Source organism: Argopecten irradians, chromosome 8, assembly GCF_041381155.1.
Source record: "Argopecten irradians isolate NY chromosome 8, Ai_NY, whole genome shotgun sequence".
In the NCBI taxonomy this organism is placed as follows: Eukaryota; Metazoa; Mollusca; class Bivalvia; order Pectinida; family Pectinidae; genus Argopecten; species Argopecten irradians.
This window is the reverse complement of record NC_091141.1, coordinates 8,220,389-8,506,563: the sequence shown is the minus strand read 5'-3', so window position 1 is coordinate 8,506,563 and position 286,175 is coordinate 8,220,389. Positions and strand designations below refer to the sequence as shown.

At 35.7% G+C, this 286,175-nt stretch overlaps 13 protein-coding genes and 2 pseudogenes across 20 annotated transcripts; 7 read left to right on the top strand and 8 right to left on the bottom strand.

The window, feature by feature from the left end:
• Positions 1-31,568: 31,568 nt before the first annotated feature.
• On the bottom strand, positions 31,569-77,242 carry LOC138329270 (liprin-alpha-1-like). Of its 8 annotated transcripts, XM_069276134.1 has the most exons (25): positions 77,141-77,242; positions 73,031-73,195; positions 70,842-70,916; positions 69,519-69,656; positions 68,565-68,786; positions 68,127-68,273; positions 67,404-67,622; positions 66,804-66,998; positions 65,730-65,806; positions 64,801-64,933; positions 63,290-63,504; positions 62,765-62,945; positions 58,688-58,780; positions 54,437-54,576; positions 53,736-53,920; positions 53,397-53,475; positions 52,022-52,103; positions 51,253-51,453; positions 50,625-50,800; positions 46,438-46,535; positions 45,676-45,851; positions 44,401-44,469; positions 40,696-40,713; positions 38,071-38,114; positions 36,578-36,716 (listed from the first exon to the last, which is right to left on the bottom strand). In XM_069276134.1, exons 1-24 carry the CDS (start codon positions 77,207-77,209, stop codon positions 38,091-38,093), a joined length of 3,177 nt encoding a protein of 1,058 aa, XP_069132235.1. In that variant the 5' UTR covers positions 77,210-77,242; the 3' UTR covers positions 36,578-36,716; positions 38,071-38,090. The 8 variants fall into 8 exon arrangements, with proteins under 8 accessions (XP_069132230.1, XP_069132231.1, XP_069132234.1 ...); XM_069276135.1 differs by lacking the exon at positions 40,696-40,713; XM_069276129.1 differs by lacking the exons at positions 38,071-38,114; positions 40,696-40,713 and having other exon boundaries at positions 31,569-36,716.
• Positions 77,243-84,143: 6,901 nt separating this feature from the next.
• LOC138329273 (liprin-alpha-1-like) lies at positions 84,144-104,978 on the bottom strand. The gene is made up of 13 exons (XM_069276138.1): positions 104,429-104,978; positions 98,251-98,355; positions 94,111-94,275; positions 92,206-92,280; positions 90,889-91,026; positions 90,138-90,359; positions 89,699-89,845; positions 88,974-89,192; positions 88,372-88,563; positions 87,298-87,374; positions 86,365-86,497; positions 84,853-85,067; positions 84,144-84,508 (listed from the first exon to the last, which is right to left on the bottom strand). The coding sequence occupies exons 1-13, from the start codon at positions 104,666-104,668 to the stop codon at positions 84,205-84,207; spliced, it is 2,232 nt and encodes a 743-aa protein (XP_069132239.1). The 5' UTR covers positions 104,669-104,978; the 3' UTR covers positions 84,144-84,204.
• A 14,986-nt stretch (positions 104,979-119,964) lies between these two features.
• Positions 119,965-128,997, bottom strand: LOC138329269 (lipopolysaccharide-induced tumor necrosis factor-alpha factor homolog). The gene is made up of 4 exons (XM_069276128.1): positions 128,887-128,997; positions 124,132-124,333; positions 121,297-121,468; positions 119,965-120,936 (listed from the first exon to the last, which is right to left on the bottom strand). The coding sequence occupies exons 2-4, from the start codon at positions 124,319-124,321 to the stop codon at positions 120,825-120,827; spliced, it is 474 nt and encodes a 157-aa protein (XP_069132229.1). The 5' UTR covers positions 124,322-124,333; positions 128,887-128,997; the 3' UTR covers positions 119,965-120,824.
• A 201-nt stretch (positions 128,998-129,198) lies between these two features.
• Positions 129,199-142,636, top strand: LOC138329268 (syntaxin-7-like). Its single transcript, XM_069276127.1, has 11 exons — positions 129,199-129,340; positions 130,523-130,634; positions 131,442-131,507; positions 132,185-132,254; positions 132,447-132,534; positions 136,836-136,910; positions 137,572-137,652; positions 137,888-138,016; positions 138,460-138,532; positions 139,691-139,773; positions 140,185-142,636. Exons 2-11 carry the CDS (start codon positions 130,547-130,549, stop codon positions 140,278-140,280), a joined length of 849 nt encoding a protein of 282 aa, XP_069132228.1. The 5' UTR covers positions 129,199-129,340; positions 130,523-130,546; the 3' UTR covers positions 140,281-142,636.
• A 3,532-nt stretch (positions 142,637-146,168) lies between these two features.
• Positions 146,169-151,179, bottom strand: LOC138329267 (testis-expressed protein 52-like). The gene is made up of 3 exons (XM_069276126.1): positions 151,119-151,179; positions 148,731-149,300; positions 146,169-148,583 (listed from the first exon to the last, which is right to left on the bottom strand). Exons 2-3 carry the CDS (start codon positions 149,275-149,277, stop codon positions 148,288-148,290), a joined length of 843 nt encoding a protein of 280 aa, XP_069132227.1. The 5' UTR covers positions 149,278-149,300; positions 151,119-151,179; the 3' UTR covers positions 146,169-148,287.
• Positions 151,180-151,442: 263 nt separating this feature from the next.
• LOC138329266 (glutamic acid-rich protein-like) lies at positions 151,443-170,483 on the top strand. Its single transcript, XM_069276125.1, has 3 exons — positions 151,443-151,571; positions 157,896-158,902; positions 163,273-170,483. Exons 2-3 carry the CDS (start codon positions 157,930-157,932, stop codon positions 165,597-165,599), a joined length of 3,300 nt encoding a protein of 1,099 aa, XP_069132226.1. The 5' UTR covers positions 151,443-151,571; positions 157,896-157,929; the 3' UTR covers positions 165,600-170,483.
• Positions 170,484-176,990: 6,507 nt separating this feature from the next.
• LOC138329265 (glycogen [starch] synthase-like) lies at positions 176,991-194,719 on the bottom strand. The gene is made up of 15 exons (XM_069276123.1): positions 194,520-194,719; positions 193,128-193,309; positions 192,656-192,847; positions 192,195-192,380; positions 191,924-192,068; positions 191,283-191,400; positions 190,700-190,820; positions 190,044-190,210; positions 189,427-189,505; positions 189,021-189,134; positions 187,847-187,973; positions 187,142-187,299; positions 181,699-181,800; positions 181,353-181,436; positions 176,991-179,299 (listed from the first exon to the last, which is right to left on the bottom strand). The coding sequence occupies exons 1-15, from the start codon at positions 194,662-194,664 to the stop codon at positions 179,126-179,128; spliced, it is 2,094 nt and encodes a 697-aa protein (XP_069132224.1). The 5' UTR covers positions 194,665-194,719; the 3' UTR covers positions 176,991-179,125.
• Positions 194,720-195,973: 1,254 nt separating this feature from the next.
• LOC138329264 (protein FAM234B-like) lies at positions 195,974-204,851 on the top strand. The gene is made up of 13 exons (XM_069276122.1): positions 195,974-196,037; positions 196,959-197,357; positions 197,841-197,975; positions 198,317-198,508; positions 199,194-199,336; positions 200,710-200,884; positions 201,331-201,475; positions 201,683-201,847; positions 202,038-202,131; positions 202,688-202,882; positions 203,226-203,478; positions 203,829-203,984; positions 204,273-204,851. Exons 1-13 carry the CDS (start codon positions 196,031-196,033, stop codon positions 204,578-204,580), a joined length of 2,367 nt encoding a protein of 788 aa, XP_069132223.1. The 5' UTR covers positions 195,974-196,030; the 3' UTR covers positions 204,581-204,851.
• Positions 204,852-206,452: 1,601 nt separating this feature from the next.
• On the top strand, positions 206,453-207,934 carry LOC138328959 (putative [ribosomal protein bS18]-alanine N-acetyltransferase). Its single transcript, XM_069275667.1, has 3 exons — positions 206,453-206,574; positions 206,939-207,114; positions 207,555-207,934. The coding sequence occupies exons 1-3, from the start codon at positions 206,489-206,491 to the stop codon at positions 207,932-207,934; spliced, it is 642 nt and encodes a 213-aa protein (XP_069131768.1). The 5' UTR covers positions 206,453-206,488.
• A 722-nt stretch (positions 207,935-208,656) lies between these two features.
• Positions 208,657-210,594, top strand: LOC138328766 (holothin acyltransferase-like). Its single transcript, XM_069275509.1, has 3 exons — positions 208,657-208,778; positions 209,143-209,318; positions 209,759-210,594. Exons 1-3 carry the CDS (start codon positions 208,693-208,695, stop codon positions 210,463-210,465), a joined length of 969 nt encoding a protein of 322 aa, XP_069131610.1. The 5' UTR covers positions 208,657-208,692; the 3' UTR covers positions 210,466-210,594.
• A 1,783-nt stretch (positions 210,595-212,377) lies between these two features.
• Positions 212,378-216,590, bottom strand: LOC138328955 (large ribosomal subunit protein uL15-like). Its single transcript, XM_069275662.1, has 5 exons — positions 216,585-216,590; positions 215,026-215,089; positions 214,628-214,703; positions 213,169-213,340; positions 212,378-212,557 (listed from the first exon to the last, which is right to left on the bottom strand). The coding sequence occupies exons 1-5, from the start codon at positions 216,588-216,590 to the stop codon at positions 212,429-212,431; spliced, it is 447 nt and encodes a 148-aa protein (XP_069131763.1). The 3' UTR covers positions 212,378-212,428.
• LOC138328946 (DENN domain-containing protein 2B-like) lies at positions 215,826-245,326 on the top strand. Its single transcript, XM_069275654.1, has 17 exons — positions 215,826-215,960; positions 218,216-219,844; positions 225,320-225,424; positions 226,041-226,114; positions 226,340-226,480; positions 229,594-229,644; positions 233,092-233,177; positions 233,418-233,487; positions 234,017-234,094; positions 234,385-234,504; positions 234,993-235,055; positions 235,212-235,318; positions 236,331-236,508; positions 236,992-237,115; positions 237,416-237,534; positions 242,396-242,525; positions 243,047-245,326. The coding sequence occupies exons 2-17, from the start codon at positions 218,344-218,346 to the stop codon at positions 243,157-243,159; spliced, it is 3,060 nt and encodes a 1,019-aa protein (XP_069131755.1). The 5' UTR covers positions 215,826-215,960; positions 218,216-218,343; the 3' UTR covers positions 243,160-245,326.
• Positions 245,327-253,065: 7,739 nt separating this feature from the next.
• LOC138329263 (uncharacterized) lies at positions 253,066-256,266 on the bottom strand. The gene has a single exon (XM_069276121.1). It carries the CDS (start codon positions 256,127-256,129, stop codon positions 254,855-254,857), a length of 1,275 nt encoding a protein of 424 aa, XP_069132222.1. The 5' UTR covers positions 256,130-256,266; the 3' UTR covers positions 253,066-254,854.
• Positions 256,267-274,610: 18,344 nt separating this feature from the next.
• On the bottom strand, positions 274,611-276,530 carry LOC138328765 (uncharacterized; annotated as a pseudogene).
• A 972-nt stretch (positions 276,531-277,502) lies between these two features.
• On the top strand, positions 277,503-281,464 carry LOC138328945 (uncharacterized; annotated as a pseudogene).
• Positions 281,465-286,175: the final 4,711 nt, after the last annotated feature.

The window sequence follows — 286,175 nt, the reverse complement described above, 5'->3', positions numbered from 1 at the left end:
TCATAATCAAAAAGAACTTTTTTACGTTTCCTACAGCATGTACATATGATGTATGTTACTGTTATCAAAAGTAACAACATTTTGCTCAATTTTGTAAGCAATATCATTGTATTTATAAATGAATAAATAAACCTTTTATATATATATTTATGAGATAACAACGGATTTAGCGATGAAAATGCTCGTTAGAAGCAATATTGAGTCACAATCAGATACCACGAATGAGGTTGTAAGAAGGAATGGATTTTTTATTACATTTAACGCAGTTCCTTTTGATATTTTCACTAGTTATTAACCAATCGGAATGCAGTATTGACAGTGAAAATATAATTTAGATTGTTACGCCATGTCATTAGTTTGTGCACAAAAATGACGTCATTTCTTGGTACTGAAATTCAGTGGCGGAATAACCTTTGTTCGAACTAGTAGTGATGTTCTTTTGTAAATGAAAGCGAGAAAACAAATTTAAAAAAATATAATATTCATTGTTTCTTGTTGAATACCAGTAATATTTCATCTCGTGAGGTTGAATCTTTGATATTTTTCAATCGTGCTTCGCACTCGTGAAAAAAATCACCTTGCGAGATAAAACATAACTTGTATTCATCAAGAAACAAGGAATATCCGTTATATACAACTTTTAATACATTGGAAAATTTATCACATGTATATGCTTGCCTAATGAAAACAACATACACAGTCCAACGTGTTTTTCGCAACCATTTCAGTATGATAATGATACTAAATTACATAACATAAGTTATTTTCTAAGGAAAGGGGAGTGATGTTTCATTTTATTATCGGGGAATTCTTTATTGACAGAATAAAAATGACTGTTGCAAAACTCAGAGAAAGCAAAATTTGGATGCCAATTTGAGCAATGTTTGATTATAGGATATAACCAAACAGCATTACAATAATTTTATATAACGCATACTTATCGAAAGGAACGGAAAGCAGGCTACCCCGGTATTTGGTTTTGGTATATACGAATTCCTCTTCTTAGATACTCTGGTGCATGGTACCACTTCATTGATTTTATCGCATTTGAAATATTGATATTTCGTGTTACAAACATTTTAACAACATATCAATTGAGTTAGTTTTTATTTTAGTAACAACTAGCAAGTGAAAATTAGACCCAACAAATATGATATTTCGCATAAGTATAGTTTACTAACATATTCATTGAGGTTAATTTGCCCTTGGTATAAAAACTAAATTGTAATTCTGCCCCGCATAGGTAGATGATAAATCGTATTAATGAACTATCACGAATTTACTTTGATCACAAATAGGAAATGAAGTTAGTGTACAATACTATTCACACAGGGCTTTGGACATTTATAGACATACCTGGTCGATACACGTTGGACTTCAAGACAATTGCAATTTCCTGAAATTAGACAAAGATATCTGTGTGCTTGAAATGAAAATATGTATTTAATCCACATAAAATAATAATATTAAAAAGAAACTTTTTCAATATTTTTTTTTTTAATTTTTGAAGTCATTTTCAATTTAACAAACAATACAGACAACGACGGAGAACGGTTTACCATAAAAGTTGCAAAAACAGAAGTATTTTATTTGTACCAATTTTACATAACATTCACATTTAACTTTTTACAAACCCTCATGTGTACACACACCCATATATATATATATCTAAGATTTTACCTTCAGTATTACATACATTCAGATATTACCATACACCCACATTCATTCAGGCATATATGACATTTAGAAGGCGGAGAAGAAGGAGGTTGGACAGGAAATAGTTGTATAGGAGAAAAGAGTCGAGATGTGGATTATATGTCATTTTTAACTAATGGTAGAACATTGATTGTAAAATCATTAGTCGTCACTATTTTAAGAATTAATTATCATTTATTTTTTTTAAATTTTGCATAGTTTAAAAGAGTTCATATTTCAAATTTTGCTTTCAGAAAATGAATTTGACCATTTGATATGTGTCTATGTATAGTATGATATTCATTGATATTTTTGTAAATTTGTGTATTCCCCATATTAACTGAATTATTGTTTGTCTCTCGGAATTTGTGTATTCCCCATATTAACTGAATTATTGTTTGTCTCTCGGAATTTGCGTATTCCCCATATTAACTGAATTATTGTTTGTCTCTCGGAATTTGTGTATTCCCCATATTAAATGAATTATTGTTTGTCTCTCGGAATTTGTGTATTCCCCATATTAACTGAATTATTGTTTGTCTCTCAGAATTTGTGTATCCCCATATTAACTGAATTATTGTTTGTCTCTCAGAATTTGTGTATCCCCATATTAACTGAATTATTGTTTGTCTCTCAGAATTTGTGTATCCCCATATTAACTGAATTATTGTTTGTCTCTCAGAATTTGTGTATCCCCATAGTAACTGAATTATTGTTTGTCTCTCGGAATTTCGGAAAGTACACACAGGGCAAGCTACTTAACCATGCTTAAAAAAATTTTGAATTGGCGGGGAGAATGTGATGAGAAATACGAAACTGGAACCATTTAAGTCTAGTGGTTTTTGTTACTTTAAAAGGAATGTTATATATGTTTCCACTCTTCTTCATCTAATAATCTAATAAAAATTCTTTTTACCATTTCAATTCGCCTATGGGTTCAGTTTCTGCCTTATTGAAAATAGTGTATAGGAATTTTGATTGTTCATATATGAAAGGAGGATCTGTATATTTAGGGGAACATATTGGCGTATAAGTGGTAAATTCGTTTTGTCACTAAAGAAACTTGTAGCATATTTGAATAAACATATTAATGGTTGGACATAATAACTTGTTAACAGGGGTTTAAGTCACATTAAATACATGTTTAGCTGAAATAACATGTGAAAACAAAACTATCAAATCAGAAACACTGTTTAAGATATACACGATGTGTACATGTAACAATAAAGTTACATTGCAATGTTACTATTATGATTAAACCCTAGATCTCATCTTAACCACTTTTTGATACATAAATAAATCAATATAATGATACATGGAAAGTCTGAAACCCTGTGATCCTAAAGCATATTGGAGATTGGTAAGGAAATTTTTTAAACAGTCGGGCAACAAAGAAGCTATACTACCTTTATTAAACGATGATACGGGAAATGTAGAAAAAGGTGAATCTGAAAAGGAAAACATTCTCAATAAATACTTTTGTTCTATTTCCACGATAGATGACAGAAATAAACCTCTGCCTATTTTTGAATCTCGTACAGAATCTGTGCTTGAATCTGTTGTGGTAACCAGTAATGAAATTTGTGATATTTTAAAATTTCTTGATAATATTAGACACCATATGTTAAAATTTACTGCAAATACTGTGTGTAAGCCATTAGCTCTTCTACTTAATATGTCATTAAATCTTAATATTTTTCCAGAAACTTGGAAAAAAGGTATTGTTCTACCCCTATTCAAAAAGGGGATAGGCATTTGGTATCCAATTATAGACCTATAACGTTGCTATCTTGTCTAGGTAAAGTTTTTGAAAGAGTTATGTTCAAACATATTTACAATTTCTTTTTTGAAAATTCATTGTTTTATGAAAAACAGTCTGGTTTTATGATGAACCATTCAACGGTTCATCAATTAATAGAAATGTATAATACTATCTATTGTTCACTTGAACAAAAGAAACATGCCTGTCTTATATTTTGTGATATCTCCAAGGCATTTGATCGAGTATGGCATAAGGGTATGATATTTAAATTGAATGCGTATGGCATAAAAGGTAATTTGCTTAATTGGATGAAAAGTTATATATCAGGTAGACAACAGCAGGTAATTGTTAAAAACGAATATTCCAGCACAGGTTGCACCAATGCTGGAGTTCCAAAAGGAAGTGTGTTAGGGCCTCTTTTGTTTTTAATATATATTAATGATATAGTTGACAATTTAGATAGTGTATCACGTCTATTTGCTGACGACACTTCTTTGATGTATTCTTCATCCTCTGTTCATGATATTGAATTAAATCTTAATCCTCAAAAAACGGACGTTTTACTAGTATCCAAATCTTGAAAACCTGCGTCCCTTGCAACTTTCTTTTGGTGATGAAATTTTAAGATGCGTTGACAGTCATAGGCACTTAGGTGTGACATTTAGTGCAGATGCTAAGTGGTCGTTACACATTTCAGAAATTCAAAAATCGTGTATGAAAAAACTTTCGGCATTACGTAAGTTAAAATTTTTACTCAATAGGAAAACTTTATTAAGGATATATAAAGCATTTGTGTTGCCTGTGTTGGAATATGCGTGCGAAGTATGGGATGGCTGCTCCCTGGGAGATGTTAACAAACTCGAACAAGTGCAGCTTGAGGCGGCAAGAATCATAACGGGTATGCCATCCTTCTCAAGTAAAGACTCACTCTATTTCGAAACCAATCTTGTACCTCTAGTAAAAAGAAGAAAAAATAAAAAAAAACTTATTCTAATGTATAAACTCCATAATAACCTAACCCCATCTTATCTGACCAATATCCATCCTCCTAAAGTTGTAGAGCGGTCCGCCTACAACATGAGAAATAGAGAAAACTATGTTATTCCGAAAGCTCGTTTGTCATGTTCACTTAAATCTTTCTTACCATCTTCTATTAGATTATGGAATGATTTGCCTAGCAATGTCAGAGAGCAGCCATCCGTTCGTACCTTCAAAACTTTGATATAATCTGATGTAAATTCTTTACCCGTTTATTATTTTACTGGGAAAAGGAAGTTTAATATTTTACATACAAGATTGCGACATTCGTGTAGCAGTCTGAACTATGATTTGTACAGAGTAAATATGATTAACAACCCATCATGCGCATGTGGTAATCAATGTGAAAATGCAACTCATTATTTTTTTGAATGTAGTCTTTATACTAGGCAAAGGGATGTTTTATTCCGTAATGTTTCACAATATGGTAATATTTCAATTAATATTTTGCTTTATGGTGCTCCACACTTGTCCAACATGGAAAACCAAATGATATTTCAATGGGTACAAACCTTTGTTAAAGATAGTGCTAGATTTTAGGTCAAGTCTGTAACAACAAACTCATTTTGATTTTGTTTTTCTATTTCTTCTTCAATATTTTCTGTATATATACATAATTATATGATTGTATGCTGTCAAAGTATTGTATATACTTGTATAATTGTATTATGGAGAAGGCATTATTAAGTTGTGATATCTTGTGCCTAATCCATTATTGTATTTTTGACAATAAAAAATATGTTTGAATCAAATTGAATCAAAGTCTGAAAAGACAAACTCTAAACGGAAAGATTCAAGGATAGAAAGTCTAAGCATAAAGGTCATATTTACATGAAAAAGGGATAATGAAAGTAAACACATCTATATTTATGTGAGAAGATGAGGAACACACCAAACGGAGGAAGGACTTCCATCTAAGACATTAATATAAATAAATGGTATAATTGGAGGAAAATTTTAAAATCCTATTTTTCTTCGATAACGTATTGAAAAATAAGTTTTGATGAATTAAGTTGTGAAAACGATTCGAAGGCACGGAACAACGTAAATAACATGATTTTGGATGTGCTGCCAAATTTCATTTTCAGCACTTATTTGAATTTGCAAAATTAAAACATATGCATTGTAAGTAATGTGATTCTCAAAATCAAATAAAGTTCGCGGGGATTAATATTCGCGGATTCAAAGCCAGATTTGAAATATCTTTAAACTAATATATTGAAAGATAATTCGCGGAGATAAACTTTCGTGATTTAACCTTAGCTGCGAAAGTTAATCGCACACGAAAGGAAGTGAGTTTACAGTAAATGTTAGTGAAACTGTTAGTGAAAACAATGTTTTAGTCTTAGAATTGTACGAATTATGGAAGAAACACAAAAGAAATTCAGTACCTTTAAGGTAAGGCTGCACCAAAATAACCGTTGTTGGTTATTGGAGGGGACTCAATCTGAAACCTCCTACAAAAGTAATACGATTTTCTTTTATTAACAGTATTTAGTATATAATTTACAATAAGAATCTAGATATGAATTGATGTGTCGAAGTCCAAAATTTAAAAACTAGTTGTATTTGGAAATGCAAATAAACCTGTCTTAGCGACTATCTAGGTATAATAACCACCTGCTTAATAAGACCACTTCCTCAGGGCACCAAACCAGTCAAATTCAAGATTTGACCGGCATATCATTTGGCTACAAAGACTTTTGTAGTCTCATGGTTGGTCTTCATAAAGAGGTTTGACTGTAATCATTTACAGTTTAAAGTCACCAGGCCAACATCTTCGCCTTAGATCACTGTGGTGACGACACTACAATATTAATTAAGATATTTAGACCCAAGGTAAAGATTAAATAAACAAAATTCATTTTCATTTCAAAATAGCTTTATTAAATCGTTAGATTTAATAGGGATTGGGCAGCAGGCTATGCCTATATAAGCCCTCTCCCTGTGGATACATACATGTACATCTCAAAATCATATATATATGTAATTTTACAGACAATATTGAAATTAAATATATATTTAGGATACACTTGTAAGTAATACTATGATAACACTCCAATAATGAGCAGGTATAAAAAGCATGTTAAGTATATATATATACATGTATATATGCATACCAATGTTTTTGTTTATAGTTAAAATTTGGATACTGTATAGCCAGATAATGATAAGTTGAAATTTATAATGGATTCATATCAGTTCAATATATACAGTTCCTTGATTTAAATCAGTTGATATTGATTTGAATTTAGTTTGAATTTGGATCCCTCAATATCACTCCCACACAAGCCATTCCTAGTGACCGGGCAGTACTGTAAAGTCCATAGTGTTACCACTGAGTACAGGTCCTAGTCAGGAATGTCCAGAGAAAGAGCCATACTGAGGGAGTATATTAAAACACATGCATATAAATTAATTATGACATTGGAGAAAATGAGTTTATACATAATGTAATATAAAAATATGAGTGTTATAAGGGTTTACCTATGATATACTCCTGTCAAAGAACTTGGTACAGACAAAGGATAAAACTTGTAATATTATATCTAGGTAATTCTAGGTAATTCATTATAATAAAATGTAATATCAATAGTTACAAAATTCATTATGTTTTTAAGGGATGTTAAATAAATGCTGACATAGAAGAATAAGAAAGATTTGTGCTAATTATTACAAAAAACTATTTAGCGCGTAGGAAGTTATGAGTTATATATACATTAATCATCGCGTTTACACGCAATCAAACTGGTTTTAAGATATTTTCTACATACTATTATGCTTACAATTTTAATATCATGCATTGTATTAGTTCCAACATGTTTACAAGTTTTGTGACATAAAAAATCGCCTTATCATGTGCAGTGTTACGACTTCTTTGACAAACAAGAGGCCCATGATGCGCCTTAACGGTCACCTGAGTTCGGATATAGGATGAAACAAAGACATACATGTATAAACCGTATATATTGGCCCTTGAAGTCGGTCAGTGAATTTATTAATTCAACTTTTTAATCAATGAAGAGTGTTTGCTCTCATCAGACCTGTGAACTCCGAAGATGATTTTTTGAAATTTGAGTCATTTTGACCCTGTTTGGCCCCGCCCCTCTGGTCCCTCAGGGGGTCAGCGAAGACTAATATGGATGTTAAAATGTTATATATTATTCTAATAATTGTAATCAAGTTTGACTCATTTCATGAATATTGAGCAAATAATGTTCATAAATATGGTTTCCATATACAAACTACGGTTAACTTACCCCATTCCCAGGGGGAACGTGAGACCCCAGGGTTATATAATTCACATTTTTTGTAAAGGGCCTTAAGACCTTACCATCTAAGAAAAGTATTTGATTCTACCATTTCCAGAATTTCAGAAGGAGATTATTGTAGTTTTAGCTTATTTCATCCCTTTTGAACCCGCCCATAAAACCCCGGGGTCAGTCATGGAAAATTTGTTAACAGGATTCATTGGCCATCTCATAGGGATAATTCTGACAACTTTTGACTCATTTCCTATTACAAATGACCAAATAGTTCTCAAAAATGTGTTTTCCCTATGTAAACTATAGTAAACTTAACCCCCTTTCCAAGGGGAAAACGAGAGACCACAGGGTTATATCATTCGCAAATTTTGTAAAGGACCTTAAGACCATTATATCTATAAAGAGTATTTGATTCTACCACATATCACATGGAAACTTCCACACGTTTTGTCAAGTTGAACAGATGACGTAAGATGTCTTGATGTTAAACTTTGAAAAATGGTAGCATTGACTTGACGGAGTGGTATTCTGGAGTGTCCAGAATATAGCCGATGTGTTCCGTGCAAAGTCTGGGACCTAAGTGATTTGACATTTTCGACTTCTTCTCCAAAACTACTGAAGCAATTTCATTGAAATTTTGCAAAAACCTTCTAAGGCATAAGACAATCAAAATTGCGAATTAAAAGGTTCCCACACCCAATGGACTGTGGGAGGGACCAAAAGGGGTAAAATTGGCTAAAATTTCAAATATATTCTCTACTCACAGGTATGTATTTGAAAGAATTAAAGCGCTTTGAACTTGTGTGAATAGTTGCTAAATGGCTTTTGTAATTTTGGAGAAGAAGTCGAAAATATAAATTGTTTAAGGACATACGACGCTCGACGGACGACGCACGACGGACGACGCACGACGCCGGACGAAAGGCGATTAAAATAGGTCACTTGAGACTTCTAAAAAGCGATCAAAATTCTACCGCGAATTCCTTTTCCTGTGAAATACATGAACTTCGATTGCACGCGAAAATTAAGTTGATTTACTATATATCACGTAAAAACGTACGTAATTTGAATTTTCAGCGCAGACGTATACTGATATACCGGGTGCCCACTACCAGAGTTAATATATGGTTGGGTGTGTGATTAGGTTTAACATCCCATTAACAGCTTCTACTATCTAAGGACGTCCTCCTATGTATGGAATGTTTACGGAGGCTGTGGTATATTCGTATTGTGTCTCCTGCTCCACTTATAATAATGGAACTTCTGCCCTTTTCATAGATATATCAAACTGAAGCTAGGCATACATTATACTGACAATTTATTAGACTAAGGTGTGTCTCGGCCAGGGGACAGAACCCAAAGCCTACCTCACAGGTGCGAGCGCTCACCGAAGGCTAAAGCACAGACGGACACTCTTCGGAGAAATATACATGGTATACAATATTATAAGACCCATTTATATGTGGATTTGTGGACATGAAGGATAGGGTACTAGTAGTATTCTAACAAAGTGGTCAGAAAGTTTCAAGTGTTAACGAACGTTCGAACATCTTTTATAATTTTTGGTGTAGAAGATAAAGTCATTTTTATTCACACATCTAATAGACCCACTTATTTAAGCATTGAACTCTTTCAGTTGGCATTCATAGCCAATGTGAATGCCAACTGAACAAAGGCGAATTCAACACGTCTTTCAGTTGGCATTCATAGCTAATATGCCAACTGAATAGAGGCAAATTCAACATGAAGCGCGTTTCATGTTGAATTTGCCTCTGTTCAGGTGGCATTCATAGTAGCTATAAATGCCAACTGAAAGACGTTCAAAGCGTAAATTTATATTTGGTTACAATTTTATGATGAAATCCCAAGGAATTTTGCATCTATAATGAAATTATCATTTCGTTATTGTCATGGATGACACAGCCATTTGAACAGCCATCATCCGTGATCACTGGCATGACAATTGTGACGCACAATGATAATGACTTCATAATAAGGGCTTGAAATTCATTGTCTATATGACTGCCAACTGCGTTTGGCAAGGCTACATAGTGGGACTGCAGTGAAAATGTAAATTCATGTGGATGTGATGTGTTGATATGAAGAATATGGTACTTTAGCCAATGATACACAGAGAACTAAGTATTAATGAAGGTTTAACTAACTTTTATGAATTATTTTCCTTATTCAAAAATCGAATAGATTCCAAACATAATTGGTTTAATTTCACCACTTCTGACATAAAAAATCCACCATTCTGAAAATTCTTATTTATCAACTTTATTATTTTTATTTTGATTGTAACTAATACTCCGTCTATGAAAAGGAAAACTACGGGTTGCGTGATTTGAACTTTATCTGTGTCCTTTACAGTCAAGCTAGTTTTGCATTTCGAAAGTGTTACAATATCACCGTAACGGGACAATTCTTTTGAAGACATGAGGTAGTATCACTGATTGTATAGTGTCGTCACAATCGTATCATTTGGTTTTACTTATTCGTATTTGTATGAGTCTTAATGCATCCATTTCCTTCTGTCTCATAACAAAACAAGAGATCCGTCAAAAGTCACCATATACAGAATGTCACAAAGATGTGGTAAAACTTGCTTGAAATAATGCCAGGGAGGACTTATATGAGGTAAAGTTTGGTAAATTATTTTTCAAAAACTGGAAACTTAAGTGGTTTTATCGATTTGACATTTCAGTCATATGAAGAGCATTTGATCCCACCACATCTGTCACCTAAAAGAAAAAAGAAAAAAGTTTTGAAATTTTAACCATTTTGTCTATTTCTTGTCTCACGTCTCAGGCCTCTGGAAGTCAGTGAGGACCAATTTGGCTAAAATGTTAAAATACTATCTTATGCTAATATTTCTTACCATGTTTCCTATATTACATATTTTGTGACATACATGAACATTTTAGTTCGACTTGTTATGCATTAAGATTATTTTGTCATAATTGCGTCCTTTACGGTAAAGCTAGTCTGCATGTAGAAAAGAGTGTTCAAATATCGCCGTGAAGACGACAATTTGGTGATGGCGTGGCGTAAAATCACTAGTTTCCATTCGGTCGCGCCAAAGTCATATCATTAGACTTTTGAATTGGTAATTGAGTAAGAAAACCTTAGACGACATAAGTGTATTGCACTCACTTACGTAAACATGACTCAGACAGAAATCTCTATATAATATTCTTTTTATTTTCTTATTGTGTTTTGGAAAGCATAAACATTCTTACTTGTTTGCGTCTAGCTATCCTTCCGTATCACACCAACAAGAGGTTAGGGCCCAAACGGGCGTTCTCATGTCACAGAGACGTACTAACAGTGTTTGGCCCCAAGTACCCACCAGCCTCCTGATGTCACCGAGGACTAGTGTTTGTCTAGTATCAAGAAAATGAATCTTTAAATAGAAATTTCTTTTTTTTCAGGCAATTTTAAACATTTTGATAAATTTTCGATATTCCAGCAGTTAATTTAATTGTCGTTATTCCCACCTCTGGACTATCTCATAGTAAATTGAAGGCAGCGCAGGAGAAACAAACTGACCAATAACAGGAATGCAGACTTCCTTTAAAATTACAGAGAGAGAGAGCGACGTCCAAATTCAAAGCCACATTATGCACCGCTATTCGGTTCTTTTGATGTACATCAAAAGACCAAACTATCTTATCATTAGTTGTCACACAGAGAGCCTTCAACTTTGCTACGGCATATTCTAAGAGTGGATATTTCAACAGTGATAGTAACCCCTGTAATATCGAGGAAGTTACCCCTCTAGGGAGGACCATAAAATTCGCAATTTTGATTGACTCTAGGTCAAAAAAGGTATGTGTAAATTTTAATGAATTTTAGTTTTGGAGGAATCAAAAATATAAATTGTGAACGGATGACGAGGGGTAAAAGCGCTTAGAACAAATCACACAAGACTTCATCATAAGTAACGTAAATGTGTATGTTTATAAAATGTAAAAATTTTACTTACATGCATGCAGATATATTGGTCCAGTGGTCGCGGTGGCGGAGTTGTTAAGATATCTTGACATATTACCACAAGCGCTCCACCTCTAGGTCGCGAGTTCGAATCCCATATGGGGCAGTTGCCGGGTACCGACCGCTGATCGGTGATTTTCTCTGAGTACTCCGGTGTACCAACAAACTGCAAGTCCTTGCATGACCTTGGCTGATTATAGGACGTTAAATTAATACAACCAAAATCAAGTATTGATCCAAATACTCAATTCACATTTCTCTATTCATAGAAAACTTTACTAGATGTTTAGGATTTTGGTGAAAACTATCTTCTGTTCCAGTTTCATTTTCTGTAGTCTTTGTTTCACAGTATTAAGAAACTGTCCACCACTGCGTCACACTATCGCATTCAATACAGGTCATGTGCATTAGTGACGATCTGTACATCACTCCATACCATCTATACAATATAGAGATTCCTGTTGACTTCGTTTTCTTTTTTTGTTTCGAAATAGGTAAGTAATGATCGACGTTCATGTCACACTCTAACCGAAGGTAAAGATAGATGGAACAGTCACAAATCAACGATGTATCAATCTCAATTTGATTTTGAATTAGCTATATTCGCGATCATCTTATTTTTTGTTAACTTATATACTTGAAAATAGAATGTGAAGAACAAATATAGCTTAAGTCAGTTTATTTCGAGAAATCGGAGTCTGAACTGTGGAGAGTACGTAACGCAAACTGTCACCATGGAATCAGTATGCACCGCCATACCAGAACTTTCAACTCCATGAGATGATAAACATCAATAGTAATTGTTCCTTTCTAAACAAGAAAAAGAATCTTTCACTCTCTTTGGGGTGAGACAGGAGAATCTCAACACAAGAGGTAAAATGCTTAAGTTATCAAAAAAGGAGTCCGAATGTTTGATAGCTTTTAAGAATCTTATTCCGAGAGTTGAGATCTCCTGTTTCAACCGAATGAAGTTGAATGATTCTTTTCCTCCTAGCATATATGAGCACATGCAAAGATCTCGTGTAGCTTGCCTTTACCTTAGGGCGAGAAATAAAAAAACTCACACCGGACTGGTCGATGTTTTTTCTCTCCCGATACTCGGATTTTCACTTCAAACCTGAAGACTGATAGTATTTAAAGGGACAATTCACTCAGGCTAATTCTTTTATATAACCAAGAAGTAAAATATGGCATAAATGTATTGTTTTACATTTCTTATGAAACATTTAACTCAATATATTGACAAATTCCACGTCGTTGTTAAGTATTTTAATTAATATCGTTGAAATATCAAATCGTTGATCAATACGATTAAGCAGGTAGAATATGGACGCTGTACCTATACCCGAACCAAAGTCACGCACGTTAAACAAATGAACTACATAACCACTGAGAAGGTGATGAAATGATTTTGAGGCAAGACAATTCAACTAATGAGGTAAACACACTACTGTTTGAGCGATTTGACCAGTTCAAGACAAAAGTTGCATTACTCTACGAGCAAGGGACAGGGTTCGGCATACAAGAAGTTCGACCACAATGTGTAATGGCGAACAGCGAGCGAGTTTGAAAATTTCACACACATGTCACCACCATGGGCTTTTCAGGCACATCACAGTAAAACCGACTGATCTAATTTCCATTAGAACTGGGTTTTTTCCGATATATGTACAAAATGTTAATGTTCCTTTAGAATGAATTGTCCCTTTAACATCTATAACTAGAGTGTTGTTATGTACAATGTATCAAAGTTTATTGTTATATTTCCATCTTTTGTTATAATAAAATCATGGTCGTTTATTTGTTGTTTACATGTCATCGTGATACAAAGAAATAAAACAAATCAGGTTGGTACGTGTTACACGATTTAGTGGTCACTTTAGATATGCACTGCTAATAGACAATATCCGGTCACGTGGATATCACGTGCTGTATAAAAATGTCGGTCACTCTGATAACGTACATTATAGCGCATTTAAGATGAAAACAGAAAGTCATTGATGAGGTTTTCATTCCTAGTTATAAGCGAAGTCCTGTAACCTCACCACAATGACTAGACACCACACTGTCACCGTGACTGTCATTAGGAGACTACACTGTATTGGCGATAACAAGACAATGCAATTCCTTTGTGAAAATGCGGACATGATTTGACCAGGGTAGGCCATGTCTCCTGCTATAACAACGGAAGGGTTACATTGAGGCGGGGACGTGGGCGGGCCCTGGTCTCAGTTGTCATATAACACTCTTAATACAAATTCATCACACCCAGGAAAATCGATATCAAATCTTGCCGTATCTGCACAATTAAATATTTTATTGTTAAGGAGTGAAATATATATAGGGCGAAAATGGAGAGCTAAAATAAACGAGTGACGCGACTACCCGTGCCCAACTTATAAAGACAAAAATATGTATGAATTCCATTCCGTGACACAGAAAGCTGAGTGAGTTCAGCGACATTACTGTTACAGTGGCCCAGATAGACTTAATATAGTGCTATGTACCACACAAACACATTCTCAAGGCTCATCGATCCGTGTGTACGTCACGTGACAGACGGGAGCAGGCATCGATAAGAAAGATAACGTCTATAAAGACTATCTGTAGAAACTGTGACAGCAGTTGGGTTTATTTATCCTAAAAACGATTACTTATTTATATTTACACTTATGGTGATGAAGCAATTAATAATCGTAGAATTAATTTCATTTATTAACGATATGAATTGAGATCATTATTAGGGATTATAATCGAATTTCATGAAAAACATGCCGTCCATACTCTGTCGTTGCATCTTATATTCAATAACTGTATAAAAACAATTTAAAGCTCCGAGCTCGAGCTAAATGTGCAAATTCAGATGCCTTCGTTATATGAATGACACCATGGAATCAAGAGGGAATCAAAATCCACCAGCCGTAAAAGAAATGGTAATTCTTGGACATTTTTCATGGTTTTATGTCACTGCCAACTCATGTCCATATATGGAATGTCGTTTCCTGCCTCACTTCGAGAGTATCTATTTTAAAACTCTTCTGACGTCACGAATCAGAGATCATCATTTTTATCAAAAGAAGGACACTCCCTCTTATTCTGTTGTCAAAGAAAATGAAGCAGAAAGCAATTTGGAGCTTAGCGTATACATACAATTGACATTTCATTCATCTGATTTTAAAATCCAGCATCCCTGAACTTAAGACAATGTAAATACAAGAGTTGAATATCTTCTAGGGCTTTCCCAGAATGTTGTGACGTTTTGATGACGCAGGATTACGTCGATATAAATAGCCAAGAATGCCATTGGTGTATATAAACGAACACATGTTGGAATTTCTCTCAGTTTCCTCTGAGCACTTAGATAGGTATGAAAGCTAGGATGTATTTGCACGTGTTAACATTTCGTGTAACATGAAGGATTGTAAACCAAGATGGAGATGAGAAATCGATAGTGACATTTTCATTCATGAACTTCTCGGTTTGATTAGCGTCCTATTGTAGCCGCGGTTCTGTGCACCAGCTTTGTACAAGAAATATGGTTGTGCGTAGGACAGCGGTTGTCTTAGGATATAATATCATCAACCCAGGTGGAAAATGAAATCACATCACTACGATTATACAATACCTGTATACTACAATACTGCTATAACTACAGGTACCCTAGTAACAGGATTCACACCTGTCAGATGGAGCACGTGGAGCGCTGGGGAAACACTGAATGGGACGTCTGTTTACAATATGGTTGGCAACGTAAGTGTATGGCGCATGACTTTCTGTTATTTATATCTAGGTGAACTTTCATTTTGATATTGACTTAGATGCGAATGAAAGGAAGACATGAGATTTTGTTTTGTTAAACATATTTCATTTTTTCGCATTACATAATAATATACGTTGTTTTCAAGTAGGACAATAGCACAATGTCATATCATTATATTTTACAAAATTATTTGTTAGAGTCACCAGGGTAAGACTTTTTCAACAGCATGCAGGTACCAGATTTATTGCTTTCACAAGGAAGTTTGTTGTTTTAATTATTAATTTTGTTGCATTCTTTTTCATTTTGATAACCGATTTGGTGCTTATGTGTTAAACAAAATAGATACAATATGTACCAGATGTTTCAGTGACAATGTGAGTATGTAGAATTTTCAAACCATTGAAATGGAGAGTATTTTAGTACATTGTTTCATATCAAAGAAATGGTGAGTATGTAAATTATGTAGTACATCGTTTCATATCATTGAAATGGTGAATATTTAGTATATATATGTAATATGTTGGTTTCAATCATTGAAATGGTGAGTATTTGGTATATATGTTGGATATTGTTTCAAATCATTGAAATGGAAAGTAGTAGTACATCTGTAGTGCATTGTTTCAAATCATCGAATTGATGAGTATTCAGTACATTGTTTTATATAAAATAAATGGTGAGTATATAGAATATCTGTAGTACATTGTTTCAAAAAAATGAGTTAGTGAGTATTTGGTATATATGTAGTACATTGTTTCAAATCGTTGAAACATTGTTTAAAAAAATTGAATTAGTGAGTATTTAGTATATATGTAGTACATTGTTTCAAATCATTGAAATGGTGAGTATGTAGTACATTGTTTCAAATTATTGAAATGGTGAGTATGTAGAATATCTTTAGTGCACTAATTCAATTCATTGAAATGAGTATATATTACAGTGTTTCATGTTAAAGAAATGACGAGTATGAAGTACATTGTTTTATACAAAATAAATGGTGAGTATTATTCAAAAAATTGAATTAGTGAGTATTTGGTATATATGTAGTACATCGTTTCAAATCATTCAAATGATGAGTTTGCAGTACATCTGTAGTACATCGTTATAAATCATTGAAATGAGTATGTAGTACATCTGTAGTACATTGTTTCAAATCATTGAAATGAGTATGTAGTACATCTGTAGTACATCGTTTCAAATCATTGAAATGAGTATGTAGTACATCTGTAGTACATCGTTTCAAATCATTGAAATGAGTATGTAGTACATCTGTAGTACATCGTTTCAAATCATTGAAATGAGTATGTAGTACATCTGTAGTACATCGTTTCAAATCATTGAAATGAGTATGTAGTACATCTGTAGTACATTGTTTCAAATCCATGAAATGGTGATTGTGTAGTATTGGTAGGAATGAAAATAATGGTAAGCTGTTACAATGTATAAGAATAGGTAAGTTTACATTCTTATTGGTATTTTTACATTGTAATAAACTAGTAAGATAATATACCACGGTTTCGTTCAAGTAATGTTAGTCTATGTGCATCCACTGTTTGAAGTGTATAATGTGTCCAGGCTAAATTTACATGTAAAAGAAAATTAACTACCCGGTAACTGTGATAATATACACAATTATATCTATACCAAACACAATAAGATCAGAGTGAAAACATATGGCTTCTATCTAGACCTTCTTGATGACCAAGTTTAAGTTTTGTATTGGTAGTTCTCTCTCTATTGATGAATATTGAAGAACGAACAACCCAGCGTTGAATCCTCCACTTAAAGAAGTTTAATCTTGGAATGAATGTTTTTTTAAATAATTTTATTTAAAGAAATATATAAATATGTTGGACATGAGGTATATGCTATCCTAATCCTCTCATTTGTATAGTATTCCAACAACTTTTAACAAATACAAAGTATGAAATGTGATCGTGGCGATTTGTGGATTCACAATATATATAAATATATTTCTTGATTGCTCTATAAAATGTATCCAGTGTTCTTTAATCATGATTCATCATTAACCAATGGAATTCTACCAAGATATTTAACATTAGAATCCTACCTTAATTGTCATTCGTAAAATCAATTGATATTTTGTGAAGAAGCAAAAGTAGCAAATTCAGTTCTCTTCATATTAAGCTTTTAATATACTTTTATTCACGTAGTTGTCACATTTTCTGACATGCGGCTTTTACTGCCAAGTTAAACCCTAAGCATGAAGTGATGGAATACATCGACCAGGACATCGCCGACGCTGGTCAAACCCAGCATTAAACTGACAAATTAACAAGAGTTGGTTTCTTACTCGTTAACTACATATTCACATTTTACATAAATGCACTATACGTATTACATGTAATTTATGTCATATTATACTGAACTAAATTTTAAAAATGTATATCCATACAATAACGTGTATTTCATTTAAGATTGTTGAATTTATATTACTCATTCCTTATTTGAATAAACACATATTTAGAAAAAAATAATACCAGATATCTTTATATCAGAAAGTACTTACCGAACCAAAAAAACAATTACTGACTTGAATGAGGGAGTATTTGAGAAATTAGTCACCATAATGTTTTCGGCAAACATCTACACGGACGCCCCTATTACTAGGTCTCGTATTATGTATTACACACACCACAATTATTTTTACATTACGAAATACGACATTACTGAGTGGGCGTTTTTACACCTCCTCCTAAATTAACTAGGTTACACCATTTAATTGATTAGATAATAACATTTAAAGTTTACCATGTTTCAAATACGTGGACATATGTTCCCTAGCTTGCCCTGATTTATACCAAAAATATCAGAATATGATGTTCTAAAAATAACCTCTTTCACATAAGTGCTAGTGTTCATTCATATTTCAGTGAAATTGAGGAGGTTTCAATAGGCGTATAGCTTAATGATGTACATTCCAGATCCCGTGTGGGATTTAATGTAAATGTAAATACTATATTTTATCGGTCACAGTCGGAATTGTACGAGAATGAGTAGACATCCCCGTGACTCATTCACGTGCATGCCAAGGATTCCCAAATCTTGGCAAGGGAAACCCCTTTGTACTTCAGGCGTAACATCTTTTTGGTTTCTACCTGATGATAGCGATTTATATGTTAGGTTTACGTGCGTGGGAGTACCCCGTTATACCACTGTAACTTAAGGGTCATTGATTTTTTCTTGAGACCAGAAAACACCAGTATCATTTAAGTTACTAACATTGATTTCTTTCGTTATTAAATATTATTATGAAGAAAAGATAGATAGTATAAGAATAGATAATAAAAACTATAGAAATTAAGTTAGCGTAAAAGAATTAACCACTGACTGAACGCACGTCAAGTAATATGTTCATACATTTCAATTTATATAACATGTTTGTGAATACGAACAATAAAGAATGGCGAGCAAAATAGGAGACAAATAAGGTGGGTGTATAGAGGTGGACATGTTCACCGACAGGAAGCTACAAACAACCATGGTGTGTCAATGCTCTCATTAGCGAGAGTGGATTGGTAATATCGAATTTAGTATCATTAGTTCACTAGTGAATTTTTTATACCAGATTTTTTGTTTAGTTTTTGCATTACGTATAATTTGCCAACACGTATATTAATTTGATGTACATTGATCAACGACTTTGTTTTAATATTTAAGTAACATTTATAACAGAATTATTTAAAAGACAAAAATTTGGGAAACGCAGCTTATATTTCCATTAACCACCATCACCACACCAACACTCAAATAAAATAAATAAAAGTCTAATCATCAAATTGAAAGGAGAAAAACTTACATGTCTGGTTAACGTTGTGTTCAATACGTCATAAATAATTAACCTATAGTAATACTCCTAAATCTAGAAAACAAGCATACAACGAATATACGGTCTAGTAGTAAGTCAACTTTGGATTTCTTACAGTTAAACGAAATAGGCCGCACTTGAAAGCAAGCCTTGGATTCCTTTCTAGTATCTCTTCGCAAAAAGAAAACGATATCCGTAATTATTTCTTACAAAAATTAAATTAAATTCAGTTGTTCATAAAGATGTTTGTTTAATTCATGGTATTAAATGGTGCGGCCTCCAACACACGAACAACTATATACATATTGCACCTTTACTCATCAATAAAATGGACTTACTCACCCACTCCCGTGTAGTTTATTCCAGAAACCCTGAAAATATAAAGTAAAGGAGTAAGAAACAACATATTTACACCCACTTCTCCGTGTCCACCTTACTGCCTGCCACTAACTTCCTCAATACCGAGTTCGCGACATGTTGGATAGCCGAGATGAATGAAGCTGTACTTGTGCAAACACATTCTTACCCATAATGCATATTCATGTCAACCACGCATTTGTCCAGTATTTCATTTTTGCTAACTTGAAACGATAAGCTTCGTTGACTTCTTGTCATCACCATCAAATCGAGGCTTTGGTACGATAATATTCTTCAGTCTGCTGGATGGGGTTTAGATGAGGGTAGTTTCTTTTAACGAGTATAAAGTATGAAATGTGATCATAATGATCTGGGGAATCAAATAATATGTATATATTTTATTGCTCCATTAAAACATATCCGGTTTTCTTTAATCATGTTTTCATATCTTTAAAAAGATACATGAAATATAAAAATGTTATTTAGTTTCTTTCTTCAAATTCAAGCAATGGAAACATTAAGCATTCACGACTTGGATTAAAGGTACTTTAAAAGTATGTAGCAACAATATGCATACATGGTTGAAATCTGCTTTGTGCATGTCAGATATCCATAGAACTGATAGCTAACGGGAGATTGTTTTTAAAACCCTTCAAGACGCATCTGTAACTTCCAATTCTGTTGGTTCATATTTGAATAATTGTTAATAAAAAAATTCTGGAGCAGTAGAGGTGATACTGGAGGGACCAGTACTAAAGCCCCCACAACTGTGATCCCGCCTACAGTACAGTGATGGGTGTAGTCTGTAACTACTTGTACCAGAGGTGATGCCCCGCCCACTACTGTCCACTGGAGGGACCAGTACTAAAGCCCCCACAACTGTGATCCCGCCTACAGTACAGTGATGGGTGTAGTCTGTAACTACTGGTACCAGAGGTGATGTCCCACCCACTACTTTCCACTGGAGGGACCAGTACTAAAGCCCCCACAACTGTGACAAAGTCCCGCCTACAGTACAGTGATGGGTGTAGTCTGTAACCACTGGTACCAGAAGTGATGTCCCACCCACTACTGTCCTCCCACCTACTACATCAATATATCTAGGGTATCGGGACAGTAATGTGTTATAGGGCAAAGCTGTGACAGGGGGTGTAGGACAATACTGTTATAGGGCAAAGCTGAGACAGTCTGACAGTGGGTGTAACAGTGTAATATCAACACTAACTAGGCTATTGGGACAGTACTAAGGAGTAGGGCAAAGGTGAGACAAAACGTGTAAGAGAGTTTTGGGATGATGTAGGGCGGTATAGGGCGTAACTACAACTGTAGGCGTCACAGTGGCAATTCTGTGGTATATCGGGTGTTGATATATTGAAGTACGATTGCTAACTATTAGGTCATTACTGTGGGATAGGCGATATGGAACAATAAGGTTTATAGAGGGCCTACCTGAGATGGTAGGTGTTGCAGTGAAAGTATTGGTAAATTGGTAACATTCCACGGGCTTGGCTTTGCAAGAGGTTGGGGGGTCCGGACAAATAATCAGTACAAAAAAACTGAAATGTTGAACTTCAAATGTACTATGTCAATACGGATACAAATAAAAGTAAAACTGGCCGCGGTATGTTCGAGTTGTGCGAGTAAATGTCTGTATGTTTGGGAGACTGCGGTATGTTTTTATTGCGTGTGTGAATGTATGTATGTTTTGGGTGGCTGTGGTATGTTCGTGTTGTGTGTGTGGATGTCTGTATGTTTTGGGAGGCTGTGGTATTTTCGTGTTGTGTGGGTGAATGTCTGTATGCTTTGGAAGGCTGTTGTGCCGCTGAATGTCTGTATGTTCTGAGAGGCTGTATGTCTGTATTGTATGTGCTGAATGTCTGTATGTTTTGGGAGGCTGATGTATGTTTGTATTGGTGTGAATGTCTGTATGTTTTGAAGCTGTTGTATGATGTATTGCGTGTGTGAATGTCTGTATGTTTCGAAAGGATGCGGTATTTATGTTTGTGTGTGTGAATGTCTGTATGTTTGAAAGTTTGGTGTATGTTGTGTTGTGTTGTAATGTCTGTATGTTTAAGAGGATGTGGTATGTTGTGTTGTGTGTGTGAAGAGGATGTGGTATGTTGTGTTGTGTGTGTGAATCTGTATGTTTAAGAGGATGTGGTATGTTGTGTTGTGTGTGTAATTTGTAGTTTTAAGAGGATGTGGTATGTTTGTGTTGTGTGTGTATGTCTGTATGTTTTAAGAGAGGGATGTGTGGTATGTTTGTGTTTGTGTGTGTGTGGAATGTCTGTATGTTTTAAGAGGATGTGGTATGTCTGTGTTGTGTGTGTAATATCCATGTTTTAAGAGGATGTGGTATGTTTGTGTTGTGTGTGTGAATGTCTTATGTTTTAAGAGGATGTGATATGTTTGTGTTGTGTGTGTGAATGTCTGTATGTTTTAAGAGGATGTGGTATGTCTGTGTTGTGTGTGTGAATATCTGTATGTTTTAAGAGGATGTGGTATGTTTGTGTTGTGTGTGTGAATGTCTGTATGTTTTAAGAGGATGTGGTATGTCTGTGTTGTGTGTGTAAATATCTGTATGTTTTAAGAGGATGTGGTATGTTTGTGTTGTGTGTGTAAATATCCATGTTTTAAGAGGATGTGGTATGTTTGTGTTGTGTGTGTGAATATCTGTATGTTTTAAGAGGATGTGGTATGTTTGTGTTGTGTGTGTGAATATCTGTATGTTTTAAGAGGATGTGGTATGTTTGTGTTGTGTGTGTGAATATCTGTATGTTTTAAGAGGATGTGGTATGTTTGTGTTGTGTGTGTGAATGAATATCTGTATGTTTTAAGAGGATGTGGTATGTTTGTGTTGTGTGTGTGAATATCTGTATGTTTTAAGAGGATGTGGTATGTTTGTGTTGTGTGTGTGAATATCTGTATGTTTTAAGAGGATGTGGTATGTTTGTGTTGTGTGTGTGAATATCTGTATGTTTTAAGAGGATGTGGTATGTTTGTGTTGTGTGTGTGAATATCCATGTTTGTATGTTTTAAGAGGATGTGGTATGTTTGTGTTGTGTGTGTGAATGTCTGTATGTTTTAAGAGGATGTGGTATGTTTGTGTTGTGTGTGTGAATATCTGTATGTTTTAAGAGGATGTGGTATGTTTGTGTTGTGTGTGTGAATATCTGTATGTTTTAAGAGGATGTGGTATGTTTGTGTTGTGTGTGTGAATGTCTGTATGTTTTAAGAGGATGTGATATGTTTGTGTTGTGTGTGTGAATATCTGTATGTTTTAAGAGGATGTGGTATGTTTGTGTTGTGTGTGTGAATATCTGTATGTTTTAAGAGGATGTGGTATGTTTGTGTTGTGTGTGTGAATATCTGTATGTTTTAAGAGGATGTGGTATGTTTGTGTTGTGTGTGTGTGAATTCTGTATGTTTTAAGAGGATGTGATATGTTTGTGTTGTGTGTGTGAATATCTGTATGTTTTAAGAGGATGTGGTATGTTTGTGTTGTGTGTGTGAATATCTGTATGTTTTAAGAGGATGTGGTATGTTTGTGTTGTGTGTGTGAATATCTGTATGTTTTAAGAGGATGTGGTATGTTTGTGTTGTGTGTGTGAATTTCTGTATGTTTTAAGAGGATGTGATATGTTTGTGTTGTGTGTGTGAATGTCTGTATGTTTTAAGAGGATGTGGTATGTTTGTGTTGTGTGTGTGAATTCTGTATGTTTTAAGAGGATGTGTATGTTTGTGTTGTGTGTGAATTGTATGTTTTAAGAGGATGTGGTATGTTTGTGTGTTGTGTGTGAATATCTGTATGTTTTAAGAGGATGTGGTATGTTTGTGTTGTGTGTGTGAATATCTGTATGTTTTAAGAGGATGTGATATGTTTGTGTTGTGTGTGTGAATATCTGTATGTTTTAAGAGGATGTGGTATGTTTGTGTTGTGTGTGTGAATTCTGTATGTTTTAAGAGGATGTGTATGTTTGTGTTGTGTGTGTGAATATCTGTATGTTTTAAGAGGATGTGGTATGTTTGTGTTGTGTGTGTGTGTGAATATCTGTATGTTTTAAGAGGATGTGGTATGTTTGTGTTGTGTGTGTGAATATCTGTATGTTTTAAGAGGATGTGTATGTTTGTGTTGTGTGTGTGAATGTCTGTATGTTTTAAGAGGATGTGTATGTTTGTGTTGTGTGTGTGAATGTCTGTTGTTTAGAGGATGTGGTATGTTTGTGTTGTGTGTGTGAATATCTGTATGTTTTAAGAGGATGTGGTATGTTTGTGTTGTGTGTGTGAATATCTGTATGTTTTAAGAGGATGTGGTATGTTTGTGTTGTGTGTGTGAATATCTGTATGTTTTAAGAGGATGTGGTATGTTTGTGTTGTGTGTTGTGATCTGTATGTTTTAAGAGGTGTTGTGTGTATTCTGTATGTTTTAAGAGGATGTGATATGTTTGTGTTGTGTGTGTGAATATCTGTATGTTTTAGAGGATGTGGTATGTTTGTGTGTGTGTGTGATGTCTGTATGTTTTAAGAGGATGTGGTATGTTTGTGTTGTGTGTGTGAATATCTGTATGTTTTAAGAGGATGTGGTATGTTTGTGTTGTGTGTGTAATTTTTAAGAGGATGTGGTATGTTTGTGTTGTGTGTGTGAATATCTGTATGTTTTAAGAGGATGTGGTATGTTTGTGTTGTGTGTGTAAATATCCATGTTTTAAGAGGATGTGGTATGTTTGTGTTGTGTGTGTGAATATCTGTATGTTTTAAGAGGATGTGGTATGTTTGTGTTGTGTGTGTGAATATCTGTATGTTTTAAGAGGATGTGGTATGTTTGTGTTGTGTGTGTGAATATCTGTATGTTTTAAGAGGATGTGGTATGTTTGTGTTGTGTGTGTGAATGTCTGTATGTTTTAAGAGGATGTGGTATGTTTGTGTTGTGTGTGTGAATATCTGTATGTTTTAAGAGGATGTGGTATGTTTGTGTTGTGTGTGTGAATGTCTGTATGTTTTAAGAGGATGTGATATGTTTGTGTTGTGTGTGTGAATGTCTGTATGTTTTAAGAGGATGTGATATGTTTGTGTTGTGTGTGTGAATACTGTATGTTTTAGAGGTGTGTTGTTTGTGTTGTGTTGAATTCGTATGTTTTAAGGGATGTGGTATGTTTGTGTTGTGTGTGTGAATATCTGTATGTTTTAAGAGGATGTGGTATGTTTGTGTTGTGTGTGTGTGAATTCTGTATGTTTTAGAGAGATGTGTATGTTTGTGTTGTGTGTGTGAATTCTGTATGTTTTAAGAGGATGTGATATGTTTGTGTTGTGTGTGTGAATTCTGTATGTTTTAGAGGATGTGTATGTTTGTGTTGTGTGTGTGAATTCTGTATGTTTTAAGAGGATGTGTATGTTTTGTTGTGTGTTGATTCGTAGTTTTAAGTGTGTATGTTTGTGTTGTGTGTGTAATGTCTGTATGTTTTAAGAGGATGTGGTATGTTTGTGTTGTGTGTGTGAATGATCTGTATGTTTTAAGAGGATGTGGTATGTTTGTGTTGTGTGTGTGAATTCTGTTTTTAAGAGGATGTGTATGTTTGTGTTGTGTGTGTGAATGTCTGTATGTTTTAAGAGGATGTGGTATGTTTGTGTTGTGTGTGTGTGAATGTCTGTATGTTTTAAGAGGATGTGTATGTTGTGTTGTGTGTGTGATTCATGTTTTAAGAGGATGTGGTGTTTGTGTTGTGTGTGTGAATTGTCTGTATGTTTTAAGAGGATGTGGTATGTTTGTGTTGTGTGTGTGAATGTCTGTATGTTTTAAGAGGATGTGATATGTTTGTGTTGTGTGTGTGAATATCTGTATGTTTTAAGAGGATGTGGTATGTTTGTGTTGTGTGTGTGAATATCTGTATGTTTTAAGAGGATGTGGTATGTTTGTGTTGTGTGTGTGAATGTCTGTATGTTTTAAGAGGATGTGGTATGTTTGTGTTGTGTGTGTAAATATCTGTATGTTTTAAGAGGATGTGGTATGTTTGTGTTGTGTGTGTGAATATCTGTATGTTTTAAGAGGATGTGGTATGTTTGTGTTGTGTGTGTGAATGTCTGTATGTTTTAAGAGGATGTGGTATGTTTGTGTTGTGTGTGTGAATATCTGTATGTTTTAAGAGGATGTGGTATGTCTGTGTTGTGTATGTCTGTGTTGTGTGTGTGAATATCTGTATGTTTTAAGAGGATGTGGTATGTTTGTGTTGTGTGTGTGAATATCTGTATGTTTTAAGAGGATGTGGTATGTTTGTGTTGTGTGTGTGAATATCTGTATGTTTTAAGAGGATGTGGTATGTTTGTGTTGTGTGTGTGAATATCTGTATGTTTTAAGAGGATGTGGTATGTTTGTGTTGTGTGTGTGAATATCTGTATGTTTTAAGAGGATGTGGTATGTTTGTGTTGTGTGTGTGAATATCTGTATGTTTTAAGAGGATGTGGTATGTTTGTGTTGTGTGTGTGAATATCTGTATGTTTTAAGAGGATGTGGTATGTTTGTGTTGTGTGTGTGAATATCTGTATGTTTTAAGAGGATGTGGTATGTTTGTGTTGTGTGTGTGAATTCTGTATGTTTTAAGAGGATGTGGTATGTTTGTGTTGTGTGTGTGAATATCTGTATGTTTTAAGAGGATGTGGTTGTGTGTGTGTGTGATGTCTTATGTTTGAGGTGTGTGTTTGTGTGTGTGTGTGGATGTCTGTATGTTTTGAGAGGCTGTGGTATATTGGTGATGTGTGTGTGGATGTCTGTATGTTTTGGGAGGCTGTGGTATGTTTGTGTTGTGTGTGTGGATGTCTGTATGTTTTGGGAGGCTGTGGTATGTTTGTGTTGTGTGTGTGGATGTCTGTATGTTTTGAGAGGCTGTGGTATATTGGTGATGTGTCACCTTGTATTAGTGAAACTCCTGCTGCCTTTATTATAGTGATATCTTATTGAACCATGCCACCGAAGACACAAACAACTACACCACTGATCACATTACACCGACATAGACAAACCAGTCATCCGATTTCCTTTATGTTAAACGCTTAGCAGGAGCAGAAGCTACTTCTTTTATAGACTAAAAGTGAGACGGTGTCAAGGCAGGCGCTGGGAAGGACAAAGTCAGTGAGGAAGGAGAGAAAAGAGATGATCTTACATTTAGTTGCCTTTTATAAAACATGCAGTGTGGTGACAGATACAATTCTAACGCCCTATGTTCATGACTCAGTGAAAGGAGTGATAATAGGGTGTTGTCAGGGCTATTGGAATCAAAACTAATTGATGGTTTTTGAATTCACTTCTGATTGTTCCGTTACCATCATATTTCTAAGAAAAGTATATGTATTCTGATAGTGCGTTACAGAATTCTACAGCAAAGCAACAAAAATATAGATTCAAATGATATCAGTAAGGTCATGTATGTTTTCACATCGAAAGACATATTTTTTTTTATCTTCAAAATGGTCAATGATGTGCCGCGTGATGCTCTCCCTGAAAAATGTTTCGGTAATGAATACCCTGGACTAGCAAAAAAAAAAAAAAAAAAAAAAAAAAAGGAAAATTTAAACCACGTAAATGACTTACCAATGCTGTGATCATCATTCTTTAACATGATTTAAACAAATGATGCCTCTGGTGTTCTTTCGGCGTTAGCCTCTGGTGGTGGTCTCCATTTATGTCCGTTTAACCAACCGTCCTCTGATGAATGGAGGAAGACTTATCTTTAGGAACTTCTACATGGTTTCATCTCGTCGTTTCCAAAACCCAACACATTCTGTCAAACGTCTGACAGACGGACATAACACTTCATATGCCTTACGTGACGTCAGCATCCTACTTCATTTCTGTGGACCAGCTTACTGCCGAGGGCTACTGAATTTGAATTTTGAAAAGTGAATTTCAGTCCCAGCGAAAATAAGCTACGTTACAATATACAGAGTGGGTATTACTAAATAGTATTTTACCATAGAAAAGAGCCCTACAAACCAGTCGTTATCCTTGAGTGTAGTCTTCACGTCATCTACTTCTAGGTATTTTGGTCTTCATTTCTTGGGCTCCCTCGCAACCTCCATCTCATAAAATCTCTTGCAAGTAGGAGTTTAGACTGCAATAGAATGGTCTCTCACTGTCAAAGGTAATACATTGATATAAAATACTGGGTAACATTCGAAGGTACTTTTTTTAGTGGCCTGAACCTATCAAATTATTTTGTGAGCAGAAATATTGGCGGCTTGTCCTATTATTTGATTTGTAGTTTCACAACAAAACAGTTCATGTTAACATTGTATGTAATAATATATAGTTTATAAAAAATATAGTACATAAATATAGTAGCATAGCCATAATTTATCTATGCTCTTTTCAATGTAGTTGTATGCCAGGCTCTTCTTATATAGTGACACGATACATCCCTTTCCAATCTCATATGACTGGGCTCTCTTTTAGATAAACAGATGCTGATCGTCTGTCCTTTTCTTCTGGTTACCATGGCAAACATATACATGCATAGTCCATTTCCTTTTTCGTACATAATCATACAAAACATCCCTTATCCAAAAATATTTAAGGTAACTTTTCAAATCAATGATTTCACAAAATGCATTATAACACTCATTCTGAATACTGTAAATTAATATGTTTCTATGTTATTATTTCTTATTATACTTATTATACATTGCATGTAATATTATTTAAGCATATAATTGTTGACCTACCTAGCTACTAGAGGTGGAATCAAATCATTAAGGATGGCCCTGTTCCTGTTGAGTAGTTTCTCTCCATATTAGATGCTGAAAAGACTTTGTAATATATACTCCTACTACTAGACAAATATAGATTGAATGAGATAAAAAATTCTACATCGTAGGTCTAACTGCTAAAAAAATATCAAAACATCTCCATTTTATTACGCGTGTTGACTAGACCATGCTCATGGTACCTTCGATGTTTTTTAATCTTCCTTACATTGGCATCCTCCGACCTCCTTCCCATTGTACCTTCAATGTTTAAAATCTTCCTTTCATTGGCATGCTCCAACCTCCTTCCCATTGTACCTTCAATGTTTAAAATCTTCCTTTCATTGGCATCCTCCAACCTCCTTCCCATTGTACCTTCAATGTTTAAAATCTTCCTTTCATTGGCATGCTCCAACCTCCTTCCCATTGTACCTTCAATGTATAAAATCTTCCTTTCATTGGCATCCTCCGACCTCCTTCCCATTGTACCTTCAATGTTTAAAATCTTCCTTTCATTGGCATCCTCCGACCTCCTTCCCATTGTACGTTCAATGTATAAAATCTTCCTTTCATTGGATCCTCCGACCTTTTTCCCATTGTACCTTCAATGTTTAAAATCTTCCTTTCATTGGCATGCTCCAACCTCCTTTCCACTGTACATTCAATATTTAAAACCTTCCTTTCATTGGCATCCTCCGACCTTCTTCCCATTGTACGTTCAATGTATAAAATCTTCCTTTCATTGGATCCTCCGACCTTTTTCCCATTGTACCTTCAATGTTTAAAATCTTCCTTTCATTGGCATGCTCCAACCTCCTTTCCACTGTACATTCAATGTTTAAAACCTTACTTTCATTGGCATCCTCCAACCTCCTTCCCATTGTACCTTCAATGTTTAAAATCTTCCTTTCATTGGCTTCCTTTGACCTCCTCTTTCCTTGGTGTTCTTTTCATATCCTTGCAACCTTATTTCCATAATGCTTTCATTCACTTGTTCTTTATGCATCTTTATCATCCCCCTCCCCCTCCCATGTCCGGGTACCTTATCCCCGTCCATTGACCCCCTATCAACTTTATTATGGTAATGTCATGTGTCATTTAATTAATTCCATTAATAATCTTTGTTATTTTGCAATTGATTCATACACATTTTTTGTAATACATTTTAGAAAGGAGATAAGCGAGTGAATACACTGTGTCGTTTTATATTAATAAGTTTGCTCAGAAAATATCAATGCTATGGCAATACGTCATCAAGAGCCGCCTGGCAAATGCACCCTCACAATGTACCTTTTGACAATATCGAACATCTTCCTACAAATAGCAATCCTTGGAACTTTCTTTAAAATTATAATTTAGCATGGTGATACATAGCGATTTTTAAATATTTTCTGTTTATTCATGCCAACGTTATTCTCCTTGAATGTTTGCGTAAAAAATTTATAAACATTAAAATGGTTTTATTGGAGACAAAGACGTCTTCTACCATCTTTGTAATCAAAGGAAACAGAACTGTCGCCAGAGTGGACGACTCATACAATCATTATAATAACTACACTAATTGGGGACGTTGCAGAACCCAATATGGTTTACTCAACTCCTCTTTATGTCAGGGTTCTGTGTACCAAACTTTAATAAAATTTGTCAGGTAGTTTAAGAGGAGTTCGCTGGACGAAATTGTATCTACAGACGGACAGACAGACGGACAACAGTATACTCCCTTTAACATCGTTGAGGGGTTGTAATTAATTAAATCCGTTAATTACTAAGAAAAGTTGTACCAACAAAAGCAAGTGATTAACTCATACCTCGTCTTATCGTTGCAATGACACTAGAAACTAGATAGCCAATTGAGTCTTGTCACTATAGAGTTACTATAACCATGTCAAAAGTTCACCGATCTTCTCTATTTCCCAAGTCTTCATCGCTGTAAACTTTTCAGAATACAATCTAATCGGTACTCCAATTCTCGGCTAAACGTATAGTTCACTCGCATAAAAGCCAAACTCAGACATCGGTTTTTTCCCGTTTATCCAAATTACAACAAACTTGTTGGTATATTGGACACACTATATTACCGAGGTGAACGCTGATCCTGATACAAGACGACGTGGAGAAGGACTGACATGAATGGGACACAACAGCCTATAGTACTGCCTGTACACACGACTAATTAAGGATGCTCCACCGCCGACAGAGCATAAATGATATTGATCATTTGAACAATAATTTGTGTTTAATCGTGTGGACATATGTCGAATTAACACAAAACATAATGTAAAATAATTTATTTTGCCTTTGGTGCATGCGCAATCAGTACTTCATTCCATATAAGATATATTGCCACGAATTTTTTCCCGGGAGGCAATTAATTATTTTTAATATTTTTAACTTGAAGTAAAAAATAGAATCTCAAACTTTTCAATGATGGTAATGGTGTAAAGTAAGTAACTTTTGTCACTGAAGAAAAATACCAAATCGTCTTCTCCAGTTTTTTATAGTGAAAAATCTTTAAGGATATAGTGGATTAGGTTTATTTTATTGTATGTGCCATTTATGGATATTTAGGAAATGGGGAAAACCTATGCAACGATGTTCAGAGTGTTTAGAGAACAAGAAGCCAAAGGGCCTCTATCGATGACCTGGTTTGCAATGCCAAGTAATGTTCTGAATACAGAATCATTGTTCCTTTTCTGTAGGAATTTAAACGATTTACTGCTATTTCTCATATTAAACCTCCCCTTCCTGGCCCCAGCCAAAATGTTAACTATGTTGCCCTTCCCTCAAGACAAATTTGGTTACAGTCCATGGTTAACTAAAAGACTAGTAGGGATTTACTGGAAATGTTGATAAACCGATGACGGATGCAACGGTAGAAATAAACTCGCCAACCTTTTGGGCCAGGTGAGCTAAAGTATGGTCCTATGGTCAGTACATAGAAACTGCTCCACCTAGTTTTAAAATTTGGACCTATTAAAGGAGCAGAGGACTGATAGTTACACCTTAGGGCTGTGGATAAGATGTCTCAACATACTATCACCCGTTTATACCTTACCATTTCAAAATCTCAGTTGGGCAGTTTCGAGGTATTGACAGCAGATTGGTGTACCATACTTAAGCATGAGAAAACATTGGTTTGACTTTCATCAATCATTTATTCTATCATCGCAGTAAATACAAAACCAATGAATACAAGATGGAGCCGAGACGCTGTATTTGCATATTTGTGCGATGCCATACAGAACCTGTTGGTATCAAATATCACATGTTATTACATTGTTAAGAAATAATAAATATGGACACAGATGAAGCGTACATACAAAATGTTTAGCTATCACACTCACAGATCCACCACGAACAGCCCGGACATGTGGGTCCAGGTACATCTAGATTTTCACCAGTTGGTTGGTACTACATCCAGGGACCATAAACGCTTGTAACAAAACAACTTAACATATTAAACCGAGTATTAAATATTACGTAGTAAATAAAGATATGGAACGTAAGTCATCTAAGTACCCAATCGTACACAGCACCGTTCTAGTAAACCTACCACTCACAACCTCAGCAGTGGTGCTCAAGATCTCCAAGGAAACCTATCCACAACTTATATGTATGGTTTTAATATGGCTCATCGCAACATTTATTTTTATTTTAGATATTTTTTTTGAGTGCCAGTGGAATTGATGGCAAGCAGATCAAGCTGAAAGCAGTGTCTAACACTGAATACATTTTCTCAGCAATTTTAAGCCACTAATGAAGAATATGAGGACCTCATTATTATGATTATTATGACAGGAATCTAAATATAATGACAGGTCTCCCATTACACTGAAAGGTACTCTTATAGAATGTGGTAATGTTGCTAAATGTCGAGTATGAATTCACACCTGCCAGCTTGGTCAACCAAATTCCACTAAACACTCAAAAATTCAAAAAAAAAAAAAAAAAAAAATGCGAAAATTTTGATCACATAACAGCTCTTTTTGGGCGATAAATGGATTCTACAATATGGACATGAATGAATACACATAAACACTTTATAATCAGTTAATACTTGTAATACCTGTATTTGCCTGTTAGTATCATACACATTGTTGTGACACAATCAATATTGCGACCATCCGGTAAATGGAAAAAAATGAACACATATTTGCTAGAAAAAGCAGTCCGATTTCTGCAGTGATAACTTCTATGCAATTTATGATCACAAATTGTTTTAATATTTAAAGAAAATTCTTTAGGAGCTTCCATAATGTGTTACATATTCAATGAAAATGGTTTTTTTTACTAATGGGGATATTTACAGCAATTCTGTCACTGACAATACATATGTAATATAGACATAACAGATTGTATGGTTTTTGTTGAGAACTCTGTCGCAGATTAAGTAGCTACAGTTCGAAATTTGAGGGAATTAACATTAAAGGTATAAAGGTCAGCAAAGGAATATCACATTTTCTTACATTATTTATCGTAAATGACAGTTTTGTTAAATAATGAGACCACATCTTCTCTTTAACACTTCAAAAGAGATACTCGTGTTATTGTTTCAGCAGACGAAAATGGTATGGGTAGTTAATTCACCATAACACCTCATCCTGGTATGGTCTAGATAAGAATTTTTGGCTTTACATATCAATATATTCACCTGTACCATGGTTCAGGTTTCTCTTTGGAATCAATTAGATAAATTATCTTTGGAAACATTTACCTGTATGGATAATTACAATTCTTTTTGGAGTATGTGTCCTACTCCACAAAAAACTGTTTGTTAGTAACTTTTAAACAAAATGGATGCAGTACACATTCACCAATAAATTTCTTATGTTTTTAGTAGCATCAACCTTCTTAGGATTGATCAACCTTCCTCTTAAGGTTAGGCAGTTTGCATTCAATAAATTTTACCTTATAATTGTAAAACAGAGTTACAAACTCGTTAATAAATGATGCATACTCAGGATGAAAAACATCTGTTTTCATCAGAAGATTACTGTTTCTTCATAGAGAAAAAAAATAATAAGAAAAGTATTGATCTTCATGGAGATTAAAAATAATAAGAAAGCTATAGATAAAATATCTCTAACTAATTGATAACTAATTTTCAGCCAGTGGTATAATCACAGATAGGACACACCTGTCCTACAAGAACACAGCTTACAGAGTACATAATTGGTTATTTTCCAGTACAATTTTGTCTCAGGAATTGGTAACATATTCCTATAGAACATAATATACTATCCCCAAAGGGACTGGATTAATATTAACACTGAACTCTTACATAATGTTATCTGGGAAGGGATAAAAGTTAATGAATGATACCATGATTCTATTGCAGTTTTAAATAAATGAAATAAAATATCATTAAAAGATCACATGTATCGTAGGTCAGATACAGTCACTAACATATCTACAGGTATACCTCACTTCACATAAATGCAATCTGGTTTTGTATGCTGAACTACAGAATCATACTATCAATAAGTAGCCTTGTAAGACTATCTTGGTACTGTTACAAAACGGCAATTTTCCTGTTAATAAGCTGTAACTGAAACCAACACTTTTTTGGTTTCATTTTACATAAAGTCAAAGCACACCTAGCATTTACAATATTGATTTGTTTTGGAAATAACTGTATTTAAGACACACTTAGCAAATGTATGATCCTGTAGTTCAACATTTAGCCATCCACACATGTCCACATACATTCCAATTATATAACTACTTTCTCTCTCTTTACATCAGTGACGAGCTCCACTCTCCTTTTATAGCCTACTAAAGGTGTTGTTGCTGGTCCCTGGACATGGCCTAGTATAATACAGATCTACATGCACTGACTGCCAAAGGCAACAAAAACTGTGCTATATATAGAAACGTGACACAAAAAATGACTGTGTTCCTGAGATATACCTCCAATGACCTTGCTCCGTCGCGTGTGTGCATTACTCACATTGGTGCATACGTGCGGTTTGTTACTGTGGTCACAGATCTCCCAGATTGGCTAAGATGTATGAAGTGTACGATAAAATGAATGACAAACAAGTGAAAAGGGCGGATAACCCAATCTCCATCCCATGCTCCATAGCAGGAACCAAGTTAAGTCATTCGCTAAGAAGCTGATATAACAGATGTATCGCTGAGTAAGGGTAGATAACCCTGTCATACCTGTTGATTGGTAAACAGGTATAATTACCTGTAATCCTCCATTGTTTTACCTTCGTCACCTGGAGACATCACCTATTGTGATATATCCTGATATCATCTATAAATAGTTCACACAGAAAGTCTACCAACGTCACAAAATCACTACCATAGTAATTTTCACTTCTGATATAACACGTTAATTATAAAAGTTCTGCTAGTGGACTAGTGCTACAGAAGTTCTCTGGCCAGGTGTGGGTGAGTGTACCTAGGTCATCACGACAGGTAACACATTAGATAACATCCTCATACAGGTGTGATCTTTCTACTGTGACACATATTCACCCCCTACTGTAGGTATGTAACATATTCACCTCCTACTGTAGGTATAAAACATATTCACCCCCTACTGTAGGTATGTAACATATTCACCCCCTACTGTAGGTATGTAACATATTCACCCCCTACTGTAGGTATGTAACATATTCACCCCCTACTGTAGGTACAGGGTTCTCGTTAAAAGCCGGTTGCCGGCAAAAACAGCCGTGTATTTCCTTGTTTACAACCGGCTATTTTTGTCAGAAATAAGTATTGGCCCCATGGGGGCTTGTGGCCCTCAACCACCTATTATAAATTTTCAACCATCTATTCAAAAACTTAGTGAGAACCCTGAGGTATGTAACATATTCACCCCCTACTGTAGGTATGTAACATATTCACCCCCTACTGTAGGTATGTAACATATTCACCCCTACTGTAGGTATATAACATATTCACCCCCTACTGTAGGTATGTAACATATTCACCCCCTACTGTAGGTATGTAACATATTCACCCCCTACTGTAGGTATGTAACATATTCACCCCCAAACTGTAGGTATATAACATAGTCACCCCCTACTGTAGGTATGTAACATATTCACCCCTTACTGTAGGTATGTAACATATTCACCCCCTAAAGTAGGTATATAACATATTCACCCCCTACTGTAGGTATGTATCATATTTACCTCCTACTGTAGGTATAACATATTCACCCCCTACTGTAGGTATGTAACAAATTCACTCCCTACTGTAGGTATGTAACATATTCCCCCCCTTCTGTAGGTATGTAACATATTCATCCCAAACCCTTTGTATGTTCCATACCCACCCCAATCTAGGTCCCTCGCCATACCATATATATATAACATGAATTCTCTATAATAGATTTTAACATACCTTTGACTTGTAACATTAGGCACTGCCTATGACCCTCACAAGGTAGGCACAGCCTTTGGTCCAATGCATATAGTACAGTCTATATCCTACTTAGTAGAAATAATCTATAGCATGGCTGCCCGCTACGGTAGGTACCGGTCTGTACATACATATGTATGTATGGTCTATAGCCTGCTATGGTAGGCGCCGGCCTGTATATACATGTGTATGTATGGTCGTTGACCAGCTATTGTAGATACCGACTGGTACATACAGTTGTATGTATGACCCACTATGGTAGGTACCGACCAGTACATACAGTTGTATCTATGGTCTATAGGCCCGCTTGTAGGTACCAACCTGTACATACATGTGTATGAATGATCAATTACCGGCTACAATAGGTACCGACTGGTACATACAGTTGTATGTATGACCCACTATGGTAGGTACCAGCCTGTACATACATGTGTATGTATGGTCTATGACCTAAGAGGATAAGTAAATACTTTAAAGAGTTGTTGCATATGCTTCATTATGGTAGGTTTCACTCACTCACAGTTTCATTGACAATGGAACACCGACAACATTGAGTAGTAATGTCCAGCGAGAACTCCTCATACTGACCCAAACTTATGCTACATCTCATAATCTAGAATGAATTTAATTGTAAAAATGTCTGTCTATGATTAATCACTAGTTATGTCAAAAATTCCGCATTTGTTCGGGGGGCCTGCGCTGTGCAGTGGCGGCTGTGGTGGCAGCGGCGGCATTATCTAGGCCGCGTCGGGCGTGCTGAGGTGATTGTTGATTGGGTTGAGTTTGCCCCGGCTGAGTCTGTGTCTCGCCAGCCTCGCCCTCCTCCCCACCCTCACGACTTTTGTCCTTCGACCTGAACTTCTTCCGCCAAGAAGGGGCTCTTCTGAATTTTCCACCTTCACCCTATTAAAAGAAATCCATTAATTGTTAGCTTAGGTCAGACAATAATTAAAACATTTGTTTTTCACAATCACTGTCTTAGTATGAACTTTGAACCATAGCATGCAAAACTGTAATTAACAACATGTGTGCAGTTTAGTAAAATGCAATTTTAAGTCCTCATCATGTTGTTATTCTTCCAAAACTTTGTATTCTATCTGGGTGTATGTTGAACATTGATAGAGGTGCATGATCAGTGATTCAGATGAATAAAAAAATCTTTTTTGATTTTATTCTTGTGTGAAGACAAAACTGTTTAATACAGTTCTTCTGGATTGATAAAAAAGTTTTAAAGAGTGAAAAACATAGAGAAGACAAGTTTGATAAGAGTTTGTGATATTGCTCTAAGAAATAAACATGGATGTGTCCTCCACAAGATACTATACAATGCTGACACTGAAAAGCTGAAATTTGAATCATTAATTCCACAGAGCCAGGCACCCGCTAATGAACCTCAAGGTATTTATTTGAGAAAGCAATCTCAAACTTTAATTATCTACTCTAATAATGTGAATGAATCTAAAAAAAATATTTTTTTTAAATCTCATTTTATTTTGGATGAATAGTTAGTTAATTGGAAAGGAAATTTTGAACTCCAACATGTGCCCATTAAACAATTAAATCTATTTCCAATATATAAGTGTGAAATGAATGATTCAAATTCAGCTGATTACACTGACCTGAATGTTACAATAATGATTAGTAAATATCCTTACAATGGTACTGTGTAAATCACTTGTTTCACAATAACAAAGAATTATGTATGAGAAAGTTTAAATTAATAGATAAAAAAAACATTGAAAGCAAGTTCCCAATACATAAGGAGGAACTCAGGAAAACTTGAAAATAAAGTCTACATAGAACTGAAATATACACAGAAATTTCAATTTTGCATTACAGTTTAGACATTTCTCCTAGCAAATTTTCACAGAGAATAGTTCAAATATATTTGATCTTTTCTGAAAGGGGTGGGTCAGACAATATTCTTTTAAAACTTCAAAAGAAATTTTAAAACCTCTCCAAAAGAATGCCTTAACTTTCTTAAATCCGAGTGATTTTTAATTTCATGTTCTTCAGATATAACAGAATTGATAAAAATATCCTCAGAGCTTTTTTAATGCAAATGCAGAAGCATGACTCAAACTTACCAATATTACCTTTGGAGCATGCAATCAAAACCCCAACCAACACAGAGTTACTATGGGAGTAAGAAGAGACATAACACTGAGTTGCCATGGGAACCCGCCCAACCCTGAGTTACTATGGGAACGTGCTTCCAATAATTTTTTGAATACAGATGACTCAGAGAGATTCCTACCTGTGGCTATTTCTACACAATCAAGTGGTAATATCATGCGGGCACTTAAAAAGAAAATTAACATATGTAGGAATCAGTATCGGAGATAATTCAGTAGAAATCATGGTATACCAGTTAGAAGATATGGCTGACATCAGTTTACACATAATTATTAAAGATTAGAAACATCAGAACATTTGTACATGATTTTGTCCATAATACAATAACAGAGATAGTTCGATTATAACGATTCACAGACATTTAACACATAATCTAGTAAATCAGTGTAACTAAGCATGCAGCTTTTCTCTGATAATATATAGACATTATACATACATTTATTGATATTCAAAATTATTTTTCATAAAATAAGTTGTGAAAAATATGAATTCATAATTACAAATAAATCATGCTTAAGATTTTGTAATTCATTAAATATTGAAATGTAAACAAATAAATAAAAAGAAAATGTATCCTACAAAACTGTTATGTATCTATAATATTATAATAAATCGTTAGTCTATATAACTAGTAGAAAAAATTCCGAGTAAAACATATTGCGATAAAAAGAGAAAATTAGTGATAATAATTTTTGTTATCATTATATCTCAAAATTTCATCCAATATTAAACTTTTCAAATCAAATTAATTCACATCAAACTGCATGCATGTTTTAATAATTGGGAAGAATACTATATATCACAACAATCCAATAGGAACAACATGGTATTCTCCATTTCAGGTACGTCAGTGACGAGCTAGAGATTCATACTACGTCAGTGACGAGCTAGAGATTCATACTACGTCAGTGACGAGCTAGAGATTCATACTACGTCAGTGACGAACTAGAGATTCATACTATGTCAGTGTCAATATTCAAACTACATGTTCTGGCTAAAGCCCTATGTAATACATGTTTTTGATGAATTAGATTTCCCCTTGTTATTTATACAGTTTTCTATAAGGTGAGTTAAATATACATTTCCCCTTGTTATTTATACAGTTTTCAATAAGGTGAGTTAGAAATACATTTCCCCTTCTTATTTATACAGTTTTCTATAAGGTGAGTTAGATATACATTTCCCCTTGTTATTTATACAATTTTCTATAAGGTGAGTTAAATATACATTTCCCCTTGTTATTTATACAGTTTTCAATAAGGTGAGTTAGAAATACATTTCCCCTTCTTATTTATACAGTTTTCTATAAGGTGAGTTAGATATACATTTCCCCTTCTTATTTATACAGTTTTCTATAAGGTGAGTTAGATATACATTTTCCCTTGTTATTTATACAGTTTTCTATAAGGTGAGTTAGATATACATTTCCCCTTCTTATTTATACAGTTTTCTATAAGGTGAGTTAGATATACATTTCCCCTTGTTATTTATACAGTTTTCTATAAGGTGAGTTAGATATACATTTCCCCTTCTTATTTATACAATTTTCTATAAGGTGAGTTGGATATACATTTCCCCTTCTTATTTATACAATTTTCTATAAGGTGAGTTGGATATACATTTCCCCTTCTTATTTATACAATTTTCTATAAGGTGAGTTAGATATACATTTCCCCTTGTTATTTATACAATTTTCTATAAGGTGAGTTAGATATACATTTCCCCTTGTTATTTATACAGTTTTCTATAAGGTGAGTTAGATATACATTTTCCCTTCTTATTTATACAGTTTTCTATAAGGTGAGTTAGATATACATTTTCCCTTGTTATTTATAGTTTTCTATAAGGTGAGTTAGATATACATTTTCCCTTGTTATTTATAGTTTTCTATAAGGTGAGTTAGATATACATTTTCCCTTGTTATTTATACAGTTTTCTATAAGGTGAGTTAGAAATACATTTCCCCTTCTTATTTATACAGTTTTCTATAAGGTTATCAGGTATTAGGATATTAAGTTTGATATATACAAGGTTAACTAAGGTGATCTAACATACTTCCACCTACCAACCTGGGTTATAGATAAATATTGGATAGCTAAGCAGAGGTTTTTTTGTGTAATTAGATCTGTAGGTACTTAAATATATCAAAACAGGACAAATTTTACTCAATACAGTAGAATGCATCATAAGTCCTCACTAACCTTAGCAATGTTGAATGATCATATTTGACCTCTTAAATTTACTGGAAAGAAAACTAAGAGTTCCCTTGCTTTAGAAATCCTGGCCATGAGAATTAAAGCAGACCCAGATTTTTTATTCACAGATTTAGATTGATTTTGTGTTACAGTAACTCAAAGTCTTAAAACAGTTAATTCTGTTTAGAAAGTAACATTTTGGGAAATATTTTCTGGGAAATGAGAAAATTATTGCAGATCCCGTGGCATTATATCAAAAGCATAGTTCCATATTAGTGCAATTACATGATGTAAAATTTGATATATACATGTATACAGAAAGTTAGTGGCATTCGATTGGAGAGAAAAGAAATTGACTTCTGGTCAGTACATATTAGAAGGTTGTCAAAGAACCAAAGGATAATTCACAGATACAATAGAATATTGTTTATGTAGGAAAAGAGGTATAGGTATTTATTGTTGTAGAAGACAATCTGTCAGACCACAATGCCTGAGAGTATAGTTATAGGGGTGACCAGCACCACCAGCATTAGTTATACATGTCTACAGACCTGGGACTTTTTTCGATTCTGTAAATAATAATTCTCAGGCATCAAGTGTTGATTTTCATCATTTCTACAAAATGGCCTCTTACCCAGCTGGACAATGTGACTAGGCATTAATGTCTTTTTAACAGCTAAATTATCCTAAACCTTGGTCACTACAAAATAATTCTCATCAACTTCATAATGTCACAAAAAAAACAACACAAAATACAGGCAAAGACAAATGTCACTTTATGAGGGTCAAGGACACCGACACTTTATGAGGGTCAAGGACAGACACTTTATGAGGGTCAAGGACAGACACTTAATGAGGGTCAAGGACACCGACACTTTATGAGGGTCAAGAACACAGACACTTTGGTCAAGAACACAGACACTTTATAGGGGTCAAGGACAGACACTTTATGAGGGCCAAGGACAGACACTTTATGAGGGTCAAGGACATCAACACTTTATGAGGGTCAAGGACACACAAATTTCATGGGGGTTTAAATCAAGGTTATTTATGGTGGTACTTATGACATACATTTTTAGAGGCAAGGACACTGACATTTCATGGGGTTAAGGTCAATGAAAGTAGGTAAAGGTCAGTTACAAATGTGGAAAGTGAAATATCAGAAATAAAGTCTACCGGCAAAAAATGAAGTAACCTAAATGAAGCAATACATGTGAAATCAATAAGAAACACTGTGTGTATGTGTAACTAGAGCAACAAATACAACATAGAATTGTGAGTAGATATGTGAGTAGATTCGTGAGTTACTGCGTGTAACCATGACAACTGTGCCAAGAGATCCCAGAGGGATCTTGGCGCCCACCAAAGAATGATCTATGTCTGACAATTGAAAGAGGGATTTTTTCTCTGCATTTCAAACTTTTTCAAACATACCACATATAAAATTTGAGACAGATTGCATCAGTAAATTCTGAGAAATAGCAGCAACAAACTTCAACTATCAAAATCCAAGATGGCTCCTTGCCATTGGCGTCCATCTTGTTGATTGATCGGTCCCAAATCGCAATATGCACAACAAGGGTCCTAAGGGAACTTACACATGAAATTTGAGAAAGATCCCTTCAGCACTTTCTGAGAAATTGTGATAAATTTAATTATCAAAATCCAAGATGGCTGCTTGACAGCCATCTTGTTGATCGATCGGTCCCAAATCGCAACATGCACAACAAGGGCCCTAGGGGAACCTTCTTATGAAATTTGAGAAAGATCCCTTCAGCACTTTCTGAGAAATAGCGATAATAAACTTTAACTATCAAAATCTAAGATGGATCTTTACGACCAATCGGTCCCAAATTGCAAACTAGGGCCCTAGGGGAACCTACATATGAAATTTGAGACAGATCTCTTCAGCACTTTCCGAGAAATAGCAATAACAAGAATTGTTAACGGACGGAAGGACGGACAACGAACCATGGATGAAAGGTGACTTGAATAGCCCACCATCATCAGATGGTGGGCTAATAAAAAATGGTGTATAGAGAAATTGTCTACTGACAGACTGTTATAAGGCTTATTACAGTACAAAAGCCTGAGTGATCAGAATCACTCAATTTCATATGCAACATAAGATTTTAAGTTCATTCAAACTTTTTCCCTACATTGTCCAATAAGAGTGATTATCCTAATTGTGGATGTGACATAAAAGGTGGAGGTGAAAAGGTGATGTTGTAATGTGGCTTACATATGTATGGTTGTAATGTCCTATATCTATTAGTGACCAATAGCAACTGTGTCAAAGGTCATAAATACTGCTAATGTCGAGTCCAATAGCAACTGTGTCAAAGGTCATATATACTGCTAATGTCGAGTCCAATAGCAACTGTGTCAAAGGTCATAAATACTGTTAATGTCGAGTCCAATAGCAACTGTGTCAAAGGTCATAAATACTGCTAATGTCGAGTCCAATAGCAACTGTGTCAAAGGTCATAAATACTGCTAATGTCGAGTCCAATAGCAACTGTGTCAAAGGTCATAAATACTGCTAATGTCGAGTCCTTTGGATCATAAAGCCTATTTTTTCAACTGTTCTGTTGCCTTGTATTGGGTATACATAGATATTTACAATCACATTTTACAAAAACATTTCATTTTTACTTCAGTCAGAAGAATATGTTGTGTGATCCATTACCTGTATACAGTGACAACAAATCTAGCCCATCAGCAGCATTACAGGAAGCAGTTAGGGACACTTCCATTATCAATAAAGGGAGAATCATTCTGACAGGAAACGGACAAGGATATACCATTCTTCATGAAGGGTTACCAACATATCCAGATGAAGACACTCCCATTTTTGATGAGAGGGTACCACACAAAACCAAGGACAAAGGAAAGATGTCTAACTTCTTATCATAGAGAAGAGGTAGGTATTTACATCGGGACCACCAACGAGTGCTTTAAACTCCAGAAAGGAAGGAGTATATATACTAATATCTTTGATAGCGGACCTAAAAACCACTCTAAGAAGTCTAGGAATGCATTGAGGCTTTCAACTAATAATACTGAGGTAAGGGTCAATAAACTTAAATCATAAACACACAATGACTGGGGTATCAAATGTAAAATATGGCAGACTGAAGGAGAAACATTCCAGCATTCCCTTAGAACATGGTGGTCATTATCATTAAGGCTACCCTGGTGTAATATCTCAGTCATCAGTCGCACCATCTTTATCTTCTACAACATCAAAGCACTATCACCCCTAATATCATTAAACCTCTTTACTATTGAAAACATAAAAATTTTAACCTCATAATTAAATCTCTATAATATCACAATACTAAGATAAAATCTCAACATCATCATTTATTCTCTAAACCATAAAAATTATGTCAATTAATTTTTTATATCATACTTCAACCACTATATCAATTAAATCAAAATTTAACCTCTTTCAAAATAAGGTTCAATTAACCCCTTGTACCATCAAATACTGAAATATAACTTCAGCACAAATCATGATAATCCCAAAATCAAAATACTTAATTCAAGTTCTACATCATGATTCAATGTTTGAATTAGCATTTTATTAATTAACCCCTCAATAAACCTTTGTATCATCTGAAACTGAAGTTGAATTTCTATAAATTAATATAACCTCTATATCACCTACATTACTGTTATCTAACCACCATTTACTAATCCTCTGTACCTACAGAGTTGTGTCCCTTACCATAACAGGGAAATCACAATCCTGTTACAGGAGTAACAAAGATGGCACTAATATACCCTTCGTTACATGGTTACTACCTCTGACGACTGAATACAGTAATTAGGAATATGCTACAAATAAATATGTGTTACCATATATACAGAAGTATCACTTATAACTTAAGCAGACCATTGCTACAACAGAAGTAAGCACAAACCTAATTTATCCCAAGATTATACCCACATATTTATGAGTATGTAGACCACTTTTACTATACCTACATAAGAAGAACAGAAAGATTCCTGTTACCATAGTTAAATATCTAAATATAGAAAGACCCCTGTTACCATAGTTACAAAGTATAAACACCATAGTTACATATCTGGTGACTGAGATATTACACAGAGCTGACTCTTCGCCGACCCGTCGACCACGAGGTCCCTACAGGGTATGTGCTGCCCACTCACCATCACCGTGACTACTAGTGCCCACCACCTAAGCCAAGGCATTACATTCAAGCTGAGCCACACATACACAGACCTACCTCATCCAGCCGCCGGTCTGTTCCCATTGCCAAAAGGTTGCTGAACTCTCGGTCCAATATCTGCCTAGCCTGATAAGACAAACACTGTGTGGGTCACAACATGGTATTGAACAGATTTTCTCAGGAAATAACATGGCAAGTCCAATGATCAAGACTATTAACTTCTATTATGTATTTGTGTTTATTATTCGTGCTTTGGAACTCTTATATTTTTATTGAACAAAAAGTTCTCTGATTATTCTACACAAAAATATTTAAGATTATTACATTTCATATTTTTTTTAACTTATATACAACAAACATACAATCAACAGTTTACCTGTTTATTACTACAGAAAACAAAAACTTTGGCAAACATAACATACTGTCACAATCAGGGGCTACTCACTCAATACATAGATACAAACATAACATACTGTCACAATCAGGGGCTTCTCACTCAATACATAGATACAAACATAACATACTGTCACAATCAGGGGCTACTCACTCAATACATAGATACAAACATAACATACTGTCACAATCAGGGGCTTCTCACTCAATACATAGATACAAACATAACATACTGTCACAATCAGGGGCTACTCACTCAATACATAGATACAAACATAACATACTGTCACAATCAGGGGCTTCTCACTCAATACATAGATACAAACATAACATACTGTCACAATCAGGGGCTACTCACTCAATACATAGATACAAACATAACATACTGTCACAATCAGGGGCTACTCACTCAATACATAGATACAAACATAACATACTGTCACAATCAGGGGCTTCTCACTCAATACATAGATACAAACATAACATACTGTCACAATCAGGGGCTACTCACTCAATACATAGATACAAACATAACATACTGTCACATATTTAAGTTAAAACATAGAGAAGAGGCTTTTCTGGAGTTTTGACAGGGTCAAGCCTCTTCTCTTTGTTTTAACCAAGTTATGTAAGAATATGTTACATATTATGTAGCTTTGTTTTGAGTGAGTAGCCCCTGATTGCCCAATACAAAGTTACAACACAAACAAATTGCACCATGTTTATTTTTAATGGTACATTAGTTTTATATATCAAATAACCTTTTAGAAAATTCATAATTTTCCAATTTTTCTTTTAAATTTTCATCATTATGTATCATTATCTGTGTATCAGACACTTTTACCAGTACAAATATCTTGCCTACCTAGACACATTTACCTGTGCGTTACCTTATATAATACACATTTACCTGTGAGTTTTACCTGTATAAGAGATTACCTGTGTATTTTGAGTTGGTATCTGCAGTGCCAGAGCTAGACTGCTGTGATCGAAGCTCTCGTCTAGTGACACCAAAGAACCGTGTACTCCTGACTCTATCAGGTTGTTTGCATATTCCCGGAGACCTATTGATTGTGACCATTTTATTACCCGCTCATTTGTCCACACTAACACATCTGTAAACAAAACAAAGATTCATATTCAGTCACCACCAAAGACAGCTGTAAAAGCTTCATGTTCAGTCACCACCAAACACAGCTGTAAACAAAACAGAACAGGACTTCATATAGTCAATAATTACAGACTTATGTCAAGAAAGGTAGTTGGAAGGTTCCTCCTTATAGCTGTGAATACATTGTTGTTTGCTAGTTGTAAGTGAATATTGAAGACGACTGTATGACTATTACTGGTTTTCAGACAATGGTAAATTGACTTAAGTGATGGTGTTTCATGTTGAATTTGTCTTTGCTCGCTTGGCATATATCAGCTTATAACTGCAAATATGAAGCATTCCTATACTTTTAATTACATTTGAAAATTGATTTTTGTAGAATTTGTTCTTATAACTATAAACATGCCATCATTATTCAAGATGAAAAATAAAACACCCATCTCATGTGACTGCCAGCATGAAAATTGTGACATCAAAATTATCATGATGCCATGATAAACAGTTGGCAGTTATGATCTAAAAATTGAGAAATCTGGCAAATGAGTCCAATAATTGATAGAAAACTGCAGTGGTGAATATCAATATCATACCTTTCATTTCTGCAGAACTATCTTCTCTTCTTCGCTCTAATTCTTTCTTGTCATAATTCAATCTTTTTAAACAATTTATACCATATTGTAAACTTGTCCTGTGAAGCAAAAGGTAGCAAGATTAAGATATGTATCTAGTAAAATACAATATGGTATTACCACAATGATACTGTATCTAGTAAATACAATATGGTATTACCACAATGATACTGTATCTAGTAAATACAATATGGTATTACCACAATGATACTGTATCTAGTAAATACAATATGGTATTACCACAATGATACTGTATCTAGTAAATACAATATGGTATTACCACAATGATACTGTATCTAGTAAATACAATATGGTATTACCACAATGATACTGTATCTAGTAAATACAATATGGTATTACCACAATGATACTGTATCTAGTAAATACAATATGGTATTACCACAATGATACTGTATCTCTAGTAAATACAATATGGTATTACCACAATGATACTGTATCTAGTAAATACAATATGGTATTACCACAATGATACTGTATCTATAAATACAATATGGTATTACCACAATGATACTGTATCTAGTAAATACAATATGGTATTACCACAATGATACTGTATCTAGTAAATACAATATGGTATTACCACAATGATACTGTATCTAGTAATACAATATGGTATTAAATCCACAATGATACTGTATCTAGTAAATACAATATGGTATTACCACAATGATACTGTATCTAGTAAATACAATATGGTATTACCACAATGATACTGTATCTAGTAAAATACAATATGGTATTACCACAATGATACTGTATCTAGTAAATACAATATGGTATTACCACAATGATACTGTATCTAGTAAATACAATATGGTATTACCACAATGATACTGTATCTAGTAAATACAATATGGTATTACCACAATGATACTGTATCTAGTAAATACAATATGGTATTACCACAATGATACTGTATCTAGTAAATACAATATGGTATTACCACAATGATACTGTATCTAGTAAATACAATATGGTATTACCACAATGATACTGTATCTAGTAAATACAATATGGTATTACCACAATGATACTGTATCTAGTACATACAATATGGTATTACCACAATGATACTGTATCTAGTAAATACAATATGGTATTACCACAATGATACTGTATCTAGTAAATACAATATGGTATTACCACAATGATACTGTATCTAGTAAATACAATATGGTATTACCACAATGATACTGTATCTAGTAAATACAATATGGTATTACCACAATGATACTGTATCTAGTAAATACAATATGGTATTACCACAATGATACTGTATCTAGTAAATACAATATGGTATTACCACAATGATACTGTATCTAGTAAATACAATATGGTATTACCACAATGATACTGTATCTAGTAAAATACAATATGGTATTACCACAATGATACTGTATCTAGTAAATACAATATGGTATTACCACAATGATACTGTATCTAGTAAATACAATATGGTATTACCACAATGATACTGTATCTAGTAAATACAATATGGTATTACCACAATGATACTGTATCTAGTACATACAATATGGTATTACCACAATGATACTGTATCTAGTACATACAATATGGTATTACCACAATGATACTGTATCTAGTACATACAATATGGTATTACCACAATGATACTGTATCTAGTAAATACAATATGGTATTACCACAATGATACTGTATCTAGTAAATACAATATGGTATTACCACAATGATACTGTATCTAGTAAATACAATATGGTATTACCACAATGATACTGTATCTAGTAAATACAATATGGTATTACCACAATGATACTGTATCTAGTAAATACAATATGGTATTACCACAATGATACTGTATCTAGTAAATACAATATGGTATTACCACAATGATACTGTATCTAGTAAATACAATATGGTATTACCACAATGATACTGTATCTAGTAAAATACAATATGGTATTACCACAATGATACTGTATCTAGTAAATACAATATGGTATTACCACAATGATACTGTATCTAGTAAATACAATATGGTATTACCACAATGATACTGTATCTAGTAAATACAATATGGTATTACCACAATGATACTGTATCTAGTAAATACAATATGGTATTACCACAATGATACTGTATCTAGTAAATACAATATGGTATTACCACAATGATACTGTATCTAGTAAATACAATATGGTATTACCACAATGATACTGTATCTAGTAAATACAATATGGTATTACCACAATGATACTGTATCTAGTAAATACAATATGGTATTACCACAATGATACTGTATCTAGTAAATACAATATGGTATTACCACAATGATACTGTATCTAGTAAATACAATATGGTATTACCACAATGATACTGTATCTAGTAAATACAATATGTATTACCACAATGATACTGTATCTAGTAAATACAATATGGTATTACCACAATGATACTGTATCTAGTAAATACAATATGGTATTACCACAATGATACTGTATCTAGTAAATACAATATGGTATTACCACAATGATACTGTATCTAGTAAATACAATATGGTATTACCACAATGATACTGTATCTAGTAAATACAATATGGTATTACCACAATGATACTGTATCTAGTAAATACAATATGGTATTACCACAATGATACTGTATCTAGTAAATACAATATGGTATTACCACAATGATACTGTATCTAGTAAATACAATATGGTATTACCACAATAATACTGTATCTAGTAAATACAATATGGTATTACCACAATAATACTGTATCTAGTAAATACAATATGGTATTACCACAATAATACTGTATCTAGTAAATACAATATGGTATTACCACAATAATACTGTATCTAGTAAATACAATATGGTATTACCACAATAATACTGTATCTAGTAAATACAATATGGTATTACCACAATAATACTGTATCTAGTAAATACAATATGGTATACACATATACTGTATAGTAAATACAATATGGTTACCACAATAATACTGTATCTAGTAAAATACAATATGGATTACCAAATAATACTGTATCTAGTAAATACAATATGGTATTACCACAATGATACTGTATCTAGTACATACAATATGGTATTACCACAATGATACTGTATCTAGTAAATACAATATGGCACAATAATACTGTATCTAGTAAATACAATATGGTATTACCACAATAATACTGTATCTAGTAAATACAATATGGTATTACCACAATAATACTGTATCTAGTAAATACAATATGGTATTACCACAATGATACTGTATCTAGTAAATACAATATGGTATTACCACAATGATACTGTATCTAGTAAATACAATATTTTATTACCACAATGATACTGTATCTAGTAAAATACAATATGGCATTACCAAAATAATACTGTATCTAGTAAATACAATATGGTATTACCACAATAATACTGTATCTAGTAAATACAATATGGTATTACCACAATGATACTGTATCTAGTAAATACAATATGGTATTACCACAATGATACTGTATCTAGTAAAATACAATATGGTATTACCACAATAATACTGTATCTAGTAAAATACAATATGGCATTACCACAATGATACTGTATCTAGTAAATACAATATGGTATTACCACAATGATACTGTATCTAGTAAAATACAATATGGTATTACCACAATGATACTGTATCTAGTAAATACAATATGGTATTACTACAATGATACTGTATCTAGTAAATACAATATGGTATTACTACAGTAATAATGTATCTAGTAAATACAATATGGTATTACTACAGTATTGAAGATATTTTGTTTACACATAGAAACTTGAAGCACTGATATTGTATAACAATATAACATTAAATTCAATCTTGTTTATCAAAATGTTAAAAAATGTCCACTGAATGTTGGTCATAATAGCAGTACTAGTTAAAACTTGACCAAGTCTCAGTAAATTCAGGTAACTTTGTCAAAAACTAGACATTCACACAAATTCTCAGAGGACACCAAAGTTCTGAGTTGTTCAACCCAAAAGTACCAGAATCAGGTAACCTATTCTCCTTACTCGTGGTCTAGTGGTCTGATAGATAAAAAGTGTATCCTGACTTAAGTGTTGTTTTCAGTAAAATGTTGAAGCGTCCTTACCTATGAAAACTATCCACCATTTTGAGTTGACCCCGTAAATCCTTCTTTGTGAGATGGTCCAGCATCCTGGCGTCGACCAGACACTCCATGAAGTGACTACGATATTGGGGTAATCCTAGAGATGGCAGCCACTCATTACCTATCCACTCATGGTTCATGTCACCAAATGCTAAAGTCTGTAACAAAGTTAGCCAATCAGTAAAGACTATTCTGTATGGTTGGTTTTATTTTTGTAATTTTTCTTAATACTGACAGAGTCATGAAGATTTGATTGAGAAATTAATAGAAAACTGGAAAATGACATATCACAGCGATACCGCAAAAACTTAATTTGCAAAACTCATAAACTTTAAATTTATCATAAATTCTTTGCGGGAATGAATGTAGCTGGACTTTGTTACAAGGCTACATGGTCCAACGGGACAACAGATAACCAGGGCCAATATAGGAGTTGTGTCTCAAGACATCTCAGGAAGTCTTATTGGAAAATCTAATGTCTTAAATTCATCTTTAAATTTTTTTTATGAAATGTGAGATAATAAGTAAAATGAGAGTTCTTTCTTTGTTATCTTTTGGTTATTGATTTTGACATATGATTTTGTCATACAATCAACTCAGAGATACTTACAGTACGGGAAGTTTTTGGAGCTGATGGACTGGTCAAGCTGACCATCTCCTGTATGGCCAGTCTCAACTTCAGCCGATGTAGAGGATTACTAATGCCGATCTCTCGCTGAATCTCCTGGTCTGATAAAGCTGACATGATCGCTCCACTTTTGACATTAGCTCGACACGCTGCTACGTACCACGCAGGCATACCAACCCATAGCTGCGCAACAATCAACAAAACAATTAAATAATTTTGATGAAATTACATTTTTGAAATTATTTTATTAAAGAACCATCTCTTCTTTCAATGTTAGGCATATATACAGAGGTGATTAGAGCAGTATTTGTTCAACATTTTGCTCATTGTTGTAAAACGTAACATACCGGTAACACATTTTATGTTTGCCCTATTTGGACTTTATTATTCATTCTATTCAATTGGTTTCCCTATTTGAAGCTATTTTTCTCTCTTATCAACATTTTTCAATAATAAAAGAAATCTTAAAACACAATTTAGTTCATCAGAACATTGTATTATACATTCACCGTTGACGTTCCTATCAGATGTTTGTAATATCTGTATCATAAACTATATCCATAATGTTGTTTATCCCCAAAGGTCCGTTGTAACCATGTTATACTGTAATGTCTTCATCTCTATCTTAAGATTTCCTGACAAAGACCAGGGTATGACTCTCAGAGAATAGACAGATGAATACTTGCAGGGATGTTTAGCATTCATTGCCCAGAGCTGGAAGCAACCCTGGAAGTTAAGGACGCATACTTGCCTCTAGCCATGCTACAACTGTGGGGCCGTTCCATAGGGCGAATGGTGTACCAGCTTTCATGGCCTCCTCTAATAGTTCATGCCTGGAGAGAGAAGATGATGATACAGGTCAAAGAGGATGCATAGAGGTTAATATGTGGGACACATGCAGTTATTTGGAGTATATACTTGCAGGTAATGGTACAGAGTTTGTATCGGAACAACCTATTATCAACCAGATCTGAATCCTGGACAGCCAGGAATTTAAATACATTATGAACTTATACAGTTAAAATCTCTTTAACTTTATTTCAACTCAAAGCCCCTGCTTAATTTAAAGTATCATGTTAAAGTCACAGTAAAAACTTGTTCACCACATATTTAAGTTAACTTGACTTGAATACTTGAATTATTAAAAAGTTTACTATAATTTAGTGGAGCTTGAGATAACAAGGCTTTAACTGTACTTCATGCTGAATGTAGACAGTGAAATAGCAGTTATATAGTTGTATGTGAATTAACAGCCACGAAAAGTCAATACATATCACACTCTGTAGATAAGAGATAGAAGTAATACTTAACATAGGATACATGATGACTTAGAGCTTCATAAAATTCAAAGTAGAAACATTGGAAAGGATACCTACATTGTTATAATAGGCATGCAGTCAAATTTGCAAGGAGCCTCAACAATCTGATAAGGAATTTTTTGATATTCACAGGTTGAAAGTAAAGTGCAGTAGGTTTATCAAGTGACATAAGGCTTTCATACATTTATATCTAATATCTGTAATCAATATTTCAAGTTATGCCCATTTAAGGACAGACAATGTTTATATGGTGGAGGAAAATGGGAGTTATAGGAATAAAATGACTGACATTGAACTAAAGTCAGTATATATCAGCACCTAAGTATATACTTGAGCCTAAACTCAGACATGCAAGGCTTGTGGTATAGCATTCCCCCACCCCTTAGTTACAGTTATTTCTACATATCTACATTTATTCATGGTGATAGTAACAGGTAAATTGTTCAATGAACACCATAAATTTACATTTCTGAGAGAAACATAACCTTTTTTGTAACCACTGTAAAGTTTCCAATAAATTATGAGTAACACTTTAATTGGTATGAGACAAATTATAAGGATGACATGCAGTTTCTCAAATGTCCTTACAGCAGTCTATAGTAACAATTTGAACAGTGAGCAAAAATATCTGGATGATAGATTCTATACTGTTTTGACTTTCCCTACATCTACATGGTGTAGAGTTGAACCTTTGATTGGTGAGTGTATTATGGATGACAATTAGGTAGGTAGTGTTCTACAGTAAAACTGGCTTCTTATCTTTACCTTCAGCCGTCCTCGGGCTGGTGTCGTTATAGTTAAACTTACTTTTTCTTTTTCCTCCTGTCGTACTCTGACTGTCCCAGACCCAGTGTTAGAGCATCACCAGCTCCACCGTCTCCCATATCTACGATATAGCAATGTATGATATGACCAGAAAAGAGAAAAGTGTAGTGTTTTTGATATGAGCGGCACAGTCTGGAGTATGGAAGATATTTATCAATATCTATCTAGTTTTTTAATGCATTATAACTATGTTAGATAACCCTGAAAATTCTTTTCTTGAAAATGCTTTTATGGCATTAGATTAGCTATTAATGTCAAAAAAGACACAAAGTAGTATTTCTTTTTAAATATAAACCAATGAGAAGATTGATTGGAACGTACATGTACCTGCTGGAAGCAGCTCCCTAGTTATACTGTCCTTGGCCTTGCCCTTCTCTTTCTTACTGAAGAAGCGGCCAAGGGAGCTCTTGATGCCCTTCTTCTTGTTTTTATGTAGCGAGTCCTGGCTACTGTTATTGCTACTGAAAGGACTAGCAGCCGCCTGAGTCGTGTCTATCACCGGACGACTACAACCATTCACACGGACCATATAAACCATCTTAAATTGTATTTGTTCTAAAAATACGACTAATATTTTCATCAACATTTATGTCTATCACAAATTATTGACTGTTATCAGAAAATTGCATTAAACAATAATATATACTTAAATATATACTGTATTTTGTAATTATGTATTTGCATATTACAGAGTTATCTGCCCTTGCGGGTAGGTGTTGATTGTGAAGTTGTGTTTGGGAGCATAAGGTCATACTTTTCGGAGAAAACTATGTGAATTGTGCTCACAAAATAATGATGTAACAATTGATTCATACCTACAAGGGAGCTAACTCTGTAATATGCAACGACGGTATACAACGTCTTGCTAGTTAGTTAGAAATTAATTTACCATGAAATGAAATTTAACATCTCTCAACTGTTAGAAACCTCAAAACTCTCAACATTTAACGCTAATTTAGTGAATCCATTTGCATATATTTGTTGACCAAGTCCCTGTGCTAAATACCACTACTTGTGCATACCTAGGCGTGTCTTCGCTGCTCTGGGCGATGGCTGCGGCGACCCTCTCCAGACGAAGGGATCGCGGGGTAGGGGGACTAGACTCACACTTGATCTGACGAGATTCCTCATCTATTGCAGTATCATCACGGCTATACTGGGGCTAGAACGGGAAAACAGTCTTACATAGTAAGGACAATATATCAGTGTGTGTTACACATAGTATCTGGCATGTCTACATTGTTCTGATAATATTGAAATAAGTAATTTATATCTAGCAATGCTGTCTACATTGTTCTGATAATATTGAAATAAGTAATTTATATCTAGCAATGCTGCATGTATAAATCAAGTTAATAACCTACAAAATACATATTACTTCAATGTCAAGATATGATTTTCTTATAGCTATATTCTGGTATACAGAATGAATACAAAGATAATTTTCCATTAAAATTCTTCAAATATCAACTTTTTTACAGTTACATATACATATATATTCAAAATGTATTTGATCAAAACATTGCCTAAAGCTTATAACCATACCATTTTGTGTCACGTGATCAGAACTCTTTGTAGATCACATGACACCTACCGTATCTATATCCACCATATGACCAACAATCACCATTCATGCTGATTTGTTGGGTACTGTTCACCTTGACCATACTTCCTGCTATAACATCACCACCTTCAGGTGTCTTCACTTAGGTATTGGTCCATATTAATCCCTCCTTTATCAAAAATGATAGCCTATGAGTCCCCGATAGCTTTGTTCCTCCCCTTCAACTTCTTGTAATGCCTGCTTCAGTTATCACACCTAGCTTCTGATCTATGTAACCTCTAATAAGAGTTTTAACTGCCAAATTAACTGAATTCTAACTTTCAACTTCTTATTTCCAAACACTTTTATATTTAGATTATTTTTCCACTAATTACTTTATCCATAAAGTCCCTGGTACCTTCTACAGGGACCAACATAACATTTGTAAAAAGTAACCTTAAAAGTGGGAAATATTTTGCAGCCCCAAATGACTTTAAAGTAAATGATTTTCTAAACCATAGATTAAAAGAAACAAAAGTCAAATATTTTGCAATCTAAAAATTGATCAAACTCATCATCATCCCACATTCAGGATGAAATAGGAAATGTTTTGTAACCCTAGTTAAGTAAAGGAAGATACTTTTGTTATCTCTTTAAACAAACGATCCCAAATTTCCATCTATATGAAAAGCAGCTGAAGGCGGTTTTGTTATGGCAGTAGTGATGGTACTGTGTCAAACATGTATTTGTCCAATGAGTACAACATTAAACATACATGCTTGTTTGTGTCATTTTTCTTCAGGGGAAGTATGTTTTTGTTGTTTGTGGAGGTTCACAAGGGAGGAAACACTACATGGTGTGTGTGTGACTGTGGCTTGGAGACTGTGTACTTCTGTGTTATGGATCAGACTACCAAACAGAAGTACCCATACGTAGGATTATACAGTGGTTCACCAGGCTATCCATGTACTATTTATCCATACTTCAGATCAAACTTCTTTTCCTTCCAAGTAGAATTTGATTCGGTCCAGTCATGTACCATACTACAACATGACGATTTCCATCGCTCTAAAACCTGTTTGACCAGCCATTCAAGCTTGCTCGCAGTCTAGCAGTTAATGTTAGAATTAAAGGCGCAGTAAGGCAGTAATGTTACCTCCAGGTCAAGAGACCAGAACTATGAGCAGATTATATATGTCTGTCCACCTATTGGCTGTTTTTTGTCATTCTATTTTACACAATCATATCAAATTTGGTAATGATTTAAAAAGTTCCCTGATAAATAATTTACTTGTTCATTCCTGAACATCCATAATGAACTGGCCCAGTCTTTGAATTAGAAGAGTTCAAATGTGTCTCCAGGGGTAAATGGGTTAGAAGTAATTGTATTTGTATAGGTTTCAGGGCCAGTTTTGGATTTCCTGAAGTAGCTAGCTCAGTGATCCACCTTTGAGGGATCACATGCCAGCTTACAGACAGGGATAACTTCATGTGAACTGTGAGTTAAATATCTTTGGTTTTATTTTTATTATTTATTCCTTTTTGGTAGGATTTTATTTACTTTTTTTTTTTTAAATTGATTTTTCAAAATAAAGAAAAAGTATTTGGATTCTTAGAACTTATCCTGGGAGTCTCATGAAAAGTTGTATCAATTCAATGGATTATAGATCTATGGTCGCTCCACCCCTACATACCGGTACATAGCTGGTGAATAATTTGGTTGATAATATTTAACTACTAATGGTAGGTTGGTATAAGTCGAGCATGCTGTGCACATCATGTAAATGTATGTCTGAGTATACATATATAACTGTTACAATAATTTTACATTATGCTTAGTGTTACATTGAATTTTCTTAATGTGCATCTATTTCAATTTTTGTAAGATAATTTGATGAGTCGATACACGTCTTAACACAAGACAAAGCAACATATCGGGCTCTGGTATGTCTCAATATACAAGCATACATCAAAGACTTGTATATAGGTGTTTACATTACTTGCATTGTAATATAAGGTTAGCTCACTGAAAGGTTAATTAAATGTTAATTGTTATATATCCACTCTGTACTTAAGGTTATAAAATATGTAACAACAAAATTAATATAGTATTTTGTAAATATACTTAATGTATATGATGATATATTTATAAATATTAATGTTGTACAAACTCATTCTAATGGTTGATAGAGCTTTGATTGATAGGAGATGTATAAATTACAATTTATAATTCTATATACACAATATGTATGTGATTAGTCTGACCAAATAAGGTGACTGTACTCGATTTAAAGTTTAGAAAAAAAAAAATCCAATGAAAGTTATATCTAAGGACCGGTTTATTTAGAGTACACTCAGATTTTTGTGTTATATCTCCATAACATAAATTTTTTTATTCAAGTTAATCCTTATAATTCAATTTACTTAAGATAATCTCTTCAATATTCAAAATTAATTTTTGGACTTTTTTGTCTATGAAATCATTACGCCGTCATCTCAGCCAATCATAAGCAATGTCACAAACGGCGACGCCATTTTTTCCCTTTATGGGCTGATAAAGTAAATTTTTAAGCCAATGAAAATGCTCGGTACAAGAAAAATTGAATTATTTTGACTTATTGTTACTCAAAATTCCTAAATTCTTTATTATTATTTGAACATATGTATAACATTTCATGGTCTAAAAAGTTGATCTAAGAAATACCTATGGAATTTACAGTGAATATTCATTATATAACTGTCATATCAATAAATCAGACTGGTTACTGATGCAGAAGCTATATCTTAATAAATTGATACAAGTACAATTCTGTAATTATCAGTCATATAAGCAAAGCTGTCAATGCAGGATGGTGATACATATGTGGTATATACCAGGTAGTATTTCTATATAGCAGCTGATAAAATAGTTCTCCTCCCAGTACTGCTGTAAAGCTGTAGCAGAGTGCAGTGATATTGTTAAAAGGGACATGAGAAGCTTGTTGTCTATAAATCTTAATTAGATCACAGCTAGTTTGACAATAAAGCAAATGTAAGTGTCTTTAAAAATATTTCTAAATACAGGGGATACAACTGGTTTTGACACTGTCACTCTTTCAGTAAGAGTGGGCCATGAGCATGATAATATGACAAGAATAATATTCCAACATATGCATGGGCAGATACAAGTTATACCTTGACCGCACAAGATATTGTCCTAGTGAGGCCTCGCGATCGGACAACAGTGTGGACTGGGAATGATGTTTCAGTGATTATGAGGACTTTGAGCTGTTAATAGAAGCAGGTGCTTGTCAAGGTATGTTAGAGAGGAATAACAAACAATTCTGATTAATAAAGGAATTGGATGTGTTAGGAGCGACAGGTGTATGTCAATGTATCATAAAGTTTTGTCTGATTACATTAGAATACTGATGTACCTGTGTATAACTGAGGGCGAGATATTAGGAGCGAGAGGCGTTACTCTGTATCAAGGGGATATAGTTTGTCTGGTTACATAAAGACCTTAAGTTATAGAATCGGCGGGCATGTGTCCGTGTATCACCAGTATTACCTGGTTACCAGGGGATATAGTTTGTCTGGTTACATAAAGACCTTAAGTTATAGAATCGGCGGGCATGTGTCCGTGTGTCACCAGTATTACCTGGTTACCAGGGGATATAGTTTGTCTGATTACATAAAGACCCTATGGTATAGAATCGGCGGGCATGTGTCCGTGTATCACCAGTATTACCTGGTTAACAGCGCCGTCGGCAGCAGTAGTGGCAAGCTGGGGACTAGAGGAAGAATAGGTGTACAGATGGGATGTAGACATTCCTGCCGGGGCCTGTTAGAGACAAAGGTACACAGTACAGCACCCTACACCCCTACACATACTACACTCCATTTACACCTCTGTTGTTTTTATCTCAATTTGTATACTTATTTAGTTTTTGATATTCAGAATGTTATCAACATAAAACAAGACCAGATTTTTTTTCATGGAATGATCAATTTTGTACATATTTTGGATTTCAGCCATTTGTAAAATATTTTTTAATGCCTTAAGACTATGACATTATTGCAACAAAAACATGAACATCTGATACCACATTTCCACTTAGGCCATGCTATCATATCAAACATGAAAGCTATCAAGAATATCTTGATATATTTATAATTTAGGTTAGAACAGATTGGAATGAAATAGAGTGCAATATGATTGAAACTTTAACTCTAAGCCCTTATCTGCTTACTTTATACTAGCATCAATAAATGTCTGCATGAATTCTGAGATTTTATGTTAAACGTTAATCACCACTGATAAAGCCTTTTTTTTTTTACTTTGCAATAGAAATTTCTTAGAATTACTTAATCAACTAGACAATAACATACATCTCATGTAACATAGTATTTATGAAAATTATTGTTTAAATCTTAGGATTTAAATTGATAAATTATCAATCAACCATTCATTAAATCAGGTAAAACTTACTATAACATGACAAAAACTATCATAGGATTTAATAAAATCAAAAATTGAAGGATGCAAAAAAAAAGTCAGCCAAGTGTTCACGAACACAACATTTACTGCCACTACATGTACAGTTGAAGAGGGGAAAATAACACTGAGCTACTAACAGACTTCTGTGTCAGACAATAATTAATTGATTGTTTCATGTCTGATGTTTAGTGGTACGGGTGAATTAGTTAAAATGTTTTTAAATCTGAATGATTTATCTATTATGTTGACATATTAAAACCAAACCATTGTTATTGCGTTCCCGCTAGCCATCCAAAATTAAAGTTAGTGATATAAGTAATTACAAAGATCCAACTAGCAAACACAGGTACAAAGGAAACAACTTACTTCAGTTGATAAACCTAAAATTTCTTTTCTATCAAAATGTTGTTCATCACTTTTTTTTTCTTTTTTTTTTTGGTTTGAAAAAAAATTATGGCTGGGTATTCCAGAATTTTTACATGTTTGTATAAATATTTTGTAACAATCAAAGTCTACTTTCAACTTTAACACTCAGAACCATTCTTTATAAACGTTTACGTATATATTACACTTCATGAATAATTTTTTTTTCTTCTGATTCATTTACATTTTCATCCATGTCTACCTTTGACTTTGACCTAACTCGTTTACTATGTTATCAAGAGTCTACCGTTACAATACTTATCCCTTTTCCTTCTAATTCTTCAAGTTTCTTTGTCCTTTCTATTTTGAAAATTTTATCTGAAGTTTCTCGTGCCTTTTTTATTCAAAATTCCCATTTCTTCTAAAATGTGATTTTCTATTAATAAAGCTGTTAGAATTTTTAGTTGTACTAAACTACAAGAGGGTACTAATAAATGACTACGATACCAGACAACATCTAACACAGACCATATACTCAAAGTCAGTTTTGTGTATAGGAAAGAATCTTGCAATAGAACATAGATACCAGGAGTAGTTTCTTTTTGTGGTATGGAGAATTTAAATTATTCATTGGGAAAAAAATATTTGTGGTTTTCCAATGGAATTATCACTTACAATAAATTTTGTTGTTTTTTTATATTCATGGTTCAACAATTCAATAGCAATGACAAAAACTATGAATTTTTTTCTAAACAACAAATATTTCATTCTATGATACAGTCAGGGAAACACATGAAACAAATTCAGATGCAAGTTTTTTTTTAGCCAATCAAATATCAAGTAACTGTTTTGTTTAGACCGTCACTTGCACTTGACTAAGTAAAAACTTTGGCCAATATTTTACTTCCTTTTGTTTCATGATCTTAACGTTAGTTCTACTGAACAATTTCTACAAATAGCCGAATTTCGAGAATATGGCCCAGGAAAATGCTACGCATGCGTTTTGGGGTCTGAAATGAAGTCCGTAGAAAGGAGTTGTAGTCATGGGGTAGCTCCAGTAAGTAACAATACCAAAACAGTACGATAGCAATCATGCTGTGACAGTTGTCATGGTAACAGTGCTCTGTCTTTTAACCAGTAATTTATGTTTGAATGATACAAAATAGTATATACAGAGTATCTAGTTCTAAGAAGTGTTGTAAACATTGACCACAGAAGCAAGCTCATGGCATCATTTTATAACATCCATTTGTCTTTTCCAAATGTTACATTGATAGAGGTAACTTTTATATTTCCAGTTATTTGGGATGAACAGAAATTTTTTGTTAATTCACTTTCAGATTATATGAAAGAACGATTTTCAAATATCCATGGACTTCCTTTGAAAGCTTTGAATGAAGAAAAAATGTAGCTTAAAGTTAAAGTGTGCCAGTTATTTGGGATGAACAGAATTTTTAGTGTTAATCCATTTTCAAATTATATGAAAGAACTGTCTTCAAATATCCATGGACTTCCTTTGAAAGCTTTGAATGAAGAAAAAAATCTAGCTAAAAATTATAGAGTGCAAAAAATGAGATATATACGGAGGTGACACAAAAAAAAATTATGTTGAAAAATACAATAGAAATGTGACAGAGAGGTGCGTAAAAAGAGAAAGGAGAAAGAATGTGGGGGAAAAAACCAAATTGGGAAAAGGACGGATGGAAATCAAAACTTATGATTATATACACATCATGTGACTAAAATTAAATGGATTAATTAATACTAGATTATACGAGATTAAAAGTTAGAAAATTTCACTGTTTGACAATTTAGTACTCTTCATATATACTTATCCTGCAATGAAGTACCGTAAACATGTAGAAAATGTCAGTTATCAGAACTTATACGGTAGGATCTCTACTGTTGTTAGAACTGCCATCTTATAAGAACATTACCTTAAAATTTCTTTTAACTAAACCTAAATTTATCTAGAAATTTCAATGCCTCAGAATTCTCAATCCAACAAGTTATGTGAGGTGAAGTGTGATGAACTAGACATCTCATTTTTTTGACTGAACTCTTTTTTTCCACTACTAAATCTTCCTTTATCTAAAACTTCTAAATCTTTCTTAATCTAACTTTAAAAATTACAATCTAAAATAAAATACAATACTTACAATCAAACTTGCCTAAAACATAACACTTTATGCTACATATTTAATTTCAAAACTGAATATGACATACAGACATCTGTAAAATATTCATTTATCTTTTTTTTTTTTAAATTCTTAAACTATCACATTATACCTATAGTTATGAGTAGCAGGACATGTAAACAAATCTCTATGTATAGAGAATGCCAGGTTTATGTAGAAAACTTTAAGAGAGGAGTAGGGTATTGGTAAGTTTAGGATATGAGAGGATGGATGGGGCTTTTAGGATGTATGTAGGCTAGAGGGACGGACAAAGAAAATGAGCGCTTTAAATGCCACACAAAGAGAAGAGTGTCCTTGTGTCAAAGAGATACGAGGAAAGATATTTCATGTGCTCAGTTGATTCAATGAAAAATGCAAACATACAATAATTTGCGCTGTGTTCTTGCAAACCACAGCTGAACTTTTAGCAGTTGGTAGAGAGCAGAGCAACTACGCAGAAACTTGCACCCTAACACTGCTTCCAGTCACAACTGTAAAGATGACATCTATGAGAAAAACTTTGGCGAAAGTTTGATTAAGACAAAAAAAAAGTAGAGAAGAGAGAATTCTAAAGCCATAGCAAAGCTTTTGATTGGTTGGTCAAAAGGCAGAGCATGCTTACCAATAACAACAGTGTTGGGAGCCAGCAAAGGAGAGGGCAATTTTAAAACACACGACAAATATACGGAGCAGTGCGTGTATCGAGGCGATAAAATAAGGGACCGCAAGTCGTGTCACTCATTGAGAGAGTGCCGCCATGACGACTTTGCCTGACTCCCGCACTTACAGTATGGTATTTTTGAAGGTAGTCTCTTGATTGAAATGTATGTGGGGTCGGAGTTGAACTCCCGCTAAGCGGAGGGGACGTGCGCCACCTGTTGGTGATTGTATCTAGACTCCCGCTGCCTACCCTGCTCTCCAGTTCCTCAGCTCGCTGCTCCGTGCTATCTTTCTCTTCCTGGATCAGCCTACAAGTACGATGTTTAGTCTTCATGAATCTAGTGAAATGTGTGTATCAGTAACAGTAATAATATCTATCTTGTTTCTGTTTTGATGCCTGTTGTCTGTCCTTATGTAATTATATACAATGAAATTTTGAAATAAACATCTGTCTAGGCAGAATTATCTAATAAATAATCTCTAGAACACCAAATAATGTAACCAAGCTACTCAAAGCCATACTAGATGTGGGCTCTGGGACTACACTGGTATACCTAACTGTTAAATATCGATCCAGAAAAAGCTTTAATGAATTTACATTAAGCCATACTTACAAATTCATTTGAAGAGAAAATCAATTATTATTGTTTACCTGATTTCATTGTTGATAGCGTCCAGCTGTTCCTGCAGCATGTAAGCCAGTGTCTGTGCGTCAGTGTGTCCGGTTGGAGACAGCATGTCGAACGCCAGTACGGATTCATTATCATCTGTCCCCTCGTTGTCACTCGACTCAAATGCATGCTGTACGTTGGCCAACACATGTGCCTGCTGTAGTTTCTCCCACTCCTGCTCATTCAGGGTGTTGACCTGTCACACACAACAGGATATTGTTATAGATAAATCACTCACATAGCTTATCTAACCAAATACTATATGTTTAAATCCCAAAGGTTAATTAATTTACCTAACATTATACAGTGATAGACTTCATTCACACAAGTCATTCAATTTAACATTACATAATTATAGACTTGACTTACATAGGGTAATCAACAGGAGTATCTACCTCATTTAACAGTATTACCTATATTTGATCTTTTATTTCCATCTATAGGAGGTCAAATGCTACAATTGTACAGTAAATAATGATAAAGTTATTACTGTGGTCAGAACTTTAACAATTATCATCAAATTTTTCTTTGTAAAAATATTAACAATATCTTTGCAGGTTTTACCGCATCCTGCATATTACTACAAACTCAAACATCTTTACCGTTATTTCTAGAATACTGAAATTTTGAAAACATCAACCAAACACGAAACCTCGATCATCAACAATATCAAAATAGGAAACATTGCATGCACTACCAGATAGATTTAGGTCGTAGTGGTGAGTGAAATCTTATCAATCAATTAAATCATTAAATTAAATTTACTCTTTAGTATTATCTGGTCATGTCATACAGACTCTCTTTTAACTGTCTGGGTACTTAAAATAAAGGAAATCACAGCAGACTCAACCAAATAGATCAAATTACAGTAATCAAGACATGCATATCAAAGGGCTTTAGTTTGGGGTACCATAAAGGAAATTTACCTACCAAATAGTGTAGAGAGTATAGTAAAGAAGTCTAACTATTTATAGAAACTTGTAATGCCCCCTCAAGTCAGATGGATAATTAAATGAAATTTGTAAAATAAATTTTAATAGATAGTACAACAGGAACTTCATTTTTTAATGTTAGAATTTATTTTTTGCTTGCCTACACAAAGTTTCACTATTTTATTCAACTTTGTTCATTTACCCCTGAAGACACATTTAGCTCTTCTAAATCAAAGTATGGCGAGTCCATTATGAAATTTTAGGGGCGATTGAGTTGAGCACACATTCGAGAATGCTTTATTCAATGCATCAAAGATTCACCTAGACAACAGAACCAAATTCAATATTTTACATGAAAGTGGTGAAAAACAAAACTAAGTATAAATATGAACGGTGACAATAACACAGTTATCTTAACTACATAGGTGTCACAACCACACATGCATGAGAAATCCTACTAAAACACATCAGAAGTACAACGACAGACTCTAATCTATACTGAAATCCTTCTACAACACGAGCACCACGACAGACACATCTATATTGATAGCGTGGGACACCTGTAGACTGACTTTGCCTGGATCCTCCAGCATGGCCTGTTCCCGTCCTCGGTTCATACGGCGCGACACCTCCATACTACTGTCCATTGGGCTTGCGTTGGATGACATGTTGTATCCAGTCCTGTAGTCAACGCTGAAATCATATAATCAATTGATAATGTTTGCATTGTCTGAAGCTGTAATTAAGCATAAACATGAAATCTCTTTGATATCATATTTAAAGTCATCTGTCAACTGACCATGACTGTTTCATTCTCTATCAAGTAAATCAAGTATGCTCTATCAAGTATGCTCTATCAAATTGCTCTATCAAGTATGCTCTATCAAGCTCTATCAAGTATGCTCTAACAAGTATGAGTATGCTCTATCAAGTATGCTCTATCAAGTCTGCTCTATCAAGTATGCTCTATCAAGTATGCTCTTTGATATGCTCTATCAAGTATGCTCTATCAAGTATGCTCTATCAAGTATGCTCTTTGATATGCTCTATCAAGTATGCTCTATCAAGTCTGCTCTATCAAAATAACAGATGAATCTTGCAAATGTGAACTACCATAATAGAACTTGGAGAAAACCTTGTTAATTTGAAGTGTTTTGTTGATTTGACCAAACTTAAGGTAGACATAACTTGAATACTTGGATTCCTCACTTTGTTCCTAGCCACTTTGAGGTAACAAATTTTTAAAGTAATTTTAATTTCATACCGTAGTGTTGATATCAAGTCAATGTAAGAAATAATATTTTAATCTCATTTATGATTTTCTGTAAAATATAACAAAAAGTTCAAAGCTTCTGAAGAATGTGACAATTAAGCATTTTAGTATTATTTTTTTATTTCCATTGCATTTGTTCATCTCTGTTATTGTTTGATATATGGACCTTATCTTTATAGTGTTAATGTATCAATGTTAATTTAGTGAAATACTAACCCAGCCAAATGTTCGATCTGTTGACGAAGTGTTTCTACTTCTCTCTTAGCCACAACCAGGTCTTCATTGGTCCTTTCCTGTAAATGTATAAGTACCAGTAAATATTTGTTACAAAGATAATGAAACTTCTAACACATTTACATATAATTTACAGCTGTAATTCTGAAGGAAGTGTGACTTCTATAGTGTATAAACAGCTGTATATATGAGAAGGTGGGGGACACTGTACCTTCGTATCCTGCTTTTCCACATTGCATGTTTTCAATTATACGTTTTGACTGGTTGGACCTGGTTGTCCGCATTTTAATTCATGTCAGTCCTAGTGATTTTATATTGTTTTCAGATGAGCCTTGACAAAGCCCTCATAGGCCTGTATCAAAATCTGCAGGTCCGGCAGGATTTATACTTGAAATAATTACTTTTACAAACAGTCCAACCAGTCAAACTGTATAACTGAAAAGGGCCCGAGAGTGGATGGAGGGGGGATAATTAAATTTTTCTTGCTTTGACTGATCGAAGGCCGTACAGATACGCTCTACCTGTCAGCTAGAGTAGATAGAGGGAAGATAATTTCTTACTATAATTTCCTTTTCTTACTGTGATTTGTCCAGAGCCTTACGGATACACTCTTAACTGTCAGCGAGAGTGGATGGAGGGAAGATAATTTACCTATTCTTACTGTGATTCGTCCAGAGCCTTACGGATACCCTCTAACTGTCAGCGAGAGTGGATAGAGGGAGGATAATTTACCTTTTCTTGTTGTGATTCGTCGAGAGCCTTACAAATACCCTCTAACTGTCAGTGAGAGTGGCTAGAGAAAAGATGATTTACCTTTTCTTGCTGTGCTTTGTCGTGAGCCTTTCAGATAGGCTCTACCTGCTAGAGAGAGTGGATGGAGGAAGAATGATTTACCTTTTCTTGCTGTGATTCATCAAGAGCCTTACAGATACCCTCTAACTGTCAGCGAGAGTGGATGGAGGAGGGATAATTTACTTTATCTTGCTGTGACTTGTCGAGAACCTTACAGATACACTCTAACTGTCACCAAGAGTTGATAGAGGGAAGATAATTTACCTTTTCTTGCTGTGATTCGTCGAGAGCCTTACAGATACGCTCTAACTCCTGTGTTAATTGATTCTTGTCCTCCAGCGCCTGCATTCTCTCCTTTAAGTGTAGCTGTAGTCTCTCGTTAGACTCACTAAGTAGTTTGTCCACTGTGGCTGATAGTCGACTATTGTGTTCCTCATTTAACTTCTCTCTCTGTCTACCCTGTTGGCCATTTTTTTTAATGAATAAAACTTAATCAATATATAAATAATTTATTCCTAGAAGGTATATTTTCCAGAACATGAACTTACTTTTTTTGTGTCGGAAACTCCTGCCTCAGAAACTTCTTACATTTCAACCATTTATTTTAAATTATTCCAAAATGTAATTATTTCTTTATTATTTTGTAAATTTCAGTACTGAAGTTTCTATCTATCTAAATGGTTGTGGGTTTGTATCTTCAAAAGTCGAATTTGTTCATGCTAATTTATGAAGCAACTGCCAACATGACTCAGCCCAGTTATTGTCACACTAACTTTAGTCAAGATTTAAAGAGTAAACATTGTAACATCATTATCATTTCAATGCTGAATTAAAACACAAGATAGTACAATGATCGAGACAAACCCTTTGTAGCTCGGTCTCTTTCTCTGATATGATGGATCTCATTTGTTGCAACATTTCCTCTGCCGATCCATGTCGTTCCTCAGCTTGCGACAGTGCCTCGAGACGTTGCTGAAGCTCGGCCTCCACTGTTGGCAGAGCTTCTACCTTCTTCATCGACTGCTGTAGTCGCTGTTCTGCTAGCTCATACTTCTCCTGTGCACTCCGCATCTTCTCTTCACTCTGTCAAAGCAAGGTCATGGTATTCTTTTTTTTTTTGGCTGAGAGCATCAATACTACAGAACTGTTATTTTAATAAACATTTGCATTACATTTTTTTTTTCAACACCATTATTTTTTCATGAAGTTGTACAGTAAAACATGTTTATGAGGAACATGCTTACAATGAATTCAGGATTGTAACATACTATTCACTCCCCTTTAAGGTGAATGTGGTAATCATACAGAAATGTGTGTGTAACAAAGTAATATCGCTGATCTCCAGAGGTTCATGATAGAACTGTTCTCTCAATTCTTACAAAATCTGTTTGAGAACAGGTTAGTGTTACTTTTGCAGCCTTCACTAACAACTATTGTTTCAATTAGATTACTTCAATGAAGTGATTGTCAATCCCCAAGACACTTATCCTATATCAATGTCATTTGTTAAGGCATTTCAACACTAGCACCTTAGCCCCTAAGGCTGATCCCGGTTGATTCATTTCCATGAGTATTTTTGTTACATACCGACTTGAGCTGAGACTCCTTGTTGGCAAGTTCTGACTCTAACTTGTCGTTGAGATCATGTAGTGATGTAGATTCTCGCTGAGCGTTGAGGTATCGTTTCTCTAATGTAGCTATCCTCTCTTCTTGGTCTTCTCTCTGGGCCAGAGACTGTCAAAATAATGGAATCAATATCAAGTCATCAAAGTCATTACCAAATAATCAAATATGAAACATATCTAGCTTATTATCGAAACAAAACAAGAGAGGATTGGACAGATATGAGTAATACTTTATACTAGGACACACTCACACATCCATTTCAAGGGGGAACAATAAAGTTAAATTTTTGGTCTTGATTTATTAATCGTGAAAAAAAATACAACAGTACAAATTTTTAACCTTCACTGCATCAGATAAAACAATACACATGCAGTAGTAATTTGGACAATGTTGTTGTACCTCTCTCAGATCTCGTTGGAGCTTCACCACTTGCTCCTGGCATTTGATCAGATCTTTTTGGTTACATGTGTAATTTTCCTCCAGCTCCGTCATTTTATTAGTCATTTCTAACATCTTAGTTCTGGCCGAGGTCAACTCTGAATTCTGTTTCTCTACAGTATCCTGGAGCTCAATCACCCGGTTGACATCGGAATCAGGGTCAATCGATCCATTGGATAATCGCTATAGAAACAGAATGAAATCGATCCATTGGATAATCGCTAAAGAAACAGAATGAAACATGGAATAGGGTCATTCGATCCATTGGATAATCTCTATAGAAACAGAATGAAATCGATTCCATTGGATAATTGCCTATATAGAAACAGAATGAAATCATTCCATTGGATAATCGCTGAAGAAACAGAAGGAAACACGGAATCAGGGTCAATTGATCCATTGGATAATCGCTATAGAAACAGAATGAAATCAATCCATTGGATAATCGCTATAGAAACAGAATGAAACACGGAATCAGGGTCAATCGATCCATTGGATAATCGCTATAGAAACAGAATGAAACAAGGAATCAGGGTCAATCGATCCATTGGATAATCGCTATAGAAACAGAATGAAACACGGAATCAGGGTCAATCGATCCATTGGATAATCGCTATAGAAACAGAATGAAACACGGAATCAGGGTCAATCGATCCATTGGATAATCGCTATAGAAACAGAATGACACACGGAATCAGGGTCAATCGATCCATTGGATAATTGCTATAGAAACAGAATGAAACACGGAACCAGGGTCAATCGATCCTTGGATAATCGCTATAGAAACAGAATGATACGTCTTTAGCAAAGCATTTTTTTTTTCTACTTTCGGTATGTTTTTCTATAACTTTATGATAATTTCAAATTGTACATTCCGCTTGATCACCAAAACCCAAGTCACAGTGATCCATTTACCTTTGGGTGGTGTAGATGGTCTGGTTTGTTAGACTCGGTCCCTTCCTGTTGTATGGCCTCCAACTTAGCTGGTTTGCCATCTTCGGTACTACCACTGGAATGCCGTGATTTACTCTGCTGCTCTCGTAATGTAAATAACTGCAAATGAACAGGATACAATGAATTAGTTTTGAGAATAAGTTGTACACATGCAGGCAATATTTCTTCATGTTAAATTCATTTGAATTTTTCTTTCAAAATTCACTTATTTGTCCCCGTACATGAGAATTTCACATGAAGAAATATTGCTTGTGTAACATTAAATTGATCATTTCATCTAACCAATTCACTACCGTAAACCACTTTTTTTTCATGAGATACCAATTTTGGTGTTATTTCATAATTGAGATCAAACACAAATTCAAATGTTTTGAGAGCACAGTTAACATTTTTATTTCAGCGGTACTTTTATCTTTGTGCTCTTAACAACATTTTTGAAGCGCTAATTTGATATTGCTAATTATATTTCCGCTATTGAATCGCCATATTGCGCTAATCTATATCTGCGGTAATAAATTATAATTCAATTTTTTTCATATAGACTATGCTAAAATAAGTATGATTAAATTAATTGTATTAAACGTATATATATGATCGCATGATTGTATGTAAGAATCTTTGATCATGAATTTATATATTCGCAAATATTTTTGAAATAACAAAGACACAAGAGATTGTATACGTAAAACAAAATGTTTACAGTAATCAAATACAAAGTAATAAACGATTTTTAAAGCTAAAAGGCACCGGTCTCCATTTGACTTCAGTGACTAGAAAATCATACATTAAAGCATCTTTGGGTTTTTTTTTTCCAAATAAATATTTGGGCCACTTTTTCACCAGGAAAAAACAACATAGAGCTTTAAGGAAATCAAAATTTCTTTAGCATCTTAAGATTAATGAGAACAATTAAAGAAGTTTTTTGCTTTTTAATCAATTATAGGTTTAATTTAAGTATGATGATATTAGATGTATCTCTGAATTACCAAGAACAAGTCCATGGATTGGTTTTAAGGAACATTGAACTAGAAAACAAGTCAGACCGGCAGGTAAAGAGACTTCCATCATCACTTTTAAAGAAATAGTTGTTAAAAAAATATTTTCAAATTTTATTTTTGAACTTAACCTTGAACTTAAGAGAAGTAAATAATGTTGAATGACAATAAAGGGAGTATATATCGAATTGATCTCCTTAGTAACGATGAACATAAAACCTACATCCACATACTTAAAGTTGGTTTTTATAGCCAGAGTAATTACTTGTACATCATTCTCTACACTTACCTCCTGATTAGCGCTAGCCAAATCTTCTTCTAATGTTGCTACTCTCTCTAGGGCTACTCTTAACCTTTCACGAACCTACAACGAACAAAAACAATCAATCTGACAGAGAAAAAAATTAATTACTCCTAAATGTCTAAAAACAAAGCAACACACATTGGTGGGAGACAAAAGAAATAAGACATCAATAGTTAGAAATAGAACAATGAGGATCGTTTAGTTAATTAGTGCAAACCAACCTTAATTTGATGAGATTTTCTTGCCAGTAACTATACAGGTTTGAGTTGGCATCATTTTCATACTGCCCATGTCTGTGTGAGGACATTAACACTTAGCACCTGTAGTTCCGAGCTCCAGATTGTGGTGTTTTAAGTGAAAGTTGGTTTGCATCATACAGCCGTAAGTCAGCATATAATAGACTGATAAGACTTGCAGAAATTTTTGAAAGTTTTTTTTTATGTCTTACTGCAAGATTAATTTAGAGGCTTTGATTTCATTTTCATGAAAAAGTATCTTCATTTATCATAAGGAAAGCCCCATGTACTGTGGTTATCTTAGCTAATCACCATTTCGGAGGTGTTAGATAGCAGAGAAGCTATAGAAACACCTTTAAATCTGGGAAGAACCATGCCAAATTTTCTTCACAATACAAAAATGCAAGTGTAATGCTTTCCAACAATTATCAGCTGTGAGATGAACTGACAGCAACAGACCCCCCTAGCATTGCCTTGTGAGTTTAAACAACCAACATTTTACCAACATCTTTGACATCAATCATACCCAAACTTCAAAGAGGTGGCAAACCGAGATTTTACTTCACAAATATAGATAATGCACACCAGCAAAAGTCGAAGAATGGATGATATAGGAATTCTGCTTAGAATGATGATAAAAATCCATTCTAAAATTTCCCACATCTTGATAGAATATTCAAAATTTGGAGGGGTGGTGAAGGTGACATTGAAATAAAGTATAATGGGCTCCTTTATGTTTCTTCAGAAACTCCATGACTTTTTGTTTTGTTTCTGTTTTTGATTCTTTGAAAATGAGAAACAATCTTGTCTATTGTCAGACTGTGCTACATAATAGTTATATTGTTTGATCCGTATCCACCACATAGAACAAAAGAACCTGTTTCCAAAAGATCCTGGTAATGCACTAGTAAACACAATCACTAGGTTTTACAACCATAGCACTTCTGGCATTGAGTTTGTAGAGGAAGGGATATGTAACACTCACCTTTTCAGTGGGTTTGTAGAGGAGGGGGTATGTAACACTCACCTTTTCTGTGGGTTTGTAGAGGAGGAAGAGGAATGTAACACTCACCTTTTCTGTGGGTTTGTAGCTAGAGGAAGAGGAATGTAACACTCACCTTGTCAGTGGGTTTGTAGAGGAAGAGGAATGTAACACTCACCTTGTCAGTGGGTTTGTGGAGGAAGAGGAATGTAAACACTCACCTTGTCAGTGGGTTTGTAGAGGAAGAGGAATGTAACACTCACCTTGTCAGTGGGTTTGTAGAGGAAGAGGAATGTAACACTCACCTTGTCAGTGGGTTTGTAGAGGAAGAGGAATGTAACACTCACCTTGTCAGTGGGTTTGTGGAGGAAGGTGTATGTAACACTCACCTTTTCAGTGGGTTTGTAGAGGAAGGGGTATGTAACACTCACCTTTTCAGTGGGTTTGTAGAGGAAGAGGAATGTAACACTCACCTTGTCAGTGGGTTTGTGGAGGAAGGTGTATGTAACACTCACCTTTTCAGTGGGTTTGTAGAGGAAGGGGTATGTAACACTCACCTTGTCAGTGGTTTGTAGAGAAGGAACGGTGGTATGTGAGAAGGGTATGTAACACTCACCTTTTCAGTGGGTTTGTAGAGGAAGGGGTATGTAACACTCACCTTTTCAGTGGGTTTGTAGAGGAAGGGATATGTAACACTCACCTTTTTAGTGGGTTTGTAGAGGAAGGGGTATGTAACACTCACCTTTTCAGTGGGTTTGTAGAGGAAGGGGTATGTAACACTCACCTTTTCAGTGGGTTTGTAGAGGAAGAGGTATGTAACACTCACCTTTTCAGTGGGTTTGTAGAGGAAGGGATATGTAACACTCACCTTTTCAGTGGGTTTGTAGAGGAAGGGATATGTAACACTCCCCTTTTCAGTGGGTTTGTAGGTAGAGGAAGGGATATGTAACACTCACCTTTTCATCTAAGGCTTTATGGTGTTCAAATAAGGATTTGAGTGCTTTGAGCACCTCCACCTCACTGGACACTCCCGCTGGAGATGAAGCCTGTCGCTTGACCACGGTCATTCTAAGAGATCGTTCGTGTCTAGATACTAGACATTCTAGGTGTTCCAGTAGTAACTGTAATGGATTGAAATAAAACATACATAACAAGTGATGTAATTCCTGCAGTCGCCTTAAAGCAGTGAAAATTTGGACAGGGGGTTTCATGATGAATTACTGTGAGCTGCAGTTTCAAACAAGAATAGAGAACTTTTCTTTTGTTTATTATCATCAATTTACTCAACATATTGAAAATATACTTATTTTAGCAGTGGTTTTATTTCAGTGCTTTTCTTTGAAGCACAAATTTATGTACAGCGCTAAATTTTGTAACTATTGAAATACTAAATAGCGTTTAAATTTGACTGAGCTATAAAGAAGTGTTCCATATATTCTATGAAATACAATGTACATAGATTACATTTTATTACCAGTACATGTACACGGAATGAATACTGCCTGTAAGTACGTAATCATCTATCAAGTATGGGAGGCTTTGTTACATTGATTTCCATAATTTAAGCATTTAGGTGAATCTGTTTGTATGGCATGTCCTAGACCTTTTGTCTATAGGTTCTATACTCTGGAAAACTATATCTTCTTTTTAATTTCTGTCTTAACAGATATATATTACACTTATCTAAAACTCCCCATTACAAAGTATCTCTACTTGATGTAAAACGTGTTTTTGGTGTCACAATACATAGCATGTTCTCTGATATCTGCTAATTTTTTTCCCTGGTTGTACTTTACATGTTAAGGATGTAGCGGGTCTCTATACAGTGTCTGTAGGTACAGGGTGTGTATGTATAGCAGTAGTGTTGTTCTGTCCCCAGTAACACCCAACACTCTGTGTAGTAAACACTAGGTTTGATAAGTGTTTCCTATCTATTTTGATAAGAGTCCAAACATATGGCTCAATACACAGACATATGTTGTGAGGGATAGAAGCATGATGGAAACCAAAATGATGAAACTTTAATTTTTTTTAAGCATCTTTATGTACGTGTACAATACATATTCCAATGAATATCTGAACTCAAGATAGTAATTTAAAGTTTTTAACCATTTGTAATTTCCTTTGAAATCATTAATTATAATCAGTTCTGGAATTTCAGATAAAACGTAAATATCTTGTATAGAATTCATCAAAATAATTGTTAGTGATCTGTATAATTTGGGGCAATATCTATCTATTTCAGCTTCTCAGCAGGCCCAAAACATAATTCCATGTTTTGGAATGTAAAGAAATCTTATCTTGTTCACTATATTTTATAAACAGAATTACATGAATATGAATTCCACCCAGTTCATAGCCCATGACCCAGATCTGTATAGCTGAGGATATTATAAATATGATTGGAACTATTAGGGAGACCGTTTACTTCCTCTACTCTCTCCTCTATCTCATTATAATGCTGGATATAGATAGTGGAATTTGTAAATGCATCCCTATCAATCCCAGCAATATGTGTAGATATTTGTTAGCTGAATACAGGCAAGAGTTACAACTTAAATAAACTTTGATAAAATACATTGTACTGTTATATAATTATAGTTACAAATAAATATCAAATGCAATCTCACCTTCTGAAAATCTTTTCAATACATAATGTATATTTATACTAGATTGTTGCTTCCCACCCACCCCCTTCAACCCTCATTTAATTTTTCCCCCATTTTTACCAATCAAGCTACCACTACATTCATTCATGGTATCCTTATATTATCCCAATTAACTTTTGACTTTTGAGATCTGACCAAACTTGACTTTTGAGATCTGACAAAGCTTGCAATTGACTTTTGAGATCTGACCAAGTTTGACTTGAGAACTGACTAACTTTGATTTTTGAGATCTGAACAAGCTTTACTTCTGAGATTTGACCAAATGCAAGCGTGACTTTTGAGATCTGACTTAGCTTGACTTTTGAGATCTGACAAAGTTTGACTTTTGAGATCTGACCCCGCTTGACTTGAGATCTGACCAACTTTGACTTTTGAGATCTGACCAAGCTATACTTTTAAGGTTTTAAGTAATATGTACATCTGTATACACGATAACAGGTGGATGGCCAGTCATGATCAGCTGTCAGTACAAACATACCCAACTCCATCTAATACCTGGAGTTAACAGGAAGTTGGAGGGATACAGCCTGCTGTTTCTCCAATTACAGCCCTCACAACAGATTTAATGGTCATTCACATCTACTGGGTATGAAGTACTACCAAGTTTAAAATAGATCTACTATAGTCATTCATATCTAATGGGTAGTAAAACCAACCCTAAAGCAGCTAGCTATATAGAGGTTACACAATGAGTGGTTGTTGAATATTGAATTTATTCCACACGAGTAAGTTATTTTTTAAAAGTTACAAAAGACACGAGCTTTAGCAATTTTTTTGTAAATTCAATATTCAACAACAACAGGAGTAGTGTGACCTGTTTCTACCACAATAATATTTGGTTTTAGCCGATAGAAATACAGCAGGATACCATAACGTGTATTTACCGAAATATGCAAATAAGGTGTAGTAATATTTTCATCAGCAAAAAGACTCTAATTAATATTCAAAAGTCATAGTTTGATAAAGAATCCGTCGATATCAAATTCTTTTAATTGGGAACATCTTTAGGGTCAAATAACACTCATTTAACATCTTATTGAGTTCAAATCTTCAAAATTGCTTCCAAAAAATAAATCTCAATGTCGGACTACATGTATACATGTAAAAAGCATTCGCACGACACGGCATCGTCTATATCCCGCCCTATAATCATCAAGCCATTTTCGCCAAGATCAAGTTCGTTTCATACACGTTAAAACTACGAAACTCATCAGTAAAATTCTTGTCTGGCAAGATGTATTATTAGTACTAAAGGTCAATTTTACATGTATGAAAACGTCACGTATTTTGACACAATGACCACGGCGCATACGACAGCAGTTTTGGACGTCAAGCGGCCATCACAACATAGAATGACGTCATTTGATTATTGATGACGTTGACAATGATGACGTGACACTGGGAAAGAAGTAGTTTGGTCAAAATTCACCGTGTCAGCCAATCAGAATGCGTACAGAGTTTATACCACGTGTGGTATAAACAAATTGTTAATCAACAGCTGCAGTGTTTATTCATTATCCTGAGAGTTGAATAACACCGCCTATTGTGGTAGAAATATATTTATACATATGTATTAACATATCTATAATGGTACAGTAACTCGTAGTACTATCTATCTGTGCCCTATTGTCTAGGTACTATATATATACAGCACTACTATATATATGGCCATTGACATTGTCACAATTATACTATACTAGCTGAGACCCACTAAACAGAATCTACTGGTCCAACTCTATTATAAAGCTCAAAATGAGTCAATTTGAATATCATGTGGCACTAAAATATGATCAAACACTATGGCTGCCAGGCCCAGAAGTCTTAAAATGTACATGTTTAAACTATTTTCTAATTATTGGTCTGTTATTTAGTTACTTTCTACCGTGTGAACCTCTTTAAGCTTTGACATCAATATCAGGTACACAAACTTTCAAAAAGAAAATTTTACTGGCAAATTGACACATTTTACTTTCAGAGTTTAATTTGATAAAATGTAAACATTTCAAAAGTCAATCAATATAGCAATAAATCAAGCTATATGATATAGCGTGTGTTTTGATGTGATCAGAGAACTGACTACTGACAGCTGTGATACATAAGTTCAATTTAAGGCAGGCAAAATGTCTGGATTTGATTTGATATCCATTATTTTCAGAGAAAAATATTTCAGTCGCCATGGAGGCTCCACAACAATCAAAATAGATGGAACTTTGAGTCCTAGCCGGTCATTGATTTTGTTCACTGACTTTCTGAGTTTTATACTATCATTCCTGAGAAACATGGATTTTGATTGGCATATTGGGGATTGGTGTCTACCTTTGTTACGATTGCCATGATTGGCTTACTCCACAAATACTGCTTTTGATTGGGTGACTTATAAATATCTGTGGTACATACCCTGGTATTATTGCGTTCAGCTTTTAATTCAGAAACCTCCTCTTCTCTCTCTAGTAATTGGTCTCGCATAGCATTCACCTCCTTTGCCAGTGATGCATACTCTTGCTGCAAACGAAACATAAACTGTGTAAATAGATATCATATTTTATATGAATATCACAATGATACATGCATATTATGGAAAAGTGCCCACAACTTTAATGTATTTATAGGCATTTGCAATTTTAAGAATAGTACTAGTATTATTTCAGACAAAAGTAATAAATAGAGGTTCCCCTACAAGTGACTTGTTTAATTTGTTTATCATGTATCAAACAAAATTTATATTTACCAGTCTGTCCACCTTATTGGCTGTTTTAGTCATTCTAATTTTACACAATCATATCAAAATATGGTAAATGATTTAAAAAGTTCCCGTGATAAATAATTTACTTTGTTCAAATAATCCTGAACATCCATAATTAACTGGCCCAGTCCTTGAATTAAGAAGATGTTAAAATTGTGTCTCCAGGTGTAAATTGGTTACGAAGGTAATTGGTATTTGTATAGGTTTTCAGGGCCAGGTTTTTGATTTTCCTAAAAGAAAAGAAGTAGCTAGCTCCAGTAGATCCAACCTTTGTAGGAGATCACACAATGCCAGCTTACATACAGTAATAACTTCATGTGAAACTGTGATTTAAATATCTTTGTTTCCATTTAAATTATTTATTCCTTTTTGGTAAGATTTTTATTTACTTTCTTTTTTTTAAATTGAGTTTTCAAAATAAAGAAAAAGTTTTTGATTTCTTATAACGTTATCCCTGGAGTCCTCATGAAAATTGTATCAGTTCAATGGATTATAGATCTATGTCGCTCCACCCCCTACATAACCGGTACCTAGGCCTAGGTGATTATAATTTGGTATTATAATATTTTAACTACTATTGGTAGGTTGGTATAAGTCCGAGCATGCTGGTGCACATAATGCTATCAAGTAAATGTAATGTCATGAGTATACATATATAACTGTTACAATAATTTTTACATTATGCTTAGTGTTACATTGAATTTTCTTAATGTGCATTCTTATTTATCAATTTTTGTAAGATAATTTGATGAGTCGATACACGTCTTAACACAAGACAAAGCAACATATCCGGGCTCCTGGTATGTCTCAATATACAAGCATCAACATCAAAGACTTGTATATAGTGTTTTACATTAACTTGCATTGTAATATAATGTGTGTTAGCTCACTGAAAGGTTAATTAAAATGTTAATTGTTAATATATTCACTCTGTACTTAAGGTTATAAAATATGATAACAACAAAATTAATATAGTAATTTGTAAATATACTTAATGTATATGATGATATATTTAAAAATATTTAATGTTGTACAAACTCATTCTAATGGTTGAATAGAGCTTTGATTGATAGGAGATGTAATAAATTACAATTTATAAATTCTATATACACAATATGTATGTGATATTAGTGACCAAATAAGGTGACTGTACTCGATTTAAAGTTTAGAACAAAAAAAAATCCAATGAAAGTTTTATATCTAAGGACCGTTTTATTTAGAGTACACTTCAGATTTTTGTGTTATATCTCCAATAACATAAATTTTTTTTATTCAAGTTAATCCTTATAAGTTTCAATTTACTTAAAGATAAAATCTCATCAATAAATCAACCAACATTAATTATTGGACTTTTTTGTCTAATGAAATCATTTACGCGCTGTCATCTCAGCAGCCAATCATAAGCAATGTCACATCAACCGCGACGCCGATTTTTTCCCTTTATGGTGCTGATAAAGGTAAATTTTTAAGCCAATGAAAATGCTCGGTAACAAGAAAAATTGTAATTATTATGATGACTTATATTGTTACTCAAAATTCCTAAATATCATTATATGTATTATTTTGAACATTAAGTATAACATATTCATGGTCGAAACAAAGTTGATCTAAAGAAATACCTATGGAATATAACAGTTGAAATAATTCATTATATAACTGTCAAATCAAAAATTCCAGACTGCGTTACTGATGCAGAGAGCTATATCTTACATATAAATTTGATTACAAGTACAATTCCTGTAATTATCAGTCATAAAAGCAAAGCTGTCAATGCAAGGATGGTTATACAATATGTGGAAAATAACCAGGTAGGTAGTTTCTATATAGCAAGCTGATAAAATTAGTTCTCCTCCCAGGTACGTCTGCTGAAAAGCTGTAGCAGAGTGCAGTGAATATTGTTAAAAGTGGACTTGAGTAAGGCTTGTTGTCTATAAATCTTAATAAAGATCACAGCTAGTATTGAACAATAAAGGCAAAGGTAAGTGTCTTTAAAAAATATTTTCTAATAACAGGGGATTAACAACTTGGTTTTTGACACTGGTCACTCTTTCAGTCAGAAGTGGGCCATGAGCATGATAATATGACCAAGAATAATATTCCAACATATGCATGTGGCAGATACAATTATATACCTTGTATCCGCACAAGATATTGTCCTAGTGAGGCCTCGCGATCGTACAACAAGTGTGGACCAGGAAATGATGTTTTTCAGTGATTATGAGGACTATATGAGCTGTTAATAGAAGCAGGTGCTTGTCAAGGTATGTTAGAGAGAAATAACAAACAATTCTGATTAATAAAGGAATTGATGTGGTTAGGAGCGACAGGTGTATGTCAATGTATCATAAAGTTTTGTTCTGATTACATTAGAAAACTGATGTACCTGTGTATAACCCTTTGAGGGCGAGATAATAGGAGCGAGGAGGCGTTACTCTGTATCAAGGGGGATATAGTTTGTCTGTTACATTAAAGACCTTAAGTAATAGAATCGGCGGGCATCGTGTCCGTGTATCACCAATATTTACCTGGTTACACAGGGGATATAGTTTGTCTGGTTACATAAAGACCTTAAGTTATAGAAACGGCGGGCATGTGTCCGTGTGTCACCAGTATTACCTGGTTACCACCAGGGATATAGTTTGTTGTCAGATTACATAAAGACCCTATGGTATAGAATCGGCGGGCATGTGTCCGTGTAATCACCAGTATTACCTGGTTAACAGCGCCGTCGGCAGCAGTAGTGGCAAGCTGGGGACTAGAGGAAGAATAGGTGTACAAGATGGTATGTAGACATTCCTGCCGGGGCCTGTTAGAGACAAAGGTACACAGTCAGCACCCTACAACCCCTACACATACTACACTCCATTTACACCTCTGTTGTTTTTATCTCTCAATTTGTATACTTATTTAGTTTTTGATATTCAGAATGTTATCAACATAAAACAAGACCAGATTTTTTTTCATGGAATATGATCAATTTTGTACATATTTGGATTTCAGCCATTTGTAAAATATTTTTTAATGCCTTAAGACTATGACATTATTGCAACAAAAACATGAACATCTGATACCAACATTTCCACTTAGGCCATGCTATCATATCAAACATGAAAGCTATCAAGAATAACTTGATAAATTTTATAATTTAGTTTAGAACAAATTGGAATGAAATAGAGTGCAATATGATTGAAACTTTAACTCTAAGCCCTTATCTGCTTACTTTATACTAGCATCAATAAATGTCTGCATGAATTCTGAGATTTTATGTTAAACGTTAATCACCACTGATAAAGCCTTTTTTTTTTTTACTTTGCAATAGAAATTTCTTAGAATTACTTAATTAACTAGACAATAACATACATCACATGTAAACATAGTATTTATGAAAATTATTATTATAAATCTTAGGATTTAAATTGATAAAATATCAATCAAACCATTCATTAAATCAGGTAAAACTTACTATAACATGACAAAAACTATCATAGGATTTAATAAAATCAAAAATTGAAGGATGCAAAAAAAAAGTCAGCCAAGTGTTCACGAACACAACATTTACTGCCACTACATGTACAGTTGAAGAGGGTAAAATAACACTGAGGCTACTAACTAGACTCTGTGTCAGACAATTAATTAATTGATTGTTTCATGTCTGATGGTTTAGTGGTACGGGTGAAATTAGTTAAAATGAATTTAAATCTGAATGATTTATCTATTATGTTGACATATTAAAAACCAAACCATTGTTATTGCGTTTCCCGCTAGCCATCAAAATTAAAGTTTAAGTGCTGGTAAGTAATAAACAAAGATCCAACTAGCAAACACATGCACAACTTACTTCAGTTTAATAAACCTAAGATTTCTTTTTCTATATCAAAATTTTGTTCATCACTTTTTTTTTTTTTTTTTTTTTGGTTTGAAAAAAAAATTATGGCTGCTAGGTTATTCCAGAATTTTTGCATGTTTGTAATAAATATTTTGTAACAATCAAAGTCTACTTTTCAACTTTAACACTCAGAACCATTCTTTATAAACGTTTACGTATATATTACACTCATGAATAATTTTTTTTTCTTCTGATTCATTTACATTTTCATCCAAGTCTACCTTTGACTTTGACCTAACTCGTTTACTATGTTATCAAGAGTCTACCGTTACAATACTTATCCCTTTTCCTTCTAATTCTTCAAGTTTCTTTGTACCTTTCTATTTTGAAAATTTTATCTGAAGTTTTACTCGTGCCTTTTTAATTCAAAATTCCCATTTCTTCTAAAATGTGATTTTCTATTTATAAAGCTGTTAGAATTTTTAGGTGTACTAAACTACAAGAGGGGGTACTAATAAATGACTACGATACCAGACAACATCTAACACAGACCATATACTCAAAGTCAGTTTTGTGTATAGGAAAGAAATCTTGCAATAGAACATAGATACCAGGAGTAGTTTCTTTTTGTGGTATGGAGAATTTAAATTATTCATTGGGAAAAAAAAATAATTTGTGGTTTTCCAATGGAATTATCACTTACAATAAATTTTGTTGTTTTTTATGTTCATGGTTCAAACAATTCAATAGCAATGACAAAAACTATGAATTTTTTTTCTAAACAACAAATATTTCATTCTATGATACAGTCAGGGAAACACATGAAACAATTCAGATGCAAGTTTTTTTTAGCCAAACATATATCAAGTAACTGTTTTGTTTAGACCGTCACTTTGCACTTGACTAAGTAAAAACTTTGGCCAATATTTTACTTCCTTTTGTTTCATGAATCTTAACGTTAGTTCTACTGAACAATTTCTACAAATTTAGCCCGAACTTCGAGAATATGGCCCAGGAAAATGCTACGCATGCGTTTTGGGGGTCTGAAATGAAGTCCGTAAAAGGAGTTGTATAGTCATGGGGTACTCCAGTAAGTAACAATACCAAAAACAGTACGATAGCAATCATGCTGTGACAGTTGTCATGGTAACAGTGCTCTGTCTTTTAACCAGTAATTTATGTTTGAATGATACAAAATAGTATATACAGAGTATCTAGTTCTAAGAAGTGTTTGTAAACATTGACCACAGAAGCAAGCACATGGCAATCATTTTATAACATCCATTTGTCTTTTCCAAATGTTACATTGATAAGAGGTAACTTTTTATATTTCCAGTTATTTGGGATGAACAGAAATTTTTTGTTAATTCACTTTCAGATTATATGAAAGAACGATTTTCAAATATCCATGGACTTCCTTTGAAAGCTTTGAATGAAGAAAAAATGTAGCTTAAAGTTAAAGTGTGCCAGTTATTTTGGGATGAACAGAATTTTTAGTGTTAATCCATTTTTCAAATTATATGAAAGAACTGTCTTCAAATATCCATGGACTTCCTTTGAAAGCTTTGAATGAAGAAAAAAAATCTAGCTAAAAATTATAGAGTGCAAAAAATGAGATATATACGGAGGTGACACAAAAAAAAAAATTGTGTTGAAAAATACAATAGAAATGTGACAGAGAGGTGCGTAAAAAGAGAAAGGAGAAAGAAATGTGGGGGAAAAAACCAAATTGTGGAAAAGGACGGATGGAAATCAAAACTTATGATTATATACACATCATGTGACTAAAATTAAATGGATTAATTAATACTAGATTATACGAGATTAAAAGTTAGAAAATTTCACTGTTTGAGACAATTTAGTACTCTTCATATATATTTTATCCTGCAATGAAGTACCGTAAACATGTAGAAAATGTCAGTTATCAGAACTTATACGGTAGGATCTCTACTGTTGTTAGAACTGCCATCTTATAAGAACATTACCTTACAATTTCTTTTTTACTAAACCTAAATTTATCTAGAAATTTCAATGCCTCAGAATTCTCAATCCAACAAGTTATGTGAGGTGAAGTGTGATGAACTAGACATTCATTTTTTTGACTGAACTCTTTTTTTCCACTACTAATCTTCCTTTATCTAAAACTTCTAAATCTTTCTTAATCTAACTTAAAAATTACAATCTAAAATAAAATACAATACTTACAATCAAACTTGCCTAAAACATAACACTTTATGCTACATATTTAATTTCAAAACTGAATATGACATACAGACATCTGTAAAATATTCATTTATCTTTTTTTTTTTTAAAATTCTTAAACTATCACATTATACCTATAGTTATGAGTAGCAGGACATGTAAACAAATCTCTATGTATAGAGAATGCCAGGTTTATGTAGAAAACTTTAAGAGAGGAGTAGGGTATTGGTAAGTTTAGGATATGAGAGGATGGATGGGGCTTTTAGGATGTATGTAGGCTAGAGGGACGGGACAAAGAAAAAATGAGCGCTTTAAATGCCACACAAAGAGAAGAGTGTCCTTGTGTCAAAGAGATACGAGGAAAGATATTTCATGTGCTCAGTTGGTTCAATGAAAAATGCAAACATACAATAATTTGCGCCGTGTTCTTGCAAACCACAGCTGAACTTTTAGCAGTTGGTAGAGAGCAGAGCAACTACGCAGAAACTTGCACCCTAACACTGCTTCCAGTCACAACTGTAAAGATGACATCTATGAGAAAAACTTTGGCGAAAAGTTTGATTAAGACAAAAAAAAAGTAGAGAAGAGAGAATTCTAAAGCCATAGCAAAGCTTTTGATTGGTTGGTCAAAAGGCAGAGCATGCTTACCAATAACAACAGTGTTGGGAGCCAGCAAAGGAGAGGGCAATTTTAAAACACACGACAAATATACGGAGCAGTGCGTGTATCGAGGCGATAAAATAAGGGACCGCAAGTCGTGTCACTCATTGAGAGAGTGCCGCCATGACGACTTTGCCTGACTCCCGCACTTACAGTATGGTATTTTTGAAGGTAGTCTCTTGATTGAAATGTATGTGGGGTCGGAGTTGAACTCCCGCTAAGCGGAGGGGACGTGCGCCACCTGTTGGTGATTGTATCTAGACTCCCGCTGCCTACCCTGCTCTCCAGTTCCTCAGCTCGCTGCTCCGTGCTATCTTTCTCTTCCTGGATCAGCCTACAAGTACGATGTTTAGTCTTCATGAATCTAGTGAAATGTGTGTATCAGTAACAGTAATAATATCTATCTTGTTTCTGTTTTGATGCCTGTTGTCTGTCCTTATGTAATTATATACAATGAAATTTTGAAATAAACATCTGTCTAGGCAGAATTATCTAATAAATAATCTCTAGAACACCAAATAATGTAACCAAGCTACTCAAAGCCATACTAGATGTGGGCTCTGGGACTACACTGGTATACCTAACTGTTAAATATCGATCCAGAAAAAGCTTTAATGAATTTACATTAAGCCATACTTACAAATTCATTTGAAGAGAAAATCAATTATTATTGTTTACCTGATTTCATTGTTGATAGCGTCCAGCTGTTCCTGCAGCATGTAAGCCAGTGTCTGTGCGTCAGTGTGTCCGGTTGGAGACAGCATGTCGAACGCCAGTACGGATTCATTATCATCTGTCCCCTCGTTGTCACTCGACTCAAATGCATGCTGTACGTTGGCCAACACATGTGCCTGCTGTAGTTTCTCCCACTCCTGCTCATTCAGGGTGTTGACCTGTCACACACAACAGGATATTGTTATAGATAAATCACTCACATAGCTTATCTAACCAAATACTATATGTTTAAATCCCAAAGGTTAATTAATTTACCTAACATTATACAGTGATAGACTTCATTCACACAAGTCATTCAATTTAACATTACATAATTATAGACTTGACTTACATAGGGTAATCAACAGGAGTATCTACCTCATTTAACAGTATTACCTATATTTGATCTTTTATTTCCATCTATAGGAGGTCAAATGCTACAATTGTACAGTAAATAATGATAAAGTTATTACTGTGGTCAGAACTTTAACAATTATCATCAAATTTTTCTTTGTAAAAATATTAACAATATCTTTGCAGGTTTTACCGCATCCTGCATATTACTACAAACTCAAACATCTTTACCGTTATTTCTAGAATACTGAAATTTTGAAAACATCAACCAAACACGAAACCTCGATCATCAACAATATCAAAATAGGAAACATTGCATGCACTACCAGATAGATTTAGGTCGTAGTGGTGAGTGAAATCTTATCAATCAATTAAATCATTAAATTAAATTTACTCTTTAGTATTATCTGGTCATGTCATACAGACTCTCTTTTAAACTGTCTGGGTACTTAAAATAAAGGAAATCACAGCAGACTCAACCAAATAGATCAAATTACAGTAATCAAGACATGCATATCAAAGGGCTTTAGTTTGGGGTACCATAAAGGAAATTTACCTACCAAATAGTGTAGAGAGTATAGTAAAGAAGTCTAACTATTTATAGAAACTTGTAATGCCCCCTCAAGTCAGATGGATAATTAAATGAAATTTGTAAAATAAATTTTAATAGATAGTACAACAGGAACTTCATTTTTTAATGTTAGAATTTATTTTTTGCTTGCCTACACAAAGTTTCACTATTTTATTCAACTTTGTTCATTTACCCCTGAAGACACATTTAGCTCTTCTAAATCAAAGTATGGCGAGTCCATTATGAAATTTTAGGGGCGATTGAGTTGAGCACACATTCGAGAATGCTTTATTCAATGCATCAAAGATTCACCTAGACAACAGAACCAAATTCAATATTTTACATGAAAGTGGTGAAAAACAAAACTAAGTATAAATATGAACGGTGACAATAACACAGTTATCTTAACTACATAGGTGTCACAACCACACATGCATGAGAAATCCTACTAAAACACATCAGAAGTACAACGACAGACTCTAATCTATACTGAAATCCTTCTACAACACGAGCACCACGACAGACACATCTATATTGATAGCGTGGGACACCTGTAGACTGACTTTGCCTGGATCCTCCAGCATGGCCTGTTCCCGTCCTCGGTTCATACGGCGCGACACCTCCATACTACTGTCCATTGGGCTTGCGTTGGATGACATGTTGTATCCAGTCCTGTAGTCAACGCTGAAATCATATAATCAATTGATAATGTTTGCATTGTCTGAAGCTGTAATTAAGCATAAACATGAAATCTCTTTGATATCATATCTAAAGTCATCTGTCAACTGACCATGACTGTTTCATTCTCTATCAAGTAAATCAAGTATGCTCTATCAAGTATGCTCTATCAAATTGCTCTATCAAGTATGCTCTATCAAGTATGCTCTATCAAGTATGCTCTAACAAGTATGAGTATGCTCTATCAAGTATGCTCTATCAAGTCTGCTCTATCAAGTCTGCTCTATCAAGTATGCTCTATCAAGTATGCTCTTTGATATGCTCTATCAAGTATGCTCTATCAAGTATGCTCTTTGATATGCTCTATCAAGTATGCTCTATCAAGTCTGCTCTATCAAAATAACAGATGAATCTTGCAAATGTGAACTACCATAATAGAACTTGGAGAAAACCTTGTTAATTTGAAGTGTTTTGTTGATTTGACCAAACTTAAGGTAGACATAACTTGAATACTTGGATTCCTCACTTTGTTCCTAGCCACTTTGAGGTAACAAATTTTTAAAGTAATTTTAATTTCATACCGTAGTGTTGATATCAAGTCAATGTAAGAAATAATATTTTAATCTCATTTATGATTTTCTGTAAAATATAACAAAAAGTTCAAAGCTTCTGAAGAATGTGACAATTAAGCATTTTAGTATTATTTTTTTATTTCCATTGCATTTGTTCATCTCTGTTATTGTTTGATATATGGACCTTATCTTTATAGTGTTAATGTATCAATGTTAATTTAGTGAAATACTAACCCAGCCAAATGTTCGATCTGTTGACGAAGTGTTTCTACTTCTCTCTTAGCCACAACCAGGTCTTCATTGGTCCTTTCCTGTAAATGTATAAGTACCAGTAAATATTTGTTACAAAGATAATGAAACTTCTAACACATTTACATATAATTTACAGCTGTAATTCTGAAGGAAGTGTGACTTCTATAGTGTATAAACAGCTGTATATATGAGAAGGTGGGGGACACTGTACCTTCGTATCCTGCTTTTCCACATTGCATGTTTTCAATTATACGTTTTGACTGGTTGGACCTGGTTGTCCGCATTTCAATTCATGTCAGACCTAGTGATTTTATATTGTTTTCAGATGAGCCTTGACAAAGCCCTCATAGGCCTGTATCAAAATCTGCAGGTCCGGCAGGATTTATACTTGAAATAATTACTTTTACAAACAGTCCAACCAGTCAAACTGTATAACTGAAAAGGGCCCGAGAGTGGATGGAGGGGGGATAATTAAATTTTTCTTGCTTTGACTGATCGAAGGCCGTACAGATACGCTCTACCTGTCAGCTAGAGTAGATAGAGGGAAGATAATTTCTTACTATAATTTCCTTTTCTTACTGTGATTTGTCCAGAGCCTTACGGATACACTCTTAACTGTCAGCGAGAGTGGATGGAGGGAAGATAATTTACCTATTCTTACTGTGATTCGTCCAGAGCCTTACGGATACCCTCTAACTGTCAGCGAGAGTGGATAGAGGGAGGATAATTTACCTTTTCTTGTTGTGATTCGTCGAGAGCCTTACAAATACCCTCTAACTGTCAGTGAGAGTGGCTAGAGAAAAGATGATTTACCTTTTCTTGCTGTGCTTTGTCGTGAGCCTTTCAGATAGGCTCTACCTGCTAGAGAGAGTGGATGGAGGAAGAATGATTTACCTTTTCTTGCTGTGATTCATCAAGAGCCTTACAGATACCCTCTAACTGTCAGCGAGAGTGGATGGAGGAGGGATAATTTACTTTATCTTGCTGTGACTTGTCGAGAACCTTACAGATACACTCTAACTGTCACCAAGAGTTGATAGAGGGAAGATAATTTACCTTTTCTTGCTGTGATTCGTCGAGAGCCTTACAGATACGCTCTAACTCCTGTGTTAATTGATTCTTGTCCTCCAGCGCCTGCATTCTCTCCTTTAAGTGCAGCTGTAGTCTCTCGTTAGACTCACTAAGTAGTTTGTCCACTGTGGCTGATAGTCGACTATTGTGTTCCTCATTTAACTTCTCTCTCTCTGTCTACCCTGTTGGCCATTTTTTTTAATGAATAAAACTTAATCAATATATAAATAATTTATTCCTAGAAGGTATATTTTCCAGAACATGAACTTACTTTTTTTGTGTCGGAAACTCCTGCCTCAGAAACTTCTTACATTTCAACCATTTATTTTAAATTATTCCAAAATGTAATTATTTCTTTATTATTTTGTAAATTTCAGTACTGAAGTTTCTATCTATCTAAATGGTTGTGGGTTTGTATCTTCAAAAGTCGAATTTGTTCATGCTAATTTATGAAGCAACTGCCAACATGACTCAGCCCAGTTATTGTCACACTAACTTTAGTCAAGATTTAAAGAGTAAACATTGTAACATCATTATCATTTCAATGCTGAATTAAAACACAAGATAGTACAATGATCGAGACAAACCCTTTGTAGCTCGGTCTCTTTCTCTGATATGATGGATCTCATTTGTTGCAACATTTCCTCTGCCGATCCATGTCGTTCCTCAGCTTGCGACAGTGCCTCGAGACGTTGCTGAAGCTCGGCCTCCACTGTTGGCAGAGCTTCTACCTTCTTCATCGACTGCTGTAGTCGCTGTTCTGCTAGCTCATACTTCTCCTGTGCACTCCGCATCTTCTCTTCACTCTGTCAAAGCAAGGTCATGGTATTCTTTTTTTTTTTTGGCTGAGAGCATCAATACTACAGAACTGTTATTTTAATAAACATTTGCATTACATTTTTTTTTTTCAACACCATTATTTTTTCATGAAGTTGTACAGTAAAACATGTTTATGAGGAACATGCTTACAATGAATTCAGGATTGTAACATACTATTCACTCCCCTTTAAGGTGAATGTGGTAATCATACAGAAATGTGTGTGTAACAAAGTAATATCGCTGATCTCCAGAGGTTCATGATAGAACTGTTCTCTCAATTCTTACAAAATCTGTTTGAGAACAGGTTAGTGTTACTTTTGCAGCCTTCACTAACAACTATTGTTTCAATTAGATTACTTCAATGAAGTGATTGTCAATCCCCAAGACACTTATCCTATATCAATGTCATTTGTTAAGGCATTTCAACACTAGCACCTTAGCCCCTAAGGCTGATCCCGGTTGATTCATTTCCATGAGTATTTTTGTTACATACCGACTTGAGCTGAGACTCCTTGTTGGCAAGTTCTGACTCTAACTTGTCGTTGAGATCATGTAGTGATGTAGATTCTCGCTGAGCGTTGAGGTATCGTTTCTCTAATGTAGCTATCCTCTCTTCTTGGTCTTCTCTCTGGGCCAGAGACTGTCAAAATAATGGAATCAATATCAAGTCATCAAAGTCATTACCAAATAATCAAATATGAAACATATCTAGCTTATTATCGAAACAAAACAAGAGAGGATTGGACAGATATGAGTAATACTTTATACTAGGACACACTCACACATCCATTTCAAGGGGGAACAATAAAGTTAAATTTTTGGTCTTGATTTATTAATCATGAAAAAAAAATACAACAGTACAAATTTTTAACCTTCACTGCATTAGATTAAACAATACACATGCAGTAGTAATTTGGACAATGTTGTTGTACCTCTCTCAGATCTCGTTGGAGCTTCACCACTTGCTCCTGGCATTTGATCAGATCTTTTTGGTTACAGGTGTAGTTCTCCTCCAGCTCCGTCATTTTATTAGTCATTTCTAACATCTTGGTTCTGGCCGAGGTCAACTCTGAATTCTGTTTCTCTACAGTATCCTGGAGCTCAATCACCCGGTTGACATCGGAATCAGGGTCAATCGATCCATTGGATAATCGCTACAGAAACAGAATGAAATCGATCCATTGGATAATCGCTATAGAAACAGAATGAAATCGATCCATTGGATAATCGCTGAAGAAACAGAATGAAACACGGAATCAGGGTCAATTGATCCATTCGATAATCACTATAGAAACAGAATGAAACATGGAATCAGGGTCAATCGATCCATTGGATAATCGCTATAGAAACAGAATGAAATCAATCCATTGGATAATCGCATTAGAAACAGAATGAAACACGGAATCAGGGTCAATCGATCCATTGGATAATCGCTATAGAAACAGAATGAAACACGGAATCAGGGTCAATCGATCCATTGGATAATTGCTATAGAAACAGAATGAAACACGGAATCAGAGTCAATCGATCCATTGGATAATCGCTATAGAAACAGAATGATACAGTCTTTAGCAAAGCATTTTTTTTTTTCAACTTTCGGTATGTTTTTCTATAACTTTATGATAATTTCAAATTGTACATTCCGCTTGATCACCAAAACCCAAGTCACAGTGATCCATTTACCTTTGGGTGGTGTAGATGGTCTGGTTTGTTAGACTCGGTCCCTTCCTGTTGTATGGCCTCCAACTTAGCTGGTTTGCCATCTTCGGTACTACCACTGGAATGCCGTGATTTACTCTGCTGCTCTCGTAATGTAAATAACTGCAAATGAACAGGATACAATGAATTAGTTTTGAGAATAAGTTGTACACATGCAGGCAATATTTCTTCATGTGAAATTCATTTGAATTTTTCTTTCAAAATTCATTTTTTTGTCCCCGTTCATGAGAATTTCACATGAAGAAATATTGCTTGTGTAACATTAAATTGATCATTTCATCGCACCAATTCACTACCATAAACCACTTTTTTTTCATGAGATACCAATTTTGGTGTTATTTCATAATTGAGATCAAACACAAATTCAAATGTTTTGAGAGCACAGTTAACATTTTTATTTCAGCGGTACTTTTATCTTTGTGCTCTTAACAACATTTTTGAAGCGCTAATTTGATATTGCTAATTATATTTCCGCTATTGAATCGCCATATTGCGCTAATCTATATCTGCGGTAATAAATTATAATTTAATTTTTTCATATAGACTATGCTAAAATAAGTATGATTAAATTAATTGTATTAAACGTATATATATGATCGCATGATTGTATGTAAGAATCTTTGATCATGAATTTATATATTCGCAAATATTTTTGAAATAACAAAGACACAAGAGATTGTATACGTAAAACAAAATGTTTACAGTAATCAAAAACAAAGTAATAAACGATTTTTAAAGCTAAAAGGCACCGGTCTCCATTTGACTTCAGTGACTAGAAAATCATACATTAAAGCGTCTTTGGTTTTTTTTTCCCAAATAAATATTTTGGCCACTTTTTCACCAGGAAAAAACAACATAGGGCTTTAAGGAAACCAAAATTTCTTTAGCATCTTAAGATAAATGAGAACAATTAAAGAAGTTTTTTGCTTTTTAATCAATTATAGGTTTAATTTAAGTATGATGTAGATGTATCTCTGAATTACCAAGAACAAGTCCATGGATTGGTTTTAAGGAACATTGAACTAGAAAACAAGTCAGACCGGCAGGTAAAGAGACTTCCATCATCACTTTTAAAGAAATAGTTGTTAAAAAAATATTTTCAAATTTTATTTTTGAACTTAACCTTGAACTTAAGAGAAGTAAATAATGTTGAATGACAATAAAGGGAGTATATATCGAATTGATCTCCTTAGTAACGATGAACATAAAACCTACATCCACATACTTAAAGTTGGTTTTTATAGCCAGAGTAATTACTTGTACATCATTCTCTACACTTACCTCCTGATTAGCGCTAGCCAAATCTTCTTCTAATGTTGCTACTCTCTCTAGGGCTACTCTTAACCTTTCACGAACCTACAACGAACAAAAACAATCAATCTGACAGAGAAAAAAATTAATTACTCCTAAATGTCTAAAAACAAAGCAACACACATTGGTGGGAGACAAAGGAAATAAGACATCAATAGTTAGAAATAGAACAATGAGGATCGTTTAGTTAATTAGTGCAAACCAACCTTAATTTGATGAGATTTTCTGCCAGTAACTATACAGGTTTGAGTTGGCATCATTTTCATACTGCCCATGTCTGTGTGAGGACATTAACACTTAGCACCTGTAGTTCCGAGCTCCAGATTGTGGTGTTTTAAGTGAAAGTTGGTTTGCATCATACAGCCGTAAGTCAGCATATAATAGACTGATAAGACTTGCAGAAATTTTTGAAAGTTTTTTTTTATGTCTTACTGCAAGATTAATTTAGAGGCTTTGATTTCATTTTCATGAAAAAGTATCTTCATTTATCATAAGGAAAGCCCCATGTACTGTGGTTATCTTAGCTAATCACCATTTTGGAGGTGTTAGATAGCAGAGAAGCTATAGAAACACCTTTAAATCTGGGAAGAACCATGCCAAATTTTCTTCACAATACAAAAATGCAAGTGTAATGCTTTCCAACAATTATCAGCTGTGAGATGAACTGACAGCAACAGACCCCCCTAGCATTGCCTTGTGAGTTTAAACAACCAACATTTTACCAACATCTTTGACATCAATCATACCCAAACTTCAAAGAGGTGGCAAACCGAGATTTTACTTCACAAATATAGATAATGCACACCAGCAAAAGTCGAAGAATGGATGATATAGGAATTCTGCTTAGAATGATGATAAAAATCCATTCTAAAATTTCCCACATCTTGATAGAATATTCAAAATTTGGAGGGGTGGTGAAGGTGACATTGAAATAAAGTATAATGGGCTCCCTTATGTTTCTTCAGAAACTCCATGACTTTTTGTTTTGTTTCTGTTTTTGATTCTTTGAAAATGAGAAACAATCTTGTCTATTGTCAGACTGTGCTACATAATAGTTACATTGTTTGATCCATATCCACCACATAGAACAAAAGAACCTGTTTCCAAAAGATCCTGGTAATGCACTAGTAAACACAATCACTAGGTTTTACAACCATAGCACTTCTGGCATTGAGTTTGTAGAGGAAGGGATATGTAACACTCACCTTTTCAGTGGGTTTGTAGAGGAGGGGGTATGTAACACTCACCTTTTCTGTGAGTTTGTAGAGGAAGAGGAATGTAACACTCACCTTGTCAGTGGGTTTGTGGAGGAAGGTGTATGTAACACTCACCTTTTCAGTGGGTTTGTAGAGGAAGGGGTATGTAACACTCACCTTTTCAGTGGGTTTGTAGAGGAAGAGGAATGTAACACTCACCTTGTCAGTGGGTTTGTGGAGGAAGGTGTATGTAACACTCACCTTGTCAGGGTTGTGGGTTGAGGATGTAACACTCACCTTTTCAGTGGGTTTGTAGAGGAAGGGGTATGTAACACTCACCTTTTCAGTGGGTTTGTAGAGGAAGGGGTATGTAACACTCACCTTTTCAGTGGGTTTGTAGAGGAAGGGATATGTAACACTCACCTTTTTAGTGGGTTTGTAGAGGAAGGGGTATGTAACACTCACCTTTTCAGTGGGTTTGTAGAGGAAGGGGTATGTAACACTCACCTTTTCAGTGGGTTTGTAGAGGAAGAGGTATGTAACACTCACCTTTTCAGTGGGTTTGTAGAGGAAGGGATATGTAACACTCACCTTTTCAGTGGGTTTGTAGAGGAAGGGATATGTAACACTCACCTTTTCAGTGGGTTTGTAGGTAGAGGAAGGGATATGTAACACTCACCTTTTCATCTAAGGCTTTATGGTGTTCAAATAAGGATTTGAGTGCTTTGAGCACCTCCACCTCACTGGACACTCCCGCTGGAGATGAAGCCTGTCGCTTGACCACGGTCATTCTAAGAGATCGTTCGTGTCTAGATACTAGACATTCTAGGTGTTCCAGTAGTAACTGTAATGGATTGAAATAAAACATACATAACAAGTGATGTAATTCCTGCAGTCGCCTTAAAGCAGTGAAAATTTGGACAGGGGGTTTCATGATGAATTACTGTGAGCTGCAGTTTCAAACAAGAATAGAGAACTTTTCTTTTGTTTATTATCATCAATTTACTCAACTTATTGAAAATATACTTATTTTAGCAGTGGTTTTATTTCAGTGCTTTTCTTTGAAGCACAAATTTATGTACAGCGCTAAATTTTGTAACTATTGAAATACTAAATAGCGTTTAAATTTGACTGAGCTATAAAGAAGTGTTCCATATATTCTATGAAATACAATGTACATAGATTACATTTTATTACCAGTACATGTACACGGAATGAATACTGCCTGTAAGTACGTAATCATCTATCAAGTATGGGAGGCTTTGTCACATTGATTTCCATAATTTAAGCATTTAGGTGAATCTGTTTGTACGGCATGCCCTAGACCTTTTGTCTATAGGTTCTATACTCTGGAAAACTATATCTTCTTTTTAATTTCTGTCTTAACAGATATATATTACACTTATCTAAAACTCCCCATTACAAAGTATCTCTACTTGATGTAAAACGTGTTTTTGGTGTCACAATACATAGCATGTTCTCTGATATCTGCTAATTTTTTTCCCTGGTTGTACTTTACATGTTAAGGATGTAGCGGGTCTCTATACAGTGTCTGTAGGTACAGGGTGTGTATGTATAGCAGTAGTGTTGTTCTGTCCCCAGTAACACCCAACACTCTGTGTAGTAAACACTAGGTTTGATAAGTGTTTCCTATCTATTTTGATAAGAGTCCAAACATATGGCTCAATACACAGACATATGTTGTGAGGGATAGAAGCATGATGGAAACCAAAATGATGAAACTTTAATTTTTTTTAAGCATCTTTATGTACGTGTACAATACATATTCCAATGAATATCTTATTAACTCAAGATAGTAATTTAAAGTTTTTAACCATTTGTAATTTCCTTTGAAATCATTAATTATAATCAGTTCTGGAATTTCAGATAAAACGTAAATATCTTGTATAGAATTCATCAAAATAATTGTTAGTGATCTGTATAATTTGGGGCAATATCTATCTATTTCAGCTTCTCAGCAGGCCCAAAACATAATTCCATGTTTTGGAATGTAAAGAAATCTTATCTTGTTCACTATATTTATAAACAGAATTACATGAATATGAATTCCACCCAGTTCATAGCCCATGACCCAGATCTGTATAGCTGAGGATATTATAAATATGATTGGAACTATTAGGGAGACCGTTTACTTCCTCTACTCTCTCCTCTATCTCATTATAATGCTGGATATAGATAGTGGAATTTGTAAATGCATCCCTATCAATCCCAGCAATATGTGTAGATATTTGTTAGCTGAATACAGGCAAGAGTTACAACTTAAATAAACTTTGATAAAATACATTGTACTGTTATATAATTATAGTTACAAATAAATATCAAATGCAATCTCACCTTCTGAAAATCTTTTCAATACATAATGTATATTTATACTAGATTGTTGCTTCCCACCCACCCCCTTCAACCCTCATTTAATATTTCCCCCATTTTTACCAATCAAGCTACCACTACATTCATTCATGGTATCCTTATATTATCCCAATTAACTTTTGACTTTTGAGATCTGACCAAACTTGACTTTTGAGATCTGACAAAGCTTGCAATTGACTTTTGAGATCTGACCAAGTTTGACTTGAGAACTGACTAACTTTGATTTTTGAGATCTGAACAAGCTTTACTTCTGAGATTTGACCAAATGCAAGCGTGACTTTTGAGATCTGACTTAGCTTGACTTTTGAGATCTGACAAAGTTTGACTTTTGAGATCTGACCCCGCTTGACTTGAGATCTGACCAACTTTGACTTTTGAGATCTGACCAAGCTATACTTTTAAGGTTTTAAGTAATATGTACATCTGTATACACGATAACAGGTGGATGGCCAGTCATGATCAGCTGTCAGTACAAACATACCCAACTCCATCTAATACCTGGAGTTAACAGGAAGTTGGAGGGATACAGCCTGCTGTTTCTCCAATTACAGCCCTCACAACAGATTTAATGGTCATTCACATCTACTGGGTATGAAGTACTACCAAGTTTAAAATAGATCTACTATAGTCATTCATATCTAATGGGTAGTAAAACCAACCCTAAAGCAGCTAGCTATATAGAGGTTACACAATGAGTGGTTGTTGAATATTGAATTTATTCCACACGAGTAAGTTATTTTTTAAAAGTTACAAAAGACACGAGCTTTAGCGAGTGTCTTTTGTAATTTTTAAAAAATAACTTACAAGTGTGGAATAAATTCAATATTCAACAACCAGGAGTAGTGTGACCTGTTTCTACCACAATAATATTTGGTTTTAGCCGATAGAAATACAGCAGGATACCATAACGTGTATTTACCGAAATATGCAAATAAGGTGTAGTAATATTTTCATCAGCAAAAAGACTCTAATTAATATTCAAAAGTCATCGTTTGATAAAGAATCCGTCGATATCAAATTCTTTTAATTGGGAACATCTTTAGGGTCAAATAACACTCATTTAACATCTTATTGAGTTCAAATCTTCAAAATTGCTTCCAAAAAATAAATCTCAATGTCGGACTACATGTATACATGTAAAAGCATTCGCACGACACGGCATCGTCTATATCCCGCCCTATAATCATCAAGCCATTTTCGCCAAGATCAAGTTCGTTTCATACACGTTAAAACTACGAAACTCATCAGTAAAATTCTTGTCTGGCAAGATGTATTATTAGTACTAAAGGTCAATTTTACATGTATGAAAACATCACGTATTTTGACACAATGACCACGGCGCATACGACAGCAGTTTTGGACGTCAAGCGGCCATCACAACATAGAATGACGTCATTTGATTATTGATGACGTTGACAATGATGACGTGACACTGGGAAAGAAGTAGTTTGGTCAAAATTCACCGTGTCAGCCAATCAGAATGCGTACAGAGTTTATACCACGTGTGGTATAAACAAATTGTTAATCAACAGCTGCAGTGTTTATTCATTATCCTGAGAGTTGAATAACACCGCCTATTGTGGTAGAAATATATTTATACATATGTATTAACATATCTATAATGGTACAGTAACTCGTAGTACTATCTATCTGTGCCCTATTGTCTAGGTACTATATATATACAGCACTACTATATATATGGCCATTGACATTGTCACAATTATACTATACTAGCTGAGACCCACTAAACAGAATCTACTGGTCCAACTCTATTATAAAGCTCAAAATGAGTCAATTTGAATATCATGTGGCACTAAAATATGATCAAACACTATGGCTGCCAGGCCCAGAAGTCTTAAAATGTACATGTTTAAACTATTTTCTAATTATTGGTCTGTTATTTAGTTACTTTCTACCGTGAACCTCTTTAAGCTTTGACATCAATATCAGGTACACAAACTTTCAAAAAGAAAATTTTACTGGCAAATTGACACATTTTACTTTCAGAGTTTAATTTGATAAAATGTAAACATTTCAAAAGTCAATCAATATGGCAATAAATCAAGCTATATGATATAGCGTGTGTTTTGATGTGATCAGAGAACTGACTACTGACAGCTGTGATACATAAGTTCAATTAAGGCAGGCAAAATGTCTGGATTTGATTTGATATCCATTATTTTCAGAGAAAAATATTTCAGTCGCCATGAAGGCTCCACAACAATCAAAATAGATGGAACTTTGAGTCCTAGCCGGTCATTGATTTTGTTCACTGACTTTCTGAGTTTTATACTATCATTCCTGAGAAACATGGATTTTGATTGGCATATTGGGGATTGGTGTCTACCTTTGTTACGATTGCCATGATTGGCTTACTCCACAAATACTGCTTTTGATTGGGTGACTTATAAATATCTGTGGTACATACCCTGGTATTATTGCGTTCAGCTTTTAATTCAGAAACCTCCTCTTCTCTCTCTAGTAATTGGTCTCGCATAGCATTCACCTCCTTTGCCAGTGATGCATACTCTTGCTGCAAACGAAACATAAACTGTGTAAATAGATATCATATTTTATATGAATATCACAATGATACATGCATATTATGGAAAAGTGCCCACAACTTTAATGTATTTATAGGCATTTGCAATTTTAAGAATAGTACTAGTATTATTTCAGACAAAAGTAATAAATAGAGGTTCCCCTACAAGTGACTTGTTTAATTTGTTTATCATGTATCAAACAAAATTTATATTTACCAGTAGTTAATTTTCAAATAAATTTTGAAAAATATAAATTTTAAAGCATCTGTATGATGTAATGGCATAGTACATGCATTTACAGACAGGAGTAGTACAAATCTTGTGTTGAATCTTTTATTAGCCTGGTGTTATTGATGAAGTGGCATATAAAAAATATAAATGTAACGTATCCATTCATAAACTATAGGCCCCTGATCAGACTTGATAGAGGATATGTTTTTGATTCTTTTGAAATGTGAATTAGGATTCAAGGGTTTTAATCTAAGTTAAAGTAAAAGAATTTTTTTTTAGTCAACAACACTGAAGATTTTGAAAAATAATGTATGTTTTTGGTTCTAGTGAAAATCATCAACCGGTTTATCGGATTTATCAAGAAAATATAATGATGTCTATTTGCCTTGCTATTTATGGTAAAAGGGAGATGCAACATTCCTTTTCTGCAAATATAGGAATATATATATATTTGCATATTTTCTTCCAGAAAACCATCTCTGCAAGTTAGTGGAATCCTCTGGATCTGTATTTATATTCTTGATGTTTTCATTCTCTTCAGAGATATGTTTGAAAAATAATAATTTGACTCAGAAATTGAAATCATGCATGATCAAGATCAAGAATCAAATGCATCTGCTGGATATCCTGTGAATTAATGCCTACATATTTATATACAGACTAAAACACAGTCTTTAAGCTTATGTCTTACCTTAGACTGTAAATATTTCTGAAAGTGTTGTAATTCAAATTCTCTCATTGTAAATGACAACTAATTTCTTCTTGTTTCATTCTGTGTATAGGTATCGTAGCACTAAGTATGATGACCAGAAAATTGCTATGGTTCGTACGTTAATACTATAAATGTCTAGATCCCTTAAGTAATACTCAAGCTTGTGGTACCACGCATGTAAGTACACATCCACTTCTTCATGAACAACAACAATCAAGTGTTCGTTAAATAATAACTACAATACCTCGTACATCAATATTTGTCTTTAGAAAATGATATGTCTATGAAAGCCACCCAAACAGGTTGGTGTAGATGTTTGTTTGGTGACCTCAATGTACAACTTCCAATTCACTTTGAACATGGGCTTCCTTTATAGCACCTTATGAAAAATATATGTGCACTCAAGATGGTGTAAGTTAATTATAATCATAATGTTTAGTTGAAAACTCATAGTTTTCGATAGTTCTGGTCTTTATAACATCGAAATGAGGCCTCAAAAATTAGGGAAGGGCGCTTATAGGGACATGGGCACTTATTAGGTCCAGTATGGTATATAGTCGCATTGTTATAAATGGTTATTAATAAACTATATATATATATATATGAGATAAGGAAGTAATTCCAACCATGTGGACAAAATAAAATTGTCTAATTTTCAAGGCGATCCGCCCCTAATTATAAGCTTTATCAAGACATTCAAAACGAACATGATTACATAATAGGATACGAACAGTAATGCAGGACAAAGTAGACAAATATTTAACTATATATATATCTAGCTAACGCCATTTTGTCCTGCCTTCATCGTAATCCTGACGTCATGTCATTTTATTGTTTCTGTCTGATGCCACAATGAATTTCCAGCCAATGAAAATCGCTACAGATCATATTAGCTAGTGACATACGCAAAAATATTACATGGACAAAATCACTGGATATCGGGCTGATTATGTGATAAATATAGTACTAATGCCTTAACAGTGTCAGATCAGTTATATACAACTCAAGATCAAAGCCCTAAGGTTTTTTGGTGTTTTTTTTAAGAACTTTTATCATTGTAAACTTATCTGGATTTCATTGGGAATTGTTAAAAGTTTTTCATCATATAGCCATGGGAGTATCATCATTTACATGCATTTGAATATCTGTAAATCTGCACCCTTCAGCCTTATATATAGCTGATGAGCTATACATATTTGGTTGGTCATCAGCACACAGCGAGCCTCCATGCACATGGTACTATGTACTGTTATTTCTGAATAAACACATGTACAGAACTTTTGGTTAACTGAAAAATATTTATTTAATACTTTTATTTTGAAGAAACATATGAAAACTCAAACATTCCAATAAATAGTCATATTAATACATATTGTCATAATTATATATAATCATATAATAACAGTGTTAAGAATCGGATGAAAAATCATAATTGCTGATTAGTAATTATCGATTTTATAATCGGGATACCATTTACAGAAATTTCTCTTATCTTTATGTAAATTAACCTTTTATTTTCAATGGAAAACATGTCTAACACTTTTTGAAATGTTGTTCTGCACATATATATAACATAATAAAGGTTCAGAACAGTATAAAATAGGCACAATTAAGTTATCAACATATCTCTTATTTTAACAATCAATTATTACCTTCCATAAAAGATAGTTTTTAGGAAAATCATAATCAGACAATCGATTAAAATCGAGAATCGGTCCAACACTAAATTTTGTTACTGCTCCTGTTTTCATCATTTAATTGAAAATAATTACCATTCATGGCGGCGTATACGTATATCACCTGTACACACATGTACATTTAAAGTCAAATGGTGATTTTACATTTTTGAAAATAAAAAAATATGTATAAGACATTTAAACGAATAGACTTGTCAAACCACAACAAGGTGTTGTATATATGATAGCTTGACTGTTGTCAATTAGCTACATACAATGCTTCATTCATAACAATGTCGTAGTATAATCATACACACATCAGCCACAACTACCATTCATATTACGTACCAGGTTATATATACACGTACCAGACACAACTACCATTCATATTACGTACCAGGTTATATATACACGTACCAGACACAACTACCATTCATATTACGTACCAGGTTATATATACACGTACCAGACACAACTACCATTCATATTACGTACCAGGTTATATATACACGTACCAGACACAACTACCATTCATATTACGTACCAGGTTATATATACACGTACCAGACACAACTACCATTCATATTACGTACCAGGTTATATATACACGTACCAGACACAACTACCATTCATATTACGTACCAGGTTATATATACACGTATCAGACACAACTACCATTCATATTACGTACTACCACGTTATATATACACGTATCAGACACAACTACCATTCATATTACGTACCAGGTTAACCGTTATATATACACGTACCAGACACAACTACCATTCATATTACGTACCAGGTTATATATACACATACCAGACACAACTACCATTCATTTACACCAGGTTATATATACACGTACACAACACCATTCATATTACTACCAGGTTATATATACACGTACCATTCATATTACACAGTTATATACCATTCATATTACGTACCAGGTTATATATACACGTACCAGGCACATTACCATTCATATTACGTACCAGGTTATATATACACGTACCAGACACAACTACCATTCATATATACCAGGTTATATATACACGTACCAGACACAACTACCATTCATATTACGTACCAGGTTATATATACACGTACCAGACACAACTACCATTCATATTACGTACCAGGTTATATATACACGTACCAGACACAACTACCATTCATATTACGTACCAGGTTATATATACACGTACCAGACACAACTACCATTCATATTACGTACCAGGTTATATATACACGTACCAGACACAACTACCATTCATATTACGTACCAGGTTATATATACACGTACCAGACACAACTACCATTCATATTACGTACCACGTTATATATACACCTACCAGACACAACTACAATTCATATTACGTACCAGGTTATATATACACACCAGACACAACTACATTCAACTACCAGGTTATATATACACTACCAGACACAACTACATCATATTACGTACCAGGTTATATATACACGTACCAGACACAACTACCATTCATATTACGTACCAGGTTATATATACACGTACCAGACACAACTACCATTCATATTACGTACCAGGTTATATATACACGTACCAGACACAATTACCATTCATATTACGTACCAGGTTATATATACACGTACCAGACACAACTACCATTCATATTACGTACCAGGTTATATATACACGTACCAGACACAACTACCATTCATATTACGTACCAGGTTATATATACACGTACCAGACACAACTACCATTCATATTACGTACCAGGTTATATATACACGTACCATTCATATTACGTACCAGGTTATATATACACGTACCAGACACAACTACCATTCATATTATGTACCTTGTTATATATACACCTACCAAACTTACAAGGGGGAATGAGAATTATATGGACCAAGAAAATAGCTGACACATTTGTGGTTATGATGAGTAAAACTTTAACTACTAATATTGGAATAAACATAACACTGTTTGTATACATAGATTTCAAGGCAGTGATTATAGTAATTCAAATACTTTGATTTATTTTATTCAGGCAATAGCAAAGGCAATTAAAGTAAAGTGTCCAATCATACCATAGAAATATGGCTACATCAATTTTAGTGGTACATGGACAAATATCTGTTAAATACAAAGTTACTGAACAAAGTTTATAATTCACACATCATAATTAACATCCGAAAGTTTACTATTATAAACAAGACTATAATGTACTGTCTACAGTTATTTAATGACATCCACTTTAAAGGATGCACAGAATATTAAATACCCATTAAAAATTGAAATAGTGAAAGCCATCATCAGATAATCATATATATTAGTCTCATGATCATATTACTTAGGACCGAAAATATAATCTTTTTGCTAAACTATGAATGATAATGCAAGTTTGACTCAAACTTTATCAACCTAGACTATACTTTTAATATGCAGTTCAGCTGATCTGACATGAAGCCAAACTTTCAATAACATGATATACCTAATACTTTTAATTTGCAAATAAGTCTGCAAGCCAAACTTTCAGTGATGTGATCACTCATGTCTTTCTTATTAAAATTTCATTGTATTATTAGTTATAAATTAAGTATGTAATTATTCAAGCATCAATTAACTCAGGGTATATACTATATAAAGAGGGATAATTGAAATGCTATATATGATAAAAACTATTGCAGACACACTTGTTTGATTTTGCATAATATTGCAATCTTAAACGATATGTTGTGAATTGAAAATAAATGTAGACATATCATCATTTACAAATCTAAAGTAATGAGTATTTATCAGCATATTTCTGTTTACTGCTCTAGATCTGACACTGACAGTTTTTACTTAAGACATATGCACTCTCCATTTAACAAGGAGCATTTGAATTTGATACTCTCAAGTTTGTGTGTATAAGCTGAACTTATGTGTATTGAAAATTTCTTTTGAGCCTTCAATCCATTTAGCGGCACATTAAGTATGAAGTAACTTAATACCGAAACAGGAGCTTCTCCCTATATCACATCACAGTGAATGGTTGACAATCATGTTTGAATTATGCAACTTTTTCCAATATTAATTTATTTATCTTTTATGTATTTGGGAATTTGAAATGATAATCAGAATGAAATACATCGGATGTAATTTATTCTCGATGGTGTGGTGGTATTTAGCAGCACCAGTGGTCTGTGTATTGGATGCTGGACTGTCCTTAAGGAAACTCAACATCCCGTTTTCCATCTTCACAGAATTATGCACCAGAAATTGTGTTTTAAATCGGAATTAGTAAGTGTATGTTTTAGTCGAGGATCTGATCATTGGTTTATAATTTATACAAAATGGCGCTGGATGGACCCCAATCAAAGATGATGTCAGTGCTCGTCTGCGTCTGAACCTATACACTGATACTGCACGTGGGCGTAACCGGGGACAATAAAATACGTATTTACCTGAGGGGTCGTGGACTGAAGTTGACTGAGGAGGCTTTCTTTCTCTTTTTCGGTATCTGAGAGTTTTGCTTGAGTCAATGATAGCGAGTCCTGTGTTTCACGCAGCGTTTCCATCAACTTATCCCTCTCGTCCAACATGTTTACCATAAGCTGTTCAAAGTTAGCATCATCCCCCGATCCCTGAGACTCTCGGTCCGTTGACCCGTCCTCAGAGATCGTGGGCATCACATCACACATCATCGTTAAGGTTTACAGTGAAGCAATCTCAGAAAATGAAAGCACAGGAGCTAAGGACACGGAAACTGAATGATGCATCCCTCGCCCGAGTTAGTGATATTTTAGCCGAAAGCGTAGTTCATTTTCTCAGAAAGTATACACACGATTTAATCCATGCTACGATGTGTCACAAGAATATTTTTCCAATTTTTTCCTGAATGGTTTAACAAATGACTCCGCTTTTTCCTTCATCGCAAATAAAGCCATCGGTTTTGAGTCTCTCTACATCTTTTTATCGTGGTAGCCATCTTTTCTTCCGACAAAAGTGTGTCATTTCCCATAATTCCAAAGTTTGACTGATTAAAGGGAAGTAACTCTGGAAGTCAAATCTTGATTGGCAGGTGCTTGATCATGAGCTCAATAAATTAAACTAAGAAAAAAGTAAAGTACCCGGGTAACTAAAAGTTTACTGTCTTTAAAATGAAAATTATTTTCTTTTTATTTCTATTGAGTAAAGAAAACGTATCTTTTCCATTAACAATATATCAAACTCAGCTAAGATTTTTCATAATTTATGAAAATAATAATTACTGGATAGAAGGTGAAAAAGAAGATAGAGCACTAATTAGCATATAAAAGCAGAGTTATTTCCATGGCTTCTGTGAATGTCTTTTACTTTGAAATAATAAAACCTGTTTTTGTTGCAAAATCTTTATTATAATATAGAATTAATATTAATCTAACGTAAATTTACCAACAAACAAAATTATTATATAGTCTGATCAGGATGTTTAGATCTAAATGTTTGAACATGCAATCTATAGGATTCATTTACCTATAGTGTTAAGTTCAGTAATAATAAACTCTGAGAATTTGACTCTCCAATTATGAAAATTCTTAATTTTTTTGACAAAAATGTACATATCGAACTGCATATAATGTTCATGCATTACATAAAATAATTTTGTACATCTGTTAAAAATAATTTTATAACCAAACACTATCTAAGGGAGGTTTTAATTCTAACATCACAAATAAACAATAAAGTTTCAAGGTTATTTTCTACTTATTAGTTAAGCAGATATTTTGAGGCCAATTATGATTCTAAATTTGTTAATTGTTATGCACTTGGATATGTACATTATACATGCATGCTCATGTAATTATCATAGAGCTGAAATGTGTTTAACTGGCTATATTCAAACATCAGATTTTAATTTAATGTAAACATTAAAAATAATTAATATATATAATTGATGAATCAATTTGTATTTTACACTTAATATGACTCAATTGACCAAAACTAGTAAAATAGGAACTTAAAAAATTGATATGATAAGGTTATATTTAATAAAAAAGACAAAATCCTAGCTGTTCCTACTACTTAAGATGTCCTTCATCTTCTCCGACACCTAAATACCAGTTCCATGATCTACTCACCCTTCTAACTCTCCTACACAGGGTATCAAGGTTATGAACTCAATGGTAGAGAAAAACAGACCTACGTCTTTAAATTCATGATTTTTTATGCATATCTAATTTTAAAGAGAAAATTGGCCAAGTATTGACCAAATTATGGCCTGATGAACCAGGAAATGTACGATAAAATAGGTTAGGTAGAAATTACCTGTCTGCTCTAAATGTTGTCTCGCCTCTAATGGGTACATCAATAACAAAGCTGAAATCACAAAATCTACGCTTGTGGTGATACACAGTACCACAATATATGTAAATAAATAAGGTTTGTTAAAATTTGTGCCAGGTCCCTTTGCTCTCCTACACGTATTCATGTTCCTTTATATCTGTTCACACCTCCAACAACTACCTCAACACCTATTCCTGTTCCTTTATCTGTTCTCCCCTCCAACACCTATTCCTGTTCCATGATTTGTTCACCCCTCAGACACCTTTTCCTGTTCCTTGATTTGTTCACCCCTCAGAAACCTATTCCTGTTCCTTGATCTGTTCATCCTTCCAACACCTTCCCAACATCTTTTTCTTTTCCATGATTTGTTGACCCCTCCAGCACCTATTCCTGTTCCTTGATCTGTTCACCCCTCCAACACCTATTCCTGTTCCTTTATCTGTTCATCCCTCCAACACCTATTCCTGTTCCATGATTTGTTCACCCCTCAGACACCTTTTCCTGTTCCTTGATTTGTTCACCCCTCAGAAACCTATTCCTGTTCCTTGATCTATTCATCCTTCCAACACCTTCCCAACATCTTTTTCTGTTCCATGATTTGTTCACCCCTCCAGCACCTATTCCTGTTCCTTTATTTGTTCACCCTCCAACACCTATTCCTGTTCCTTGATCTGTTCATCCTTCCAACACCTTCCCAACATCTTTTTCTGTTCCATGATTTGTTCACCCCTCCAGCACCTATTCCTGTTCCTTTATTTGTTCACCCCTCCAACAACTATTCCTGTTCCTTTATTTGTTCATCCCTCCAACACCTATTCCTGTTCCATGATTTGTTCACCCCTCCCACACCTATTCCTGTTCCTTGATATGTTCATCCCTCCAACACCTATTCCTGTTCCTTGATATGTTCATCCCTCCAACACCTATTCCTGTTCCTTGATCTGTTCACCCCTCCCTCACCTATTCCTGTTCGTTGATTTGTTCACCCCTCCAACACCTATTCCTGTTCCATGATTTGTTCACCCCTCCAACACCTATTCCTGTTCCTTGATTTATTCTTCCCTCCAACATCTATTCCTGTTCCTTGATTTGTTCACCCCTCCAACACCTATTCCTGTTCCTTGATTTGTTCACCCCTCCCACACCTATTCCTGTTCCTTGATTTGTTCATCCCTCCAACACCTATTCCTGTTCCTTGATCTGTTCATCTCTCCAACTATTCCTGTTCCTTTATCTGTTCACCCTCCAACACCTATTCCTGTTCCTTGATTTATTCTTCCCTCCAACATCTATTCCTGTTCCATGATTTGTTCACCCCTCCAACACCTATTCCTGTTCCTTGATTTGTTCACCCCTCCAACACCTATTCCTGTTCCTTGATTTGTTCACCCCCTCTCAAACACCTATTCCTGTTCCTTTTTGTTCACCCCTCCAACACCTATTCCTGTTCCTTTATCTGTTCACCCCTCCAACACCTATTCCTGTTCCTTGATCTGTTCACCCCTCCAACACCTATTCCTGTTCCTTGATTTGTTCACCCCTCCAACACCTATTCCTGTTCCTTGATTTGTTCACCCCTCCAACACCTATTCCTGTTCCATGATATTTGTTCACACCCCTCCACACCTATTCCTGTTCCTTGATTTGTTCACCCTCCAACACCTATTCCTGTTCCTTTATCTGTTCACACCCTCCAACACCTATTCCTGTTCCTTTATTTGTTCACCCCTCCAACACCTATTCCTGTTCCTGATCCTTTATTTGTTCATTTGTTCCCTCCAACACCTATTCCTGTTCCTTGATTTGTTCACACCCCTCCCACACCTATTCCTGTTCCTTGATTTGTTCACCTCTCCCTCACACCTATTCCTGTTCCATGATTTGTTCACCCCCAACACCTATTCCTGTTCCTTGATTTGTTCACCCCTCCAGACACCTATTCCTGTTCCTTGATATGTTCACACCCTCCAACACCTATTCCTGTTCCTTTATTCCTGTTCACCCCTCCCAACACCTATTCCTGTTCCTTGATTTGTTCATCCCTCCCCCTCCAACACCTATTCCTGTTCCTTGATTTTATTCACCCCTCCAACACCTATTCCTGTTCCTTGATTTGTTCACCCTCCAACACCTATTCCTGTTCCTTGATCTGTTCACCCCTCCAACATCTATTCCTGTTCCTTGATCTGTTCACCCCTCCAACACCTATTCCTGTTCCTTGATTTGTTCACCCTCAACACATTCCTGTTCCTTGATTGTTCATCCCTCCAACAACCTATTCCTGTTCCTTGATCTGTTCATCCTTCCTCCCAACATCTATTCCTGTTCCATGATTTGTTCACCCCTCCAACACCTATTCCTGTTCCTTGATTTGTTCACCCCTCCAACACCTATTCCTGTTCCTTGATCTGTTCATCCCTCCAACACACCTATTCTGTTCCTTGATTTGTTCACCCTCCAACACCTATTCCTGTTCCTTGATTTGTTCACCCTCCAACACCTATTCCTGTTCCTTGATCTGTTCACCCCTCCAACATCTATTCCTGTTCCTTGATCTGTTCTTCCCTCCAACACCTATTCCTGTTCCTTGATTTGTTCACCCCTCAGACACCTATTCCTGTTCCTTGATTTGTTCACCCCTCCAACACCTATTCCTGTTCCTTGATTTGTTCATCCCTCCAACATCTATTCCTGTTCCTTGATTTGTTCACCCCTCCAACACCTATTCCTGTTCCTTGATTTGTTCATCCCTCCAACACCTATTCCTGTTCCTTGATATGTTCACCCTCCAACACCTATTCCTGTTCCTTGATTTGTTCACCCCTCCAACACCTATTCCTGTTTCCTTGATTTGTTCACACCTCCAACACCTATTCCTGTTACTTGATTTATTCTTCCCTCCAACATCTATTCCTGTTCCTTGATTTGTTCACCCCTCTGACACATATTCCTGTTCCATGATATGTTCACACCTCTCCACACCCTATTCCTGTTCCTTGATCTGTTCACCCTCCAACACCTATTCCTGTTCCTTGATTTTATTCTTCCCTCCAACACCTATTCCTGTTCCTTGATTTGTTCACCCCCTCCAACACCTATTCCTGTTCCTTGATTTGTTCATCCCCTCCAACACCTATTCCTGTTCCTTGATTTGTTCACCCCTCCAACACCTATTCCTGTTCCTTGATTGTTCACCCCCCTCCACATATTCCTGTTCCTGATTGTTCACACCCCTCCAACACCTATTCCTGTTCTTGATTTGTTCACCACCTCCAACACCTATTCCTGTTCCATGATTTGTTCACCCCTCCAACACCTATTCCTGTTCCTTTATTTGTTCATCCCTCCAACACCTATTCCTGTTCCATGATCTGTTCACCCCTCCCACACCTATTCCTGTTCCTTGATCTGTTCATCCCTCCAACACCTATTCCTGTTCCTTGATTTGTTCACCCCTCCAACACCTATTCCTGTTCCATGATCTGTTCACCCCTCCAACACCTATTCCTGTTCCTTGATCTGTTCACCCCTCCAACACCTATTCCTGTTCCTTGATTTGTTCACCCCTCCAACACCTATTCCTGTTCCTTGATTTGTTCACCCCTCCAACACCTATTCCTGTTCCTTGATTTGTTCACCCCTCCAACACCTATTCCTGTTCCTTGATTTGTTCACCCCTCCAACACCTATTCCTGTTCCTTGATTTGTTCACCCCTCCAACACCTATTCCTGTTCCTTGATTTGTTCACCCCTCCAACACCTATTCCTGTTCCTTGATTTGTTCACCCCTCCAACACCTATTCCTGTTCCTTGATTTGTTCACCCCTCCAACACCTATTCCTGTTCCTTGATTTGTTCACCCCTCCAACACCGTATTCCTGTTCCTTGATCTGTTCATCCCTCCAACACCTATTCCATGTTCCCTGATGATTGTTCACCACTCTCAACACACCTATTCCTGTTCAATGATTTGTTCACCCTCCAACACCTATTCCTGTTCCTTGATTTGTTCACCCCTCCCTACACCTATTCCTGTTCCTTGATTTGTTCACCCTCTAGACACCTATTCCTGTTCCTTGATTCTGTTCATCCCTTCCAACACCTATTCCTGTTCCATGATTTGTTCACCCCTCCAGCACCTATTCCTGTTCCTTGATTTGTTCACCCCTCCAACACCTATTCCTGTTCCATTATTTGTTCATCCCTCCAAACACCTATTCCTGTTCCATTGATTGTTCACCCTCCAACACCTATTCCTGTTCCTTGATCTGTTCACCCCTCCAACAACCTATTCCTGTTCCTTGATATTGTTCATCCCTCCAAACCTATTCCTGTTCCTTGATTTGTTCACCTTATTTTCATCCCTCCAACAACCTATTCCTGTTCCTTGATTTGTTCACCCCTCCAACACCTATTCCTGTTCCTTGATTTGTTCACCCCTCCAACACCTATTCCTGTTCCTTGATTTGTTCACCCCTCCAACACCTATTCCTGTTCCATGATTTGTTCACCCCTCCAACACCTATTCCTGTTCCTTGATTTGTTCATCCCTCCAACACCTATTCCTGTTCCTTGATTTGTTCACCCCTCCAACACCTATTCCTGTTCCTTTATTTGTTCACCCCTCCAACACCTATTCCTGTTCCATGATCTGTTCACACCTCCCACACCTATTCCTGTTCCTTGATCTGTTCATCCCTCCAACACCTATTCCTGTTCCTTGATATGTTCACCCCTCCAACACCTATTCCTGTTCCATGATTTGTTCACCCCTCCCACACCTATTCCTGTTCCTTTATTTGTTCACCCCTCCAACACCTATTCCTGTTCCTTGATTTGTTCACCCCTCCAACACCTATTCCTGTTCCTTGATTTGTTCACCCCTCCAACACCTATTCCTGTTCCTTGATTTGTTCACCCCTCCAACACCTATTCCTGTTCCTTGATTTGTTCATCCCTCCAACACCTATTCCTGTTCCATGATCTGTTCACACCTCCCACACCTAGTCCTGTTCCTTGATCTGTTCATCCCTCCAAAACCTATTCCTGTTCCTTGATATGTTCATCCCTCCAACACCTATTCCTGTTCCTTGATTTGTTCACCCCTCCAACACCTATTCCTGTTCCTTGATTTGTTCACCCCTCCAACACCTATTCCTGTTCCTTGATTTGTTCACCCCTCCAACACCTATTCCTGTTCCTTTATTTGTTCACACCTCCAACACCTATTCCTGTTCCTTGATTTGTTCATCCCTCCAACACCTATTCCTGTTCCTTGATTTGTTCACCCCTCCAACACCTATTCCTGTTCCTTGATTTGTTCATCCCTCCAACACCTATTCCTGTTCCATGATATGTTCACCCTTCCCACACCTATTCCTGTTCCTTTATCTGTTCACCCTTCAACACCTATTCCTGTTACTTGATTTATTCACCCCTCCAACACCTATTCCTGTTCCTTGATTTGTTCACCCCTCCAACACCTATTCCTGTTCCATGATTTGTTCACCCCTCCAACACCTATTCCTGTTCCTTGATTTGTTCACCCCTCCAACACCTATTCCTGTTCCTTGATTTGTTCACCCCTCCAACACCTATTCCTGTTCCATGATTTGTTCATAATGACCTCCAACACCTATTCCTGTTCCTTGATAGTTTCACAGAATACCTCCAAAACACCTATTCCTGTTCCATGATTTGTTCACCCCTCCAACACCTATTCCTGTTCCTTGATATGTTCACCCCTCCAACACCTATTCCTGTTCCTTGATTTGTTCACCCCTCCAACACCTATTCCTGTTCCTTGATTTGTTCATCCCTCCAACACCTATTCCTGTTCCATGATTTGTTCACCCCTCCCACACCTATTCCTGTTCCTTGATCTGTTCATCCCTCCAAAACCTATTCCTGTTCCTTGATTTGTTCACCCCTCAGACACATATTCCTGTTCCTTGATTTGTTCACCCCTCCAACACCTATTCCTGTTCCATTGATTTGTTCACCCTTCTGAGTGGAACACCTATTCCTGTTCCTTGATTTGTTCATCCCTCCAACACCTATTCCTGTTCCTTGATTTGTTCACCCCTCCAACACCTATTCCTGTTCCTTGATTTGTTCATCCCTCCAACACCTATTCCTGTTCCTTGATTTGTTCACCCTCCCTCACACCTATTCCTGTTCCATGAATTGTTGACTGTTGACCCTCCAGCACCTATTCATGTTCCTTGATTTGTTCACCCCTCCAACACCTATTCCTGTTCCATGATTTGTTCATCCCTCCAACACCTATTCCTGTTCCTTGATTTGTTCACCCCTCCAACACCTATTCCTGTTCCATGATTTGTTCACCCCTCCAACACCTATTCCTGTTCCTTGATTTGTTCATCCCTCCAACACCTATTCCTGTTCCTTTATTTGTTCATCCCTCCAACACCTATTCCTGTTCCTTGATTTGTTCACCCCTCCAACACCTATTCCTGTTCCATGATTTGTTCACCCTCCAACACCTATTCCTGTTCCTTGATTTGTTCACCCCTCCAACACCTATTCCTGTTCCTGATTGTTCCACTCCATTTCCTGTTCCATGATTTGTTCACCCCTCCAACACCTATTCCTGTTCATTGATTTGTTCACCCCTCCAACACCTATTCCTGTTCCTTGATTTGTTCACCCCTCCAACAACTATTCCTGTTCCTTGATTTGTTCACCCCTCCAACACCTATTCCTGTTCCTTGATTTGGTTCTCCCACTCCAACATTACTGTCTCCTTTATTTGCCATCACTCAACACCATATTCCTGTTCCTTTATTTGTTCATCCCTCCAACACCTATTCCTGTTCCATGATCTGTTCACACCTCCCACACCTAGTCCTGTTCCTTGATCTGTTCACCCCTCCAACACCTATTCCTGTTCCTTGATATGTTCATCCCTCCAACACCTATTCCTGTTCCTTGATTTGTTCACCCCTCCAACACCTATTCCTGTTCCTTGATTTGTTCATCCCTCCAACACCTATTCCTGTTCCATGATTTGTTCACCCCTCCAACACCTATTCCTGTTCCTTTATTTGTTCACCCCTCCAACACCTATTCCTGTTCCTTGATTTGTTCATCCCTCCAACACCTATTCCTGTTCCTTGATCTGTTCACCCCTCCAACACCTATTCCTGTTCCTTGATCTGTTCATCCCTCCAACACCTATTCCTGTTCCTTGATTTGTTCACCCCTCCAACACCTATTCCTGTTCCTTGATCTGTTCACCCCTCCAACACCTATTCCTGTTCCTTGATCTGTTCATCCCTCCAACACCTATTCCTGTTCCTTGATTTGTTCACCCCTCAGACACCTATTCCTGTTCCTTGATTTGTTCACCCCTCCAACACCTATTCCTGTTCCTTGATTTGTTCACCTCCAAAACCCTCCCTGTTCACCTATTCCTGTTCCATGATTTGTTCACGGGTCCTTCTCCACCCAACACCTATTCCTGTTCCTTTATGATTGTTCACCCTCCAACACCTATTCCTGTTCCTTGATTTGTTCATCCCTCCAACACCTATTCCTGTTCCTTGATTTGTTCACTTCCCTCCAACACCTATTCCTGTTCCTTGATTTGTTCACCCCTCCAACACCTATTCCTGTTCCTTGATTTGTTCACCCCTCCAACACCTATTCCTGTTCCTTATTTGTTCATCCCTCCAACACCTATTCCTGTTCCATGATTTGTTCACCCTCCAACACCTATTCCTGTTCCTTGATTTGTTCACCCCTCCAACACCTATTCCTGTTCCTTGATTTGTTCACCCCTCCAACACCTATTCCTGTTCCTTGATTTGTTCACCCCTCCAACACCTATTCCTGTTCCATGATTTGTTCACCCCTCCCAAACACCTATTCCTGTTCCTTGATTTGTTCACCCCTCCAACACCTATTCCTGTTCCTTGATTTGTTCACCCCTCCAACACCTATTCCTGTTCCATGATTTGTTCACCCCTCAGACACCTATTCCTGTTCCTTGATTTGTTCATCCCTCCAACACCTATTCCTGTTCCTTGATTTGTTCACCCCTCCAACACCTATTCCTGTTCCTTGATTTGTTCATCCCTCCAATGCACCTATTACTGTTCCTTGATTGTGTCACACTCCAACACTATTCCTGTTCCTTGATTTGTTCACCCCTCCAACAACTATTCCTGTTCCTTGATTTGTTCACCCCTCCAACACCTATTCCTGTTCCATGATTTGTTCACCCCTCAACACCTATTCCTGTTCCTTGATTTGTTCATCCCCTCCAACACCTATTCCTGTTCCTTGATTTGTTCACCCTCCAACACCTATTTCCTGTTCCTTGATTTGTTCACCCCTCCAACACCTATTCCTGTTCCTTGATTTGTTCACCCCTCCAACACCTATTCCTGTTCCTTTATTTGTTCACCCCTCCAACACCTATTCCTGTTCCTTGATTTGTTCACCCCTCCAACACATATTCCTGTTCCATGATTTGTTCACCCCTCCAACACCTATTCCTGTTCCTTGATTTGTTCATCCCTCCAACACCTATTCCTGTTCCATGATTTGTTCACCCCTCAGACACCTATTCCTGTTCCTTGATTTGTTCACCCCTCCAACACCTATTCCTGTTCCATGATTTGTTCACCCCTCCTGAGTGACACCTATTCCTGTTCCTTGATCTGTTCACCCCTCCAACACCTATTCCTGTTCCTTGATTTGTTCACCCCTCCAACACCTATTCCTGTTCCTTGATCTGTTCACCCCTCCAACACCTATTCCTGTTCCTTTATTTGTTCACCCCTCCAACACCTATTCCTGTTCCATGATTTGTTCACCCCTCAGACACCTATTCCTGTTCCTTGATTTGTTCACCCCTCCCAACACCTACTATTCCTGTTCCTTGATTTGTCATCAACTCCAACACCTATTCCTGTTCCATGATTTGTTCACCCCTCCAACACCTATTCCTGTTCCTTGATTTGTTCACCCCTCCAACACCTATTCCTGTTCCATGATTTGTTCACCCCTCCAACACCTATTCCTGTTCCTTGATTTGTTCATCCCTCCAACACCTATTCCTGTTCCTTGATTTGTTCATCCTCCAACACCTATTCCTTTCCTGATTTGTTCATCCCTCCAACACCTATTCCTGTTCCATGATTTGTTCACCTATTCCTGTTCCAACACCTATTCCTGTTCCATGATATGTTCACCCCTCCAACACCTATTATGTTCCTTGATCTGATCATCCCTCCAACACCTATTCCTGTTCCATGATTTGTTCACCCCTCAGACACCTATTCCTGTTCCTTGATTTGTTCATCCCTCCAACACCTATTCCTGTTCCTTTATTTGTTCATCCCTCCAACACCTATTCCTGTTCCTTGATTTGTTCATCCCTCCAACACATATTTCTGTTCCTTGATTTGTTCACCCCTCCAACACCTATTCCTGTTCCATGATTTGTTCACACCTCCAAACACCTATTCCTGTTCCATGATTTGTTCATCCCCTCCAACACCTATTCCTGTTCCTTGATTTGTTCACCCCTCCAACACCTATTCCTGTTCCTTGATTTGTTCATCCCTCCAACACCTATTCCTGTTCCATTATTTGTTCATCCCTCCAACACCTATTCCTATTCCATGATTTGTTCACCCCTCCAACACCTATTCCTGTTCCTTTATTTGTTCACCCCTCCAACACCTATTCCTGTTCCATGATTTGTTCACCACTTCTGAGTGAACACCTATTCCTGTTCCATGATTTGTTCACCCCTCAGACACCTATTCCTGTTCCTTGATTTGTTCATCACCTCCAACACTCATTATGTTCCTTGATCTGATCATCCCTCCAACACCTATTCCTGTTCCATGATTTGTTCACCCCTCAGACACCTATTCCTGTTCCTTGATTTGTTCATCCCTCCAACACCTATTCCTGTTCCATGATTTGTTCACCCCTCCAACACCTATTCCTGTTCCTTGATTTGTTCACCCCTCCAACACCTATTCCTGTTCCTTGATTTGTTCACCCTCCAACACCTATTCCTGTTCCATGATTTGTTCACCCCTCCAACAACACTATTCCTGTTCCATGATTTGTTCACCCCTCCAACACCTATTCCTGTTCCTTGATTTGTTCATCCCTCCAACACCTATTCCTGTTCCTTGATTTGTTCATCCCTCCAACACCTATTCCTGTTCCTTGATTTGTTCACCCCTCCAACACCTATTCCTGTTCCTTATGATTTGTTCACCCTCCAACACCTATTCCTGTTCCTTGATTTGTTCACCCCTCCAACACCTATTCCTGTTCCATGATTTGTTCATCCCTCCAACACCTATTCCTGTTCCATGATTTGTTCACCCCTCCAACACCTATTCCTGTTCCTTTATTTGTTCACCCCTCCAACACCTATTCCTGTTCCATGATTTGTTCACCACTTCTGAGTGAACACCTATTCCTGTTCCATGATTTGTTCACCCCTCAGACACCTATTCCTGTTCCTTGATTTGTTCATCCCTACAACACCTATTCCTGTTCCTTGATTTGTTCATCCCTCCAACACCTATTCCTGTTCCTTGATTTGTTCATCCCTCCAACACATATTCCTGTTCCATGATTTGTTCACCCCTCCAACACCTATTCCTGTTCCTTTATTTGTTCATCCCTCCAACACCTATTCTGTTCCATGATTTGTTCACCACTCAACACCTATTCCTGTTCCTTGATTTGTTCACCCCTCCAACACCTATTCCTGTTCCATGATTTGTTCACACTCCAACACCTATTCCTGTTCCTTGATTTGTTCACCCCTCCAACACCTATTCCTGTTCCATGATTTTGTTCACCCTCCAAGTGAACACCTATTCCTGTTCCATGATTTGTTCACCCCTTCTAGTGAACACCTATTCCTGTTCCTGATATTGTTCACCCCTCAACACCTATTCCTGTTCCTTGATTTGTTCACCCCTCCAACACCTATTCCTGTTCCTTGATTTGTTCATCCCTCCAACACCTATTCCTGTTCCTTTATTTGTTCACCCCTCCAACACCTATTCCTGTTCCATGATTTGTTCATCCCTCCAACACCTATTCCTGTTCCTTTATTTGTTCACCCCTCCAACACCTATTCCTGTTCCATGATTTGTTCACCCCTCCTGAGTGAACACCTATTCGTGTTCCTTTATATGTTCCCCCTACAACACCTTTTCCTGTTCCTGGATCTGTTCACCCTCCAAAACCTCTTTCTTGTGAAGGAGTGTTTGTCTCTGTCTGACCAATGTTGGTGGCCAGATAATGGTTTCAGCAGATAACAGACTTTTGTTAAAACTGCGCACAATGGTTGTGCAATGTATAGGAGGTATTGACACAGCTTGGTTTGAGTTAAAAGGTGATTAGTTCTAAAAATAAATTTCTTATGTCAAATTTTCCCTAACCCTTAGATAAAAAAGAAATGTCTTCTATAAGAGTTTCAGGGTCAATATCACTTACTACTTACATAAAATCACTGTCTTAACCAAATGGCATTTTTTTTTTTTTTAAATTAAACATCTGGAATGCATTTGAGTTTCATTTTTGTCAAGTAAAGGTCAAGAACACCATTGTCATTTTGAAAAATTATTGTCTAGACTCAGTGGCTTCATTTCTTCATTGATTTTCACTGACTGTTTCAGCTACAAAGGAACTGGGGTCAGTCCAAGTTTCATTATTGGTAAGTCAGGGGACTGTATTAATACACAGTTTAGCAATGCTCAGAATGTTTGTTATATAATTTTAGGTCACTGTGACCTATCTTTAGACATTAGATTTTTTTTCAATTTGTTTTATTTTTGACATATCAAAACAGTTTGGTTTCAGCAAAACTGGACTAAACAGAAAATTGCTCCCCCACCTTACCCCCTGTTAATCCCCCATAATTTGCAAGGGAATCGTGACCACCAAACCCTCAGGTATCTGAAAACAAGGAATAATACTTATCAGTCATGACCATGAGCAGACCCAAATTGACACCCAACATAAGAAAAAATAATTTGTCATAATTGATAATTGTTGCATTAATTTCTATAAAAAGAAAGTTACAGTAACCTACATTTTGGATACACATTATTGAAACTGGAACAAGGAGATTGCGACCATGTGTGAGACAGTTGAATAGAGTGGTTGTTTATTTTATTTACATTTACATTTCCCCCGCAACCTGCTATTTAACCTTATCAAACACAATTGGCTTTGTTCAGTACATGAACTGCCATCTGCTTAATTATGTTGGCATCATTATCATTGCTTTGTCACAATTGCCGTGTCACCAATCACAGAAGATGGCTGTTAAAATGGGAGTGCATTTATTATAAATGCAAATTCTCTGAAGATTTTATTATAAAATTGTTATAAAATGTAAGCATTGTACTGCATTCAGTTAGCAATTATTGGGTGATGATTGCCAACTGGACAACAGCAAATTCAATAATGAAGTGTGATACATAACTTACTAGTAAGTTTTCTCTGTTGGAGAGGCCAGATATGTGTATACAAAATGGGTTTAAAAAGAAAGAACATCTCTTTAATGAAAATATCTATAATATTTATTCCAATAAAATCACCAAAGTGCATAACAATTGTGTAGATTGTAAGTTGATAAACAGGGCAACACACACAACATTGATAAGTACACATACATCCGATAAAGGAAAACTCTAGTAAAGACCTATATACACAATGTAATTAAAATAGGCTTAAAATAGATCTTATTTCAAAATAAAAGTAAAATCTAAATTACAAATCAGCACATTAACAAATTAAAAGGAAAACATGAATTTAAACAAATAAATGTTTAAAGAAGCAAGAACATTGTATCACAAATTTCATTGATTATAAACACATTCTTGCATATTGTTTTCATTGTAGGTATTAAACAATGCTGTTTTTTTCGTTGCAGATAACTTAATTTCTTTTTGATTTTTTTAGAAATGTTCTTTATCTGGAATGCTTGTAGTAATGTTATCCCCTATTTAGGACTAGTAAACCTAATATCTGACCTCAGGAAATAAATCATCCATTCCTATCATTTATATGTGTGCTATGAAAAGGCACAATTTGTATTGGTAATGATCGTTTACTCCTGAACTGAGGTAAGTGTTTTACAAACTGAATTGATGTCATGGTCTACTAAAGATACATTTTTGACCTTGCTGAAGGACAAGACAATAGCAGGCATTATCTAAACCGCATAGTAGGTAATCAGCATATTTAACATACTGACCAAAACTTCTTGAATAATACACAATATATCAAAGGGTAGCTAAAGACTAGTATCATTATATCTAACTACTTCACCTCTTAAGATACATATCACCTCTTCTTACATTGCTTTATTATAAGGCTGGAACAGTTCATTACTTAGACAGGGGAAAATGAGATAACAATTCCCTGACAATACAATAAAGTATGAGAGTTGTATCACAGCTTAATAATACACACAAATTTAAGGATTTCTTCGATAACACATACTAATGCCAGTAGTATTCTATCCACTTCCAAGAAATGAAAAATTCTGCTTATTAACTGTACTATATTATCCCGACATCTATATACATGTATATAATATGTATAATATGTTTGTGGTTTTGTTTAGAATAGAGTTTTAATAACCTTTTTGACAGCAAATAACCTTTTTGACAGCACAACCAATTTCAATAATAAAATTCATCAGTAACTGGTCCTCAACATTGGGCATGGCACAACATATAACAACAAAAGTGCATAACAATAAATTAATTAGTTGAACCTTTCAACAATCTTTAACAAAGCCAATTTCTTCACTTACTTTTGTATCATCATCAAGGCAAACAACTGCATCAAAACAGTAATGCAAATTTTTCTGATCTGAAGTATTTCAGACCCAATCTTAAATGTTAAAACAGTTTTACAAATACAAATAATTTATTACAATGCATATAATAAATTAAAGCTTTATAATGTAAATACAAAAGTGATTTATGCTTTACAAATCACAGCAATAAAGCTGTCATTTAACACTGATTGTTGTATTTATATGCAGATTTAATGATTGAAAAAATTCAGCATGAATTACTGTGAATCAACAGCATTGGTCTCCCATTAAAACACAACCTTTATACACTTCACCTTGTACATTCTGAATATAATCAATTATGTAAGTTTTATACACATATATAGGCATCTACAAAAATTCTAGTCCTTAGCCCAGTTAATCTGTTTAAACTATCTAATGACTTCTTTCATCAATGAAGTGACTCAACGTTTCCCCAGAATTTTTTAGCTTCATGATTTTTTTGAATTAATGCTCTCTATTATGGCTACTTACAATACAATAATTTATGATTTAGTACTTTCCTGTGTTTGTGAACATTAATTGCTGAAACTTGGACCAGATTTGATAAAGATTCATTAGATGCATGATGTTTTCCATATCATGGATATTCACAGCCAAAGTACTTTGATATCAAAGACACAGACGGTCTAACCGTTTTATTTTTTTAAGGCCTATGACAACTTCCTGTAGACGCCGACCATCTTGTTACAGTTGGGACACTTATGTTTGACATCCGAGAGGTCGTTGATGCAGAAAGGTATCAGACAACAACCGAGCCAGCACCTACAACACACAGATACAACAGATATTTTGTGGCATACTTAGATTAACAATGCAATCAAGTTTGATTCTGTGTTAAATTGACAATAGTTACAGTTTATTTAGGTTAAATTTGAACTAGCTGAACAGAATGCTTGAAGGAGCATATCTAATTTGCTAAGACCCTTTAAACTTCTGAAGATTTCTTTGAATCATGACATTAATGAATTTTGATGATCATCTCATATCTTGTTAGAATACATGTACTACTAATTCAAATACCTTCAAAATACATCAAATAACCACTTGGTTTTAACACTTAATATATAATGAATTAGAACTTCTGTAGTATTATGTAAGAATGATTTTAGGAGATGTATTTACCCGAACACACAGAGTATGCCTGCTGATAACCAGGTGAGGGCACCTGCTTCATACTCCAGAGTGGTGCTGATGGTGGCGTGGCAATGCTGACACTGCATTGGTTGGGGGTTAGGTCCAAATCCCATCCGAGGCTGGACCACCATGGTAGGCTGTGCCATGTACACAGGCTGTCCTATAAACAAACAAATACAGCAATTTAAGTAACAGAAAAATCATAACCAACAATCTTCCCTAATATTTTGCTGTGTTTCGTATATCCTGTATATTGTTCACGCTGGCAAAATTGCTTAAATTCAGCCCCAATCTAATGATATGTTATAGCAGAACTGAGTTTTTTTTATTGGTCTTTTCAAATGCCTTAGTTCTACCTACAGACACAAAACGGGCATAATTATTTCCTATTTGAATAGATGTAGGTAGGTCAAAACTGAGTGATGGTCAGATTGGTTTACTTTAATCAGAGAATGTGTGTGAAACACATGTACATTGTCTCATAAGATAATGAATACTTGTGAATGAATTCATATTCCAGTTAGTGCAATGATTCACCATATAATCAGGTTTATCTGAAATCAATTTTTGAAATAGAAAATCACCATGTAATAGAATCTGTACAACATCTGGTTGATTCTTGATATACATATATACCATTATTTGAAATGTTATGTAACATAAGTAAATGGTTTGATATAAACATTATATAAATCCCTGCCTCAGCCAGGGATCAACCTTGGGAACTTATATAATTACTAGTCTGACGCTCAACCGATTGAGCTAAAGAGGAGTTCTCTCTAGCCCAGCAGTATATTGCTGGTAGTATCACTGTCACAGAAATAATTCATGCTTTCACAATTCACAGCGTATAAGAAAGCTCTAAACTAATTGATTTTTTTTAATTTATCTATTTAATGTCTCTTAAAATTCTGAAATAAAGACTTTTACAGCCCAATTATCTACTGGTAGCTTTGATAACATACATATATATGCATGAAACCATCTCAAGACTTTTAAGTTTTTGCTTGGCCAAATAACAAGTAAAGCGACATTACATTTTATACTTTTTATAAGACTGTTTCCAAAACCTGGACTGAACATAAAAAATTTTTGTCAGAAAGTACAATTGAAGTATATAAGTACAATTTTATGTCAGAAAGTACAATTGAAGTATATAAGTACAATTTTATGTCAGAAAGTACAATTTAAGTATATAAGAACAATTTTATGTCAGAAAGTACAATTTAAGTATATAAGAACAATTTTATGTCAGACAGTACAATTGAAGTATATAAGTACAATTGAAGTATATAATTTTTTGGGAAAGTTAAACCTCAATGTACCCAATCACATATGTTGTTCGGAACTTAAAGCTATCAGGGTTCTCATAAAGTTTTTTAATAGATGGTTGAAAATTAATAATAGATGGTTGGGGGCCACAGGCCCTTGTGGTGGCCAATATTTATTTCTGACAAAAATTAGCTGATGTAAACAAGGAAATAGACAGCTGTTTTTGCCGGCAACCGGCTTTTAATGAGAACCCTGGCTTTAGACGATAATCAGTGTAGCTAAATGCTGGCTTTAGACAATAATCAGTGTAGCTCAATGCTGGCTTTAGACGATAATCAGTGTAGCTAAATGCTGGCTTTAGACGATAATCAGTGTAGCTAAATGCTGGCTTTAGACGATAATCAGTGTAGCTAAATGCTGGCTTTAGACGATAATCAGTGTAGCTAAATGCTGGCTTTAGACGATAATCAGTGTAGCTAAATGCTGGCTTTAGACGATAATCAGTGTAGCTAAATGCTGCTTTAGGTGATAATCAGTGTAGCTAAATGCTGGATTTAGACGATAATCAGTGTAGCTAAATGCTGGCTTTAGACAATAATCAGTGTAGCTAAATGCTGGCTTTAGACGATAATCAGTGTAGCTAAATGCTGGATTTAGCATGCTGGATTTAGGCGATAATCAGTGTAGCTAAATGCTGGCTTTAGACGATAATCAGTGTAGCTAAATGCTGGCTTTAGGCGATAATCAGTGTAGCTAAATGCTGGCTTTAGGCGATAATCAGTGTAGCTAAATGCTGGCTTTAGGCGATAATCAGTGTAGCTAAATGCGATAATCAGTGTAGCTAAATGCTTTTAGGCGATAATCAGTGTAGCTAAATGCTGGCTTTAGGCGATAATCAGTGTAGCTAAATGCTGGCTTTAGGCGATAATCAGTGTAGCTAAATGCTGGCTTTAGGTCGATAATCAGTGTAGCTAAATGCTGGCTTTAGACGATAATCAGTGTAGCTAAATGCTGGCTTTAGACAATAATCAGTGTAGCTAAATGCTGGCTTTAGACGATAATCAGTGTAGCTAAATGCTGGATTTAGGCGATAATCAGTGTAGCTAAATGCTGGCTTTAGACGATAATCAGTGTAGCTAAATGCTGGCTTTAGACGATAATCAGTGTAGCTAAATGCTGGCTTTAGGCGATAATCAGTGTAGCTAAATGCTGGATTTAGGCGATAATCAGTGTAGCTAAATGCTGGATTTAGACGATAATCAGTGTAGCTAAATGCTGGCTTTAGACGATAATCAGTGTAGCTAAATGCTGGCTTTAGGCGATAATCAGTGTAGCTAAATGCTGGCTTTAGGCGATAATCAGTGTAGCTTAATGCTGGATTTAGGCGATATCAGTGTAGCTAAATGCTGGCTTTAGGTGATAATCAGTGTAGCTAAATGCTGGCTTTAGGCGATATCAGTGTAGCTAAATGCTGGCTTTAGACGATAATCAGTGTAGCTAAATGCTGGCTTTAGACGATAATCAGTGTAGCTAAATGAACAGCTTTACTACCTTGTGGTGTGTATCCTTGCGGGTATGCTCCCTGGGGTGGGTACCCCGGGGGTGGTGCCTGTTGGTAGCCACCTTGTGGTCCCACCTCGTACTTTGGTGGTGGTTCATTAGGGTAGGCTGGGGCAGGATCTCCTGGCTGTGGAATAGTCTGATATGATGCTGGCGGAACGCTTCCCGTCTTGTCTGTCATTTTTACGAGTTACTGTGAACAAATATTTAATGGAAACAGCTATTAATATAAATGGAAGAATAATGGACAGATCAATTTAAAATCTCATTCTTATCAAAAACTGTATCAATACTGACTCATTGGAACCATATGGATATGAGAGCATCAAGAATTTTAACATTGTCATTTTAGTCATGGGACCAAACCAATTCCTACATTCTCATCACAGCAAAATTACCAACTTTGGTATATAGCCGTGTAACCCCTAAAGCTTATAAAAATAAGAATGGAGATAAGTTGAAGTGTTGGCCTTCCAAAAACTCTATATCTGAACTACGATACAGTAAATATACTGTTATAAACTTTCTTGTGTTTCTAGTAGTATGCCAAATACTGACCATACCTAGATGGATGGTGCATGTGGTAATTAACAATCTACTTAAATCACTTAATTCCTTCGAAAATGGGAATTAATAGACATCATCATAAACTTGTTCTATATTTATGACCCTGGTGGCAGTGTGATATGAAGGTTTATTAACCCAAATTTAAAGGTGTGATATTATTACATCTGAGGGTAAATAAACCTTCATATTCACACTGCCACCACGGACATAAATTGTTTATTATACCAAAAATTCTCGAGTCACTATTCTGGGTTAAATGTTACTTAAATTTGTGATAAGTGAAAAATGACGTTTTACCCTTTGTCCATCTTTTTTTTACAATCAGAAGGGGAGATAACTATGTGTGAAAGATTGGTGGTCACCATAGTGTGAACTCCACTGTCTTTCAATTGAGACTAATACTAGCCGCATAACTTGAACAGGTTGGGCACAACCCTGCATATGGGTAACAGTTACCCATTCAGTGTTTTTCCTGCCTATATATTTGGGGGTGAAATTCGACCCCATTCCCATAAAAGCGAGCATGTATTATAACCAAGTGATTTTATATATACGATGTAGCAATATACCCCAAAATGAAGGTATTTTCTTAAGTCCATTTTAAATGAAACTTCAAAACAATACCATCAGTGTTTGACTGTCCATGTGCACTGGTCAGCAGTATGTCAACAAAGTACCGGAAGTCACGTGTCTGATCATGTGATTCATAGCCCAGATTTTGGGTTATTACAAATTATTTTGGAGATTCAACTTACCCGAAATTTTTGGTGTCGTACTGTTGGAAACATAAACATATTCTATGTAAACAGAGGTTTTCGCCACTTTCCATGACAAATAGGTTTAAGGATTTAAAATTGATGTTAACACAAGAAATTTTCAGCTTAAACACAATCTCACAAGTGACTGCTGCTCATCATTTATTCGGAATGATCTCAATTTTCGTAATAAGCGATATAGCTCCCCTGACGAAAAATAGGTCCTTATTGTGTCAGCCATAATTACCCAGTGACCGGCGGTTAGATATCTTCCGTACCGTGAAAGATAAATACCGAATTGATAGACAACTTGTTGCACAAGTAAGACAAAATATTATAAGGGTGAAGCACTTCGAAGATAAGACATACATGAAAATATATGCAAAAACACAATCTTAAAATTTTTTATCCTACACACTGACAGCTTCAGTTTGCGGCCGCCATTTTTTTACCCACTGTATAAAAAATCCCATCAGCGTGAATGCGATGCTTTGAAGTCAGCTCAATATATAATTAGTGCTGGAACGGTTGGTAAAAATGGCAACTGGTTAACCGGATCAGATTAACCGAACCGTAACTGGATAACAGTACACTTTTGTAGTTAAGTAACGTTACGGTTGTACATCGATGCCATGAATTTGTCATACTTTGTCTGGATTCCATAACAATTGCTCCTATCTTTCAGGAAACACTCATTTAACACAAAGAATTATTGCTTTAAATTAGATTTATTTTGTTTGTTTTTAATAAAACCATGACAGTGAATTGAAATCGATGTAAACACTTACAATGTCAAAGTAGGCCTACTTCCTGCAAATGGTTTCTTTTACACATGATACTTGCGCACATCACACTCACTGGAACGTTTTCATAGAAGCTAAGTGACACCTATAAGCGTTTTAGTGACGACCCAGTTTCCGATAACAACACTGTTGTCGTAGCACTTTTAATTTCATTACAAAATTTCTCTTCTGAAAGCATATATACTTTTTACTATAGGTGAAGACGGTCATTATTACAGGTATTTCATTACTTTGAGGTGTATTTTTGTCGTACGAAATGTATGTGACGGTTATCGAATAGCTAAAATGCTACCAGATACAAGCTGAAACCGAACCGTGAACCAATTATCCGGATACCCATTCTAGCACTATTAGATTCAAGCGGTTCAAACGCTTTTATGATCCGACTAACTTAATCTTCATCCAGTAGTAGCTCAGTGCAATGGCTTTTTATTTGCAAGCGTTCAAGTGATAGACCACCTTCCAATATAATCAGCTGACCCAAATTGGAATATATGTTACTCAAATAAAAATTTCTTTTATCTCTTATCTGGATATCCTTCTCAAATGGGGTTTTCGGGACAAGGATAGAGTGCGATATATTAAAAAAAAAAATAAACAGAAAATTCTGCTCCGTTATTTCCATAAATTGAACTTTTTAACATTATATAATTAATGGTTACTGAAACATCTGGCTGTGTTCTTTAAGGCCTTGACTTCAGTCATATTATATTTGTGTTGATAAAACTGGTATATTTTATTTCTTGCTGGTTTGTTGATAACCGAGGGTATTTGATTACCCTGACGAATATTGGTCCTCAAAACTTATGACGTCATTGTACCCAAATTGATACTGTACCCAAATTGATACCCTAATTGAAAAAATACCTACAACATTTGTGTTGTTAAATTTACCTCATTTCTCTCAGTGGTGATACCAAAGATGCATCATTTATTGATTATTACGCTTTGTTTTATGTAACTATTTCTGTTATTTTCTCTGAAAGATAACCTTGAAATTGATAACTCTGTCTGAAACGTGTTAATCCCTAGAAATGTGGCCGTGCGACAATTACTATTTGTACTATAATCGTGTTTTTTTTCAAAGCGTAAGGCCTCCTCAAAGAAAATATTCTTAAATTATGAAATTTAAGATATAAACACTAAAACAGAAATAGAAAAAATATAGTTGCCACACATTATTTTTTTATTTAGTCACGTTCAAATTGCTCTTTATATAGCGTTATTTCTCCATCTTAATTTTTACTAAAACTGTTACTATTACATTGAATTTTTTTACAATCATTAAAAATAATTGATAGTGGTCCTTTGACATATACACCACATTGGAACTATATAAGCTTAGGTGAATGCCACAGAAAACTGATTTTAAATCATTGAAATATCACACAAGTCATTATGTGGTGTTACGGGAACCAAATTAGCACAGGTACTGTTGTGAAAACACTTGTACAATTTTTAAAGTAAAATGTATAACTGTATTCAGTATAACTTGTTATAATAAACGCAAATACGTCCCCTTTATAAAGTAAAATAACAAAAATCTATATAAATTGATTTTCCTTAATTGTATACATTTTTTCTTGCTGGGTATCAATTTGGGTACACATCATGTGACAAAACTAGAAATTTCGAGACATGATATAAATCATTCTAACAATAAAAATAAGCACTGTAATAAGAAAAACAAAGCATCAGCATACAAAACAACAAATGTCATATAAGAGAAATATACGTGTATTGGTATCAATTTGGGTACAGTGACGTTGGGTAACTGTTACCCTATGCAGGGTTGTGCCCAACATGTTGAACGGTTTATTTCACAAAACACATTTCCCCAAAATTGAATTGTTTTAACAAGCCAATTAAATTACTCACCATGATTATATATTGACATATATTGTCAAACGAGTTTAATAACTAACAGTATGGAAAGATGCAACGGACCGCGAGAGCAGCAGGGGGCACAGGAGGAAGCTATTCCATACAAGATCTATAACTATGAGATTAGGAGAAACTTTTTTTCACTAGACATAGAACGATCTACCAGAGAATGTAGTGATGGCGCCAAATATAAACTCCTTCAAAAATGATTTAGATAAACATTGGAAAGAACAAGAACTCTTATACAACTACAAAGCCTTTATAAATCACTAATTTATTATTATTACCAGATAAAAATGTATTAACTGTAAACTTTATATTTAGTCTGAGTCTGGTATAGAGGACTTTACATATAAGTCCTGAACCAGAAATAAACTTATCTTAGTTATACAACCAATAGTGGTCGCTGCAACTACCCCCCCCCCCCCCCCCTTCCAAACTTTATTTGACTGAAGCTACCTACATGTTACTGTGTAACGTGTATTCATGTATAAAAGCAGATGTCTTGATTCAAACTACACCATGGTAACTAAATAATGATTGAAGACATGTAGTATCAATTTTAAATCCTGTATTGACATGATCACGATCAAGAGGAAAATATGTAACCGTTTGTATCAATTTTAAATTTGCATCACGTACTCCTGACATGCCCGCAATATTCCTAATGATTATTCATTTAAAGTTGACACTTTAAACTCGTATGGTGATAAAAGACAAGATGCTTAACGACGTACCTCTGTAGTATCCTCTTCTATCAGTGAGTCAGTATTAGCCAAATTTCTCTCGACTTTCTGTTTTGTTTTCGGCCTATGTTTTGCTAGTCATCCAGTTTGTCAATTTACTTTTCGCGGAAGAATTGAACTAAAATAGTGCATTGCATTATCATAACAAAAAATCACAAAGTAAAATAGTTTGATTTAATGGTTATGATAAAAAATATTAAAACATTTTAGCTATTGGCATTAATTTCATATAATTATCGTTTGTGCCTAAAAATTATCGATTTTGAAATATTAACTTATATTTGAGATTCTTACGCTGGGACAAGAGCATTCACTCTTGCGAAACTTCCGGTCACATGAGAAAACAGTCAACACAATTGAGAAGTGTGTCGACTTTAAGCTGTCGGACTAAAATCTAATTAGTTGTCATTTTCAATGGTCGCTTGATGCACTGCAGACTAAATAGGTAATACTCAATGCACCTGTCAACATATTTGTTTGATTTTAGTATGCTTTTGTGGAGAATCATCTACTATTTGTTCCTGCTGTCTGCTTTTCCCGATCAGGCAAGATCTTGACGTAAATTTTAAAGGGTCCCTATAATTCATGAAATTGGAGCATTCTTCTTCTTCTTATGTGTACGGGACGCCGTCAAAGTATGACGATTATGTCACGGTATTGTCTACATTGTCTACTGGTATAGCTGACAACATTCTGTAAATGATTTAACACAATGAATACATTAGGCTTTTGATTCATTTATTAGTCTAGTATATACTGGTCATAATATCCAAAGATCACTGCTTCAGTCATAGCCATAGGTATTTAGCACGCTTGTAAGTCAAAGATCCACTATAGAATAATATATAGATATATCCAATTCTTGCAACCCGCAACGGAAAAAAAACTTTTAATATCCTTGTCCGGGCTTACTTCCAACCCAACACCATATCCAGGCCAACATACATCAATCCAGTCACCGACTGCAACCTACCGAATTGCAAAACCTGTAACTTGATGACTAAATCAAAAATTTTCGTCAGCACCTTTTCTGGTCTTTTCAGTGGATATCAAAGAAAAATCAGTCATTCCTCAACGTCATGGCCAGTGCACAAACGCAAAAGCTCCTGCGCAGAACTTATCCAAAACACAATGTGACTCAGTCCAATCCCGCTACACAGTACTATTTTATAGAGATAGTATATAGCAAATTGCAGAAGTACAATAACAATTTGCAAAAACTGGAATTTTAAATCTAGGAACAACAGTCTATAAGTGTTTAAAAGTGAATAAGGTTCCTAAATTTTACCACAAGCTACCTTATATGTAGTAGTAAATATTATGTGAATATAAACCATTCTCACACAGAGTAATTGCTAGGTATTGGCTGTGTATTTATTTTGTTCTCTTGGTATTCTAGCTTTCCTTCATTTCCATAACCCTTGCTACGGAAGGACATGAAACAAAATAAACCCCTAATAATGTATTGTATACAAATAAATTTTGTTAATAAAATATTGGTCTGTAGGAAATATATACTGTATATCAGCTATTGTGGTTGGCTAATAATTAGATACCTTAGCAGGAAAATAAAGAAAAATAATAATTTATGTAATAAACTATATATACCATAATCATTTTTATCCAGGAGCTGACACTTTAGATTCCAACAATGGCTTCGAGTGACTTTCCTAGCTATGGTTCTACTGTCAGGCAGTACAGAGATGATCCTAATCATGAAGATTACAGTGACAGACCAAGTCAGTATATTTCTTTCTCAATGTGAACAGAGTTAGAGTTACAGCTGAGCTGCGATAATTTGATTTATCTGTCTGATAGAGATAATATAGAAGTAAGTATCATAGGAAATGCTACTGTGCCTGAGGGGTATATATACTCATAGTATACACTTCTAAATATAATTTATAAGTAAAATTTTGTATAGGTTTCCGTTTCTATGATTAATTGGACTCTATGCATTATTATGAATTATTCATTAAAAGAATTCAGGCCATATTAAAAATGTTTCATACTGGGAAAAGGATGTTAGATTTTAAAAATGTGTACTAATTACTCATGTGCACCTTATAGTCAATAAAATATGTGGAAATCTAAATTTTATATTTAACTTTATGGCCTAAAAAACAATCTTGTTAAGTACAAGGTTAATCATCTGACAACTACATTTTTAGCTCACATGGCCTAAAGGCCGATAAGCTTATCTCAAGGCACGGCATCTGTCGCCCGTCTGTTGTCCATTCCTTTAAAACGCTACTTGTCTCAGAGTTCAGCATGGATTCTAACCATCCTTGGGTGAAGGGGAACAGGGTTTGTGTAAATTTTGGCTCTGAACTCCCAGGGGCAGGAGGGGTGGGGGCCCAACAGGGGTGATAGAGGTAAATCTTTTAAAATGCTTCTAGTCATAGAGTTCTGCATGGATTCTAACCAAATTTGGCTAGAACATTTCTTGACATTACAAACCAGGTGAGCGATACAGGCCCTCTGGGCCTCTTGTATTAAATTCTAAAACTATTGTTTAACTTTATTGATTATTTGTTGTACTTCAGATGTGTCCCGCTACACGGATACCTGTGAACAGGTCAGCGGCAACATTAGCAACATCAACAGTGGAGGTAACTTTTACGAACAAATAGATGTGGGTCAAAGAAGTAATATCAATGGTTTGTTCCGGGTAACCAGAGATCCATATAAACATTTGTTTGTAGGATACAAAAAAATATTCAAGTAGTAAATATAGGAGAAGGAAGTGATGCTTATTATATAATTGCCTTGTAGAAAAAAAATATAAATTTGAAGTGTATCCTTTATCAAAAACTGTCACATAGTATAGAATTAACAATAGAAAATACAAGAAGACAAAGGAAATAGTACTATAATTTTGTGCAATACAATAAACCCTTTGGCAAACAGGGCCATAGGAGAAATCCATAACAAACAGATATTATCTTACATCAAAACACCTTTTAACACTGAAATGCTACAAACTATTTTCTCTTAGCATTTGGTATACCCGGAAAGTTATGTTTTTCATAGGTAAATCTTTGTACAATTTTGTCAAAAGTATATATCTTTTACTGATCTTTGCTTCACGGAGAAATATAATCTTGATCTACATGTTTGACAAGGATACATCAACATAAAGTGAAACTTAAGCTAAGTAAGTCTCTGTCTCTATCATGATCAGTGTCGCTATCATGACCAAAATATTTTTGTCACATATAAGTCAATAGTACAGATCTTAAAAGTATTTTAAACATGTTGTAAAGCGATCCATTGTCTGTTTATGTAGCTAACTCCCTGGAGAGAGCCATGAAAATCATAGGAACCGATCGGGACAGTGTCCAGCTGAGGGACAGAATGTGAGTATTTTCTCTATTATTTTCAAGTGTACTGGATAAAATTGTGATATCATGATTACTGAATGTGATATAACTTCAGTGTTTTGTATGGTGGTTCTCTATTTTCAATTACACATATAACTCCTTTGTTAATAAGCTTCAGATTTGATGAATCTCAGAAATTTTCATTTTACACACCGATGTTTACTTCAGACATGACACGTCCCAGAAAACAAAGAGGATTGTGCAGGAGACTACCAAAATGATGAAGACACTGGCCTCCATGAGACAACTAGACAGGGTAATATTGGCATCTCATTAATTAGTGGAGTATTTTATCATGAGTGTTATATAAAGTGAATAGTCGGGCAAAGAAAACCTTAAGTTGTCCAGTTGTGGCCGTTGAAATTAATGAAATTCTCTGTCTAAATCCTTTTGCACTGTTCTAAAACTCTTTGATAGCGAGGCTGCATGGAACACATGTCAACATGGACATAGCCAGCTGGGAGGACGTTTTAGAATTCCTACAATATAGATTGATTTCTTTGCAAAGCTATTTTGACGGCATGGTTCGAAATTAACACTCGCCAACTGGCCAAATGCAAGTTGATTTTTGATTTGGCGAGTTGAAAAATATTGTACTTGCAATTTTTGGCAAGCGGATGCATCAGGTGTTATTCTCAATATATAGAGAGTCAGAGAATCAGACATGATTCTTTAATCATATTTAACTAGTTTTCATTTGCATATTTGCCACATTCTGAAAATAAAGTGTTGTTACACTACACTACAGTGACACTAAAAATGTCCAACATTTATTGTTACCTACAATATTAAATAAATATAATTTTGATCTTTATTTTTAATTTTCAAAGCGGCAAGCAAAGTTCTGTTTTGGCGAGTTGAAATTTTACCAACTTGCCTAAAATGGATAGTTGCTTTAAAAATTAAATTCTACCCCTGGACAGGAAGTTTTATTTTTCTATTTCCTAAGAAATGATACTGGATATATAAAAAACACCATTTTCACGGCCTTCCTTTGCCCGACTATTCAATGTAATTCAGTGTCATTGGGATCATTTCCACAATGTTTATTTAGTCACATATTCTGTCAAATTGAATAGATACCTGATAAATTTGTATGCAATGTATCTAATCTTTCTATGTAGAGAATGTTTCTAACCTTTTATGTCAAAATCCACTTTATCTACCTGAAGATAAGTCAATATTTAAAAATTAACTCTACAACTTGAAACTCCTATTTCATATGCCCCACAATGATATCCATACCCGACCTGTGCCATCCATACCCGGCCTGTGCCATCCATACCCGGCCTGTGCCATCGATACCCGGCCTGTGCCATCCATACCCGGCCTGTGCCATTCATACCAGGCCTGTCCCATCCATACCGAGCCTGTCCCATCCATACCGAGCCTGTCCCATCCATACCGAGCCTGTCCCATCCATACCCGGCCTGTCCCATCCATACCCGGCCTGTCCCATCCATACCAGGCCTGTTCCATCCATACCCGTCTGTCCCATCCATACCAGACCTGTCCATATCCATACCAGGCCTGTCCCATCCATACCAGGTCTGTCCCATCCATACCTGGCCTGTCCCATCCATACCAGGCCTGTCCCATGCATACCACGTTTGTCCCATCCATACCCTGCCTGTCCCATCCATACCTGGCCTGTCCCATCCATACCAGCCTTTGTCCCATCCATACCCGGCCTGTCCCATCCATACCAGGCCTGTCTCATCCATACCGACTTCCCATTCCATACAAGGCCTGTCAAATATATACCAGGCCTGTCATATCCATACCAGACCTGTCATATCCATACCAGACCTGTCATATCCATACCAGACCTGTCATATCCATACCAGACCTGTCCCATCCATACCAGACCTGTCATATCCATACCCGGCCTGTCCCATCCATACCATGTCTGTCCCATCCATACGAGACCTGTCCCATCCATACCAGGTCTGTCCCATCCATACCTGGCCTGTCCCATGCATACTGGGCCTGTCCCATCATCCCGACCTCTCATATCCATACCAGGCCTGTCCAATACATACCAGGCCTGTCCCATCCATACCGACCTCTCATATCCATACCAGGTCTGTCAAATATATACCAGGCCTGTCATATCCATACCAGACCTGTCATATCCATACCAGACCTGTCATATCCATACCAGACCTGTCATATCCATACAAGGCCTGTCCCATCCATACCAGGTCTGTCCCATCCATACCAGGCCTGTCACATCCATACCAGACCTGTCATATCTATACCAGGCCTGTCCATCCATACCAGGCCTGTCCCATCCATACCAGGTCTGTCCCATCCATACCTGGCCTGTCCCATCCATACCAGGCCTGTCCCATCCATACCGAGCCTGTCCCATCCATACCCGGCCTGTCCCATCCATACCAGGCCTGTCCCATCCATACCCGGCCTGTCCCATCCATACCCGGCCTGTCCCATCCATACCAGGCCTGTCCCATCCATACCGACTTCTCATATCCATACAAGGCCTGTCAAATATATACCAGGCCTGTCATATCCATACCAGACCTGTCATATCCATACCAGACCTGTCATATCCATACCCAGCCTGTCATATCCATACCAGACCTGTCCCATCCATACCAGACCTGTCATATCCATACAAGGTCTGTCCCATCCATACCTGGCCTGTCCCATCCATACCAGGCCTGTCCCATCCATACCTGGCCTGTCCCATCCATACCAGGCCTGTCCCATCCATACCAGGCCTGTCCCATCCATACCAGGCCTGTTCCATCCATACCAGGCCTGTCCCATCCATACCAGGCCTGTCCCTTCCATACTAGGTCTGTCCCATCCATACCTGGCCTGTCCCATGCATACTGGGCCTGTCATATCCATACCAGGCCTGTCCCATCCATACCAGGCCTGTCCCATCCATACCAGGCCTGTCCCATCCATACCAGGCCTGTCCCATCCATACCAGGCCTGTCCCATCCATACCAGGCCTGTCCCATCCATACCAGGCCTGTCCCATCCATACCAGGCCTGTCCCATCCATACCAGGCCTGTCATATCCATACCAGGCCTGTCCCATCCATACCAGGCCTGTCCCATCCATACCTGGCCTGTCCCATGCATACTGGGCCTGTCCCATCCATACCCGACCTCTCATATCCATACCAGGCCTGTCCAATACATACCAGGCCTGTCCCATCCATACAGACCTCTCATATCCATACCAGGCCTGTCAAATATATACCAGGCCTGTCATATCCATACCAGACCTGTCATATCCATACCAGACCTGTCATATCCATACCAGACCTGTCATATCCATACCAGACCTGTCATATCCATACCAGACCTGTCATATCCATACCAGGCCTGTCCCATCCATACCATGTCTGTCCCATCCATACGAGACCTGTCCCATCCATACCCGGCCTGTCCCATCCATACCAGGCCTGTCCCATCCATACCTGACCTGTCCCATCCATACCACGCCTGTCCCATCCATACCTGGCCTGTCCCATCCATACCAGGCCTGTCCCATGCATACCAGACCTGTCCCATCCATACCAGGCCTGTCCCATGCATACCTGCCTGTCCCATGCATACCACGTTTGTCCATCCATACCAGACCTGTCCATCCATACCAGCCTGTCATCATCCATACCGACTGTCTCATATCCATACAAGGCCTGTCAATATATACCAGGCCTGTCATATCCATACCAGACCTGTCTGTCCAGCCTGTCATATCCATACCAGACCTGTCATATCCATAAAAGACCTGTCCCATCCATACCAGGTCTGTCCCATCCATACCTGACCTGTCCCATCCATACCACGTCTGTCCCATCCATACCAGGCCTGTCCCATCCATACCATGCCTGTCCCATCCATACCTGGCCTGTCCCATCCATACCAGGTCTGTCCCATCCATACCAGGTCTTTCCCATGCATACCACGTCTGTCCCATCCATACCTGGCCTGTCCCATGCATACCACGTCTGTCCCATCCATACCTGGCCTGTCCCATCCATACCAGGTCTGTCCCATGCATACCACGTCAGTTCCATCCGTACCAGATCTGTCCCATCCATACAAGGTCTGTCCCATCCATACCAGGTCTGTTCCATCCATACCAGGTCTGTCCCATTCATACCAGGCCTGTCCAATCCATACCTGACCTGTCATAAGATAACCTGTTACATTCCTCTTGGTTTCATTACCAGGTCTTTCCCATGCATACCACGTCTGTCCCATCCATACTTGGCCTGTCCCATGCATACCACGTCTGTCCCATCCATACCAGGTCTGTCCCATCCATACCACGTCTGTCCCATCCATACCTGGCCTGTCCCATCCATACCAGGTCTGTCCCATTCATACCAGGCCTGTCCAATCCATACCTGACCTGTCATAAGATAACCTGTTACATTCCTCTTGGTTTCATTTAGTTACAATTAGATGAAAATTTTACTCAGAAATATAAGTGGACTTTCCCAGTACAGTGTATCAGGTTCTTTGTTGATTTAATACCATAGTTCAGTTACATTTGTTGTTTGGTTTCAGCAACAAAAATTTAAGATTGACAGATTGCAGACAGATTTTGAAGAAGCAGTGCGTCGATTTACAACTTTACAGAAGGTATGTAAAATATGATCACAGGAAAGTGATAGGCACTGGAATTGTCGAAATTTTATAGGAGGAAATTCGGTTTTATCAATTCTGTATTTCTGTCTACATATGCATGATCAATTATATCTATGGTATACATGTATTGGGACAAAGAAGTAATTCCAACCGTGTTGACACAAAAAATTGTTATTAATTTTCGAGGTGATCTGCCCCTTTATCAAGACACACAAAACGAACATGATTACATAATATGATGCGAACAGTAATACGGGACAATGAAAGTAAATTTCATCACATAACTGAACCATTCAGCCATGTCATATAGCCAGATATTGAGTTATACATTTGTATGGCTATGCATGTATACATATATGTATAATATAGAATCCATTAAAATCTAAAAGAAACATATTATATATTCTTGAATGTAAGGTTTTCTATTTACTGTAAAAACTTGTGTAATTTGCGCAATAAAATTTGAAGTTGGGGGTGCGCAAATTACATTGATAGAGATTTTAAAAAATTTTGGGGAAAAAATCTGTCCATTCTGAGGGGCTGACGATCTATGAATGTTGAGGTACCACTCTGTGTATGGTAGCCATTTTATATTTGTAAGTCTTTTGTTAATTTTTCGTTCCTTCATAACCATTCTTATATTGGTATATTTCAGAATGCAGCAGAAAAAGTAAAAACATCAGTAAAGTTATCAACACCTAAACCAAAGCAGGACATGTATTCAGGTGGATGGGATGTAAGTCTATATTAATCAAGCAATCACCTTATTGACATGAAAAAAATCAGTTGCGTTTAACCGCATAATAAATACAAAATTTGATTGTGCATGTGCCAAAATCTAAATGATAATTTCTTTTGTTTGTTACATATATGTGTTAATTAGACTAGAATCATTTAGTCAATTTCATTTATTGTCCAAATAACGTTTTGCTCTGTTGTGTAAATATTTAAGACTTAGTATTGTATTATAGGATGGTGATGACAAGACAGCCTTCGTAGAACAAGAGAGGCGGAGAGAAGAACTACAGGAACAGGGGCAAATAATCGAGGATGACCTGGCTTTGATCAGTGAAAGAGAAGAAAGAATAAGACAATTAGAGGTTAGAAACTTAATTCTTTTTTGTTTTATGATCTGCAAGTGATAATTAAACATAAGGTTAAAACTTTTATGTGATCAGAAATTAATAGTAAATGGAATTAAAGATTACTTTTTAAAGTTAGGCAACAATAGATTAAAAGAAAACAAGTCGGCCATTTCTGTTAAGATATTCAATACTTATTTGTCTCGATAGTTTTATATCACAATTTCGTTTTTTCAATCCTTGCATTAACAAAAAAAATAACTATTGTTTTACCTCATACACACAAACTCAAAATGTTGAAGATACAACGTTTTAAATTCTGAAGGAAACAGAAAAAATTGTTTTGCTTTTCTTTTTTTTTTACTAAAAATTTATTTAAAGTGTCTTGATAAGTTTCCTTTGCTTTTTCTACAAATAAATAGGATGATAAATCCAGTAATCGTTTTTCTTTCCATTTTCAGGCCGATGTATTAGATGTAAATGAGATTTTTAAAGATTTGAATGTGATGATCCACGAACAAGGAGAGGCAGTAGGTAGGTATAACACAGGTCTATTGGTGATTCTTGTGTTGGCGTATAACGCTAGTCTTTGTCTGGTTAAATGTCCTGTTAACAACCAGGTCATGTAAGGACATACCAGGGAAAGGAGGTGGAGGAAAGCTGGATCACCATTGAAAAACCACAGACCGGCGGCCAGTATCTGCCAACTGACACATATGGGATTCAAACTTGTGACCCAGAGGTGAAGGGTTTGTGGTAATATGTCAGGACATTTTAACCAATCGGCTTCCAGTTATTCATGTGTTCTTACCTATATACTCTCTAAACAATTATGACATTTAACAAAACGATGCTGTCAAAATGAAGATGTTGTTTGAAAGTAGGTATGTAATACACACTAGAAATTTTCATAGAAATAAAGCATTTCTCAAGTCTGTGTTATGACCTCTCTCAGAATATAGAATCACTTAAGTGTAGACATTTTCATATTTGAAACATTCTCCCAGACTAAATTATGGAAAAAGCTAGTCAGCTTTGAAATTCTTATATTATTTAAAGGGACAATTCACTCAGGATAATTCTTTTACATAACCAAGAAGCAAAATATGGCATATAAGTTAAAGTATTGAAAAATTCCACGTCATTGTTTAGTATTTTAATTGATACTGTTGTAATTACAAAACGTTGATCAATACCATTAAGCAGGTACAATATGTACGCTGTACCCATATCCGAGCCAAAGTCACGCATGTTAAACAAATGAACTACATAACCACTGTGGAGGTGATAAAATTATTTTTTAGTCAAGACATTTCACCTAATAAGGTAAATACACTACTGTCAGGGCGATTTGAGCAGTTTTAGACAAAAGAAGAATTACTCTTAAGAGCAAGGGACAGGGTTCGGCATAAAAGATGTTCGACCACAATGTGTAATGGTGGCCAGTGAGCGAGTTTGAACATTTAATATGCATTTCCCCACCATGGGCTTTTCTGGCATATCACAGTAAAACCGACTGATCTAATTTCCATTAGAACTGGATATTTTCCGATATATTTACAAATTTTAATGTTCTCTTAGACTGAATTGTCCCTTTAAGTTATTACTAGGAGAACATTACAATTGTAGTTTTTTCCACTAAATAAATTAATTTGTTGATTTTTTATGACATTGTACATGTATATTTTTCAGATTCAATTGAAGCTAATGTAGAGCGGGCATATGGCAATGTAGAGCAAGGTACAGGGCACTTAGGAAAGGCAGCAGAATATCAGGTATGTAAGACTAAATACAGAAAAAAAATCATCAGGGACTCGATAAACGATTTTTCATATGAAATTACTCTTGTTTGTTAAACTAATTTACAATTAAAATCACTTGGCTTCCAAAAAACATTAGCAGGGATGTTAATTAATAGGTTATTTTCAGACTCTATGTTGTCTTGCCAATGAAAAAAAAAATGTTGTATGTATACCTGGTATTCCTTTTTGTGGTAACCAGCACTCATTGAATGACATTTCAATATAGCATATATACTGTTATGGTCCTGACCTATGACCCTGCACAAAACAGCTGTGTAGATGCTCCTAGTTTGATAAGTGTTATTCTGACAAGAATTACCTTAATATATATATAAATTATGTTGACCTAGTAATGTATAATCTTCTAATTTGCTTTATTTACAGAAAAAATCAAGGAAGAAAATGTGTATTTTGGTGGTGATTCTTGTCGTAGTAGCAGCAGTTGTGGCCATAATTATTTACACGTCCGTGAAGAAATGATATCATCCTATGTAAAGACAGGACAGACTTTGTAGAGCAGACAGGGGACTAATCGTATGGTTAGACTCCGATCTGGACAGGATGTCGAGCAATGGAGGACAAAACAAGTGGAAAAAGTGAGAAAATTGACACAAAAGAGCTGTGAAAGAGATAAAATCTTCAAGTATCTCACTTTTAAGGATTGGACATTATGACATCATTGCACACTTATAAACGTTTGGATGTCTTGGTGAATTCCATGGACATTGTCTGCTATTCTTTACATACAACTGGCCCCATGATCATCTTAGGTTTTTGCTTAGCCAATCAAGAATGATATAACTTTTTGTAATGTCATCTTTAATTGGCTAAGTCTCATAAACTTAAGACTGTTTTAGACTGTTTGATGATCGTGGGGCCTGTTATAGGGTGGTGTATGTTGTGTACAGGTCTCTTTGTAAATCCAATGTGAGCTGTTGACCAATGTCTATAAAATTCTGTGATATAATTTACTCTCTGTTACATGTGAATATTTATTGATAGTTTAGACTGGATACACATAAATAGGAAGTTAAGTGTTTCTAGGAAGGCTAATTTTGATTGAACCCAAACGTTAGAGGATCAGCTCTGCATAATAACTCAAATTTGCTCTTGATTTCTGATTGTTTTATATGCATGAGCAATATTTTTATATGAACAATGATAAAAAAAAACACAATAATTTTTGTAGGACTATTTAGGCAAGTCCAAAATGTACATTCCATTTCAAAGGTCAAATTCACTTTGTAAATTTGCATACAGACAAAAGGTTTTTAAAGAACAGGCGACAAGTGAGATTATGTGCTGTGTATTGTGTATATTCCAGTAGTATAAGTTGAAAGGGGAGCTTTGTTTGTTAATAGAATAGGATGTTGTACATGATGTTTTCTCATTCAAATGATACACACATACATTATAGAGGGTTTTTTCACAAAAATATAAATGTGTTCAAATGAGTGCTAAATGAATCAATTTTTAAAGTGCAAACAAAATTGATGAGTAGTTGATTGTAGTGATTATTTAATTTATTAACTTATTCTAATATTATTACAATGACATGTATTGGTTGTTTTGAATGTCACCATGGTAACTAGAATGAATATACGTACCCGGCCTACTATACCTTTCGGCCGGGTACGATTGGTCCCTATGTGTCGTAGTGGAGCAGCGCCTCCGAAAGTCACTCTGGCACAATTTTCTATACTTTGTTGTAGGTTTCCAATTAATTTACGCATATACAAGCATTTACATAATGTTGTTATCCTTAACAAACATAACTACCATTCTTAATATCTACCGTACCGCTCACAAGACATCAAATTCATAATTTGAAGACTTCCGGTATAAATTCTCTTCAGAAAGGCCTTCATATGTATATGTAAAAAAAATAATGTGTAGCTGAGAATTTGATATTTTATACGGTTTAATTTTTATTGTCTAGTAGGTAAAAGATATAAAACAAATAAGATAAAATGCATGCAAACGTTTTAATAATGGTTTGCATAACTATAACTTTGCTCCATTAGCAGTAATAGGGACCAATTGTAGCTCTAAAGGCGACATCATTATCTGTCTAAAAGTCTTTTGAGCTACAATATTACAGCTACATGGTAACTAGTGTCAAATTTATATGTTTATATCTTTTGTTTTTAATTTTCCATAAATTCTTATTATTTAGAATAAAAAATGTTATGTTTCATTAACTTAGATATGTTAGTCATCTTTTTTACGGATTAGAAATAAAAAGCATAATGAACAAACTTCCTAGATGACAATCTGACATATAAAATTATGCTACTAAATATCCCCTTTGTGGAATATTTTGATTGCTTAAAATAAACGTTACCATAGGTAGCATTACTCATTAAAGATGCTCCACCGCCAACAGAGCATAACTTGTCATTTGAACACTAATTGGTGTTTACCAAAAAAAAAAAATCATAAATAACATATTTTGCTTTTGATGCATGCGCAATCAGTAATTTTTTCCATACAGAGCATAGTGCCATACATTTATTTTTTCGGGACGTAACCTGATTATTTTTATCCGGAAGTTAAGTAAGAAACTCAAACATTTCAATGGTGGGAATGATGGAAAATAATGATTGTAACTGATTCATCTGCTCCTGTTTTTGATACGGGGGAAAAATACATTTGTTAATGATGTAGCATCTTTAAATGAAATGAAGAAAGAAATCTGAATGTATTCCATAATCATTTATGGATAGATATTAGTGAATTTATGGTGCGAGTCTATATAACTGTATCTGTACACAAGTGTTGTGGAGAATTATGTTTACATTCAATAATTTGTCATTAAATATAAATTTTTATATGATTTCTTGTTTTCTGAGATTTCTTAGGGTATGTATTCTGTCTTTGCACATTACAGAGTTAGTTCCCATGCGAGTAGGTATCCATTTTAGCGTCACCTTTTTATTTGCGCAATTAACATCATTTTATCCGAAAAGAATGACCTTATGCTTGCAGACACATGACATCACAATCAAGGGCATATAACTCAGTAATAAAGGACCAGCTAGTGTTGTTGTCAATAAAGAACGAATATAATACCCGGCCTACTATACCTGACGGCCAGGAACAAGATGGTGCCTTTGAGTCCTAGTGGAGCATTGCCTCAGGAAATCACTTGGGCACAATTTTCTATATTTTTTTGTAGGTTTTCAATATTTTAGGTCACCTGAGACCAAGTTTCAAGTGACCTATTCTAATATCCTTTTGTCCATCGTTGTCCGTCGTGCGTCGTAAGGCGATAAACAATTTACTTTTTCGACTTCTTCTCCAAAACTACTGAACCAAAATTGTTGAAATTTTGCGGAAACCCTCCATAGCCAAAGGTCAACCAAATCTGTGAATTATATGGTCCCAGCCCCCCAGTATGAGATGGCCATTGAATCCTATTAGCAATTTTTCCATGACTGACCCCCAGGGGCCTGAGGAGTGGGGCCAAAAGGGGTCAAATAGGCTAAAACTTAAAAAAACTTCTTTTGAAATTCCAGATATGGTAGAATCAAATACTTTTCATAGATTGAAAGGTCTTCTTGAGGTCCTTTACAAAAATTGTGAATTATATGACCCTGGGGTCTTGCGTACCTCACTGGGGAGGGGGTCAATTTTACTATAAGTTATATAGGGAAAAGACATATTTGAGTATTATTTGGTCATTGGTGATAAGAAATAAGTCAAAAGTTGTCAGAATTATCAATATGAGATGGCAATTGAATCTGATTAGCAATTTTTCTACGACTGACCCCCAGGGGCCTGAGGGGTGGGGCCAAAAGGGGTCAAATAGGCTAAAACTTCAAAAATCTTCCTCTGAAATTCCAGAAATGGCAGAATCAAATACTCTTCATAGATTGGAGGGTCTTGAGGTCCTTTACAAAAATAGTGAATTATATGACCCTGGGGTCTCACGTTCCCCCCTGGGGAGGGGTTCAAGTTTACTATAGTTTATATGGGGTAAACACATTTTTTGAGCATTATTTGGTCATTCAAATAGGAAATGAGTCAATCTTTGTTAGAATTATTAGCCTAAGATAGTATTTTAACATCATATCCATATTGGTCCTGGCCATCCCCCAGGGGCCAGAGGGCGAGGCCAAATTTGATCAAAATGGCTAAAATTTCAAAAGTCTCCTGGATTCACAAATTTGATGGAACCAAGCTTCATAGATTGGAAGGTCTTTTTAAGGCCCTTTACAAAAATTGTGAATTTCATGGCCCTGGCATCTCGGACTTTACCCTGGGGAGGGGGTCAAATTTACTATACTGTAGTTTATATAGGAAAAACACATTTATGAACATTATTTGCTTTGTTTTCATAGGAAATTAGTCAAACTGGGTTAGAATTATTTGCCTGAGAAAGCATTTCAGTATCATATCCATATTGGTCCTGGCCAACCCTCAGAGGCCAGAGGGGTTGGGCCAAAAAGGGGTCAAATTGGCTGCTGACCCCCAGGGGCCAGAGGGATGGGCCAAAAGGGGTCAAATTGGCTAACTTTTCAAAAATCTTTCTTCTGAATTCACAGATTCGATGGAACCAAATACTCTTCATAGATTGAAAGGTCTTAAGGCCCTTTACAAAATGTGTGAATTCCATGGCCCTGGGATCTCAGATTTTCCCCTGGGGAGGGAGTCAAATTTACTATAGTTTATATAGGAAAACACATTTATGAACATTATTTGCTTTGTTTTAATAGGAAATGTGTCAAACTGGGTTAGAATTATTAGCCTGAAATTGAATTTTAACACCATATCCATTTTGGTCCTGGCTGACCACCATGGACCAGAGGGGGGGGGGGAGCAAAATGGGTCAAAATGGCTAAAATTTCAAAAATCTTCTGAATTCACAGGTTTGAATTGCTTAGAATAAATTACACATAAGACAAAGGAACAGTCATAGAGATTTTTATTTAGGAAACTTTAGTGAAAGACACAAACATTTAGAACTAGTAGTACATGTAAACAAGTCTCTATGATGATGTATACAATGTATTAAATTGTCACCCAGAGACGATCAGTCGGAACAAATACAATCTGCTCATGATACTGGGGTAATCACAGAAACGCTTTAAATACTGATGGAAGATAGGGGAGCTATATATCTAAATCAGCACTCGATTACAATATAATTAACATTCTCTTTGATACCCCTGTGTTAGAGATCAAATATTGGTTAGTGACAACAGGTATGATGTCATGATCACTATGGAAATGTATTATATCTACCTGTCTATTGTAACTTTTACAATCAGATTAAAAATAGTAAATTTAGGATTAATGCTGAACATTCATATACAATCCAGTATGGAGTGGAAGGTTGATATAGAAAATATAACATATTAACCTTGGATAATGGCTCTTGTTTTAATACAAACAGATCATACATCTAATATAATGTATTGAGAGTTACATCAATTATCCCAAGTTTAATTCATTCACCACTAAAATTTCATGATAGACTGTTGTAGTCTTTGATTTAGGAGAGTCTTGAGGGATGAATGAGTTAAGGGTAACTTCTACAACTCTCATTTAGAACTAAACCAGACACTAGATCCTATGGGATACCCACACCATGCGTGACTGGATGGATACATATATATAGAAATTGCACATTTTATTACACAGCACAAGGTTAAAGCTAAGTTTAATATGTTTAAAACACTAACTATAATAGCAGCTTTTCAAGTACTCAATCATAAATCTAATTTGCCAAAGATACATCAATACCAATTCACTCCATGGTTGTAGTATGACAAAAATTGTTATCAAATTTTATATGAAATAATTAAGACTTAAGTTTTATCTTGTTTAGAACGTCATTGCAATATGTATTGTCAGTATCTGGCAACTTAGAACTGACACCTTAACTACTGGGCCACGTACATTGACCGTAACCTAAGTTTTCCTTATCAACTAAATAAGTTTTCTTAAAAATTCAAAGTAGTAACAAACAAAAAAGAAAATGATATACACATATTATAGACTAGTTTGTACACACACAAAAAATATTGTTTCGCAAGAAGCGTATCCAAACATCAAAATAGCTGATAATTTTTACCAGGTTAGTCATTCTACATTTAAGTAAGTCTAAACCTGTAAATTGTTAATTTTCAAAATTGTTCTTCATTGAAAAAAATATATATATATATATTATTCACTCACTGGTTTAGTTCTATTTTTACTTTATCTTATGTATATAGATACAAACTCTTGAATTGTGGTCAGTCCTCATGAAACTGTATTACCGGGTACTTGCATTACACATGTCATTAATTATATACCTATACTTATACATATGTAAACATTATGTAAATTGAATAGAATGCTTTATGGATGATTCCCCAGACACTAGATCCTATGGGATACCCACACTATGCGTGACTGGATGGATACATATATATAGAAATTGCACATTTTATTACACAGCACAAGGTTAAAGCTAAGTTTAATATGTTTAAAAACACTAACTATAATAGCAGCTTTTCAAGTACTCAATCATAAATCTAATTTGCCAAAGATACATCAATACCAATTCACTCCATGGTTGTAGTATGACAAAAATTGTAATCAAATTTTATATGAAATAATTAAGACTTAAGTTTTATCTTGTTTAGAACGTCATTGCAATATGTATTGTCAGTATCTGGCAACTTAGAACTGACACCTTAACTACTGGGCCACGTACATTGACCGTAACCTAAGTTTTCCTTATCAACTAAATAAGTTTTCTTAAAAATTCAAAGTAGTAACAAACAAAAAAGAAAATGATATACACATATTATAGACTAGTTTGTACACACACACAAAAATATTGTTTCGCAAGAAGCGTATCCAAACATCAAAATAGCTGATAATTTTTACCAGGTTAGTCATTCTACATTTAAGTAAGTCTAAACCTGTAAATTGTTAATTTTCAAAATTGTTCTTCATTGAAAAAAAAAATATATATATATATTATTCACTCACTGGTTTAGTTCTATTTTTACTTTATCTTATGTATATAGATACAAACTCTTGAATTGTGGTCAGTCCTCATGAAACTGTATTACCGGGTACTTGCATTACACATGTAATTAATTATATACCTATACTTATACATATGTAAACATTATGTAAATTGAATAGAATGCTTATCAAATCAATAATTAATACAATGAGTACAGATAAATGAGGTTAAAGTTGTATAAAAAATAAAATAGAAAATATGGTAAAGCTTTATACAAGTTATACTTATAGAGAAACAGTCATTATAATACTAAAAATACAATTTTATCGATTATATTAGTAACTATGGTACTAATATAGCCAGTTGTGTATAGTTATCTCCCCTTTGCTAGGTATAAGATGTGTTTTCTTTAACTTTGTCAAGATAGATAAAACATCAGTTTTATGTATTCTAAAGATATTACCTACATAATACTAACGACATTTCATGTTACCACTTATATAAGATATAAGACTAGAAAATTACATTATATGTCTTCTATATGTTAAATGATGCATGTTAAATGATTAAAAAAATCCCACACATTTAAACACAGACGTTAGATGTGTAATAGATACCAATACTGTTTAGGTACATAAAGATATTGGTAAAATGAAACTTGTCTAATCTGACACCATGGGGAGGGGCTCTTTTGGTCGGATTAGTCAGGGTGTCAGAAAGTAAGGATGTTTACTACTGTTGTTCTCAGTAATAAAGTACAGTGTCTGATTTGACAGGATGTCGAAAAAAAGTCAGGTATCAGTTTAGACAGGTTTCACTTTAATGGTTTTGGTGATATTTTGAGTTCCTCATTGATGCTAAATATATACATGTCCACATTTAGTGCTCTGTGAGCTGATTTAGTATGAAAGCAGTTGAAATTCAAAGTTTTCAAATTCAATATACTTGAGTTGACAGCTGACAAAAAAAAATGAAATTAAATGTAATGTATTTAAATAGGGAAGGCACTTAAAATCTCCAAAGCAATGAAAAATGTTGGCAAAGGGAATATAGAAAATACTTTAAACAATTCATTTAACACGTAGGAAATGCTGTTATCTCATTTGAATACTGATTTCTACTTAAATAGAATTGTTTTAACGAATATTTCTGAAATGGATCACTGAACAACTAAAATTCTTTCAATTATTTGATGACTAATTCTTTCTTAATCCGTATTTGCTTATTACAGAGTTATTTGCCCTTGCAGGTAAGTATTGATTGTGACGTCATGTGTTTGCAAGGGTAACATCATAATTTTTCAGAGAAAATGGCTCAAATTTTGCTAAAAAAATAATGATATCACAATAGATACCTACCCGCATGGGAGTAATATGCAAAGATGGAATATGGCCTGAAAACTTATTCAGATTTCTATCAAGGCTTACAATATGAGTTTTAGAGATTTATTATCTCTATAGTTGATTTGGACATTACATTAAGAAAATCCTGGCACAGGGAACAAATGGCAGCCACCCTAATCACTGTTTACGGGCTACAGGAGAGGGAAAGTTTTTAGGGATGTGGGGCTGTGGAGATTGTGGTCCTTCATCCTTCATCATCTGTTGACGTTTACGAATTTCCTGTCGCACATGCTCATACTGTGGATTGGAGAGTTTGTACGAAAGCTTCCAGAGGTGTGGCTCGGACTTAGGAACATATCTCTGACCGAGGGAATCTGTCTTCTGATTGGCTGGAGGAGGAGTTGGAGGAGGCAGAGGCGGAGGTACAAAACGATGCTCATATTTCTTAAAATTCTCCGGAGGTATGATTTGTCCTGGAAAATAAATTGAACATGTAATCATCACCTTGTATTCTTTTAGTATGTATGAGATATATACACTTTTTGATTGTGTGTGATCAATGAATGTCATTTATGCTTCTCAATTATGTTTAATTTTACAGGACTAATTCCTACACTTACCAGATTCATCCAGTGGTGGATTTCTAGCATCACTTTTCACACGAAGCCGTTTGAATTCTACAACATCATTTTTGGTTCTCTCCATAGCTAATGTCTTCATTTTATCGTTATTGAACAGTGAACTTTCCCGGATAAACTTATCAAACGTGTGATCTCCAACTTGTGAAGGAGGAGGTATGTTCAGAGGATACATAGAAGCAATAACGTCGGATATTTTCCGTCCGTCTGCTGTTGCACTAAATCCATACTGCCTACGAAAGTTTCTCCACACATTACTGTTATAGTTGTCATCTGGACGAGTGGGATATGGCGGGTCGTGTTTTCCAGCCTCCAGCCACAATTTATATCCAAGCATCGGATGTCCATGTGTGAAGGCATCAGTATGTGTACGCAAAAAGTGATTACACTCTATATTTAACATTGTCCTTGGCTTCCTCCTCCCTGCCAATTTTTGTATGGGCCTTGGTGTAAAGCCACTGTGTTTAACTGTGGAAGGAGTGTTTAGAAAATCTCGCTCCTTTACTGTCGGCATGGTAGCAGTAGACATGCTTCCAGGTGTATAAATTCACCCTGATAACAACAGAGAAAATAATGACATCAACAGTCATAAACAAAATCATGTTCATCGGAGATATCAAGATACATGAATCAAGTGTTTAGGGCGCAGTGCTCTGCTTGCATGATAAGAAACATTGCAATTATTTTAAACTTTGTCCAATATTTTCATGATTTGTTTTTGTAATTAAAATGTCAATACATGTAAACAGTTGTGTTTCACAGATATAGGGCTCAACCTGAGAAAATTAAGCAGAAACTGTTAACAGGGCATAAATGAGAAAGATTTCGCTAAGTTTAAGTCTAAACCATGTCAGGATTTATCAATAACAGGACTCGAGTAACTTGGTACAAGGCTCACATAGGTAAGAATAAACCATGTCATAGGCTTACTTCGGTGACTTAGGTGATAATTCACTAGGGACAAAGTTCTCCCTGGTGGGAATTCACTATGGACAAAGTTCACCCAGGTGGGAATTCACTAGGGACAAAGCACACCCAGGTGGGAATTCACTAGGGATGAAGTTCACCCAGGTGGGAATTCACTAGGGACAAAGCACACCCAGGTGGGAATTCATTAGGGATAAAGCTCATCAAGATGAGAATTCACTTTGGATAAAACTCACCCAGGTGGAAATTCACTTGGGACAAAGCTCACCCAGGTGCAAATTTACAAGGGTAAGAGCTCACCAAGGTGAGATTTTACTGGAGACAGTGGTTACCCAGATGGAAATTCCTCAAATGACTGTGGTCAGCTAGGTGGGGATATACTAAGATCAGAGCTCGCTCAGGTGAGAGTCCACTAGGTTCATAGCTCACCAAGGTGAGATTTCACTGGAAACAATGGTCACCCAGGTAGAAATTCACTAGGGAAATTCCACCCAGGTTGGAATATACTTAGGTCAGAGCTCACTCAGGTGAGAATTCACTAGTGACAGAGCTCATAAGTGAGCATTTACCCTGGTGGGAATTTATTAGGAACATGGCTCACTCAGGTGAGAGCCCTCTAGGCTCATAGCTCACCGAGGTGAGAGTTTACTGGAGACAATGGTTACCCAGATGGGAATTCCTCAAATGACTGGTCATCTAGGTGGGGATATGCTATGGTCAGAGCTCGCTCAGGTGAGAGTCCACAAGGTTCATAGCTCACCAAGGTGACAGATCACTGGAAACAATGATCACCAAGGTAGAAATTCACTAGGTAATTTCCACCCTGGTGGGAATATACTAAGGTCAGATCTCACTCAGGTGAGAGTTCACTAGTGACAGAGCTCATAAGTGAGCATTCACCCAGGTGGGAATTTATTAGGAACAGAGCTCACTCAGGTGAGAGTCCTCTCATAGCTCGCCAAGGTGAGAGTTTACTGGAGACAGTGGTTACCCAGATGGGAATCCACTTATGTCGGAGTTCTTAATGGTGGGAAATCATCAATCGAGTACATGACTAGCCTTGGGATCCGACAGTTGAAACAGGTGGTGATTAGTTATTAATTATTTATACATTTATTTATACAGTGATAAAATCGTATATTGTACGTGATTTAGGCTCCCTGGAACCTAAAAACTACACCTTAGGCAGTGTTGGTTTATTTACGTGTCAGATTAACGCAATACAAATGTGCACATTTAATTAATATTATTGTGAACAGGTGAAACAGGCACCTGTCAAACCAAAAATATTTTGCTAATTAATTAATTAGAACGAGCACCTGCTAATTGATTCGTTGTCATTACGCTAATTTAGATAATTTGACAAGAAGAAGCTTCGTTTGAACTATGTAGCTTTCCTGTCATCTGTGAAATAAAAAATAAACACCCACACACCGAGCTTACCTAGAAACTATATCTACCGTTTAGTCGGCCATATTTGTAGAATGTATAATGTTGCCATAGGACCCGGGAAGTCTCGTGCGTTCTCGTAAGGATCCGCGCCGATCTATCTATCAAATTTACTCCCTCTTACTTTATCAGGTACTCATTTTTGTGTATAGAATAGATAAATATTGAAAAAAATGACCATTCCTAATTTTCGATTGTTTGTTTTATAACTTGCATAAAATCCATTGCAATAAATGTGAGTTCTTAATTAACAACATATATGCTAAATTAAGTTTATTGTCGTTTGGGGTGTATTCGATTGGTAGATTGACCTGTTGACCCCATCACAATGTGGTTGTAAACACCGTGTTGTCGGCATGCTGAACCAGTATATTATATAGACATATATCGTGGGATTACATGGGATGTAACTTTATGTGGCATTACGTGGATAAAAAGACACTTATCGTAAGTTTAACCCCCAATATTAATCTATCATTTAAAAATAACTTCAAGTAGCTCTAGGTCTCAAACTAGTGAAATTTGATCATAAAATGGACCACATAATACACATCCATGTACATTCTATTATAACTAAGTTAGTGGGTATAGTCAGATAGTATTTATTGTTTACTAAACAAATATTTACAATTTGTAATTTATGTTACTTGTATGTCATACCTACCTAATAACAATCATGTCACCTACAACAAGTTACCTAGCTGCATGCTACTATTTGTAAATAATTACCAACTGATTACTTTATATGTCACATGTAATATATTTAGGAACTATGTATATGTTTCTTGTGTGCCACATGGTACAGTTGAATATCATTGGTATGTTTCATATCATATCACTTGCATGTTAAACTAGCTAGCATATATATATATATATCTCATTTGTATAATTATATCATTATGTTACCTGCTAGCCGGAGATACTCTGGCCCTGACACCATACTTAGACATAATGACAGATAAATGTCTGGTGAAGGGCCAGAGTGCAGTGCTATATCAAAAGGTGAAACTCGCCGACACCATTTGGTATCGGGCCAGGTCATCTCCGATTGAGCTACTTACAAAACATTACCACCGAGAAGCGTCACTTAACTTGGTCTTTTCAACACATAATTTATCTACCCATAGCAATCCATTTTATCATGCATGCATGTTATATTATGTCAATACAGTAGTTTCCTTTACATCTTCCTCCTGGTCATCGCCATTTTGTTATAGTATGCAAATCACCTCTATAATCTCTACAGATTGCTATATTTGGGAAGATGAATCATTCATTTGTTGAAAAGATCTAGGTAAATGGGGCTTCTCGGAGGTCAGTCTGAATTGGAGTTGACCTGGCCTGAAACCAAATGGTGTCAGCGAGTTCCACCTATTGATCACTGCGCTCTGGCCCTACACCATCCCTACTGATCATCCTTATTTCCTTTTCCTTGGGTACTGTATTGGGACTAGATTGGACCGATCAATGTGATCAAGTGGATAGGGTATTCTTATGTTTTATGACCAGTTCTCCATCCCCAGGTTTTGAGTTAGAATCCCACGTGAGGCAGTTTCCAGGTACTTACCACAGGTTGGAGATTGTGCTCCAGGTACACCAGATTTCCTCCACCTCCTAAACCTGACACATTCCTATATGAGCCTGTCTATCAATACTTACATAAATTCTAATGCTTTTGCTTAAATATCCTCCAACACATCACATACCTGGGATGCCATCCTTAAATAACCCTTGCTTTTAGCAGAACATTAATCCATGATATTCAACCAGGCATAATTGGTTCTGAGGATTCCCAGGTGCAAATCCAAGTCTGGTTACTTTGTGTCCTATCTGCTTCGCTTTAACAATTGTAAAATGTAGCGGCCAGACCTTCGAACACTAACCGAATGTTCTACCGCAAAGCTACCTGTCACGATGATTGACCCAGCCCGATCTCGCTACATTCCTACCTCCTTTTTTCAAAGTCTTCATCTTCGAACACATACAAGACCCTTATACCACTACCGTGGGTATTCTAGTTGGCAATGGGCGCTAACTTTGTAAAAGGAGAGGAGAAAATGTAGCGGCCAGACTGGGATTCGAACCCGGGACCTCCAAACACTAGTTGATGCTCAATCACTGAGCTACCTGGTCAATGATGATCAACCAGTCCAATCCCACAATTATGACAAGGTTGACATTTAAACCTGCTTCAAGCATTAGGAGAATGTTGAGGAGAATATTGTACTGGAAGTAAGAGGTTAACAGCACGATAGATTGAGTTAATCATCAATGACTAGGTAGATCAATTGGTTTAAGCCTCATTCTAGTGTTCGAAGGGCTAAACCAAACCTGAAGTGAGAGTTAAGTGGAGGCAAAGAAGCGATCCTTTCTGTTTCCCAGAGTCTGTTTCACCATCGATAAGTCATCACTATCTTACTGCTCACATCAACTTATCACTGATCTACTTTGTAATTGGTCATTGTCAACGTGATCAACTGTATTTCAAATTTATTCTGTAGGGATAATAGGATCAAAATTTGGGACCAGATTGACAATTTAAACTGAATGTTAAGTATGGTTAGTATACTTTGATGTTAGTGTTACTGGCAAAGATTCATGATGGCAGTTACTATTCTATAAGGTAACAATTTGTACCGGTAGATACACTAGTCTGCATGTCAAGAAAAAAAGTTCATTACGAAACTGCAAATGTTTACAATTTGAATGTTACTGATGTCTTGATTTTTATCAATGAATAATCTGATGTCCAAAATATCCAAATCTGACAAGGCTTTTTGACGAGGTTTCTCAGTGACCAGACCCTCTAACCAAACATCATACATGTATAACATGTTGATAGGGACTTTTAACATTCGAGGTAAGTGGCTGGGTAAGAAATCGAAGATAAGAAGTATTGAAAGACTTTCTTTTCATACTCCAACCTTGGGTTGGGTACAGGTAGATGATAAATTGATTATTTGGATCAATATGTATAAAGAATGTACAGGTTCACAGAAGTACCAAATTTGGCATTGACACAGATCTCTGTTATAGAAATTGACAAGTGATAGAATTTTCTGCTCTGTTGGTTAGCTAAAGAATTACCTATACAGTCCTGACAGGATTTGTGTAAATGACAGCGATAATGAAGACCTGGAGAATCCAGGAATATCACCTGTAGATTAAATAAACATTTAGTTCCTGACTTCACGGTGGTGACGACCACAGATATTCTATTTTAAGTAGTTAAATACATGCTGAATTCTGCCCCCTATTTTGCTTTTGTTTACATATCAATCCAATTCAGCGTAATGGACATTATATGCATGTCTGATACTACATGCATGTATGTAGTATGAATGGAATAAGCTAAAATTAATTCTTCAATTGTTAAAATTTGACAATACAGTTTTAGCTGTCACCTTATCCCAAGGGCCTGTGAACGGATGCAGTGGTGTGGCTTCTGTCGTCCCACCAAATGTTCATCTTTGTCACCCCACCTCTATTCTCAAGTGTCCACATGAGCAGAGCCATATAGGGAAATAGAATGCATTCTTAAAAGTGCTTTGAGACAAATTTATCTGAAGCATATTCAGATAAATTGGAAAATATTTTATATATATTATACATGCTGTCTCAGGTTCTCAGCCCGTGTGATGAATAAAGCGGGGCACTAATATTGGCAAGAAAAGTGATACAAATGTATTGTAGACCTGCCAGGTTTGGGCGATAGAAGAAAGCCGGAGTACCTAGAGATAAACAACTGACCTATGATCAGTACCCATAGTACAGAACACCTTAACCACTTAGCTATTTATAGATCTCAATGCAGTTGTATTAAAATGAGTTTAATTCAGGTGAATTTATAATTATCAAAATTTATTCACCTAAAAAGAACAAAAAAATGAAAATGCTTTTTATATTTGTCTGTGATTGAGGAAGGTTTGAATTAATTTACCTGGGTACCTGTCCTGGTAATGCTCATGACTTACGTATTTTGATATTTATTGAAGACCAGTATAAGCATGTCTGTTAAAATACATGTGACCGTACCGCAGAGGAGGGTAGCAGGAATGACCAATTTCCGTTTAAATTCCCAACAAAATGGGTCTTTAGTATCAAATAGCTGTTTACAATTACTGAACCTAAATTCATTTTGTATTCTGGTTTATTGTGCACGAATTTAAAATTGGCCGTAAACAAAGGAAGCCCGTCTGATTGAGTATGATTGTTACAGGTCATCAATCTATTTTCTTTGGTATCGGCCTTCCTGTACACAACAAAGCAGGGCTGCCTTTGTTGTAGAAATCATGTAAATATATCGCCATGTGGGTCTACAGTTTGCCTTATCAAGTATTGGTGTGTTTTATCGACAGCAGGTTATTTATAAGCTATTTTGTCAACCCAAGTATCGTAAACACATGTGACACATATTTCTGAATCGGGAAAATACTTCTCGGACTCGTTGGTGTTGTTTTGTTATTGTTTGATCCTTAGTAAATATTGGTAATTAATAAATCCTTACTATATACAACCCTTATACCACTGCTTTAGTGAACAGGATTTTATTCCTATTATTTCGCTGATATTTGAGTGATGACATTAAAACATCTGCCATGAATTTATCACCATATAAGATTGTTTTAGACATCAGACCCATGTGTATACTCAGGGGTGTGTTGCTTGGTGTCTTCGACGGCATAAAAGGGGCAAGAGTTCTTGTATACAAGAAGACACAACACGGATATACTGCAGTCTCCGGAAATATGCACCACACACTTTATACACACAATATAGTGCATTTTTAGGAGGTCGTCCTTGCATGACCATGACTGTTAATAGGACATTAATTTAATCAAACTAGCAAACAACTCCCTAAGTGTCCTATGTATTGTTGCTGACAGGGGATATCAAGTGGGCACTAGTTTCTATGTCTCCTCTGTCTGCTGCCAAGCCATCACAAGCTTTATCCTATGATCTCCACTCTGTTTCTTCTCTTCCTCTCTCAGCAATGTTTTCTTTTGACATTCTTTTTTCTTTGTTTTCAACCACATCTGATGTTTCCTTACATAAATACAGTTGTTACTACCAGTAGTTCTTCTGTCCATGCATGGTCTTAATGTATGTTTTACAAATTCTACTGAAGTATATGAGAATAACATTGGCCATGTCGTCATACATTTCTACCGTGGTAATCATTTCTAACATCTTGCAACCCTATAGTACGACTTGAATCGCAAGTTTTTCACAATAATGTATCTTTAGGACATGAAAATGGTTTGAATCAGGTAGGGAGTGTACTGAATCATCATTACAGGTAACTAATTGTAGTTATGGTTATGAAGGTAAAGATAAATACTTTACTGATTAGATTTTTGATTAAAAATACGCTCTAACCTGTCTATAAAGACCACCCAAGGGACAAGTTGTCTCTATTACCGTTATTCACTGTGATTACCGCCTAGGGGGCTTAAATGATTGTAACAAAGGGGAACTCTTATTAATGAGCCATACAACTTATACAACTTCAACTCTTCTCCAGAAAAGAGGAGGGGTGCTTATAGGGGTAGGGGCGCTAATTCCGGCGATTACGGTAATTCATAGAATCATTGTACATGTATTATAATTGTCCATTGAAAACCCTAAGAAAATGGTCTTAATATGTAGGTGGTCATTATACAGAGGTGGTCTCTAAATCAGATTTCATTGTAATTTCATTCTTTAACATCTTAACGAAATCTTAAATTTTGAACTCTTGTCTTTTGATTAGATGGTATTTTTTCATCAACACTTGTTTTCTTTTAATCACACACATATACATACCATATGAAGCAATTAAATTGGTTAAACAAGCCCATGTTTCAATATCAGTCTATAATTGATTATGATCAAAGTTTGTATACTTCAAGTATATACATTTTGTACATGAACCTATGGATATATGTACAGGGCTTTAGAATGTGTAAAAATAACCATTCTAAGTGAACATAATTGAAAATCTCTTCTTTGTATCCACACGACTAACTTCTACTGTTAAAATATTCATACCCAATCATACATGTACAGAAGGCCACACAGTAAAAACTACCAAAAGAAATATCATTGACATGGATAAACTCACAATTACAGGAACTTGGTGAAAACCTAAAAAAAAACCACCAAAGAACAATCATTCTATGTGCATGGATATTGAAGCAACTCACCAAACATCCTGTTCATATACAGAGATTCTGTTAAATTGTTTCAACTATCCTATATCCCATCAAGCAGACCCACCTATTTAAAGCAGAGGTATTTGAAGCATCTTAAATCACACCCAGTTCATGTATCTGTACAATATTGAGAATCACATATGTAATATTGTAGTGGTGACATTTTTTGTCATAGTAAATGGTGTGTAAATATAAAAAACAGCCAGGGCTCGTCAAGTAGCTATGCATCTAGATCTATACAAAAGAGAAGTTTATTGTAAACATGTCTCTACCCCGTTTATGACAACTTGACATTACTGAATTATTAAAACACATTCAAATACCTACAGCTTTTTAGTGCACTGGTCCAGTAAATCTAAACTACTAATTCTAAGGATTCTATAGACAATGCATGCTATAGCATTCTGTTTGAGTGCATTAACTATTCATAAAACAAAAATGTGTACAATTCACATTGTCAGAAATGAAAAGTGAGTAATGTTTTGCTTCAAGCTCTAGGAAACAATAGAAAACAGTATTTTTGATTTATTAAAATATTTACGGCTTTGGTAATAATTCTTATGTATCATTGTTGTAGGTGTGAGGCTTACCAATATGGTTGACAAGTGAGTATGTTGCCACGGAAACAACCAAAGAAAAAGTCGCTGAAATTGCTAGAGAAATTGGTACAAGATAACAGCAGTGAGGAGGGTGCAGAGGAGAGGGACGCACTGTTAGATAGTCTTATAAAGGAAAATGGTGGCAACCTCTTCTACGAAAAAATGAACGGGAGTTATACAAAGAAGGGAAAAACTAAGGCCGGGAAGGAGGCCGAAAACACTCGCCAGTCACGGTCCAGAACCAAAGAACAACATGAACGAATAATATACGCAAAAAAGCCTCCAACAGGTCAAGGGTCAATTTCTGTACCTTCAGTCCCTGTTAAAAATGGAAAGTCAAGGTCACGTTCAAGGTCAAGTTCTCGTTCATCCTCATCAAGTTTTTGGTCAGATGGTTCCAAGTCAAGGTCGCGATCAAGATCACACTCAAGGTCGCCAAAGCGAGGAACACCACGGTCTGCTAGAAGAAGGTCATATTCAAGCTCAAGATCGAGATCACCTTCAAGATCGAGATCTCGTTCACGTTCAAAATCAAGATCAAGATCAAAATCATCTTCCCCACATTCTTATGGTGTTCAAACAAGTCTAAATCTTAAAAACAATTCAAAGCCACATGATACTATGAGTGAGCAAGGTCATAGACATAGAAAAAGGAACCAGCAAGGTCGGAAAACTAAACTTTTAAATCGGTCTCCTTTACGGAAATTTAGGTCCATGGATATAAATCCTGATGTGTTTATTGAGGAACGATTAAATCGGAAGTACCAAGAACTCCATGAACTTGTACAGACAAACTTTAGTGACTGTCGACCACAGGTCACACGGGAGTACTTCAATCAGATCCAGACATTACGGGATTCCTACACTAAGGTTAGCCATGGACTGCAACCCTCGGGAATTCTCCTACCTGGGACGGGCATGCTTAGTGACATCAAACCCCCAGGGGTACCCCAGAGGAGGCGTCCTATGTCAGCCAGCACTCATGGTGAGTAATATTTGACCTTATTAGCATTCTCATCCCTGTAGGTGCCCCTTTTAGAAGCTTCAATTTCACTTACTTACCCTGAAAACTAAACATAAGAAAAAGTATGGTTTCTTACTTTCATTTCAAATAGATATATACCTTACTTTGTGCATTATGTTTTTAAATGATAGTCCAAAGTTGATCCTATTAAGCACCTCCTTTTTATGTAAGTGCCCTGGGTGCTTAATGGGTTAAATATGGTAAGATGTTTCTAGGGGTGGGGACTATGTTTGGTAAAGGGGTATCCATTATTGGTTTATATTGTATCTAGGGCGTTGTGAGAGACCCAGGAATGTGTGTCATGGTTGGGATTTAGTGTGTGGGAGAGATGAGAGTGTTGTTTTCCAAAATGTTCTAAATTTATTGATTAGGCAATGTACATGTTTGTGTATAGATTATGTTTTATGTTTAGAAGACTGGAAGCTGGAGAGTAAGAATTTATCATTTGAGCTTCATGTTACAGGCCTTTTGGACTTGTTAAAGACATTTCATTATTATGTGTTCATTTTTTTCTGGTTTTATTTCTTGTGTTCTAACCGCTCTTGCATTCTCTGTGATGATGAGTGTGTGACCAGTTGTCGTTGGCAACACAACAAGTGTGACCAATCGGGTGTGATGTTTCTGCTCCATTCGGCAGTAACACATGGGGGGTTTGCTTTTCATTAGTGTTTTTGCTCCATTCTCCTCTAAAAATCTTAATAATGTTGAAATTGTTCTAGTTCTTAATTTTATGTCTAAGTGTTCCTGGTGAGATATATTTGTCAAAAGAAAAACAGTCTATATTGTGTATAAAAGGGTCATGCAGACTTTTAAGTTGAGGTAGGAATCAAGTGAAACCCTTGATTGAACAAGCAAACACACTTACCAATCAATACTATTACCAATATCCTGACTTATTCAATGGAAATGCCGTTTATTTTTTGATGTGTAAAGCTCTCCGTTGGCATGAATAGAGTATTTGTTAAGTTGTCGGTATTGGCAAACATTAGCTAGTGGTAGAATAGTTAATTGATGCTGATGTAATTAATTTGGCCAAACATACAGGTGTATTGACTTTGATGGTCTGTAGACAGAGGGAGAAAACAGATGTGCTGGCAGATTTGAACTTATCCTAATTCATGGAAAATGTCAGATCAGGAAGGAAAAGTGAAGTGATTATTGATATTACCCCGATAAATATTGTAATCTATTTCTTTGCATATTAATTGATATTACAAAACAAACTGGGAATGATAACAGCAAACCCCATATATTGTATTATAATTACAGGGATTAATCTAGCTCTGATTTTTTACCGTTTATGGGTAAATTTAAACTCAAGGAATGAATTCCCTTCAGGCCTAAAATTCCCCTGAAGATTTAAAAATTCAACATTTGAAGCTAAAAAAATGACCGTTTTTGTAACACAATTTCTCCTATGACTAATTTTTCATTATTTTTTTTAGAATTTCGTTTGCAAATTTCTTCATATTTATCATACAGCTACTGCATATTTTATGATAAACTCAAATTTGTCATTTTTGAGCTTAAAATCTTGCTTTGCTAAATTCAAAAATAAAATTCGCTGTTGTACAGTACTTTTTCGTCAAAATGAATATAATTTTGGACCAAACTAAGAAGATGCCAATTCCCCTATATTTCGCCAAACTTTTCCCCTATTTTGAAAAAGGGTAGTTTCCCCCAAAACCTAGATTGATCCCTGGATTATCTTCAAATAAATTCAATGTCCATCAAACACTGCCGAAAATATGCCATAGAATTATCTTACCTAGTTTAAGTTATAACTTAGGATAAGTTATAACTCATGATATACCAATTATTACATAATGCTCATGATATACCAATTATTACATAATGCTCATGATATACCAATTATTACATAATGCTCATGATATACCAATTATTACATAATGCTCATGATATACCAATTATTACATAATGCTCATGATATACCAATTATTACATAATGCTCATGATATACCAATTATTACATAATGTTCATGATATACCAATTATTACATAATGCTTATGATATACCAATTATACATAATGTTCATGATATACCAATTATTACATAATGCTCATGAATGCTCATGATATACCAATTATTACATAATGCTCATGATATACCAATTATTACATAATATAATAAATATGCTCATGATATACCAATTATTACATAATGCTCATGATATACCAATAACATAATGCTATATATACCAATTATTACATAATGCTCATGATATACCAATTATTACATAATGCTCATGATATACCAATTATTCATAACATGATATTATATAACATTATGCATAATCTCATGATATACCAATTATTACATAATGCTCATGATATACCAATTATTATATGTCTGATAATTATTACATTATACATGCTTCATGATATACCAATTATTACATAATGCTCATGATATACCAATTATTACATAATGTTCATATATACAATGCTCAGGGTAGTTCAAATGTTAATCAAATATATGCAATCAGGTATTCAATATCAAATATAATATAATGCTCAGGGTAAAATCAGATAGTTAATGTTATATAATGCTCAGGGTAGTTCAAATGTATTATATATATGCTCAGGATAGTTCAAATATTATATAATGCTTAGGGTAGTTCAAATGTTATATAATGCTCAGGGTAGTTCAAATGTTATATAATGCTCAGGGTAGTTCAAATGTTATATATATAATGCTAGGTAGTTCAAATGTTATCATTATATAATGCTCAGGGTAGTTCAAATGTTATATAAATGCTCAGGGTAGTTCAAATGTTATATAATGCTCAGGGTAGTTTCAAATGTTATATAATGCTTAGGTAGTTCAAATGTTATATAATGCTTAGGGTAGTTCAAATGTTATATAATGCTTAGGGTAGTTCAAATGTTATATAATGCTTAGGGTAGTTCAAATGTTATATAATGCTTAGGGTAGTTCAAATGTTATATAATGCTTAGGGTAGTTCAAATGTTATATAATGCTTAGGTAGTTCAAATGTTATATAATGCTTAGGTAGTTCAAATGTTATATAATGCTCGGGTAGTTCAAATGTTATATAATGCTCAGGGTAGTTCAAATGTTATATAATGCTTAGGGTAGTTCAAATGTTATATAATGCTCGGGTAGTTCAAATGTTATATAATGCTTAGGGTAGTTCAAATGTTATATAATGCTCAGGGTAGTTCAAATGTTATATAATGCTTAGGGTAGTTCAAATGTTATATAATGCTTAGGGTAGTTCAAATGTTATATAATTCTTGGTAGTTCAAATGTTATATAATGCTTAGGGTAGTTCAAATGTTATATAATGCTGTAGGTAGTTTCAAATGTTATATAATGCCAGGTAGTTCAAATTTATATAATGTCAGATAGTTCAAATGTTATATAATGCTCAGGATAGTTCAATTTATATAATGCAAAGTTAATTATATATATGCTAGGTAGTTCAAATGTTTATAATGCTAGGTAGTTCAAATGTTAATAATGCTTATATTATATATTTAGCAATTAGGATAGTTCAATTGTTATATAATGCTCAGGATAGTTCAAATTTATATAATGCTTGGATAGTTCAAATATATATGCTGCAGGATGTTAATATGTCAGGATAGTTCAATTGTTATATAATGCTTAGGATAGTTCAAATATTATATAATGCTCAGGGTAGTCAAAAATTTGTTTAACGTTCAGGATAGTTCAATGCTCAGGATAGACAAAAGTTTGTTATACTGTACAGGGTAGACTGATAGAATTTTATATGGGTCTGTCAAGTGGATAGGGATATCTCAATCCGACTGAAAGATTTTCACTTGTCAACCCGAGGTTTGTCAAGGGTCCATATCTTTCACAAAAATTGAGATATCCCTGTTCGCTTGACAGATCGATGTTTGATTCTTTTTCTCCAATACTTAGCAAAAATAAAAAAGCATGACATTTCAGTTGCTTTCCAGGTTTTTCATTGTGTTAATATCACAGGAACCTCTTTATGTGTCAAAATTGAAGATGTCATCAACAATGCATGCTGCGGTTACATATTGATGATGTCACATAATTGTTTAGAGCACAAGATAAGGAGTCATCTTTTCCCTAGAAACCATGGGATATCCTTGTAAAATATGGGAGAAAAAAGTTTTATAAGGCTCAGGATAGTCCAAAAATGCTGCTGCTAAAAAACATTAAAATATTAGAGTCAGGTTGCTGTGAAGTTAAATAATTACCAAACTAGGAGCAGCTTGTTTGATATGTAATGTAGGTTAAAAACACAATCTCATATCTACCTGAACTTAACCAACTTACGTTAATGTTTCAGCTGAACTGCAACATTTGACAGGAGAAGAAGGCACATATTACACCATCAGGAATGTGATGACGGCATCAACAGCTAAACAACAACAGAAAGTCCGAACAGACATCAATGGTGAAGGATTCAGCAAGAAAAAGAAGAAAAAGAAAATGTCAGATCAGAAAAGGAAGGATTCTGGTTCAACTGTGGATTCTACACAACAACACAATGGTTACCATGACGACCCTCCAAGCAGTAGGACTCCCAGCAGTAGTAAGACGACCGGGTCTCCTCGAGGTAAGGAACCTGTCGAGCCGACAGATCACCACATCAAGTATAGTAACAACCCAAAGCTATTGTCCTGGCTCAAACAAAAGGATATCTATCACAGAAAGAAGAAGAAAGAAGAGAGACAGAAGAGAAAAGAAGAAAGACAAAAGCTAATATTGGAAGCAAATGAAAAGTTTGAAAAGAGACTAGAGTCCCAAAAACTGGTTGATAAATGGATGAAAAAGAAGCAGAAGGAAAATAAGGTAAAGTTAAGGGAGGAAAAAGTGAGGGAAAATATCAGGATAAGGGAAAGAATTGATCAAGAAAATGCTAGCCTACTGACGGTTCCAGGAAAACCCTTACGTCCACAGTCAGCTCCACCTACCAAAAATGGAGAGAACAACGAGGGAGATAATCCACAGGAAGTTCGTCAGAAGGAAGAAGAACAGAAACAAGCCAACACATTAAGGGCAGAACCACACCCGCCAGCCTCAAAGTTTATCTACAAGCGTCCTGTAGCAGGTCGTATCAAACTCGCCATGAGAGAGCGACCTAAAAGTGCTTCCGTAGTCCCACCACAACGCAACGCATCTGCATCACCAAGGCGATCAACTGCCAGAGATAAATCTCAAGAAAACAAACAAAGAATGTCTTATGAGGATTGGCTGCAACAGAAACGTAAACATGAGGTAAAACAGAAAAAGGAAATACAACAACAAAGGGAGGAGCTTGCTAAGTCTGACCCAGAATTAGCCAAGATTGTACCAGAAATAGCGAAGAAGAGGATCCATCGAGTACTTGAGGGAAAGAAGTCTATTGATACTGGGATAAAAAATTTTGATGACAGAGCTAATAAATCTTTTGGTGGGGCAGACTTCCAGGAAGATGATGCCAGTGAAGAGAAAAGTCCTCGTCCATCTTACCGCCTGGAATCTGACAGGGTATTAAACCAGACAGATCCAAAAAGTAATTCTAAAAATTTCAAACTCTCAGGACAGAGTGTAAACATGGATAGTCGTCCGGGTACGGCTCCTGCCAGGGCGAGGGTTCCAACTCCCAAACAATCATCAAACTCTCCAAGGAAGGCAGTAGCACCCCCTAAGGACAAAAGGAGTGATGAGGTATCCACAGGATTTAGTCTACCATTCGCGGAGAAAGATGGCGTTCCGAAACATGTAGCATCCGCTCAGAGGAAACTATTCGCTGAGAAGGTATGGGATAAGTTGGAAGGTGAGGAAAGACCAGAACCACAGGGCTGTGCTGATACGGAGACGCCACAGCATCCACAACACCCGCCGGTAGATGGTGTAAGTGGAGATACAAACCATAGTACAACAAACGACAAGTCAAAGGACACAGCAGATAAAGGAGATGTGAAAGATGTGAATGACACAAAGGAGAACAAAGATGAGGAGAAGAAAGAAGAGAAGGAAGAAGTTGGTGGTGCTTTTTTCCTTACATCTAGAGAAGATATTTTAGATGACGTTAAAACAGGACATGACTCATTGAAAACAGAACAGACAATTGAGGAACCAGCAGGGGAAGACAAAGTGGAAGACAAGAAAGTGACAGAGGATAAAGAAACTGAGGTCAAAGTAGATGGAGTGTCCTCTGAGGCCCCTGTTAATGACCTTGAAACAGACTCTGGTGACCTTACAGATGGTGGTGACACACACAAGGGACAAAATGACCAACAAGAGGTCAAGGACACTCTGGACAATGGTCAGAATATTAATGATCAACAAGAGGTCAAGAACACTCTGGACAATGGTCAGAATATTGGTGGTGACAACGACGAAGAACAGTCCAAAACATCCCGCAGTCTAAAACATGTTTCCTTCAATGAGGAGGCTGAGGTTTTTGGGAAGGATGAGCCAGAGGGGGAGGAGGTCGATTGGAGTACAGATACAGCTACACCGGATGTGGACGATTACGCTCGAATGGCCAAAGATGATCTCGATGTGGACGATGAAACGAAGGATGTGGATGAGGACATCAAAGAAGATGATGAGACACATAGGGAGGAGATAACAAGTCAGATGTCTCGTACTTCTCTAGCCGAAAGCATGGAGGACGATTTTTAAGAAGAAAGACATCTGAATTATTTTATCTGCATGAAAAATGTATTGGATTGTGTCCCTGCACGATAGAACTAAGAAGTGTCCATTCCATAGAGTCATGTACATTTATTTTTAAATGAGCTGATGGATTTGGTTTTTCTTTGATTTTCAACTCTTACAAGAGTTTAAATGATCAAGATTAAAACACAAGCAGGAGTCCAAGTGATCTAACTGTGAGTCAATACACGTACATAATTAATTGACAAGAGTTATTACCAAGTTATTCTGTGATATATAACTATAGTCAGCATTGATTTAAAAGCTCGGTGAATAATTTCACAGCATTCCTCCGACAGATTTCATTGGGAAGAAAATATTTTCTGAGTGAGCTGACCATTCATATTGATTATTTTGTAGCTTATAATAGAAGTTCAAAATGTGAACTGTGATTCAGTGCTTTTAATTGTATTACTTTTGATAATTACAAGGATTATTCAAAAGCTTTGTTCAAATATTCTTAGAATCATAATGCTAATTACATGTACATCATTTACACAACTTGATTAAGTTCATGCTGAGCTTTTAGAACAAACTGCCATTTTCTGAAATCCATTTTCAGAATTACCAGGCAAGATGTCTTCTGCTAAACTTTTTATCCAGACAACCTTATGTATTTTTAATAACTTTTATAGTCCTGTATTTGAAACTGGACATATCTCGATAAGTGTTCATTTTAAGTTTCCTTTTTTTTGTTATTTCATAATAGCAATCTAAATAGCCTGTTTAGGTAAATGAGGAAAATAATTTCATATTACAGCTAAAAAAAATACATAAATATAATATGTACATGCAATATGACCATATATGTTATTCACCACAAATTAATGAGACGCTACCAGAAGAAATGACGACCACATTTAGATAGTAAAGTGTGATATGTTCAAAACATTCTTGAAGAATAATATATATATTTAAAAGCAGATATTTACTTGTAATTTTCATTACTTTATCCATAACCTGACCCTGTTTTTCATAATTTTGTAATACATATGTTTTTGTAAGTTCATTTGTAATTAGCTAGAGGTTTTTAAAAGAAATAATTACCATATGGCATATATACTTTTTTGCGGTAGACTCTACATTATAATTGACATATATCTTTATTGTGTAGCTAGCCATTTTTCAAATTTGTTTTATTTGACAATTTGTACAGTTTTTAACGATAATGGAAAATGTTACATTTTTGTGTGTGTCATTTTAAGTAAAGCAGAATCTGTGATAGTGCTTTATAGTCAAACTGGTCATATAAACTTATCATGGTAAGTAATACATAATCTTAATTTTAGTCAGTAAAATATCTAATATTTCAAGCAAAAGTTTGGTGATGCATTGTATTCCATAGTTTAGGGGACATTTGGTTTTTACAAAGCCTTTATCATTTTAAATAATTTCATTTTCCCAATTTTTGTTTATAATTTACGAGTACCCATACTTATTCAGTATGAGATGAAATAGAAAATGAACTTGAATTTGCCTGAACAGATTAGATATTTAAAAATTCATATTTTGTGTGTGTGTTCATAAAATGGAATCGTACATGTACATATGGAAAGTGTAACAGTTTGTAATGATAACCAGTACATTCTGAGAAATTTCTTTTTCAAATGAGGATCAATGATTTGTATGATGATAGATAGGTATGATGATAGATGTTAGGTATTGTTTAGCGTTTTGACTGATTGTTATGAATGTATTGTATACAAGTATTTCATGTCATGTAGTTTCATTGAAAACAGTCCTAGCTCCATGTACATGAAGAAACGAAGGATAGCCTACGGATTCAGAAGTATATCACGATAATCACACACTCAAATACTGTATTCGACCCAATACGCCCCCATGTCCCTGTAAGTGCCCCTCCCCATTTTTGAGACCTTGATTTTAATTGCCCAGGCATAAATTTTGACCAAAAACTGTATAGATTTGCAATAATTTCGTCTTATTACCACTTTTTCAATTTTTTAAATGCCCTGGGCGCTTATTGGGTCGAATATGGTATGTCTATATAGGTTAATGGTTTGGGTTGTTTAGTTGAATATCTCATTTTCAGCCAAGGTCATTTAAGGACGTGCAGGTTTAGAAAGATGAGGTAAACTGAGTGTGGAAGAAAAAGCACTGACCTGTGGCAACTGCCCAACATTATAGGTTTCGAACTTGTGACCCAGAGGTGGAGAGCTTGTGGTAATATGTTGGAGCATCTTAACCACTTGACCACCGCAGCTCACATTATTAGCGTGTTAAGTAAATTTAAGATTGAAAATGACCTTTGCAGATTGACAATAATATTGACAGTGATGCATATAAGATGACAGTGATTATATAATATACCACTACGATGGTAGTTCATTTGATTTGTGATCAGAAACTCCAATTGCATCAGAATTTTTATCGCAATAGAACTCAATCAGATTAAAGCTTGAAGCTGGATCATTATCTGGTATTACAGTGGATGTGTATTGATTGTGGCATTGTTCCAACAGCTAACACGGTCCTATGTATCTCTTAGGTATAGTAATTACAGTGGAGCCCTCATCTAAACAATTCAATATACATCTCCAGCTCCTGCGAGGTCGGCAATGATAACCCTGATTAGTGAAGAGAACTATATCCAACATAAAGAAAAGATGGAGCAAGTGATTTGGGCAAAAACAAATGTTACTGTGTATGAATGAGCTTGAATGAGTTAATCTTAGAACAATGACATGTGTAATTCTGTGTTAATGCCGAGTGAATTAACTGTCTGGTCAAGGTATTGTACTGTAGTAGTACCAGTATCAATGTGTGTGTGTGTGTGTGAATGGCTCATTAGCTACAGGGTTAGAAATGTTGATTCTGTTAAAACCTATTCATAACGACCGTCCATTAGTTGTGAATAGTCTGGTTGTCAGGGTAACAAAATTCTAAATAACAAATCATGAGTAGATTAATCTGATGCAAGATCAATATGGATCAATATGAATATGTCTGAAATGTTTAGGTTTAAGAATTATAGTTTAGAATCCGAAATTATATAAAATGAAAAAAAAATGTTAGGAAATTATATAAAATGAAAAAAAATGTTAACATATTACTATATATATTTATTTACATGGCTCGCGTATTAAATAAGGTTTCTTTCAGAAGGTTAATGACATATTTGTATGTTATGTTCATTCAGTCGTTTTAAGAACAAAGATTACTATTGTAACAAAAGAGGAGAAAATGTAGTGGCAAGACTGGGATTCGAACCCCGAGACATCTGAACACTTACCGAATGCTTTACCCCTGAGCTACCTGTTCACCGATGATTTACCCAGTCCAATCCCGCTACACTATCATTCAACCTGTTGTAGCTGGTTACCAGTTCAGCTAATGTAAATCAAACTTATTTCCGTGCACAATTATATTTCCTCTTTTTTTGGTGGGCCATCAGAAATAGCAAAAATTTATCAAAAATTTATCAGAGTGTACAGTATACAAGTTTGAACTGTAGTGAAAAAGTTATGCATGGAAACATGAAATTAAGTTTACTTGAAAATAAGTTTGCTTACAATAGCCCGGATACAAACTATCAGTCATCCGGGGCAATGAAGCTATAATGCCATATGTTACAGTATATAGTTAACCATTAGACAGATCAATACAGTAACTGAAGAAAGAAACATTTAGTAAGGAAACAGGAAATGCTAGAAGTGTGTGGACAGCGACTGGGAATGACACTAGTTTATAAGTTTTAGATGTGACATTATAGCTATAGATATAGAACTAACTAATCTTGAAATTTTTATGTAAACTGATTCTGTTTTCCCTGGTGGATTTTGTTACATGACATTTGTATCCATTTAAGTTTTACATTTTAATATTGAGAGTGATTATCTGTGTATAGAATGTCTATGTAATGCTGTGATTTTTAGTTGATTAGAAGGATTATATATACCCTTATGTTTATACAGAGCTTATCCAGTAATTTTTCATGTCTTTTTCCTGTTTGTAAATTGTACATTTGCCTGTATAGAGCAATATTTTGACCAATTTCTCAAACATCGCTCATTTGCATTTATGGCAATAAGTGTAAATCAAATATCTACAGCGGATAACTTTTGTTATCTGTCTGATGATTGGTTATAAGTTTATGTTAATTAGAACTAATTAAAAAGAGCAATCTGGTGATTGGTCAGAAATTTTCATTAATAACTTACGAGAAGATTTTTGTTTTAACAGTTATATGTTTTCCATATGTTTTTCATATGAAATAAGTTTTGGTATAGACAGATGGTTGACATTAAGCAAAGAGTACTCTAACATTATCTCATTTATCTGTAGTCCTGGGCTTTAGCTTTAATACTTTACCCAGGTAAGTTCTGTACAGTCATATCAAATACAACATACTATTCCATCTTTGTATTACAGAGTTACCTCCCTTGCGGGTCGATATTCATTGTGACCTCATTATTTTGTAAGCGTAGTTCACATCATTTTCTCCTAAGGTATGATGTTACACTCGCAAACACATGACTTCACAATTTATACCTATCCACACGGATAGGTAACTCTGAAATATGCAAATACAGAATTTGTACCAAATAAAAGGTCAGAGATTTGTAGTAAAAAGTCAACAATTATATCGAGATTATCTTATATAGTCATAATTCTGAATCTCTCGATGATTATTTTTAATTATACTAATTAATTTCCAGATTTACATTTTATCCTAGTGCTGTTTCTCATCTCGTTAGTAAAGGTGCAGTTTGTCTCTCTACATCATACCTATAATATACCTACATTAGTTACCATGGCTATAGAAATTAACACATCCGATGTGATCACATTGTAACAACGTAATTGAAATAAACTAGTAAATTGAACAAAGCAGTTTATTCTTTAGTTTTTCTGTAACACGTAGTTGGTGACATTATATAAGCGACATTATGATAAAGAAAATGTAGCGGCCAGACCGGGATTCTAACCTGGGACCCTCCGAAAATTAGCCGAGTGCTCTACCGACTGAGCTACCTGGTCACTGATGATCGACCCAGTTCAATTCCGCTACACCCCTCCCTCCTTTCTCAAAGTCTTCACCCTCGAAGACATTTGAGACCCTTCCAAACACCACCACTGTGGGTTATTTAGTTGGGCGCCAATTCTGTAACAGGAGAGGAGAAAATGTAGGGGCCAGACCTGGATTTGAACCCCGGACCCTCCGAACACTAGCCGATTGCTCTACCGACTGAGCTACCTGGTCACCAATGATCGACCCAGTCCAATCCCGCTACAATATATACAGGTGTTTCTGTTGGTTGAAGCAGCCTCTAAGTCTTTCAAAAGGTTTCTTTGTGATAAATAAGTTTCCTTCAAGGTCAAGGTCACTGTTACTTTAAATGAAAAACCTGTTTCTACACTACTGGTGGAATTCTTGTTCAGTGTAATTTGACTAAACCGCATGTCAATGGAACCAGCATATCTGGCAAGTATTGTCAGGTTTTCGGATTATACAGGTTTTAATTATTATAAATTAAGAAGGAAAATGCCATAAAATTATGCTAGAATACACAGAGATCCAGATTAAACAAGGGCGGTTTAGACAAGTTATACTGTACATACATACTTGTAAACCGATCCTCACTAAATTACCAATCACTGTAAAGAAGCGGCCCAAGGGCCTTAACGGTCATCTGACAATGCAACATTGGCACCATTTGAATAGGAAAAGATTTAAGAAGTTTTCAAGATGGTAACTCTGGCATCCATCTTGGAATTTGGAAAGACAAGTTCTAAAATAACATAACTTCTTAGGTAGCTCTTCCTTACAATCAAACTAATTTTCAGCACTGAAGCTGAATACCAGGTAACTTTGAAATATGTTTACGATAATCGGAGCCAGTGCGGTCATATTGGATTGACCCAAAACACAACAACACTTGGTCAGGACCATGTCAGGATTACTTCAAGCAAGTTTCAGCCAAATCACACCGGTAGAACACTGGTCGAACACTAATAGAACTTCAGAAGAATTTCAAAATGTGTTTTCAAGATGGCAGCTGTGATTTCGGATCAACCTGAAAAACAAGAGGCCCTGAGGGCCTGTGTCGCTCACCTGGTTTGTAATGCCTTAAGGAATGTTCTGAATACAAGTTCCTTGTTTCTTTTCTGAATTCCCCTATTGGGCCCCACTCTTTCTGCTCCAAGGGGTCAAAGCCAAAATTTATACAAATTCTGTTAACCTCAAGGATGTTTCTGGGCCAAACTTGGTTACAAGAGGCCCATGGGCCTTAACGGTCATCTGACTATTAGCACAACACAATGTAGTCGTTTAAGATTTTAGCATATTTGACCTCTGTGACCTTGAATGAAGATCAAGGTCATTCATTTGAACAAACTTGGTAGCCCTTCATTCCAGCATGTCACAGGCCCAATATTAGGTCTCTAGGCCTCCTAGTTATTCTCAAGAAGTCGTTCAAAGATTTTAACCTTTTTGACCCCTGTGACCTTGAATGAAAGTCAATGTCATTCATTTTATCACACTTGGTAGCCCTTCATCCAAGCATGCTGCAAGCTTAATATGAGTATCCTGGGCCTTTTGGTTCATGAGAAGAAGTTGTTTAAAGATTTAAGCCTATTTGACCTCTGTGACCTCGAATGAAGGTAAAGGTCATTCATTTGAACAAACTTGGTAGCCCTTCATCCCAGCATGCTACATGCCAAATATGAGTATCCTGGGCCTTTTTGTTCTTGAGAAGAAGTCGTTTAAAGAATTCAGCGTTTTTGACCCCTGTGACCTTGAATGAAGATCTAGGTCATTCATTTGAACAATCTTGATAGCCTTTCATCCTAGCATGTCACAGGCCCAATATCAGTACCCTGGGTCTACTGGTTCTTGAGAAGAAGTTGTTTAAAGATTTTAGCCTATTTGACCCATGTGACCTTGAATGAAGGTCAAGGTCATTTATTTGAACAAACTTCGTAGCCCTCCATCCCAGCATGCTACACAGGCCAAATATAATTACCCTGGGCATTCTGGGTCTTGAGAAGAAGTCGTTGAAAGATTTTAGCCTTTTTGACCCCTGTGACCTTGAATGAAGGTCAAGGTCATTCATTTGAACAAACTTGGTAGCCCTTTGTCCCAGCATGCTACAGGCCAAATATCGATACCCTGGGCCTTTCGGTTATTGAGAAGAAGTCGTTTGAATGAAAAGTTTACGCACGGCGCACAACGACGGACGGTGCATGATGACAATAGGTCATCCTTACCCTTCGGGTCAGATGACCTAAAAATCCAAGCAGAACTATATGACTATTTGCAATTTACAGGATTTACCTCTATTTCCCCTATTGGGCCCCGCCTCTCCTGCCCCTGGGGGGTCAGAGCCAAAATTTATACAATTTTCTGTTTCTCCTTCCCCCAAGGATGTTTCTGGCAAATTTGGTTACAATCCATGCAGAACTCTAGGACAAGTAGCGATTCATAGGATTTACCTCTATTTCCCCTATTGGGCCCCACCCCTCTTGCCCCCGGGGGATCAGAGCCAATATTTATACAAGTTCTGTTCCCCTTCCGCCAAGGATGTTTGTGGCCAAATTTGGTTACAATCCATGCAGAACTCTAGGACAAGTAGCGATTTATAGGATTTACCTTTATTTTCCTTATTGGGCCCCGCCCCTCCTGCCCCCAGGGGGTCAGAGCCAAAATTTAAACAAGTTCTGTTCCCCTTCCCTCAAGGATGTTTGTGGCCAAATCTGGTTGCAATCCATGCAGAACTGTAGGACAAGTAGCGTTTTATATGATTTACCTTTATTTTCCCTATTGGGCCCCGCCCCTCCTGCCCCCGGGGGGTCAGAGCCAAAATTTATACAAGTTCTGTTCCCCTTCTCCCAAGGATGTTTGTGGCCAAATTTGGTTACAATCCATGCAGAACTCTAGGACAAGTAGTGATTTATAGGATTTACCTCTATTTCCCTTATTGGGCCCCGCCCCTCCTGCCTCCAGGGGGTCAGGGCCAAAAGTTATACAAGTTCTGTTCCCCTTCCCTTAAGGATGTTTGTGGCCAAATTTGGTTACAATCCATGCAGAACTCTAGGACAAGTAGCGTTTTATAGGATTTACCTTCGTTTTCCCTATTGGGCCCCGCCCCTCCTGCCCCCAGGGGGTCAGAGCCAAAATTTATACAAGTTCTGTTCCCCTTCTCCCAAGGATGTTTGTGGCCAAATTTGGTTACAATCCATGCAGAACTCTAGGACAAGTAGCGTTTTATAGGATTTACCTTTATTTTCCCTATTGGGCCCCGCCCCTCCTGCCCCCGGGGGGTCAGAGCCAAAATTTATACAAGTTCTGTTCCCCTCCCCCCAAGGATGTTTGTGGCCAAATTTGGTTACAATCCATGCAGAACTCTATGACTAGTAGCGATTTAAAGGAAATGTTGACGGACGGACGACGGACGGACGGACGGACGCCGCGCCATGACATAAGCTCACCGGCACTCCGGGCCAGGTGAGCTAACAATAACACTTGGTTGGGACCATGTCAGGATATTTCAGGCAATTTTCACCTTAATCCACAGGTGGAACTTAATAAGAAGTTTAAAATGTAATAAGTTGTGATCAGTTGCTACACAACAGATTAAACTACAGATACAGAAACCTGCCCTATACATCTTGATATATTCGTCATTGTCACATGTGAATCTGGTCCTTTCCTGAATTTTACTGCCAGGCATGGAATACAAAAAAAAAAAAAAAAAAAAGTAAAAAGATCCAGCTATGTCAGCACTTTTAATAGGGAGATTACAGAGTATAAGTATAGCAGGGGTTATTGGATAACAAACAGTAACGGATAGGTAGGATATATCAGTAATAGTGAGATACAAGCACATGGGCAAGTAAAGCATTAACAATTGTACAAAAAATATACGACAGTCACACTAATACAACAGAGTATTTCTGTCTAAAATATAACACAATCATTTCTGATCCCTCACACCGACGAGGGGTATCCCAACTCACACGCTAGTATTATCTGTGGTACTACAGTATATATTACAGTAATATTGATACACCAGTGTACCTTTCTATCTAGAGATATTCTGTATAAATAACAGAGTTATCTGCCCTTGTAAGTAGGTCTAATGATTGTGATGTCATATGTAATCACTAGCATGATGTAATATTTGTCAGAGAAAAGATCGCTCACAAAATAATGACACCACCATCGATACCCATCAGCAAGGGCAGATAATTCTGTTTTATGCGAAAATAGGATTTAGTTTTTACATAATATAGAGTTATCTGCTCTTGATTGTAAATATTGATTGTTAGGTTGGTACTTATTGTGTGTAATTCACATCATTTTTCATATTGAACCGAGAATATAGGTACAAATCAGTCCCTATACTTTCAAGGTCAGATAAATCTATACCATACAAATACACCCCCATTTTGGCCATACATGTATTTATAATAAATCCAGCATTCAATTACACATTTATGACTTGTACACTATTGTCATATGAAGTGAAAAAAATATGTCTAGTTTAATTATGTGACTTAATAATAATGACTTCATCAATATGTCAATGATTATTTTCATAACAGATCATATATTATACTAGTATTTAACTATTTCATTAAAACTAGAATGAAAGTACGTGTATAAAGACACTACCTAAAATAGGTGTCTTAAATGTCTCCAAAAGGTCAACTCATTAAAGCACTTGTATATACAGAGAAGATATCACACATCATTTCATCTACCCAGTAAATAAACTGGGTTTCATAAACATTGCACCTCACTATCCTAAGGTACTGTACACTTTGTTAATGTAAAATGTTAAAATCTACAGTAGGAAACAGCATAAAAACAGTGTTTATATTAACCCCTGTGAAAACAATATACAAAGCTGTGAAATCAAAACAGTAGAACATAAATGAAGAAACACTTCTTCTGTATGGAAAAAATCTCATACTTCAATGTTCGCCTTAGCAGCAGTTCTGACTAGTAATAAGGACATTTTGATTTGAGAATACTGTATTCAAATGTTTCCAGATTCAGGGTAATTGAAATAAACATGGCTTTAAAAACTAGTTTTTCACAACTTAGATATGTAAAACATTACAGTGATAATCTTAAAGCTTTTTCATGCTACAGAATTTACACTGAAATATGACACCGCAAGTTACATTTGGTGTGTACTATATTAGTTAGTATAAATGATAAAAGCTAGCACAACTTCCTCGTTCCACAAATTAGTACTAATAGTTAATTTCACCAAAATAAGTATACTTACCGATCATTGTAGCAAGTACCTTTCATATATAATGTTTATTCTACAGTTTTACAACATAACAGATAATACCCATTTCCAGCCGGGTGTAAATATAACAGTTAAATAACAGATAATAAAAGAATACAACTGTGTGAAACTATTCATAATCACCAGTAACAACTATAACAGAAATGCATAGTGTATGATTGAGTGAAGCCCTAATCACCTTGAGAGTATTGTTCTGGTGACACTAGCTGGATGTGGACATGGCTAGATTAGGAAGGCTTTTAGAACGGAAGTCTGCTAAAACAGCTAGGGTGCACACACCTAGATTGACCAGTTTTAGACAGATTTAAATATTAACCTTAAACAGTCATCATTTAAACTTTAACAACAATAAACATATCACATAGATTGAGTCTTTAATAACATTGTGGTTGTTTACGTGATTAAAGCTCCGTTTGAAGACAATATATATACGATAGACAATATATATTGTTCTGATAACAATAACGATACATCCTATATAATTATAACAATATTTCTCTCTAACAAAAATAGGTTTAACTGATATTGCAAATCTAACAGACAACAGATCTAATAGATGTAAATAATGTCTATAACACTATCATTAACATCTGTAAATAAGGCTTGCCTCATAGCATATATTATAAACATTTTTATCTTTCAATGTTCTTCAGCATTTGATCTGTTAATATAGTGAAGATGTTTCCAGCTCCTTTAGCACCATAACCAAATTGGGTAAACTAAGATACCGAATCATATTACTGTAACTTCTATATGGCTAACCTAAGATAACAAACACATTAAGATCAATGTTTTATTGTGACAAAATAGCGGTACATCCATTTTCTTGTTTGGTAAATTTAAAATCAATGAGATTTTCAGATCAGAAACTGTTTAAAGATGCTCCACCACCAACAGAGTATAGACAATACTCATCATTTGAACAATAATTGGTGTTTAATCATGTATATTTATGTGTAATATTCATAATCAAAATTAATTGTAACAACTATAACAGAAATGCATAGTGTATGATTGAGTGAAGCCCTAATCACCTTGAGAGTATTGTTCTGGTGACATGTATTAAACTAGCTGGATGTGGACATGGCTAGATTAGGAAGGCTTTTAGAACGGAAGTCTGCTAAAACAGCTAGGGTGCACACACCTAGATTGACCAGTTTTAGACAGATTTAAATATTAACCTTAAACAGTCATCATTTAAACTTTAACAACAATAAACATATCACATAGATTGAGTCTTTAATAACATTGTGGTTGTTTACGTGATTAAAGCTCCGTTTGAAGACAATATATATACGATAGACAATATATATTGTTCTGATAACAATAACGATACATCCTATATAATTATAACAATATTTCTCTCTAACAAAAATAGGTTTAACTGATATTGCAAATCTAACAGACAACAGATCTAATAGATGTAAATAATGTCTATAACACTATCATTAACATCTGTAAATAAGGCTTGCCTCATAGCATATATTATAAACATTTTTATCTTTCAATGTTCTTCAGCATTTGATCTGTTAATATAGTGAAGATGTTTCCAGCTCCTTTAGCACCATAACCAAATTGGGTAAACTAAGATACCGAATCATATTACTGTAACTTCTATATGGCTAACCTAAGATAACAAACACATTAAGATCAATGTTTTATTGTGACAAAATAGCGGTACATCCATTTTCTTGTTTGGTAAATTTAAAATCAATGAGATTTTCAGATCAGAAACTGTTTAAAGATGCTCCACCACCAACAGAGTATAGACAATACTCATCATTTGAACAATAATTGGTGTTTAATCATGTATATTTATGTGTAATTAACACCAAAAAATAATGTAAAATAATTTAATTTGATTTTGGTGCATGATCAATCAGTACTTCATTCCATATGAAAATACTAAATTGTATGCTCCTGTTTTTGATAGATTAAAATCACCATTTGTCAGGGTTGGATCATCTTGAAGTACACCGGGTTGTAAAAATTCTTCAGAAGCTACCAATTTTTTTTTTTTTTTTTTTTTATATAATTTCAGCTTAAATTGATGCCTTATATGTATTAAGGTTTCTAGCTGATCTTGAAACTCAATGACAGTCTTGATAATTTGATATAAAATATTTCCTTGCATGCTTTGAGATTTCACATGTATTAAACAAACCCATCAGCTTTAATATAGTTCTGGCATCTTTAAAAAGAGGAAAAACCTACTTAAACAAATTGTTTGAGTGATGATGTGAAACTACATGATGATGTGGGAGGGAGGGGGGGGGGTCAGCTTTACTGATGGACTTGACAGAACATGCTCATTAAAAACCTCTGTAGATATCTCACCAGGTTTATTAAAGCCACACTTGACACATAAATAATGGTAAGAAATTTCAAGTTTGTTACACCCACAGGACAAATTATTAGGATTTCATCTGTTTTATTTTTGGTAAAGCTTTCGGGTTCATGCAACATTTTGTGTCTTAATCTTATAAACGCCTGTAATGTCTTTAATTTGGTGTAAACTTCCTTTCTTGCCTTATCTTTGAAATACTGTTATATATTTAAAGCAAATAAAAATAATGTTACTTTTTCACACACCATAATTGACTGCATATTTGGTGAATAACAAAGCTAAAGATTTGTCTAATGTTTTCTTGAAATGGGGTGAAATATTTTCCGTGAAACAGAAAGTCTGTAAAACTGAATCAGGCTTTAAGAGAAAGTGTATTTAATAGCACTCAGTTGAGAGGAGTATCAAAATCAGCATATCATTTCTCTACACAACCAATCAATTTCCTGACTCATAACATAGATCAACATACCTAATATACCTAAATTAAATTGCATGCAATTACCAGTATTATCACCATTCAGTTTCTTTATACACTTTACACATACAAAGTTCTCAATGAAGGTTTTACAACTCTAACCTTTACAGTGAAAAATATTACCATGATAAAAACTTAAAAGACATGATGACTGTACATTAAAATTGTGAATATCTGCATGTTTCCCTAAAACATATCAACTAGTTTATCTAGACACAACATTTTTTTGGTAAAGCTGCACGCCACACCGTCACTACATCATCTCTAGAATAGATCTGAAAACTTTGTTCCTTCCAGAGTTACCTCCCTTCATTAGTAATTCTTTCAATTATGTGTCTAGATCTGCTCTTAATACTATTTAATCCTTCCAAAGTTTCCTCCCTTATCATTTCTGCTGATCAGCTTCGGGATCTTCGTCAAAGTCATCTTCCTCGTCATCATGAAGATGTCCATCGTCATTGTCCAGATCCTCTACATCTGAGGGGACAGGAGTAGATGACCTTGACATTGAAGGTGATGGTGGTTCCGATGCAGGCTTTGGGTACATGAATTTCTTTCCCTGGAAAAAGTACATTTAAATAATTTTGATGTGAATTTTATTTTCGCATAATTCACAAATGAATAGCCACCAAAAAGATTCAACAACAAGTACAACAGAGTGTTTTATCTGTTAATTGTGAAATTAAATTACCATGAAAATGCTATTGAACATGTTAATCACAAAATCAAGACACTGTGAAAATAAACTGGTGTACAGCAGAAGTCTAAAATAGTCTGAAAAGTTAAGATTTTGCCAGTCACAAATGACGTTACAAAACGTTACATCTTTTTGATTGGCTAAGCCATAAATCAAGTATAAGACTGTTTCATGATCCTGGAGCCTAGATATTCATCTTGAAAGAATTCAGTACATTTATATTGTACATGACAAGTAGTTCTCTTATTACCTATGTATAACAGTCAATGTTTCTTAGGTCTCTAAACAGTAAAGCATGTTACTGTAATACAGTCTTCATATATTAGGTGTTGAGTGACCTATTTTCCAACAATACATTAACATTATTACTTTAAAGCCACACTATACGTAACTATCAACAACAAGAGGCCCATGGGCCTTTACAGTCATCTGACTCATGGCACAAAACAAAAAAGTCACAGTATAAAGTAGTGGTTAACAATTAATATAAACAATACAAGGAACTCCTTAGTTGAAGTTTCTGAAATAGGTAAATGTCATTTGTTGAACAGAACTCTTAGTTGAAGTTTCTGAAATAGGTAAATGTCATTTGTTGAACAAACTTGGTAGCCCTTCATCCATATATGGTTGTAACCCATTCAAGGATTAATATAAGGAGTCAGATTTTAAAGCCAAATTTCAGCAAAGCTCCCAGTTTGGACCTCCGCCGTACTATCCCCATGGGTCTTAGCCCGGTCCTTTATAAAATATGATTGTCCTCACCTAAAGTTCCCCCTTCTGAATCAATTAAAACCCCTATAGACCAATTTTCATTGAGATCTGGAATGAACCCGAACACAGGAAGTGGGCCAGCGGCCATCTTGGAATACCATAATCTTTACGAAAATGTTTGTATGTTGTTCGGCATCAATTAAAACCCCTATAGACCAATTTTCATTGAGATCGGAGACTGAAACCTGATAACAGGAAGTGGGCCAGCTAAAATTAAGAAAATTTGCCCTTTTGGGGCCCCATCCCTCAGCCCCTAGGGGTCGGACCAGGCTAATTTATATAAAATATGATTGTCCTTCCCCAATGATGTTTAACACCAAATATAAATGAAATCCATCCAAGGATGAAGGAGGAGTAGGATTTTAAAGCTAAAATTAAGAAAATTTGCCCTTTTGAGGCCCCGCCCCTCTGACCCTAGGAGTTGGACCAGGCTCATTTATATAAAATATGATTGTTCTTACCCAATGATGTTTCACACTAAATATGGATGAAATCCATCCAAGGATGAAGGAGGAGTAGGATTTTAAAGCTAAAATTAAGAAAATTTGCCCTTTTGAGGCCCCGCCCCTCTGACCCTAGGGTCGGACCGAGCTCATTTATATAAAATATGATTGTCCTTCCCTAATGAAGTTTCACACCAAATATGGATGAAGGAGGAGTAGGATTTTAAAGCTTAAAATAAGAAAATTTGCCCTTTTGGTGCCCCACCCCTCAGCCCCTAGGGGTCGGACCAGGCTCATTTATATAAAATATGATTGTCCTTCCCCAATGATGTTTAACACCAAATATTGATGAAATCCATCAAAGGATAAGGAGGAGTAGGCTTTTGTATAAATAGTCTTACGCACGACGCACGGCGGACGGCGCACGACGACGGACAAAACATGATGACAATAGGTCATCCTGACCTTAGGTCAGATGACCTAAAAAGTCAAGTTAGATTCGTCCCCGATATTGATAGTATTTATAGATGTAGTTGAAATTAAGTTATGCTCATCTGGACTTCGATTTAGTCATGTCTCTGAATGATTTACAACAGGATTTTTTTCCAAGATTCTTCTAAATCATGAAAAAAATAAGACAGATACGGATATTGGGACTTTAATTAATCTATTTGCCATTATCTTAGGGGTTTGGTACTCACTGATTTCTCTGACAGGTTATCTCCCTCCTCGAAAGCGTCTGGGAATGCGCGTGTTGTTGCAATGTGTCTGGCCTTTCTATAGTACTGTAAGAAGACAATTACAAAGTACATCAATGACAACATCAAATTTCCATGCAGTACTATAAGAAGAAAAGCTGTGCAACATTTTCATACTAAGAATTAATTTTCAGCAGAATTTTATCAATAAGGTTATCAAAATTGCGTACATGTACATTTATTTTTTTAAGCATACAAAAAAAACCATTATACGCTACATGTATATCAGACTAGTCCTTACAGACAATAACCAAAACTTTATCACACTTCCTTGTAAAAGAAGACTCACCACCCCTAAATTTCTCCAGTCCAGTAGCTCACTAAGTCGCTCTGTTCGGTTCCTCTGTATAACTCTCTGTCTCCTGGACAGGCAGGTGAAGTCAAACATGTACTGTAATAGTCATATATATACTGTAATAGTCAAACATGTACTATAATAGTCAAACACATACAGTAATAGTCAAACATGTACTGTAATAGTCAAACATGTACTGTAATAGTTATATATGTACAGTAATAGTCAAACACGTACTGTAATAGTCAAACACGTACTGTAATAGTCAAACATGTACTGTAATAGTTATATATGTACAGTAATAGTCAAACACGTACTGTAATAGTCAAACATGTACTGTAATAGTTATATATGTACAGTAATAGTCAAACATGTAATGTAATAGTCAAACATGTACTGTAATAGTCAAACATGTACTGTAATAGTCAAACATGTACTGTAATAGTCAAACATGTACTGTAATAGTCAAACATGTACTGTAATAGTCAGTAATAGTCAATATGTACAGTAATAGTCAAACATGTACAGTAATAGTCAAAATGTATATAGTAAACATGTAATAGTCAAACATGTACTGTAATAGTCAAACATGTACTGTAATAGTCAAACATGTACTGTAATAGTCATATATGTACAGTAATATTCAAACATGTACTGTAATAGTCAAACATGTACAGTAATATTCAAACATGTACTGTAATAGTCAAACATGTACTGTAATAGTCAAACATGTACTGTAATAGTCATACATGTACTGTAAATAGTCAAACATGTACTGTAATAGTCAAACATGTACTGTAATAGTCAAACATGTACTGTAATAGTCAAATATGTACAGTAATAGTCAAACATGTACTGTAATAGTCAAATATGTACAGTAATAGTCAAATATGTACAGTAATAGTCAAACATGTACTGTAGTAGTCAAACATGAACTGTAATAGTCATATATGTACAGTAATAGTCAAACATGTACTGTAATAGTCAAACATGTACAGTAATATTCAAACATGTACTGTAATAGTCAAACATGTACTGTAATAGTCATATATGTACAGTAATAGTCAAACATGTACTGTAATAGTCAAACATGTACTGTAATAGTCAAACATGTACTGTAATAGTCAAACATGTACTGTAATAGTCAAATATGTACAGTAATATTCAAACATGTACTGTAATAGTCAAACATGTACTGTAATAATCACACACATGCTGTAATAGTCAAACATGTACTGTAATAGTCAAACATGTACTGTAATAGTCAAACATGTACTGTAATAGTCAAACATGTACTGTAATAGTCAAACATGTGTACTGTAATAGTCAAACATGTACTGTAATATTCAAACATGTACTGTAATAGTCAAACATGTACTGTAATAGTCAAACATGTACAGTAATAGTCAAACATGTACTGTTATAGTCAAATATGTACTGTAATAGTCATATATGTACTGTAATAGTCAAACATGTACTGTAATAGTCAAACATGTACTGTAATAGTCAAACATGTACTGTAATATAATAGTCAAACATGTACTGTAATAGTCAAACATGTACTGTAATAGTCAAACATGTACTGTAATAGTCAAACATGTACTGTAATAGTCAAACATGTACTGTAATAGTCACACATGTACTGTAATAGTCAAACATGTACTGTAATAGTCAAACATGTACTGTAATAGTCAAACATGTACTGTAATAGTCAAAATCAATGTACTGTAATAGTCAAACATGTACTGTAATAGTCAAACATGTACTGTAATAGTCAAACATGTACTGTAATAGTCAAACATGTACTGTAATAGTCAAACATGTACTGTAATAGTCAAACATGTACTGTAATAGTCAAACATGTACTGTAATAGTCAAACATGTACTGTAATAGTCATATATGTACTGTAATAGTCAAACATGTACTGTAATAGTCATACATATGTACTGTAATAGTCAAACATGTACTGTAATAGTCAAACACTGTAATAGTCAAACATGTACTGTAATAGTCAAACATGTACTGTAATGTAATAGTAATAGTCAAATGTACTGTAATAGTCAAACATGTACGTGTTGTACTGTAATAGTCAAACATGTAAATGTCAAATGTAATAGTCAAATAAGTGTACTGTAATAGTCAAACATGTACTGTAATAGTCAAACATGTACTGTAATAGTCAAACATGTACTGTAATAGTCAACATGTACTGTAATAGTCAAACATGTACTGTAATAGTCAAACATGTACTGTAATAGTCAAACATGTACTGTAATAGTCAACATGTACTGTAATAGTCAACATATCAATATGTACTGTAATAGTCAAACATGTACTGTAATAGTCAAACATGTACTGTAATAGTCAAACATGTACTGTAATAGTCAAACATGTACTGTAATAGTCAAACATGTACTGTAATAGTCAAACATGTACTGTAATAGTCAAACATGTACTGTAATAGTCAAATATGTACTGTAATAGTCAAACATGTACTGTAATAGTCAAACATGTACTGTAATAGTCAAACATGTACTGTAATAGTCAAACATGTACTGTAATAGTCAAACATGTACTGTAATAGTCAAACATGTACTGTAATAGTCAAACATGTACTGTAATAGTCAAACATGTACTGTAATAGTCAAACATGTACTGTAATAGTCAAACATGTACTGTAATAGTCAAACATGTACTGTAATAGTCAAACATGTACTGTAATAGTCAAACATGTACTGTAATAGTCAAACATGTACTGTAATAGTCAAACATGTACTGTAATAGTCAAACATGTACTGTAATAGTCAAACATGTACTGTAATAGTCAAACATGTACTGTAATAGTCAAACATGTACTGTAATAGTCAAACATGTACTGTAATAGTCAAACATGTACTGTAATAGTCAAACATGTACTGTAATAGTCAAACATGTACTGTAATAGTCAAACATGTACTGTAATAGTCATATATGTACTGTAATAGTCAAACATGTACTGTAATAGTCAAACATGTACTGTAATAGTCAAACATGTACTGTAATAGTCAAACATGTACTGTAATAGTCAAACATGTACTGTAATAGTCAAACATGTACTGTAATAGTCAACATGTACTGTACTAGTCAAAAGTCACAATAGTAACATGTACTGTAATAGTCAAACATGTACTGTAATAGTCAAACATGTACTGTAATAGTCAAACATGTACTGTAATAGTCAAACATGTACTGTAATAGTCAAACATGTACTGTAATAGTCAAACATGTACTGTAATAGTCAAACATGTACTGTAATAGTCAAACATGTACTGTAATAGTCAAACATGTACTGTAATAGTCAAACATGTACTGTAATAGTCAAACATGTACTGTAATAGTCAAACATGTACTGTAATAGTCAAACATGTACTGTAATAGTCAAATATGTACTGTAATAGTCAAAACTTATGTACTGTAATAGTCAAACATGTACTGTAATAGTCAAACATGTACTGTAATAGTCAAACATGTACTGTAATAGTCAAACATGTACTGTAATAGTCAAACATGTACTGTAATAGTCAAATATGTACTGTAATAGTCAAACATGTACTGTAATAGTCAAACATGTACTGTAATAGTCAAACATGTACTGTAATAGTCAAACAATGTACATGTAATAGTCAAACATGTACTGTAATAGTCAAACATGTACTGTAATAGTCAAACATGTACTGTAATAGTCAAACATGTACTGTAATAGTCAAACATGTACTGTAATAGTCAAACATGTACTGTAATAGTCAAACATGTACTGTAATAGTCAAACATGTACTGTAATAGTCAAACATGTACTGTAATAGTCAAACATGTACTGTAATAGTCAAACATGTACTGTAATAGTCAAACATGTACTGTAATAGTCAAATATGTACTGTAATAGTCAAACATGTACTGTAATAGTCAAATATGTACTGTAATAGTCAAACATGTACTGTAATAGTCAAACATGTACTGTAATAGTCAAATAGTACTGTAAATAGTCAAACATGTACTGTAATAGTCAAACATGTACTGTAATAGTCAAACATGTAATAGTAATAGTCAAACATGTTTTGTAATAGTAATTATTTTTAATAGTCCTATTAACAGCCAGGGTCATGTAGGACGTGCCAGTAAGGAACTGGAGTACCCGTAAAAACCACCGACCAGCGGTCATACCAACTGCCCCACTGGATCGAGTCCGCATCCAGAGGTGGAGTAGTAGTCAAATATGTACTGTTATAGTCAAACCACCGCGGTAATAGTCAAACATGTACTGTAATAGTCAAACATGTACTGTAATAGTAAAACATGTACTGTTATAGTCAAATATGTACTGTAGTAGTCAAATATGTATGTACTGTAATAGTCAAACATGTACTGTAATAGTCAAACATGTACTGTAATAGTCAAACATGTACTGTAATAGTCAAACATGTACTGTAATAGTCAAACATGTACTGTAATAGTCAAATATGTACTGTAATAGTCAAACATGTACTGTAATAGTCAAACATGTACTGTAATAGTCAAACATGTACTGTAATAGTCAAACATGTACTGTAATAGTCAAATATGTACTGTAATAGTCAAACATGTACTATAATAGTCAAACAATGAACATGTACAGCATTGCATAATTTCTTTACATTGCCTTGAGGTTGGAAAGTATAGTTTGTGTAATGATATCATTACACAACTAGGAATATCTTTACAATGTGTACACATTAGTGAGATATTTCAGCCCAATAACAATGCTTCAATGAAGTGTTGACAGTTGTATAGTCAGCATGCAGTGTCAAAATTAACATCATGCATCAGTCTTCAACTTTCATTTTGAGAACAACTAGTACACTTATGCTGCCTTGTCATTTGTCTGCCGAAGGTGGCAGGGTACACATTGTTCTAGTAGTTAATCACCTTAGCATAGCCAGGTGTGATATGGGAGGACCAATATTGTTAGATTTTGTCTTGGGTTAATAAAGTTTGTGGTATCTTTTTAACATAGAACTGCATTAAGTTGGCAATTATGGGAGTGTGAATGCAAACAGGACAGCGACAAATGCAACATGAAGATCTAGCTTCATTAAATTTGCCACTGATCAGTTGGTATTCATACTCCAATAATTGCCAAATTAATGCTGTTCAATGCTTATATCTATATTTGATAACAATTTGACAATGAAATCTCAAGAGATATTTTGCATACATAAAGAATTCATTATCGTCAAAGACAGAACAGCCATCCAAACAGCCATCTTCTGTGATCACTCGCACAACAATTATGACATCATGATGATAATGGTGTCATAATAATTGGACTGAAGTTCATAGACTGATGAAAATTAATGTCAACCTAAACTAAATCAACAGCTTTTTAATTCAAGAAGCTGATCTGGACATTTAACAACCTACCTGAGCCAGCTGCTGTATAGAGTCCTCTAGTCCTTTCTTCTGTCTGTCCACAATGTAGATCCCGTACGACTTCGGGTCTACGATGTGGTCATGCATGAAACATCCAAACCCGGACAGATTGGTTGTTATGCTGGGGATTCCCATTACTGTACATTCAGCTGTAAGGTACAAATTGCATTTAAGTTTATGAATTGATGTATAGCTGTATTTCACTAATTCATATATTTGTAGCATTATTTGACTAGGTGAACTGCCAGTGTGTTGGTAGCACATTTGGTAGTGTATTTGTTTAGGGTTTGGAAGGTTCCAAGTTCCAAGTCCTTTCTGTTGTATGGACTTATCCCTTTATCCAAGAAGCTACATGACAACCAGTGTAGTATATATTTCACAAAATTTTAAAACATATGTCACAATTATATGACAATAACGTTTTGGTTTCCTAGAGTTGAAAAGAATTACATCTCTACTGAAGTATTAGCCAAGTTGGCCGAGTGGTAGAGTGTTCCAACGTATTACCACTAGTCCTCAACCTCTGTTTGACTCCTATGTGGATGTGGAGCAGTTGCCATGTAATTACAGTAGGTTGGTGGTTTTTCCTACAGGTACTCCAACTTTCCTCTACTTCTCAAATTACTGGCACATCCTAAATGACCATGGATTTTACTAGGATGTAAAACAAACCTTAACAAGAAAGCATTCCCCTACCTGGAGTGTAGCCCCACGGTTCATAATAGGATGGGAACACACCCATATGGCAACCTCGTACAAAGTCTTCATAGTCCAAACCAAACAGAGGATTTGTGGAGTTTAGGAACTCAGGGTGGAAGATCACCTAGATAGAACAGCAAAGATTTACATCTATATTTCAAACAGATAACCTGGTCTTAACTCTAACTATAGGCAAAACGGTCCCAGAACACTTACCTTGTAAGGCTTTTATTTCAGGTTTGATAGATATTTTTCTATCTTTCTTTAAAAAAGAAATCCACTGTTATAACTTATTTGGTTTTCATTATTTAATTATTTATATAAAAGGCCCACAATGTTTCCGAAACAATGTTTGACTTTTAAAATGGGAATTAATGTAAAACAAGTTTGATAATTTTGTAGTCAGAAAAGTTATAAGCTTCCTGTTAATACAAAACTTACCATCACCTTCCGAACAATTCAATAAAAATAAATCAAATGATAATTTTTATACACAGGTTGTATTGTTTCCCGCCATCTTCCTAATTACCAAGCATTAGTATATTATCGCCGCGTCAGATGTCAATATAGCGAAATGAATCTTCACTGTTAACATAAATTACGCAGGGAAAAAAGCATTTGTTTGGTGTTGTATGAACCTTATTTTAGGCAATTAATGTAAACAATCTGATTAAAATACAGATCCTTATAACCACTCCATTCAATAGAAGATATGACAACATCCGATAATGGGTTGTATTCGGATGAACTTTATACCATCTGTACTTCAGATCAAATGCATTTTTCTACAACTAGTTACATTAATTGCCATTTTGTCCCAGTAACATATAAATTAAATTTTGTACTTTTAGCTTTGTTGCACTCTTTGGGAAAAATGACTAAAACATTTTTCAAACTATTTCGTCCCCTGAAAATTTGTTTCCAAAACTCTGCAGGCAGCAATTAGATTAGCCATTTCCAAAAGTCACCAAAATACTGTCAGATCCTCTTATCAAACATATATAGTGATAATAAGGTTCTGAATTTTAATCAGATTGTCAATGTACATTTTCTTTTGTTATAGCTGTTTCTAAGTTGTTTTTTATTTTATGTTTTGAAAAGGTTATGGGCCTTAAATAATAAATTGAGAAATGTTGATTACAACGTACATCATTGTCTTGCCATGTCTTACCTTGACTCGATCATCTCGATTGTTGAAGAGTTTACACCTGCGGAGAGCGGTCAGTACTTGATCATTCCAGTCGTCTACTACATTATGTGTGGAGATGGGAGGTAGGTTGTGTCGCTGTAACAGATGTTACATGAAAATTTTTATGCTAAAACATTTAGATTATTAACACATTTCTGTATACAGTAATTGGTTTAAAGACTTCTTTCATTCCAATCTCCAGTTTTTCCCGATGATGTACAGTATGAAGTAACTTTGAACTGTTATAACAGGTGCAAAGACTTTCAAATCTATCTGATTTTAGTCCATCAAATATTTCTTCATTGGAACTTTCACAGGGTGTGATGTAATGCTGAGATCTAGTCTATCAAACATCATTTTTAACCCTAGAGTCTTCTATACTACATACCTGGGCAGTGTATATACACCTCTTCAGTTTCACCACATCCTCTTGTAAAAGGATGTCCTCTCCTTTTGGTAAGTTTCCCCTTTAAATAAAAAAACCCATTAAGTTTTATTTTTGGTTTCACAGATAAAACACTATACGTAAACAGTAGCTTGTCAATACCGTAGAGAAACTGATAATTTTATAATTCTCATAACTTTCTGTCTGTATTTTCAAAATAAATTTTGAGACTTTCTGGACATCATATTTTTGCCGAAATTTTTGATGTGTAAAATATACTGGTAGAAATACTTTTTCAGCATTTTCAGCCATAACAAGCACCTGCAAAAATTACATTGGTGCAAAATTTACATAAGTTTTCATAGTGTGTGGTAATTTGTTGTTATTGGCCGTTTGAGATGTATCTGTAAACAGTCCACATTCTGTCTTTGCATATTAAAGAGTTACCTCCCTTGCGGGTAGGTATCCAGTAGGTCATCATTCTCAATTGTGAAAGAAATTCAAACCGTTTTCTCTGAAATCTATGATGTTACCTCCGCAAACAGATGACGTCACAATCAATACCTAGCGCAAGGGCAGATAAATCTGTAATAACAAAGACAGAATAAATATCCCCTTACCTTAGACAGATCTCAAACATCCTTTTGCCAATCTGATTCTGTACATGTTGGACTGTGTCCTTTAACTGTTTAGCAATGGCCTGACCTCTAAGGGACTCCACGTTAAAATTGTTTGTTCTCGCCGGGAAAATAAGGAATGCCACCACAGTCATATCACTACCACAACTCTGCAGGGCGGAATTATACAATGTTGTGATTAATTAAAGTTTAAATGTTAACCCGTAGTTAACAGTCAAATGACCTTTTCAGATATTGCAATTACACGTATCTATAATTGTCTCATCTGTAGGTAACATTCAAATGATATCTTTGATCATCTAGACATTTTCACTATATTGCTAAGAAATAAACAACTTCACCACAAAGTATATACTGGTTTGAAGCTAAAAAACGTTACCGGTGATTTGCTTTAAGTGCTGTTAACAGTCAGTATCACTTAGGGACATGCCAGGTATTTGGAGTATTTGGAGAAAAATCACTGACCTATGGCTAGCACATAGCAACTGTTCTGCATGGGTTTTGAACTGGTGACCCTGGTAAGAAGGGTTTGTAGAAATAATATAAAAATATCTTACTTCTCAGTAAGGGTGTATTGTTAATACTGACTTCAGTAGCAGAAGAATTAATGCATTAACAACAGTGATACATTCACTGACCTTTAAATAGTGGTTGAGTCGAGCAAGAGCCTCTATGAACACATCAGCTCCTTTATTACAAAATTCATATCGCCCGGCAGTGAAGAGATAGAGAGTCTTGTCTAGTTCAAAGTCATAATGCCTGTATAATACAAGATTTATATGGTTTTAAGATGTACTAGTATACTAGTGTCTAGAAACCATAATTATATTAATATCTGAGGAAAAGAATGTAGTAACATAATTAGAAAATACAAAACAAAATACAGTGGGATGGAACATATATGGAATATATTTTCGCGATTTTGTGGGACATTGCTTTGATCATGAACATTTGGTCCGCAAAATATTAAAAAATTGATTTATACCATGCATACCCTAATAGCTAAACCACAAAATTTTTAATCCATTTAATATGCAACTCTCTTGTTTTTATTTTTTAAAAAACGCAGAAATTTTGGCCTGCAAAATCAACTGCCTACCCTATATGGTAAATACTTGTTTCAATTGCAAAGAAACATGGCAAAAAGAAATGTCCATATTGAACTTAAGTCCTACCCAAAGTTTTATTTAGTATTGTCCAAAGTTTCCAAACTCCACTTACCCATAAAAGTGACCTCTTACAAAGTCATGGATTTTTTCCTTATAGATCGCATGTAGATTTTGGAACTCATGGATAGCACTAAATTTGACAACATTCAAACCATTTGGAAGAATCACGTCTGTAAAACAGATTAAATTGATATTTAGCAAAGGATATGGCAGTTTGTTGTAACTCTACATGGGAATAAATTTTACTAGATTAAGACTTATTACTTGTAGAAAGTTTGATTGTGTGAATGCAGATACAGAAATGTATCCTAACTTGGAGTATGAAGACATTTACATTGAAATATTATTTTAGTATGAAGAAAATCACATTGAATTATTATTTTAGACACAAAATTAATCGAAATGCATGTTGTTCACCCAAAAAGATCTCTTTAAGTCAAATGGGTTTGTATTTAGCATGAACTGAAAACAAGTCATCAAGTTTGGTGTATAAATGGTTGAAGCACCCAAAGAATTACAAATATAATATGTGTAGAATCAAACCAATGTTATCCTGGTTTCAGGAAGATATTCAATGGCATTGTGGCAATAAACCTCTCTGACACTGACGTTTCTGATGATTCATTAATAGATCACCACGTGCCCAGTTTCCAAATGATTATTTTCAAATTTTAACAATCTAAAAATGAATACCTGGCTTTCGTTTTAGTAGATGTTCAGCCTCGATACCAGTGACCTCTGATACGGTAGTGAACACATGTGCACAGTGAACCGCTGCACGCTCCATACAGTATCTATGATAGATCTGGCGATCTCCTGCCTCCTTATCGAGGTTAAACTGTAAACAGAAAATGCAGAATTTTTAACCATCTCCGAGTGAAAAAACATTTTATTCAATTACAAAATATAAAATCCATACAATCAGTACATCATGTGATATGTCTTGTAACATGCTAAATCTTACATGTTGTAAATTGTTGTAGAAGTCTGTGTTTCCAGCACACAGGTAGCGGCCTAGTAAAGTTGCATGAGTAGTAAATATTGTAGCGATGTCCACTTTCCTTGTACGTAGGTAGATAAGTCCTGCACCAGCCAGCCACTCATGGAAGTGTGTTATCACTAGAGGATTATCATCCAAGTTCTTCCTGAACTGCCACATACAAAATACTACAGGTCAGTGATAGATCACAGGTACATATAATAACTATAAACCCAATCACCCCCGATGACACATTTAGACTATTCTAAATCAAAGACTAGACCAGTCCATTATGACATTTCAGGGATAAATGAGTTAAACATGTTAATCAATTATATACTTTTTGATCAAAGTGTCACATATTTTTGCAAACAACAAAGTGAGACTTCAATGTATCTTATAAAGAATGATCCACAACAAGAATGTACAATAATACAACAGCATACTTCTCCTATAAACCATGCCACTAAAGCTCCAAATATCACAGCATCGTTTGATTCTCTGTCATGCCAAGGTACTCCGATGTTGGCTTTCTCCCATAACTCGTGTTTGAACTCGTCTAGTTTCCAGGCAGCAGATCCAATGTCAAACAGTACCACTTTAGGGTACCCATCAATCAACCATCTTCCAAAGTAGACCTGAAATTATATTTTAAACTTTTAGATTAATTTCAACACTGAAAATTAAATATACCAGTATATATGAAATCCCTTCATATGATGCATAGTGGTAGAATTACCTCCCTTATACTTTCACATTTGATTTACAATAACATCATATACCATATTCTTATAAATACAATGAATGTCTATACCGGAAAAATACTGTTAAAAATATAGGTAAATTAAATGCTGATTAGAATTGTATACAGAAGGCCAACTTATACCTCCCATAATTATATGTATAAATTATATCTACCTTAATACCAGCATCCCTAAGTGTCTGCAACGTTTCTCTGAAAATATGATTCTGTGGCTCAAGCAACTCGACCTCGGTGCGGACACATGACTCATTGTATGGCCCTAGTAGACAGTACTGCTCCCCAAGTTCCTCAACAGTGACAGGTGCCTTTGACTTGATCACAGTGTAGATGCCACCAACTGTTGGAAAAAATAAACTGGTAAAATGAAAACAAATTCTGATAATACATGTTATCAAATAATGAATACCATGCTTATGTAAATCGTTAGCTAGACTGATATAGTAGAAAAGATAGAAAACAGCAGTGAAATCTCTTTTCTGCCAAAGCAGTAGCTAGTATATTTCATAACACATGCATGTATTGAAAAAAATCCTTGTCAATATATCAAAGCAGAACAGTTACAAAGAGGATGCATTGTATTTATACTACCTATAGTCCAAAATGTTCTCATCATGTATATTCTGACACTCATTATCATTTACTTTTTCTTCATACTGTGGTGTGGGCATCAAATGATACACTATGCATTTAAGAAATTATTTCCATCGTCAATAGTTTCAGGGGCCTATAGTGTGTACTTTTTGAAATATGGAAAAACTAAATTGTTCTTACTTGCCTTGTATTTAAGATATTTTTTTTTTTGAATTTTGTTCATTTGAAATTTTTTCACATGAAATTGGGAAAAAAATAATAAGTTTCTCTAGAGAAAAGTTCCAGTTTGTTGTCAAAACAGAATAAACATTGTAGAATGAATACTGGTGTGATAGTTGTACATTACAAATCTATCTTACATGCAATTGGTCACAATATCCTAGGAAGGAGTTTGCCTCTCATGCTTGACTGCTACTGGTTATTTTACTATCCATAAACAACGAGATACATCTATTATCACATGTCTAGATCTGTCAACGCTTCAGACATCTCTCATTTCCATGACACCAATGAATGCTGAGGTCAACATTGCAATCATAATTTAAATGCTCACACTATTTTTGATGAATATTTATTTTAGAATAAAAAAAAACAGTGTGCAGTATCCTTTCCATCCACTGAGTCAAATAAAACGATCAACAACCAAATTACAAGGAGAATACCCAATATTCTAATCTCTCCATCTAAACTGACAAACATTGTCATCTGAAGTATGGTGTACTTTACCATATTCGCTCAATAATTTTACTCAATTTGCAGTGCACGTTTACAGTAGATAAATAAAACATTTATATCAATTATGTAGCTATCTCATTCAAACCAATCGTAGGTTGGTCAAAAGGTTATCAACGTTATGATTATATAAACATGTCAGTTTGTAAAACAAGACACGATGGCCATCCACATGCAAGTCACCTGAGAACGTTGTGTCGAGTCGGTTTGCAGATCAACGTTACCTTTATTTGCAACTTCCCATGCAATTTCGAAAACCCATTTATTCTGTGAAGAAGCTGTTAATCCTCTGTCCATAACATAATCGTCATATTCTGGTGTGACATTCTTAAATGTCCGGTAGAAACTATTCCGTCGACGCATCGACATCTTTCCAAACGACTGTCAGTTTGAGGTCACCTCGGGGTGAAGGTCATAAGCTCACAAGGCCATAACGTTCGAGTGGTTTGTACGAGTTACCTCCCTTACAAAGGCGCACGTACACTTTCCTGACGCTAGGCTTTTTATGTGCATACATACACGGCCGATTTTAATTGATATAAGGAGATCAGTTATATATTTTCACTTCATTCGTACCGCTTCAAAAGAATCCAATATAAGATTCTAGTCTAGGCACTTCTATTCAATTAACACTTATTTCCAACTCCGCGTTTTGAGAAAGATGGAAAATTTTATAAAGGCGTACATAGTATATACACAGTACTACACATTTACGTATAGGCCTTTATACGTAAAATTAAGACAATATTATCGATTTTCTCAAAATAGCAAAATAAAAAAATCGAGCTATACAAAGGGACGTACGGGTCGGAATTATTCATTTGCTGTCACGCAGAAAGACGAAATATATACATGTATATATAATTAGATATACATATTCCTTGTGTGGATGGCGTTTTATTTTTGGGAAGTCTATAATGTTACAATACAAGACACGTCAATAAAGAAAGATCTCTATCGAAATATGTTAACACATTTTGATAACTATTATCAAACCTAATACAAATTTTTCTACCTCTGCGTACTCAATTCTATAAATAATAAATATAAATAGTCTTGTGTGCAAATTACGTGAAGTGATATGCCATATATCATCCTCGATATCCCAGGGGTTCCGATCATTTACGATCTCTACACCCCTGGACTATCTCATAGTAAAACTGGAGGCAACAGAATAGAACAGGTAACTCAGTCATTTGATGTACATCAAAAGAGCCGTATAACGGTACACTGTGGTTGACTCTGTGGCTTTGATGTTAGGCGTCGCTCTCTCTGTAGTCTTCAAATGAAATATTTGCTAGCCCGTGATTGGTCAAATGTTTTCCGCTGAGCTGCCTTCAAGTAGAGATCGTAAGTGATCGGAAGCCCTGGAGTATCGAGGATGGCCATATATAGAAAGTATAGAAACCAACCTTCTATAAAGATGTGTTGTTCATAGAAAAAGTTTTAAAATATAGAAAAATGTTTAAGTATATCCAATTACAACTGTAATAATAGAAAAAATAGAATCAAAGCTGACGACCGTATTTCCATAAAAATGAAAACAAATTTAATCAATTAACAATGAGAATTAAGATATCTTTAGATGTTCATTGGTCAAGAATTTTGGACTTGACCACAAGTCTTTGTTATCTTGGTACTTACCATAAGTACACATAGCCTTATCAGAACCGTTCTGATAGAGGACGGTCAAGAGTGTCCATTCTATATTCCGGAGCCCGCTCCAAAACACGTCATGCCAGGTAAGTTCACGTTCTTGTGGATTTTTTCCTTTTTTTTTCTCCGTGTAAGAAAAGTTGACGAAAAGATGCAGTATTTTTATATGAGTACACATTTATTTAGAAAGGAAAAGTATTCATATCTTTTGAGTATCCCGGTAAGGTTGTATCACTATTACGTAAAGGTTATATAAATTGATAAACTTGAACAACTTGTTGACTGATACTTTAATTCAGTAGTGCACATGTTTTTACATTTATACTCCCTTAGAGAAGAACTTTGGACAATGACGGGTACGATTGGCGAACAGTTTTTGTTAGGACTATGACACAATATTTGTTTGAATGTATTAATTCAAATTCAACCACACGATTTGATGGCAACTTAAAATGCTCATTATAAGATCTTAATTGTGGCTTTAAATTTTCCTGATTTATAACAATGGACTAATAGAAATCGAAGCGTATCATTTTGTTTGTAAGTGGTTGTAGATAAGTTAGCAAGTTTTATTTAAGAAATAAGTTTACTAACTGATAAAATTATTCAATCAAAGATCATATCTTGAAAATCAAGTTAACTGACAGTAAGTATAGAACAACGTGTACATGTTTGATACGTATATGTTCTACGGGACCCAAGCTCTACAATTAATATAAGATTTAATCTACATGTATTTGGATGTATCCTGACTACTAGAACATGTTCATACCTTTTAGATAAGTGTAAACAAACAAAACAGCGGTAAAAACAACATTCCCTAAATTTAAGCCACATAATCATACCTCTAATACTTGTAATACATAATACATGTTGGATTATTCTATGGTTCCTGTGACGGACTTTATATACAAATATGTTCATCGTATTTCAGTTGACAATTTAATAAAGACGGACATCAATAACATCGATTGAAACGTAATTTATTTCTATTTTTAACATAACAGGTAAAAAAGGTGCAGATTATAACCACCTCCTACCTTTTGGCAGTGAAAGTGAGGACGATGATTTTGACGAGAAGAAAACCCTTGTGATTAACCAAACATCTGTACCGGAAGTCAGTATTCATGACACCAAGCAATCGTCGCCAAAACTGAGAAACGGAAACGGCTACACTTTCAGTAGCTCGCGTAAAAGTTCCTCCTCCAAAGAGATATGCTGTTCCCCCACGACCGTCGCGACAGTGTTCGCCCTAATGCTGCTCTCCGTGGGGGTGGGGTACATCGCCGGCTTCTTTACTCCCCTGTCTTCGTTACCATGGATACAGAACCAAGAACAATCGTCAGAGTCAGAACACAAAGTACATAAACGAACAGCGGACTGGAGAACAAAATTATCCGATTATGGTAAGACTTTCACTTAATAAATCACTCTATATGATAAAAGGTAAAAAGAAATTTTGCGAATGTATTTCGTTGCAAATTAAGGCATAGCAAACGGATTAGACATTTACGTTATTACTACTTATATACATAGTAATGCTGTACGAAACACTTTAAAACGGTAGAGAATGTTACTTGAACTGCGGTAAAACTATAAATGATTTACTGGAACCAAAAAAATAACATCTCGTCCATTTGAACCTCGGGGAAACCACTGCCTTAAAACCATTCGAATCATTGGTTGTCCTGTATGAAAAAAAATATGTACGTATTTAAAAAAACAAAACCGAATCAATCAAACATTCACGAATGGAAAAAAAACCCAGAATTATATATAAAAAATAGATAAATAAAATCAGAATTATCAAAATAGAATTACCAATACAAACATACAGGACTCATGTGTTTAGAATGTTGAACTGTTGTACTTGTGTCCCTGCTGTGTAGGTACCGAGTCATGTATCCGGCTTGTGGACGCTGATGGGGACGGAATACTGGACGTCATATCCGGTATAGCAGTCGGAAAGGACGTTAGCATGATGATCGTCGAGTCCAGCATGGCCAATTTCTGTCGAAATCTAGGTAGAATCTGTCACTTATACTCATCATCTAAATAACTACATGTTAAACTGATCAAACATCGTTTTTAGATTTAGCATTACAAATACAATAGCGCCATTTCACGGTTCATCATTTTTTTTTGTAAACGGAAAACAACTCTTCCTAATTCTATATGCGTATTTGGGTGTAGGCGTTAAAAGACAGAAGGTTGAATCTCAAACCAACTTGGTACTCTCGAGTGCTGTAAGAATTTGCCATCTTATCATCATTTCAACTCAATATTAGTTGTCGATGGACCGTAAACACAAACAAACAAATGTAAGAATCATTTATTCCTAAATATGAATAATATATTGTTCCAGGTATGAAGGAGCCATGTGCTGGGGGCGTTGTCGCATTTAGAGGCTACGATGGCAAGTTGCTATGGAAGGTGGACGCTTACTCCGAGGTGTTCGGACTGAACTGTCATTCCGTGGACGCCAATCTGGACGGTACTCCGGACTGTATAGCCACGGGAAGACTCGGGACAATAATGGCTATCGACGTCACTAAAGGTGAGACATGTGTGGAGCAACTTAATCGTGTTATGTGGCATACTTTATAAAGAACATCTTGAGAAATTCAATTGTTTCTCAAGGGAATGCAATGCTTTGGAAGAGCAGATTTAAGAAGATCCAGTTTGAGAAAATGACCTTAATCAGATCACGTTTTAGGAAGAACAATTTTGACCCGATCGTATTTTAGGAAAGGAAGACTTTGGTTAGGTTCATTTTTACCAGAGTGCATTTTTGAAAATCTTATTATACAGTCATTTGTCTTTGGTTTTGGCACTACTTCGCTTCATCCCTCATTTCTAAGACCACGTCATAGATATGTAAAATAATGTGTTTTAGTTCGTCCTAAAGTAAACGCATTACCTATGATGTTCAGGTAACATATACTGAACCCATGGATCTGAGAACTAGCTACAGTTTATATCTATATACCCATAATACGCCTAAAAATGGTCTTAGGGCACTCTGGTGGGTCCATGATTATATAATCTAATACTAATTCTCAGACCCCAGTGGATTAAGTAACGGGCAGCAATGTATTGCATTATGCAAACATTTCCATTGAAAAAATGTATTGTGAAGTTGGTGCTAGGTGATGTTTCAGAAATGGTCTTAACCACAATGAAGACAAAAGATGCCACACACAATCTGCTAAAATATCAAAACCCCGTCTTTTATAAACCAGGCACTGTGATATGGAGGGAGAGCTCAACGTGGGTAAATAGGGGCTGGAACATCTATAGTATAGCTGTAATACCTGACATGGACGACGACCAGGTCAACGACATCGTTATCACTCACGGCGGTGACCCGACAGTCCCTGCTGAGGTAAGTCTTCTGGACACAACTGGTCATCACTCACGGTGGCGACCCGACAGTTCCGGCTGAGGTAAGTCTGCTGGACTCAACAGGTCATCAGTCACGGCGGTGATCCTACAGTCCCGGCTGAGGTAAGTCTTCTGGACACAACTGGTCATCACTCACATCAGCGACCCGACAGCCCCGGCTGAGGTAAGTCTGCTGGACACAATAGGTCATCAGTCACGGCGATGATCCTACAGTCCCGGCTGAGGTAAGTCTTCTGGACACAACTGGTCATCACTCACATCAGCGACCCGACAGCCCCGGCTGAGGTAAGTCTGCTGGACACAATAGGTCATCAGTCACGGCGATGATCCGACAGTCCCGGCTGAGGTAAGTCTTCTGGACACAACTGGTCATCACTCATGGCGGTGACCATACAGTCCCGGCTGAGGTAAGTCTTCTGGACACATCTGGTCATCACTCACGTCCGCGACCCGACAGTCCCGGCTGAGGTAAGTCTTCTGGACACAACTGGTCATCACTTACGACGGTGATCCGACTGTCCTGCTGTGGTAAGTCTGCTGGACTCAACTGGTCATTAGTCACGGCGATGATCCGACAGTCCCGGCTGAGGTAAGCCTTCTGGACACAACTGGTCATCACTCACGGCGGTGATCCGACTGTCCCTGCTGAGGTAAGTCTTCTGGACACAATTGGTCATCACTCACGGCGGAGATCCGACTGTCCTGCTGTGGTAAGTCTGCTGGACTCAACTGGTCATTAGTCACGGCGATGATCCGACAGTCCCGGCTGAGGTAAGCCTTCTGGACACAACTGGTCATCACTCATGGCGGTGACCATACAGTCCCTGCTGAGGTAAGTCTTCTGGACACAAATGGTCATCACTCACGGCGGTCACCCGACAGTCCCGGTTGAGGTGAGTCTTCTGGACACAACTGGTCATCACTCATGGCGGTGACCATACAGTCCCTGCTGAGGTGAGTCTTCTGGACACAATTAGTCATCACTCACGGCGGTGATCCGACAGTCCCTGCTGAGGTAAGTCTTCTGGACACAACTGGTCACCACCTGATGTGGACAATCATTGAGAAGCCTTCTAAACTCATAGATGGTCAAGGAGCCTTTTGCGTATTTCCCTGTCCCTCAGTTATATTCCATTCCGCTTTAGTTGTATACTGGAAAGAGTTATATTCCATTCCTCTTTAGTTATACACTGGGAAGAGTTATATTTCATTCCTCTTTAGTTACTGGGAAGGTTTTGTCTTTGTATTGCGTACATCTTTATGATTATTGTACTGAAGAATAAAAATATATGATTTCGATGAACAATCTTATTGGAATGATGCAAAATCAACAATTATTATTGTGGCCCTAAGATTCACAAGAGGAATGCGGGCTGGTTGATGATGATTTCGGGACGGACTGGATTGCCAATTGGTACTCACCTAGAAATGCCAGAAGACAAAGAGGTGTACATCTCGCCGGTACTTCATGAGAGACGGGACGGTTCGCAGTACATCCTGTACGGTAGTGGAGGCGAAACTGTCGGAGGTACGGCCATGTTACATTAGTAGTCCCAGGTGGTACCTGTTGAATGCTTCTCAGAACAATATGCAATAGAGTTTTCTTGGTCGTGACTATTCAGAAAGTTCAAACATTTGCTATGCCATATCTATGTTGAATAATGTTACTGCTGAATATGTTGTTGCAATCCAAAATAGCATTGTGTCGTCATAGTTTCAACTTCTTCCTTGTCAGTTTGTGTCTCTAGACATGAATGGACAAGGGTCAATGGGTATCATAATTTCCTAACTAAGATAAACAATGTGAAAGTCTTCCTTTCCTTTATTCTGATAATACATGTATCTGATATAATCAAATTAAGTGCCCGGCATTTGTCCATGCTGTTTTTGCGAAGGTTGTAAAGGAATATTGACATGGAAACGCTCTTTATTGGTACTAGGCACATATTGAGTGCATTTCATCTTTATGTTTAGGGCTGTTCCTGGCAATCTCTCTTCCTGACTTTTACCGACACCTGATGGGGCTCCCAAAGGAAACTCTGGTCCGAAATACACGTGGGGCTTACGACCAATGGGGTTTTAGAACACCCAGCGAAAAGGGAGAGATTGAGTTGTTCAGGTATGTGTGGAATTGGTTAATTTTATTTTGTTGAACGTGCAAGTAGCTTTTTCTAGAATTAACTGAATTGCAAATTTAGACGCGGATAAACATTGTCGTAGCGTCATTGTATTATTGAAATACCTTAAAAATGAAAGGCTGATTTGACGGAAGGATTTTCAATATGTTAATATATAAATTATTATTGTTGATCACATTACAATCCAGGAGTGACGAGAAAGGAGTAATGGTTCCTCCCGTTCTGGTTGACGTCAACAAAGATGGCGTCAAGGATATCCTAATGACAGGGTTTGATGGTACCATGGCTTTGTATAACGGGGAAGACTTACAGGTGATGTGGAAGGTCAAGTTCGAGGAGCGAGAATCGTATAGGTACAAGTTCATAATGACATTACAACATCGAAATGATGGAACCCTGTAAAGGAACATTCAAGAAGACTTTATATCCAATTTGTTACTGTTGACTCAAATAGTATTTGTCAACTTTGGATTGCGCAATATGTTAATTTTCTCTCCAATTAACTTACTACTCTTTAATGATTATCAATATTTTTCTTCCCAGTTCTCCCGCTCCTGGATATTTTAACGACGATGACGTCATTGACTTTATGATGCACTGGAGTAAAGGTGCATGGCCATTTTACAACGCGACAGACGTAAGTCTATTACTTTATCAAGACTTTCTTCTTCTTCTTCTTCTTCTTCTTCGGAAAGAAAGAAAGAAAAGAGCCAACAGCTGTGACCAAGGGATATTTGGAACATAATATGCAACAGAAAAATGTGAATAATGAAGAAAAGAGGATCGCAAAAATAACACCTCACAAAAATGAATACGTTTACGTTATGTGGCCCCCAATAAGCCGGACATATTTTGTCGTTCTGTATTGACTCAAAGTCCTATGGAGGATGTAAGGGCAAAACATTTTGGACTAGTGGTCGATATGTTGTTATTTTCAGGTCCTATTTAATATGGATTTTCTTCTTCGTGAAATAGCACCGATAACCGTTTCCCCATGTTACTCCGAATTTGCACATTACAGAGTTATCTGCACTTGCGGGAAGGTATTGATTGTGTGTTTGGGAGCGTAACGTCATACGTTTCGGAAAAATCGACGTGAATTGCGCTCACAAAATAATGGCGTAACAATCGATACCTGCCCGCAAGGGAGCTAACTCTGTAATATGCAAAGACGGTGCCATTTTATGTTGTAGGACGTAGTGATTGACGGGAAGGACGGAACAGTCCTGTGGAATATGACCTCGGGTAGATACGATGTCTCCTCTGACATAACAGTGCAGACGTCGGCCCCGAACAGGGACGTGTTCCTGTATAAGGTACAGGGCCGCAACGGTGAAGATCCGCTACATGCAGGTGCCTACCACGGGGCCACGGGCGTCCAAAGAGTGGTGAGTGAGACTGTGCTAAAATACTAACCTGAAATCATAACAGCTGCATGACTTTGACCCGGGAATCTGATGGTCAAAATGGAGTCAATATGTCAATGCAAATCCAGTTATCAGCTATGCAGTATCCTTGTATACCCCACCATCAATCAATTAAATAGTGAACCATATGAATCGAAATCCTTTTACTTCCCTTGAATAGGAAGTACCAGTAATGATAGTTCTTGATCATCAGAATAAAAGTTAAGAAGTTATACATAAGGAAATCAGCCAAACACTTACCATTTCACCTGAACAATGAGTGTGTATACTAGTAATTAAGTATTTCTTTACACTTCGTTAACAGATCAATAGGCGCTCTTTGAGCGATGGCAAATCTGTCCTGGAAGAAACAGTCGTAGAGGAGTCAAATGCCGACCTAGAGGGCGTCCTCCTCGACAGTGGTCACTTCCGGTCAAAGAGGCGCGTGATTGACAAGGATTACGTAGAATGCCAATCAGACCAGACTGTGTTCCTGGCGGAATTGTTCGCGCTGGACAGGACAACTATGAAGGCACCAATCAAACTTTGGGAACGAGGCTCGGAAAAATTCTACTACAGTAAGATTATTTCATCGTGAAGGTATTTTAACACATAATTGATTGATTGGTTTGTTGGTTGATTATTAACAGCTAAGGTCATTTAAGGTCGTCTTCCCGCGGTTACAGAGCAACACAACCGATCGGTTTCAGGATACTGTATGACAACACGCAAACCAGTCGTATAAAAGGACAATTGTTTCAAGTATATATATTATGGAACATTACCATGACATTCTGGGCTAGCACGTTCATAATAAATCAACGTGTCTCTACAATTCATAATATACTAATTGTGAAAAAGTAATTAGCCTTAATTTCAGATAATGTGATACATATACTTAACAAAATCTCATTTTTCCTTGTAACAGAAATGTCCGGAGCTGACCAGGAGTTGGTCGAGCAAGTAAAGAAAATATACGGCGAGAATCATACAATGACTGAAAACGAAGTTCCATGGTCACGTGGCAAAAGGCAATCTAATAAACCTTTCTGTATCGTCAAGCAACCTGACGAACGGACAACGGGTAATTATATGATCCCGAATATTTATAATCAAGAATGCACGGACCTGACAATTGGCTATGCTAATGGTCAGATAACATGCATCAGACCTATCCCATCAAATCTATATCTATCTATATATACGTAGAACATTTCCACACCTTTTTCGGGATCGCTATTATATTCTCTCTATGGGTTTGACCCGAACATTAATTTACATACAAACAATTTATGTTAGAAACATAATTTGTTATTTATTATGAAAATAAGATTTTAACGTCATTTCCTCTAACTCCTTTATCTCGTTTCAGGCGCCATAGGCGATGTAGATGGTGACGGGAAGTTGGACCTAATCGTGAATGTCGTGAGTGTAGGAATACTCCGAGACCAGTACGCACATTTCATCAAAATGAAATTCGACACCGACATCTACAAAGTTAACCTCGAGGAGGCGTTAGGACGGCACCTCTACACCCCCATCAACGCAACAATCCATAAACGCATGCGCAACGTGCTCAACGAAAACAAGATCACTTCTTTAAAGTTTCTTCCCGCGCACAAACAAACCTGGGCAGGCTATATGGGGTCGACAGGGGACAGTGCCTTTCACGGAGTGTGAATTATCATTAATTGACTTGGATAATTCAGTTAGAACTAACAACCCCATGTCTGGCGTACCATTAGCTACTGCTGTAGTGGAAAAGATATCACCTTCTGACTGACAGAAGGTGATATCTTTTCCGCTACAACAGTAGCTAGCTATAGCGTACCATACATTGTAAGTCTTTGTAGAATATGTGTGATGGACAATTTGAAATTATGTATCAAGTTCACCATGTTTTATTTATTTGGCTTCACTTGGTTGATATTTACTGTAATAAAAGAATGAATAAATGTTTTATTTATTTGGCTTCACTTGGTTGATATTTACTGTAATAAAAGAATGAATAAATGTCTTTATATTATATGGACTTCGTTGACTTTTTATCACTTGCGTCTCAATAAAGTTGGTATTGACATACTATATATACGTGCCCGACTTTTTGTCAATATTTACAACCAATAGATGTCAGATTAGTTTTATTGGTTTAAAGTCATGTTAACAGCCAGTGTCATTTAAGGTCGTCCCAAATTTAGGCGGCAGAGAAAGCTAAAGTACTAGTACCAGGAGAAAACTACCAATCTTGATATTGCCTCATTTGGGACCTGGACCTTGGGGATCTTAGAATTACAGTTTATATAAATATGCAACCACACATAGTGTCCATAGACTGTATTCCGGATCTAGATCAAAGTCAGGGTGAAAAGCTCCGTCAATCGTGTTTCGAAAACTGATGATGGCACAAACCATAGATACGAAATTTTACCTTTGACTGATCCTTGATGAAACGGAACATATTGCTCTTCCAGGGCTGAACATATGGTTATGTCTTCCTAGTACTATTTCATATGTTATGTTTAATCGTTTTAACTTCGGATTATGATGACCTCCTTATGTCAATTCGCTCTATTCCGTTGCAATCCGTTTATACATATCATCCCTATCCATTACGGCACACGTCTAGTGGATAATTAAGTATCTAACTGATAAATGTTTACAGTTTCGAACTATATATACAGACAGCGTGTAAAAAGCAATATATTGTACATGTATATTGAAAGTGTTAAGAAAAATATTAAGAAGTATCATAATTCTGAAAGGTTCTACTCCTTGTACATTTGCAAACTAAATGTGTTTAATACTAAGTAGGGTTTATTATCAAATCTGGCTAAAGATCAATAATTTGTGATTATAAATACAATGTACTACTATTTACAGAGAGAAATTTTATACAAATACATTGTAGATACACTACAAATGTAATCCAGTATTTTCATTACAAAAATGTAGCATTAAAAAATTAAAAAATGTTTACTAGTAACTGAAACCAAGGCATTCAAAATATACTAAATAATATAAGTAAGAAAGTGAGAGTGAATGAGATATTTTTGTATTTGTCTTTGCATATTGTGAAAAAAGCTAATGAAAATGTGTTTCAAGTGTAAAAAAATGTTTGCAGTTTAATTTGGTCCATAAAGGAGCCTTGAACAGTATCATCCTCGATACTCCAGGGGTTACGATCACATATGATCTCGACATAGTTATGGTAACCCCTGGAGTATCGAGGATGGAACAGTATATATAGACATAGACTAATGCATGTCTACGTGCATTTAACAAAATCCCCAGAATTTGATGAACCCCAGCTGTCCCGTGGGTTTCCTTTATAAGACTACCACGGCCCTACTGATAACATAAAGCTGCTTATAGACTGGTCAACACGTTGTCCTGAGAACTGGACACATGGTCCGAAGTATGGACAGTAGGTATTAACTAAATGAACTTAGAGTGGCGTGGTATGGATTCTCTACAGTGCCTCATTAAATCAAGGATATTATACGTACACGGACAGTTCCACGGTACGGTCACTGCACGGACACGAACACGTACGCGAACGCACGGACAATAACACGTCACGGCTGTACTATGTTAAAGTGTCTCTTCTCGCAGTGTGTCCGGACGTCTGTTAAGGCGGCATCATGCGGTCCAAAATGGCTCTCAACGGATACAAGGTAATATGAAATCACTAAAACAAACTTCGTCTATACCAGCTTATATAATTTACAGTAATTGACCAGTAATTAAGTCTAAAAATAAACCAACCGTCGCTCAAATAACGTCACTTTTGAAAAAGTTGGATGGCGGGAAATACACGTACAAATGTATTTTGTAATGGCAATATGGAACGGTTCGGTTTTAACTTATCGAACATGGGTTAAATCAAGAAGAAATGGTGAATTTTTGTACATGCTATGCAAGATGAGATTACTTTACAAATCGGCTATATATGAGGTCGGCATCCGAAACTTCGACAGTCCAAAGCAGTCACTTCTGGCACTTATGCATTATGATCTAACCACCATTGTTGTTACACAGAGAAGAAACTAAGATGAATTACGAGGTGAGGCCAATGAGGAGAAGCGATATCCCGCCTCTGTACGAACTACTCCGCGCCAACCAGTGGAATATGGAGAAGAGCTACCTCGAGTGTGTGTTTAATACAGATCCTACAGGACTCGTGGTAGTGGCTAAGGACGACGGCGAAATTATAGGCAAGTATAGCTTCTTTATTTTATTAGTACTTACTAGCTGCTGATAAACGGAATAGGTAGCATTAATAAAATCAAGAAAATACTTACCCATCAATTTGCAGCCATCTTTTCTACCATCTGCAGATTACTCTATCCATCCGCAACGTATTTATACAAATCACACATCATTTTTTCAACGGCCACCATGTTATATAACATGTATCAGCGTGATAAAGTAATGTTGGTGATTATTCTGTCGTTCTCTAAATTGTCTACTTGAATATTGGTTTTCGATGGACAGCGTTCATTGGCTCCAACACAATAGAATGGCAGAATAATTTGGACCATGTCAGTGAAAGTCATTTTCTTTTCCTGGCGACGATGATCTATTGACGATGCCGATGACAGTGGTGGTGGTGACTTAAGATATCTTGCTAAATCGTGTAACCGTTCTTTTACAGGCCATAATGGAATCCTCGTCCATAGTCCGGATTTCGCCTCGTCCGGGATGAACATCGTTAAGGAGGAGTACCGGTCACTCGGGGTCGGCAGGGAGATGTTCAGTAAAGTTATGGATATCATGGCGGATAGGAATGTCGGGGGAACATCGCTGTCAAATCGAATCTCATTCTACGCTCAATTTGGGTGGACCATCAAGTCATATACTTTCCATTATAATCAAGGGCCGGTTAATCCGGATTTTGTCAGAAACTGTCCGGATGCGGACTGTGAAATCGAGCCAAGTGAAAATGTCAACTTTGATGACGTCATAGCTTATGACGCCGAAATTCACACAATACCCCGGCCTGTTTATATCAGTAATTGTACATTTGCAAACTAAATGTGTTTAATACGTAGGGTTTATTATCAAATCTGCTAAAGACAATAATTTGTGATTATAAATACAATTTTTACAGAGAGAGAAATTTGTAGATAGGCACTACAAATGTAATCCAGTATTTTCATTACAAAAATGTAGCATTTCTGAAAAAAATGTTTACTAGTACAAACAAGGCATTCAAAATATACTAAATCCACTGTAAGAAAGTGCAGAGTGACAATACGTTTTGTCTTTGCATATTTGAAAAAAGCTAATTGAAAATGTGTTTCAAGTGTAAAAAAATGTTTGCAGTTTAATTTGGTCCATAAAGGAGCCTTGAACAGTATCATCCTCGATACTCCAGGGGTTACGATCACATATGATCTCGACATAGTTATGGTAACCCCTGGAGTATCGAGGATGGAACAGTATATATAGACATAGACTAATGCATGTCTACGTGCATTTAACAAAATCCCCAGAATTTGATGAACCCCAGCTGTCCCGTGGGTTTCCTTTATAAGACTACCACGGCCCTACTGATAACATAAAGCTGCTTATAGACTGGTCAACACGTTGTCCTGAGAACTGGACACATGGTCCGAAGTATGGACAGTAGGTATTAACTAAATGAACTTAGAGTGGCGTGGTATGGATTCTCTACAGTGCCTCATTAAATCAAGGATATTATACGTACACGGACAGTTCCACGGTACGGTCACTGCACGGACACGAACACGTACGCGAACGCACGGACAATAACACGTCACGGCTGTACTATGTTAAAGTGTCTCTTCTCGCAGTGTGTCCGGACGTCTGTTAAGGCGGCATCATGCGGTCCAAAATGGCTCTCAACGGATACAAGGTAATATGAAATCACTAAAACAAACTTCGTCTATACCAGCTTATATAATTTACAGTAATTGACCAGTAATTAAGTCTAAAAATAAACCAACCGTCGCTCAAATAACGTCACTTTTGAAAAAGTTGGATGGCGGGAAATACACGTACAAATGTATTTTGTAATGGCAATATGGAACGGTTCGGTTTTAACTTATCGAACATGGGTTAAATCAAGAAGAAATGGTGAATTTTTGTACATGCTATGCAAGATGAGATTACTTTACAAATCGGCTATATATGAGGTCGGCATCCGAAACTTCGACAGTCCAAAGCAGTCACTTCTGGCACTTATGCATTATGATCTAACCACCATTGTTGTTACACAGAGAAGAAACTAAGATGAATTACGAGGTGAGGCCAATGAGGAGAAGCGATATCCCGCCTCTGTACGAACTACTCCGCGCCAACCAGTGGAATATGGAGAAGAGCTACCTCGAGTGTGTGTTTAATACAGATCCTACAGGACTCGTGGTAGTGGCTAAGGACGACGGCGAAATTATAGGCAAGTATAGCTTCTTTATTTTATTAGTACTTACTAGCTGCTGATAAACGGAATAGGTAGCATTAATAAAATCAAGAAAATACTTACCCATCAATTTGCAGCCATCTTTTCTACCATCTGCAGATTACTCTATCCATCCGCAACGTATTTATACAAATCACACATCATTTTTTCAACGGCCACCATGTTATATAACATGTATCAGCGTGATAAAGTAATGTTGGTGATTATTCTGTCGTTCTCTAAATTGTCTACTTGAATATTGGTTTTCGATGGACAGCGTTCATTGGCTCCAACACAATAGAATGGCAGAATAATTTGGACCATGTCAGTGAAAGTCATTTTCTTTTCCTGGCGACGATGATCTATTGACGATGCCGATGACAGTGGTGGTGGTGACTTAAGATATCTTGCTAAATCGTGTAACCGTTCTTTTACAGGCCATAATGGAATCCTCGTCCATAGTCCGGATTTCGCCTCGTCCGGGATGAACATCGTTAAGGAGGAGTACCGGTCACTCGGGGTCGGCAGGGAGATGTTCAGTAAAGTTATGGATATCATGGCGGATAGGAATGTCGGGGGAACATCGCTGTCAAATCGAATCTCATTCTACGCTCAATTTGGGTGGACCATCAAGTCATATACTTTCCATTATAATCAAGGGCCGGTTAATCCGGATTTTGTCAGAAACTGTCCGGATGCGGACTGTGAAATCGAGCCAAGTGAAAATGTCAACTTTGATGACGTCATAGCTTATGACGCCGAAATTCACACAATACCCCGGCCTGTTTATATCAGTAATTGGGCCCAGAACGAGGCTGCAAAGACGTATGTGGCTTTTCGTGGAGGCCGAGTTTGTGGTTACGGCGTTCTGAAGACTGGTGACACAGGCCACAAACTCTATCCACTGTACGCAGACGACAATACGGTTGCCATGGCTTTGTTTTCAAAACTAGTCTCGCATATTCCACGTGGGAGCGATCTCATCTTCACCCAGCCAATAGAAAATGAGGAGGCTAACAGGATTGTGGCGGGAAACAATCTGACGACTTACTTGTCCATGACACGGTTATATAACAAGAGGAATGTTCCAGTGGACATCAAACGGGTTTATTCTGTGTCCACGACCGAATACGGCATCGTATAGGATATAGAGGGATTACTCGATAGCAGCACCAATACATGTAGACTGTATAGTGATTACCAAGGACCGATTAACTTATGGGTCTATATTCACATTTTTGTTTGTAGCTTCAATAAAACATTAATAAAACTACGTTTATGTTGTCATTTTTGTGAACCCCAGTTTTAGTGTTTCAAAACAAATACGCTTGGAAAACCTTTTCGAACCACACGGAAACAGGAGATTCCAAATCCAAGATGTCCGACAGTCTGTCATCTTGTTGATAGATCGGTTCCTAAACGCACATCTATGGTCCTTGGGAAAATAAGAAAAGCTGGAAACTCAACAGTCACATGACCATGACAAAAGGCATACATCTCACTTAAATATTTCAAATAAAACGATACAAACAGTGCATTATCAACATTCCGAAACATGAACCTGTCACTCGAAACAACCCAATTCTGTAAATTATCCCCCGCGAAACGCGTTTGCAGGGGATATTGTTTTGGTAGGGCTACGTTCGTCCGTCCGAGCTCCTTCTGTATACATCAGACAAGTGCCCTTGTTGTGCCCTTTGCCATTGCGGTCGACCTTCCATTTTAGGAAACTTAGTCAATAAAACCAATAATGCTGTATCCTTTTGTTTCCGGACTATAATCCCAACACCGTTTAACGCAGCCCCGTGAAACTTTCTGAATATATCGGACAAGTTCCCTAGTTGTGCCTACTTCCATTTTGAGAATTTTTTCCGTTACCGTGGAAACTTTGTCAAAATTACCAAATTACGGTTTCCTTATGTTTACGGGCTATTTACTCCAAAACAGTTCAATGCAGCTCCGTGAAACTTTTTGTATACATCAGACAAGTGCCCCAGTTGTGCCTTTTGCTTTTGTGGACCTTCCATTTTTGGAATGTTTTCCGTAACCATGGAAACTTAACAATAAGCTAAATCTTGCCAAGAAAATCTCGTGTTAGTTCGATAACCCGATTACATTTTCAATTTCAAAACCCCCTGCACATTGTATAAAAACCCAAATACACCAAGGTCAAAGTAGTAATTATTCTTTGTAAATTACAGTTACCTCCCTTGCGAATAGGTATGCAATGTGACCTCGTTACTTTTTCGCTTACTCTTGAAAAGTACGACGTCACAATCAATAACTATCCACAAGGCCAGATAACTCTGTAATCTGCAAATACAGAATACGTGTTTATAAAGCCCCTGATTTAACTACAGGTCAGTCACCTTATATGATGTTATTATAAAATAATTCACTATTTGCAACATGGCATTTCGCTTTCATCTGATCATGCATGAATGCACTTTTAAAAAATATCAGCAAGTGTAGATTCTGACATCAAAACTGGTACATCAGAAAAAGTTTTAAAGCCTACATGCAGGCATCAGCACCTTTCTATTCAGTTCCTGTGGTCATCTCTGGGTTGTGACTTGCAAGTTCAAATACCAAGTGCAGTTGCCAGGTGCCGACTGAGGGTTTTGTTTTTAATCCATCTTTCCTCCATTAAGGATGCGTTTAACGGTGCACATCATAAAATATGAAAGTCACTTACAGCCCTAATATTGTCAAGATGTCCAAGTGCCTGGTGCAGTGCACATAGATTAAAGAAACTTATTTCACTTACACATATCAACACAATATGGTTCTTACAATTGCTTCCAAGGTATTACAATATTGGCAATAGGAAACTGGAAACAGAAATTTTCTTGACCAAAATATAAGGGTCACTTTAAAAGCAAGAATCAATGGTCAAAATGACTCCTCCAAATTGAGTTGATGTTTTGTTACTAATAAAGAAACATTATTCAAAAAGAATTCGCATAGACCATAGTTTACTCTTACCAAAACTCCAGACATCTTGACAATTTCTAGGATTTTCAAGTTTTTTCAGGTTAAAATAATCAACAAGAACATTGTGTTGGATGCCTGTTTTTAATGTCATAAATAAAATGAGAAGTCCATATTTATGCCACTAGAACACAGGCGCCACCAGCTGCCTTGATTTTAAGTTCTGCTGATCTGCTGAAGAAGCGGGCCTTCACAATCACAGGCTGCTTGGGCAAATGTCCCTTTCCTAAGACCTTGTAGTATCCCTGTAAACCAAGAGCAAACAATCAGACTTTAAATGACTTGCAAGTGAAGTGTAAAGAGGGATCATGGTTTTGACAGCTAAAGGTCAATGTTAGTTTTATGATTATTGATGGAATACTGACACTCTTGTAGTGACAAACCATTTCTACACAGTGACCCAGTTTTTAGCCAAAGATGAACGAAGTCCTATAATTAAGTATTTTTTGTGGTCACATTAAGTTTCACGACAATCAAATTAGAAAATAACAAATTTTTAGTAATTTTGCATGAAAGCATTTTCTGAAATCAATATTGTACTGGGTTAGGCATCTTTAAATGCACTTCTTTCCTGAACAACACCATTTTGGTACACATTGAACGCTGAATCACAAGAAAACAAGAAATAATTACTTAATTCTAAATCCTTTTGAAAATGAAACCAAGGTACTGTAATATTCAATGCATTGAAAACCTTAATAGGTTTCTTTGATTTTTTTTCTATTGCAAATTTATTTATGTCTTACTTTATGCAATACTTCATATAATGCTTGTCCAAATTTAGTTCTATAAGCCTCCCCTTTTGTTTTTTAAGTACCCTGGGTGCCTATTGGGTTAAATAAATAAATGTACTTACTGCACGCACAACATCGATAACAGGAGCCTTGTCTTTGCTTGAAGCATATTTTTCCCTGGTCTGGTCGGACACGAGGGACCACAGTTTGTCCAAATTTACTGTGGGGCAGAAAAACTTATTCTGGGTCTTGTGGTAGTATCTCATACCAACTTTTCCGAAGTAACCTGGATGGCTGAAAAATAAATTGGGTTGTGTAAATGTGGTATTCAACTTTTGGAATGGGATAAAGCAATAATCAGACATTCACTTTTATAAAAATTCACTTCAATGAAATTATTCAAAATCCAATTTAATCCATATTTCTGTGACCAATAGAAAAAGAAATGTAATTATGTAACCCAAGATTTGAATGAAGAGAATTCATCTTTGTGTGACTGTAAGTAATATAAACTCTCCTTTAAACTTGCAATATATGATTAAATGATCCATTTCAGTATACTTGCTGATGGAGCAGGGCGTATTCTCGAGTTTGGAATAAAAAGCTTCAGGAGGCCAATAAAATCTTTAAATTTTTTGTTTTCCCCATGGTAACTTAATTTAGCTTTCAGATATTACTTTTCGAGAGAATCTTTAGAGACCATTCTTTATACAGTAAACATGGTTATAATGAGCTTCTAGAGACAATCAAATCACTTTATTATAACTGTTACATAGTTTATTCAGTATTTTGTGGCTAGTATTCACCAGGGTTACATACTCCCCTCTCAAGGAAATGACTCATCCTTGAGTTTCCAGTGGTTAATAGCAATTTAATAGCAATAACCCCCCCCCCCAGATCGATTGGGAAATTTAGCTACCATTATGTGAAAACAAATGGGCGTTTTTGATTGGGGAATCAGGCCCAATAATAATATTGGCTTAAAAATGCATGACACAATTCTATGCTACATGAATGCAAACCAGTTAATTCCAGACAATTACAAGCCATGAATAAATGATTTTTAAACCAATTGAATACTGATTCAGTGTTTTTCCTGCCTATATATTTGGGGCCGAAATAAGGCCCCATTCCCAATTGTATTTCTTGCTATTTTTTCCCAAATCTGTGTCTAAATTTCCCAAATCAGTGAGTTGAAGCCTATTTTGTGCGACGAAACTAAAAAATTACGGAAATCACAAGTCTGAATGTCGTATTTTATTATCTATTCTTACACTTGATTCTTAGAGAAGCATAATTTTCTATTTCTACCTTTTCCAAAATTTCCATAAACACTGTTTAAATTTTTCATTTCCTACTTTTATCGCAAAAAAAATCCCAATTTTCACCAGGTGGCAATTTCCCAAAATACCCAGGAAAAACACTGTGATTGAAAACAACCAATATAAACCTGGCACTGCAACTGTTCCACATGGGCCTAAGACTAAGGTTGGAGGGACACCTTAATCACACCTGTTGTTGCTATGTAATTGTATCTTTTTTGTTTTTGCCAAGTCGGAGATGGAAATCTGTTTTACTTACTATTTGTCAAAGTTGATCCTGTGGTGATGTTGACCACCAGCGTTACCACGACCACCAGGATGCTTCCTGTGTTTGCCTGTAAGAAATAGGTTTTCGTGATTACCATTCAGATTATAAAACAGTAATAAATCTTATTTTATCGACGCCAAGTTTGCTGAAGGGCTTTAAAATCACTAGACCCACTTGTTAGTTTAGACCATGATATTAAAACATCTTCTAATTTTAATGCAGAATATGTAAGAGAATGTTAAGATTAATATGTCGGCTAACAGGATAGGTTAAAATTCCCATTCATGAACTTATATTTTTGTAGTGTGGATGTATCTTGTTCTTGTTGCTTTAAATAAACACAACCAGAACAGGTTATGTGAAGAATACAACATGAAACTTCCACTCACCGATACGACCATGTCCATGACTGACATGACCTCTCAGCTTCCTGGTCTTCTTCAACTTTGTTGTCTAAAAGAGAAAAATGCAAACTTTGCTTCACTACTCAGACATTACACTATTAATACTAATTTCAAATAATTAATTTGAATATCTTATCATTAGTGCAGAAGTCTCTTCTTTACCACTGTTCAATCACTACGAAAGTAATCATTACGTAAAATGTTAATGAAAGGTTGAGAGTTTTACAGTACTTAGTCACAGGATCCAAAGAATTTGATATTAATTCGGTCAGTAATGTATAGCACAAACTTGTTCTGACAATAAAATTCGTAAAAATTCACCATCCCGGGGTGGCATTGGTAGGGAAGGCAATTATTTCCCCTAGGATGAATCAATAGAAAGTGAACGTAAATCGCATCACAAAATGGCAAGATATAAATAAACCGACGAATACAAACTATGATATAACATAAATTATGGCAAGCATGGAAGATGAAATTAAAAGCTTCAATTAGCGAATCGTGCATAATCACAAGGTTTGTCCGATCGTACGTGATTATGTTGCAGCTCTCAATGCCTAAATTTATCACAATATTTTTTATGTTTTGGAATAAGGTATGGGGTGAAATCTAAATGAACGGATAACATATTCATCTGGGAGAATTTCAGCATAATTTCACAGAAAAATGACTTTAATTAAAGGCGATGAAGACAGATATCGAAGTGTTGTTGTGGTAATAACCCACCATGTTGAAATTTGGATAGAAAAGACCGGAAGCGGAAAGGACAAACCGGATGTTCAAAAACAAACATGGCTGACGTAGAGAAGGAAGCAGTTTGATTTTCTTTTTTTGAGCTAAAATGCCGACCGCAAATTCAGCATTAGCGATGAAATTAAGACATGAATTCCACATACAGAGTTTTTTTCAAGGTAGAAAAAGCAAGTACATTTTGACAGATATATAATTTATTTAAAATCTGCCCCTGTGAACCAAGAGAAGCGCTAATGTTTACATCAAATTAGTGCGGACTGCACTCCATGAATCATAATTAGCTCATATTATCAATGAACACTATAAACAATGAGCAATACTTGCATATATTATATCGTATCTAAAACGATGTCATAAAAACGGCCGATGTTGGAATGGCCGATGTTTAAAAAAAAACCAATAAACAAGTAACTACTGCAGTACTTAATAGTACTAGTGCGATCATTAATGCATGGTGTATGTTTTTTATTTTAATTGACAGTCATTGTATGTGTTAATGTCCCAATACCCTTATATGTCTGGTTGTTTATCTTGATTTAGAATTTTTTTTTATTTTGTTGTAAACAATGCAGAGAAAGGACTATATTGAAGTAAAGATGTACTCTACAGAAAGGATTTGGAAAATTTTGATAAATATCATAATAAATAGTGAACATTGCTAAGTGGGTCCCATTTTTCAAACAAACCGAAGTTAGCCAATTGTAAAGTCATTGCCAAGCACACTTTGTGACTAATGTAGCTATATTACGTCTTTCCAAACTCTTCCGAGAACACATCATTAACTTTCCTACTTCCATACGGCAACGATCGTAACTTCTATGGCAAGTTGGCAATCATGCAGTTTAATATGAATGCATGTTTACAAGCATCAATTCTTAACAACTGCCGTACCAAAGTTAATAAAGAGATCATTATCAATATATTTTCATATTGCTTAATTTTAACTACATCTACAAATACTAACAATATCGGGGTCAAATCTAACTTGACTTTTTGCTGCTAGTTACATATAATGTGACTGTAATGGAAATCAAAGTGTATATTTTCTGTGACATTATTTCCATCATAATGAATTGCAATATAAGTGCTTTGTCTCATATAGAGATCACTGCTTATTATTTTTGTTTTATGTTAACGACCAAATGTGTTTTTCCAAACAAAGTTTTTTGTAACATTTTTAATGTTTTAGAAAAAACCCTAATTTCCACTATGTGGAAAGTAAACTGATTAAGAATTATGATGTTTATATTATGTGTAGTGGGATTGGACTGGGTTGATCATCAGTGACCAGGTAGCTCAGTCGGTAGAGCACTCGGCTAGTATTCTGAGGGTCCCGGGTTCGAATCCCGGTCTGGCCGCTACATTTTCTCCTCTCCTGTTACATATGTATGGAAAAGCCAATTAATTAAAATAGAATAAATCCATACAATATAGGCCAAAATTAGAAAAATGGGCAGTTACATGTATCTCGTTATGAGAAAATGTATGTGATGATATGTTTACACTTCTTAATTATGATCTTTATTAAGCTCATATCCTGATCTGTTGAATACCGGTACATGAACAGTTAACGTTGTACAACATTGATCATCAATAGCCTAAAACCTTAAGGAACCTTATATATGCTATCCATTATTTTATTAAAACTCACAGTAATTAAAGGGACAATTCAGTCTAAGAGTACATTAAAATTTGTACATATATCGGAAAAAAACCCGTTCTAATGGAAATTAGATCAGTCGGTTTTACTGTGATATGCCAGAAAAGCCCATGGTGGTGAAATGCGTGTGAAATGTTCAAACTCGCTCGCTGTCGGCCATTACACATTGTGGTCGAACATCTTGTATGCCGAAACCTGTCCCTTGCTCGTAGAGTAATGCTACTTTTGTCTAGAACTGCTCAAATCGCTCTGACAGTAGTGTGTTTACCTTATTAGGTTAATTGTCTTGCCTAAAAATCATTTTATCACCTCCACAATGGTTATGTAGTTCATTTGTTTAGCGTGCGTGACTTTGGCTCGGGTAAGGGTACAACGTATACATGTACCTGCTTTATCGTATTGATCAACGATTTGTAATTACAACGGTATCAATTAAAATACTAAACAATGACGTGGAATTTGTCAATATTTTATGTTATATGTTTCATAAGAAATGTAGAACAATACATTTATGCCATATTTTGCTTCTTTGCTATGTAAAGATATTAGCCTGAGTGAATTGTCCCTTTAAAAATACAGGTAATATATATACAAATATAAATTAATGAATGGTTATGGTGCAGGAATGTTTTAAAATGTAAAATCTTTCTCAACAAGTGTGGAAGCTTCAAAGTTTACGCAAATAATCCTGATTTTGCAATTAAAATAAAAAAAAATTATTTTCAATAATTATAAAATATAACAACATTTTTTTATTTTTAGATGTCAAATTGAGGACTAATGGTACCAGAAGAATGACAGACCAAAACTGGATTTATTATCAAAGAAATCTGATTTAAATTGCTACAGTACTACTTCTAGTGTGTTCAGTTTCACATTAAAAGGAAAAAATGGCAGAAGGTCCAGGTTTGCCAAAAACCAGTGTAAGGCAGTTAGCTCCTGGTCAGTTGAAAAATATTCGTGAAATGTTTGAAGCCAAATCTGATAGTCCAGAGAAGACAGGAAGTCCGGAAAAAAGTATAAACCACAATCGACCTCAATTAACTCGTCCTCGACCACTGTCAACTGTGTCTATAAAGTCAGACAATATGAAGACAAGGGAACAGGAGAATAATCAAACTCGTCCCCCCAGACCGGTAACGATGTTCAAACCATCCCCGCTATCTAAACCTGTGACAACCACAGACAGAAAAGTGAGTGGGGAACCTGTTTCACGAAATATAAAACCAGTTCGTAAAAAATCCAGAGCAAAAAGTGATGTGTTTGAGTCATCAGAAGCTGTTGTGAAAGCTATGAATATGATGAACAACCAGGGGAAAGCCACACCAGTCCCAAGGGAACGCAGTCCCAGGCCAAGTTCTCATACCAGGAATTCTTCTTTGGGGACTATAGAGTTGAAACTTAAGTCTACAACAGACGAAAGTGTTTCAGATATTGTGTCGAGAAGGACGAAAATGTTTGAATCTGCTGATTCATCGAAACAAACCGATTCAAAACAATCAAATGTTGCATTAAGGCCAACGCCTCCCATTCGCCCAAGGTCCAGACCTACAAGTGGGTCTAGTGATGGTGATCCATCAGAAAATTCTAAAACAGTTGACGGCCCTGGTGTGGGGTACTGTAGCCCCTGGGACATCGGTAAAAATATTTTAACTAGTCCACCACCTCCCCCAAAGAAACCCCCACGTACAGGTGCCCATGATGACTATCTTAGGGTGAAAGTAAATCCTGAAAATGAAAGAGTAAAAGATGATGAGATTGTTATTAAACCTAATATTTTGTATGAAAGTATTGACGACATTGAGGACGAAAAGAAAAAATCAGACGAAAAGAAAAAATCAGATGAAAAGGAAAAAGAAAAGACTGAACCTGTTTACAGAAAGATAGTCAAAAGTAAAGAAAGTAATACAGGTGATGATACTAGCTCAAATAAAGATGAAAGCAGACCGAAAAAACCCACTCGACCTCCTCCTCCGAGATCTAGACCAATATCAATTGCTTCGGACAATTTTGATGATTTCTCTTTTGAAAAACAAGCTAGAGATCCAAAACGAAAGCCAGCTATTCCAAAGAAGCCCATCTCCCCAGATGCTGATTTTAGTATGAGTAGCCCACTGTATGAGGACATGGTCGTAAAACATCTAGATTTGGATGATATTAAACACTGGGACCTTCCCAGTACTCAAGTGAAAAGGAATCAGATGAGGAGAAGTGTCAGTGCAGAGTGTGTAGCAGACAAAAAAGACGACCTGCTTGGTGATGCAGTGTACGTGGATCCTGTCAAGTTCAGGGATGATATTTACGTGGACTCTGGGGGCTACGCTGTACCTTATAAACACCGTCATCTACAGCAGACATCCTCCCTAGTAGAACCAGGCAGTAATTCTGTAAGTATGAGGTCTACAGCAGACATCCTCCCTAGTAGAACCAGGCAGTAATTCAGTAAGTAAAGTAGAACCAGGCAGTAATTCTGTAAGTATGAGGTCTACAGCAGATATCTTCCCTAATAGAACCAGGCAGTAATTCAGTAAGTAAAGTAGAACCAGGCAGTAATTCTGTAAGTATGTGGTCTTCAGCAGACATCCTCCCTAGTAGAACCAGGCAGTAATTCTGTAAGTATGTGGTCTTCAGCAGACATCCTCCCTAGTAGAACCAGGCAGTAATTCTGTAAGTATGAGGTCTACAGCAGACATCCTCCCTAGTAGAACCAGGCAGTAATTCTGTAAGTATAGGGTCTACAGTAGACATCCTCCCTAGTAGAACCAGGCAGTAATTCAGTAAGTATGGGGTCTACAGCAGACATCCTCTCTAGTAGAACCAGGCAGTAATTCAGTAAGTATGAGGTCTACAGCAGACATCCTCCATAATAGAACCAGGCAGTAATTCAGTAAGTATGAGGTCTACAGCAGACATCCTCCCTAGTAGAACCAGGCAGTAATTCTGTAAGTATGAGATCTACAGCAGACATCCTCCCTAGTAGAACCAGGCAGTAATTCAGTAAGTATGAGGTCTACAGCAGACATCCTCCCTAGTAGAACCAGGCAGTAATTCAGTAAGTATGAGGTCTACAGCAGACATCCTCCCTAGTAGAACCAGGCAGTAATTCTGTAAGTATGAGGTCTACAGCAGACATCCTCCCTAGTAGAACCAGGCAGTAATTCTGTAAGTATGGGGTCTACAGCAGACATCCTCCCTAGTAGAACCAGGCAGTAATTCTGTAAGTATGGGGTCTACAGCAGACATCCTCCCTAGTAGAACCAGGCAGTAATTCTGTAAGTATGGGGTCTACAGCTGACATCCTCCCTAGTAGAACCAGGCAGTAATTCTGTAAGTATGAGGTCTACAGCAGACATCCTCCCTAGTAGAACCAGGCAGTAATTCTGTAAGTATGAGGTCTACAGCAGACATCCTCCCTAGTAGAACCAGGCAGTAATTCTGTAAGTATGAGGTCTACAGCAGACATCCTCCCTAGTAGAACCAGGCAGTAATTCTGTAAGTATGGGGTCTTCAGCAGACATCCTCCCTAGTAGAACCAGGCAGTAATTCTGTAAGTATGAGGTCTACAGCAGACATCCTCCCTAGTAGAACCAGGCAGTAATTCAGTAAGTATGAGGTCTACAGCAGACATCATCCCTAGTAGAACCAGGCAGTAATTCTGTAAGTATGAGGTCTACAGCAGACATCCTCCCTAGTAGAACCAGGCAGTAATTCTGTAAGTATGAGGTCTACAGCAGACATCCTCCCTAGTAGAACCAGGCAGTAATTCAGTAAGTATGAGGTCTACAGCAGACATCCTCCCTAGTAGAACCAGGCAGTAATTCTGTAAGTATGAGGTCTACAGCAGACATCCTCCCTAGTAGAACCAGGCAGTAATTCAATCCTCCCTAATAGAACCAGGCAGTAATTCTGTAAGTATGGGGTCTACAGCAGACATCCTCCCTAGTAGAACCAGGCAGTAATTCTGTAAGTATGAGGTCTACAGCAGACATCATCCCTAGTAGAACCAGGCAGTAATTCTGTAAGTATGAGGTCTACAGCAGACATCCTCCCTAGTAGACCAGGCAGTAATTCTGTAAGTATGAGTCTACAGCAGACATCCTCCCTAGTAGAACCAGGCAGTAATTCTGTAAGTATGAGGTCTACAGCAGACATCCTCCCTAGTAGAACCAGGCAGTAATTCGTAAGTAAGTATGAGATCTACAGCAGACATCCTCCCTAGTAGAACCAGGCAGTAATTCTGTAAGTATGAGGTCTACAGCAGACATCCTCCCTAGTAGAACCAGGCAGTAATTCTGTAAGTATGAGGGTCTACAGCAGACATCCTCCCTAGTAGAACCAGGCAGTAATTCTGTAAGTATGGGGTCTACAGCAGACATCCTCCCTAGTAGAACCAGGCAGTAATTCTGTAAGTATGAGGTCTACAGCAGACATCCTCCCTAGTAGAACCAGGCAGTAATTCTGTAAGTATGGGGTCTACAGCAGACATCCTCCCTAGTAGAACCAGGCAGTAATTCTGTAAGTATGAGGGTCTACAGCAGACATCCTCCCTAGTAGAACCAGGCAGTAATTCTGTAAGTATGGGGTCTACAGCAGACATCCTCCCTAGTAGAACCAGGCAGTAATTCTGTAAGTATGGGGTCTACAGCAGACATCCTCCCTAGTAGAACCAGGCAGTAATTCTGTAAGTATGGGGTCTACAGCAGACATCCTCCCTAGTAGAACCAGGCAGTAATTCTGTAAGTATGGTTACAAAATCTCCTAGTAAACCAGGCATATCGTAATATTGTAAGTATGGTCTACAGCAGACATCCTCCCTAGTAGAACCAGCGTAATTCTGTAAGTATGGGGTCTACAGCAGACATCCTCCCTAGTAGAACCAGGCAGTAATTCTGTAAGTATGGGGTCTACAGCAGACATCCTCCCTAGTAGAACCAGGCAGTAATTCTGTAAGTATGGGGTCTACAGCAGACATCATCCCTAGTAGAACCAGGCAGTAATTCTGTAAGTATGGGGTCTACAGCAGACATCCTCCCTAGTAGAACCAGGCAGTAATTCTGTAAGTATGAGGTCTACAGCAGACATCCTCCCTAGTAGAACCAGGCAGTAATTCTGTAAGTATGGGGTCTACAGCAGACATCCTCCCTAGTAGAACCAGGCAGTAATTCTGTAAGTATGAGGGTCTACAGCAGACATCCTCCCTAGTAGAACCAGGCAGTAATTCTGTAAGTATGGGGTCTACAGCAGACATCCTCCCTAGTAGAACCAGGCTGTAATTCTGTAAGTATGAGATCTACAGCAGACATCATCCCTAGTAGAACCAGGCAGTAATTCTGTAAGTATGAGATCTACAGCAGACATCCTCCCTAGTAGAACCAGGCAGTAATTCTGTAAGTATGAGGTCTACAGCAGACATCCTCCCTAGTAGAACCAGGCAGTAATTCTGTAAGTATGAGGTCTACAGCAGACATCCTCCCTAGTAGAACCAGGCAGTAATTCAGTAAGTATGAGGTCTACAGCAGACATCCTCCCTAGTAGAACCAGGCAGTAATTCTGTAAGTATGGGGTCTACAGCAGACATCCTCCCTAGTAGAACCAGGCAGTAATTCTGTAAGTATGGGGTCTACAGCTGACATCCTCCCTAGTAGAACCAGGCAGTAATTCTGTAAGTATGGGGTCTACAGCAGACATCCTCCCTAGTAGAACCAGGCAGTAATTCTGTAAGTATGGGGTCTACAGCAGACATCCTCCCTAGTAGAACCAGGCAGTAATTCTGTAAGTATGAGGTCTACAGCAGACATCCTCCCTAGTAGAACCAGGCAGTAATTCAGTAAGTATGAGGTCTACAGCAGACATCATCCCTAGTAGAACCAGGCAGTAATTCTGTAAGTATGAGGTCTACAGCAGACATCCTCCCTAGTAGAACCAGGCAGTAATTCAGTAAGTATGGGGTCTACAGCAGACATCCTCCCTAGTAGAACCAGGCAGTAATTCTGTAAGTATGAGGTCTACAGCAGACATCCTCCCTAGTAGAACCAGGCAGTAATTCTGTAAGTATGAGGTCTACAGCAGACATCCTCCCTAGTAGAACCAGGCAGTAATTCTGTAAGTATGAGGTCTACAGCAGACATCCTCCCTAGTAGAACCAGGCAGTAATTCTGTAAGTATGAGGGTCTACAGCAGACATCCTCCCTAGTAGAACCAGGCAGTAATTCTGTAAGTATGGGGTCTACAGCAGACATCCTCCCTAGTAGAACCAGGCAGTAATTCTGTAAGTATGAGGTCTACAGCAGACATCCTCCCTAGTAGAACCAGGCAGTAATTCTGTAAGTATGAGGTCTACAGCAGACATCCTCCCTAGTAGAACCAGGACAGTAATTCAGTAAGTATGAGGTCTACAGCAGACATCATCCCTAGTAGAACCAGACAGTAATTCTGTAAGTATGGGTCTACAGCAGACATCCTCCCTAGTAGAACCAGGCAGTAATTCAGTAAGTATGAGGTCTACAGCAGACATCCTCCCTAGTAGAACCAGGCAGTAATTCTGTAAGTATGGGGTCTACAGCAGACATCCTCCCTAATAGAACCAGGCAGTAATTCGTAAGTATGAGGTCTACAGCAGACATCCTCCCTAGTAGAACCAGGCAGTAATTCTGTAAGTATGAGGTCTACAGCAGAACCAGGCAGTCCTCCCTAATAGAACCAGACAGTAATTCTGTAAGTATGAGGTCTACAGCAGACATCCTCCCTAGTAGAACCAGGCAGTAATTCTGTAAGTATGAGGTCTACAGCAGACATCCTCCCTAGTAGAAACCAGACAGTAATTCTGTAAGTATAGGGTCTACAGCAGACATCCTCCCTAGTAGAACCAGGCAGTAATTCTGTAAGTATGAGGTCTACAGCAGACATCCTCCCTAGTAGAACCAGGCAGTAATTCTGTAAGTATGAGGTCTACAGCAGACATCCTCCCTAGTAGAACCAGGCAGTAATTCTGTAAGTATGAGGTCTACAGCAGACATCCTCCCTAGTAGAACCAGGCAGTAATTCAGTAAGTATGAGGTCTACAGCAGACATCCTCCCTAGTAGAACCAGGCAGTAATTCTGTAAGTAAATTAGACCAGCACAGTCCTTCCTAGTAAAACCACAGTATTGTAATATAGGTCTGCAGGTTCCTAGAATTAACCAGAGGTCATTCTGTAAGTATGAGGTCTACAGCAGACATCCTCCCTAGTAGAACCAGGCGAGTAATTCTGTAAGTATGAGGTCTAAGCAGACATCCTCCCTAGTAGAACAAAGGCAGTAATTTTCTTGTTATAAGTATGTGGTCTACAGCATACATCATCCTAGTTGCAAAAGAATTCAGTAATTATGATTTACAGCAGACCATCCTAGTAGATATCAGGCGAGTAATTCTGTAAGTATTAGGTCTACTGAGACATCCTTTCTGTAGAACCAGGGCAGTCAATGCAGACCAATCTGTAAAATACATGTTCAAACTCTCTGCTGGTTTGAATTAACCAGAGTTTACCCATAATGAAGTCAACAGTCAAGTGTAGGGACAAATCTGAAAAGTTAGCTACTGATTTCTTTTCTGAATAGACTTGAGTCCAACCTAGTAAAAAGCAAACCAGACGATTAAAAATCTTCAAAAGAAAAAGCTAGAGAGTGTAAGGAACAGTTTATTTGAATACACATGTTAAATCTTTTTAACGCTATACAGACATAACTTCCATCTAATATTTATAGATCATTTCATTTCAAGTAAGGACTGTGACAGGTACGTAGACATGTATATTGAAAAAATGAGAAATATAATTAGAAGGGAAATAAACCGTGCATAAGTTAAAAGATTCTTTCTTTGCTTTTTAGGTACGGATCAAGATCAGTCTGGCCTTCTCAGTAGGTTCGAAGCTATGCAACAAAAGACAGAAGAAGGAAGTGTGGATGAAGAAACTCCAGAACAACCATCGTCAGGTAAGCTGACAATTTTAATTATTTGGGTATAACTGTAAAATCAAAGCCTATCTTTGTTAGAATTAATCTGTGATGAACATCACATACTTAAAGATGCTCCACGGCTGACAAATGGTATTTCTTCACTAACAAAAATAAGGGCAGACGATTTAGTATTTTTCTTCGTTTACAAAAGTTACTTACTTTACACCATTACTACTGTTGAAAAGTTTGAGCTTCTAATTTTACTTCAAGTTAAAAATATGAAAAATAATTAATTGCATCCCGAAAAAATTACGTGGCACTATATCCTTTGGAATGAAGTACTGATTGCGCCTGCACCAAAGACAAAATCAATTATTTTATATTATTTTTTGTGTTAATTAGGCATATACCCACAAGATTAAACACAAATTATTGTAAAAATGATGAGTATCGTTTATGCTCTGTCGGCGGTGTAGCATCTTTAATTGATTATTCAAAGTGTTTCAAATCACCTGTTAATTAAACATTTATAACTTGGCAATACTAGGCCATGATGTAGGTTGGTAATTTGGTACTCATTATTTTGTGTATAAATATTTTTTATTTAAAATGCCCATGTATTTATAAGAAGTTTTTTTTTCATTTCATTCAGAGAATGACAGTTTGGTTGATGTATCTGAGATTGTCAAGAGGAAAGAACATTGCAGTCTTGTGCGGAAAAGGACGGTAATTAAATACATAACAGTTCAAAGTAAACAAAAAACTAAAGTATTGTTCAAACTAATGTCTTCAGGTGTAATTTGTATGAAAAATAGGAATGAAACAGACAGTATCAACTCAAGGTAGGTTTTGCACTAAAATTTGATAGAATATGATGCAATGTTTATATTTCTCACATAAATATATTGTTCTAATGAATCACTTGAAATGGAAGTTAAACCTATGTTATAGATGAAAAGCGTACGAGGCTCACGGAGATACCAGGCGAAGATCTACCCTCAGATGTTTGATTATGGATTGATTGTCGGTCTGGAGGAGAAAGAGGAACAAGTGGGCTATAAACCTAAAATCCTCTACAAATTCCCAGATATGGTAAGATTTCTTCTGATTTACTCAAAACATGGTGAAAAATTCTATGTGCATTTCTTGTGTATTAATCTACTAACTGATTAATTCTAATCATCCAGGTAATATCTCTTTTGAAGAATAATTTACAATGCTGGTCTCTTCATGCAGCATAAGGACACTCTGTATTCTTTGACTGTTGATGCAATAGAATGACCTAATCATAAGCACAACTAAAACATTTCAACATCAGTACCAAGTCACTGTCTAAGGTACATATCATTGATTACCCATATCTTTATTCTCTCTGTAACTAATCAATGTTGACTACAGGGTAGCTATCTTAGTGTGTTTGGTGCAATCAGGAATGATTGGTATTATTTAGAAGTACCACAGAGATAAGAATCCTTGATACTCCAGGGGTTCCAGTGATTTACAGGACTTGCCTAGATGAGTCCTGGACACATGATTTTCCTGTGGGACTCACCAAAATTTTGAGAACCCTGTATATTTCTTTGTATTGAGACTCAGCAAAATTTGAAAATTAGTCTTCTGGACTCGTCTTAAAAGATCCTACATAAATTGCTGGGTTACTATCACTGTTGTTACAGTTATAACCACCCCTGGACTATTTCATAGCAAAACTGAAGGCTCAGTGTGCTACAACAGATGGGAGAGATAGTTTGGTCCTTTGATGTACGTCAAATGAATTGGCCTGTGATCGGTCAGATGTTTACTCCTTCAGTTTTACTTCGACATAGTGCAGGGGTGGATATCATGGCAGTGATAGTAACACCTGGAGTATTGAGGATGAGAAAAAAGATAATTTGTATATGGCCACACTCACATCAGACTTTCACTTGTGATGGAAATAGAAAGTTTTCCCTGCCTTTTGTACAATATACAGTGTGATCTTTAACAAGATGTTGCACAAATTTATTGTTTGAATTCATGATGCCACTGTCATTCTTTGTTTCCAATGTAATGAAAGTTCAGTATCTGGGACACAGTGTTATAATTTCGTAATTGATTCAGCTGGGTTTTAGGTTTACTTGGATTGAATTATCATATTGCAAGTCAGCGTCATTTAAGGATATGCCATGTTTATCAGGTTTCCTAATTTGTGAAAAACCTGAGTACCTGGAGGAAAAGCAATACCCCACAGTCTGTACCTATTAACCCATCTACCGGGTATATAGTTTTGAATTCACAACCCAGAGATGAATACTATAGTAATATGTAAGGACGCCTTGTAAGCACTAGGCTGAAAAAAGGTCTTAACCCAGTTTCATCAACATTTCCTAATTTTAACTAAAGATCTCCTTAGAAAAACATTACGAAAGTTGCGGAACGTTCCTTAAATTTATAAGATTTTTTCGTTGTCTTCTGTTACGTTTTCTATACAGACTTTTATGTTAAGGAATTTCATAAAGTAAAGGAATGTTGATGAAAGTGGACCCTGGGGCTCCAGTGGTACCAGATATTGTCAATGCATGGAATACCTGATATCTGATGTTCCCAGAAAAGTTGATTTGGCTGGCGGGTTATACCTATACATGTATTGACATTAAGTTAATGTTTGAATATTGAGCATATTGATGACACATAACACAATTAATTTCAATCAATATTTTTTAATATTTATGTCATCCTTATTTTCGTTATTTTGACAAAACTATAAGCTATGTATGGACTCTTTTGACTTTGCAGATCATTGCTCTTTGTGATAATCTTGATTAATTTAAAGTTTCTGGCTGTTGTTTTTTGTGATATTGCACCTCAGCAACAGGTAAACACACCTTATACAATGCTGCTTGATGAGATTGGTTATACACGTGACAGTTTGCTTCATTTGTGATTGTGAATGAGACATGTGGCTTTACAATCATTTCTCAGAAACATGGTCACACAAGTTTTAGTTATCATCAATTTGTGTTTTCATAGACTTCATTTTAACTTCATTAATTTAGCAAACTTTGGAGTGTATAGTATATTAGTATAGCTATGGAAGTAGAGATGAGAGTTTAACTAACATTTGTAACTTAATCAATGTGTATATCTATTTCAATGGTAAAAACAGGTAATCATCTACTGAAGTGTGTAGAAATAAAAGATTTACATTGATGAACTATTCAATTTTCCTCCATGAAAACGGTACAGGGGAAAAACTGCAGCAATATTTTTTTTTTATTTTAAGTATAAGAAACTGATCCATCCTCATTTTATTAGCCAACCATCCTAAGATGGTGGGCTATTGATGATGGTGGGCTATTCAAATCGCTATTCGTCCATGGTCTGTGGTCTGTGGTCCATTGTCCATCCTTCTGTCGGTTTGTTAACCATTCTTGTTTTCCCTAGTGCCTAGTTGTTCATATTGCTTATTGGGATTGATTGGTAAACAAGATGGCCACCAGGCAGCCATCTTGGATTTGATAATGAAAGTTTGTTAGCGCTATTTCTCAGAAAGAACTATAGGGATCTTTCTCAAATTTCATTTAAGGTTCCCATTGGTGCCTAGTAGTAGTTGTGCATATTGCGTTTTGGGATCAATTGGTAAACAAGATGACCACCAGGCAGCCATCTTGGATTATGATAGTTAAAGATTGTTTTCGCTATTTCTCAGAAAGTACTGTTGGGATCGTTCTCAAATTTCATCTGTAGGTCCCCCCACGACCTTAGTTGTTGAATTATATTTTGGGATCAATTGGTCAACATAATGGCTGCCAGGCAGCCATCTTGGATTTTGATAATTAAAGTTTGCTAACGTTGTTTCTCAGAAAGTTCTGAAGGGATCATTCTCAAATTTCATATGTATGTTCCCCTTGGGCCCTAATTGGGCATATTGAGTTTTGGGACCAATTGGTCAACAAGATGGCCACCAGGCTGCCATCTTAGGGTTGGTAGTTTGAAAAGTAGAGAAAATATTAATCTGTCAATTGTCAGACATAGATCAATCTTTGGTAAGCGCCAAGATCCCTTTGGGATGTCTCGTTGAATATTGCACAGGGATTTGACACATATCCTTAGTAGCCAAAGGATTTTTAATAAGTGCCTGTGTATCAAGCCGATATTACTTGTAATTAGCCTTAGGATAAGTTTTTATGAGACATATAAGTAAGCTTTACTAATTGTGTTGATAGACTCACATAAGACTAGATAGCGAGGGCCGGTTGAGTTTAGGCCCTGATATGGTAAGTCATTTTGTCAGCAGTTTGGGTTTTCTTTATTGTCTCTTGGTTCATATAGTTTTAGGTTCTGCTGTTATTTATGTCTTGATGTTTATTATTGTTACTTATGTTTTATTTATTGATTTAAAAATCATTTATAAAATATAATAGACATTATTTATAAACAATAATTATTTTGTTTACGCTATTTTCGAGTATTACTCTGTCACCTATTTATTTAAAGATTTACTTCAGTAGAATTTTTTATGTTAAGGAGCTCGAGCTATAACTAAAAAAACAGAGTGTATTTTCAGAGAATATACCACAAAGCGGTTAAAAACGACAGTATATTTCTCTCACACCAACACGTGAAATACTGGCTGATATAGGGCAATACACCCATGTCACCTGAAGCTGTATTACATGGCTACCATGCAATAAAGCCTTGTGACATAGTGTTAACAAAAATACTACTTTCTTGGTACAATTTTAACATTTTTTCAGAAACTATGCTGCATTTACTTTAAAAGATACAAACAATGGAATTTGCGTTGAAAATATCACACAATTATCATGCATGGAGAAATAATTTGCATCACTGATTTTTTTCGAATTCATTTCAAAATGGGGGAAAGTCACAGGAGTAAATTTGCAATTAAACGTCGAAGTATGAGAGAAAAATACTCTTTCATATGAGGATATATCCACATATGAAAGAGTATTTTTAATATATGAAGGATAGGGATATTCTACCCTCGGGATCACAAAAAGTTTTAAAAACCTCGGCAAGCCTTGGGGTTTACAACATTTTGTGACCCTCGGGAAGAGTATTCCTATCCTTCATATCCACATATGAAAGAGTCTTATAATATATACTCTGCATTTCATTATTTTGTGCTTTAGCTCCTTAACATAAACAAATCTATTCAAGAAAGTCTTTATAATTCAATCTATTCAAGGAATTCCATATTTCATGAGTAGAGGTCTTTTGTCGATGGAGTCATTACGTCATTGTTTAATTCAGCCAATCAGAGGCAACATAGCAACATCATTTTTTTATTTTATGATAACATACATTTTCAATCCAAAGAAGATGCTTGTTGCAAGCAAGATTGAATTATTTTTGCATCAAAAGAATATGTTACAATGGCTGGCATGACTGGTGGTGTAAATGTATTGTGCCGATAGCATAGCTTTGGATAAATGAAAGGTTTTGGAATAATGTGTTGTTGCTAGTTCTCTACCGGGTGGTGATTGAAGGGTTTTCATGTCAACTTTATAGCTGCTCTCATTGAAAATTAAAAAACAAATTCATTACAAAAACTGCTGTGAAACTTTGTCTGTTTAGCCATATTTTTATCTCAATTGAAGGGCCAGCTTGTCCTAAATTCTGTCAAAATCTAAAATCTAAAGTCTCCTGACTTGAAGTTTCGGAAATTCTAAAATTCTTCCATAAAATCCTTAAAAAAAGGATTGAAATTCTTTCTTTGAAAATAAATACAACATGGAATAGTCTTTGCCATAAATCACTAGCATGTTAGCATTTTGTTTTATATTTGTTATGATATCTTAATTAGCTGTTACAACTGCTAAGTATGCACCATTATCACAACTAGCCTATCACTTCTACCACTTCATGTTAGGTTGTGTTTACTCTGTTTATGCATGATCATCAATTGTCCTTTTGTTGCACGATTCACGCCTTGATATAGATTCAGTACATGGACTGTTATCACATGGCATGTGTGTATTGTTTGTTCAGCTGATAATTTTTGTCTTGAATCTGTTTTCGTTCATACCTATGTTTGTTTATGAGTTTCTTTTCATCCCTTCATTCCATACAGAACTTACCTGTATGTGAAATTTTTTTGGATTAGATATATATGTCAATGAGCTTGAATCTGGTGTTTTTACATTGGTAATAAGCGTGTGCGGGTTTACTATTAAATTAAATCTTCTATTTCCTAACATTGTCGATGATAGCAGTAATATTTTTAGCTCACCTGTCCTGAAGGGCCAGTGAGCTTATGTCATGGCGCGGCGTCCGTCCTCCGTCCGTCCATCAACATTTCCTTTAAATCGCTACTAGTCATAGAGTTTTGCATGGAATGTAACCAAATTTGGCCAGAAATATCCTGAGGGGAAAGGGAATAGAGTTTGTATAAATTTTGGCTTTGACATAATAGGGGAAATAGAAGTAAATTCTTTAAATAACTACTGGTCATAGAGTTCTGCATGGAAATGTAACCAAATTTTGTCAGAAACATCCTTGGGGGAAGGGGAACAGAGTGTATATGAAACTAATGATATCACTAGCTACTCACAACTCACAAAAGCAGATAACTCTGTAATACAATGTATACAAAGAAAGAAAACCAATATTTGAAAAAAATGATTTTGTTTCCGATTGAAAATCATTGATATAGCTTTAAGGTAAAAAAATCAATCATTGATTGCATTTAAGATTTTTGTTTTTCAGAAATGAGAAGTAGATAGTTTAATCTTCCATTTTGTTTATTCTGTCATCGGCCATGAACATAATATGGTGTATGATAGATAATGTGCAGTGATTTTTTTCCTTATATAACTGGGGTCGGAAAACGACCCCATTTCCAATGCCAACCCCCCCATTTTTTCTCCAAGTTACAATGAAAATTGCCTAAATCAAATCTCTGAAAGACAAACAAAACCTGATAATCTCCCTCCTCGTTGTTTAATCTAAAACAACCTACTCTGTAGCTGTTATGATGGTCATCATCTTTTGATAAAATGAAACAGTTTACTGTTTTACAATATTTAATCACCTATAATACCATGTTCAGTAATGGGAAACTTTTTCCTAAAACTGCTCTTTGTGCGATTAAAAATTCCCAATTTGTTACAAAAACTTTTTTTCCCAAAATACCCTGAAAAATCACTGATGTGGGTCTTCTGCTTCTCTTTCATGATGCCATCAGTTTTGCCTTAATTTGATAAGTGATTGGGGTTGGGGCAAAATACTAAGTTTTATATATAAACATGGTACCAATGTGGCATTCTGACAGTGAAACAAAGGGTAGATCTGAATGCCAATGTAGTAGAAATAAGTGGTATTTTTTGTGTATATTATAATGGATTAACGTAATTGCCTTTCACACAGATTTTTTTACTTTTATGATAAAAGTGAGTTACAGACAAAAGTAAACTATTTTAGATGCTTCAGCACTATCTTGAAACTTTTAGTGATCCAATTACAAAAGTGACAAGGTAATCGAGTTTATAGTGCACAATAATTGAGTTTAATTAAGTTCAGTGTGTATGAACAATGCTGCTACAATAATGTAATTTTGCTGAAAACAATACAATCAAATTGCATCGAATGTTCTCTGATAGCTCAGAGGGGCAAGCAGATATAAGTGTGTGGTATCTATATACCTGTCTGTAGCTATTTTACATTATTTTCTGTTGCTGATATTTAACCTTGTGTTCCAGGTTGACAGTAACGTGTCTGTTCCCGAGTTCTGTTTCCCAGATGCTGCAGAGTTTGACGTTAAGTCTGCCTCCCCAGCAGCTCCAAGGTCAGTAGAAATAGGTCAAGGTCACTTAATAAACCTGACCACACAATAAGAAAATAATGAAATGATGCTTAAAAAATGTAAACACTGCACATTGTCTCAAAAAACATCTCAAGGTCAAGACTCATTATGAGAAAAAAATTCAGTTACAGTGACAGTCAAAGGCAAACACATGTATACACCAGTAAAAGTGAGTTTGTCCATTGCTGACTTTGCTATCTTAGTTTAATTTCTGTGTTACAGTGAGTCCTACTCCTTTGTGTTGACTAATGTAGAGGGAGGGCGTGTCTATGGATACTGCCGAAGATTTGTGGTAAGTGTTGGTATGAAATTTTCATGGTATTTGATCAGATTAGCAGCCAGGGTTTTAAAAATACCGATTTTGTTAAAATAGTTGCTTAGTGATATCCAAATTATAAGAATTGAATTTAATCAATTTCATATTTGCCAAAAACCTGTAATTAGGAACACGTTACTGTAGGTGGGTTTGATTTTATGGACTATCAATATAGCTGATTATTTTTGCTGAGTTTATAGTTTCACAGTTTCCATTGTACATAGCTATGTCCACAAAAAATTTTATGTGCAGAATTTGAGAAATTGTTACATTACATATATCTTTATATCCATATTGCCAATATTTAGATCTGCTTAAAAATTTAATTTCACCCTATGTATTTAAAAGAGCAAAAATTTTGACCTATGTAAATAACTGGCTATTCGGTTATTAATTCTTATCCTAACATATGTACTGATGAATTAGAGTGTAAACTTTCTGCCTTGATATTCTAGTATGATTCCATGTGATAGTATGATTAATTATTATTATTTTGTTTTACCAGCCGTTAGAAACCCCAGCAGGTCTGCCTGAAGTAATCTGTATCATCAGCCCTATAGATGCCTTTAGCATGTATAACGAGGTAAAATGAGGATTTTTATTTTTTAACTCACAGACTTAGTTGCAATGGAAAAAAGGTTCTTTAGAAATTCTTAACTATTGCACCAGTAATCCACTTTACAGATAACATTTTATTTTGGTTCTTTATGATATTTGACTCAAGCACCTGAAATAAAATAAGTACCGATATATATAGTGATTGTTATAAATTTCTTGGGAAAAAACTAATGCTTTGAAAGTTTTTTTATTGTGATAACAATCCAATATTATTTTGTTTAATGGTAATAAACATATTTTTAAACATATTTCTAGCTTTTAGACGAAATTGAGCAGAGGAGACAACACTCCTTATACCATGCCCAGGAGTTGTTGGCTGCGTCGTTTGGACGCCCCATGCCTAATCCAGGAGATGTGGTACATATACGGTCTCTGGTAAGTTATATACGAACTCAAAGGTCTTTTATATTGGAGAGATATACATATACAGTCACTAGTAAGTTATAGTTATTTACGATTTCAAAGGTCATTCATATTAGAGAGCAGAGCATAGTAAGGATACATGTTGAAATAAAATACATGTATTATACCATCATAATCATAAAAAGTCTTGAAAAAAGGGAAAAAATCTTAACATGTGGCTTCAATATTTCACTGACTTGAATAAAAATCTTAATGAAAATAGAATATGTAAACACAGTATCTAACCAATGTGAATCTCGACAATCGATGAATAGCTAGCTGTCAATCAAACTGCACGTGACTCTGCGTTTTGTATTGTGTATGCTACCTTGTTTGCTTCGATATTGAATAGGTACACATGCGTTTGCGGGCATGATCAGACAATGCCATAAAGAAGTTTTATCTTTTCAAAAATATTAATCAAACTACTTACCTGGTGTTGTTAATTGTGTTTTGTGCAGGATGAACATGGAGAGATGAGTACCAAGTTTCTGACTCGCCCAAGTGATAACAGAATCGACAATGTAAGTAAACATCTTCTACTTAACATGGTATTCTATCAAAAATACTCAGATATTATGTTTACGATAGATTCTTTGTCATTGATAATCAACAAATGAAAGTGTATTTGATGTATTTTCTTTTCACTGCTCTATTAAAAACTTCTTTATGCTTTTCAGGCAAATCGTGAATTTTTACTTTCGAGGCTAGGAGTGGATAAACTGCTTAAGATATTTGCTTGCATTCTCTTAGAGAGAAGTGTTCTGCTTTGTGCCAAAAACTTAAGGTAAGTGTTTTAAAAGTATTTAGTTGAACCATGATGCAAGGATTTTTACGTCATTCTGACCTTGTTCTTTATAGTCAAATCACTTCTTTTAGAAAGAGCTATATGTTTTGAATAAGATTGCTCCTTTCAGATTCTTTGTCATTACCTTTAATTAACAAATCTTACAGTTGTATTGTTTCTACAGCTTCTACTACATTAAGCTCACTTTGCAAAGAGTCAGAATTAAGCTGGTTTAAATTTTTACTTTGCAGTGCTTGAAAGTTTTTCCTATTTCTAATGAGATGCATCATTTTGCTTACAGCAAATGCATTTATAATTAATTAAAAAAAAGATATTGCATTTTCATTTCCCCATATGTGATTTATTAACTCTTCAAGTACATGTATAGCTAAATTAACTTATAACTTTTTTATTGTTTTGGTCCTTAAAGAAGCTGTACAACAGTATCATACTGTAGTTTGAGTTTCTATGAGTATTGCATTATATCCCATTACAGATTTCAGACAATATTGCACAAACACATTAATCGTTTTCCCGGATCATTAAAGTATACATAGACTTGAGTTACAAACAAACAAAAACTGTATAAAACATCTCAAAGTTGAGAAGATCTTAGCAACACTTTGTCTATGGTGAATGTAAGGATGGAGAAAATCTTTCCCGTCCTGAAGATGTGTTATGTAGACTGACACCAGAACTCTGTCCTGGACCATAGCTCTTTGCCACTGACTTTTCTTACCCATGCAATACTATTTAAAGCTGACAACACAAGTTAAAAAGCATGAATTTGAGATTAAAAAAAATATAGTGAAAAATTATTTTTCAAAAATTGTTTCTGAGACAGCCCCTAGTTATGACAGTGTCGTATCCAAGGAAGGTAACCATTTTTCTTTTGCTCTTCATCGTTACCTTTCACTGGCCAACGATATAAAGTATGGCACATGTGCGTCATTCCTTGAGCTACATTACTTTAAAAATTTTGTGTTGGATAAGTGTAATGTCTATTTTTCAGTACGTTGTCCCAGACTATCCATGCCCTAAGCTCCCTACTCTATCCATTCCACTGGCAACATGTGTACATCCCCGTTCTGCCTGAGAGCATGCTGGAGGTGTGTTGCTCACCGACTCCCTACCTCATTGGAATCCTGTCGTCTCATCTACAGAGGGTGCAGGAGCTACCCTTAAGTGATGTAAGTTAATTTGTACCACAAATCTGGACTCGGGGTACAGGAGCTACCCTTAAGTTTCTGCCTTATGGTATTCATTGGATTCATATTTTGCATCATTAGATTTAATTTGTCTTTTTGTCCTGTGTAGAGCTATAAATGGTCCTTTAAAAAGTGTTAGGTTTGCCGTAGGTAGTTGATAAGAGCAAAAGTGTTTGTAGAAAGAACACAATTTCTGATAATAACCTCCCAACATAGGCTTTGAAGTGAGGAGTCTAGTTATAAATAGAATCAAAAGCCAAATAAACTATTTGACCAGTAGCTTGCTGTCTAATATAGTTTTAACATGTACATACGTTAATGAAACATTGTCAGAAATAAAAGAATATCTACACATGGTGTGGATCCTTTTCCATGTAGAAAAAAAAAACCAAGTGCTGAAATTTAAAAGTCAGAACATTCACAGTACATATCAGGTTTTAATGAATTTTGTGGCTATGCTTTCAGATTGTGATATTTGATTTAAACAAGAAGCAGATGATCCGTAGTCAAGGGGACGAAGGCACGCTGATCCCTAAACTTATCCAGAAGGCTATGAAGACTGCCCTTGGCATGTGTAAAAACGATTCTGGTAAGATCTGTGAAATGTATTGATATTCTTAATCACGAATTTAAAAAAAAAATTAGTCTGATGTTGATGTTACTGGCTAGGACATTTAGGTTCAAAGTCAAGCTTGCCAATTAGAAATTTATATAAAATGCAAGATTTAGAATTGTTTCCTCACATTTCTTGTTTCTAAACTCCCAACCCTAACATTATTGGCAGATGGCTTCTTGATAGGCAATGAAGAGTGTCACAATGGAGCACTCAGTGACCTCAGTGTTTAGGGTCAAGGTCACTGAATGATAATGTATGTTTTATTTTTACCAGATGCCTCCAGTGCCCAGAATCTCATGATATCTGAAGTGTTTCTACGGTTCTTTGTGGAGGCCATCGGGCATTTTACTGATCATATTAATAATCAACAAGATGGTAAAAAAGTATTTGTTGTAAGTATATTTATCATTTCCTTCGCCTTCTTCAGTTTTCTGACTTAACATGTACATGTAGCTTATATGGAATGAGATAAATTTCTATCCGATATTTTGCTGGCAGGTTTGAAAATATCCTTCTTTTTCCTATACATATACATTATGTACTATATAACACTAAATATTTGTTGTATAGAAATTTTTGTTACTTTCAAGGGTGATATAGAATGGCAAATATAAGAACAACAAAAATAGTTTTATACATTATTCAAATCACCGTTTCATAGGCCAATAACAAATATTTTTACACTCAAAACTACAAAAATAAATATACACAAATATTTCATGTTATCTAGTGTCTGTATTGGCTTCTTTAATGAAAAAATTGAACCAAACAGTTAGAAATAAACGATCTATGTATTTGTATCATTCACAGTGGTAAACTTAAATGATTTATTATTTCTAATAGAATGTTAAACACAAGTTGCAGATGAAAAGTGACTGAGTGAAAAAGAGAATGGAGGAATAACTATAAACACTTTATTTTTCTTTTGAACTTTCAGTAAAACAATTGGTTCTTTATGACTATTTGACTCAAGCACCATGAAAAAATATACCAAAAATATGTTTTATTAAAAAAAACTTTGAGAAGTTATAAATAAATTTGAAATAAAGGAATATGTTTAAGTTAAGAGGGGATACATTAATAGAGGCTTTTTAGATTGTTTAACAATGTTCCAATATTAATTTTTATAATGGTAATAAACAAATTTTAAAAACATATTGTCTACTTTTGATAGAGAAATGAGCAGAAGAGAGCAACATCATTATAACCATTTAGGAGTTGTTGGCTGAATGTCGTTTGGAGAATGCCTAATCCAGGAATGTGGTACAAATACGGTCTCTGTAAAGTGTATATAACGATCTAAAGGTTTTTACCAAATGGAGAGATGGTACATGTTTTACAGTACACAGGAGTAAGTTATTTTATTTACAGATGTCAAAAGGTAGATACATGTTTATACTGGCTGCCCCTACAGAGCATAGAGAGCTTTTATACTAGTTCAGTACAGAGACTATATGATAATGGTGATATCATGGTATAAGATACCTGTTTTATGTTGTACAGAAGGAGAGCTTTATTCTGGCTGCCCCTACAGAGAGTATGTTCAGTAAGAGCTTATGATGGTGATGGTATACATGTTTTTATGTTGCTACAGAAGGAGAGCTTTATTACTAGCTGCCCTACTGAGAGAGTATGTTCAGTAAGAGCTTATGATGGTGACTTACATTTTTTATGTTGGTACAGAAGGAGAGCTTTTATTCTGGCTGCCCCTACAGAGAGTATGTTCAGTAAGAGCTTATGATGGTGATACATGTTTTATGTTTTGTACAGAAGGAGAGCTTTATACTGGCTGCCCCCTACAGAGGAGTATGTTCAGTAAGAGAGCTTATGATGGTGATACATGTTTTATGTTGTACAGAAGGAGAGCTTTATACTGCTGCCCCTACAGAGAGTATGTTCAAGTAAGAGCTTATGATGGTGATACATGTTTTATGAAGTACAGAAGGAGAGCTTTATACTGGCTGCCCCCTACAGAGGGTATGTTCAGTAAGAGCTTATGATGGTAATACATGTTTTATGTTGTACAGAAGGAGAGCTTTATACTAGCTGCCCCTACAGAGAGTATGCTCAGTAAGAGCTTATGATGGTAATACATGTTTTATTTGTTGTACAGAAGGAGAGCTTTATACTGGCTGCCCCTACAGAGAGTATGTTCAGTAAGAGATTATGATGGTGATACATGTTTTATGTTGTACAGAAGGAGAGGCTTTATACTGGCTGCCCCCTACAGAGAGTATGTTCAGTAAGAGCTTATGATGGTGATACATGTTTTATGTTGATACAGAAGGAGAGCTTTATTACTGGCTGCCCCTACAGAGAGTATGTTCAGTAAGAGCTTATGAAGTGGTGATACATGTTTTATGTTGTACAGAAGGAGAGCTTTTTATACTGGCTGCCCCCTACAGAGAGTATGTTCAGTAAGAGCTTATGATGGTGATACATGTTTTATGTTGTACAGAAGGAGAGCTTTATACTAGCTGCCCCTACAGAGAGTATGTTCAGTAAGAGCTTATGATGGTGATACATGTTTTATGTTGTACAGAAGGAGAGCTTTATACTGGCTGCCCCCTACAGAGAGTATGTTCAGTAAGAGCTTATGATGGTATACATGTTTTATGTTGTACAGAAGGAGAGCTTTATACTGGCTGCCCCCTACAGAGAGTATGTTCAGTAAGAGATTATGATGGTGTGATACATGTTTTATGTTGTACAGAAGGAGAGCTTTATACTGGCTGCCCCTACAGAGAGTATGTTCAGTAAGAGATTATGATGGTGATACATGTTTTATGTTGTACAGAAGGAGAGCTTTATACTGGCTGCCCCTACAGAGAGTATGTCAGTAAGAGATTATGATGGTGATACATGTTTTATGTTGTACAGAAGGAGAGCTTTATACTAGCTGCCCCTACAGAGAGTATGTTTCAGTAAGAGCTTATGATGGTGATACATGTTTTTATGTTGTACAGAAGGAGAGCTTTATACTGGCAGCCCCCTACAGAGAGTATGCTCAGTAAGAGATTATGATGGTGATTACATGTTTTATGTTGTACAGAAGGAGAGCTTTATACTAGCTGCCCCTACAGAGAGTATGTTCAGTAAGAGCTTATGATGGTGATACATGTTTTATGTTGTACAGAAGGAGAGCTTTATACTGGCTGCCCCCTACAGAGAGTATGCTCAGTAAGAGATTATGATGGTGATACATGTTTTATGTTGTACAGAAGGAGAGCTTTATACTGGCTGCCCCTACAGAGAGTATGCTCAGTAAGAGCTTATGATGATGGTGATACATGTTTTATGTTGTACAGAAGGAGAGCTTTATACTGGCTGCCCCCTACAGAGAGTATGCTCAGTAAGAGATTATGATGGTGATACATGTTTTATATTGTACAGAAGAGAGCTTTATACTGGCTGCCCCCTACAGAGAGTATGTTCAGTAATGAGCTTATGATGGTGATACATGTTTTTATATTGTACAGAAGGAGAGCTTTATACTGGCTGCCCCCTACAGAGAGTATGCTCAGTAAGAGCTTATGATGGTGATACATGTTTTATGTTGTACAGAAGGAGAGCTTTATACTGGCTGCCCCCTACAGAGAGTATGCTCAGTAAGAGCTTATGATGGTGATACATGTTTTATGTTGTACAGAAGGAGAGCTTTATACTGGCTGCCCCTACAGAGAGTATGCTCAGTAAGAGATTATGATGGTGATACATGTTTTATGTTGTACAGAAGGAGAGCTTTATACTAGCTGCCCCCTACAGAGAGTATGTTCAGTAAGAGATTATGATGGTGATACATGTTTTATGTTGTACAGAAGGAGAGCTTTATACTGGCTGCCCCCTACAGAGAGTATGTTCAGTAAGAGATTATGATGGTGATACATGTTTTATGTTGTACAGAAGGAGAGCTTTATTACTGGCTGCCCCTACAGAGAGTATGCTCAGTAAGAGATTATGATGATGGTTACATGTTTTATGTTGTACAGAAGGAGAGCTTTATACTGGCTGCCCCCTACAGAGAGTATGTTCAGTAAGAGATTATGATGGTGATACATGTTTTATGTTGTACAGAAGGAGAGCTTTATACTAGCTGCCCCTACAGAGAGTATCAGTAAGAGATTATGATGGTGATACATGTTTTATGTTGTACAGAAGGAGAGCTTTATACTGGCTGCCCCCTACAGAGAGTATGTTCAGTAAGAGATTATGATGGTGATACATGTTTTATGTTGTACAGAAGGAGAGCTTTATACTGGCTGCCCCCTACAGAGAGTATGTTCAGTAAGAGCTTATGATGGTATACATGTTTTTATGTTGTACAGAAGGAGAGCTTTATACTGGCCGCCCCTACAGAGAGTATGTTCAGTAAGAGCTTATGATGGTAATACATGTTTTATGTTGTACAGAAGGAGAGACTTTATACTAGCTGCCCCTACAGAGAGTATGTTCAGTAAGAGCTTATGATGGTGATACATGTTTTATGTTGTACAGAAGGAGAGCTTTATACTAGCTGCCCCTACAGAGAGTATGTTCAGTAAGAGCTTATGATGGTGATACATGTTTTATGTTGTACAGAAGGAGAGCTTTATACTGGCTGCCCCCTACAGAGAGTATGTTCAGTAAGAGCTTATGATGGTGATACATGTTTTATGTTGTACAGAAGGAGAGCTTTATACTGGCTGCCCCCTACAGAGAGTATGTTCAGTAAGAGCTTATGATGGTGATACATGTTTTATGTTGTACAGAAGGAGAGCTTTATACTGGCTGCCCCTACAGAGAGTATGTTCAGTAAGAGCTTATGATGGTGATACATGTTTTATGTTGTACAGAAGGAGAGCTTTATACTGGCTGCCCCCTACAGAGAGTATGTTCAGTAAGAGCTTATGATGGTGATACATGTTTTATGTTGTACAGAAGGAGAGCTTTATACTGGCTGCCCCTACAGAGAGTATGTTCAGTAAGAGCTTATGATGGTGATACATGTTTTATGTTGTACAGAAGGAGAGCTTTATACTGGCTGCCCCTACAGAGAGTATGTTCAGTAAGAGCTTATGATGGTGATACATGTTTTATGTTGTACAGAAGGAGAGCTTTATACTAGCTGCCCCTACAGAGAGTATGTTCAGTAAGAGCTTATGATGGTGATACATGTTTTATGTTGTACAGAAGGAGAGCTTTATACTAGCTGCCCCTACAGAGAGTATGTTCAGTAAGAGCTTATGATGGTGATACATGTTTTATGTTGTACAGAAGGAGAGCTTTATACTAGCTGCCCCTACAGAGAGTATGCAGCAGTTTCTGGAGTGGTTCACCGAGACACAGATGTTTGAGGTGTTCATCACTCACCAAGTGGAGAAGACACGAACAACCAAAACTTTAGGTAAGCTTTGTCGTCAGGTGCTTATACCTGGTACATTATACAGTAGTTACAAGACATTAACCCAACCCATAATCTACAGAGCTTGGTGCACCTCACATAGCAGTGTTTGATTTATTCTGAGAAACAGCAAGCCAGTGATAAACTGACTAATGCTATTCATAACAATTTAAGCATTATCATATTCCCTGATGTTTGTCTTTGGTTAAAATTAAAACTGAAACATGGTTATAACGGACTCTCTCACAACAAATTTATGTTATAATGTAATAGTTTTCATTACCCATCAAGGTTCTTATAAAATGTTTGTAATATATACATAAGGAACTATTATGCTTATAACGAGAAGTTTCATTGGTACCCAGAATTTGTTACAGCCGTATTTTACTGTGCCTGTCAATGTGTTGGTTGGTTAACCCTTCATAAAATATATTCATAACAAAAAACCTGCAGATTTCTTTTTGAAGTGTGTTACTGGGCTGTTAGCAAGGGAGACTAAATTTATTTGTTGTTTTTATTTTCAGAACTTTTCACTTCAAGAATTATGGAGTTCCGGGAAGAAGAAGCAAAATATAAGAAGGACAGAAATATGCCAAAAACGAAGAAAAAAGTTAAAAAACTTTTGAAAAATAACTAAATACTGGCATCTGCATCAAAAACAAAATGATCAGCATTATTTTGATTGAGATTACATATTACTTCAAATATAATATGAGTGATTATTTAAAAGACAACTGCTGTATTCATCAGGAGCAGGTTACTAAGTCATGAAAAGAACTATACAATTAGCAGATACATTCTGTGATAGCTATACCAAACCCAAGTGTTCTGTTCCTCTGTACATTGAGATTAAATATTGTCACCTCACAGAATGAGCATGAATCATTTCTGGCTTACAATAAACACTATAAAAATTGTTATGTACATGTATGGTGAATTTGTATATTCTAGTACTAGCATGTAAACCATTAAGAGTTGCTATATACTACAAGGTTGTAATATAATCTTTGTAAGTGCTTTGTAATACATTTCATGATGTGGGATATTCTGTCTTTGCCAGTTACATATTTATCTGCCCTTATGTAGGTATTGACGATAACATTAGTTAGTACAGGACATTGCTACCTTTAATGTACCGTATTTGACACAGGGACATGGCACCAATTTTTTAACCAACAGTATAAAATATATATATTATACTATAATTTATATATATGTATACTGTTGGTTAAAAAAATGTGCCAGGTCCCTGTGATATTTGACATATGCTTTATGCTCAGAAGCACTACATGTAAAATAATACAATGTAACTTTTGTAAACCGCAGGGACCAGCATATTTGTCTGGTATAGTGTGGCTTCCGGATTATAGAGGTTTTAATTACTATAAATTAAGATGACAAATGCCATACAATTATGTCAGAATACAGAGGGAGTCAAATTAGGCAGGGGTCGGTTTAGACAAGTTATACTGTACTGACCTCAAGGGCAGATAATTTAACAATGTTGATACATACATACATGTATATATAAATATACTAAAACATGTCTCTAGATAGTCAGTCTTTGTGCAAGAATTGTATGTTTTTATCAATGTATTGTCTATTTTGCTGCTAATACATAATTTTTTTAACATGTAAATAACACAAGATATATGGTCACATGTCAATGTAATAGAAGTATCTCTTTTAAACCATCCTGTATTCTACATGAAGGTAGTGCTATTTTTTGTTCTCTTTTTAATTTAAATTTGTACATGTGATAATAAGTAAATTAATGTTACCCTGATATCACCTTAAAAGAAGTTGTAGTAGGCAAGGAAGGACATTCACTTTTACTTATAAGGGTTAATATATCCGACTTATATACCAAAATTTCATTTACAACATGGACATGGTTGTCTTGTGCTGTAAATTTTGTTGGGTGAACAGGAAATCATTCCTATATAAAACGTTCAGTCTTGGAGTGAAAGGATATGTCTCCAGTTATATCTGTAGAACCGAAAAAAAAAGAAAAACAGAAAACTAGTATGATAAATGTATTAAGTCTGTAATATGAATCCCAGCATTCCATAAATACTTTAACTAAGTGACTTTGAGTGTTTTCAATGAACAGAGATTATTTTTCTAGCTAATCTTTACAAATGGAAATCAAATGCTTGTTTGGGCTTCCAGTGATGTTTTTCCCCTTATTTAGTGACAAGCTGGCCTTGGTCACAATGTTTGTAGTTTTAGAAAAGAGAGATTTGCTTTAAATTTTTGTTAAGGAATCAGTCTATTGCTTGTTAAGTGTGAGATTTGGTACAAAGATTGTCGTTGATTTGTCTGTTATGTCAAAGATGTAAAAGTTTAGCCTCCCAGTGAATATATTGTTTCTGTTAAAGGTCATTATTGTGTTAGTGTAATGGGGAGGGGTATCTTGTTTCTGTTAAAGGTCATTATTGTGTTAGTGTAATGGGGAGGGGGTGTTGTTACATGAGTTGTATCTTAAGCAACTGTTATGTACAACAGAGGTGGATATAGAGAACTGTGTGGGGTGGATATAGAGAACTGTGTGGGGTGGATATAGAGAACTGTGTGGGGTGGATATAGAGAACTGTGTGGGGTGGATAAAGAGAACTGTGTGGGGTGGATATAGAGAACTGTGTGGGGTGGATAAAAGAAACTGTGTGGGGTGGATATAGAGAACTGTGTGGGGTGGATATAGAGAACTGTGTGGGGTGGATAAAGAGAACTGTGTGGGGTGGATATAGAGAACTGTGTGGGGTGGATATAGAGAACTGTGTGGGGTGGATATAGAGAACTGTGTGGGGGTGGATATAGAGAACTGTGTGGGGTGGATATAGAGAACTGTGTGGGGTGGATATAGAGAACTGTGGGGGTGGATATAGAGAACTGTGTGGGGTGGATATAGAGAACTGTGGGGGGGGGGGGGGGAGAGGTTCAAAGTTCCTTAGGGAGAGAGAGAGAATACTCTGGTTTTCAATGAGTGTGTGAAATTTGAATAAATTGGTGAAAATACATTATTTTCAAAGATAATTCTCAGGATTTGGAGATGAAGGGTTTCTGAAGCCTAAAAAAACTCTGAATATGTCTCTGCACAAGAAACAAGCACATTTAAATTTCTATAAAGATATGAAAACAATTTGGTCTGTATCATGTTTATTGTCTTGTGGTAGAACATTTCACCTTAATTGTTAGAGTGTAACAGGCATTGATACATTTCTCAATGAGGGCGTCACCACTTAAAACATTGAAACCCTGTCTTGAAACGATGATGAATAATTCTTGGGGAAATCAATCTAGCGATCAAATTGTATAACTACTTAAACTTTAACATGAAGACGCTCTACTCCCTGTTTTTGCCTGCCATATACACATGTGGTGGACAACTATATCTTGCCTTTAGTCTTTGATTTTGATGAATAAGATTTCAAGATCTTAATTAATGGTGCTTTAATTACATGTTTTTTTTGTGAAAGTAGTACTGAATGAATTCATCGTGAATAGGGTACATATTAGTATTCACCCAACATTTGTAGTTGTAGTAATTTTCTAGAGTAGTTTTTTCTGTAGTATCGTTATCCTTTATTGATTCTTATAAGATTTAACGTGTAATTTTGAGTGTGTTACAGATAATGGATTTGAACTAGGTCGAGAGGCATTTTACTTACCAGGTAATTTAGACCGAAATTGTGTGTATATTTGATATGCCATCATTTGTTACTAGAATGTCCCTGTGGTTATTGGAGGTTTAATATCCTCCTATAAACCACTATAAATAACGATCGTCTTTTGATAATTCTTATAAGATCATGACTGTAGTAACCTTTAGAATTTGTATAGGGCATAGCATTTATGTTTTCCATGATATCTCCACAACAGAATGTATATAATTTGAGGTCATTTTTCCCGACATTACACCAGACTGATTAGTCCCCTACAGATACAGTGTACTTGTAATCTTCTTCTAGGTGCTATTACATGTTGTGTACCACTTTTTGTGTGATTCTGTATACATCCTTAAAACCTTTGTGTATCAGTAGTACCAGAATATTTATGTTATCCTGTTTAAGATTTAGCATCTGGTTCAGATTTCTCGATACATAAGCTTGGCTGTTTACTAAGTGGCTTTTTCATCTGAGATTGTTTCATTGTTTCAATAAATCAGGCCTCATTGTTTTAGAGTCATCCTATATTCCCATAGAACCATTTGTATAAAGGTTTTATATAACCTACTACATGTATGTACCTATCCAGGTATATCATACATTACATATTATTTAACCAATCTTTCATTGTCCTTTCATGTCTTTTTGCCCCCCTCATTTTCGCTGACTGAAATGTTCTAAAAATGCAGATTTGAAAGAAAAAAGGATCCTCATGCACATTTTTGTACTTCATTTTAGAAAATTTTCCGCTGCGCGGCGCGTTCTTTAAACCGTTCAATCACGTAATGTTCAAACCTTTAATAATGAAAATTCAATACACACGATCTAGACTCAAAATGTCCATCAAGGGATTATACTATTTTTAAAAAAAATGCTTCTTAAAAGATTAATTTATTTATATGTCTTCAATTCATTATTACTTTGAGTTACACAACAATGTGCCGATGGTGTGACAGGGTTGCATAATGATATGACGAACTCACATTTATCATTTCTTAATGCAGGTAACTTTAAATTGAAAAATTACCGTGTTAAGAACGCAAAAATCAGCAAAATACACAGTAAAACTCATCTCAGCCATTCCAAATTGTACTATTTTTTCTCTGGGGAGACCCCCGGACCCCCCAAATAACAAAATCTCGCGCCTTCGGAGCTCGCAGATTCATCAAAATACATCGCAAAACTCATCTCAGCTATTCTAAATCTTAATTTTTTCCCCGGGGAAAACCCCAGACCCCCCAAACACCAAAATCCCGCGTCTTCGGCCCTCGCTCGCAAATTCAACAAAATTTGTAGTAAAACTCATCCCTGCCATTCTAAATCGTAAATTTTTTTCCCAGGGCAGACCCCCGGACCCCCCGAAAACCAAAATCCCGGGCCTTCAGCGCTCACAAATTCAACAAAATGCGCCATAAAACTCATCTCTGCCATTCTTAATCGTAAATTTTTTTCCCGGGGGAGACCCCCTGACCCCCCCATACAACAAAATCTTGCGCCTTCGGCGCTCGCAAAATCCTCAAAATCCATCGTAAAACTCATCTCAGTTATTTTCTATCATAATATTTCCCAGGGGATACCCTTTATTTGCGTATTCATTAATATCCTGTTAGCGAAACCACTGTTAATAGAAATGTACAAGGATTATATGTAATGATATATGAAAAAAGTATATCAATTACCTCCTGTGGGTGCGGGGCGCCCGAGGGGGGGGGATGTTAGGAAATTCATTTCATCTTCCTACGCCACTGCTACCATATACACAGTCAAAATGGAGATCTATCCTTATTTAACATCCCTGTTTTAATTTTAGACAGAATAAAGGAACTGCAGTCACCATGGTTACTAGGCTAAATAGACTGTGTATACGCTAATGTATACACAATCAGACTATAGAGAGGAAGATGTTAGTATATATTGATAAAGTTGGGCCCTGATAACCCTCACAGAACGACGGGTAGGTACTAGTGGAGTGTGGAATCTCCTTTACACATATAAATATCCAGATCTCAAGTCTGTAATGCTTGATTATGTAATAATGTTGTATATTGAATTTAAGGGCCAATCAGGGTTTTGTGATCCTTAATTTTTTTTTTAATTTTTTTTACAATGATTTTAGTTTATATTGAAACATTTCATTAATAAATGAAATAAGAATTGTTGTAATAGTTTAAAGACACATTAGTCAAAGGTGTCACTAATGTATATACATGTACATATGTTATAGATGTACTTAATGTATAGGTTTTTGTATATAATATAGATGTTGAAATATATGAAACATATATGAACATGTGAAGGTAGTCCTCATGCCTATGTTTATACAGACTTAACTCATTTACCCCTGACATTTCATAATGGACTGGTCTAGTCTTTGATTTAGAAGAGTCTACATGTATCATCAGGGGTGAATGAGTTAATTTATCCTTATCCTGCTTTATGATAATTGTGTTGCACATACATGTAATACAAAAGTTTTGAGATAGACAAAATATGTTGTTTGAGTACAATATGTCACAACTTCCATTGCTTATGATAGCCTAGATTTCCATCTAAATATGATATTACAGGTACTGGAAGGTAGGTCTATTTACAGGTACTGGAAGGTAGGACTATTTACAGGTACTAGAAGGTAGGACTATTTACAGGTACTGGAAGGTAGGACAATTTACAGGTACTGGAAGGTAGGACTATTTACAGGTACTGGAAGGTAGGACAATTTACAGGTATTTGAAGGTAGGACTACCGATAGGTTTTGAACCGTAATTTGCACTTCAGCTCAAATTTGAAAGAGAATGTAGAGCCAACGCCGGTATGTCATTATTCTACACATCACATTTAAAAATCAAACGGTATCTTCATTTAATGTACTTTCACAGCTAAACAAATATTTGTCTATTAAAAATAAAAACTTGAAAACATATTCTACTAAGCTTACTGTAAGTAAGTGTTTTAAAATCTCAATCTTTAGATGCTTAACTGCATAACAACATACCTCATAGTTTCAAATCATGGCACCATCAATAATCTGTACATGTATTGAACAAATTGATCAGTTTTGCCTCTTTTTTTTCTTTCGTAAATTGAATTTGAAAAATTTCATATATGTCTTGTAAGTAATTTGGCAAAGCCTGACTGAATGACGGTCTGTTGTATACAATGTAGATATCTGTGTTACTGTTGTAGTATTTTGCCGTTTGTGTATACGCTATTGTTCTATTTGTAGACAACCTTTCAGTATTTTATTAGCAAAGTCCCATGACCATTTAAGGTAAATTATATGGTTATCTTTTAAATAAGGAAATAACAGAGTACCAAATTCATCGTGAATGTGAGTTCATAGCTGTGTAAACGTGATATGTCATATCAATAAAAATATGATTTGTATAAAGAATTGTGCGTTCTTCCCGTCATACAAGTCTAATACACACAAATAGGTCACATATTAATGTAGCGCTTTGTTCCATTGCAATAGAATATTTATCATTTTAAGTTGTTTCTTTCATAATAAGTGCAATTGTTTTTATTCCTAATTTATGTATATATGTACATTAAGTTTTAATATTTTCATCTATTTTATCAATTTCGTCCACTGTCAAGCTATTTTATACTATCATGATATTTTCATCAGTTTTCTTAGTTTTGTGCACTCTTGTGCTTTGATTAGAACTTCCATACTATTTTCATCGGTTTCTCATATCTTTTGCTGCTCAAATTGCTTTCTTTTTTACTTTTAATTCTGCAGTTCTGCACTTAGTTATAACTAGATGTAATACTACATGATTTGGGATAATTTGTGAGGATGTGGTCATATTTTGACTTATTTGAAGATTGGCTTGAAAGCAACAAATGGCCACAACTGTAATATTTATTCAGGATTCAGTTTAGAAATGTGGCAATTTTAGATATTGGAGAATTCTGCAGAAATATTGTTAAACTGGATTTTCAGTATGCCAAACTTTATCCAACAACACACAAAAATACCAAATTTAAACAAAATAAAACCACCCCTTAATCACCAAAATATACTAATATCAGAATAACCTAATTTACAGTGTGTGACTAAATAGTTAAGGTTGTATCGGTACAGATTATTATTAGGTCTTGTTTAACATGCACAGTGCTAGTCCAGGCATGAAACTCATTGAAATAAATGTATAGATCCCCATGTTACGCAGTAGTTTACCTACCTATATTTCATGTTCATTTGTATTTAGGCCATACAAAAAAAAACATTTGTGTTTTCGGTAACCCGACCGACCCTATAAAATCAGTGCCTACTCAAAAACTTTTTATCAGTTTTGTTCTCAAGCAAACAAAAAACAACCTAAATTTTGATTTGTTTTACTCAAAATCAGGAGTTTTGGTACAAATTCTTTAAATCTAAGACACCAATGATCTTCTGGGAATCAAATCCATGGTTTGTATAAGGTTGAATAAAGTCTACTTTAATTTTTCACAGTAAGAAATTGGGATGAAGAGAAAAGAATATTTAAAAAAAAAAAAAAATCCTAATTACCGACCCTTCATTTTCAAAGGGTGTTACTGGAAACAAGAATATTTTTTTATTTGGCCTTACTGATATCAATATCACCTGTATCACATATCACACTTTTTATCACGCATTTAAATTGTTCTGTTTGCAATGCTTTGAGATTTGTGATGTTATCATATATTCATTCCATATTATTCTGAGCAAATCATGCTTTATTTTATAGATTTGTAGTCCCAACCTTTATCTTACCAAAGATACTGTATGTATAACTTTATGTACATACACATCTTCTTTGTTCTTGGTGGTGGAATTAACACCCAACATCTCTCACAAGCATGTTGTAATAGAATTCAGATATTAAATCAAACTTAAGAAGACGGTTTTGTCTTCTCAAAAGTTTCTTTGCATTTCATAATTTCAAGAGCAGGAATTAAATATTTATACAATGTTAGTTACAATCTAATCTGCCTAAGCGACCACCCCTGTATAAAGACCTCATAGCTATAAAGACCATCAATCTAATCTGCCTAAGCGACCACCCCTGTATAAAGACCTCATAGCTATAAAGACCATCAATCTAATCTGCCTAAGCGACCACCCCTGTATAGAGACCTCATAGCTATAAAGACCATCAATCTAATCTGCCTAAGCGACCACCCCTGTATAAAGACCTCATAGCTATAAAGACCATCAATCTAATCTGCCTAAGCGACCACCCCTGTATAAAGACCTCATAGCTATAAAGACCATCAATCTAATCTGCCTAAGCGACCACCCCTGTATAAAGACCTCATAGCTATAAAGACCATCAATCTAATCTGCCTAAGCGACCACCCCTGTATAAAGACCTCATAGCTATAAAGACCATCAATCTAATCTGCCTAAGCGACCACCCCTGTATAAAGACCTCATAGCTATAAAGACCATCAATCTAATCTGCCTAAGCGACCACCCCTGTATAAAGACCTCATAGCTATAAAGACCATCAATCTAATCTGCCTAAGCGACCACCCCTGTATAAAGACCTCATAGCTATAAAGACCATCAATCTAATCTGCCTAAGCGACCACCCCTGTATAGAGACCTCATGGCTATAAAGACCATCAATCTAACCTGCCTAAGCGACCACCCCTGTATAAAGACCTCATAGCTATAAAGACCATCAATCTAATCTGCCTAAGCGACCACCCCTGTATAAAGACCTCATAGCTATAAAGACCATCAATCTAATCTGCCTAAGCGACCACCTCTGTATAAAGACCTCATAGCTATAAAGACCATCAATCTAATCTGCCTAAGCGACCACCCCTGTATAAAGACCTCATAGCTATAAAGACCATCAATCTAATCTGCCTAAGCGACCACCCCTGTATAGAGACCTCATAGCTATAAAGACCATCAATCTAATCTGCCTAAGCGACCACCTCTGTATAAAGACCTCATAGCTATAAAGACCATCAATCTAATCTGCCTAAGCGACCACCCCTGTATAGAGACCTCATAGCTATAAAGACCATCAATCTAATCTGCCTAAGCGACCACCTCTGTATAAAGACCTCATAGCTATAAAGACCATCAATCTAATCTGCCTAAGCGACCACCCCTGTATAGAGACCTCATAGCTATAAAGACCATCAATCTAATCTGCCTAAGCGACCACCCCTGTATAAAGACCTCATAGCTATAAAGACCATCAATCTAATCTGCCTAAGCGACCACCCCTGTATAAAGACCTCATAGCTATAAAGACCATCAATCTAATCTGCCTAAGCGACCACCCCTGTATAGAGACCTCATGGCTATAAAGAACATCATTTCTTTGTTCCTTGGGTGGTCCTTGTAGACAGTTTTGACTGTAAATAGAAATGAGTGTGTCACTGACACTGACTATAATTATCAGAAAATATTCATTTTAAGTAGAGAGGTCTATAGTTAATTTTTACTCCAATTTGAAGTTTAAACTTGAAGTTTTAGCTTGGCTTCCTGCTATTCTGATGGAAATTAATACAGCATATGAACTCTTGTTATTTGTTTTTATCAATTATTTGTGGTTTAATTGAAGTGCTCTCCACATAATCACATAAATTATTAATCTTTCAAATTTACTTAAATGCTCCTTTTTAGGCCAAACCTGCAGTTCATCGTTTGCGCTTACATTTAGACAATCACATCGCTCAATTCATTTACTTGGTTTCTAGGCTAGATGTTATAGGAAGTTTCTACTACATGTCAATGTAACTCTGTGTATGTATGTTAGCGGCTATGTGATATCTACCTGTTGTATATATGAAACACGGACATGATGAGTCTGATTACACCTGTGTATTGTCATACGTTTTCATTATCAATAAACTGATATGCGAAAGAATAACTCTTGGCGTCCTTTAGAATTTATTGATTTATTGTAGCGCAAATACAAGGAATACTTTATCCTGACATGCCATATACCCAATACAAGGTCTCAGATCCCACTGGACCATGATTGAATGTCAAGGTCATTAAATAAACAAAGTTGGTCGTATTTCATCCTAGAATGCTACAAGCCCAATACCAGGGCTCCGAGTTTCCTACTTGATGAAAAAAATTGTTTTTGCCAATTCTACAACCTTGCATGAAGGTCAAGGTAATCATTTGGTAACCATTGGCTTTGCCCTAGTATGTTACAGACTCAACACCAGGTTTCTGAACTTCTTACATAATGAAAAGAAGCCATTTTATATTTTGGCCAAGAACTAGGTATGGTTGTGCCCCTTATGGTCCCCAAATATTTAAAACCTTTTGTTTAGTGAATAAATTTACATTATATATTTGGAATATGGAATTGGTATGATAGCTTTATACAATTACAGTTCTCTGAAATATATATCAAGTTTGTTAATTATGGCCTTTTAACATCTTTAAACAAAAAATATTTTTATCCTTAAGATATATTTGGAAGTACCTACATACATGTATCATAATGTGAAAGGACTATAATTATATGATTTTGGCCCTTTTTCGACCCCCAAATCCGTCAAATCAGAACTGTTATTTAGTATCTAAATTGTTGGATATGACATATCTAGTACATCCCTAATCTAATTGTAAAGATAGTTCTCTAATTTTACAGTTTCAGATGCCATGGTAACCACTCAAAATATGCATAAATTAAGAAAATGTGGAAATTTTGACAATTTTGGCCATTTTTTGCTAAGTTTTTGTTTTAGAAACCACAGAGCGCATCCTTGAACACACTTTATATTTCTCCTAAAGATGTATTGGAAGTGTATACATATTCTCAGTAAATATTGAGTTTGTTCAAAAATGCGCTCTACAGTTTCATGGACAAAAGTTGAGCAAAAGATGACCAAATTTGTCCAAATTCTTGGATGTTACCATGGCAACTACAGCTATAAAATTAGAGAACAGTCATTATTTTAATAGCTGAATCAGGCAAAATACAACAAATTAATCACTAAATAACACTTTTGGAAATTTGGATTTGGGGCCTAAAAGGGCCTAAACCAAACATAGTCCTTTGTTCATCATTTCGCTGTATTGTTTCTAAAAAAAACTCGAATGGTAAGCCTAATATTTGATTTGAACACACCTTAATTAAAGTCTGGGCCTCATTTAAAACAATATCAACGCAGGAAGGACAATACAACACAGTTGACAACATACAAAGTATCACGTCAGACAAAAGGCGGTTGCAATAGGTCAACTAAGACTGTCTCGTGTGACATATTAAGAAAACAGCAAACGGCAACCCTAATGACAATTTTATTTTCAGGTTAAAATCTTTTTTTTTTCAGATAGCTTATGTAAATTATTATATTTCAAAAATTATCGCAGAAAACAATCGATATTATGATAGACAACATTAAATTCTGAATAGTGGATCATAATGGACTTTGTTTCTGTAGTGTATAAAAATAGTGAATAACTTCATAGCAAAATAAAAAAAAAAAAAATAAAAAAAAAATCTATAAACAAAAATCGTCAGATAGTAAAAACAGCATATTAACAAAGCCTTCAAGAACAAACTCAATAAAGTTGTTGGTTATCTTGAGAAAGCGTACACTAAAATCACCTTCAGAAATAAAGAACGTCAAAAACTATTTTCATGGGGACAGACGAAACCTTCTTATACATGTCAATTAACTGGTCGGCGTCGACTGAAAGCATATGAGCTAATATTGAAATAGAATTAATCGGAACATCCCAACGCTGATTACAAGCAGGCCTGACAGTTGGAATGAGGATCCGGTACATTTCGGATGTGGCGGAGTCGTTGCTTCCAGGAATGTCGACTCGCAGATGACGTTTTCGCAAGCAGCCATTGAGATAACGTCAACATGAACAGCGTTCACTTGTAAACACGTGAGACTAGAGTTAATAGTCTGTCCGAGTGACGTCACAGATTTAGTAAGGTTCAATGACGGGGCATAAATGGCATTGAGGTCGAAATATGATTTCTGGGACAGCACGATGTTTACGTTGAACTCGGAGTCCGTCTCTGCTTTCTCGCGGAAGCCGTACCAGAGAAGTCCCTCGGTGGCCCATTTCTGTTTCAACGCGACGGCATCTGCTACTTGTCTAGCCAATACATCCGGAGAACGCTCCATCGACGCTTGTTTCTTCACAACGACCTTCGCAAGTGCTAACTTATTGTCGGTAACATGTTCTGTACTATGTTTGAGACACCCGAATACAACTTCCCAAAATCCTTTCATGGCGTCTACAAATGTGTCGGTAAGTTCATTCTTAATCGTCCAGAAAATCTTCATTTGGTCACGGAAGCTTAGAGTACAATATGATAAACCTGCGAAGCATTCTGACTGTGACGCAAACGCCAAGCTTTTTATAGATTTACAAGTGATGTCGAGACTTTCCCACGGACGCAATATCGGCACCAGAGAGAACTGCAGACACTTACTTACGGCACCGACCCAGTTTTGTCCTGTTGTTGATAGCAACGCTTTCTGGTCGTTGAACAAATTGCAGAACTTCTTCGCGAGTGTTACAGCGTGTTCTGCACTCGACCCTGGATATGGATAGCGCTTCTGTAGACAGTCTTTGTACCAGGAACAAGTGTTGCCTTCAGGACTGAAGCACCATTCCAGTAGAGGCACTAGCGAAGCTGATGCGAGGCTTTTACTGGCGTCGTTAGGGTCACAAGAGCACAAACCCCGCACTGATGGACCGTCACATTCATCATAGACCTCATACATACATTGGTAATAGCAGTATTCGGTAATAGGACTGTCCTCGCACGCATGTTTGTTCTTAGATTTTTCCTGGATGTATGAATCAGTAAGACAAGTTGCATATTGGTATCCATTATATTCAGGTAGTTGCACACACTTTGTACCGCCGGCCGGACCGAAGTAAGGATGACATCTCGCAGATACAGTTGTAATAACTCCACACAGAGCTAACAAAAGGAACGTCTTCAGAGAAACCATGATGTCTTGATGAAACTTTTAATGTGCGGTAGAGTCTAGTCTGATATATACTGGGTGTGATCGATGCACTATAAAGTGAGTTTGGTGTATTAGGTATTCTAATATATGATCCGCGTGTGGCAAATACCTGGTCTACATTACTAGTACCCAAGTCAAATGTCACCCTCTGATCTTTTACATGTAAACATGTTTTTTGTCTCAACCTTTCCTAGTGACACGATCAAATAACGGATACCGTGCGTGGTCATATATTATCTTAATAGATTTGCATTTTAAAACAACGAAACTTCAATTTTGTCTAAGCATCCGAATTTTCATTCACCAAGAGTTAACTAAATAATGACCATTTTGAAAGTTATTTCATTGAGTTTTTGAAAATGTAAAAAGAGACATTGTCAAATTAGACTCCTATTTAGGACTGCATTACTATAAAATATGAACGTGTACATTGGAATGGGATAGTTTAGGAAGAAATAAATGACATGCCAGCTTAACTACCTTCAAATTCAGATCGAGGGTTTACCAGAAATCAATATTGATTTAACCTGTTGAATGCCCGGACATGCTGGATGTGACAAATTGATTCTTTGATATTCAATTTATGTCCTTCTTTATTTACCTAATAGGTTTGATACATGTTAATCTACGAGCACGGGAAGCAGACAGCCAAGGGAAATGAGTCATTGATTTAACGGCAAATATCATTCATTTACAATCCATAAGGATTTATATATAGATAACTAATTAGGAAAACAATTTTAAACATAAAAGACACAAGTATGAATTCAAATACGGAAATTCCGAAAAAACTCAAATATTTCATTGGAAAGACAAGTACGTGTATCGCGAGTGAATCTCAAGTGTAACCACACCAGACCTTACGTACAGGTACATTGATGGTGTACACAGAGACAACGATTTTACTAAAGCACGCAAAGAAGTCGATCAATTTATTCAGTACCATGCCAAGACCATATTGACTGTCATACCTTGCAACTATTTAACCCAACCCATCCAGGATCATAGTGACTGACACACACGCACCCTTGTAACTATTTACACCTCATCCCCAATCTCACCCATAGTCCACTGTTGTCCCCACATGCAAACCAAGGTCCGCAATGAATTCTGGTATAGACTGTCTCTAGCATCAACAGCATAGTCACTCCCGTAACTTAACCATTTACTCTTCTGACCTTATTTTAATCTTATGATCTGACATATCTTTTTGATTCAAAACAGTTTCAAAAAGGTAAGCTTAATTACAGCATTCGCATTAATTTATTTTTACATTGTACGTCGATCTTGCAGATACATTTTACAACATACATTCTGAATGAATTCGTCAAAATATCTTGTACGTTTTCCAACAATGGCAGCAATTTTGTGAGGCCGTCCTCGAATTCTTGTTTATAACATGTTAGTATAAAGACCTACTGCCTGATACAGCCACCGACAAACGTTCTGAGTCACATGACATGGCCAGAAACACCGGCGGATTATCTAAATAAAAACTAAGATTATAATGTCCTTTTAGAGCTGGATCCTGGTTCTTCGTCACCTGCTTATAGCACACGTTTAGTCTAGTGTTAAGTTGATTTTGATTGATCAGGGTAATACTGGACATTGAGTATCCACACATTTCTTGTGTACATGTAGAAACTTGATTTTTATGTTTCAATGAAACAGTATCCGTGTCCAGGGACAAGTGCATCCAATGATTTAAAATACGCAAGCGATATATGTGGTTTATATAGCAGCTATAAATCCTCATTCTCACCAGATGGACAATGGACAAGCCTGGATCGCTGCCGTAAGCAGATGCCTTCTGGACAAGGTGTTGCCAGTAATTCGCCCGTTGGGGAGTATTCAAGCCACGTGCAAATCTATAAAGGACTTGATACTAGAGCCACATTAACTTTCCCCGCAGCCCAAATATTTGTTCTTTGAACTCCATCGACCAAATGAATATCTTCTGGACAACAAAGAGTGGATTAACCGATACATTTGTAGACGCCATGAGAGATTTTTGGGATATTTGGATGCCTCAAACAAAGTAGGCCTACAGCATATGAGGACCTTATAATTACCGACAACGAGTTAGCGCGCGTGAAGGTAAAGGTCAGGAAACAATCACCAATGGGGAGCTCACCTGATTTCATTATCGAACAAATTGCGGACGCGAAATCAAAATTGAACACAAAATGGGCAGCAAAGAAACTTTAATACGTGGTATAGCTTTAATGATGATCCAAAGAAGAGCACAGAGTTCTGTATCAACATCGCACTCGCCAAGAATCCGTTTTTCGACCTTAACGATCAATATGGTCCAGTTTCAAATCTCAGATGTACCCCGACATCACTCGGCGGTTCAATCAACGATTTATACACGTATAGTGTACATGCAGACGTTACTTCGATTATGGCGTGCAACAATCACGTGACACGACATTCTTGGAAGTAACGCCTTACAAACAGGTAGGATCCGGGGATCGTTCTCTGAGCCAGCGTTGGCATTAAACGTTTTCAATATTCTTTGATATGGCTTATAATTTCGACCTTCTCTTGGCCACCGTTGGAATTATCCTTTTTAGTATCCTATGATATTGCATATAATTTCGACCTTCTCTTGTTATGTATGACGCTAAATACATGTAGTTATGAGATAAGGGAGATAATTCCTATAGCTTTTTTATCAATACGTCCTATAAAGGTCATATCATTAATCTAGGTTATAGAACTTTCTAGAATATAATCATGTATAAACAAATATGTTTGTAAACATGTTGATTTTAAGTAGAGATCTAGAATGATCTATTTCCAGAAAGTTATGTGTGTTTATTTGTTTACTGCTTTTAGTTAGATATTTCTAGAAGTAGAAGGTTCTCCAATATTCTTGAATTAGGGTTTAGCTATATATACTCCAGCTGTCCAAGGCTAATCAGAACTGTAATGAGACCTGTAATGAGTCATATCAAGAATTGTACAGTGCCATATTAGATTCTATTGGGAGAGCTATTGTGACTTTATCTGTGGATTATTACAACACTTTGTGTGGATTTATTCATATTGCCTGGAACTTTACAAATCATCGGTGGACATTTAATTTCCTTGTGGATTTGTGATTATTGTTAATTTGAAACCTGGAAGGATCAAGGATTATACCAGGACATTCGCATACAGATAAGTAACACTTTAAATCATCGTATTACTCTTGTACCACCACCAATTACTTTAGATATTGTAAACCATCTCTGTATAATATTGTATATATAATTAAATTGTGTTTTGAATTTAGCTGCTGGTTTCTCCTTTCTGTTATTCGTTCATGTAACAGAATTGGGGGCTCGTCCGGGAGCGATATTTAATTTGTGAAATCTAACTTTGAAAAATTAATTTAGAAATTGTCAAAATTTGTGTTTTAAACTTGGAGTTTACATTTGAAACCAACAGCTAGATAAATATGACTACTATGCAGGTAGAACAGTTTGTTAAAGCGCCATCCCTGGAAGTTCTTTTGCAAGTTACCAAGAAGGATTTATTGTTATTGAGTAAACATTTAGGCCTAGCTATCAAAACTAATTTGAGGAAAGCTGAAATTAGGAATGTAATTATAAGATATTTTGTTGACAATGGCAAATTTGACTCTAGTGCATTAGATAGTATAGAGGAAACAGTCACTTCAGAAATCCAAATTAGACAAATGGAACTTGAACATGAAATGAAAATGAAACAAATAAAGAAAGAAATGAGAGAAAGAGAAATAGAAAAGGAGTTAAGAGAAAAAGAAATAGACAAAGAAAGAGAGTTAAGAGAAAAAAGAAATAGACAAAGAAAGAGAGTTAAGAGAAAAAGAAATTGAGAAAGAATTAAAAGAAAAAGAGAGAGATCAGATGTTAGAGCTAGAAAAGCAAAAAATTCAAGCTGAAACAGAATTTAGAATTAAAGAATTAGAACTAGCTTCTCAAGACAGTTCAAGTAATCCAACTTTTAGGGGTTTACAAGGAAACAGAGGTTTTGATGTCAGTAGAAACATTAGGTTAGTTCCTCCTTTTTCAAGAGAAAGAAGTTGACAAGTATTTTCTGCATTTTGAGAAAAATAGCTGACAGTATGAAATGGCCTGAAGATAAGCTTACAATGCTTCTTCAGAGTGTCTTGATTGGTAAAGCTAGAGACATTTATTCTTCTTTATCTGTAGATGAGATTTCAAATTACCAAGTAGTCAAGAAAGCTATTTTGAAAGCTTATGAGTTAGTTCCTGAGGCTTACCGCCAGAAATTTCGAAACTCGAGAAAGAGAGATGAACAAACTCATGTAGAATTTGCCAGAGAAAAGGAACAATTATTTAATAGGTGGTGTGATTCTAAAGAAATTGATGAGGATTTCGGTAAATTGAGGCAATTATTGTTGATAGAGGAGTTTAAACGTTGTGTCCACACAAACATAAAAACTCATTTAGATGAGAGAAAAGTTGAAACACTTAGTGAAGCAGCTACAATGGCTGATGATTACGCTCTCACCCACAAAGGCTCATTTGTTAAAAAACAGTTCTCAAGACAAAAACAGTACCACAGGTACTAGTAAATTTGGTCAGCCTAGGAACCCAACCTTTAGTGGCCCTTCTAATGACAAACCAAAATTAGGTGATAAGACTAAGTCTGATTCTAAAACAGATCATAGGGCAGGTGTGGGGTCTCCTTCTGGTCCTGTTTGTAATTACTGCAAGAAAGTAGGATATGTTATGTCTGAATGTTATTCTCTCCAGCGTAAGGAGCAAAGGCGTAAACAGTTAGTTCCTTCTGTGTTAGCTATGTCAAAGCCTAGTCAGAAACTTAGTGATATTGTGGAAGATTCTAAAGTGTCTGTTGAGATTAAGAGCTCAGAGTCTGATAGTGTCTTGGAGAAGTACTCTCCCTTCATTTCTGAAGGTTTTGTTTCACTTACTAGTGATATTACCAACTTGAAACCTGTGAAGATTTTGCGAGATACTGGGGCTTCTCATTCTTTGATATTAGATGGCGTAGTGCCTTTGTCTGAGGAGACCTCATCTGGTAGTAGTGTTTTGCTTCAAGGTGTAGAGTTAGGTTTTGTTAATGTGCCTCTCCATTGTGTTTATTTAAAGTCAGATTTGGTTACTGGGCCTGTCACCATTGGTGTTAGACCGGAACTTCCCATAGAGGGCGTGTCGCTCATTTTAGGCAATGACTTGGCTGGAGAGAAAGTTAGGGTAGATCCCTTAGTGTCCAGTATCCCTGATAAAACAGATGATGCTGAGACTATTCAACAGGAATTTCCTGGTATTTTCCCTTCTTGTGCTGTAACTCGTTCAATGAGTAAGAAGGTTTCTGATGTTGCAGTAGTTGAGGATCATTATAGTCCAGGGTTAGGTGACACTTTCTTGGCTCATGATATAGAGGATGTCGGGAGCAAGTGTGATCTTTTGAGCAATCCTGTAGACTTTGATAGTGATAGAGTTGTTCCTAACAAGGGTACTTCTTTGTCTGACATGATGAGTAAATCATCTTTGTCTAGAGAGGAGCTTATAATAGAACAGGAGAAAGATTCTGAAATCTCATTATTGTGTAATCGGGCTTTGAGTGAGGAAGAGGCTGAGAAAGTCCCGGTTTGTTACTTCCGTAGGTCAGGTGTGTTGATGCGCAAGTGGCGCCCCCCTGATGTGTCTCCCGAGGAAGACTGGAAGGTTGTCAATCAAATAGTTGTCCCATCGAGGTATAGGCAAGATATTCTAAGTTTGTCTCATGACGTACATATGGCAGGGCATCTAGGTGTGACCAAGACTTATAACAGGATCTTAGATCACTTCTTTTGGCCCAAGTTGAAACGGGATGTGGCTGATTTTTGTAGGTCTTGTCATACTTGTCAGGTGGTAGGGAAACCTAATCAGAAAATCCCTGTTGCACCTTTGCACCCCATTCCAGCATTTGAGGAACCATTTAGTAGAGTCATTATAGACTGTGTAGGTCCTCTACCCAAAACTAAGTCTGGGAATGAGTATCTTTTAACTATTATGTGTGCTTCCACACGCTTTCCTGAAGCCATTCCACTCAGGAATATTAAAGCCCCTAACATAGTCAAGGCTTTGGTTAAATTCTTTACACTGGTTGGTCTTCCAAAAGCTGTCCAATCGGACCAAGGTTCGAATTTCATGTCTGGTATTTTTCAACAAGTCATGTACCAGCTCCAGATCAAGCAGTATAAGTCTAGTGCTTATCATCCAGAGTCTCAGGGTGCTTTAGAACGTTTTCATCAGACATTGAAGAATATGATGAGATCTTATTGTTTTGAAAACAAAAGAGATTGGGACGAAGGTATACACATGTTGTTGTTTGGCGTTAGAGAATCTGTACAAGAATCTCTTGGCTTCAGTCCCTTTGAACTTGTGTTTGGACATACTGTACGTAGTCCTTTGAAAATTTTGAAAGACAAAATTTTGGACGAAGATTCTAAAGTGAATCTCTTAGAGTATGTATCTAACTTTAAGCAAAGGTTGACAAGGGCATGTGAACTGGCAAAAGAAAATTTGGCCGTTACTCAAACCAAAATGAAAACATGGTATGATAAAGATGCCCGTGCAAGAAGTTTTGATCCAGGTGACAAAATTTTGGCTCTATTACCAATACCGGGTCAGCCTTTGCAAGCTAGATATTTTGGACCTTATGCTGTTGAGAAAAAAGGTCGATGATGTTAACTACATTGTACAAACTCCAGGGAGGCGCAAGAAAACTCAATTATGTCATGTTAATATGCTTAAGAAATATGTAGATAGAGAAGAGAGCAAGACCTTTCAACCTATTGCTACTTTGGCCTCTGTACCATCACAAAGTGAAAGTACAGCTGATATTTGTAAATTAGACTTAGATGGTGGTGCACAAGATGTAGGTTTAGACTGTGGTGTTAAGTTACGGAATTCAGATGTGCTCGCGAACTTAGACAAGAAACTGTGTCATCTATCAGAAAAAGAACGCAATGAACTGAAAGATTTGATACATGAGTTTAAACATTTGTTTCCGGATACACCAGGCAAAACAGATGCTATCTATCATGACGTGGATGTAGGCGATGCGCCACCTGTCAAGCAACATCCTTACCGTGTCAATCCTTTGAAAGAAGAACACTTAAAGAAAGAAATTCAATACATGTTGGACAATGATATTATTGAACCAAGCAAAAGTGAATGGAGCTCTCCATGTGTTCTGGTGCCAAAGCCAGACAAGACATACCGGTTCTGTACTGACTTCAGAAAAGTAAACTCTGTCAGTAAAACAGACTCTTATCCAATTCCAAGGATTGACTCTTGCATTGACAAAGTTGGCAAAGCCAAGTATGTTAGCAAGTTTGACCTGTTGAAAGGATATTGGCAGGTGCCATTAACAGAAAGAGCTAAAGAAGTGTCGGCATTTGTAACCTCGCAAGGTTTGTACCAGTACAAAGTTATGCCATTTGGTATGAAGAATGCCCCGGCAACATTTCAACGTCTTCTTAACAGCGTGATATCAGACCTGGAAGGCTGTGATGGATACATTGATGACGTCATCAACTACCACGACACGTGGGAAGACCATCTACGCGGGATTCGAGAATTCTTCGAAAGACTCAATACCATGAAATTGACTGTAAACTTATTGAAATGTGAATTTTGTCATGCAACTGTTGAATTTTTAGGCCATGTTGTAGGACAGGGGCAGGTTAAACCTGTTCAGGCCAAAGTAGAATCAATTATAGATTTTCCAGCTCCTGGAGGCAAGAGAGAGCTGATGAGGTTTCTTGGTATGGCTGGATACTACAGTAAATTTTGTCAAAATTTCTCTGTTATAGCAGCTCCACTTACTGCTTTGTTAAAGAAAATGTCAAATTTGTTTGGTCAGATGAATGTAAGTCTGCATTTGAGAAATTGAAAGCCATACTATCAAACTCACCAGTTCTGACTGCTCCAGATTTTAATAAACAGTTTAAACTGTTTGTTGACGCCAGTGATGTAGGTGTTGGTGCTGTTTTGATGCAAGAAGGTACTGAACAAATTGACCATCCAATTTGTTATTTCTCGAAAAAGTTTGACAAACACCAGAGAAATTATTCCACCATTGAGAAAGAATGTTTAGCGTTGATTTTGGCCTTGAACCAATTTGATGTGTATCTCTGCACTACAGTTGTGCCTGTGTTGGTCTTCACCGACCACAACCCTTTGACATTCATTGGGAAAATGAAAAACAAAAACCAAAGAATTCTCAGGTGGAGTTTGACTTTGCAAGAATACAATCTTGACATCAAACATATCAAAGGGAAAGACAATATTCTAGCTGATGCTTTATCAAGGATTTAAATATTACTTGATATGTCAAGAAAGTTTCCTTTTCAAGAAAACTTTCTTTTCTTTAAGGAGGGGTGTGTTATGTATGACGCTAAATACATGTAGTTATGAGATAAGGGAGATAACTCCTATAGCTTTTTTTATCAATACGTCCTATAAAGGTCATATCATTAATCTAGGTTATAGAACTTTCTAGAATATAATCATGTATAAACAAATATGTTTGTAAACATGTTGATTTTAAGTAGAGATCTAGAATGATCTATTTCCAGAAAGTTATGTGTGTTTATTTGTTTACTGCTTTTAGTTAGATATTTCTAGAAATAGAAGATTCTCCAATATTCTTGAACTAGGGTTTAGCTATATATACTCGAGCTGTCCAAGGCTAATCAGAACTGTAATGAGACCTGTAATGAGACATATCAAGAATTGTACAGTGCCATATTAGATTCTATTGGGAGAGCTATTGTGACTTTATCTGTGGATTATTACAACACTTTGTGTGGATTTATTCATATTGCCTGGAACTTTACAAATCATCGGTGGACATTCAATTTCCTTGTGGATTTGTGATTATTGTTAATTTGAAACCTGGAAGGATCAAGGGTTATACCAGGACATTCGCATACAGATAAGTAACACTTTAAATCATCGTATTACTCTTGTACCACCACCAATTACTCTAGATATTGTAAACCATCTCTGTATAATATTGTATATATAATTAAATTGTGTTTTGAATTTAGCTGCTGGTTTCTCCTTTCTGTTATTCGTTCATGTAACACTCTTGGCCAGCGTTGGAATTATCATTTTTAATATCCTATGATACTGCATATAATTTCTACCTTCTCTTGGCCAGTGTTGGAATTAGCATTTTCAATATTTAATACGACATATATTTCGACCTTCTCTTGGCCAGCGTTGGAATAATCATTTTCAATATCCTTTGATATTGCTATATTGAAATGTCCAATTTAACAATACGTTTTAAGAAACCGTGAAACATAACGTGGTTGTTTTTATGCAATGTGAGAATGTTTTTTCTTTGTGTCGCTGATGTTAGTAGTGGATTCCACTGTTTGTCCTATGTTGTCCAGAGACATTAATATAACGATAAGACAAGGCTTGTTTTGTATGATTTATTGCTGGTAGTTACCCGGGGTAGTAACTGGATTTCTTTGGACTTCTCATCCAGTTTATACATTGGTCCTATATATATATATTGATATGTTAATTACAATGATATGCAAAAATATCATATAAAATCTGTAGGTCATAATGTAGTAAAACCATTAGTGGATACAAAATGTACATGATTCATTTAAACATTTTTACAAACAGATAACAGATTGCTATGAAAATGACATAAGAAAAATATATATCAACTTCATATTCTTATAAATGACATATTTGAAAATGAAACTAGAAATTTTGTTTACATGTATTTCGTTCATAAAATACACCTAGTTTTAATATTTCCAAAATTTAAGCTTACATTTTCGTTGATCTATGATCTATATATGATAAAAATACAAAACAGAAACACTCCGACTTCATCCCAAGTTCTTTTTTCACACGACCTCATCCAAAGTTCTTTTGTCACCCAACCTCATCCCAAGTTCTTAATTCTGTGTGACAATGTCTGACCTTTTGTCATTTGAAATATTACGTTTCTTCTCAAACAGTGTATATACCTGATGAGACAAACAAATACATGTAGATGTTTCTAGGGAGTTTTCATCAGGCGATATTAACAAGGCCACACTGGTCTAGAACAATGACGATAAAGAAACATGGTATAATAATTTAGTAATACGACATTAATATTCATAAAGAACAAGGAACCTGTATCAACAGACCAACAATGATTTTGTATCAGTGAGTGTTACACAACTAGTCAATGTTTCTTATGCGACAACATAATCACCCATCATACATGTAGACTGGCCAGCGGTATTTACTCTCTGCCATAGCAGTTATCGTCCGTTACAAAACCTAATTCGATCAATTTTGAAACCCAAATGAGGATATGTGATTGATATTTATTATGAGAATAAAACCTCCTAAAATTGTAACAGAAATCTATCTCGAAAAATAGCTCAAAGATTAGTGATAGCTTGCCATTTTTCAAATCTGAGCTTTGTGTTTGACATTGTTATTTCAAAAACAAAAATAATAGCCCAATAAATAACTCCAGAAAACGGCACAAAGATAAATAACATAAAACATATTTCATTAATGCCACGTTCCATAATAGCCCTACAGCAATGAAATTGACGCAAACACTGAAATATTAATTTATTAATTACTATACTACTATTACCCGAAAATTAATCATTTATCAAAGTAATCATGATATGTTTTCACATTATTCCAACAGCTGGTCTACATTTGTCCAAAAATTAACTTCTATTTAAAATATGCAATAAAACAACTTGACAAATGTCAGTAACGTAAAAACATCACACAACACTATCTTAATATCTGAACAAAAAATATCAACAATGTAAAATATCACAGGTTTAGTCGACATTCACAATTACATTATCATAACTGCATCATGAAAACACAGTAAATTCTGAACTTACGAATACACATATTAAGTAGCTTTTAAACATAATTATGGAAAAAAGGTAATGATCATTTATAGGAAATATCTTAATCACTACACATTGGCTAAAAGACGGTCAATATATTAATTAATTTCCATTTACAGAGAACTATTCTCTTCAAATCATTTTATCAATCTGTTCACCCCTGCAATTTCAAAATGAAATGTTCCATCCATTGAGTTAGAAGAGTTTAAATGTGTCTTCAGGGGTGAATGAGTTAAATTTTGTTGTCCCTACCCACATTAGATATACTAAAAAAAAGAACAACAACTGACATTACCCAGTATACCATTAACTTAGTTAATTTGACAAATAAATTTGATCGCAAAAACAAAGTTCAGTGGGTTAACAAAATGTTGATCAGTAGTATCACAATGCTTGTTATATTACGACATATACAGAAAACTCAATGACACTGTTGTGCAGTTATATTTGAGCGCCATACTTTAATTGCTGACGCAAAAAGCACTATAAACACATTAACCATGAATAGGATAGGTATATATGCATTATTACTGAACTCTAATGAAGGGCAATACATAATGACATCCCTGCCCTTCACATGGTCATCAATTAATTCTGTTTGTCTTGGATCACATATACTTCCTCTCTTCTGTTTTTTCACTGTTAGAGACATTTAGATGGTGTGAATGATCTTAACAAAATTAAATGAGACTTAGGAGAGCAAAACAATTCATGACTGAGAGCAAAAACCTTTATGACTGCGTAGAACTTGTTAAAACAAATGTAAGCAATTCATAAACAAGTTTTTTTTTTACTATTCAATTATCAAGGAGATTCCAAATTTTAACCGAACGATTACATGCTACATCATATCAATGGAGAAAATAATATGATTTGATGTTTTGAAGAAATTTGTTGCATACTTACACGAACAAATTTCAGCAGTTGTTATTGATGAAATAATAATACGTAGGTAGCATATTATAGTTATAATTACTGATGGCGTCTCCTATATCGAAATTGAAGAATTCTGATTTCTAAACCGCAGCCAAATATATACGTAACTTAAGCCAACGGTAGGACTGTATGTTCAGGACCACCACCCAGTACTCAGTTGGCGTCAGGTCATGTGACTTATCTTGCATCTTCTATATCAACTGAATTTTCAGACAGTACTTTAATGACCAACAAAATATATTAGTCAATCAAAATGAGACATTTGGCAAGAAAAAATGTTCTTACGAATTTTTCGAAAGAACTCAACAAATCAGATGGCTTTGACCAACTTTACATTACATTAAATATCTTTGATTTACATATTACAGTCAGCCAAACAGATGACTTAACCAACATACGGCAGCTAATCAGACAGGTTTGATCAACATGATAGCGAATTAAACGATAGTAAGACAGCTTTGCTCAATATTACAACCAATCAGACGGCTTTGATCAACATTAAGGTCAATCAGATTCTTTTGATCAATATCGCAACCAATTATATGGTTTTGATCAATGTTACAGGCAATCAGATGGCTTCGATCAATATTACAGCCAATCAGATGACTTTGATCAACAATACAGCCAATCAGATGGCTTTGATCAACATTACAGCCAATTAGATGGCTTTGATCAACATAACAGCCATTCAGATGGCTTCGATCAACATTACAGCCGATCAGATGGCTTTGATCAACATTACAGCCAATTAGATGGCTTTGATCAACATAACAGCCAATCAGATAGCATATATCAACTTTTAAGCCAATCAGATGTCAATGGTCAATGTTACAGTCATCCAAAACGACTTTGATCAGCATTAAAGCTATCATGAGAAACTTGAAAGATTGAGTTCAATCAAATGAAGAGTTTCTCTTGCATAGTAATATGAGTCTGTCCATACATATCATCACGTGTTTGTATCTCACTGTCATGTCCATTCAGATAATTGTACTCCATCTCGCGCTCCTTTGGAGATTTGGCCGGTGATCCTAACCAGGTTTTCCTTCTCTCCGCTGTAACAAACAAAATGTAAAATTAGGACAGTATGTATGTGATTATATTAGTATAGTTGATCACTTATTAAAAAAGTTATATTGAGTTTATATTCATTATTATATTCCAATGATCGAACAAATTTTGCATAAGATGTCTTGGATATTACTTGACAGATGCTCCATCGCCGACAGAGCATAAACAATACTCATCATTTGAACAATAACAGATGTATAATCGTGTTTATATATATGTGTCTAATTAAAACCAAAATGGATATAATATAATTTATTTTGAATTTGGTCCATGCACAATCAGTGCTTATTTCCATATAGGGCATAGTGTCATCAAATTTTTTTCGGGATGCAATTAATTATTTTTTAAATATTTATCTATTTATCTTTATCTTGAATCAAAATAAGAAACTCAGGTAGGTAACTTTTTATAACTGAAAAATAATAATAATAATATAATTTCGTCTAATCCTGTTGTTGATAGAGAAAAAATAACATTCATCGGTGGTGGAGCATCTTTAATAAATGCATGAAGGAAAAAAGATATCAGAGAAAATGTACAGACTTAGTACAATGATCTTTACCTTGAATAATCATTGCTAAATTAATGCTAGCCACTCATTATCACACGAAGATATTTCACTAGCACAAATGTCTCCTTCTAAACACTCCAACCCAATAATCAAAACCACAACTTGTCAATATTGGAGATGTTCAATTTTGAAAATATTCTATGTGTTGATTGATTTAGCTATAAATTGAGCTTGGTTTTCTTTATAACAAGACATGTTTTGGCTAAAGATTTGACATTGAATAAGCATGCTCATTATTCATCTTTATCAAATACTGGTTGTCCCAAAATACCATTACAATTGTACTAAACTTATACCATGTCTTCCAATCCATTGTTTTAAGATTTGACCACCTTGGTAGTTATTCAAATCATTAACTTAATGTGTTGTAAACCTCCCATCACCATCATGTCAATAAGTTCTAAAACACTTTATGCTTCCATAGAAACATAGCTGCTGTTTTTGGTCTTAGTTTATTACACATTAATTAAGATGTTGTTATCATGAAGGCGTTTGAAATGACAGGAATTAAGTCAAATTATACTGATTTATAGCAGTAAACTTCTATTGGTATCCTAGTCACGGCACCAAATTACATATTTGCATCCTGGTCACGGCACCAAAATTGTTTTTTTGAAACTTATCACACAAAACATTTTTTCAGGGATTGCTAATATCTAAATACTAAAAACGGAAATGTTACAAACTAACCAAGATGAAAATGAATTTGTTAATCCAATATTACATGATGAATTACATAATTAGTTGAGAAAAAAACTTAATTTTTTTAATCTAAATGTCAAATTCAAATTTATTTGGAAAAAAAATGTGACAAATTAAAAAAAAAAGCTTGAAAATAACTATAATTGAACTAGTAAAAATATAAGAAAATAACAGACACAAACAATCACAACAAATAACAAACAATCTATCATTGTAAAAACTAATGAAGTAATACTGCGATATTATCAACAATACAAGTTTAGAATACCTGAAATTTTCAAAATTCAACAAATCATTAAAACATTAAGCTTGTTTCTATTACTTTTAAAATGCGGACAATTCATTCTGATTTATCAAAAGAAGAAGTACAACATTGACATAAAAATACCAATATCTTGCATAAAGTTTAAAATAAGTATTTATGACATTCAAAAATATCGAAAAAATAGTACAATAAAAAAACCCAGTAAAGACAATGAAATGATGTTAAGTCCTGATATTTAAAATGACAGCCTTTGTCTAGCCTCACACTACGACTACCCTAACAGGTGACCGTGTCGATACAGCAGAATTCAGCCTGTATTTTTAGTATGAAATAGGATGAAACACGTGTTAATGATAGGGTCCACACCCCAACACTCCCAGTTACCAATTACCTCATCTTAATTCACGCCGTATCGAGCTGGAGAGAAAAACAGTGACACACATTCATAAAACCTGTATAAATCTTTTTAGAATATTTCTTTTATCATAATTAGGTTTGAAAATAAATAGAATCAAATCTTGCATGGATCCATGTATTATTAATTAATACATGTGCATACAGGACGATTTCTGTGAAAGGAGAATTTCAGTATAATTACAATTATAATTTGTGGGGATGTGGTCATATTTTGACTTATTTAAAGATTGGCTTGAAAGCAACAAATGGCCACAAATGTAATATTTATTCAGGATCCACTCTTTAGAAATGTGACAATTTTAAATATTGGAGAATTTCACAGAAATATTGTTAAACTGAAATAGATTTTCAGTATGCCAATATATATCCAACAGCACACGAAATTCAAACAAAATAAAACCACCCCTTGTTTGCAAAAAATCACCAAAATATCCTGATATCAGAATATATTTACAGCGTGTGACTAAGTAGTTAAGATAGTATCGGTACAGATTATTATTAGGTCTTGTTTAACATGCACAGTGCTAGTCCAGGCATGAAACTCATTGAAATAAATGTATAGATCACCATGTTACGCGGTAGTTTACCTACCTATATTTCATGTTCATTTGTATTTACGCCATACAAAAAAATATTTGTGTTTCCGGTAACCCGACCGACCCTATAAAATCAGTCCCAACTCAAAAACTTTTTATCAGTTTTGTCCTCAAGCAAACAAACAACAACCTAAATTTTGTTTTGTTTTACACAAAATCAGGAGTTTTGGTACAAATTCTGTAAATCTAAGACACCAATAATCTCATGGGAATCAAATCCATGGTATATATAAGGTTGAATAAAGTCTTCTTCAGTTTTTCACAGTAAGAAACTGGGTACAAAGAGAAAAAATATCTAAAAAAAAATCCTACCTACCGATCCTTCATTTTTAAAGGATGTTTACAGAAACAAGAATTTTTTTATTTGGCCTTACTGATATCAATATCACCTGTATCACATATCACACTTTATATCACGCATTTAAATTGTTTTGGCAAAGCTTTGAGATTTGTTATGTTATCATATTATATATTCATTCCATATTATTCTGAGCAAATCATGCTTTATTTTATAGAGTTGAAGTCCCAACCTTTATCTTACCAAAGATACTGTATGTATAACTTTATGTACATACACATCTTCTTTGTTCTTGGTGGTGGAATTAACACCCAACATCTCTCACAAGCATGTTGTAATAGAATTCAGATACTAAATCAAATATAAGAAGATGGTTTTGTCTTCTCAAAAGTTTCATTTCGAATAGTAATTTGAAGAACAGGAATTAAATATTTATACAATGTTAGTTACAATCTAATCTGCCTAAGCGACCACCCCTGTATAAAGACCTCATAGCTATAAAGACCATCAATCTAATCTGCCTAAGCGACCACCCCTGTATAAAGACCTCATAGCTATAAAGACCATCAATCTAATCTGCCTAAGCGACCACCCCTGTATAAAGACCTCATAGCTATAAAGACCATCAATCTAATCTGCCTAAGCGACCACCCCTGTATAGAGACCTCATGGCTATAAAGACCATCAATCTAATCTGCCTAAGCGACCACCCCTGTATAGAGACCTCATAGCTATAAAGACCATCAATCTAATCTGCCTAAGCGACCACCCCTGTATAAAGACCTCATAGCTATAAAGACCATCAATCTAATCTGCCTAAGCGACCACCCCTGTATAAAGACCTCATGGCTATAAAGAACATCATTTCTTTGTTCCTTGGGTGGTCCTTGTAGACAGTTTTGACTGTAAATAGAAATGAGTGTGTCACTGACACTGACTATAATTATCAGAAAATATTGATTTTAAGTAGAGAGGTCTAAAGTTAATTTTTACTCCAATTTTGTAGTTTAAACTTGAAGTTTTAGCTCGGCTGCCTGCTATTCTGATGGAAATTAATACAGCAAATGAACTCTTGTTATTTGTTTTTATCAATTATTTGTGGTTTAATTGAAGTGCTCTCCACATAATCACATAAATTATTAATCTTTCAAATTTACTTAAATGCTCCTTTTTAGGCCAAACCTGCAGTTCATCGTTTGCGCTTACATTTAGACAATCACATCGCTCAATTCATTTACTTGGTTTCTAGGCTATATGTTATAGGAAGTTTCTACTACATGTCAATGTAACTCTGTGTATGTATGTTAGCGGCTATGTGATATCTACCTGTTGTATATATGAAACACGGACATGATGAGTCTGATTACACCTGTGTATTGTCATACGTTTTCATTATCGATAAACTGATATGCGAAAGAAAAACTCTTGACGTTCTTTAGAATTTATTGATTTATTATTGCGCAAATACGAGGAATACTTTATCCTGGTATGCCATATACCCAATACAAGGTCTCTGATTCCACTGGACCATGATTGAATGTCAAGGTCATTAAATAAACAAAGTTGGTACCAATTCGGCCTTGTATGCTTTACATGTAAGCTCAATACCAGGCAGGGCTCAGAGTTTCTTACTTGATGAAAAAAGATGTTTAAATATTTTACCCAATTCTGTAAATGCAACCTTGCATGAAGGTCAAGGAAATTCATTTGATAGCCCTTAGCATGTCCTAGTATGCTACAGGCCCAACACCAGGTATTATACAAATGAAAACAATGCGTTTTATATTTTTTGTCCAGGGACTATATATGGTTTGTGTCCTTTACGGCACCCAATTTTTTTCAAAACCTTTTTATTTGGTGATTCATATACATTGTGTCTGATGCTTCGGTAGCTATGTAAAATTGCAGTTTACTGTAAATGCTATGGTAACTGCCGTAAAATACACATCTTTTAAAAAAACCTTATTTCCTTCGTATAGATGTGACATTGAAATACATTTGGTAGCCCTTTATCTCAGCACAGGGGGTATATGCGGTCAAAAATGGTTAAGATAACACGTTGTTCCTTTACATATGTCAGTTTCATTTTTACATGCCGTCGATGTTCATAGTTTAAGCGCAGCTCGACGGACGATATTCAACATTCACAAACTATAACTGGCCAACGAGCACGGACTTTTGAATGTTGTGCAGCTCTACATGCGACATTCAAAATTCAGAATTTGAATGTTATGTAGCTTGACAATCGAAAATTCAGCATTCAAACTATAACTGGCCAACGGGAACGGGCTTTTCAACGTCGTGTGACTCGACGAACGACATTCAACGATTCAACATTCAAAATTAAATGTTATGCAGCTCGATATTCAACATTAAGAATTTGAGTATTATGCATCTCGACTTTCGACATTCAACATTCACAAACTAAACCTTGCCAACGTGCGGAGTTTAGATTGTAACGCAGCTCAACATAAGACATACAACATTCACAGACTATAACATACCAACGGGAACGGTCTTTTGAATGTTGTACAGCTCGAACTTTTAAATGATGACTTGATAATACCTGTAGTGTAAAGACCACTTAGAACTTGATAATATTTGTTCCTCTAATACACTTACTTTGCGCATGAAATTCCTTTCATTCATAGGTGATTAATCGGGACGGAGGGCATTTAATGAGAAACAGTCGACAATATTGACATGCAAAACGATTTTATTGAGTAGATTAAAATAGAATCTTTATCACAGGTATGTAGGAATATCACTTATAATAGCACACTCAATTGTAAACCTACTGCGTAAGTAATAATTATGGAAGCTAAATCATAATTCAAAACAAAAAAATACAACAATATGAAGAATATATAACAAGCGTTTCAGAGTTAGGCTGTATCCAAAACAAGACCGTGACAATTTGTGGACAACATATGACAGAGGAATTTAACTAATACATACGGGAATAATTGTTTCTCAACATATCAGCGACAGCTTTATCACATTAAATTCTTAGAAAACATCATTCAACATATGCACTAAAGATGTTTTAAAACCAAAACTTAAATAGGAACATTTCAATAATTGCATAGAAATTTACATTAATAGGTTATACAAGCAGTTTCAAATAGGAATCCTAGCACTAGAACTTGGTCTTTTCATTCTTTACAATCTTTTGATTAAGATATCATCTACAGTTCACGTATCAAATGTCTATGTGTACTTTTTCTATACAGTATATGGTCTTCCTGCTGTTCAGATTGAAATGACACGCCATGTTAAAGTATATTTAAAACGGTTATTCCAATGCTGGCCAAGAGAAGGTCTGACAGTTTGAACGAGGACCCCGAACCTACATGCACATGAACCTCTTTCTGAGTCGTTACTTCCAGGAATGTCTTGTCACAGTTGATATTGTTACACACCGTTATCGAAATAACCTCTGCATTCACATTATACGAGTGTAATCCGTTGATTGAATTTCCGAGTGCCTTCACGATATCTCTGAGATTGGAAACTGGAGCATATCGATTGTTCAGGTCAAAAAACGATTTCTGGGCAAGTACGATGTTGACGCAAAATTCTGTGTCTTTCTTTGCATCATCATCAAAGCCATACCATAAAAGTCCCTTCGATGCCCATTTTTGATTCAACGCGATCGCGTCCGCAATTCGTTGGGCGTAGTAATCAGGATACCTTTCCATTGAGGATTGCTTCTTGACCTTTACCTTCACGCGCGCTAACCCGTTTCGGTAAGATCCTCATATGCTGTACTTTGTTTAAGGCATCCGAACACAATCTCCCAAAAACCTTTCATGGCATCTACAAATGTATCGGTCAATCCGCTCTTGATTGTCCAGAAGATATTCATTTGGTCGCTGAAGGTCAAAGAACAGAATTGTTTGCCGGGGAAGCAACGGGAATGTGACTCGAGTATCAAGTCCTTTATAGCATTGCACGTGACGTGAAGACTCACCCAAGGACGAATTACTGACACCAGTTCGTCCTGAAGGCACTTATTCACGGCAGCGATCCAGGCTTGTCCATCTGGTGAGAATGAGGATTTATATCTGTCATATAAATTACAGATATCGCCTGCGTATTTCACATCATTAGATGCACTTGTCCCTGGACACGGATACTGTTTCTGGAGGCAGTGATTATACCAGTAGCAAGCGGTGCCGTTCGGACGAAAACACCAGGAAGGAAGAGGTCCCACTAAATCTGGTTGTTGGGTAAGATCGGCATCTTCTGGATTACAAGAACATAGACTCCTCACCGAAGGACCATCACATCCATCTCCATTATATACTTCACACATACATGTGTAATAGCAGTACTTGGTGATAGGACTGTGCTGACACCTGATTGTGTTGCCTGATTTCTGCCTAATATCTGCGTCGGTAAGACAGATGGACCATTGGTAATCATTGTACCACGGAAGCCTTAAACACTGTTTCCCTCCAGCTGGACCGAAATACGGGTTACATCTTCCATACACAGTCGCGATACCCCCGCTTAATACCAGGAGAAGGAGCGTCCTCATTAAAGCCATGGCTGGGTCAGATATGATATGGTAGTGCCTGATAACGGCGTCAATATAAAGGGTGGTGTGGGATTTTCTAGATAACATGTATTTAAGGAATGATTATGTAATCATGTATTTTCATTACGTGACGTAGTCTCAGTCTTATCTTTTAATATCTTAAACAAGTATTAACCTGTGCTTCCCCTTTCTTTTGTACTATCGAACAAAGAAAGTCCAGAAATGTTTTCTTCATTTTAAACTGCTGTACCACTTTTGTAATATTGACATGAACAGTTCAGAAATGTTTTGTTACTTCTTCTACATGTTTCTAATCAATTCGCATGGTGAATGTGGTTAGTGAATTAAACGATGATCTTATTTAACTAAATGTAATTTTTGTTTTAAATACTCATTTTCAATTTTTCATTGAAACCTAACAAATCAAGTTTCTACACAAGAAATGTGTGGATACTCAATGTCCAGTATTACCCTATCAATTGAAATCAATTTAGTACCGGTAGTATACTGGTTGACAATGCTATAATGATATTGAGCCTGTGACATGCTGGGATGAAGGGCCACCAAGTTTTTTCAAATGAAAGACATTGACCTTCATTCAAGGTTACAGAGGTGAAATAGGCTGAAATCTTTAAATGACTTCTTCTTAATAACCAAGAGGTATGGAGACCTAAAATTGGGCCAGTGACATGCTGGGACGAAGGGCTATCAATGCAAGTTTGCTCAAATGAATGACCTTGGCACAGGGGTCAAAGAGGCTAAACTCTTTGAATGACTTCTTAATACCCAAGGGGCCTAGGGACCTGATATTGGGTCTGTGGCATACTGGCTTGAAGGTCTACCAAGTTTGTTCAAATTGATGACCTTGACCTTCATTCAAGGTCACAGGGGTCAAATAGGCTAAAATCTTTAAACGACTTCTTCTTAATAACCGTGAGGCGTAGAGACCTGATATTGGGCCTCTGATGTTTGTTAAGTATGAACCATGATTACCAGATAGCAGGTGAGCGATTCGGGCCCACTGGGCCCTTGTTTATTTGTCCGGCGATGAAATCAGGTGAGCTCTCTATTGAGGATTGTTTCCTGACCTTAACCTTCACGCGTGCTAACTCGTTGTCAGTAAGATCCTCATATACTCTACTTTGTTTGAGGCCTCCGAACACAATCTCCTAAAAATTATTTCATGGCGTTTACAAATGTATCAGTCAATCTACACTTTGTTATCCAGAAGAAGTATCTACACAAGAAATGGTGTATAACCAATGTCTAGTATTAGTGATGTATATATACTGGTTGACAATGATATGAGCAGGTGACGAAGATCAGGATCCATCTCTATGATCTATCACATAACTGTTAATTTACAAGGACATTATACATGCAGTTTAATATTTTTATACAGATTCTATCCATGTCATATGACTGAGAACGTTTGTCAGTGGCTGTATCGGGCAGTAGGTCTTTATACTAACATGGTATAAACAAGAATTCGTGGACAGCCTCACAAAATTGCAGCCATTGTTGGAAAACGCGCAAGATATTTTGACGAATTCATTCAGAATGTATTTTGTAAAATTTATCTGCAAGATCGACGTACAACGTCAATGCGAATGATGGAAACTTGCCTTTTTGAAACCGTTTTGAATCAAACAAAAAAAAAAATATGTCGGATCTTAAGATTAAAATAAGGTCAAAAGAGATAAATGGTATGTGTGTGACAGTCACTATGATCTTGTATGGGTTGGGTTAAATAGTTGCAAAGTATGACAGTCAATATGGTCTTGGGCATGGTACTGTTTAAATGGATCGAATTCTTTGCGTGCTTTAGTAAAGTCGTTGTCCCCATTTGCACAATCAATGTACCCGTACGTAAGATATGGTGTGGTTACATTCCTGACCAAGATTAACGATCGATACACGTACGTGTCTTTCCAATGATTTTTTTTTCTCGGAATTTTCATATTTACATTCTTACTTACTATTAGTTTCTTTTATGTTGTAAAATTGTCTTCCTAATTATTGTCCTTACAAAAGCCCTATTGATTTGCAAATGAATGATATTTGACTTATTTAAAATATAAAGAAATATATCAACCTTCCCTTGGCTGTCTGCTTCCCGTGCTCGTAGATTAACATGTATCAAACCTATTAGGTAAATAAAGAAGGACATAAATTCAATATCAAAGAATCAATTTGTCACATCCAGCATGTCCGGGCATTCAACAGTTTAAATCAATATTGATTTCTGGTAAACCCTCGATCTGAATTTTAAGGTAGTTAAGCTGGCATATCATTTATTTCTTCTTAAACTACCCCATTCCGATGTAGACAATGACTTTTTGTAGAATTCATATTCTATAGTAAGGCAGTCCTAAATAGGTGTCTAATTTTATAATGACTCTTTTTACATTTTCATAAACTCCGTGAACTAACTTTCAAATAGTCATTATTTAGTGAATAAAGGTGTATGTGTGTGAAGATAGGGATACGTAGACAAAGCTGCATTTTCGTTGTTTCAAAATGAAAACATTTTAAGATATGTAACCACGTAAAGGTTCGAAAGTGGGTTTTTTCTGTATCGATTATTTCATCGTGTCACTTTTTACAGGTAAAAGATAAGAGGATGACATATGTCTTGAGTGGTAACATATAAGTGTTTGCCACACGCGGATTATATATTAGAATACACCAACCTCATTTCATAGGTAGAATATGCATCGATCACATCCAGTATATCAGACTAGACACACGATCTCTACCTCACATTAAGGAGAAGTTTCATTAAGACATCATAATTTCTCTGAAGACGTTCCTTTTGTTAGCTCTGTGTGGAGTTGTTACAACTGTATCTGAGAAATGTCATCCTTACTTCGGTCCGGCCGGCGGTACAAAGTGTGTGCAGCTACATGGATACAGTGGATAACAATACGCGACTTGTCTTACTGATTCATACATCCAGGAGAAATCTAAGAACAAACACGCGTGCGAGCACAGTCCTATTACCGAATACTGCTATTACCAATGTATGTATGAGGTCTATGATGAATGTGACGGTCCATCAGTGCGGGGTTTGTGCTCTTGTGACCCTAACGACGCCAGTAAAAGCCTCGCATCAGCTTCGCTAGTGCCTCTACTGGAATGGTGCTTCAGTCCTGAAGGCAACACTTGTTCCTGGTACAAAGACTGTCTACAGAAGCGCTATCCATATCCAGGGTCGAGTGCAGAACACGCTGTAACACTGGCGAAGAAGTTCTGCAATTTGTTCAACGACCAGAAAGCGTTGCTATCAACAACAGGACAAAACTGGGTCGGTGTCGTAAGTAAGTGTCTGCAGTTCTCTCTGGTGCCGATATTGCGTCCGTGGGAAAGTCTCGACATCACTTGTAAATCTATAAAAAGCTTTGCGTTTGCGTCACAGTCAGAATGCTTCGCCGGTATATCATATTGTACTCTAAGCTTCCGTGACCAAATGAAGATTTTCTGAACGATTAAGAATGAACTTACCGACACATTTGTAGACGCCATGACAGGATTTTGGGAAATTGTATTCGGGTGCCTCAAACATAGAACAGAACATGTTGCTCTTACCGACAATAATTTAGCGCGTGTGAAGGTCGTTGTGATGAAGCAAGCGTCGATGGAGCGTTCTCCGGGTGTATTGGCTAGACAAGTAGCAGATGCCGTCACGTTGAAACAGAAATGGGCCACCGAGGGACTTCTCTGGTACGGCTTCCCCGTGAAAGCAGAGACGGACTCCGAGTTCAGCGTAAACATCATGCTGTCCCAGAAATCAGATTTCGACCTCAATGCCATTTATGCCCCGTCATTGAACCTTACTAAATCTGTGACGTCACTGGGACAGGCTATCAACTCTAGTCTCACGTGTTTACAAGTGAACACTGCCCATGTTGACGTTATGTCAATGACTGCTTGCAAAAACGTCATCTGCGAGTCGGCATTCCTGGAAGCAACGACTCCGCCACATCCGAAATGTACCGGATCCTCTTTCCAACTGTCAGGCCTGCTTGTAATCAGCGTTGGAATGTTCCGATTAATTCTATTTTAATATTTGCTCATATGTTTTCAGTCGACGCCGACCAGTTAATTAACATGTATAAGAAGGTTTCGTCTGTCCTCGTGAAAATAGTTCTTAAAGTTTTTTACATTTCTGAAGGTGATTTAGTGTACGCTTTTTCAAGATAACTAACAACTTTATTGAGATTGTTCTTGAAGGCTTTGTAAATATGCTATTTTTAATATCTGTCGATATTTTTTATATATTTTCATTGTTATTTTTATTTATTTATTATGATTAAAAAAAAAAAATTTGTTATGAAGTTATTAACTATTTTCAGACACTATATTGTCGCCAGAAGCAAATTCCATTATGATCCACTTTATTCAGAATTTAATGTTGTCTATTATGATACCGATTGTTTTCTGCGATAATTACTGAAATCTTTATAAATGAAATCATAATTTACAAAATGTATCTGAAAAAGATTTTAGCTTCAAAATAAAATTGTCATTAGAGTTGCCGTTTGCTGTTTTCTTTATATGTCACATGAGACAGTCTTAATTGACCTATTGTAATCGCCTTTTGTCTCACGTGATACTTTGCATGTTGTTAACCATGTTGTATTGTCCGTCGTGCGTTGACATTGTTTTAAACGAGGCCTAGACTTGCATTAAGCTGTGTTCAAATCAAACATTAGGCTTACCATTTGAGTTTTTTTAGAAACAATAGAGCGATATGATGAACAAAGGACTATGTATGGCTTAGGCCCTTTTAGGCCCCAAATCCAAATTTCCAAAAGGGTTATTTAGTGATTAATTTGTTGTATTTAGTCTGATTCAACTATAATGACTGTTTCTAATTTTTTATCTGTAATTGCCATGGTAACATCCAAAATACGCATATTAATGAATATGAATTAATTATGAAAATGTGGAATTTGGACATTTTTGATCATTATTTGCTCAACTTTTGTGCATGAAACTACAGAGCGCATTCTTGAACAAACTTAATATTTACCGATAATATGCATGTATACACTTCCAATACATCTTTAGGAGAAATATAAATTGTGTTTAATGATGCGCTCTATGGTTTCTAAAACAAAAAACTTTCATAATTTATGCATATTTCGAGTGGTTACCATGGCATCTGAAACTGTAAAATTAGATAACTATCTTTGCAATTAAATTATGGATGTGCTATATATGTCAAATCCAACAATTTAAATACCAAATAATAGTTTTTATTTAGCAGATTTTGGGGCCGAAAAGGGCCAAAACCATATACAATCCTTTCACATTATGATACATGTATGTCGGTACTTCTAAATATATCTTTTGGGTAAAATAATGTTTGTTTGAAGATATTAAAATACCATAATTAACAAACTTTGTATATATTTCAGTGAACTGCAATTATACAAATCATCATACCAATTCGATAGTCCAAAGTAATTTTATTCATTAAACAAAAGGTTTTAAACATTTGGGGACCGTAAGGGGCACAAACCATACCTAGTTCTTGGCAAAAACATAAAATGGCTTCTTTTCGATATGTAAGAAGTTCAGAAACCTGGTATTGAGTCTGAAGCATACTGGGACAAAACCAATGGTTATCAAATGAATCACCGTCAGTGACCTTCATGCAAGGGTGTAGAATTGCTAAAACAATTTTTTCATCCAAAAATATTCATGTATATATATACATAACTAAGAAATAAAAACAATTGCACATATTATTAAAGAAACCACTTAAAATGATAAATGTTTTATTGCAATGGAACAAAGCACTACTTTAATAAAAAAAATTATGTGACATATTTGTGTGTATTAGACTTGAATGATGGGGGTAAAAATGCACAATTCATTATACAAATCACATTTATAGATATATGAAATATCGCGTTTACACAGCTGGCCTGCTATGAAATTTGGTACTCTGTTATATCCTTATTTAAAAGATAACCATATAATGTACCTTAAATGTTCATGAGACTTCGCTGATAAAATACTGAAAGGTTGTCTACAAATAGAACCATAGCTATACACAATCAGCATAATACTACAACAGTAACACAGATATCTACATTGTATACAACAGACTGTCATTCAGTCAGGCATTATTAAATTACTTTAGACAAGACAAGACGTACATGAAATTTTCCAAGATTTTTTCTCTCGGAATTTCTGTATTTACATTCTTACTGAGTTTCTTTTATGATGTAAAATTGTATTCCAAATAAGTACCAATACAAAAGTCCTTTATGATTTTAAATGAATGATATTCGCCGTAAAATTCTTGACTTAATTACAGATTAACAAATATACCTATAAAAGACATAAAAAAGACGAACCAAGGAGGTCTCATTTGCCTGTTGTGATTGTATCTTGTTCTGATGACAAATGGGATGACATAGCCTTCAAAATATGTCATTTCAATGAACCATTTTTGTATGGAATCCTTAGTGTAGATGCTCCATCTCATTTCTAATTGTCTATTAAAAATAAGAACTAGAAAACCTTTTCTACTCTGGATCTTTAGATGCTTAGCTGCATAACAACATAGTTACAAATCATGACACCATCAATAATCGATACATATGTATTGTGACATCATAAAAGGGGAGATATTTTAAAGTTAAAAAAAATCAATTAATTTTCGGTTTCAATGTTTTGATATGTTTGTTTTCTCTAAATCGTATCGCAATCTTAAAGTGTATATAAACATTTTTACTTTTTGATCAATGAGCCCAGTACTAGTGCTTTATCCAAATCATTTTACTTGAAACCTCTGTGTTATTATTGTACAGTACATAATAATCAATCTCTCCCATATTCCATAAAATTGTAAAAGAAAGAGTATTCAGGATTTATTAAGCAACCACATCAGACTTTACATACGGGTACATTGATTATAATGACAATCGACTTACTAAAACACACAAAGAAGTCGACCAAAGTATTCATCCAATCAGTACATGCCAAAGATTATAGTGACAATAATTTATATATATATATATATAATATTTAATTCACCCAAACTAGACCATATAATGACTGACACAAATGATAACAACTCACATTCCTACCAAATCTCTCCCAGGGTTCATTGCGGTTTCCACAATGATCTGACAATCTTTTTTATTTGATTGGAAATAGCTTTAGGCAAATCTCTAGCATTTACTTTGATGTATTTTTACGTTGTACGTCGATCTTGCTGATACATTTTACAAAATACATTCTGAATGAATTCGTCAAAATATCTTGTACGTCTTCCAACGATGGCAGCAATTTTGTGAGGCTGTCCACGAATCCTTGTTTATACCATGTTAGTATAAAGACCTACTGCCTGATACAGCCACTGACAAACGTTCTCAGTCACATGACATGGACAGAATCATCGGCTGATTATCTTTATAAAAATCTAAAACTATAATGTCCTTGTAAATTAACAGTTACGTGATATAGAGCTTTGTTTTCTGTTTATAGCATTGTCAAACAATATATTAAAGTGATTTCGATTTATATCCACCCATTTCCTGAGCAGGAACTTGCTTTTTTAGGTTTCAATGAAACCATTAGTATTTAAAAAGATCACCGTTCAGTAGATTAACCACATTCAGCATACGAATTAACTTGAAATCTGAAGAGGAAGTAAGAAAACATTTCTGGACTCTCCAGGCAAAATAGTTCAAAGATAAGGGGAAGAACATGTTAATACTTGTTTAAAATATTACGATAAGACTGAAACTACGTCACGTAGTGAAAATACATGATTGCATAATCATTCCTACAATATATGTTACCTAGAAAATCCCACACCACCCTTTATATTGACGCCGTTATCAGGCACTATCACATCATTTCTGACCCAGCCATGGCTTTAATGAGGACGCTCCTTCTCCTGGTATTAAGCGGGGGTATCGCGACTGTGTATGGGAGATGTAACCCGTATTTCGGTCTAGCTGGAGGGAAAAAGTGTTTAAGGCCTTCGTGGTACAATGGGGTACTTATTAGGAAGACAATTTACAGCATAAAAGAAACTCAGTACACGGCGAATATAATTCATTTACAATAAAAAAGGACTATTGTATGTGTTCTTATTAGGAATTAGCCTAATTGACCCCTGTTACCTTGAATAAAGGTCAAGGTCATTTATTTGAACAAACTTGGTAGCCCTTCATCCCAGCATCCTACAGGCCCAATATCAGTACCCCGAGCCCTCTGGTTCTTGAGAAGAAGTCGTTTAAAGATTTTAGCCTATTTGACCCCTGTGACCTTCAATGAAGATCAAGGTCATTTATTTGAACAAACTTGGTAGCCCTTCATCCCAGCATCCTACAGGCCAAATATCGGTACCCTGGGCCTCCTGGTTCTTGAGAAGAAGTCATTTAAAGATTTTAGCCTATTTGACCCCTGTGACCTTCAATGAAGGTCAAGGTCATTCATTTGAACAAACTTGGTAGCCCTCTATCCCAGCAACCTACAGGCCAAATATCAGGTCTCTAGGACTCTTAGTTATTCACAAGAAGTTGTTTAAAGGATTTTAGCCTATTTGACCCCTGTGACCTTGAATAAAGGTCAAGGTAATTTATTTGAACAAACTTGGTAGCACTTCATCCAAGAATGCAACAGGCCCAATATGAGTATTCTTGGCCTTTTGGTTAAGAAGAAGTCGTTTAAAGATTTTAGCCTATTTGACCCCTGTGACCTTCAATGAAGATCAAGGTCATTTATTTGAACAAACTTGGTAGCCCTTCATCCCAGCATCCTACAGGCCAAATATCGGTACCCTGGGCCTCCTGGTTCTTGAGAAGAAGTCATTTAAAGATTTTAGCCTATTTGACCCCTGTGACCTTGAATGAAGGTCAAGGTCATTCATTTGAACAAACTTGGTAGCCCTCCATTCCAGCAACCTACAGCCCAAATATGAGTACCCTGGGCCTTCCGGTTATTGAGAAGAAGTCGTTTGAATGAAAAGTTTACGCACGGCGCATGGCGGACGGCGCACGACGACGGAAGGTGCATGATGACAAAAGATCATCCTGACCCTTTGGGTCAGATGACCTAAAAATGGACAGCAAAGGAATTTACGTGATGGTCCAGTTTCAAATCTCAGAGATACCGTGACGTCACTCGGGGACATTCTTTGAAGTAACGCCTCGCAAACAGGTAGGATCCGGGTCCCCGTTCTCTTGGCCAGCGTTAGCATAAACGTTTTCAATATCCCTTGATATTACATATAATTTCGATCTTCTTTTGACTAACATTGGAATGGCATATCATTGCGATCTGAACAAGAGCTATCCATATATATAGAAAAGTGCAAGTAGACAGGTATATATCTATTAATCAGAAAATTGAATGACAAGAACGCGAGCCAGTGATTAGATTCCAGCATGTTTATCCTATTTAGGTAACTTCCTTTGCTATGTTGAAAGGTTCAATTTAACAATACGTTTTAAGAAACCATGAAACTTAACGCGGTTGTTTTTAATGCAATGTGAGAATGTTTTTTCTTTGTGTCGCTGATGTTAGTAGTGAATCCACTGTTTGTCCTATGTTGTCCAGAGACGTTAATACAAGTGGCCCAGTGGGCCTTATCTCTCACCTGGTTTGTGATGCCAAATAATGTTCTGAATACAAGTTCATTGTTTCTTTTCTGAAGTAATTTGAATACTTACCTCTATCTCCCCTTTTGGG

What these genes read in the sequence shown, in the direction of transcription:
- LOC138329270 (XM_069276129.1), bottom strand. Translation starts at nt 77,209, where the DNA reads ATGCGAGACCAATTACTAGAGAGAGAAGAGGAGGTTTCTGAATTAAAA. An exon ending in AAGAGACCGAGCTACAAAGG is followed by an intron (nt 66,999 to 67,403) that starts GTTTGTCTCGAT and finishes AATGGCCAACAG; the next exon opens with GGTAGACAGAGAGAGAAGTT. An exon ending in TAGTTCTGCAGAAATGAAAG is followed by an intron (nt 45,852 to 46,437) that starts GTATGATATTGA and finishes TTTTGTTTACAG; the next exon opens with ATGTGTTAGTGTGGACAAAT.
- LOC138329273 (XM_069276138.1), bottom strand. Translation starts at nt 104,668, where the DNA reads ATGATGTGTGATGTGATGCCCACGATCTCTGAGGACGGGTCAACGGAC. An exon ending in TTCAGTCCACGACCCCTCAG is followed by an intron (nt 98,356 to 104,428) that starts GTAAATACGTAT and finishes TTTCGTTTGCAG; the next exon opens with CAAGAGTATGCATCACTGGC. An exon ending in ACGAATCACAGCAAGAAAAG is followed by an intron (nt 87,375 to 88,371) that starts GTAAATTATCTT and finishes ATACATTTACAG; the next exon opens with GAAAGGACCAATGAAGACCT.
- LOC138329269 (XM_069276128.1), bottom strand. Translation starts at nt 124,321, where the DNA reads ATGACAGACAAGACGGGAAGCGTTCCGCCAGCATCATATCAGACTATT. An exon ending in GCAAGGATACACACCACAAG is followed by an intron (nt 121,469 to 124,131) that starts GTAGTAAAGCTG and finishes GTTTGTTTATAG; the next exon opens with GACAGCCTGTGTACATGGCA. An exon ending in GGCATACTCTGTGTGTTCGG is followed by an intron (nt 120,937 to 121,296) that starts GTAAATACATCT and finishes TGTGTGTTGTAG; the next exon opens with GTGCTGGCTCGGTTGTTGTC.
- LOC138329268 (XM_069276127.1), top strand. Translation starts at nt 130,547, where the DNA reads ATGGCTTCGAGTGACTTTCCTAGCTATGGTTCTACTGTCAGGCAGTAC. An exon ending in GTCCAGCTGAGGGACAGAAT is followed by an intron (nt 132,255 to 132,446) that starts GTGAGTATTTTC and finishes TGTTTACTTCAG; the next exon opens with ACATGACACGTCCCAGAAAA. An exon ending in TGTATTCAGGTGGATGGGAT is followed by an intron (nt 137,653 to 137,887) that starts GTAAGTCTATAT and finishes ATTGTATTATAG; the next exon opens with GATGGTGATGACAAGACAGC.
- LOC138329267 (XM_069276126.1), bottom strand. Translation starts at nt 149,277, where the DNA reads ATGTCTACTGCTACCATGCCGACAGTAAAGGAGCGAGATTTTCTAAAC. An exon ending in TCCACCACTGGATGAATCTG is followed by an intron (nt 148,584 to 148,730) that starts GTAAGTGTAGGA and finishes TTTATTTTCCAG; the next exon opens with GACAAATCATACCTCCGGAG.
- LOC138329266 (XM_069276125.1), top strand. Translation starts at nt 157,930, where the DNA reads ATGTTGCCACGGAAACAACCAAAGAAAAAGTCGCTGAAATTGCTAGAG. An exon ending in TATGTCAGCCAGCACTCATG is followed by an intron (nt 158,903 to 163,272) that starts GTGAGTAATATT and finishes TTAATGTTTCAG; the next exon opens with CTGAACTGCAACATTTGACA.
- LOC138329265 (XM_069276123.1), bottom strand. Translation starts at nt 194,664, where the DNA reads ATGTCGATGCGTCGACGGAATAGTTTCTACCGGACATTTAAGAATGTC. An exon ending in TCTACTAAAACGAAAGCCAG is followed by an intron (nt 191,401 to 191,923) that starts GTATTCATTTTT and finishes TCTGTTTTACAG; the next exon opens with ACGTGATTCTTCCAAATGGT. An exon ending in ACTGGAGAAATTTAGGGGTG is followed by an intron (nt 181,437 to 181,698) that starts GTGAGTCTTCTT and finishes GTCTTCTTACAG; the next exon opens with TACTATAGAAAGGCCAGACA.
- LOC138329264 (XM_069276122.1), top strand. An exon ending in AACAAAATTATCCGATTATG is followed by an intron (nt 197,358 to 197,840) that starts GTAAGACTTTCA and finishes CCTGCTGTGTAG; the next exon opens with GTACCGAGTCATGTATCCGG. An exon ending in TGGAGGCGAAACTGTCGGAG is followed by an intron (nt 200,885 to 201,330) that starts GTACGGCCATGT and finishes CTTTATGTTTAG; the next exon opens with GGCTGTTCCTGGCAATCTCT.
- LOC138328959 (XM_069275667.1), top strand. Translation starts at nt 206,489, where the DNA reads ATGTTAAAGTGTCTCTTCTCGCAGTGTGTCCGGACGTCTGTTAAGGCG. An exon ending in TGGCTCTCAACGGATACAAG is followed by an intron (nt 206,575 to 206,938) that starts GTAATATGAAAT and finishes GTTGTTACACAG; the next exon opens with AGAAGAAACTAAGATGAATT. An exon ending in GGACGACGGCGAAATTATAG is followed by an intron (nt 207,115 to 207,554) that starts GCAAGTATAGCT and finishes GTTCTTTTACAG; the next exon opens with GCCATAATGGAATCCTCGTC.
- LOC138328766 (XM_069275509.1), top strand. Translation starts at nt 208,693, where the DNA reads ATGTTAAAGTGTCTCTTCTCGCAGTGTGTCCGGACGTCTGTTAAGGCG. An exon ending in TGGCTCTCAACGGATACAAG is followed by an intron (nt 208,779 to 209,142) that starts GTAATATGAAAT and finishes GTTGTTACACAG; the next exon opens with AGAAGAAACTAAGATGAATT. An exon ending in GGACGACGGCGAAATTATAG is followed by an intron (nt 209,319 to 209,758) that starts GCAAGTATAGCT and finishes GTTCTTTTACAG; the next exon opens with GCCATAATGGAATCCTCGTC.
- LOC138328955 (XM_069275662.1), bottom strand. An exon ending in TCATGGACATGGTCGTATCG is followed by an intron (nt 214,704 to 215,025) that starts GTGAGTGGAAGT and finishes TATTTCTTACAG; the next exon opens with GCAAACACAGGAAGCATCCT. An exon ending in TTATCGATGTTGTGCGTGCA is followed by an intron (nt 212,558 to 213,168) that starts GTAAGTACATTT and finishes CTTGGTTTACAG; the next exon opens with GGATACTACAAGGTCTTAGG.
- LOC138328946 (XM_069275654.1), top strand. Translation starts at nt 218,344, where the DNA reads ATGGCAGAAGGTCCAGGTTTGCCAAAAACCAGTGTAAGGCAGTTAGCT. An exon ending in GTGATAACAGAATCGACAAT is followed by an intron (nt 235,056 to 235,211) that starts GTAAGTAAACAT and finishes TATGCTTTTCAG; the next exon opens with GCAAATCGTGAATTTTTACT. An exon ending in ACGAACAACCAAAACTTTAG is followed by an intron (nt 242,526 to 243,046) that starts GTAAGCTTTGTC and finishes TTTTATTTTCAG; the next exon opens with AACTTTTCACTTCAAGAATT.
- LOC138329263 (XM_069276121.1), bottom strand. Translation starts at nt 256,129, where the DNA reads ATGGTTTCTCTGAAGACGTTCCTTTTGTTAGCTCTGTGTGGAGTTATT.